The 288,358-nt window shown below is 44.6% G+C and overlaps 1 protein-coding gene across 1 annotated transcript; it reads left to right on the forward strand.

The window, feature by feature from the left end:
* Nucleotides 1–103,989: 103,989 nt before the first annotated feature.
* GABRA3 (gamma-aminobutyric acid type A receptor subunit alpha3) lies at nt 103,990–243,126 on the forward strand. The gene is made up of 9 exons (XM_036740247.1): nt 103,990–104,111; nt 124,854–124,975; nt 184,636–184,703; nt 191,639–191,859; nt 210,500–210,582; nt 220,476–220,619; nt 223,398–223,550; nt 229,902–230,113; nt 242,008–243,126. Exons 1-9 carry the CDS (start codon nt 103,990–103,992, stop codon nt 242,344–242,346), a joined length of 1,464 nt encoding a protein of 487 aa, XP_036596142.1. The 3' UTR covers nt 242,347–243,126.
* Nucleotides 243,127–288,358: the final 45,232 nt, after the last annotated feature.

Consider the following 288,358-nt stretch of genomic DNA (forward strand, 5'->3'; position numbering starts at 1 on the left):
CTAATTTGCTTAGACCTTCCAATTCCACTGGTTTTATGGTTCTGTCTCCAGAATTTCTCCCCCACTGACCTGCTGTCTGAAATGCTTTCATTAGTCAGTTATTGCTTTAGGGTAGGGTAAAGCACTGAAGGAGCAGCTAGGTGGTACTGCAGTGGTAAGAGTGCCAGGCCTGGAGTCAGGAAGACTCATCTTCCTGAGTTCAAATCTAGCTTCTGACACTTATTAGCTGTGTGACCCTGGGCAAGTCACCATTTGCCTCAGTTTCCTCATCTTAAAATGAACTGGAGGAGGGAATGGCAAACTACTCCAGTATCTTTGCCAAGAAAATCCCAAATGGGGTCACAGAGAGTCAGACACAACTGAAAAATGGCTCAGGTTCAAAACATTGAAGGTCCCTGCTAACAGTTAAATGTTACCTTGGATGAGTAACACATCCAGTCATTATTAGTCATTACCACCTTCTTGTGAATTAGCTGATCATATTAGACACCTGACAGGGTCCAGAAGATGGGCTGGAAACATTGGGTGCTCTATAATTGGGAGGGGTCTCAGATCTGAATGTGGTCTGCATTAGGTTGGGGAGCAGACTAGAAGGGAAGGCTAGGGTTAGGGCAGGAGTACAGCAAACCTATGGGTAAAAAATGAGAAAGTTGTGATGGGGGTATGGGAGTATCCTCTGTCATTCCAAAGTACATCAAACAGAGGAGGAGGGGGAGGAGGAGGAGGAAGAGGAGGAAGAGGAGGAGGAAAAAGATGTATTGCCTCCACGGCATGTTCAGCACCGCATTTTCCCAGGGCAGCTTCTTTTTCCGTGAAGCCACCAAGCTTTCTGTTATATTTAACCCAGAACTTTTCACATGGAGAGTAAGTACACTCTATCTCCTTGCCACTGAGGGTGCCACATCGCATGGAGGAGGCTGTGACTTGGAGGTGATGTCTCCCCCACTAGCACTTTCCAACACTATTCAGCACACATCAGAGGTCCTTGGGGTGAGAATGACACAAAAGCAACTACAAGATCCGAGTTTCTGGAATGGAAGGAAATAGTAATCATAATAATTAAGCCCCGCCTCAATTAGTGGGGTTCGTGACCTTGTTCCATGGTTCCAAGGAATTGAGAGGGAACAAGCTCCAATGGTAATTCTAGAACCATGCCAGCTCACTCAAGTAAAATTGACTATGTTGTCTCGGTCACAGTGAGCATTAAAGTGGGCTTTCCCAAATCTCAGCACTGGAAGGGACCTCAGAAGGCATCTAGTCCAAATTGTACCTGCCCAACAATCTTGTCTACAACAGCCCTTCAAAGGAGTTATTCAGCTTCTACTGGAAGACTTCTAGTGAAGTGAACCACTGCCTCTAGCACTAGCCCATTCCATTTTCCATAGTGCTAATTGTTGGCAAGGTTTTCCAGATGTGAAGCCCAAAGCTCTCTCTCCTACCCTTTTCTCTGAGTTCTGACCACTGGGACTGAGCAGAACAAATTTGATCCACATGACAGCCCTTCAAATACTTACAGATGGCTATTATGCCCCCTTCCCATGAGTCTCCTCTTTTCCAGGCTAAATACCTCCAGTCTCTTTAACCAATTATTATATGACAAAGTTTCCAGTCACCTCACAATCCCTGTTGTCCTGCTCTGGATGTATTCTAGCTTGTCAATTGTCTTTCTAACATGTGGCACCTAGAACTCAACATGACATTCCAGATATGGACACTCTGCATCTCTCTTAATGTTCATTAGCTTATTTGGCTGCTAAGTCCAATATTGACTCATGCTGGGTGTTTGCAATCCATGAAAACTCTCAGGACTTTTTCACTTGAATTGTTGTCTTCTCCCATCTTCTATGTATGTAGTTCATTTTTCAAACCCAACCATACGCCCTTATATTTATCCCTTTTCAGTTGATCATAATAAGCTTGGTCCACTGTTTTAAATGTTTTGGATTCCAATAATTCTGTCCTCTGATATATACACTATTGCTCCTGGCTTCACGTAACCTGCAAATTTGGTAAATGTGCCATCTATGACTTCATTCAGTTCATCAATACTAGTTTTCAATGGTAAAAGGCCAAGGCCATAGCCCTGGGGTATTCCTTGAGAGACCTCCTTTCAGTCTGACATTTCTCGGTTAACCACCATTTCTTGGAATCATTTATTTAACTGATTCAAAGTCCATCTAACTTTGCAATCATTTAATTTACATCTCTTAGTCTTGCCTATCAGGATAGATATAGTTGTCTGTAGCATATCCCAGCACCTACCAATCAAAAAAGGACATGAAGTTAGTTTGGAATGCCTTTTTCTTGATTAGCTCCTGTTGGTTCATAGTAATCCCCTTTCTAAGTGCTCAAAAAAATCAGCCTTTCCATAATGAATTCCAGAATTCAGCCAGGACTAGAAGTCAAGCCCATTCACCTGGACCTGCAGATTCTAGCTTCTTCTCCATTAAAAAAATCAGAACATGCTCATCTCCAGCCGGGTGAGTACATATTTTAGAGCTACAAGGGCCCTTAGAAATCATCTTGTCTAAATACCTCAATTTGTAAGTAAGGGTAGTGGGTCACAGGGGCATGGACTTTGGACTTTGGACTTCTCCAACGAATCAATCATAGAACAAGGCCTAGATATTAGCATCAAATCAAACATCCAAGCATCGCCACACACATCTTAAAGTAACTACCTTAACTGGATGGAAACACTTCTATTGAATCAATCTACCAGTCAGTCAGCCAACCAATCAATCAGTCAATCAAGGACATTAGAGCAGATGAGAGAATTCAAGTCTGGCAACCCCATCCTTATATGTGGATGGTGTGTATATGTGTGTGTGTGTGTGTGCATGTGAAATCACTTGTTCAAGGTCACATGGCTACATCTAGGACTCTATTAGTGTGAATACTGAATCCCCCTGAAATGGTCACATGTATTTGAATTCATACTATTCAAATTTATGATTGTATGTAAAATGTGGTAATTGGTTCCAACCCAATGGAAATATGCAGTGCAAATTCAAATGATGAGGCCACTTCAGGGGATTCATTATTCACATTAAACAGGACTTAACTGTAGTGAGTAACAGAACCAGGGTCAAACTCAGATATTTTGTCTCCAAATCTTGTACCTTTCCCACTGTGACATGTCACTCTTGTTCTTCATTCTTCTTTAAGATAAGTGCCAGGGGATCAGTAATCACCCCCACCAGTTTGTTCATTACCCTAGGATTTAATTTGTCTAAACGTGGTATTTCAAACTCACAGAGAACATCTAGATGTTCTCTTACCATATCCTTATTTATCTTGGGCCTCAATTCCTTGTTATTAATTTTTGTCCTTTATTTCCCAGTGATTAGATTATTCTCTTTGGTAAGGAAAATATAAGTAAAGCAGGTGTTAAGCAATTCTAATTTCTGCTATCCCCTCCTATATTAGGAAGGCAGAATTTATGATTTCAAAGAGAATCTCATATGTGCCTAAAAGGTCCGGAACCACAGGATATAAGGAATTCTCCAGGCAAAAGGCAGGAGAACTAAAGCATGTATTTACACTCCACAGTAACAAGCCCACAAACCAGCGTCCCCATTTTGATATTTTCATCAAAAGCTTCCAGGCCCAATAAGTCCGCCTCACAAGGGTAACCAGGAGGCCACAGAGAAGCGAGATGGTATAAGGTAAAATCGTATACATGCTTCCCCTCTACAGTAAGATTACCCACTGGCCTCCACTCCTTGCTCAGCACTCCAGTCAGCTCTGCTACCGGCAGCTCAGCTTCGGCTGTAGGCATCTCTGGCTCCAACTGGAAAAGGAAAAGGGGATCTTCAAGCTGTCCTCTCCCCTCTTATAGAGTTTTTGACACCATCAAGCGCCGCCTGAATGACCAGGGCCGATTGGTTCTTGACTTGGCCCCTCCCCCTAGCATAGACCAGGTTAACACACCTCCCCTCAGCCAGCCCCATGACTCATCACACAGGAAGTTCTCTGATTCCTGGCATGGTCACTGGGCTTCCTGCCCCGGAAGAGCAAGCCCCAGTGTCCAGGGAAGCTCAATGAGGCAAGCTGAGTCATTCAAAGAAAACAAAGTCCATTCTGGTTATACCTCCACCCCAAGGAATTACATCCCCTTCATCCAAAGCAATGGTCTCATCCTTTCTTTGATCTACCTTTGCCTACAGCATAGCTATAAAGGCCCCTTTTTGCTGTACTTAACATTTATCACCAGCCTCAGAATATTTTGGCCTTAACATCCTTGACATTTTTACAGGACCATGTCCCTTTTTTGTATTCATCCTCTGTTCTATGCCCTTGCTTCTATCTTCTGTACATGTCTTATTAAGATCAGAGGTGGTCAATGAAGTCTCTGTGTATCCACATCGGTCTCTTTTGACAGCTTCCCGTTTTTCTTCCTCATTGGAATTGTTTGTGCTTGTGTTGGTTAGAATGTCATCCTTGAGAGTGTCCCATCACTCTTGAGCTGACTTCCCCTGTATAATCTTAAGTCATGAGAACCTACCTCTCCTTTCTCTGATCTCTTTGATGTAAAGTCTACCTAAATTTCAGGGGAGTGTCAGCTTCCACCAACCCGATTTTGCCCTCCTTGTTTGTTGTGAACTCTCATGGCATGGCCACATCTTGGGTTCCTTTGAGTGGGTATGGTGGAAGTATCAACAAGCCTCTTTCATTTTGAAGCCCAGCACATAATCCTTCATTGTCACTATTGTGGGAATCTGGGGGCAGGTCAAAAGAACAGAAATGATTTCATCCAGTGAAAATTAACTCATTATCAAAAGAAAAACTCTCAATACCCTAAGTAAATTTCAAAAGGTTCAGAGTTCAATACAGAGAAGTATCCAATCAAGCAGGCAGACTGGAAGTGTGATGGCCTAAGGCAAGGGGAGGGGAGGAGGAGAATTCAGCTCTCAAGCAAGAAGGGCAGGAAGGGTTTGCCCCTCTCTACAAGGCTTCAGAGGGCATATTGCTAATACTTCTGAGTCCAAATGGGATGATTAGACTTAATATCTTGGTTGTTTTTCTGTATTACTCAAATGAATATGACTGGAAATTGTCAAGTGGGTAAAGCTCCTTATGGCATTTGTATTACTTTCATTTCCCCTACTGATCAGGCCTTGAAATGGAGAGCCAGGGCAGACAGTCAAAGCCAGGCAGTCTAAAGCATATTTTCTGAAGGAAAAAGGTAAAAAACAAGTGGGTGAAACAGGAGATGAAGTTTGCTGGGGTTTTGAGTCCACATTTCTCCAAAATGATTTCTAGCCCCTTTGGATTGGGTCCATGGCCTGCCATTGTGTTGTTGCAACTTCCATTAGAATGACTGAGGATTTTCCAAAGGGTGGTTCTCTAGCTGTAGTATGCCAAATAGCTGTTCTTCTACTTTGGCTGGAGTGTCCAAATTGCAGTACTAGTGGTGACACTGAAAAGGGTCTCTGCCAGCATGCAGATTGCATCAAGGTGAGAATGAGTTAGGCAGCTGCTTCATTATATAGCTGTGGCCAGAGCCAGTGGGGATAGAAGCAGAGTGAGATGGCCCAGGAAAGACCCTGTCAGAAGTGCTTTTAGTGGGGACATAATAGCTGCCTTCCAGTACGGAAGAGGCACAAGATGCATTCTGCTAGGCCCCAGAAGGCAGAACAAGGAGTAATGGGGGGAAGGTGTAGAGAGGCAGATTTTGGTTTGATATCATGAAGAACTTCATAATGTTAGTAAGAGCTAACATTTCAATAGCCCAGCACATCTGTTATCTCTTGATTCTTGTGACAACACTGTGACATAGGTGTTGCTATTATCTCTGCTTTTACAACAATTAAAAAAACTGACTTCAAAAGGAATGGTCAGTTGAGGAGGATGGGGAAAGGCTTCTTGCAGAAGGTGGGATTTTAGCCAAGACTTGCAGGAATCCAGGGAAGCCAGGAGGTAGAGAGGAGGAGGAAAAACATTCCAGGTATGGGGGGCAGCCAGTACAAATGCCTGGAGTCTAGAAATGGAGCGTCTTACGCAAAGAACAAGAAGGAGGCCAGTGTCACTGGATCCCAGAAGGGAACCACTAGTTAAGTACATTGTAGAGGGGGCTCTTTTTGTGTTGAACTATGTGGTCACTGAGCTCCCTTATAACTCTGAGATCCTGGGACTCTGAGCAGAGGATCTTCCTCAGTACACAAATAGACATGTCAAGCAAGAGACAGGTTAAGAGAAGTAGAGAGAAAAACCAAGAAGAAAGAATGACCAATGGCCATTCCATTGGAGCAAACCAGCCAGATCCAGGCCTTGCCATGGACTCACAGGCCCAGGAGCTGAGAAATATAGGCGTTGAATGAATTGGGAACTAGGCAAGAGGCTCAGAAAGAAAAGGTTAACAGGCAGGCTTTTGACAAGTAGACACAGATCACAAGATGAATGAGTGTACAGAAGGGAAGACAGAAAGAAGGTGAGACAGAAAGAGAAAGAAGAAGACAAATAGAAGGGTCTGGAGATGGATAGCTACCCAGAAGGAGCTAGAGATGATTGAATGGACAGAAGGGAGGTTACATAAATAGAAAATATGGTAGATATAAATGAAAAGAAGATTCACTGAAACACATTCATTGGAGGCTCGATGGAAAAAGATACAGACAGGAAAAAACCTGGAAGAATAGTGGATAAATGGCACTAGAAAAACACTTCGCCATCTTTTAGTTTACAGAATTAATGTATCTTCTCCTTAATGAAACATTTTTATTTGAACATCGCATTCTTCCTTTGTCCCTGCATGCACTTGGTTGGAATCTATGCAGTGTGTTGGGAAAAGAGCTGGACTGGCAGGCAAGAGACTTGGCTCCAGTGTGTATTAACTGTGTGACCTTGGAGAAGCCCTTTCCTTCTCTGAACCTCAGTTTTCTCATATATCAAATGATGATCATGTTAATCCTTGTGCTGTCTTCTTCACAGGGTTGTGGTGCTGAAAGCACTTTGTAAACCTTGAACCACAATGGAAATGAAGTGTTACTGTTATCTCCTGGGCATCAAACAGAGCAGGAGTGGAATTAGATCAAGTCATTGAGATTGTGTTTCTTTAATATCCTAATTTCTCTAATCCTGACACTCAGCTCACAAAGCTCTTGAAACAATCAATATCACATTGGCTCTGAGTACTTTGCAAAACCAGTGACTGATGGTTGATATTTCATTGGCTCCAAGTTTTTGGCCAAACCAGTGATAGATTGCTGATATCCCATTGGCTCTGAGTTCTTTGCCAAAGCAACAATTACTGATATTTCACTGGCTTAGAGTTTTGGACCAAAGTAAGAACTGCTGTTCCCAGCACAGGCTTCCTCTAGTCTTTTAGGTCAATGAATACCCTGATTCTACCAGGAGTCAAACTGACCACTGACCACCCTTTAGGGCCACACCTAGTCACAAGTCTTCAGTTTTCATCATCCTTCCTTCCCCCTCCTTCTGTTCCCTCTTTTTAAATGAAGGCGCTGGCACTGCCTAAGGAGATGTGGGAGGCTCTGGAGTATAAGGGGTTGGGGTGGTAGAAGGAGGGAGAATGTCTTCTGGTTGAAAGACTTTCACTTAATGGCAAGATTGCTGAATACTATCCAAAGGTTCAGGAATATCATTGGAGCTACAGCTAAAGGGTCATGTTCCAAAGGAAAGGGGAGGTGGTGGGGCTGTATAGCAACATTCCTTTGAATGAGGCAAATGATTTCAAATTCTTCGTAGCCAGAGAAGCTGACTTGGCCATCCTACTCTCTAGAAGATGGGCTGGAATCCTCTATATGGACCTTAGCATTAAAGTCTGCCTGAAGCTAATGTGGTCTTAGGCTGTATTAAGAGGGGTCTAGTAATCAGAACAAGGGATGTGATAATCCTACTGTGCTCAGTCCTAGTCAGATCACATAGGGGTACTGAGTTTATTTCTGCTGGCCATATATTAGGAAGGATATTGACAAGCTGGAGCAAACCCAGAGGAGGAGGGGCAGGCATAGTAGACAACAATTTACCTAAAAAGATCTAGGGTCAGTGGAACAAACTAGATAAGCAAGAGTCAGAAATAATTGACCAATAACCAATAGATCAATAAACTAATGTTTGATAAGACCCAAGAACATAAACTACTTAGGGAAGAGCTCCATGTTTGACAAGAGCTACTTGGAAAACTGGATAACAGTTTGACAGAAATGAGGTTTAGATGAACATCTTATACCACATACAGTATATCAGCCCCAAATGGATATGCCATCTGAATATTATGGTAATGGTCATATCATTTGAGAGAGAGAGAGAGAGAGGGTTAGGGGGAGAATTCTTAACCAAATGAGAGATGGAGAAGATCACGAAAGGTAAAGTTGATAATTTTGACTACATGAAATTGAAAGGCTATTGCATGAATAATATCAAGGAGGGAAACTGTTGATTTGGAGGAAAATCTTTGCACTAAGTATCTCTGACAAAGTTCTGATATTCAGGCTCTCTAAGGAGCTAACACAAATATTTAAAACCAAAATCCATTTGCTAATGAATACGTGCTCAAAGGATATGCTTAAAGGAATGTCAAACTATTAGCAACCATATGATAGATTGTTCCAAATGACTAATGAGACATTCAAATGCCAACAACTGTGAGGCTTTGCCTCATACCCAGCAAATTGGTAAATATGATAAAAGACAGAAATAGTCTATGTTAGAGGGGCTGCAATAAGACAGGCACATCTTAGAGGGATAGGATGGGGTGGTAAGATTTGTGGATTTGTTCAATCATTCTGGAAAGCAATTTGTAATTGTGGTAAAAAGTGGCCAAATTGTCTATATAGTTTGACCCTGACACCTTGATGCTAGGCATATGTCCCTGAGAGGTCAAAAAGAGAAAGACATTTTCCATAAACATAAAAATATTCATAGTAGTATCTAGTAACACAGAGCTGGAGAGGAGAAGATGCCCATCTATTGGGGAGTGGCTCAACAAATTGTGGCACATGAATATAATGGAATATTGCTGTGCTGTAAGAAAGGACAATTATGAAGAATTCATAGCAGCATATAAACTGATGTAGGGTGAAGTTAGCAGAATCAGGAAAACAATGCACAAAATGACTACAATAATGCAAATGAAAATACCAACAACAACAAAAAACAAACTGAATGCTGTGATTATAATGACCAAGGTTGACTCCAGAGAAAAGTTGGGAAATGCACCTCTGTCTCCTCTATGCAAAAGTGGAGACCTGTGGGTGTGGACTATTGCATATCTACTGTCAGGATTGAGGCATTGGTTGCTTTTACTGACCTGCTTTCATCGTCTTTTAAAATCTTGGTCAAAAAGGATGGCTTACTGGGTAGGGGAGAGGGAAAGGATATATTTGGAAGTGAACATGATATAAAAACAAAAGATTGATAAAAAGAAGATAAAATAAAATAGATCATCCAAACAAAAAATAATAGAGATCTAGAGGTTTCAGTGTACTGAAAGGTTAGTGGGGGTTGATGGTGTGATATTATAGTCGCAGAATTAAATCGAGAGGCATAGGATAGTTCCACTCTCTTCTCCTCTGGATGTCACATTTTAGAAGAACATTGATAAGCTGGAGAGTGTCCAGAGTGGGCAACAAGGATGCTGAAAGACCTTGAGTCCATGCCATAGGAGGATTGGTTAAAGGATCTAGGAATGCTTATCCTGGAGAAGAGTAGATTCTGTGTGTGTGCGTGCGTGCGTGTGTGTGTGTGTGTGTGTGGTAGGGGGCATGATAATTATCTCCAAGTATTTGAGGTGCTGTTGTGAGAAAGAAGAGGTGGTCTTGTGCTGTTTGGCCCTAGAGGGTAGAAAATGGGAGCACCAGGTTCAAGTTACAAAGAGACCAAGTTTTGAGTTACTAACTGGCAATACTTGCTGACAGTGTGAGCTGTCCCAAAGTGAATGTCTCAGGAGATAATGGACTTTCAATCTTTGGAAACCTCCCAATAAAGGTGGGATGACCATTCATTGGCTCTATTATGGTAGGGATTCTTCTTGGGAATAGGTCAGTTGAGATGGTCACTGAGATCCCTTCCACTTCTGAATTTCTGGAATTCTGAAAGTGACCAAGATGGTGAAGGAAGTACAGAAATGTCCTAGGAGGCTTACTTGAAGGGACTGGGGGATGCTTTGCCTGGAGAAGAGCCTTAACAGAAATATAATCTTTGTTGTCCAACATCTAAAGTGCTGCCACGTGGAACATGCACTCAGACTCATTCTCTGGCTCCACAGGGCAGTTTTGGGCTCAGTAGAAGGTAGTGAACTCTTTGTTCCTGGAGATGTTCCAGGAGGGGCTAGCTGACCACTGGTCTGCAATGCTATAGAGAGGAACGTCTGTTCTGGGTGGGAGGGCGGACTCGATGGCCTCTGACGTTCCTCCCAGCTCTACCATGTCACGGCTCTGTGATTCATAGGTCTTGTCTAATCTCAGCAAGAGCATGTGAAATGTCAGCAGCAACACCTCAAAAAGTCAAGAGGCTTTGCTCTGGTTCCATGAGAGACTGAGGCACGTGGAGCCCAGCAGTGGGTGAGGGCTCGGAGCCCACTGCTGAGCTGAAGCTGCCATCTGCGGAGGCGCAAGCGTCTGCTTGGGTGAAGGAAGCAGTTAGAAGAGCTTGAATCTGGCCAAGCAAATGTGATTAACGATGATGCTTAATAGTGTAGGGACAAGGCTTTGCTTCTCACTCCTCCTAATGATTTACCAGTTACACACCCCAGCCATGTTCTCAGAACAAGGGATTGTGAGTCAGAATCATGGCACAGTTGAGTCCAAGGAGCCCTTGGAAGGCAGTTAGGTTGATGCCTTTGTTTTTCAGAGGGGGAAACTGAGGCCTAGAGAGAACTTGCTGGCCTGAGTTTACACAGAGAAGTAGTAGAGATGGGAACAGAACCCAGAGGTCTTGTCTCCTTCTTGTCTCCTGTCTTCTCACTTTCCTTGATTTTTCTTCTTCTCTTTCTGCCTTTACTTCCTTTTGTCTTTTTTTCTTCTCCACACCTCCTAACTGGTACAGTGAAAAGAGCTCTTAATTAAGAATCAGAGGACCTGTGTTAAAATCCCACCTTGAGCACAACTGCCTGTGTGATCTTGGGTAAATCATTTTAACTCTTCTGGCATCAGTTTCCTTCTCTGTAAAACAAAAAAGGTTGGACTAGATGGTCTCTGGTATGGTACTAGAGGTACCTTCCAGCTCTGTATCTATAACCCTATGATCTCATGAGAAACCAGTCCCAGCTCTTGTAGGATTTGCCTAATGTAAAAGATTGTCTGATGCCACTATGCCAGCAGGGCTCTTCCAATTAAGGGGCTGTAGCATAGTTTTGTTCCCTCAGTGGCCTTTTTAGAGCCCCTGGTGTTGGCCAAAAGTCATTGGCCACTGCAGTCTGTACCCCCCACCTCACTCCACAAACACACATATTCATGCACACACACACACCACATAGAGTCCAATTTCCAATATCATTTGTGGCTTATCAACAGCAATTTGTAAACCTAGACTGCTTTCCTTTGCCACCCGATGGGCTGCCCATCTGTGCTGCCTCTACCCTCCCTATCAGTCACTGGGAGCCCAGAGAATACAAACTCATCTTCATGTTAGCTGGAGCAAAACAACTCAGAAAGAGATTGGGCTGCAGCAAGAGGTGGTTTTGTGGACCCGGAGCTTAAGAACCCCAGGGGATCCTTTAGTCCAGGGGTCTTCAAACTGTATCCACAGGCCAGAGCTGGCCAGCCACCTGGTTTTGTTTGGCCCCCGAGCTAAGAATGGTTTTTTACAATGTGAAATCAATTTTTATTGTCTTTAAATATGTAAAACCCATTCTTAGCTCACAGGCCCGGGCTGTGGTTTGCTAACATTCTCATTTGACAGAGGGAAAAACAGGGCAATAGGGTAGAAGTCACTTGTCTTTCCACAGGGAGTTAGAGTCAAAGGAGGAATTCCAACCCAGGTCCTCTGGTCCCCAATCCCAAACTATTTCCACTGTAATCACAGCACCCTTAAGAAGCAAGGATCACCAGGCTTATCATCCCCAATCTTTAGAAGAGGCAAACGAGGCTGTAGCAGAGGAAGCGATTTGCCCAGGGTCATACAGCTGAGAAATTGCAGAGCCAGGATTAGAACCCATCGTTCTTTCCACCACCCCACTCTGTCTGCCTGCCTGCATACATGGATATGTGTGTGTGCATATTTATCAGGAATTTTTTAGTTTGTGGGTATGACAATTCACTCTATTGACAGAAGGTAGAATGTTCATCACTTGTCTGCTAAATCTGAGAGAGATGCCTAAAGCTCATAGAGATTAAGGGACTTGTCCAGGGTCACACAGCTAGTAAGTGTCAGAAATAGGCTTTGAATCCAGTTCAAACACTCAGGTATTCCATATAACCCTACATACTCAGACACATACCTGTAGATAGTATATATCTATATCTATACATATATCTCTGTCTCTATCTATACATACATGTATTTAAGAGGACCTGATGATTAGGGTAAATTTTAGCTTATTTTTGAAATACTTTATTTTTCAAAACCTTTTTTATATGTAGGGACCCAAATATGTACTTATATGCATATGTATATATAGATATTTTCAAAATGTTTTATTTCAGAAACATAAGGGAAAAAATGTTGCTAGCTTCCTATTAAAGAAATCAGTATTGCATATTGAGGCAACTATGAGTTTCTGTAGTACAATGGGCACGTTCTAGGTAAAATCAGATTGCTGACAAAAATTAATCTCACTTGTTGGCTCTCCCATTTGGATTTCTTTGTGTGTGTTTCTGTCTTGGTAGGTTGGTTCTACCAAGCTGGAAGGGCATCAGGACACAGGCCCTCTCACTTAGGTCCAGCCTAGTGAAGCTTGATGAGATGCCATAATGGCCTAGTCAATGGATGATGAAATTTTTGACTACAGCAATTCTTAAAGACCAATGTGAAGTCACACAGGGGTGGTAATCAGCATTGATGGAGAGCATAGGCTCATTGATGAAGTCATGGTCATTGAAATAGATGCATAGAGCGAGAACTGGAAGGGACCTTTGAGGCTATCTTGCCAACCCCTCATTTTGTAGAAGAGGAAAATGATGCAACAAAAGTTAAGTGACTTGCCCAAAGTCACACAGCTAGTAAGCGGTAAGACCCATGATTCAAACCCAGGCCTCTAAATCCGTGTGTGTGTGTGCATGCGTGTGCACATGCGTGTGTACATATGTATATATATATATCTCAACATATATTGAGCTATGTATATTTAGTATAGGTTCACAGAGCTGGAAAGAACTTGAGAGGCCAGTCTCATGCCCACATTCTACAGATGAGAAAACCAAGACCCAGAGAGGTGAAGTGAACTGTCCATGGTCATATAGCTAGGAAGTGGTGGAGGTAAGATTTGAAACCAAGTCCTTTTCTGAATACAAATCTAACACTCTTTCTATTACATCATATCTTGTGTGTGTGTGTGTGTGTGTGTGTCTGTGTGTCTGTGTCTGTGTATGTGAATCTCCACCTGTGACATTCTTGGTATAGGGAACTATTGGTGAAGGGCAGATTGATACCTGGGGATACAGTTTAACTGACTTGCCCAAGGTCACACAGCCAATATGTGTCAGAGGCTGGACTTGAACCCTCATCTTTTTTACCTCAATATTGAGGCTGGCACTCTATCCACTGTGGCATATGTTTCTCTCTCTTTCTCTCTGTCTATCTTTCTTTCTTTCTGTCTGTCTGTCTGTCTCTCTTCCCCCTCTCTCTATCTCCTTATCCCTGTCTATTTCTATCTACATAATTAGCTACCCATCTTTATCATATCTCTATCTACATCTCTCTATCACGTTCCAAAAGTCTCAGTGCAGCTTAACGCTTTGGTAGTTTAAACCTGCACTAAGAGTTTTGGGACACCCTGTATATCTATGTTCATCAATTCATCAAACATTTATTAAGTGCTTACCATGCGCTAGACACTGGGGATACAAAACCAGAAAAGAAATATGAATATATATATATATATATTACTGTGCTGTAAGAAAGGCCAATCATGAAGAATTCATAGCAGGATATAAACTAAGGTAGGGTGAAGTTAGCAGAATCAGGGAAACAACGCACAAGATGACTACAATAATATGAATATATGCAAAATAAATATCACAGGGGTCATTGCCATCTGAGGGAAGCAGGGAAGGCCTCATGAAGCAGCATGTGCTTCAGCAGAACCTCAGAGGGAGCTAGGACCTCCAAGAAGGAGAAGGGAAAACATTCAAGGCTTGGAGGACAGCCTACACAAAAGTTTGGAGGGGGGAGATGGAATGTCGTGGGCAGAGAATAGGAAATAGACCAGTGCATGAGGAAGGATTCTTATTCCCGTAATAAGTGGGGAGAGGTTGGCTGGGACCAGATTGGGAAGGGCTTTGAATGCAAAACCAGGGGAGCTTGTATTTGATCCCAGAGGCTCTCTGAGCAAGAGAGCAGGATAGCAATTTGGCAGAATGTGGAGAATGGATCGAAGAGGGAAGAACCTGGATTCTGGAGACTCCTTAGGAGGACATTGCAAAAGTCCAGATGAGAGTGAAGGGAGCATGAGTTAGGGTGGTTGTGGGGTGAGCGAAGAGAAAGGGATAGATACTATGAAGATGAAATCAACAAGACTCGACAACTGGCTGGATATGGGAGGGGGGAAAGTGAGTAGTACAGGATGACTCAGGTTGTGAGGCTGGCTAACTGGGAACATGGTGGCATATTTGGCAGAAATGGAGAGATCAGGAGGAGGGGTGGATTTAGACACACTTTGGACATGATTTCAAGATGCCCGTAGGCCATACTGGTAGAGATGTCCAGTAGGCAGGTGGAGATGCAGGGGAGAGATGAGATCTAATTATTAGATCTGGGAATCATCTGCATAGAGATGAGACTTCAACGCATGAAAGGTGATGATATCATCGGGTGTTAGAGAGAAAAGAGAGAGAGAAAAGAGAGAGAGAAAAGAGCTCAGCCCCCAAATTGTGCTTACCCATTGACTCAGCAATATCACTATTAGACCTCTAGCCCTATGAGATCAAAGAAAGAGGAAAGGGAGCCAGATACACAATAATATAGCAGCTTTCCTCATAGGAACAGAAAACTGGAAACTGAGGAGGTAGCCTACTGGGGAATGGCTAAATAAATTGTGGTGTATGAATGGAATGGAATATTATTATTCCATAAGAAATGATGAAATGGCCAGTCTCAGAGGAAGCTGGGAAGACCTCTTTGATCTGATGCAGAGCACAGTGAGCAGAACTAGAGGAATAATTTATACAATGACAACACATTATTGAGAAAAACAACTCGGAAAGACTTTCAAGCTCTGATCAATGCTATGATAAGCCACCAGTCCAAAGGAATGAAGAGAAAACACACTGTCCACCTCCTGCCAGAGACATGACAGACTTCAGATGCAGGGAGAGGCATATATTGTTGAACATAGGCAAGGTGGTTATTTGTGTGCCTGGACTTTCCATGTTTGTAATGAGGGTTTAGTTCTTTGTTTTGCTCAGTTCTGGGGTGTGGGGAGGAAGTGAAAGGGGCAGATTATTAAAAATCATAAGATTTTAAAACAAATAAGTAAAAAAAGAGAAAAGGGCTCAAGACAGTCTTGGGGTGCACTAGTATACAGGGGGTGGGACATAGCTGGTGATTCTGCAAAGGAGGCTGAAGAAGGCTCGGCCAGACAAATAGGAAAAGAACCAGCAGAGTGAGTGTCATTAAAGCCCAGGGAAGAGAGAGCACGTAGGAGGAGGGAGTGGCCCACGGTGTCTTGTTGAGTACTGCAGGATGGGCAGGAAGGAGGGGGACTGAAGAAAGGCTATTTGATTGAATAAAAGATTATATAAATATACAGACATGGGTTTGTATTTCTATCCATAGCATCCACATACATGTTTCTACATGCATTTTCTAGATATATATGTGTGTATATAATGCAGATTTTCCACATATATGTATATATAATATATATTTTACATACGTATGCATGGGTATATCTGTTTCCCACATATTTATGTGTGTAGATAGGCTTCACATCTGTCTATCCATCTATCTATCTATCTGCTTGTCTTTCTATCTATCCATCCATCCATTCTATCTTTCTATCTATCTACCCACCTACCTACCTATCTATCTTTCTGTCTGCTTATGTCTAGCCATCCATCCTGTCTGCCTTGTTTATCTGCCTATCTTTCTATCTATCTATCTATTATCTATCTATCTGTATCTATCTACCTGTCTGTCTTTTTGTTGATCTACCTATCTGTCTTTCTGTCTGTTTATCTATCTGCCTATTTATTTGCCTCTCTGTCTGTCTGTCTATCCAGCTTTTTTATCCATCCATCCATCCATCCATATATTTCACTCTCACACGCAGGCATACTCATCAGGAGGAAAAATGGTTGCGAATGGTAAGGCAGACAACATGCCTGGTTTGCCTAGTGACAGAGTGGGTGAGGGAGAAGGAGAGTGGGCGGGAGAGAGAAAGAAAAGCAGTGGCGGAGGGAGTATAGAAAGAGAGTGACCTCCAAGAGCTCGGGTTTAATAGAAAATACAGTCATCAGAGCTGAATAATAATAATACCACCACTACCACCAACAATAGCTGACATTTATATAACATTTTAAGATTTGCAGAATGTTCTACACATCTAAGCTTATTTGAGCCTCAGAACAACATTGGGAGGTAGATGTGGTTACTGTCCCTAGCTGACAGTGGGGAAAGCTGAGGCTCAGAGAGCTGGAAGGACTTGTCCAGGGTCACGAAGCTAGTGTTGGAAAGGGCTGAATTGTCTCTGACTTCCTGGGAAGCTGTGGCTCTCTCAGGGTCTCACACATGAACAGCCCTGTGACGCAGCTCTCAGAGTAATCTGCATTCTCTTTCAGCTTGTGAATTTCAACAGCCTTCCTCCAAGCCCTCTTGACAAAGCTAGCTAACTGAGGAAGGGGATTAGATGGAAGAAGAGGAGGCAGGGGGTGTGAACAAAGAAGGCACAATAGAATCCTAGCTTTTATTGGGAAGCAATGTATTGAGGGGTTCTTGGCTCCAGCATGTGGGGTAGGAGCTCTAATTGGCCAAGTTCCATCTTGGGGACTGCCATCCCATCCTGTGCCTCTGGCTCTCTAGAACTCAAGTGCTTCTGGGGCATGAATCCCAGCCCTACTACTTCCTAGCTGGGCGGCCCTGAGTGAATTGCTCCCCATCTCTGGGTCTTTGCTTTGTGCACTGTAAAATGAGGGACTAAATGAGATAACCTTTAAGCTCCCTTCCATCAGCAGATCTGTGCTCCTATGATAGATATGCTTAGTTAAATACTTTAAGGGACCCGGGATTCCTTTGGTATGGGCTCTAGGGGCTCTTTGGGCCCTGACTCTAGGAGTGACAGACATCTTCTAATCCATCAATCGATAATCACTTATCTAGAACAGCTATGGAGGGGATAAGAGAAATGTGGTCCATTGTCTCTGCCCTCAGAGTGGTATGAAGACGAATAGAACTTCTAGTCCAAGGCAGAGACTTCCAACGCCAAATGAAAGGCTTTGCAGATGTGTTGGGCCTTCTGTTTGGCTGGGAAAGATGGGTAGGATTCAGATTCAATTAGATTCAATGAGTATTTATGAAATGCCTATTATGTGCCCCACACTGTGCTGGGATTGTAAAGACAAAGAAATGAAACAGTCCCTGCCCTTGAGGAGCTTTCATTCCACAAAGGAATTTGCGCAAAATATGGACAAAGTAAATGGACAGAGCAACCATAACATACATAGAAAGCATAAACATGTACGTGTGTGTGTATGTGTATGTGTGTGTGTGTGTGTATGTATGTAGGGGGCAGGGCAAGGGGAACAACCATGACACAGAGAGGGAGACCAGTGGTTAGCCTTCAAGATCAGGAAAGCAGGAGATGAGGAAGAACATTCCAGGCATGGAGGTAGGAGACAGAATGCTGTGTGTGTCCTGACAATAACAAGTACAGCAGTTTGGCCAGATGGTAGAACCAGTGACAGGGAGTCAGGCCAGGAGTGGTGGGGAGGGCGTTCCAGATGAGGGGACTAGCATGCACAAAAGGCTTGGTGGTGGGAATTCCCATGGAGCGTTTGGGGGTTAGTGATTAAGTAGACTATTATACGTTGTTGTTGGTCCATTGGACTGGAAGGCTGCTGATGGATGTTGGGGCCACCTATCTAACAGGTATTGAGGATCACTGAACATTAATACTGAGCAAGAAGGTGGCATGGGGAAAGTAATCCTTGATGAAGATGAGGTCATTTGTTCCTACAAGATGGACTGGAGGGGCCAGAGATGGGAAGCAGGTGACCAGTTAGAGCTGCTCTAGGTATGCCTTCTGGGCCCCCTTGTTTCTCCTGAGAAACCAGGGAATCCATTTTGGTGCTAGGATCTGAAGACTGGGCCTACTTCTCTATGACGTGTATTCAGCAAGCTCTGGCAAGTGGGGAGGTCTTTGGAGGCCAAATGCTTCAGTGCGGAACCCTGGGCCTGCAATTGCCAAAACATGAAACATGTGTAGAGGCCTCCTCCATTCCCTTTTTGTGTCCCTCACCCTCATGCCCCATTCCCATAGGAGCTTCCTTCATAGGGCCAGCATTTAGAGCCAGAAGAAACTTTCTAAGTTATTTCACAGATAAAGAGACTGAGGCCATCAGGGTGAAGTGAGTGGCAGGGGTGATTTGAATGGTGATGCTGACTCTGAATCCAGGGTTCCATTAGCTGGATCATCTCCCTTCAAACCCATCTTATTGAAATGAAACTCTTGAGCTGGAAACAGATCTGAGAATATCATCTGTCTACTACTTCATTGTGCAGGGGAGAACTGAGGCCCAGAGAGGGTGAAATGACTTAGAGTTCTATTCCCTTGGTACCCTTTTCTTGGTTTCTGGTGCCCGTGTATTTGTATTTGAGCCTTCAGTGCCCCATAGAAGAATAACCTGAATGGTGGAGGCTGGAGGCATTTTGATAAGGCTGGTGGGATTTGAGGTCAAGGTGGGAGGCTTGCAGTCCAAGCAGGTCTGTGCCCACCACGGAGGGTTTCCAGCTCCACACTTGGTTAGGGGGCTGCTGCTGATGCTGCCATCGCTGCCACTACTGCTGCTGCTGCTGGGATTCCCATCTGTCTCAAACCATTTCTCCTCCCTTATGAAAAAAAAACCCTTGGTGGGAGCTTGTCCAAACATTTCCAAGAAGAAAAGGGGGAAAATGTCATTATGCTGCTGCCTTATTAATGGTTGCTTAGATTCTATTAGATCAGAATCTGGCCCTTCTTGGAGCTGTCTTTGGCTGACAGGCAGGGGGCAGCAGAAGCCGTTGAACATACTTGTTTTCTTAGGCCTGCAAACTAGAAGGACACTAGGAGGCTCCCTCGCCAGAGTCCTGGAGAAGATTCCTCCCTAGCCCCTCTGCCCTGATCCCCTGCACTCTGGCTTCTTCTGCCAGCCCCCAGATCAGGGCATGGGGGAGGAGAGGAGCCAAAGCCAGAGAGAAAGCCCTAGCCAGTGATGCCTGGGCAGGGCCGGGCATTGCTCCACTGGCCCAGCATTTATTTAGCTGAGCTACTGAGCCAAAGCCCTCATTTCTGTCCTTGATCTCTCCCCTCCCAAGAGTCTCAGACTTTCTGTTGTTCCAAATGATGTCCTATCTGTCTGTCTATCTGCCTATCTGTCTATCTGTCTGTCTATCTATCTATCTATCTATCTATCTATCTATCTATCTATCTAGTTTGTTTAGCTATAGATGCCATAAGGGAGGGTGGCCTTTCCACAGGCATCAGGAGACCAAAGTCCTAGGCCTAGCTCTGTTAGTTGTGGGAGCCTGGACATGTCTCTTCCTATCTCTAGGCCTCAGTTCCCTCATCTGTAAAATGGAGGAGTTGCCCTACCTGGTGTTGAAGGGCCCCTCCAGACCCAAATAGGATGGTCTGTTGTCTGTGAGGATGTCTTATTGGTCCCACATATGCCCCAGCTGAACAAAGATTGTATATTTATTTGGGGAAGAATGAGAGGGGGAAGGCACATTTGTTTTTGGAAGGTTTAGGCAGGCTCCCTTTGTCTATAGTAAAATATCTTGTCCTCCCCCTTCCCAACCCCACGAGTTACCTAGTATCCTTGATTTTAACTTGGAGCCCCACAGTACTTTAAAGCCTCTGAGGGAGTTCACAAAACATCTGTATCTCTCTATCTACTCTCAACCCTTCCTGTGAATCTCTCCTGTGGCCTGAATGTTTTAATACATGCAATTCGTCCACTTCCTAAAGAGCCCCAGGTTAGTCACAGAGTCATCAATGTGACGGCCCCCCTCCTCTCTTCTGCCTGGGAGGTGCCCTTCCCAGTCTGCCTGGGATCCAGCTCCAGCAGATACAAACATCCTCTGGAAGTGCTAGCTGCTGGCATCTTCTCCCAGAGCCCTTCTAATTAGAGACAATAGTCGAATGTTCTGGTAGGGACTCGAGGCCATCTACAGCATACAAGTAGTGGAATATTTTCAGCTTCCTTGTCTACTGAAGGAGCAACCATCCCTAGGCAACCAATAATACGAGTGGATGGTGCTTTCCCCATGGTGAAGGGAAAAAAGAACCCTCAGCATTGTTCTGTCAAGCTTAGGAAACTGATGGCTTGATTCTCTCCAATGCCTCAGTTGCTCCCTGGTGGAAAGTAAGGAAGAAGAGTAGGAAGTTAAAAAAATAGGCCAGGACGACTTGGGAGCTCATTAGAAACAAAATCTCTTTGCATGGGAGAGAGGTAGACTTTTCTTTTGTAAATTTTTTTGGGGGTATTTATTTATTTTTAGTTTTCAACATTCACTTTTTTTGGAGATTTTTACTTTTAGTTTACAACACTTGGTTGTACATAATTTTGAGTTCCAGCTTGTCTTCCCCCCCGCCCTCCGCCCTCCCACCCTCCCCAAAGACGGCATGGAATCTGATATATCTTCTACACATAACTTCGCATCGAACTTATTTACACAATAGTCAAGTTGTAAAGAAGAATTATGACTAATGGAATGAATCATGAGAAAGAAGAAACAAAACCAAAAAAACCCCAAAAACAAAAACAAAAGACAGAAAAAAACAAAGGGAAAAAATGGCGAGCATAAAGTGTGCCTCAATCTGCATTCAGACTCCATAGTTCTTTCTCTGGATGTAGATAGCATTCTCCATCGTGAGTCCTTTGGAGTTGTGCCTGCACCTTGTGTTACTGAGAGGAGCGAAGTCTGTCAGGGTTGGTCCTCACGGAATCCATATATCTGTGGTTGTGTATAAAGTACTCCTGATTCTGCTCCTCTCACTCAGCATTATATCATGTAGGTTTTTCCAGATTGTTATGAAGTCTGTATCATCCCCATTTCTTATAGCACAATAGTATTCCATTACATTCATGTACCACAACTTGTTCAGCCATTCCCCAATTGATGGGCATCCCTTTGATTTCCAATTCTTAGCTACCACAAAAAGAGCCGCTATAAATATTTTTGTACATATGGGTCATTTTCCCACTTGTGTGATCTGCTTGGGATACAACCCCAGAAGTGGTATTGCTGGGTCAAAGGGTATGAACATTTTTATAGACCTTTGGGCATAGTTCCAAATTGCTCTCCAGAATGGCTGGATCAGTTCACAACTCCACCAACAATGTAACAATGTTCCAATTTTCCCACATTCTCTCCAGCATTTATTATTTTCCTGTTTTGTCATTTTGGCCAATCTAACAGGAGAGATGTGGTACCTAAGAGTTGTTTTGATTTGCATTTCTCTAATCAGCAGTGATTTAGAGCATTTTTTCATATGCCTATAGATATCTTTAATTTCTTCCTCTGAAAACTGCCTGTTCATATCCTTTGACTATTTCTCAATTGGGGAATGACTTGTATTCCTATATATTTGGCTCAGTTCCCTGTATATTTTAGAGATGAGGCCTTTATCAGAGACACTGGTTGTAAAGATTTTCTCCCAATTTTCTGCTTCCCTCCTAATCTTTGTTGCATTGGCTTTTTTATACAAAAACATTTCAATTTAACATAATCAAAATTATCCATTTTGCATTTTGTAATGCTCTCTATCTCTTGTTGTATCATGAATTCTTTTCTTTTCCATAAATCTGATAGGTAAACTATTCCTTGCTCTCCCAAATTGCTTATACTATCAGCCGTTATTCCTAAATCATGAACCCATTTTGACTTTATTTTGGTATATGGTGTAAGATATTGGTCTATACCCAGTTTCTGCCCTACCATTTTCCAATTTTCCCAGCAGTTTTTGTGAAATAGTGAATTCTTAGCCCAGAAGCTGGCCTCTTTGGGTTTATCAAAGAGTAGATTGCTATAGTTGTTGACTATTGTGTCTTGTGTACCTGTCCTATTCTACTGATCCACAGCTCTGTTTCTTAGCCAGTACTAAGTGGTTTTGATGACTGCTGCTTTATAGTACAGTTTAATATCTGGTATGGCTAGGCCACCTTCCTTAGCATTTCTTTTCATTAATACCCTAGATATTCTAGACCTCTTATTCTTCCAGATGAATTTTGTTATTATTTTATACAGCTCTGTAAAATATTTTTTGGTAGTTTGTTTGGTATGGCACTGAATAGATAAAATTAATTTAGGTAAAATTGTCATTTTTATTATGTTAGCTCAGCCTAACCATGAGCAACTGATATTTTTCTATTTATTTAGGTCTGACTTTATTTGTGTGAAAAGTGTTTCATAATTATGTTCATATAGGCCCTGGGTTTGTCTTGGCAGATGAACTCCCAAATATTTTATAGTGTCTACGGTAACTTTAAATGGAATTTCTCTTTCTATCTCTTGCTTTTGGGCTTTGTTAGTAATGTATAGGAATGCTTAGGATTTCTGTGGGTTTATTTTATATCTTGCAACTTTGCTAAAGTTGTTTATTATTTCAAATAATTCTTTACTTGATTTTCTAGGATTCTCTAAGTAAATCATCATATCATCTGCAAAAAGTGATAATTTAGTTTCTTCTTTACCTCTTCTAATTCCTTCAATTTCTTTTTCTTCTCTTTTTGCTACAGCTAACATTTCTAGTACCAAATTGAATAGTAGGGGTGATAATGGACATCCTTGTTTCACCTCTGATCTTATTGGGAATGCATCTAGCTTATCCCCACTACATGTAATACTTGCTGATGGTTTTAGGTAGATGCTATTTATAATTTTAAGGAAGGCTGCATTTATTTCTATGCTTTCTAGTGTTTTTAATAGGAATGGGTGTTGTATTTTGTCAAAGGCTTTTTCTGCATCTATTGAGATGATTATATGTTTTCTGCTAGTTTTGTTGTTGATATGATCAATTATGCTGATAGTTTTCCTAATATTGAACCAGCCTTGCATTCCTGGAATAAATCCTACCTTGTCATAGTGTATTATTCTTGTGATAAATTGCTGCAGTCTTTTTGCTAAAATTTTATTTAAAATTTTTGCATCAATATTCATTAGGGAAATTGGTCTATAATTTTCTTTCTCTGTTTTGACTCTTCCTGGTTTGGGTGTTAGTACCATATTTATGTCATAAAAAGAATTTGGTAGGACTCCTTCACCTATTTTCACAAATAGTCTATAAAGTACAGGAATTAATTGTTCTTTAAATGTTTGATAAAATTCACATGTAAAATCATCTGGCCCTGGAGATTTTTTCCTAGGGAGTTCATTGATGGCTTGCTCAATTTCTTTTTCTGAGATGGGATTATTAAGGTATTTTACATCCTCTTCTGTTAACCTGGGCAATTTATATTTTTGTAGATATTCATCCATGTCCCTAAGGTTGTCAAATTTATGGGCATACAATTGGGCAAAATAATTCCTAATTATTGTTTTAATTTCCTCTTCATTGGAGGTGAGTTCACCCTTTTCATTTTTGATACTGGTAATTTGATTTTCTTCTTTCTTTTGTTAAATCAAATTGACCAAAGGTTTATCAAATTTATTGGTTTTTTTCATAAAACCAGCTCTTTGTTTTATTTATTAATTCAATAGTTTTCCTGGTTTCAATTTTATTAATCTCTCCTTTGATTTTCAGTATTTCTAATTTGGTATTTAATTGGGGATTCTCAGTTTGTTCTTTTTCTAACTTTTTCAGTTGCATGCCCATTTCATTGATCTCCTTTTCTCTATTTTATTAATGTAAGCATTTAGAGATATAAAACTTCCCCTAATAACTGCTTTTGCTGCATCCTATAAGTTTTGGTATGTTGTCTCATTATTTTCATTCTCTTGAATGAAGTTATTAATTGTTTCTATGATTTGTTCTTTGGCCCACTCATTCTTTAGAATTAGATTATTTAGTTTCCAATTAATTTTTAGCTTATTTTTCCATGGTTCTTTATTACAAATAATTTTTATTGTCAACATTCACTTTCATAAGATTTTGAGTTCTAAACTTCCCCTCTCCACCTTCCCCCCTCCCCAAGATAGCATGCAATCTGATATAGGCTATACATGTATGATCATATTAAAAACATTTCCACATTAGTCATGTTGTGAAAGAAGAATCAGAACAAAAGGTAAAAACCACAAGAAAGAAAAAAAACAACAGAAGAAGACAAAATACTCTGCTTTGCTCTGCATTCAGACTCCATAGTACTTCCTCTGGATGTGGATGGCATTTTCCGTCATGAGTCTTTTGGAGTTGTCTTACATCATTGCCTTGCTCAGAAGAGCTAAGTCTAACAAAGCCCATTGCCATCCAATGTTGCTGTCACTGTGTACAATGTCCTCCTGGTTCTGCTCACTTCACTCAGCATCAGTTCTTGCAAGTCTTTCCAGGTTTTTCTGGATAGATAGACTTTTCCCCACTGCCTTTGCCAGTTACTTTGTTGGGAATCCTGGGTGGAGAAGCCCCACAAAAGTTCAGGTGCTCAGCCCCTTTATATGCTGAGCTTCTTCTTCAGCGATCTCTGTGAGATCTTTTTGGAGCTACCCGAACTCATCTCTGGACTTACACATAGAATAGGAACTTATAGGAGATGAGATGGGTCTTTTTGTGATTGTGGGGAATCTCTTTCCCTTTTGCTAGAGGGAAACTGCCTCCATCAATGCATATTAGCAACTTTTTTTGTAATGGACAGGCTTCGAGAGTTGCCTAGAGTGCAGAGAGGTCAACTGATTTGCCCAAGGTCACAAGCTAGCATATGTCAGGGGCAGGACTTGAATCCAGGTATTTCTGGATGTCAAGACTGACCTTCTATCAGTCAATCACCAAGCATGTATTCGGTGTCTGCTTAATATGCACTGGGATCACAAAGACAGTCCCTGCTCTTGAGACTCTTATATTTTATTGAGGGAGATAATTCAACATAGTCCATAGTTCAACTGTCTCCTTCTACTGAGAAGGAAACTGAGGCAGCCCAGAGAAGGAAGGGAATCCTAGAGCCTAGTCAGCTCTTTTGTGTTATTGTATCATTGTTGTAACACACGTGGCTTGACTTGCCAAAATCAATACCTATATCCCCTGGAGTCTTCTGGCCTCGAGAATATGAGCATTTATAACAAGTAAGTAATAGGAGGTTGTGGTGCAAATCCCCAGTGAGGGTGAAGGAGTGAGATGAAAGGACAGGAAGACACTAAGAAGCACAGCTGTTAGTACTTGGAGCAAGATCGATTGCCCAACGAGTTAATGAGACATCACTAGAGGAACTCAACCACTACCATCTTGACATTCTCATTGTAAATAAAACCAAAAGGCACCAAGAAAGTCACAAGTCAAAGGCAGGATGGCCCCCAGGTTCTCTCTGAGGGGTGATTAAAGGACTCCATGGAGGTGGATTCATTCAGTGCCCAAGAGTGCCAAAACCCTCCAGGACATTCAGTGGTCTCCCCTTGCAGTGTTCATGATGGGCATGACCAAATGGCCCTCTAGGAAAAGCGTGGCAACTTAGGTTTCATAGGATAAGAAAGCAGAGAGATGCTCACAAAAAACTGGACAAGAACCTGCAAATTAAGTTAACCTTGATGTGGCACAGTGGATAGAGCAGTAGACCTGGAATCAGAAAGACCTGAGTTCAAAATCAGCCTCAGACACTTACTAGCTGTGTGACCTTGGGCAAGTCACTGCCTGCCTCAGTTTCTTCAGCTATAAAATGGGGATAATAATAGAACCTACCCCCAGCATTTTTTGTGAGGATAACATGAGACACTATTTGTAAAATGTGCCTAGTACAGTGCTTGGAGCATAATAGGCACTTAATCAATGCTTATTCCCTTCCCCTCTATCCACTATGTTATTTTGCCTTGAAAATTGTAGATACTTAATAAGTTTTTGTTGGGTTAAATTTTTGATTACCAATAACCATTTTCCACCAGGCAAGGTCTGAGGTCTCTCCCTGAATCTTCTTACCCCATCGCCACCTCAGTTTCTTGATCTCTGATATCTATGACCATTCAACAGAGACTAAGCTAGCAACCCACACAGAAAAAAGGAAATCAACAAAGTGTGTGAAGAATGCATACTTCCAAGGCTATGGCATGTCACTGGGCAAGTAGCTGGGTGAGCTTACCTCAGGACTTCACTTGCTCAGTCATCACAGAAGGACAATAAACTGGGCCCAGGAGTGAACAAATGGAGGAGGGAGATTGGCTCAGATTGCATCTGGGAAACTGTGGGGCTCTTTCAATGAGCCTACACTGCTTAAAAGCCCAGCTTTCAAACACCAATATCCTTTTGGCATTACAAACAAAGAATTACAATGGAGAAGTTGTGTGAAGGATGCCATCAAAGAAATAATGTGAATGAGAAAGATGAAGGGCCGGCCACATGATGAGAGACAGACATAACTGATGGCCAGCCCACATATGCCTCTGGTGTCATTCAAGATTGCAGGAGAAAGTAAGGCAGACCCCTGTGTTAGGTGTGTTAGAAACATACTTAGTCCATGAATAAACAATATTCGTTGTAAAGCCAGGAAGGTTTTAATTATATTTTACATTTATTCTTTGTGAATAAACGGGTATTTCCTCTGCACAGAGTACAGAAGAGTACAAGGACTTAGACAAATGCCAGTCCTTTTATTGGCTCATAATTCGAATCTCTCTCCTGGCTCTCTATTGGCCAGATGTAACCCCCTGAATTGCCCACTGTCATGTTCCCCTCAAACAGCTCGTTTAACATGCGTTCAAGCTTCTAACCCCTCACTGGTCATGAGCCTGGTTCTGCTAGATCACGGCTCTGACTAGAACCAGTCACCTCTGGCTTACAATCTGCTATCACTATCCTGTGGAAACAAAACTCCTCCCACCATTTCTCACAATTGGACCGCTGGTGTCAGACTTATGGGAGTACTTGGACAAGAGGCTCATGGGATAGACAGGAATGGATTCGTTGTGATCAGGATTCTTCAGAGGGAATGGCCACATTAGAGAGATGGCAGAGTAATTCAAGGATTCTCCTGGCTTTCATATATAGCCGTGCATTGGGCCCAAGTTCCCTCATCTATTAAATGAGGGGATTGGATTAGATTATCACTAAGGTTCCTTCCAGCTCAAAATTGAGCCTTCTAAATCACAGAACAGTACTATCTCAGGAGAATCAAATTGCAGTCCATGAAGGGCAATGGGGATTCTGGTGGTGGGATGATTCACATGGCTGAAGAGGCCCAAAATATATAATCTATGACATGCATGACCAGAAAGGGAGGTCTGCTTTTCGTATAGAGAGGCAGAGGGTGATAGATGGATAGCCAGCCATGGAGTTGAACTGATATCCATGCAATATTAAAAGGGCCAGAGGAATCGGATAATTCCTCCATGGAAAGTCTATCAAAAGACCAGGAAAGGAAGCCCACAGCACAGGGGCATGGAGTGCGCTGCAATCAGTCGCAGTGGAGGGAATGTCCTTACTGATGAGATAATGGAACAATCAAAGTAAAATTAAGAAGTACCCTTCATGCATCCTAGGCAATGAGGCTACCAACCTTGCCTATATCTAGTCTTGGTTCTGCCAAGGTCACACAGATAGTTAGGGGGCAGATCCAGGACTAGGACTTAGGACTTCCTACTCCTAAACTGGTGCTATTCCTCTCTAAATGTTTTGTCTCTTGAATACCAATGGAAAAAGGGTGACTTGTGCAGGTGAAGAGATATTTAGAAATGGCACCTTGCTAAAGAATGCCAATCCAAAGGTTTTCCAGTTCTCTCCCCTTTTCATCCCTCTCTCTGGCCTTTCTCTCCCCTGAGACTCTGGCTGGAGAAAGGACTGTTTATACTACTAGGTTTCCATTTTTCTCACTTGTTTTTAGTTATGCTCTCTACTTCTTCATTCAGATTCTGTCCTATTCAGTACAAAGTTCCAATGCCCTGGAACGAACTTGAGAGTGAGGCAGTGTGGTACTATTGGAAGTACAGTTGATTTGGAGTCAGAGGATTTGGCCTGGAATCCCAGCTCTATTGCTGAGGTTTGGCAAAGGCAAGTTATGGCCTATAGGCTAAATGCAACCTGTGGCCTGTCTGTTTTGGTTTTGGTTGGTTTTTCTTTTAAGGCCCCTGAGCTAAGTGGTTTTTATATCTTAAAATAAAGTTTTATTGTATTTTAAAATGTGGAAACTCTTCTTAGCTCAAGAGCTATAAGAAAACAGGCAGCTTGGCTGGATTTGCAGACCCCTGAGTATGTGACCACAGACAAAGCGTTTCACCAGTTTGGGCCTCAGTGTCTTCCTCTGGAAAATAAGGAGGTTGGAGTAGATGAACCTTGAACTCCTTTCCAGTTCCAAACCCTACAGGCCAACTATACTTAACCATCTTTTAACTCTACCTATGACTTAATTCATCGGAAGACTTTATTTACTCAAATCTTGAAATAAAGAGATAATAGAAAATGCAGCAGATCCATCTGGTAACCTTTTGATGTAGTCCCAAGGTTATGTTACATCAGCATTGATCTCTAGCATCAGGAATTATTCTTGTTTCTCCAAAAAATGAAACCTCCAAAATTTGCTGATTTTTCCTGATTGGTATTTTAACCATTATGACCCAATGACTGTGTATCAGAATGGCAAAGGGGACCTCCATCAGCAGCAGGAGCACACAAGGCTGAGGAGACTGGCTTATCGATGGGAAACTGAGGAAGGTGAGGAGCTGAGCTCAGGATGCCAAGGATTCCCAATGGGTATGATCATGTACCAAGGATGAGGATGCCTAGAGCCTGCCTGGAGAAGACCGCTATACCCCACTCATCGGGGTGATTGAGATTGACTTCCCTCTCTTTTTGTAATTTTCCAGAAATTTCAACCTCAATCAACCCCATGAGCAGGAGTGAGGTATAGTGGGTAAGAGGGGTCTTGAAAATAAAGGGATAATATAAATTGGAGAATGGCTGAATAGATTATGGTATATGAATGTAATGGAATATCACACTGAAAGAAATGATGACCATGAGGAATTCAGAGAAGCATGAGAAGACTTGTATGAACTCATATAGTGTAGATCAGACAGAAGCAGGAAAATAATATGCGCAATGATATAATAATAGCTAGAACTTATATAGCACTTTCAGGTTTATAAAGTGCTCCATAAATATTATTACATTTGATTCTCACAGTAAGCCTGAGGGGTAGGTGTTTTTATCACCCCATTTTAGAGATGTGGAAACTAAGGCAGAAAGAGAGTAAATGACTTGCCCATGGTAACACAGCTAGTAAGTGTCTAAGGCTGCTGATATGGCTGATTTCCTGGCATGCTGTTCTCTGACTCAAGGGTGGCAACGTGGCCTCAGTTGTGTGACCTTGGCCAAGTCATTTCCCTTCTTCTGAGCCTTAGTTTCTGCCTTTGCAAAACAAGGGAGTTACATGACATCTAAGTTCCCTTGTAGTTCGAAGTCTGTTTTTTCTCAGTTGTGTCCAGAATGTGAAGGCTGGGTAACCCTCATTTGGTTAGTAAGCTACCTGGCTACCACTGTATTTTGATCAGATTATAGAAAAAGGCCATGAGTGAGTGTTCAAGGACCTTTTGATCACAAAATCTTCCCAAATCAGCCCCAGATTGCCCAGAGAATTCCTACAAACAGCAAGTCTGTTTCTTAAACCCACCCTCCTGCCAACGTCAACATTTTCAAGAGTCTCCATAGATCACCCACCAGAACTGACATTGATCAAATGAGCGAATGACAAAGCATTCATGAAGTACTTACTATGTACCAGGCGCTAAGAGCTAGGGAACACTGTGGGTAAATCCCCAGCGCCTTTGTACAGGCTAGCCTAGGGTCTAGAATGCACTCGCTCCTCACAGAACCCCTGGCTTCCTTCCGAGACGAGCTCAGATGCCGCCTCCTCTGCAAGGTCTGTTCTGCTCTCTCCAGCTATACGTGCACTCTTTCCTTCTAAAATGCATCTGGATTGTCTTGTATATACTTTGTGTGTGTGCTGTATACAAGCTTGCTTTTGTCTATGTGTCTTCGGTTTCTACAATGCCTGGCCCAAAGTAATAATAGTCAAGCCTTTGAGGTTTGCAGAGCCCTTTATATATGTTATCTCAGCCACTCTGGGATGTAGGGGCTATTATTATTATTATCCCCATTTTACAGATAGGCAAACTAAGGCTAAGCAAGTTTCAGTGACTTGGCCAGGATCACACAGCTAGTAAGAGTCTGAGGCAGGATTTGAATTGAAGTTTTCCTGACTCCAGCCAAGTCCAGGGCTCTATCCATTACACCACCTAGCTCCCTAATAAATGTTTGTTGAGTGGAATTGAATCCTCAGCTCAACATCTCCTCAATAAGAATAACCAGTAAAAGGGGGCAGCGATGATATTGAGCCAAAGAACCACTAGCTGTGTGTCTGGTCCCTGCGAGGACGTGCAAGGGCACTAGGAGGTCAGTCACTCTGACCAAGTCCCAGTGTGTCCAGAGCCCCAATGTGGTGGGGAACAGAGCTAGATTTGACTCTATCCAGAGCTGAGGCACCGTGCTGCTGCCCAGCCGAGTGCTGCCCAAATGGGGCATCACCAAGGGCAGCTGGCTGTGGGTTGGTTGCATGACTAATTCTTACTGAATCCTCAACCATTTGTATGAGGCAGTGAACAAATTGGCCTGATTAACCAGAATTGTAAGGATTAAGCCAGTGGTTGTGAAAGGGAGAAAAATCAATGAAGTCCCTTCACGTACAACTTTTCTGTTAGTCTCATTTTGATCGGCTCAATCAGAGCAGTACAAAGTACTTTGATGCCACTCTAACATTGTGCCAAGCTTGTAACGAACCATTCAGAGGATATGGCCATTCGATGCTTGACTGAGTATGTTAGTAGTAACAAAAGGGAGGTGGCCAGCTTGCAAACACCCTCTCCCCTTCCAACTTGGACCAGCAATGGCCACTTCCATCTGATAGGAGGGCAACTACGTGGAGCCCAAAGGGAAACTGATGACCATCACCTTCTCTTCCTCGCCACTGCCTTGTTACCTTGCTGTCCAATGAGGCTGAATCACTGGCAGTCCTGGGGGTGGGGCAGAGGACTGCTTGGCGGACCTGGATTCAAACCTCCAACCCTCCAGCTACTTCGCACTCCTTTGTACTACCTGTAGGTGGCTTCCTTCTTGCCCAGCTGGTACACCTCCTTCTCCCCCCAGTCCCCTTGATCTCACATTGCTTTGTCTTAGTGTCTGTCCAAAGGGAATCAGCAAATTGATGAGCAAGCATTTATGGAATACTTACGATATGCCAGGCATGGTGCTAGGCTCTGGTGGTACAAAGACAGTACCTGCTCTCAAAAAGCTTACATTCTAATGGCAGAGACAACATGTCTCATGTAGGTGTATACAAGATCCATGCTAATTATAGGAAGGTATTCTTAGAGAGGATTAAGCACCTACTATGTGCCAGGCACTATACTCACTGCACTGGGGATACAAATACAAAGAATGAAACAGCCCCTTCCCTCAAGAAGTTTACAGTTTAATGGGGGAAAATATGGGGTATATTTAAGATATATACAGAGTTGAGGGAAGGTAGCCTTAGCAGAGATTAAATACCTACTGTGTGCTAATAACTGTCCTAGATACAAAGAATGAAACAATCCCTATTCCAAAGGAATTCACAAGGAAATCCCACTTCTCTGTCCTCCTCAGCCTCTCTTCCCTTTCCCTCAGTGCCCACCTGCTTTCTGGGATGCAAAGACTTGAATTGAATTCTCACTGCCATGGGCTCCCTTGGTTTGTGTTTCAGTTAATTAGATCGAAGGATGCTCATTCTGAGCAGGAGGTGGTAGCCCCTCCCTTCCCACCTTTCCACTTTGGATTATCTCTGCAACATTTACCAACTATAGCCAGATATCCATCCTTCTGGGAGCCTCCAAAGACAATAGCATGGGGTCTTGGTGCCCCTCCCTTCTTCCCACAGCTCATTAGAGCACTCCCTAAGTAGCCAATATTGCTTTTGATTCAATTGACGTTCTCAGAGCAGAATATCCTGAATTGCTTTTCTTCCTGCTGAGAGAGCTCGCCTCACTTTCTGCATTCTGGGGGCTTCCCTTGCTGCTCAGGATGAGGCAAGCCACACCAGTGGCACAGAGGGCTGCTGGTGCCATTTCGTGGTGCAATGTTCCCTTGCCAGGAATGCAAGACTTGCCCAGACAGGGCTGGAGGTATTTTCATTGCCTGGAAATCTGCCTTCAGCTGTGTTCCTTCTTCCCCAAACACAACCTTTTCCCCCTCCCAACCTCTGATTCCTTCCCCCCCGCCCAGGATCATAGGAGCTTTAAGGGGAACCTAATAGGCAGAGTCATAACCAGTGGCTCAGATTCTTATGGCAAGCAGCACAAAATGTACCTGGGACAAATCATTGAAAGTGGGAGTGGGCAGGAGGCAGAGATTGCTGGGAAAGACCCCCGACCTCACCCTACAGCTTCCAATTTTTACTTCTTATTCCTGCTAACTAGATATGTGAACTGTTCCCTGCTAAAGGGATGTAGGTAAAATAAGAGGCCTCTAAATGTTGGGGCCCTGGGGCAGATCCATGGGCACTCTGCTTGGTTACAGCCCTACTTGGATATCATCTGATAAAACCCCCTCATTTAGAGGTAGCATAAAAGGTGACAGTGTGTTGGACTTGGTACCAGTAGGGACCTGAGGTCAAATCCTGGCTGATGCCAAGCTATGTGACCTTGGACAAATGACTTCACCTCACTGGGCCTCAGTTTCTCCAATGGAGAACATAATAATGATGATGCTAAGAGCCTACCTCACGGGGTTGTTGAGAGGATCGAATGAGACCGCTGGCATTAAGTGTTCTGGAGGTATTATGAAATTGCTTATGCTTGCTTCATAACTGCCAGACATCATTCTTTTGCCTGAGGAGAAACTGAGGCCCAGAGAAGTGAATTGTTTTGCACATAGGTAACAAGTAGTGGAGACAGGATTTGAACTCATGACTTCTAACTGTCTGTATGGAGCACAGGATTCAGCCACAAACGCGTGTGGGCGTAGACTCCCAGGATGATACCCTCACCCACTCAGGCCTAAGACACCCTCTCAGTTTTCTCCTGCCCTAGATACGTGCTATCTTCGGCACTTCTCCATCCCCTCCAGGGGAATGGCAGGCTGGCATTTTGTTCATTTGGGTGTTTACCTTGCCCTGCATTTGGGACTAAGGGAGCTGCATGTGCCAAGCACTTTGAGGGCTTCCTTCCCACTTGCCATTCTGCTGCCGGCTCTCTCCCTGGTGACCTCCTGTGAGAGCAAGGTCTGCAGGTTGATTGCATGCTGTGTAAAGAAAAGTATTTCTTTTGATGGTAATTAGTTGTTATTACAGGGTACATGAATTATTGTGACTTATTACATTATTAGGAATAGAATGCTTTTTGCAACCCTCGGAGTGCCACTTGAAAGAATTACCACCCAGCCACATGGCTTAGCGTCCCACCATCTGCAGCCCACAGGGGGCAATGTTGGAGGAGCCTTGCAAACGGGGGCGGGCCTTGCTTTGAGCCAACCAGAAGCCAGAGAATTCTGATTCAGAAAACAGATAAATTATGGAGCCAATCTTCCCTTCACCAAAAGGGCTCTTTGGCAAATTTCTTTCAATAGCGAGTGCCTCTATTACCTTTATGAGATGACTCAGTTTGGGCCCAGCTTCTTGAGGATATATCTTCTTGTCCAAAGTCAAGTACATGAGGAATTTCAGATGCCATCGGGCTTCAGATTCTGTTTGGCCCATGGCATTGACATTGGCATCACCTCCATCACCGGGGGCATCCTGGCCTCCATTCTCTACCTCTTTCCTTGGTCCATTGTTGGAAAAAGTCATGAAACCATGCCGAGTTGGTTCAAAGCAAATGTAGTTTCTTCAAATCAATTTAACAAGCATTTATCACATGCCTACTATGTGTCAGGCCCCATAGTAGGATACAAAGATAAAAGTGAAACAGTACCTGCCCTCGAGGAGCTTTCATTCCCCCTGAGGAATCATGGCCCAGAGAGGTAAAATGACTTCCCAAGATCACACAGGAAGGAAGGGAACAAACAAGCATTTATTAAGCATCTACTGGATGCCAGGCACTGTGCTGGGTGTTTTACTAGTATGATTTCATTTGATCCTCACAACAATCCTGGGAGGTAGGTGCTGTTATGACCTCCATTTTACAGATGGAGAACTGAGGCAGGAAGTGTGTTAAATGACTTGCCCAGAGTCACACAGCTAGGAAGTGTCTGAGGCCTTATCATAACTTCAGGCCCTGTACTTTCTCCACTGCACCTCCACACAGTTAACAAGTAGCAGAATTGGGATATGAATCCAGGTGCCCTCTGACTCGATTTCCAGGGTTCTTTTGACCACACCAAATATGTATCATGTTTCCTACCTCTTGGTCCTTGCTAACAACTTGAAATATTTTCACCCCCCCACCTACCCTTCTCATTTGTTTCCAGTTGAATTCTCCCCATTCTTCAGGGTCTGGCTCAAAAGACCACCTGATCCCTGAAGCCTTCTCTGTTCCCTTCTGGGGTAATTCCTCCCAGCTCTCAGTTGAGACCACCTTTATGGCAATCAGCCCCAATGAACTATAATACAAAGCAGAATGTGTTGGGTCTTTTTTCCGTTGATAAATGCACTGGCATAGTGACTTAAGGTTTGAATAACAGCCCCATAAGGGAGGTACTCCAAGTGTTTAAAATATCTATTGTACAAATGAGGAAACTGAGGCTAGGGGCTGTCCCAAGGTCCAGGGGCAGGATTAGGACCCGCAGCTCTCCTGACTTCAGGTTCATTACCTTGGCACTCTGTAACACTGTCCAAATGAGGCTGTAAGTTCACCGAGGGTCTGGGGTCTTCATTTATGCCTCTCTCCCTCACAGTGTCTAGCCTAGGGCTAGACACAAGGAAGGACCCGACAAAGGTTTATGAAATGGTGTGAGCTGGAGAGATTAGGAGGAGATTTCTGACTCCAAGAGATGGACTTGGGAGACAGTTTTTGCTTCATTCCCCCTCCTTTCCCCTCCCCAACCTTGAGAACAGGAAAACATTCAAGTAGAAGAGAATCTGGGATTAACAGAGTCCAGGCCTGTTTCCTCTGGAGGCAAAAGGATGTCTTCTAACCTCGTTTGTCATGTTCTTGCATGGTGTGATTTTCTAACGTCATCAGCAGAAGTCTACAACCCACTGGGGAGAAGCAGCCATAACTGACTGGCTGCTCTCTCTCAGGGAGTGAGTGGAGGGGGAGAAGAGTGGAGGACTCTGGGATAGAACCTTGGGCCAGAGCCATGGTGAAGTGAGAGGAGTTAGGGGATGAGCCAATGTAGAAGACAGAGGAACAAGGCTTCTGGCTGGGGGTGGGGTGGGGTGCTGGAGCACAGCACAGATAATTCCCCTAGCCTGGGGGATCAGTGCAGGGAAGCCTGGGATGAGGAAAGCAGCACACTGGAAAAATGATGGTGTGGGGAAATCAGATGGATATGGAGGAGCTGTCCAAATCAGGAATTCACAAGAACTGACAGGATCCTCCCTGGATCTAATCCACCGAACAATCCATAATCCCATGTCGAGTGCCTCCTCTATTCTGAGCCCTGGGTAAATCACTGAGAGTGAGCTGAGGATTTCTTCCAAGCCACCTCCCGCAGGTGCTCCCTTCTATGGGAGGCCTTTCTGGATTCACCCAAGTTGCTTATAAATGTGTGAGAATTTAGTCTGAGTCTGTAATCAGTGTTGCCAGGGGAAGTCATCTTGAGTCTCCTGTCTACACTGGAAGGAAGCCTGACTTTGTGAGATTTACTCTCTCCCTCTTGAAGTGACCCTGTGCTTTGTGCATTCTTTTTGGGCTGATAGTGACTACCCAGTTGAATGGAAATTTTTGAGGGCAGAGTCTATTTCCTTTTCTCTTTATACCCCTTAGCATCTAGCATAGTGGCTGGTGAAGAATGACACATGCTTAATCGAACAATACATGGGCCCTGCCTTCCAGAGGTTCACAGTTTAATAGGAAGGTGAGGACAAACCCCACAAACATAAGGAGAAATTCGAAGTGCCGCAAAGTTATGGAATCCCAGGACTGGCTGAACTTCCACTCATGCAGGGACCCCATTCTGGGAGATCTCTGTTAGGTGGTCCTCTAAACATCTATTTGAACACCTCCTGGGATGAAGAGCCACCTCCCCACCTAGATCTGACAGGACCTTACATGTGTGTGCTCCATAGAGTTTAGAAAGTGCTTTCACTCATGCTGAGCTTCTCCTTTGAGCCTCACAACAGCCTTGGGAGGTGGGCGGGATGGCTGTTTTGTCCTTATTTTACAGAGGAGGAGACTGAGGCATATAGAGGTGCAGTCACTAGGCCAGGGCAAAACCATTTTAAGTCTCATATCGTTCCTATAGTGAATCTTCCTCATTTTTGGTTGAGGAGTGGTGGACTATGAGGGTGAAATGCTATATACACTATCAGTCACGGTCACTATATCAGCTGGTTTTGCTTTCTGTCTTTCTTGGTTACCACTAGGGCAGACAGAGCAAGGACACAAATCTTCTAACCCCTAATCCAATATTTTATTACATGCATTTCAAAGCATGATTTGGAGCAGGGGTCCACAGGCTTGGAAATGGAATATGGGAGCTCTTTTCATGGTGAGATGAGAGGCAGGGGGAATGCATGAGTGAAACTGTTTGGATCATGATTGATTGTATAGGAATCCCTTTCCCCCAGCTGCTCCCAGGAGCAGCATCCTCCGCTGTAGTTGATCCCCGCCTTCCTTTCTGCTGCTCCCAATTTCCCCTGTTCATGGGGGTAGCACAGTGAATGTTGTTATTGATGAAAGGCCCTCCTGCCCCATGTGTCCCCTGGGTATTGCCCTGCATCTCCATGAGGGCCTCTTTTACTGCTTAGAGAAGAAGGTTGGAGTCCAGTTTCCCCAGGACCCTATTGAATCAAGCCCCAGGCAGAATCTGGCTAAGCCCTTCTTCATTTTTCTAGGAAAGGTAAGTTAGTCTTCTTCCTTAGAATCTCCCAGGAATGATGGCAGTGAGAAGCTCCCACAGCTGTATAGGCCAGTGGATTTGGAAACACAGCTGGCCAGCTGGCATCTTGGCCAGGCCATTTCCCAGCTCCGTGAGCATCAGAAAGCTCTGCACAGAAGCACTGACTGCTCTAGTACAAAGAATGATGAGTCGACTGGGAGGCAGGAGACCTGGGTTTGAGTCTCAGCTCTGCCACATCAGCTGTGTGACTTTGGCCAAATAACTTCCACTCTCTGGGACTTCACTTCTTCCCCTGTGAAAATGAGGGCAGGGAAGACCCGAGTTCAAATCAGCCTCAGAAACATACTAACTGTGTGACCCTGGGCAAGTCACTTAACTTCTGTCTATCTCAATTTCCTCAGCTGTAAAATGGGACAAGCATGAGGAAGCCTGTGGACCCCTGCTCAGAATCATGCTTTTAAATGCATACAATAAAATATATAGAATTACAGAGGAAACTAATCAGAGTGAAATACAGTTATCAACCTATTTGAAAAAATAAGTTTGAGGACCCCAGGTTAAGAATCTCTGCTTTTTAGTCTATTCCTCCCCATTTTACAGGGGAAGAAGGAATGAGGCCCAGATAGGGGAAGGGGCTTGTTGAAGGTTTCATGGCTAAGAACAGGTGAAGAGTCTGTGCTCCATATTGACAGGTGCTAATGCCACTGAAACAGGCTTCTTTCATTGGAGAGGTGAGGGGAAATGGTGCATACGCTGTCAGATATGATCACTGGGGCTTTGCTTAACTGTTTTCCTTGTTGAAAGGTGGGACTTAGGGGTGGTGGCAGTGGGTTTACACAGAAATAATGGGGATTTGAGAGCAAAAGCACCAACAAAAACTTACTTTTAAAAATGCCTTTCAAATGAAAGTGGCTATTAATTGAAGCATGAAAAGTAAAAAACCAAACTGAGACTCCTTCAAGCTTGAATAGGAGATCTCAAGTTGTCTTTTCTACTTTTCCTGGCCAAATTGTTTGTAGCCTTGGACTATGCATAAATAACAATCATAGCCCTTTAAGGTTTGGAAAGTGTTTTCCATCCATTTGTTCAGTTGAGCCTCATGACATCCCTGGGAGGGCTATGTCCTACTGGTTTTATTTCCTTTTTACAGATGGGGCAACTGAGGATCAGAGAAGTTAAGTGACTTTCCTATGGTCACATAGTGAGTGTCAGAAGTGGCATCGGACATTGTGAGTCCTCCTGAATCAATGGTCAGAATTCTAAGCATTATACTAAATTACCTTTCAAGGTGACAAAAGGAGAAGGAGAGAGAGAGAGAGAGAGAGAGAGAGAGAGAGAGAGAGAGAGAGAGAGAGAGAGAGAGAGAGAGAGAGAATCAGAGAAAGGGAGGGAGAGAGATAAAGAGACAGATGGAGAAAGCTAGACAGACAGAGGGAGACAGAGACAGATAGAAACAGATAAAGAAATAGAGACAGATACAGACATAGAAACAGATACAGATACATAGAGAGAGAGAGACAGAGATGGACAGACAGAGACGCAGAGAGAGACAGAAACAGAGGCACAGAGAGGCAGACAGAGATGGAAAGAGACATAGAAACACAGACACATTTGGAAGAACCAAAGGTCAGGAACTTTAAAGAAATCAAGGAAAAATGATGTAAGGGAAGCAGATTTAGCAGTATCAGACCTTAAACTATATTATAAGATGAGATCATTGTTGAAATGTAAAATGGATAATTTCAATTATTTTAAATTAAAAATTTCTTGTATAAATAAAGCCAATGTGGCCAAGAATAGAAGGAATGCAGAAAATTGGGAAAACTTTCAAAGACAGTCTCTCAGATAGGATGGGATTGGGTTGGAGTATTGCTGTGGTGTAGAAAATGATGACCTGGCTGATTTTGAAAAAAACATGGAAAGACTTGGACCTGTGAAGGAAGGTGCTATTCACCTTCAGAGAAATAGATGACAGGAGGAAATAAGCATAGTGTGGTCTTACATATATGTGTGTGAGTATATACACACACACACACACACACATATATATATATATATATATATGTATGTATGTTTGTACATATCTATGTATATGTATATATAGCCACACTTAATTATAGCCTTCTTTAGGGTGAGGGAGGGGAAAAATAAAGTAAAAAGTGCACAGCAGAGAACAAAAGAAAACCTACAAGGAAACAAAATCTGGTCAGCTTTGAAAACAATGTATAGTATTTATTATATACATTTTCTAGAAATGGAAATTTTTTGTTTTATATTGAATCCTCTCTTATGTTCTGCTGTGCACATGGCAATTTTTTTCTTTTCTTATTTTGTATTTCGGTTTAAAATAAAAAAAGTGTTCAAAAAAGAAACACAGACATAGAGAAACAGAGATAGAGATGGACAGAGAGAGAGAGAGAGAGAGAGAGAGAGAGAGAGAGAGAGAGAAGAGAGGACAGAGGAGCCTGCAAGAAAATGAGATGGGGGAGTACAGCAAGAACTCAGACCTGAAATGAATAGCTACTTACAGTGGGGACAATTCTGGCCTGGAAAACTGGCTGATCAAATCAGATCAGACTGGGCACTGCTATTTATTTGAAATTGAAGTCCCTCCAAAAACAATTAAAAGGTGCAAAAATTGGCTTCCAAGTTCTGCCCTTGGAGAACACAGTTGGAAAATTCATTTTGTCAAGATTATTTGACATAGGCTGTGAGTGAGCCCTCTCGAGGTCATGACAGATTGTGAGCTGTGAAGGACTTTGGGGAGCATCCAGTCCATGTAATCATTTAACAGAAGACAGTATTGTTTGGAGAGGGGCATTGCCTCACCCAAGGCCATCTGAGTGAAGCAGAGCTTCTTAACCTTTATTGCTTGTCAGGGCCCCCGTGGGCAGTCAGTCTGGTGAAGCTTATAGATATCATGGTTTTTATAACATTTACAGTCGACATTTAGCTAAATTTCAGTCAGAGGTTAGAAAAATCAAGATGTGTTTTTCCCACCCAATTTCCCAGACCCCCTGAAATGTGTCCATGGGGTTCTTGAGCAAACCCCTGTGGGTGAGATCATCACCTGCAAGGGGTCCTCTGCCTCTGACACCCCCTAGTTCTATCCCAGGAGGCCAGGGTTTGAGCAAACAGGTAGAGGGAGGAGAACCAAAGGTGCATTTGGGGGCAGTGCGACTGGTGCAGAGGGTTTCTTTGGAAGAGAAGTGGGAGGTAAGATGGGATAAGTAGGATGGGATCAGACCAGGGAGGGTTTAGAAGCCACGCCAAGGTGCTTGGACCATCTAAACAATGGTGAGCCAAGGAAGGTATATGAGGAGAGGAGAAGCATGTTCAAAGTGGTGCTTTAAGGAAGCTCATCTCTCTCTTTGTATGTTCCTCAACACACAATGTTGAACACACAAAGGGTTCAGCTCCTAATGAATGCATGTGGAACATGTTATTGAACAGAATTGGATTGCCTGGGGAATTTGCCTCCCGCCATGGTAGAGGGCTAGTCCCCAAATCCTCTAGCGCTTTCTTTGATTCCTCACTTCCCCTTAGTCTCCAGCTGTTCGTGGGCAGAACTTAGACCTCCAAAGCATATCCATGAATCAGTCAAACAATAGACCTTTATTTAGTGTCTCCTCTATGCAAGGCACTGTGCTAGGCACTGGAGGGGCAAGCAGAAAAAACAAATAACACTCTGCCCTGAAATGGCTGGCATTCTACCTAAGGGATGGGCATGGGCTGAGGTGAAACCCCAGGCTTTGTTTTTATTTTCATTTCTCTTATGAGTAGTGATTTGGAGCACTCTTTCATTTGGATATTGATCATCTGAACCTCTCTTTTGGAAACCTCCTACTTCATAGTCTCTTGACATTTATCTGTTGGGGGAAGACTCTCAGTCTTATCTATTTTTTTAATCAGTTCCTTAATCAGTACCTGGGGATATCAGAGACTTTATAAACCCATGGTATGAATCCATGCCTTGGGAGGTGGCAAGCTCCTCATTGTTGGTGGTCTTTAAACTGAGGGTCAGGGAGGTATGCTGTGGAAGGGATCCTGGGTTGGGCTTGAGTTGACTCAGATGAACTTGGAGGCTCCCCCCACCCCGCCCCCAGCCCCCAGCCTTGAGAGTCTGTGACTCAGTGATTCAATGTTTTGGAAGCTTTCTTACATTTTCGTATCTCCAATTATGTGTCTTTTCTTTTCTAATAACCTTCCGCCTTACTTTGTTGACTTGAGGCCCCCCTTCCTCTATGTAGCCTTTATAGATTTGAAAGCCTTGTTCACTCTTTTCTTCTCTAATTGCTGAGGTGACGCTGGCTACCTACGCGCACATACAGGGCTAAGCCTCCTTATTACCATACCTCTCTCATCTCAGCACTGCATCGTCCCTAAGCTCCATGCAGGCTTCCTCATTAATGGGGCTATTGCTTAAGCAGGAAGTTGGAAGAATCTCTATTTTCTTCTCTCTTTCATTCCCCCACCATTTGGGTCTTCTCCTAGGGCGCCATCCCTGGGCAATTCCCAGTATGCGCAAATTAAGGAGCCAATGACCCCCCAAAAGCAGGCAAGGCCGGGAGAGGGGTGTTTTGGAATGTTCTGCCATTCTGGCTAAGGGTTCAGCTGCCTAAGGAAGAGCCAGGACCTGGCAAGCTGCCACTGTTGTCTCTTTTCCCTGCCCTCAAGAAAGCCCCCCAAACCCACCCAGTGTCACATAACCAATCTGACTCTCCAGCTAGTGCCAAAGCAGACAGGCAGACCAACGCCAGGCTTCACCCTCTCCACAGCCTGGTGATTTATGGACCCATGTGCAGGGATAGGGGTCTCTGGGAGTTAAGCTGTGGATGGGTTACCATGGAGATTGGCTAATAATGCACCCAGAAGCCTCTGCTACAGGAACAAGAAACGATAGGGAAAAAGGCAATAGCTGCGGAGAGAGGACAGTGGGGAGGGAGCAAATTGAGCGCATAAGGTTCTGGGCTGATCTGGTCACATAGGGCCCCTCAGTGAGGGTGGGGAGAGGCCCAATGCCATGCCTCCAGTCACCCTGTCTGGGGGAGAGTGTTGAGAGAGATAGCAGCAGCAGGGAGGGGTGGGAGAGAGAAAGAGGGAAGGAAAACAGAAAGAGACATCCAGAGACAGAGACCTCTGGAATCAGGAAGGGAAACGAGAGAAGATGGGAGGCTGACCCAAAGACAAGATTATGATGAGACTAACAATAGATAAACACAGTGAGAAAGCCGCCCCCCTGCTCCCTCCAGCATGTCGGGGCCCGTACATTTGGCACAGGCCAGACAGGCATGGATGGCTTGCGTTTGCATCACAGGAGGAAGTGTGCACACAAATGAGCTCACAGCTTGATTTTCGTAGATGACTAATAATAAGCACTCTTACGGTTGTGGGGTGCCTGCAGCAGGGGAGGGGCTAGCCCTCTGAGGAGTATGTCTGGAGGGCCGGGTTTCCTTCTGGGCTTGGAGATGCATTTCAGGAAAGATATCCAGAGGAGGGTGACTACAGTGGTCAGGGGGATACAGTCACCCTAAATGATAGCAATCATTTGGCCTAGCACCCTTATTTTACAAATGAGGAAACCAAGCCCCTCAGAGGTTAGGTCACTTGTTCAAGATCACACAGGTCAGCTGGCTCCCAAGCCAACTCTTTCATGTTACTCCTTTCCTGAAGGTCTCTTGTATGTACCATGATTCACCTATTGCTCTCCACCCTGTGCCCCCCACCCAATGGCAGTTTCGTAGGGACACAGACTGTTTCAATATTTCTCCTTATCTCCTTACCACAGTGCCTGGTAACAGAGTAAATGCTTAATAAATGCTTGTTGATTGACTACAGGGAGAAGAAGGAGGCAGAGGTACCATGGAGAGGGGAGAAATAAGTAGAAGGCTGACTGGGCACATCAAAAACAAACTACCCAGGGTTTCTCCAGCTTTTTCTATCTCCATGCCCTTGCGTAAGGCAAACTTAGCCCAATCCTCAGGTCCCCTCACCGATTCACAGAGGTTCACAGTTGGATGGGACCTCAAGAGGCTGCCTGGCTCTAACCATACCTGAATGGGTGGGGCAGGTGCTTAAGAAATGCTTCTGATTCCTTTTTGTTCAAGTGCAGAAAGCAGAGAAAATGGGAGTCAGATGATGAAAAAGTCAGGGGGATCCAGCTGGCTTGTGGCTCATTCTGGACCAGAAGCCTCAAGGCCACATGTTGCCTTCTAGGTCCTTAAGTGAGGCCTTTTGATTGAGCCCGAGTTTTACAGAATCAATCCTTTTCTTAAGGGGATTTGTTCTGTGAAGTTTGGATTCAGTCAGAGGACTGCACTTGAGGGCCTACGCGGACACATATGGCCTTGAGGCTTCGAGTTCCCTACTGCTGTCTGGACCCACTATAGGAAGGGAGTGAAGAACTAGCTAAGGGCTATAGCACCCAGGAAGTTAAGCAGGAAATCCATCAATCTTTGATGGTGGGGTCAGGAGTAAGACACAGGGTAGACTTGGAAAGAAACTGTAGCCTTCTCTCAAGGGTGCCACATCTTTTAAAACATCAGGACTGGGCACAAATGGGAGCCTTGGAGCTGAGGGACCTCTTAGCGTAACTTATGCTGATAAAGCATAAAGTCCTTATCCTGATAAAGCCAGATTCTGTTATCTAACTGGAGACAGTGTGGTGCAGTAGAAAGTGAGAGTTGGATGGCTGAGTCAGAAGATCTAGGTTCCAGTTCCAGAAACACCACTTCCTAGCCATGTGACCCAGGGCAAATCATTCAGCCTGCTTGCACCTCAGTCTTCTCATCTGTAAAATGAGATAAAAAGAATACATAGCTTGCCCTCCTCGCAGGGTATTTGTGATGCTCCAAAAGCCGGGAAATTGCTTTGTCACTGTAAGACACCGAGCAGATGGAAATTGTTCCTGGATTGGGTCCGCCATTAACTGTACCTGCCTGAGGATTGTCCTCAGCCTTGAAGGAAGGCAGGAAGGCAGGAACGCAGGAAGGCAGCAGTTGCCACCCTCAGGATGACTGACTCTAGAGTCAGTCCTATTTCCTCTTTTTTATCTCATGGTAAGTCCTGAACTGAAACATACTCCCTCCCTGGCCATGAGGGACAAAGGAGACTGGGGGAAGCCCTGACCCTGGGGTGGTAGCTGTAGAGCCTGGGGGCCAAGTTATCACAATCCAGAGACAGCACCAGCACTTTCTCCTTACTATTACTTACTATTACCATCTCTAGCACCACCAGCAAGCATTGTGTCTCTGGAGCGTACCTATAGGTGGGAGAATGGGAAAAGGGTACTCTTGGCCCCCCAAAAGGAAAGATACCAGACAATTCAGATACAGGTTGGGAACTCTGTTCTTAATTTATGCCCAGGGAGCCAGCTTTGGTGGTGATAAGCCTGACTTTCCTATTAGAGTAGCCTTGGTCTCATCTGTGAAGTGTAGATAATTTGAGTCATTGCCCTGTCTCTAAAGGGTATTGAGGATGCAGGTAAAAGGCACTTTTTGAAATTGATCTCCAAAAATGCAATGGAGGGCACACAGAGCAAAGAAAGTCCAAAGTAAACCCTTATGGAAGTTTGGTCTCATCTGCTAGGCTTTTCGGCATGACATTTCTGGCATTGGAAGACCACAGGGGAGTAGAATGTACTGGCCAGACCCTGGGACACAGGCCAGAAATTGAAAATCAGCCATTGGCTGGGACTGAGCTGGGAGGGGAGACAATCAGGAAAAATGTGTACAGCAGAATTACAAAAGATAATCCAAGGAACCCCTTCCTTCCCCCAGTTCTGTTCCAACTAACTTGATTGTATTTATGTATTTACGCATTACAGGCAGCATGCTATGATGGACAGCTGGCTTCAGGGCCAGGTAGATCTGGCTTCAGTTCCTACCTTTGACACACTGACTGTATGATCCCGGCCAAATTACTTAACTTCTCAGCAGTCTGGGCAGCTTTCTAAGACTTCTAAATTGCAGTGAAAGTGCTGGCCTGCATTGGTGGAGGGGGTTTCCTCACCTGGAAGCTCCCAGTACAAATGAAAGGTACAATTCTAATCCCTAGCTCTAAGGACTACCAAATAGGGAGGCTGTTCCTCAAGCATGGGTTAGCCCATTCAGGAATCCTGTTGCCACCTCAATGGGACTCTCAATTCTGAGACCTTAAAAGGGATCCTTGGTTGAAAGAATGCCCATGAACACCCATGCTGCCCCCGCAATTCCCTTCCCAGAAGCCCTAGCCCTTGGGGAGCTGCTGCTGAAGCTGTTGCTCTCAGAACAGCACCCTCTCCCATGGTAATGCCTTGGGGACAGTGATTTGCCATTCCACTCATAGTTGTTTTCTGTTGCAGGGCTACAAAAAGTTGGCTGCTCATTATTAATAAAGGTCACATCAAAGGAGGCCACACAGTTCTTGGCTTTCAGCAACTCCACCTGGGAGCCAAAAACCCATATTGACAGGCTGGAATGATGGGCCAGATGTACCAAGGTGATATTTAGCGTGAGGCCTTGCACACGGTTGGCATTTAGGAACTGTTTGTGGGAGTCAATGGAACTTAATTAGTGCGGATGAATGCTAAGTCCTGTGCTTGGGTTCAAACTCTTCCAGGTTTTAAAGCAGATGGCATTAGGGTAGGACTTTCTGAGGAAGAGAAAAGCTCTGCCTTTCCCTATCTCTGAGGCAAACAGAGCCCTTCTTCTCTCCTTTCCTCCCTGACCCCCAACCCAAGGCACTGAAGCAAATCACTTATTCAATCAAAAACCAAGCCTGAATTAAATGCCCACTATGTGTCCGACACTGTGCTAGGCACCAGGGGTACAAAGACAACAGTGTAATGAGCCCAACTGGAAAGGACTGGAAGGATGAGTATTAGCAGAGTGGAGAGTCGTTCACTGGCCTCCCACCCCAAATGGGGGAAATGCTTCAGGGCCATTATCCCAAAGGGCTTGCCCCCAACATGGTGGCTATCCATCTCTGTTGTTTTTTTCAAGTAGTCTTTATCACCTGGCTTGCTGTAATGGAAGGGGGTGCCTTTAAGCTCCAGAACCCAGCGTGGAGGCTACCTCTGGGTCATACTTCTCCCATCACTGGCTCATCTCTGGCAGTATTCCCTGACTGGGCCTTGTTTATGCAAATCCCCCCCAGTGAATCATACTGTGAAGCAGAGGACTAGAGAGGAGAATGGCCATTCTGGCCCTGGAGACTCTCCCTTTGTCCCTTGGGGACAGACACTTACTAGCTGTGGGGCTTTGGGCAAGTCATTTAACTGCTCTGAATCTCAGTTTTCTCATCTGGAAAATGGGGACAATGATAGCATTTGCAAGGAACAAGTGAAGTAATGCATCTTAAAGGGCTATGCGAATGTTAGTCATTATTATTCCTGTATCCTACTCAACTTGGAGGCTTCCTGGGCTGAAGAAGAAGAGGCTAATGTTCCATTGGAACTGGCATAGATCTCCTTATTCCCCTCCTCTTGGGGCAGGGTTATCCAGAAATCCCTGAATTAACAGACCTCAATGGAAACCCTCCATTGGCAGAACTCCCCCTCCTGGTACCAAGCCTAGCGTGGCCTCTGACCTTGACCCAGCCATTGTGCCTTGCGGCTCCTTCACTGCTCCGACAAGCCATGCATCAGTTTGCTGCTGATAACTGGTTTCTTCCTGTGACTTTCCCTGTGTCTCAGACCTGTCTTTACTTGTTACCCCATGATTCCGGACCAGGTCTTGCTCTGCCCTCATCTAGGCTTTCAAGTCAGGGGACCGTGCCAGGTAAAGGGACTCTGAAGAAATCACTCTCGCCTTCAGTTTCCCGATTTGTAAAACAAGGGGGTTGGACTAGATGACCGATAAGGTTCCTTTCAGGCATGATCGTGTCTATGCTTTTCACCTCCCTGTCACCTGGCCAAGTATTGGCCTGGCCCTACTCTACACCACTTATACAGCGGGACCAATCCTCCCATCATCTTCCCCCATGGCCATTAGCCAAGCCTGCCCTTCCTCTACTTAGTCTTAGCTGAAGTCAGCCTGTCTCAGGAAGTGCTGGTTGCTTACATGTCATATAGCTGAGGCGCACCAGACACACATTGGCCCCTAAATTCAGTGTCTTGAAGCTCTCGTGAAGGTGGCCGGGAAGGGGTGGGGTGGGGTTTATGATTGAAGCTTTCAAACAGCCTCATTCTAAGGCAGGCTTGCCAGAAGATGGTCACCACGGTATGGGCCCCGATGTCAAAGAGACAGTGAGACTGCCGGCTTCATTTTGTCTTTGGTTTAGAGGTATTTTTGACTACTGAGGGTATTATTTTTTTGTAGCCTATCACTGGAAATGTGGACACGCTAGTGAAAAAAAGTTGCTTTCTAAGGCTTTTCCTAGCAACAAACAGTGCCTCATTAAGCACATTCTTCTTTCTAATGAATCCCAGCTCAGACTACTGTCTGCCAGCTCCCTTCAGGTGATGGATAAAGTTCTGATTTTCTAAAGCAGCCCCAGGTGAAGCCATGCGTTTCCAGCCTGGCTCTCTCAAAGAGCCATTCCCATGCAGACTTTGCATCTTTGCTAATGATGGCCCCAGAAAATACTCGAACATCAAATGAAGGGAGGGCCTTTATCGACTGGGTGCGGGCTGGTTTTCCTCCATTCCTTCACATGAAAAATGATCTTTCCTTTCCCAGATCCCTGGCTTGGCAGACCTTCTGCAGCTCCTTAGGAAAAAGAAACATTAATAAAGGGACAGTCGAAGGGTGGAGTGGGGATTTGGTCTGCAATATGATCCAAGAGGGATTGGAAGCTTTGAAAAATGAAACCATGACTCTGTATTACCAAATGGTATGTTTCAATGGGAAAGATAAAAGTGGGGAGGCACCTCAAGGTAAAATTGACAGAGTCTCTTATGACCTTCTGGTGCAATGTTATCAAACTCAAATAGAAACAGAGGCCATGAATCTGCAAATAAGAAACATAAAATAGAAACATAAAATGTGATATTAACTGTGTCTTGCTGTATTTTTAATTTAGTTTGTTAAATATTTCCCAATTATAGTTTAATCTAGTTCAGGCTACACTGCATGCAGCCCACCTCTGTGTGTTTGACTTCTCTATCCTAGTGGAGGCTTGCTTTGTTGAGTCTCTTCTCTCATGGGGGTGAGGATCGGGGCTGATGTTACTTTTATAAGTGCATCTCCCTTGTGTTCGCCAATCTCTCTTCTTTTCCCCTCTTGGTCCCTTGGTGAACCAGTTCAACTTTACACTGTCTTCTTCTTTTGAATCCCTGGACCCTTTATAATTTTCCCAATGGCATCCTGCCAAGCCTTAGCTTTGGATGACTCCCATCATCTGCTGTCTTCACTCCTCCACATGTGCTGTTGAATGAAGGTGGAGAAAATCTCACAACCATTCTTATCAGGTCCACTATAAATTTGTGTTTCATAACCTTAACTGGGCCCTCACTGCTGCTAGGTAATTCAAACATATCTGCCTTATCAAGTCACTATCCTGCTCTTCACAGTGGCTTTTCCAAACCTCCTCAAGCTTTCCATGGCTCCCTCTCCCCCTATCCTCTTGGCTGAGGGCATTTATATTTTGCATATACCTCATGTTTTACAGAAAAATTGAGATCATTTACTGTATACTCCCTCTTCTCTCCTGTTCCTCATATCCAATCACTCATATACTTTCTGCCACTCTCTTCCTTCACTCCTGCCTCATATGAAGAAGTACCCTAAGATTTCCCTTCTACTTACAGAAGTTATTCTATTCTATCCTGCCTCCTCCAACAGATTGCCCTCTCTGTCATCTTCACTCCATTACTTATTTTAGATCTTTCCTTACTTACTGCCCAGCCTCAAAAAAATCCTCACTTTATGCTTCTATTCCCCACTATTGTCCTATACCTCTTACCCTTTGGGGTTCAGCTCCTTGAGAAATCAGTCTACAAGCAATGCCTCTACTTTCTTTCCTCTTAGTCTCTTCTTAACCCCTTAAAATCTGGCTTCCAACCTAGTCATTCCACTGAAACTGCTCTCTCCAAAGCTATCAGTGACCTCTTAATTGTCAAATTCTGTGACATGTTTTCTTCAATCTTCATTCTCCTTGACCTCTCTGTGCCTTTGACACTTTTTTTGTTTTGCTGAGGCAATCAGAGTCACACAGCTAGTAAGTGTCAAGCATCTGAGGCCAGATTTGAACTCAGGTCCTCCTGACTCCAGGGCTGGTGCTCTATCTACTGCACTGACACTGTGGATCACCTTCTTCACCTTGATACTCTTTTCTCTCTAGTTTATCAGGACACCACTCTCTTTTGGTTCTCCTACCTAGCAGACCACTCCTCAGTTTCCTTTATAGGATACCCGTCTGGATCATGCCCTCTATTTGTTGGTGTTCCACAAGGCTATGTCCGGAACTCTCTTCTCTTCTCCCTTTATTCTACTTCACTTGGTGATGTCATTGGCTCCTATGGATTTAATTACTGTCTCTATGTTAAAAATTCTCATATCTACCTATCCTGCCCTAATCTTTCTGCTTCCCTCCAATCTTACATCTTAAAATGTTTTTCAGACATCTCAAACTGGATGTCCAATAGACATCTTGACCTCAACATGTGCAAAATGGAATTCGTTATCTTTCCCCCAAACTCTCTTCCTCCCCTAACTTCCTTCCTGTAGAGGGCAACATCACCTCCTCAGTCCCTTCGGTTCCCAATTGAGCTGTCATTCTGGCCTCTTCACTATCTCTTGTCTCTCCCTTTCTCCCCCCACCCCCACATCCAAACTGTTGCCTAGGCCTGTCAATTTCACCTTTTTACCATCTCCTGAATACGCCCACCTTCTCTCTCCTCTGATACTGCCACCCCTATGGTGCAGGCCCTTATCACTTCCTACCTAGACTATCGCAGTAGCTACTGGTGGGTCCGCCTGCCTCAAGCCTCTCCCCACTCCAATCCATCCTCCATTCAGTCATTACAGTGATTTTCCTAAAGTGCATGTCCGACCCAGCCACTCCCACTCCACAATAACTCCAATGGCTCCCTATTACCTCCAGGATTAACTTCCTAATCTTCTGCTTGGCATTAAAAGTCGCTCACAACCTATCCTCCTACCTTTCCAGTCTTCTTACACCATACTCCCCACCAGGTCCCTCATGCCTGGAATGCTCTCCCTCTTCATCTCTACCTACTGGCTTCCTTTAATTCCCAATTAAAATTCCATCTTCTACAGGAAGCCTTTCCTAGTCTCTCTTATTCCAGTGCTTTCTCTCTTTTTGTTTTCCCATTTGTCTTGTGTATAGCTTGTTAGTACATATTTGTTTACTTGTCTCCCTCATTAGATCATAGGCTCCTTGGGGGCAGAGACTGTCTTTTGCTTCTTTTTGTACCCCCAGAATTTAGCACAGTGCCTGACATGTAGTAAGTGCTTAATAAATGTTTACTGACTGATTAAATGACTTTTGCCTCTGGGCCATCATTACTTTCTACATTCTGAGTCTTATCCATGTCTTCCTTGAGTTTTTCCAAAATGGATCTACCCAAGGCACTGGAGACTTTCCTGTGGAGCTTTTAATATTTCCTAGCTCTTAGTACTGCCCTTGGGCTGCCCATCTGTTATTCTTTGCTCTTACTACATGAGTGGCTCACCTCCTTTGCCAGTCATTCATATCCTTAGTGATGTCTTTCACACCACTTTTTTTTCTTGTGAGTCATCATTGATCACATATTTCAGGTGACTTATACCCATCATGCAGGTCTCTTCACTGTGACACCCACAGTTTTGATTCTTTGGAGAGAAAAGACATTCCATGATTTGCAGTCATCCAGCATCATCAGGAGAATACTGATGTTGAAAAGATGACTAATGTTGAAAATATGGGCTTGTGTATCAGGGCACATCCTGAGGCTATTGAAAATGCTTCACAATTTTCCCTACGTGCTTCAGCTCACCCTTTCCACCTCCCTCAATTCTGGTCCCAGCATTTTGTCCTTGGGTACTATCTGCATGAGATATCTATATCAACTTGGTTTTTCCTGTATTGCCAGGTTAGGTTGGCTTCTTTTGAATGGCCATAGATCTCACTGAGGAGGCCTTGAAATATCTTATCCTTGTGGATAAGATGGTAAGATGTGGGCTGGTTACTAGCACTAGTGGATTTCTGGTGATCGAATAGCCTCATGCTTGTGCATGTTAATGGATGGATATAAGCTTGAAAGGAGATCTCTGCTGGTGCTTATGGGACTCTGATGAAGATGGTGAACAATACTGGTCAAAGGTCAATGACTCATATGAAAATGTGAAAGAATTGCTTACAGGTATTTGGGATGTTGTAAATCAAGGAGAATTAGCTATGGTGAATGATGGAATGGTGATTCAGAGAAGCATAGAATCTTAGAGCTTGAAAGATCCTTGAAAGTCTAGGGTAAAACTCTGTTATTTTACAGGTAGGAAAGCTGAAAAGGAATGAGCTGAAATGGTAGCTGAAATCAGTACTTGAACTCAGATCTTCTGACTCCCAATCCAATGGTCTTCTCAACATATCATGCTACCTCTTGGTCTAGATCAGGGCTGTCCAACCTTAGGTTTTTATTGAAACAATAGACAATATATTTTGATTTGCCATTTTAGTGAGAGCTCTGTGGTAGCTCAGCTTTGTTTACTAAAGCATTTATGTAAATTTCTGTGCTTGTAGGTGGGCTGCATGAATGGCACTGCAGGCCACATTTTGGACAGCCCTGGTCTAGATAGTCTGGAACGGTATCTTCTATGGGTTTCAAAATGTTCATAAGTTTAGGATTGGGTGGAGGTTTGGCAGAAGTTAATATAAAAAAGACTTGGGATAGGCCCTGCACTTAATAAGTGTGCCTGGGGACAGGTGCCATTGTTGGATCATGAGTTGGGCCCAAAATTGAGGAAGACCATGATTGGTTGGATTGCATTTGATAAATGTTAAAGCATTTTCAATGATCCACAACCGATTGTTGACCCTTGCTCCCACTCCCACCCTTAGACTTTCTCTTTTAACACCAATAATATCCCCAGGATATTACATGGCTATCAATCATGTATGACTACAATAGGGAAAATTAAAATGAGCAAAAACTCAAAGGGCAATGGACACAAGTGGACATAAGTAAGCTATAGCATGATGTTAATGGTGACTTGTGGGTGAACAGAAAGAGAATGAGTTCAATCTTGTATCAAGTAATAGCTGGGAGAGGGGAAGATAGTAGAAAAAGCACTTGATAGGCAATCTGGATACTTGGTTGAAATCCCAGTTCTGCAACTTACTAACTTTACAATATAGGGCAAATCATGTCATTGCTTATAACCTCAAATTTTCTTATCTGTAGAATGGGGACAATAATACTGGCACTATATTACTTACAAAGTTGTCATGAAAAAAGAATTTTGGAAACCCTAAAGTTTTATTGAGATGTGGAGGAGAATCTGTATTTTGTGTTTTAGGCATAAGCCTGCCAGAAGCAATTTTTATTAATTTAGATGAAACTAATTCTAAATATTAAGCCATTTTGGTCTTGCCACCAAGATTCTCACTAGCTATGTGACCCTGGGCATGTCACTTGCTTCTTCCATTATTCTTGTAATATTTACATATAAGAAGATAAAAGTCCTGTCAAAATTGACAGTGTTCAGATTTCAGGTAACAAACTCAAAAATTAACTGAAGAATTGGGGCAGGGGTGGATATCCTAGACTCTAGGGCCCAGAGAATCATTTTCCTAAAACCATCACACCACTTTGCTCTAAGGATTTTCCTTTCTGTCTTCTTAAAGAACTTGAGATACTTCCATCAACTGAAAGAATCCAAGATGTCTTCCTTCTCTTAGTCTGAGCATCAGTACCCCACAGAGGCCAAAGCATGGGGGAAGAAGGTGGTGCTTGGAAGAACAATTAAGATCCCCTTGCCCTGGTCCCGTCTGGTCACCTGGTCACTGACCTTTGACCAGTCTTGTTTACCATCTTCATCAGAGTCCCATAAGCACCAGAAGAGATCTCCTTTCAAGCTTATATCTATCCATTAACATACACAAGCATGAGGCTATTCGATCACCACAAGTCCACTAGTACTAGCATCTAGCCCACATCTTACCATCTTATCCACAAGGATAATTTAATTATGTCAAAAGTGAGAATAGTGTTCCCCTCTCCCTCCTGTTTTACTCAGTCTCCTCAAAAAAATATGGCTAACGAGCCTTTAATTGGAGGGGGCTTGGAGAAAGGACTTGGTGCAGGGTCTTGTTTCAGAATTGTTGGTTAAATAAAGATTGATGAGGGTTGCTCCTTCAGATCAGGCCAAGGGCTTCAGACTCAAGGGCTGTCTTAATATTATTTTGTGATACAGAGCCTAAAGAGGGGAAAGGGCCCTCTGTATGCTTCCGCGGATACGAGTTCTTATTTGCCATTTTTGCTTTGCCTCTGTTTACATGGCTCCCATTAAAATACCTGCAATAGCTAGGAAATCAACATTGTATTAACCTTTGTATATAATAAATACAAATTTCAGTAATTATTAAAGAGCACGGTTAATTATTTTTCTCCTCATTTAAGTGCTTAACGACAGACACAAATGTGGTTTCCATGTGGCAAATGAAATTGGCAGTTGCCTGAGCAGCTTAAGGATAAAGCAATACAACCCATTAGAAAACACTTCATTAGGTACAGATCTACTCAAACCAGGGACATGTGTGGTACAGTGGAAAGAAAGAGTGCTTGCTCTGGAGGCAGAGCAGCTGAGCTCTGGCTGGGGGGGAATGTCCTGACCCCTCACTGGATCTCAGTTTCCTCCTCTGTCCAATGATGAGGTTGGCCTACTTGACTTCTCAAAATCCTTCCAGCTCTAAATCTAAGATGTTATGATTGGCCTTCCTCTAAATGAATTTTGATTGAGTTACCTTGGCCCATGACAAGTCGCGCAGGTAGACTTCTGAGAAGGAGTTACAAAAAGGTGCCATTCCAGGGCATCATAAATATTAAAATTTTGAAATCCTTAGGAAAAAATACTACTAGAATATTTCCATTAACCAAATTGTCAGAAAAGAGAAACAGCAGTGGCCTGCAATGTGGTTTTATTATTAATTCTTATTGTTGTTGGGTGTGATGGTGGCACAATCTGTAATCTCTGTTACTGGGGAGGCTGAGGCTGGTGAATCAGTTGAGCTCCACTGAGATGAATCTGGCACCAATACAGTGAGCCCTCAGCAGTAGGAGGCTACCAGGTTGCTTGAGCTGGGGCAAATGGGACGAGGTTGGAAACAGAACAGATCAGAACTCCTGATCAGTGGTGGCATCAGGTCAGTGAGTAGGCACTGAACTTCTGGCCTCAGCAAGATACCTAAGCCTCCCGCCAAATTCTGAGATATAGAATTGGAATGAATCTCAGATCCATCCCCGTCATTTTATAGTTGGGGAAACTGAGGTTCAGGGATATTAAGTGGCTTGCGCAAGGTCACACAACACAGGTAGTAGGAACAAGAAGTAGGATTTAAACCCAGATCTTCTGACTCTGGAATCCTTGCTTTTTTAGATTGTACTGCACTGGCTCTCTTCGATGATGGTGGTGGTGGTGATGATGATGATGGTGGTGGTGGTGGTGGTGGTGGTGGTGGTGATGGTGTTGGTGGTGACGATAGTGATGATTATGAAGCTGGTAGATGGGTCGCCCCAAGTCATACACTGTTCCTTCAAAAATATAAAAGAACCAAACAAGGGTTCACTTTTGTTCTCAATCTGTGATCCTGTGAACCTAAGGCCTCTTTGAGGCAGCTGGTGGTAGAGTGGATAGAGCACTGGGCCTGGAGTCAGGAACACCTGAGTTCAAATTCAGCCTCAGACATGTATTGGCTGTGTTAACCTGGGAAAGTCACTTAACCTCTGTTTGCCTCAGTTTCCTCAACTGTAAAATGGGGATAATAATAGCACCTACGTCCCAGGGCTGTTGAGGATCAAATGAGATAAAATTTACAGAGTGCTTAGCACAGTGCCTGATATATAATAGGCCCTACATAAATCCTTATTCCCTGTCCTCCCCCCACCTCCACCCCAGTACATTTGGTGCATCCTCCTTGAAGGATTTATGGGAAGACATTGATGAATGGTTCAGGACAAGAAGGCATGAAGGTGTTGAGACCTGCATCAAATGGGGGTGGATACTTAGGTAAGTCACTTTGCTGCTCTGAGCCTCAGTTTCCTCATCTGTAAAATGAAAGGGATGGACTAGAATGAGCTCTAGGGTTTCTTCCAGCTCTAAAACATGTGAGACTATAATTTGGAGCAGATCCAGAGGAAGGCAGCCAGGAAGGTGAGGGGTTTGAAAATCACATGGTATATGGAACTATTTTTAAAATTTTTTTATTTTTTAGTTTTCAGCATTGATTTTCACAAGAGTTTGAATTACAAATTTTCTCCCCATTTCTACCCTCCCCTCCCACTCCAAGATGGCATATATTCTGGTTGCCCTGTTCCCCAGTCAGCCCTCCCTTCTGTCACCCCACTCCCCTCCCATCGCCTTTTCCCTCCCTTTGTTGTAGGGCAAGATAAATTTCTACGCCCCATTGCCTGTGTATCTTATTTTCTAGTTGCATGCAAAATTTTTTTTCTTGTTTTTGAATATCTGTTTTTAAAACTTTGAGTTCCAAATTCTCTCCCCCCCTCCCCTCCCACCCACCCTCCCTAAGAAGTCAAGCAATTCAACATAGGCCACATGCGTATCATTATGTATAACCCTTCCATGATACTCATGTTGTGAAAGACTAACTATGTTTTGCTCCTTCCCAACCCATCCCCCTTTATTGAATTTTCTCCCTTGGCCCTGTCCCCTTTCGAAAGTGTTTGTTTTTGATTACCTCCTCCCCCATCTGCCCTCCCTTCTATCATCCTCCCTTTTTTTCTTCCTCCTTTTTTCCTGTGGGGTAAGATACCCAAATGAGTATGTATGGTATTCCCTCCTCAGGTCAAATTTGATGAGAACAAGATTCACTCATTCCTCCTCACCTGCCTTCTCTTCTCTTCCTACAGAACTGCTTTTTCTTGCCACTTTTATGCGAGATAATTTACCCCATTCTATCTCTCCGTATCTCCCACTCTCAATATATTCCTCTCTCATCCCTTAATTTGATTTTATTTCTTTTAGATATCTTCCATTCATCTTCAATTCACCCTGTGCCCACTCTCTCTCTCTCTCTCTCTCTCTCTAAGTATATATATATATGTATATATATATATATATATATACACACACACACATACATATATACATGCACACACACTCACATATACATATATATACATAAAGATACATATATATATATATATATATATATATATATGCATATTCCCTTCAGCTACCCTAATACTGAGGTCTCATGAATCATACACATCATCTTTCCATGTAGGAATGTAAACAAAACAGTTCAACATTAGCAAGTCCCTTGCAATTTCCTTTTCTGTGTTCTTTTTCTTGATTACCTTTTCATGCTTCTCTTGATTCTTGTGTTTGAAAGTCAAATTTTCTATTTAGCTCTGGTCTTTTCACTGAGAAAGCTTGAAAGTCCTCTATTTTATTAAAAATCCATATTTTGCCTTGGAGCATGATACTCAGTTTTGCTGGGTAGGTGATTCTTGGTTTTAATCCTAGCTCCATTGACCTCTGGAGTATCGTATTCCAAGCCCTTCGATCTCTTAATGAAGAAGCTGCTAGATCTTGTGTTATTCTGATTGTGTTTCCACAATACTCAAATTGTTTCTTTCTAGCTGCTTGCCGTATTTTCTCCTTGACCTGGAAACTCTGAAATTTGGCGACAATATTCCTAGGAGATTTCTTTTTGGGATCTATTTGAGGAGGCGATCTGTGGATTCTTTCAATTTCTATTTTGCCCTGTGGCTCTAGAATATCAGAGCAGTTCTCCTTGATAATTTCTTGAAAGATGATATGTAAGCTCTTTTTTTGATCATGGCATTCAGGTAGTCCAATAATTTTTAAATTATCTCTCCTGGATCTATTTTCCAGGTCAGTGTTTTTTCCAATGAGATATTTCACATTGTCTTCCATTTTTTCATTCCTTTGGTTCTGTTTTATAATATCTTGATTTCTCATCAAGTCACTAGCTTCCACTTGCTCCAATCTAATTTTTAAGGTAGTATTTTCTTCAGTGGTCTTTTGGACCTCCTTTTCCATTTGGCTAATTCTGCCTTTCAAGGCATTCTTCTCCTCATTGGCTTTTTGGAGCTCTTTTGCCATTTGAGTTAGTCTATTTTTTAAGGTGTTGTTTTCTTCAGTATATCTTTCATTATTTTTTTGGGTCTCCTTTAGCAAGTCATTGACTTGTTTTTCATGGTTTTCTCGCATCCTTCTCATTTCTCTTCCCAATTTTTCCTCTACTTCTCTAACTTGCTTTTCCAAATCCTTTTTGAGCTCTTCCATGGCCTGAGACCAGTTCATGTTTTTCTTGGAGGCTTTTGTTGTAGGCTCTTTGACTTTGTTGACTTCTTCTGGCTGTATGTTTTGGTCTTCTTTGTCACCAAAGAAAGATTCTAGAGTCTGAGACAGAATCTGGGTGCGTTTTCACTGCCTGGCCATATTCCCAGCCAACTAACGTGACCCTTGAGTTTTTCAGTGGGGTATGACTGCTTGTAGAGTTAAGAGAACTATGTTCCAAGCCTGGGGGGATGTGCCAGCTCTGCCACACCAGCACTCCTCCTTCCCCAAGAACTCCCAACCCGAACTGGACTTAGATCTTCAGCAGACTCTTCACTCCTGCTCTGATCCGACACTTAATTCCTCCCACCAGGTGGGCCTGGGGCCGGAAGCAAGCGCAGCTGTAGTTTTGTAGCTGCCCCACCTCCTCTGCGCCCAGGGCCGTGGCTGAACCACGAACTCCTTTATAAACTCTGTCCCCAGCAGCTTTTCCCACTAACCTTCTCTGTTGTCTTTGGTGTTTGTGGGTTGAGAAGTCTGGTAACTGCTGCAGCTCACTGATTCAGGGTGCTAGGGCCTGCTCCGCCTGGCTCCTGGTCTGGTTGGTCCACGCCGCCCACGCTGGGCTCTGCTCCTCTGCTCTGCTCCGCTCCCAGCTCCATGCGGGATAGACCTCACCCAGAGACCATCCAGGCTATCCTGGGCTGGAGCCCTGCTTCCCTCTGCTATTTTCTGGGTTCTGCAGTTCTAGAATTGGTTCAGAGCCATTTTTATAGGTTTTTGGAGGGGCTTGGCGGGGAGCTCATGCTAGTCCCTGCTTTCCAGCCACCATCTTGGCTCCACCCCCCGGTATATGGAACTATTGAATGAGTTTGTGATATTGAGCCTGGGGAAGACTTAATGCAGGCAACATTGCTCTTGCCCAGTATCTGGTGGGCTGTGAGATGGAAGAGGATTAAGGCCTAGGAATTCTGGGGGATTTAAGGGTAGGGTACAAAACTGGGAATGAGCAATGGGCAGAAGTTGGTTTCTGCTTTTTTGGGAAGTTGGTAAGTTGGTTTTTGCTTTCAGAGCCCATTTATGAGCCACAAAAGGAAACTAGTTCCCATCCTTTCTACTCACATCTTGTATGTGATCAAAAATAGCATCCCCCAGCTTGATCACCCACCTCATTTGCCAGGTTTCCTTTCAAATGACTTTTGCCTGTTTCCAAGCAGTCAAATCTACAAATATTCATTGAGTGCCTTGCAAATAGTAAGAACTCAGTGAAAATTGTCAGTTCAACCTCCTCTCTCTCAAGAAGAGAGTTGTCACCACTGAGGAGATTCAAGGCAGCATGACCCAGGCTATGAAGATGATTCTGAAAGGGGCGGGGTGTCAGCAAACGGTCTGAGCAACGGCATCCTGGGGAATCCATCTGTAGCCTACTTAAGAGATTTCTCTGAATGGGACCCTACTCATGTGTGGACATTGACATTTTGGTACAATGGAATCAATGTTGGATCATGACTTGGAGGACTTGTGTTCAAATACTGGCTTTTTAATTTCCTAGTTCTGTGACCTTGAATAAGTCACTTCTTTTGGGGATCTCACTTTCATCATCTGTAAAATGACAGGGTGGCCCAGATAGCTTAGGTGATATCTCTGGTCCTTTGTATTTCTAAATCTATGATCCCCTCCCCAACTTCCTTATTACTATCAACGGTGCCACCAGAGGGGGCAGGGTGGTACAGTGCAAAGAGCAAGGTGTTTCTGTAGCAAGAGAGGTGTTTCTGTAGCAAGAGGAGGCGAGTTCGATCCCACCTAGATCACTTGCTGCTTGATTAGAGATGGCAGAGTAGGAAAAAGCATTATAGCCCAGCCCTTCACTACAGCTATCCCAGCAAGGAACTGGAAAAAGCACTAGATAGAGCAGTGATTGGGAAATCAAAGAAGAAAACAGTGAGTCATTTTGAAAGCTCAGGTCAGCATAGGGAGAGAGGCAGAGATCTGTGGGCACTGAGGAAAGGATCCAGGCAGGAATGCCCAACGCAGAACCTTCCAGTCCTGGGACTGGACTAGGCCTGCATTTGCGAACCAGGGAAAGTAGTGATAAGGTATATGGCAGGCAAGGCATCTGATAATCTGTACTATGAAGGGAACTGGAACAGGAGCCAGCTGGCAGATATGCTGTTCTTACCCCGGAACTAGTTTGATGATCTAGTGTAAAGCTGAAGAGGGTGCCTGCTCTGAGGGGTGGCCAACCTAACCCATGGCTAGGAGCTGTTACAGTCCTGAGGCTCTTGGTGGGCAAGGAGCAGGATAGAAGCAAGTAGCAGCTGTTAGTCAGTCAAAAGGCATTTCTTAAGTGCCTATGTGCCAGACATTATGCTAAGTGCTGGGGATGCAAAGAAAGGCAAAAGACAGTACCTTCCCTTAAGAAGCTCAAAGTCTAATGGGAAAGACAACATGTGAACAGCTATGTACAATCTATATATAGGATAAATAGGAAAAAATCGACAGAGGGAAGTTGCTAGAATTGAGAGACTGGGAAAGGCTTTCTATAGAAGGCCTCACCTGGGACTTGAGGGAATCTAGGAAGAAAAAGATAAGGAGGGAGAGCATTCTAGGTATTGGGAATAGCCAGTGAAAATTCCCAGAGTTGGGAGATGCAGTGTCTTGTTTGAGGATCAGTGAGGAGGCCAGTGTCACTGGATTAAAGAGCACGTGGTTGGGGGGGGCAGTATAAGGTGGTAGAAGACTGGAAAGTAGGGGGTCTAGGTTATGAAGGGATTTGAATGCTAAACAGAGGATTTTGTATTTAATCCTGGAAGCAATATGAAGCCACTGGATTATATTGAACAGGATGGGTGGTGGTGGTGGTGTCATGGTCAGACCTGCACTTTAGGAAAAATCAATTTGGCAGCTAAAAGGAGGAGAGAATGAAGCGGGGAGAGACTTTGTCCTACTGCAGATGGTTCTGGGCACACTGAAAGTTTGTAGGCTCTTGGCTTGAGCCATTCCTGACATGCCAAAAGAATGCAGCACTCAATACCTGGAGAAAGCAGCATCAGGACCCCAGAGAATACAAATCAGGTTCAAATAAAGCCTCAACATTCCTTCCAGGAGTGTGCAGGACTTGGCTCTAACACAAAATCTCGTTGTGGGAAGTAAGGCTGGAAGAATGAGTAAACAACAACAAAAAAGACTCCCATAAGGAAGCTATTATGAAGATAGTGACACCCAAGACACAAACCCAGAAGAAGGGAACGATTCCAAAATAGCTATAAGCAAAGCTTCAGAGGAAAACTTATCTTGGACACAAGGTCAATTGGAATTCCTGACAGAAATAAAGCAATAGTTTTATTTTAAAAAGAGTTCAAATGATTTTTTAAATGAAATGAGGGCATTAGAGGAAAGAACTGGAAATGGAATGGAGCTCTGGAGGAAAGATTTGGAAAGAGAATTAATAGCTTAGTACAAGAGGTGCAAAATCATATCCAAATAATGGTCTCATTAAAATAGAATGATCCAAACAGAATCTAATGACTCTCTGAGATTATAGGAAATATTAAAGCAAGGCAAAAAAACCAACTGCATAGCACAGTGCCTGGCACATAGTAAGTGCTTAATAAATATTTGTCGACTTAAAAAAATAGAAAGGTGACTCATATGAAAAACAACTGACTTGGAAAGTGGATCAAGGAAAGATAACTTAATAATCATTGGATTATCTGAATGCTATGAGCAAAAAAGAACCTGGACATCATATTTCAAGAAATTCTGAAACAAAATTGCCTATATCTATTAGAACCAAAGGACAAAGTGAAAAGAGAAAGAATCCACTAGTCATATCCTGAAAGAAACCCCAAAATGAAAACTCCTAGGAACACTATAGACAAAATCCATGGTTTTTAGGTCAAAGAGCAAATACTGAAAGCAGACAAAACAAAAGAGCTCAAGTATAGAGAAACCACAGTTAGGATCACAAAAGTTTTAGCAGTTAATCCAATAAAGGACTAGAGAACATGGAATATGGTATTCCAAAAGGCAAAAGATGTGTGCTAAAAATCAAGAATAACTTACCTAGCAAAAATGAATATAATACCATGAGGAGAAAATGGACTTTTAATGAAATAGAGTATTTCTAAGCATTACTGGTAAAAAGACCTAGAACAGCCCAGAAACTTTAAAAGACATAGAAATATATTTAACTTAACAGAGAAATAAGAGGGAACAGGGAGGGAGATAAGAATAAGGGAGAAGGATTAGGCATCAACAAAACAAACCCTAAGCTTTTGAACAACAGACTCAGGAAAAACACAAAATGGTAAGTACTGTGTACAAATCAGAAAGAATTAATCAACGAAGAAGTGTTTACATTCCAGTAGGGGGAGATGATTCAAGTATTTCCTCATAACCCTGATGCTATCAGGGTTCATAGAAGGAGTTAAACAAGGCAGAGTTCCTGGGAGTGGTTTTGTTATATTTTGATCACCTTAAAAGAAAAAAAATGAAAGGGAGAGAAAAAGAAATATACTAGGGAGAAAAAGTGAGGGGAACATATCTCATATAATCAGGATGCACAAGTAGAAGACTGTACAAACAAGGAAGGAGTAGGAGGAGAGGGTGACACTTGAACCTTAGTTTCATCTGAACTGGTCAAAGGAAGGTAGAATAAACACACAGAGTGAATGTAGAAATATATTTAACTCAACAGGGAAAGAAGAGGGAACAAGTAGAGAGGGGAGGGGAAAGAATAAGAGAGAAGGATTAGTCATAAGAAAAACCCTAAACTAAAGGGGTGGATTGTGAAGAGAGGTTTAAAATGTAAGAAAGAAAGGGTAAAAATCTGTTATCCAGCTCTGGAGGAGGGAAAGAGAAGAGGGGCAAAGGAGCAGAAGCAGATTGCATCAAGCGTGGAGCACTGTCGCTGAACACACTCTTCTCTCTCCACCCTCTTCTGCTTTGTAAAGAGAATTGTGGAAGACAAAGATGACAAAATTAGGATAAAGGGAAATATACAATTAATGATCATAGTGAATGGAATGAACTCACACATAAAATAAAAGAGGGTAAAAGAATGGATTAGAAAGTAGAATCCAACCATATGCTGTTTACAAGAAACACACTTGAAACATAAGTATTCACATAAAATCAAAATAAGAACTGGGAACAAGATCTATTGTGCTTCTGCTTAACTCAAAAAAGCAGGGGTAAGGATTGTGATTTCAGAAAAAGTGACAGAAAAATAGAATTGAGTAAAAGAGATAAACAAGAAAACTACATTATGCCAAAAGGTACCTAGACAATAAATTAATACCAATACTTAACATATATACAACTAATGGCATTGTATCTAACTATTTATAGAAAGAGAAATGGTATATAGGGAGAAAGAGACAGTAAACTACAATAGTGAGGCGTCTCAATGTATCCCTTTAAGACCTAGACAAATATAACAAAAAATACACAAGAAATGAGGACCTGCATAGAATTTTAGAAAATGTAGGTACAAATAAAAATCTGGCAGTTATGGAATGGGAATAGAAAGGAATATACATATACTCAACTATGCATGGTAGCTTTACAAAAATGACCATAGATTAGAGCCTGAAAACCTCACAAATAAATGTAGAAAAGCAAAAATATTAAACACATATTTTACTGACCATAATGCAACAAAAATTATATTCTATGAAATGTTGCTAAAGAAAGGAATAAAAATTCTTTGGAGACTAAATAAAAATACTAAAGAATTGGTGGGTCAAGGGACAAATTATAGAAACAATTGACAATTTCATTAAATATGATGACAACAGTGAGATAACATACTAAAGTTTTTGGGATGCAGCCAAAAAGGTCCTTAGGGGAAAATTTATCTTCAAAACAAATGAGAGAAAGAACAGATACAAGAATTGGGCATTTAAACTTTCAAACTAGAAAACCAACAATTTTTAAAAATGAACACCAAAACAGAAATTCTGAAAATCAAAGAAGAGATTAACAAAATTGAAAGCAAAATTGAGTTAATAAATAAAACTAGGAGATGATTTTTTAAAAAATCAACAAAATAAATCACTAGCCAATTTTATGTTAAAAATAAAAGATAACCAAATTACCATTATCAAAAATGAAAAAGGAGAATTCACAACGAATAAAGAAAAAATAAAAAAAACATGATTAAAAATAATTTTGCTAAATTATATACCCAAACTGGACAATTTAAATGAAATTTAAGATGATATAATAGACCAATATTTACAAAAACATAAAAAACCCAGTTAGCAGAACAAGAAATAGAGAATTTGAATAGCTTAATCTAAGAAAAAGAAATTACAAGGGGCAGAGCCAAGATGGTGGCTGGAAAGCAGGGACTTGCTTAAGCTCCCCCATGGGTCCCTCCAAACACCTATAAAAATGGCTCTGAACAAATTCTAGAGCAGCAAAACCCATGAAATAGCAAAGGGAAGCAGGGCTCCCACCCAGGACAGTCTGGATGGTCGCTGTGCCAGGACCAACCAGACCAGGAGCTGGGCGGAACAGGCATAGCACCCTGAATCAGTGAGCTGTGGCAGTTATCAGACTTCCCAACCCACAAACGCCAAAGACAACAGAGAAGGTTAGTGGGAAAAGCTGCTGGGACAGAGTGAAAGGAGTTTGCATCTGGCCACTGCCCCGGGAGGAGCGGAGGTTATACAGCTCTGAGGCTGCTTCCAGAGCTACAGCTGCAGTTGTCTCTGGCCCCAGGCCCACCTGGTGGGAGCAATTAAGCGGTGGATTAGAGAGGGAGTGCAAAGCCTGCTTTGCCCTGCCTGGATCTGGGCCTCAATCCTGGTTGGCTGCTCTTGGAGGAAGAGGAGCGCTGGTGTGGCAGAGCTTGCTATGTAGAAGTAGTTCCGAAAATAGCAGCACAGCCCCTCAAGCTTGGGACAAAGTATTCTCTACTCTACAAGCAGTTGTACCCCAACAAAAAGTTCAAGGGTCAAGTAGTTGGCTGGGAACATGAACAGGCAGCAAAAATGGTCTCAGATTCAGACTCAGACTTTGGAATCTTTTTTTTGGTGACAAAGAAGACCAAAATATATAGCCAGAAGAAGTGAACAAAGTCAAAGAGCCTACATCAAAAGCCTCCTAGAAAAATATGAATTAGTCTCAGGCCATGGAAGAGCTCAAAAAGGATTTGGAAAAGCAAGTAAGAGAAGTAGAGGAAAAATTGGGAAGAGAAATGAGAGTGATGTGAGAAAACCATGAAAAACAAGTAAATGACTTGCTAAAGGAGACCCAAAAATACTGAAGAAAATAACACCTTAAAAATAGACTAATTCAAATGGCAAAGAACTCCAAAAAGCCAATGAGGAGAAGAATGCCTTGAAAGGCAGAATTAGCCAAATGGAAAAGGAGGTCCAAAAGACCACTGAAGAAAATACTACCTTAAAAATTAGATTGGAGCAAGTGGGAGCTAGTGACTTGATGAGAAATCAAGATATTATAAAACAGAACCAAAGGAATGAAAAAATGGAAGACAATGTGAAATATCTCATTGGAAAAAACACTGACCTGGAAAATAGATCCAGGAGAGATAATTTAAAAATTATTGAACTACCTGAAAGCCATGATCAAAAAAGTGCCTAGATTTCATCTTTCAAGAAATTATCAAGGAGAACTGCCCTGATATTTTAGAGCCAGAGGGTAAAGTAGAAATTGAAAGAATCCACCAATCACCTTCTGAAAAAGATCCCAAAAAGAAAACTCCTAGGAATATTGTTGCCAAATTCCAGAGCTTCCAGATCAAGGAGAAAATACTGAAAGCAGCCAGAAAGAAACAATTTGAGTACTGTGGAAACATAATCAGCATAATACAAGATCTAGCAGCTTCTACATTAAGGGATTGAAGGGCTTGGAATACGATATTCTGGAGGTCAATGGAGCTAGGATTAAAACCAGGAATCACCTACCCAGCAAAACTGAGTATCATGCTCCAAGGCAAAATATGGATTTTCAATAAAATAGAGGACTTTCAAGCTTTCTCAGTGAAAAGACCAGAGCTGAATAGAAAATTTGACTTTCAAACACAAGAATCAAGAGAAGCATGAAAAGGTAAACAAGAAAGAGAAATCATGAGGGACTTACTAAAGTTGAACTGTTTTGTTTACATTCCTACATGGAAAGATGATGTGTGTAATTCATGAGACCTCAGTATTAGGGTAGCTGAAGGGAATATACATACATATATACATACATACACACACACATATAGACAGAGGGCACAGGGTGAGTTGAATATGAAGGGATGATATATAAAAAATAAAATCAAATTAAGGGATGAGAGAGGAATATATTGAGAGAGGGAGAAAGGGAGAGAATAGGGTAAATTATCTCATGTAAAAGTGGAGAGAAAAAGCAGTTCTGTTGGAAGAGAAAAGGGGGCAGGTGAGGGGGAATGAGTGAATCTTGCTCTCATTGAATTTGACTTGAGAGAATAACATACACACTCAATTGGGTATCTGACCCCACATGAAAGAAGGAAGAAGGGGATAAAATGGGGGGGGGCAATAGAAGGGAGGGCAGATAGGAGGAGGAGGTAATCAAAAGCAAACACTTTCGAAAAGGGACAGGGTCAAGGGAGAAAATTGAATAAAGGGGGACAGGATAGGAGGGAGCAAAATATAGTTAGTCTTTCACAACATGAGTATTTTGGAAGGGTTTTAAATAATGATACATGTGTGGCCTATGTTGAATTGCTTGCCTTCTTAGGGAGGGTGGGTAGGGAGGGACGAGGGGAGAGAATTTGGAACTCAAAGTTTTAAAAGCAGATGTTCAAAAAAAGTTGTTTTTGCATGCAACTGGGAAATAAGATGTACAGGTAATGGGGCATAGAAATCTATCTTGCCCTACAAGAAAGTAAGGGAAAAGGGGATGGGGGGGAGTGGGGTGACAGAAGGGAGGGCTGACTGGGGAACGGGGCAATCAGACCATATGCCATCTTGGAGTGGGAGGAGGGTAGAAATCGGGAGAAAATTTATAATTCAAAATCTTGTTGAAATCAATGCTGCAAACTAAAAAGATTAAATAAATAATAAAAAATAAAGTAAAAAAAGAAAAAGAAATTAAACAAGCCAAAAATCACCTCCCAAAAGAAAAAAAAATAAACCCAGGACCAGAGGGATTTGCAAATAAAATCTATCATATATTCAAAGAACAATTCTAATATCACATAAATTTTTGAAAAATTGTCAAAGAAGAGATTCTACCAAATTCCTTCTATGATATGACTGTGCTCTTGATTGCTAAACCAGGGAGAATCAAAACAGAGAAAGTAAATTTTAGGTCAATATTCTTAATGAACATTAATGTAAAAAATTTACCTTAAACATTAGCGAAGAGGCTATAGCAACATACCACAAATAGTTTACACATACACATACACACAAACACGATACTGCTACTACTACTACCACTACCACTACCACTACCACTACCACTACCACTACCACTACCACCACCACCAGGTTGCATTTATGCTGTAAGTGTTGGGTTGGATTGCTATTAGGAAAAATATTAGCATAATGGACCATATTAATAACAAGAACAACAAAAGTCGTGTTTATATCAATAAAGGAAGAAAAAACTTGTAAGAGCAACTGATACAGAGTGAAGTGAGCAGCAGGCAGGAGCACAATTTATATGATGACAGCAACATTGCCAAGACAATTTTGAAAGACTTAAGAATCCTGATCACTGTGATGATTAACCAGGATTCCAGAGGACTGATGGAGCCTGCTGCTCACCTCTCGACAGAGAGATGATAAATTGATGGTAGAGAATGAAAGATGTATTTTCTTACGTGGCCAATGTGGGAATTAGTTTTGCTCGCATATTTGTTACAAGGGTTCTGTTTTTCTTTCTTTTTCTTTCTCAATGAGAAAGGAGGTAGGCAGGAGAGAAAATAGATTTTTGTTCACTGAAAACAGTAAAATTAAGTATCACTTGCTATCTATGTCACTTAACCTCTCTGAGACTAGGTGATTTCATCCAGATATTATGACTTAATTTTTGTCTTTGGTCATACTATCCTGAATGTTCCTGGTACACGTGGGATGATCTCAGAAGCTAATCATGGTTGTTAAGGGTCAATACTTGGATGGAAAGCCATTTGGGAATATCAGATATCATAGGTTTTTAAGGAGGCAGTGCAGTATAGTGGATGAAGCGTTGGATCAGGACAAGAAGGTCTGGGTCCAAATCTAGCCTCAGATACTTAGCAGTTGTGTGATTCTAGTCAAGTCACTCAACCTCTTTAGCTTTAGTTTCCTTATCTGTTAAAAGAGAGAGTTGGACTTGACCTCTAAGGTCCCTTCCACTTCTAAATTCATGATCCTATGAGCCTTCTAGTCATTCAGGCTCATACCATCCCCAACTCTTATCTCACACAGGCAATCCATTGCCAAATCTTGTCATTTCTATGTTCACAACATCACTTGTATACATCCCTCTCTGCCTGCACAAACCACCACTCTGGTGGAGGCCCTTATCATCTCTCACCTGGACTATTGCAATACACTTCTAATTGGTGACTCTGTCCCAAGTCCCTCCCCACTCCAATCTATCCTCTGTTCAGCTGCCAAAGTGATGCCTAAAGCTTAGTTAGGTCTGACCATGTCACCTCCAATTCAATAAACCCCAATGGCTCCCTATTATCTCCGGGATCAAATATAAAGGCCTTTGTGTGGCATTTGAAGCTGGTCTTAATTTGGACCCTTCCTGTCTTCTCGGTCTTATATTCTACTGTCTTGCATATGCTCTGTGGTCCAGCCATACTGGCCTACTTGCTGTCCCTCAACCAGAACACTTCATCTCCCATCTTTGTGCCTTTGCTCAGGCCATTCCCCATACCTGGAGTGCTGTCTCTCCTAGCCCTTGACTCTTAGAATCCCTTGGCTTCCTTTAAGATTCAGCTCAAGCCCGCCTTCCCCTTTCCTGGTCCTCCCAGCTGCTAGTGCTATGACTTCTACAGTTACCTTTCATCTACTCTATTTACCTTCTGTAGTCTGATGAATATGTTTTTTCTTCCATCAGAATATAAGTTCATTGAGAGCAGACAGTGCATTTGCTTTTCTTTGTATCACCTGCATCTAGCACAGTGCCTGGCCTGTAGTATGCACTTAATAAATTCTTGCTATGATTTATGTTAACTGGCCCCCCACCTCCTCTAAAGTTGGACCTCCCATTCCTTATCTTCCTGGCTCCTTTCCCAAAGAGACCAATCTTTCTACCCCCATTGCAGTGTCTTCCAACTCAACTAGATGCACAGTGGAAAAATATCTAAAATAGACGGTGGGGGCCGCTTTGCCCTCCACAGCCTCAGCTTCTTGGATTGCCCAGGAGCCAGGAAGGAGGAGAGAGCTAAAGGTGGGAGGAATATCTCACAGGGTGAAGGGCTTCTTCGGCTACATGGAGACAAGCTGAGCTGATGCATATTCATTACAAGAGTTTTATTTTTCTTTGGTTTTCAATGGGAGAGATGAGAGGGAGAGAAATAGAATTTTGTTAATTGAAAAAGAAGTAATTTCAAAAGAGAGGCCGAACTTCCAGGAATAAGGAGGTTAGAGTAGTTCATCTGCCCTCTCTCCTGGTCAAACCACACCCGGAGGACTGGTTGTGCTCTGTCCTGAGTGCCTGGATGTGATAGACTGGAGAAGATCCAATGGAGGGGGGACCAGGATGGCGAAGGATTTCCACATATGAAGATGGATTAGAGCATGTGCAAATGCTTCACCTGGAGAATGAAGACTTAGGAGGGGTGTAATAGCTACCTTCACCAACTTGAAGGGCTGTCTTTTGGAAGAGAAATTAGTCTTGTCTTGCTTGGCGCTGTAATGGAGCAATGGGGGGTGGGTGGGCCACAAAGAGACAGATTTAGGCTCAACATAAGGAAATACTTCCTTGTGATTGGAGCTGTCCAAAAGCCTGTTTTAGGAAGTAATTCCGCACCCCTCCACCCCATACTGTACTTTGAGCATGGTTCTGCTTGTGTCTTCTGCCAGTTTGCAGGGAGAGTTTGTGTTCTGGTGGTCCCTCTTCACCAGTCATTGTAGCACTTCCCCAGTAACAGCTGCTACCGAGGAAGAATCCTTCTTGGCCTGCCAGGTGAATTTCAGCCCAGGCAGCATTACAAGTTAACAAGGGGCTTGGGCTCTCAGCCTCCCCTGGAGGCTGTCCATACTGTGCTTGCCAGTGGCCCCTCTGGGCCCTGTGGAGCTCTTTAGTGTGGACCCTTGAAACCTAGAGCTTCTCGCTCTGACCCTTCTGTCTCCCCTTTCCCAGAAGCTTCTTGTTCTGTGAGCAGGAGGGAGAAGAGGACCTGTTGTTCTTAGATCACCCAGTACTATTTTCCTTCCTATCCCCACCCTATCCCATCTCCCAACTCTCCTTTCAAAACAGAACCTTGGAGGTGAGCTCACCTATGCCCACAGTTCAGATAAACTGTGCTAGACAAAAACCTGACCTTATATCTAACTGGTCATCATTGCTAGCACCAGCAGCAAGGCTACAAGCCAAAGCCTTATGCACTGCTTCCATTAGCAGGCTGCTTTGGAAATACCACACGCTGTTCAGTCTTCAGATTGCTGCTGAATGATTTAGGGTCTCCTTTGTTGAAACCCGGGTGACATGAAATGCTATGGCCCTGAGGGGCAGCCACCAAGACCAGAGGCATCATACCAGCTAGATGGCGCTGCAGTAGATAGAATGTTGGACCTGGAGTCAGGAAGACCTGAGTTCAAATACAGCCTCAGACATTTACTAGCTGTGTGATCTTGGACAAGTCACTTTACCCTGTTTGCCTCAGTTTCCTCATCTGTAAAATGGGGATGATAATAGTAGCACCTACCTCCCAGGGTTGTTGTGAGGATCAAATTAGATAATAATTGTTAAGTGGTTAGCACAGTGCCTGGCACATAGTAAGTGCTACATAAATGTTAGTTATAATAATAATGATATTTATTACTGTTACTACCTAAGGGGATATTCTACAGAAAACAGGTTTCTAACTTGGAAGATGATACTTATAAGCCCAGCTCAGCCCCACTTAACAGCCATATGAACCTGAGTAAGTCATTTCCCATCTCAGACAAAATAATGCCAGGAAAGCCCTCTGTAAACTCCCAAATGTGATGAAAGCACCAGATATTATTATCAGAACTATCTAGTTATCTTGCGTTCTCAATTAGCCTTGTCCTCTGTCAGGCCCCAGTGGGCCAAGAAGGATCAATGGTCATCTGAGGCTGCCTCCTTCCTTTCCCCTTCTCCTCACGCTGCTGACTTGCCAGTATAGAGAATAAACACAGTAGATTGCTGCAGATTCCAGGGAATGCCTAAGAAAACCATGGAGAAGTCATGTGAGTAGTTTGACTGGACTATATACCTGCATGTGTGCACGTGTGCGTTTGTGTGGATGTGTGCTGGGGATGGTGGTAGTGAGGAGAAAGGAGCGTCTGAGGGCTGATGTATCTACAGAAGGCTAGCCAGGGCACTGAGTAATGTTCCCTAGGAGGAGTCCTCATGGTTCTACCACTGATCCTATTTATACCTCATGAAAGACCAATCTATAGAGTTTCTTTGAGGCAGTTTCTTCTTCCACCAAAATGAGCAGAAGGAAAATGAGGTAGTGGTCCTAAGAGAAGCGCACTAAGCTTTACTTAGCTTTTCCGTTTCCTCTCCATTTCCCACTCAGCTGCACTGTCTTTGACGTCTGGACTTCTCCATCTTTTTCCTGTCCTGGGAACCTTTGCCCTGGGCCTCCCCTCCTCTTGCTTTTCAGATTCCTTCATGTGTTGTATATCCTGTTAGACTGTAAGCTCCTTGAGGGCAGAGACTATCTTTCTTAAACTTATTAGTATATTTGTAGCACAATATCTGCATATAGTAGGCATTCAATAAATGTTTAAATGTTTATTCACTGTCTGACTGACTCATGCTCATCTCCTTCCTCAGACATCTATTATGTGTCCTGGGGCAAGTCACTTAACCTTTCTCAGCCTCAGTTTTCTTATCTGTAAAATGGGGATGATGATAACCGCTACCCCACAAGGTTGTTGAGAGAATCAAATGTGATTACATACATATGGTTCTTTGAAAACCTTATTAAGGTGCTATTATAAATAAATTATAAATTATGGTTATTATAAATTATAATTATTCTAAATGCTAGCTATTATCATTTTCCAGGAGCCGTTCTTGGTTGAGAACTGATGGGAGTTAGAAATATACATTGATTGTTATGGTTTGGCCACGATCCTCGTGCTTGGAGGTGAAACAGAATGAGCTTCAGGGACCTTCTTCACCCTTGTTCACAATAATTCAAACCTGAGTTTGGAGTTGGCCTTCTGGCATAGCTAGGAGGGTGAGAATATTAGAGACCTATGTTTCGTTAAAGAGATACAGCATGATAGCCGGAAAAAGAGAGGCCAGTGTGTGTGTTGGGGGGGGTACTTCTCTCCGAGTAGATGAAGTATTGTCTTGTAGAAGTGGGATTAGCCTTGGGGGGCCAAGATTGAGAAGCAGTGGGTGTAAAGTGTGAAGAGACATTTTTAGGTTTGTCAGGAAACCCCTGCTAGCAGCTAGAGCTATTCCAAAGTGCAACAGGCTGCCTCAGGAACAGAAACACCTGCTAGCAGCTAGAACTATCCCAAAATGCAATAGGGTGCCTCAGGAACTAGTGGGGTTTCCTTCCCTGGCGATCTTCAAACAAAGTCTAGATAAGCAAAATTTTTGACCATCTGTCAAGCTTGTCTGAGTCAAAAAGAGGGGTACTCTGTACAGAGAAGGAAGGAGAGAATCAATTCTTGGTCTCTATCTCTTTGGACAGTCTTGCTGGTCTGCTCTTCCCTACGCTTTTGTGCTTCCTTAGTCTTGGATCGGCGAGCCTCAGCCTGATCAGGCAGGAGCTTCTTCTGGGCCTTGTCTGCCCACTTTCAAGTACAGGCTGTGGCACATATGTTGGCCAGTCTTTTTGGACTCACGTTATCTCCGGAGTAGATGACGCAGAATCCTCTTTCTCCTCACTGGGCGAACAATTCTAAGGTATGTTGTGGAAGAGATTTTTGGTCGGGTCTGGATCAGATGAGATGACCTCGGCAGTCCCTTCTGATGCCAGGCTTCTGGGTCTTCTCTTTTCTTCTGATCTGGGAGCTCCATGAGGGCAGGGCCCAAGTCTTCTTCATTTCTGTACCCCGATCTGTGGAGAAGCACATTGCCTTGATATCACTAATTATTTGTTGAAGGTAGGCAGGCAGAAGGAATGGCATTCAGCAAAGCGGGTAGAGCTCATACAAAACAGCTGAACAGAAGATTTGTCTGAAACCCATTGAAAATCATTCCTTGTCCATGTCCTCCCTCTCCCCCAAGAGCACCCTGACTCAGGTATACCTGCACATGCCCAGGACCGTAAGATCATAGACCTGGACCTGGAAGGGACCTCTGAGGCCATCTAGACCAACTCACCCTTCCCATTGCTTTCCCACACCTGACACCTGTTCTTAGGATTGGAGAGTCAATAGCCCAGATCACTATTTCGTGAAGTTCGTAGGGCATGCTCACTTCACTCCTTGTTTGGCTCAACTCTATGGGTTTGGCGTCTTCATCAGCAACCTTGCTTCCTCTTGGGTACCCTCTCCCCATCTCTAACTCCCATTTCTATGCTGTCTTCCTCCATTTGAATGTGAGCTTCCTGAAGGCAGAGACTGCTTTTACTGCTTGAATTTTTATCCCTGGCACTTAGCATAGTGCCTAACATAGAGTGAATACTTAGTGAATGCTTTATTCATCACTCATTTTAAAGAGGAGGGGCCCAAGGTTTGGAGAGGTCAAGGTCACATAGCTGGGATCAGAGCTCGGGCTCTTTGACTCTGAAGCCTTCATTCCTTCCATTGCTCCTGGAGACTTCCCAGAACTGGTTCAGTGATGGCAAAGCAAGTCAATGCTGGCATTGCTGGAGACAGAAGATCTTTTAAAGGCCCAGTTGTGCTCTTCATCCAGCAAGGCATCGAGAGAGGAGTGTACTTCCGGCATGCCAGTAACCTTAACTATGGCGGCCCACATTGATAACTGATTTCAGAATCGCCAGAGTGTTTGAATGTCAGGGCCTGTTTCTGTTTTGCTTTTGCAGTCCCAGCATCTGGCATAGTGCATATAGTGGGCACTTCATAAATGCTTACTGAATCTAATCAAATTAGTGCTTTTGGCAAATGATTTCTTAACCCGGTTGCAAAGTAAATTTCTTTATTGGGTTCAAGCTCCCTTATAAAGCACCGTTCATGGAACACTGCACTTTTCCATGGGCTGGAGATGAGTAGGACCAGTTTTGGAGATTCTCAAAACAGCAGGTTATTTATCAGTCAATTTGAAGTAGGCAACCCAAGAAAAACCACCTTATCTCTCTTCCATTTCCCTTATATTCAAAGCTGTCCATCTGTGACATGCATAATTCCTATTGGTCCCAGAACAATCTTGGAATCCACACAATAGGCAGAAATGGTTTCTGACACAGTGATCAATGCCCCATTAGATGATGTTGGGAAAGAGGCAGAACAGGGTTTCAGTGGGAGAGAAAAACGGATAGTGAGAAGACGAAAGGGGTAACCTGATAGCATGGACTAGCCCGGGGTGGGGAACCTGTGACCTCATGGTCCTCAAGTGCAGCCCTTTGACCTAATCCAAACTTTGCAGAACAAATCCCCTTTACAGAAGGATTTGTTCTATAAAACTTGGGCTGCACCCAAGGACCTAGAAGGCCACATGTGGCCTTGAGGCCGCAGTTTCCCCACCCCTGGACTAGACTGTCTTTAAGGTCTCTTCCAGCCTGGAGATTTATTTCATGGTTGCATGATAATCACTTCTCAACACACATGAAAGCCATTAGCCAAACTGGACACACCTTGCCCACAAAATGTCCTGAACTTGCTTTTTCCTGCGCTTTTGCTTTGGCTCTTTCCCAAGCCTGGAATGTCTTTCCTCTCCCTCTTTGCCCATTGAGACTCCAACCTATCCTTTGGGAGAGGCATCATGTACTAGTGGAGAGGGCATCGACCTGTGAGTCAGGAAGACCTAGGTTAGAATCCCACCTCAAACGCTAGCTGAGTGACTCTGGACAAATCACTCAACATCTGTTTCCTCATCTGTATCATGAGGATGATGATAGGACCTAGCTCAAAGGCTTGTTGTGAAGATCACATGAGATTTTATATATATATTTATATTCACACACACATATATACACATGTATATATGTATACATGTATACACACATATAGGTACGTATAATGTGGTGCAAACCTTAAAGCTCAGCATTGTTATTATCCTCTTATCCCTGAAGTACGATATTGTGAGCTCCATGAGGGTTGGGGCCGTGTTTTATGTGACCATAGTATCTTCCTCAGACCTCCCTAGCCCAGGATTTTTCCACATAGTAGGTTTTAGATAGAGATTTACTGTGATTTAGGAGTGATTCACTATGTGACTTTAGGCAAGTCCTTTTCCCTATTGAGACCTTAGTTTTCTGATCTGCTAAAAAGAGGAGGTAGGGCTAGAATCTGATAATCTAATCTCTGGTGGGTTTCCCCTCAACATGTTCCACCTCAACCTAAGCAGAGGTTCTCCTTACTTCTCTCTCTCTCTCCTCTCTCTCCCCCTCCTCCCTCCCTCCCTCTCTCCCCCTCCTTCCCTCTTCCTCTTCCTCTTCCTCTCTCTCTCTCTCTCTGTGTCTCTCTATCCCTCTCTTCCTAGCTCCCTCTCTCTCTCTCTCCCCCTCCCCCCTCTCCCTCCCTCCACACATACATATACCATATATTATATATACACACATATATCATATATATATATACATACCTAGTCACATGTAATCAAATATCCTCCCCACCCCTGGTTGAACACAGTTCCAATCCAGGACCCAGCTCCCCACTCAGAATCATAAGCACCCACTTGACCATAGGAATAGTCACGATTCAGACACATAGCTGCAGGCACAAATTTCAAAGAACAGTGAGAGGTGGGGGAGGTGGGGAAAGGGTGTCTAGCTGGATAGTTATCTGAGAGTGAAGAGGAGATGGGGAGGGGAGGGTGAGTGGTCAGTGAAGCGCTCATCGAACGGGAGTTGTAATTACAATCACCAACCCTTTGGGGAATCTGGTGTTCAGATGATTAAAGTGAACACACACCCCCACCCCCACCCCACTCCCACCCTTCCCTGCCAATTTAGATTCATTGCCTGAAAGGGCTATAATTCTTATACGTGGGGGGCAGGGGAGGATGCAGAAAGCCTAAACATTCCTTCCCCTTTGGGGCAACAAAGGTCTCTAGGTCACACATTATTGTATCATTATGTACCCAGATGAGACTTGGTACCATCCTTATCAGAGAGAGGGTGGGGAGGCTGCTTTTCTGGAAGACTTTTAAAATACCTGTCTGAAATGGGTCTAGGTAGGAACAGGTTTCAAGGCAGGGGGATGGATTAAATGACATTTCAAGGTCATTTCTCACCAGAGAAGTCAAGAACTGCACCCAGAGCCACTAGTTTCTTTGAAAGTGTCCCCTGGAGGAATAGAGGTCTTCCCATTTGCTTATGGCAATGTGCTCTTTGTTGTTAGAAGGAAAATGTTAATAACAATCTCCATAACTAATATTTAGATAGCACTTGAAGGTTTGCAAAGTGCTTGATATTTATCATCTTAAATGAGCCTCCCCACAAATCTGTAAAATGGGCAATGTGGATATTCTGAGCCCATTTTAGAAATGAGCAAACTGAGGCTTAGAAGGGTGAAGTGACTTGGCCAGGGTCACACAGCTAATTAGTGTCAGGAGAAAGGCTCTGAACTTCAAGCCTTCCTGCCTCTAAGTCCAGTTCTGTTTCTAAGTGGGTGTTTAAACCATAGTTGAACTTCTTTTAGTCTGGACTACCCTGTTCTAGGGCAAACTACTCTAGGATCTTTGCCAAGAAAACCCCAAATGGGGTCACCAAGCATCGGACACTAATGAACAACAACAAAAACCCTGTTCTAGGGTTAATTCAGGAAGTTAGGGATGGAAAGAACCTCAGAACTCACCTCAACCCACCCTTTCATTTTGTAGGGGAGACCACTGAAGCACAGAGAGGGTAAAGAATTTTCCCAAGGTCACACAGCTACTGAGTTATAAAGACAAGAATGGATGCCAGGCTGCTGAGATCCCTCTGGGACCTGCTGCTCCCCTCCCCTGCCCCAGTATTCCGGTTCAACAGGTAGGAGTTTTTGTTTTCCCTTCACAATTCCCCTGTGCCTGGCAGCCCACTAGGGCCAAGGTACTTCCTTGTCCCCTTCAGCTCGTTGGGCCATTCTGGCCTACAGCCCGGCAGACAGTTATAGGCAGCCCAATGCTACAGGCTGTAGCATTTCTCACCTAGGTGTGTGGGGGAGTTGTGTGAAGGGGGTGGGGTTTGAAGCCCTGGGAGGGATGTTGTTTGCCTCACTTTGATAGGTGTGGATGAAGTGCCCCTGATGTGCATTTTCTGTCTCATTGCTCCGCTTTGAGATGAAATCTGTAGAGGCATGATTGTTAAGCCCTTCTCTGAAGCTGGGCAGAAGAGGAGAGGGGGAGGGAGGAATGAAGAAAGGGAAGGAGAAAGGCAGAAAGGGAGGAGGCTCTCACTTCTCATCACCAACCTCAGAACAGCCAAAGAAGGAGTACCATCTCTGTCCCTATAATAACACACACACACACACACACACACACACACACACACACACACACAGCTCCACACAGCTCTCCCTCCTTCCTTCCCATCTCCTCTCTCTCTCTCTCTCTCTCTCTCTCTCTCTCTCTCTCTCTCTCTCCCCCGCCCTGTCCCCCTCTCTCGCCCCCCGCCCCCCCCCCCTCCTTCCTCTCTCCCTCCCTTCCCCCTCCCCCCACCCAGCCCGCCCTCCTTCTCACTGCTGGTACCTTAAAGAATAAAACACTTTAGTCTCAACCGAATTGGGCACAGATCCTGACTGAGCCTGTGTTCTGAGCTCTGGAATAGCAGCAGCGTGCTCAGCAAGCCGCTGGTGAATGCAAACCTAGCCAGGCAGATAGACAAGACAGACACGGGGTGGGGGGGTGGGGGAGAGAGAGAGAGAGAGAGAGACAGAGAGAGAGAGAGAGAGTGAGAGTGAGAGTGAGTGAAAGAGAAGAGAGAGAGAGAGAGAGAGAGAGAGAGAGAGAGAGAGAGAGAGAGAGGAGGGAGGGGGAGAGAGGAGAGAGAGAGAGAAAGAAAGTAGGAGAGAAAGAAAAGGAAGGAAGCCCAGCACCGCCAGCCCCCAAGCTCTAACTTGTTTCAGTCCCTTCATCTTTGTCTCTTCCTACCTTCAGGGAAGTGACTGTGGAGACTGGTAAGACATACAAATGTTTCTTTCCCTTCTATCCCCCTCGTCCCTCCCCACTGCGCCCCCCTCCCCATGCTGATCCTCCTTTCCTTGTGTTGTCAGGCAGGGGCTGAGATGTGCTGCCCTTGCACGATGTTTCCCTCCCTTCTCGTGGGGTTGGCCTCCGCGCCACTTCCACGACAAATGGGAACAGGGGTGGGGGCTAGGGGAGCCGGTCCGGGGCTGGGGTGGGGTGAAGGTCGGGTGGCTGCGGGAAGACTGGCCAGAACTGTTTGGTTCTTTGTTCGCTCTTCGTTCCAGTTTGGAAGCAGGTCAGACTTGACCTTGCAAATTGCTCCAGGAAACCTGGCAGCCACAGAATAAAGAAACAAACAAAAAGCCCCCAGCCCCCTCCCCCGACCAACTGTTCCCCTCTCCCCTCCCCCAACATAAGAGCTTCCCTGCCCTGACCCGCTCACCCAGGGGCTGGGGACTGGGAAGAAACAGGGAATGGCTGGTGTGTCTTTAACCCTTTCTAGGCAGCTACTCCACAAAGAGAAAATCCATCAGAGAAACAGGACCTCCTGCTTAACTGCACTTTCCCTCCGTCCCCTCCCTCCCTTGCTCCCTCCTTCCCTCCTCCCTTCCTCTCCCTCTCTCCCTGCCTGCTTGCCAGCTGCAAGTGTGCAGCAAAGTTGTAAATAACAGCTCCTGCCTGGGGACAGGAAGGAGCCCGCCCTGGTATCCAAGTGGGCATAGGGACGAGGGCCCAATCTAAACGCCTGGGGGCTGCTGAGCACGGTTGGCGGCTGGTCCCCAGTCTGGGCACTGGACACTTGGGACAGGTAGCTGCGACCCTGAGACTGGCATGGGGATTCAGGCAGATTCCGAAACATTCTCTCCCCCTCCCCCCTCCCCACAGGGCTGGCTCCCTCCCTAGTCCCTCCTCCTTTAGCAATGTGGGGGAAACGCAGTGGCTGGGTGAGCTGTACCCTTTGGAAGGGGGACCAGAAACACCTGCTGGCTTGAGGGGTTGACTTAGAGAGAGGCCCTTGTTCCTTTGGTTGTTCCGGAGTGGAGAAGTCAGGTAGGACTATGAGTGGGAGGGACAGATTCTGCTTGGGTTCAGAGGCGATTGGGTGGGTGGGAGGACAGGGGAATGCTAACTCTTCCTTCAAGAAACAAAGAGTCAGTTTGATCTGGGAGGGGGAGCAGAAGAAGGCAGAGAGGCTTGGGAAGAGGCCACTCTTCCCAGATGCAATCGGGGCACCCTCTCTCCCCCCAAACTCTCCCCCTCTCTCCCTTCCTGTGTGGACTCAACTATGGCCTGATGATAGTAAAGAGTTATGTAGCTCATTCCTCCACCTCCCCTGGATCCTTGAAGTCTCGGGGTCAGGTTCATGACCTGGAGATACTGGGGACTAGAGAAGTTTTGTGTTTGCTTTCTTCCTCTGCACTTGGCTTCTAGGGGCTGGGATGGTGGTTGTGCTTGAGAGGTGTTGCATGAAAGGGTACTGTGTTTTTGGAAAGGGAACTTAGCCCCCCCCCCCCACATCTTCTCTGTCCTTCTCCTACCTGGCGGGGGAGGGAGGAAGAGCTGAAAGAAGCCTGTTACTAGCCAGAGGCCAGTGGGCTACTAGATGAAAGGGTGCCAGGCAAGTCCTAGGCTCAGGCCTGGGGAGGTGGTATGGAGTGGAGCTTGGAGCGGGTCACCCTTTGTGTAGACTTATACAAGTGCTGCTCAGGAATGAAAACAGTGTGCAAGTCGGGCTTCTAGCTTCCTGAGCCAGCTTGTTGCAACACCCTTTCCCCCTGAACTGGAAAAATTGCCTCAGACACACACATACACACACACACACACACACACACACACACACACACACGGTACATCACCCTGATGTAGAGCAAAACTAACATAGTAGGTCATTGTGTGGCTACTACTGTACTATTCCTTACTTCTACAGAGCCTGAGACAGCCCATGACTGAAACAATGCATAAAGGACATGTGCTCCACCTTGGATAGCTCACTGTCCAAATTCTGCTGGGATGAGACAGAAAATGAAGGCATCTACCATTCTGGGAGACCAGTGCACCTTTTAGAAGTAGTCAGAGCCCTAAGGCCAATTATTGGTAGGATAGGGGCTGGGTGAAATGTTTAGCTTATGAAAGGAAAGAATTGAGGACTGGTAACCTGGTAAGGAGGGGGGAGTGCATTTATGATTTATCCCACGTTTGGGGAACAAAACGCTAGAGCTCAACTTCTAGAGGAAAAGGGGGCTCAGTAACAACCTTTGTAATCAGACTCCCATGGTCTAGCCTCAGGGCCAGCCCTGGAAAAATACAGGAAAAATAATGCCTCGAGTGATTAGATCCCTCAATTAACCAGCATCTACACCACCCTTCCCTCCTCTATCTTTTAAAGGAAGGGGCCGAATGACCCAGTTTATAGCAAGGATTCAGTGAAATCCCCAAACGGAATAATGGGCCTCTGTGTCCTGGGATCTGGGTATAGTCAACCCAATTTCCTGAATTTCCCCCATTTTCACTTTTCATTCAGAAAAATGGGAAGGGAATAGATGAACAGAATGCTAGGTCTGGCAGTTCCGCTGCCCCCCATTATCTCACCCAACCCCCTCATTTTTTCAGAAGAGGAAACTGAGCCCCAGAAGTGAAGAAGGGACTGGCATAAAATTCTGTATCTCTGGTGTGGCAAATCTAGGATCAGAGTCCCCAGTCTGTTCTGCCTACCTCATACTAGCTTGCCTCTGACCCTGAGGGGCCCTGCTCAGAAACCTCCATCAGCAAGCAACCATTCAATCATTTTCGCTGGACTGGACTTACTGAAGAGGCCAGGGGAGGGAATTCAGGCATTCTCAAAAGGAGCCCAATAAGCAGGGTTGAAACAAAAAGGGTTTCTGCTTTGCCTAAGTCAGCCAAAAATCCAACTGGCCCCCTATTTCCCAAGGGGCTTTAGTGGACGGAGGTGTGACTGGGAGGAGGCAACTCTGTGCCCTTCAGGGGTGTCAAGCTACTGGAGAGATTTTAAATGAAGTTACCCTCCCCTTCCCAGCTGTTCATGGTAGGGTTGGTCAGAATATCCCCCTGGAATTCAAATGTGGGGCACTTGATTCTGCCTATATTTCCCCACTATGATGGTCCCAGTTGGCCCATGGATTTGCTCTTTCTGAACTGAGCTGTGAGAGATTCACCATACCAGGAAAAAATAAAAGCCTACATTTATCCTCACTCTCAAAGGAAGGTGCTGTTGCTATCTGTACTTTACAAATGATAAAGCTTTGGCTCAGAATGGGCAAGTGACTTGCTCACAGTCATATAGCTAGTCAGTGTCAGAAGCTTCAGGTCTTCCTGACTCCAAGACCATCACTCTTTCCAGGACATTTCCCTTTAAAATGGGGTTACGATTCACATAACACCATTCTAAGGGGAAATACTTAGTCCTCACTGATATTGCTATAATGCTTTAAGGATTTCAAAGTGCTTTACAAACATTATCTCATTTGAGGCTCATGATAACCCTGTGAGGGAGGTACTATAGGTAATATTGTCTCCATTTTACAAAGGAAGAAACTGAGTCTCAGGCAAAGTGACTTGTCCAAGGCTACATGGATAGTAAGTGGTAGTATGTAAGCTACAAACACAAATCCTCTTGCCTCCAGGCCCAGCATTCTTTCTAGCTTACCATGCTGCCCTGAGAAGAGAGGACTGGTAACTTCAACAAATGGTAAACTTCATAAGGGCAGGGACCATGTCAACGGGCACTTCTGAGTTTACTGAAAACTCTCTCTTGAGTTTCAATTTAATTCAGAAAATACATGCTAAAATCCAATGTAGGATTCTGGTGTTCATTCGATCTATCAGTCAAATACTGTGACAGGTATCTGAGCTCTGACCAAGGTGCTGAATTTGGGAGTACCTTTTAGTGGCCTTTGGGAAGAGGGGACAGGGGGGGTTTTGCTTATTGAATGGCCTAAAGATCTCAGAGTTAGTGGTCAAAAGCTTTGGGGGAAAGCCAGACTTGGCATGTTTTAAGGTCTGTGGTAAACCTGTACAATGTGCAATACTTCTCCGACCGTCCATGTTCCTAGATTCACTAATGGAAGCAGGGAGAAAATGGTGCCGGATTACTGTAAATTAGAGACAAAATGAATGCCCACTCAAGAATCTTAAACAGAGTGGTTTGCAGTGTATATTTCTGGAAGGTAATGGTATTAGGTGAAGGAGGGTACTGATAAATAAAGGGGAAATGTAGTCTACAATTGATCACAATCAATTTAAAGGCACTGATGTCTCCACACTCTACATCTCATCTTACACAGCCCAGAGGGGAGAACAGCTCTTGGTGATATATTTTTCCAGCATTTAGGTTTATTTCTGAGAGAGTCAGTATGATGTAATGATGTGCTGGACTTGTAGTCAAAGGACCTGGATTCAAATCCTGCTTCTGTGACACATTCTAGTTGTGTGACCCTGGACATGTAATTTCACTCCTCTGAACCCGAATCAACTCTTTAAAAATATCTACTTAGTTATAGATAGGTTGAGATCTGAGGAAATAGAGGGAGCTCTGTAGCAGGGATCCTTCATTTTTTTGTGTGTTGTAGATCCATTTGGCAGTCCGGGGAAGCCTATGGACCCCTTTACAGAATCATGTATAAAATAAAATACATCGGATTATTATTATATTGAGATGCAGTTATCAAAATATAAAAAACCCCAAGTTCATGGACCCCAGATTAAAAACCCTTGTTTTATGCCAGAGAAACCTCTGATCTTGACATGGTATTTATTTCTCAATTGAAAATGGTGATATCCTGGAAGGCATAAGTTATGGCATAGAGGTTCATATGGTGTCTAAGACTTCCTGAAATGTATTCCTCTTTAGATTATGGGAGGGTCCTTTGAGGTCACCCAATACAATCCTGGGTGCCATTCAGGAATCCCCTCTATAGTACCTCTTTCAGGTGATCATCCATCCTTTGCTTGATCACTCTCCTGCTGTAGGGATCTCTTTGGGGAGGGGAGAAGGGAACAAGCATTTATTAAGCACCAACTATGTGCTGGACAATGTGCTAAGTGCTTTAGAATTATCATCTAATTTGAGCCTCACAACAACCCTATGAAGTAAGTGCTTTTATCCTTATTTTACTGTTGGGGAAATTGAGGCAGACAAAGATTAGGTCACTAGCTCAGGATTATACAGATGGCAAATGTCTGAGGAAGTCTCACTACCTTCTGAGACAGTCCCTTTTACTCTCGTTGCCAGGAATGTCTTCCTCATACTGAATCCCTAGCTGTCTCCCTCTAATTTCTACTACCTAAGCCTACTTCTCACTGTCTAAAAGCCCACTTAGAATTCTTCCATGTGATGGCCCTTCAGAGAATCAAATGCATATGTTGTCCCACTTTGAACTCCACACTCAACATCCTTGCTTCCTTCAACCTTTCCTTATATGACATAGCTTTCAGTCCCCTCCCCGTCCTGGTCTCCCTCCACTGCATTTGCTTCAATTTGCCAATGCCCTTCATAAACAGTGTCACCCAGAACTGAACACAGCACTGCAGATGGGGTCTGCCCAGGGCAAAGCACAGCAAGGCCAGGACTTTCTTTGGGCTATGTTGTCATATGTCTGTTCACAAAGCCTATTTATTTTGTATTTACTTTGCAGCTGTATCATATATTTCAAGCTTGTGGTCGACTGAACCATGTGGTCTTCAGAGCCCCAGAAGAGCTGCCCCTTCTTCTGGGTCCCTAGCAGGGGGTTGAGATGGATTTGTCCACCCCATATGTGGACCCCCTGGGGGCAACTCTTTCTGAGTTTGCTTACAATAGCCTTCCCTTTGACACCACATGTCAGGTAATCAATGAGATTCTCTGCAAGGACCATGTTCTAGGAAGAAGAATGAGTCCAGGGTATCACTGTCATTCCAGGCAGTGATGCTTTCTATGCTATTGCCCAGGAGAATCCTTTAGTAGGATAGCCCAAAAGAACATGATGCTACACACTATTGCTTTGAAGTATGGAATGATAGAATTGTCTAAATGGAGAATGTCAGTTCAGAGACTAGTAGGAGTGTAAGGTGTCTTTGACACCACCTAGTCCAATCTTGTCCCAACCCCTTCCCCAAGCCCCATTTTATAGATAGGGCAACTGGGGTTCAAAGGTCACAAAGCTAGCAAATGACAGAGCTGTGTGTAGATCTTCTGATCCCAGACCTCTTCCCGTGTCATTATAATATCTCTTAAACTCAGTTATCCTGGCTCCAGGGCTCTGTGTGTGCATCACCATGATGCCTTTAGATGAACTTGCTTTAGCTGTAAGTTACTACTTAGTATAATGTGTGGAATGAATGAAAGTATCCAAGGACTCTGCCCAATGGAGAAGGCCAATGGTAATGTACTGTAAGAGACAGGGAAAAGCAGTTGCGTACTTGACAATATAGGGTATTGAAAGCAAATTTAGAAATACTTCTAGTAGGATAAGAGGAAAATTCAGCTTAGAAATGGTCAAAACAACATGTCTGTTCTGCTAGAGAGAGAAGCATCAAGGTCCCAGGATGATCTAATATTGAGTGGAGGAGGCTTCATTTTAGTGCCAGCCCCAGGGTCCTTGCTCCAGGACAGTGGTATGGGAAAAACTGGGCACCTCTGGAATTTCTAGGAACTAATTTGCTTGGACTGAATGAATCTCAAGAAAAATCAGTCTTCTACCAATTTCTGTGTTATAATAAGGCTTACATGTTACACTGATTGTATGTCAGGTGTTTATGTTGAAATATATTGTTTGTTACTCAAAATAAGAATGATCAGCATCTTCAAAGTACTTCAAGGTTCACCCTCCACTGAAGTCCTTCTGTGTAGCTGCATTGTGCCAGGAAAGTTGTCCTGAACTCCTAGTGACTACACCAGGGGACTCAGAGCTTGAGCAGGGCCTAGCAACCCAACCCAACCCTTTGGGTACAGGTTGGGCAATAGATTGGAAGTCTGCTGTCTGAGGAACAGCCTATCTAAGTTCAGAGAGTCTCAGTACCAGACTGATCACAAGTGTCCTTGACCATGTTGGCTCTTGAAGACCATCTGCTAAGCTATGGTAGGCTGGGAACAAGGGGGAGGACTCATATCGACAAAAGTAACAGATAATTGAAGTATTAAAGGTGTACAGGGTATTTTACAACCAGGATTTATTTGATCTTTACAGCAGGCTAATTATTACCTCCTCCCTCCCATTTTACAGATGAAGAATCAGACCCTAAATGGTTAAGTGCCTCCTTAGCTATTTAGGGGTGGAGATAGGATTAGAATCTAATCGACTGTAGCACATCATTTCCTGATCCTGATTTCATGATCATGGGTATATTCTCTACCCAAGATGGCTAGACTTGTTTTGCCTGGCAGCAGAGAGCACAACAGACTACAACAATGGGTAGAAGCTTTAAGGAGATCAAATTAAGATTGATGTAGGGAAAAATTCCCTAATGGTGCCGTCAAAAGGTGGAATGAGCTGCCTGGGAGCCAGTGGGCTCCCGGTCACTGGAGGTCTTCATGCTGCATCTGGATGACCATTCACTGTGTATGGTGTAGAATGTATTCTTGTTCAGGTAGAGTTGGACTCCATGGCTTCCTAGCTGCCTTGCAGCTCTGAAGTTCTTTGACATGGATTCTAGCCCTCTACACCTTAGTAACCAAGTTTCATGGATTGCTATGGCCAAAAAATTTACTACCTGGTGGACGATCTCCTGGTGATGGGCATCCCTGGACTTTGTGGCACAGGCCTTTGGGCAACAGACCCACAGTTGGCCGCTAAGTCATATTGGAAACCTTTCCTGTGTATAGGATTGAAGGTGGAATATTGGTCAATGTCTGTAGCGGGAAGAACAGTTAGCAAATGATTCAGCAGAAGTCTAGTTTACACTCTTCTTAACAAGGTTAATCTTTTTAGTTAAGTGGGGTATTTGGACTTGCTTTAAGCCACTAGATCCCAGGAGGAAATGCAAATGTGTTTGAACAGATTTGAATCTCATGCCTTACATTTCATAGCAAGGACCCAGGCCCAGCCAACACTTTCACAGACTAGAATCTGTTATCAAAGTATAAGGTCTTATTCCCATTTCCAAAATAAATCTGATATCTTTTGCTTTTAAAGCACCTGAGATGATGTAAAACAAACTATTTGTTATTAAATTTAAACTAATTAACTATTGTCCTTAGCAACAGAATAGTTACCAACAGATAGTAAGGTGAGCTCCTTGAGGGCAAGCATGGTTTTTCATTTTGTCTTTGTATGGAGGTGCCTTGCACTCATGAGACACTTACAAACTATTCCTATTGGACTGAACCTCCAGCTGGCCTTGACAGGAATATGTTAACTGGTTTTCTCTCGGCACATAGCAGCCACTGTTACATCTTTAACTCCAGCAAATGTATTGGCTTCCATTTTAAAAGTGAATGCTCCTGATCACCAGCTCTGTAGGTATTAATGCAAAGACCAATGGACCTTGTGTCCATTTAGTAAACTATGCCATTGCTTAAAGGGACAAGGAGGCTTTTGCATATTCTTAGGGAGAGTTTGCAAATGTATGTGACGTTGGCATGAACGGGAAAGAAAGGGGCATGACATTTTGTGTCTTACTGTGAGCAAAGGTTTTAGGAGTTTTGCTTTAAGATAATAGTGTGGTCCTCCCTGCCGTGGAAGAACCTGTAGGCTGAGGTAATAGAGGACGGATGAGTGAAAACCAATGGCTGCTTTTATTTTCTGGTTCCTAAGTACTTATTAAGTGCCTATTATGGGTCCATCCCTGTGTTTTTATGAGGGCTCTAGTTGCACAGAAAAGGGCCTCAACAGCAAAAACTCTCTTTTGATCCAGAGGCTTTTGCTGTTTCGGTCCACACTGCACACTAGGGTCCTTAATTCTTTGGGAGAAATGGCACTGAAGGGGGCTGGGAAATGCCCATCATTGTCTGCTGTTGTACCTCCCAGTACCACTGCTCTCTGTAGATGTCCAAATGATTGGGGCAACCCTACCAATGGCCATCTCATTTCAGGTACTCTAACCAAAGCCCTGTGACTTTCCTTGAGGTTATTTGTTGACCTGTAATTAGCCCCGCCTTCTCTTTTGCTTGTGCACAAGAGCACAAATATCTGGCCATAGAAGGGAGACAGGTACTTTGTTCTGAATGGGACTAGGACCCCAAATAAAAAAGCTAACAATGTGTTTGGGTCTTAGGGGAGGCATGGAAGGCACTCTAGAGATCATCTAGTCCACACTCTTATTTTGTAGATGGGGAAACTAAGGCCCCGAGAGGCTAAATGACTTGACTTGTCCAAGGTCCTATGATGACCTAATGACAGACTTCCAGGCTGTGCTCCTTTTATTATGCCTGTCCATTGGAAACTTCCTATTAAAGATAGATATACTGAAATTTGCCCTAGTACACACTGTATGTCTATCTCTGTCTCTGTCTCTCTTTGTCTCTGACAGACAGACAGACACACACACACACATACACCTGTGTGCAATGCATGAACCACAAACAGGCCAGGAAAAGTAGCTTTTCAGGAGTTTGATTTGGGAATGTGTGTATGGGTGAGAGTGGGAGAGTAACCAGCACTGTGCCTCCTCAGCTGTGACTGACAGCCATGGTAGGTTTTGGCAAAGCTGGGAGATCTGGGCATGGTGGTGTATGTCTATAATCCCATCTTCCTGGGAGGTCAAAGATGGCAGATGACCTTAGGAGTTCTGAGCTGAAGTAGGTCATGCCCATCAGGTGTCTACATTAAAGCTGACACCACAACAGTGAGCCCCCGGGGCAAGGTGGTGAGGGACGGAAGGGAGAGGAGTGCTAGGTTACCTAAGGAGTGGCATATCAACCCAGGTCAGATATGGATTGGGTCAAAGGTCCCATGAGGAGCAGTAGTGTGATCATTCTCGTGAAGAACCCTTGTACTTCTAGATGAGGAGACACAGTTTTAACAAAACAAAAACAAAATACTGGGAGATTCTATGGACCATTCTTCCTTCTCCTTGTGTCAGTTTTGGGAGAGCTCTGGGGGCACATTAGCTAACCTAGATTGGCTTCTGCTTCTCTCTCTGAGAAATGTCCATAGAGTGATTTACCTCTCTACCTGGAAGAGGTAAGAGTAATACATTAAACCTTAAATGTCCTTGTAGGAATACATGTGAGGGATTGGATCCTGGCCCTTAGGCCTTGCTGATCTTAATTGGTTTTCTGGGGTTATCAACTCCTCTTTAAAAGTGATCCAGGGGTCCTTGCCCTTGAATGCAGATGGTTCATCTTTTGGCACTTTCTAAGACTTCCTTAATCCTTAACCTCCGGACTTGAGGCTTTGAGTTTCCTGTCCTTTCTAGCCTTTGAAACTGCTTGGCTCCTGATGTTTTGAGACCTGCCATGCCTTGGCCCTAATTATCAGTCTTCCTTCTTCTGCCCTTGCCACTATCACTGACCACTCTGGCCTGGCACCTGCTCCTTCTCTCCCTACTTACCCCTGCTGTCACACACTCAAGACCACAAGAATGGGTTTTCCAGGGCTTATTCACAAGGGAAAAATATACGCTTTTGGCAACAATACATTGTAGATGTTCACTCATTTTTTTCGGTCATGTCTGACTCTTCATGACCCTCTTTGGTTTTTTGGTTTTTTTTTGGCAAAGATCCAGGAGTGGTTTGCCATTCCCTTCTGTAGCTCATTTTGCAGATGAGGAAACTAAGGTTGAAGTGACTTGCCCAGGATCACACAGCTAGTAAATGTCTGAGGTCAAATTTGAACTCAGGAAGAGGAATCTTTTTGATTCCAAGCCCAGTGCTCTATCTACTGTAGCGCCACCTAGCTGCCCATGAATGATACACTGGGAGAAGGTAATTCAGAGCGCTTATGAAATAAAAGCACCCAATCCCACATTGGATGGTCTTGAGTTTTTTAAAAAGGAATGTTTGACTCAGGTGTTCTCCATCTGGTTCTCTGGGCCAGGAATATTAAGCTCCCTTCATGTCCCATGAGGGGATGGCAACTCTCAACCGAGAGGTATCCTTGACTCTTTACAATGATTAATCCTACCTTCAAATTCAAGAGAGAGAGAGAGTCAGGTCAAGAGTTCTAGTCCTGGGTCTATCATGAAGTAGCTGTGTAACTTTCCCTTCTCTGGGCTTCAGTCACCTCTGTAAAATGAGGAGTTGGCCTAGAGAGTCCTTTCTAGCTCTGATGGTCTGCCACTCTGTGACACCTCGTATACTGGTTCTCCTCCTAAAGGAAGGAGAAGACTGCAGAGAGAATGACCTAAGATCTGCATGGAGTTGGGAAGAAGGGAAAACAGCCTGGATCCAAGGTAAAATTGGCCAGCTAGCCTCCTGGAGGAGATGATGATAGCGGAACCCTGGGGGCTGTTGGTGCAGTGGTCCTACAGAGCATTGAGCTGGCCTTAGGCTTTCTGTGGGCTTTTGTTTTCTAAATGAAGGGTTTCCTTAAGCACCTTTTTGTCCTCCAACTTAGGAACATGGGGCAGTGCCAAGCCATGCTGCTGGCACCTTCCTGGGCCCTCTCCCAGCCCTCTGGTCTAGCTGGGCCTTCACTGCAGTGGGCTTTCTCCTTACAACCAAACGGGGCCCAAGGATGAGGTCCTTCTCCCGTCTCTGGAATGCTCTCCTGTAGTCTCGTAGATTAGCCCAGGAGAAAGCCAGAGCTTCTGGATTCTAACACAGGCTAGAGGTGAGACTTCTCCCTTTGCGAAAGTACCTGTCTACCCCAAACCCTGCTTTTTCAATGCTTGCATCCCTCTGGGTAGAAATGTTCCACAACACAGCTGCATAGACTTCCTAACCTTTACATCTTGTCTTTTATCTTCCTTCAGCCACCTCCCCAATCCCCCACTTCCCTACCAGCCTAGCTCAGCCTCTGGCTCCCTCTCTTTTGCTCTGGGTCCCCCGTGCTGAGGTTTTCATTCTTTCTCCCATGCCCCTCCAGTTTCTCCTACCAGCTTCCCTTTTCCCCACCCCCTTCGGCCTATTCTTCCTTGTTGCCAGGTGGTATCACTCTTTCCCAGCACCGTCCCCCCAATTCAGCCCTCTCTGTCTTCCGGCTTAGAAAAGAATCTCACATTGCCTCCCTTTATAGCAGTTGGTGGCCTCTGGCTAAAGGTCAACAGTAAGTAGCCCATTGTACAGACAGACAGGCAGGTAAGCGATCAAAGGACACTCCAAATCTTACTGAAGACCTCTCCCCGCTCCATGCTGGCTTTTCACAGGCTCTCTGGGCTCCCATTAGAAATCCACAAGCAGCACTGAATCAATCCATAAGTGTGGGCATGTCTCAAGCTGGTAAGGCTATGGGTTCGATAGGAATGCTTTTGGTACCATGGGCAGTTCAGGGAAGGGGGATGGGGTACAAGGATGTGATGAGTCACCATTTGGGGGCGTGGGTCCTAAGGCCCAATTTTCTCACTCTAGGCCCCCCCCCCCAAGGTGCCTGTGCCCTGGGTCTGAGGACAAAGCCAGCTGTCCGATGGAGGCAGAGTGCATGGCTTGATATATGAGGCTGCAGCAGAGCTATGCTGCTGCTTCTCCCAACTGCTGAGAGGTACTGGATAGTGGGGGGGAGGCCGAGCCAGAGCATTGCAGCTGCTGCCAGGCCCAGCCTGGAGTCGCTGGCTGCGGTTGCAGCTGGGCTGGCATGGAAGGACCTGGGAGTCAGGGCCCCTTCTGCCAGCTGGGGGTGGCAAGGGGGAGGGGAGTTGTAAGGCAGGCAGGCCCTGGCGGGGGTTGTGCTTGCATCGGAAGCTGGGATGTCTCTCACTGGTGATTCTGTTTGTAAATCAGTGCCTATAATTGTCCTCACCGTGACTCAGTGTCTGTCTCTATATGGGGGAGCTGTATGAGGCAGTGGCTGCTGCGTCTGGGGAGACCAACTGTCTGCATGGCAAGGAGAAAATGCCGGAGGGCCACCTCTGTGTTGGCTCCCAACATACAGATGTGCATACTTTAACCAAAACATCTGGACAGCTGCCTGATCTTGAGATGCTTTACCCATCAGAGCTGACATGCAGACAGATCTTGAGGGTTTGCAAAGCACCTTTCCGACATCTCCTAATGAGAGCCTCCCAACAACCCTCTGAGGTAGGTTCTAGCAATCAATAAGCATTTATGACGTGCCTACTATGTGCCAGATACTGTCTTAGTCCCTGGGGATCCAAAGATGATTGTTAGAGTCCTTGCCCTCAATGGGCTTACATTCTAGTAGAGGAAATATGATGTAGAAAATAGATATAAGGGAATCTGGGGTGGGGGAGATTAGGCAAGGCTTCAGGGAAAGCTGCCTTTTGAAGGAAACAGTGGGTTCCAGGAGGCAGAGGGAAGTGGGTAGAGTCTTCCAGGTACTGAGAGATAGCCCTTGCTAAGGCACTGAGAAAAGAGGAGGAGAAGCAAGGAGACCAATATGGATGGATTATGGAATACAGGCTGGAAAGGCATTCTGGGAGAAGAGTAGGAGAGGCTTTAAAAGCCAAACACATGATTTTCTTTTTCATCCTAAAAGGCAATTGGGAGCAATTGGAGTTTATTGAGGAAGGGAAAGGCATGCTCAGACTTGGGCTTTTGGAAAATCACTTGTAACTATGGAGAAAATGAATCAGACTGTGATAGTATTGGTATTATTATCCCCACATTACAGATGAGGAAACTGAGGCTGAGAGAGGCTAAGTGCCTTTTCTAGGGTTCCACAGCCTGTAAGTTTCTGGGGCAGGATTTGAATTCAGGAATCCCCTACTCCCAGGCCAGCACTGCAGCTCCTCAGTTCTTTGCCATGCTGTCTCTTCTGTTTTGGGCCAGTATGGAGCAAGCTTGTAACTGGTTGTAATTTTCAGGGTGTGAGCTGATGAGCTGAAGCATCCCCTCTTGGGGAGACTGAAGGGGAGCAAACATACCCCCTTTCTGTGTTTTGGGCTGTCAATAAACCCCTACATGCAGACTGAGGATGAAAAAGCCCTGCTCCTTCTTTGCTTTCTCTGACTATGAAGCAACAAAGGTATCTGGTTTCTCTACGTGCCCTGTGCCTTTGTCCGACTTAGCAGGTGTCTCATCTTTAAGAGTGTCAGGGAAAAAGAGTTCTGGGATGCCAACCTACTTGGAAATTGCCATGTGTCCACGAGCACCTGGGCGGGAGAACTGGCTCTGTGTATGCGTGTGCGTGGGGGGTGTTGTGAAGTGTCGGTGGGGTGGGATGAGAAATTTACAAGTGTGAAGCCTGCTGCTGAGTTGGTCTGTATTTCGAAATTTCCTGGGAGCTTGCAGGGCTGGATCTTTTGGTGGGCCAGGTTTCAGGCTCCCTTAGGACAGGATGCTTGGGGAAGAGGAGTACCCCATCAGGGGCAGCCAGTTTCACTGTAGTTAAGCAAGGCCAGCTGCCTCGACATGCCCCTCTGTAGGAGGTCACCTTGTGAAGAGCATCTCTCAGTTCAGAGGGAAATGGGCAGCTTGGTCTCCTGTTTACCCTGTTATTCTGGTAGTTTCACGTCGGAAGGGTCAGACCTCTAATCAGACAGCCTTGGTTGCACCATTAACTTTAGCCTGATGGTTTCCAAGGTCTAGTGCTGTGCCTACAACTCCATCTTCAGCAAACTCCCAGTCATCTCTGAAAGGCAAAAACTAGTCCCTGCTCTCAAGGAACTCCAAGTCTACTGGAGGAGGGAGCATGTAAACAATTATGTACAAATAAGCTATAGATCGAGTAAGTTGGAGATAATCAGGGGGAGTGGGAGGGGGACAATCATTTGTATAGTGCTTACTGTGTGCTTTAGCAACATTGTTGCATTTGATCCTAGCAACATTTATCCTCATTTTATAGTTGAAGAAACTTAGGCATATAGAAGTTAAGTGACTTGCCCAGGGTTCCACGATTAGTGTGGGGGGAGGGGAAAAGAATTTGGTAGTAATTAGAGAATAAGTGTCTGAGGCTGGATTTGAACTCAGGGTTTTGTGACTTCAGGTCCAGTGCTCTGTCCACTGTGTCATTTTGCGTTGAAGGGGATAAAAGGTAGGACTTAAGCTGAGACTTTAAGGAAGCCAGGTGATCCAGGAAGTGGAAATGAGGAGGGAGAGAGTTCTAGGCATGAGACCAGCCAGTAAAAATGTCAGGAGATGGAATGATGTGTGCCAGGAACAGCAAGGAAGGCAGTATCATTGGATTGAAGAGCACGGAGATGTAATGAGACTGGAAATGTAGGAAGGGCTTTAAAGGCCAAAGAGAAGATTTTATATTTGATCCTGGAGGCAAAAGAGTCACTGGAGTTGATTGAATGGAGGGAGGGTTGATGCTTTAGGAAGATCAATGACAACTGAGTGGACAGGACTAGAATGGCAAGAGACCTCAAGCGAGGATACCAACCAGCAAGCTGCTCCAATAGTCCAGGTATGGAGTGATGAAGGCCTTCTCCAGGTTGGCAGTCGTATCAGAAGAGGCAAGGTGGGGCATATACAAGCAGGGAGAAGGGCCACCTCTTATGTGAGGCAGGGACTAAGGGGGAGAAAGTGCCAGAAGGCATCTGGGTGGTGGGAGATGAGGGGGGAGAAGAGGGAACTCTTGGCAAATGATCTCAATTTTATCAGTGAAACGTGAGACAACTTTTTGAGCTGAGAAGGTGGGCAAGGAGAATGAGAAGTTTGAGAAGGGATGAAAAGGTTTGGAAAAGCTGTTGGGATGAGTGGAATGATGAATCAATTAGAAAAGTAGAAAAGGAATGCCTTGCCCCAGTGAGGGCCCTGTCAAGATTATGTAACATATATGTGCAATGGACCCAGTCAGCACAGTTTTATGATTTTCTTTGTGTTTTTTCATCAGCATATGAGTAAGTACAAAGGCAGTGGATAGTAGGAGTAATCCAAGCTGAGGCTTGGCAGAGCAAGATCTTTGATAGGATAAAGGGCAGGAGACTCAAGAGAAGAGGACAGCATAGAGCTGGATTGGGTCACCAAGGGGTCAAGATGGGATAGGAAGGAAATTGTGGCTAGTGCAGGGGCGGTGGCCTGGGAAATAACTGAGGGGTCGAGATATTGGAAGTCACGGTGAGAAAAAAAACAGAATTTGGGGTTGCAAGGCAGAGGAAAAGGTGGGATGATGACAGAATTTGATCAGATAAAGGAATTTCAGATTTCATCAACATGGAAATGGTGCATTTGTTGCTGATGGCAAGATGAAAAGTATGCCCATCTCTGTGTGTAGTTGCAGTGGGGTAGGGGAATAGTTCATGGGAAATGACTTAGTTAAGGAACTGGGAGTTTAGAGTATTTGACGAAGTATCAGTAAGTATGCTGAAGATCTCTAGTATGAGGGCAGGAATTGAGGATGAGAGAAAGACTGTGATCTGGGCACTGGACCTATTCACTGAGGAAGGAAGGAAAGTGTCCTGGAGGTAGACAGACAACAACTACCAGAATCTTGATTAGATCATAAATATAGATTGAGTGAACCTCAAAGGATGAGAGATTATTGAGTGATGGTGGAAGAGGGAGAACCTGGAAGGAGCAATGGGGATCCAGGAGTATTCCAACTCTTCCAACGTGACCAGTTGTGGAGTGTGAATGACAGTGGAACCAGTGCTGCTGGGAAGAGCAGCCAGTCCAATTGTGTCATCAGGAGGGAGCCAGGTCTCAATGAATGCAAGAAGATGGAGGTAGAGAGAAAGGAAAAAGGTTTAACATGAAACCTTGTTTGTTAGACATGGATTAGGCATTCCAGGGAGCCACTCCAGGGTATGGAGTAGGTAGCTTTAGAGTGGGGCATTGGTGGGATTAAGTTGAGGAAGTTGGGAGTGAGTGGTCAATAGGGAGGACCCCAGAATGGGATTTGGACAATGGCAGCCAGGGGTCATATTTTCATTGTTCAAAGGTTCAGTCAAAGGTGGAGTTGTCCCAGAATATCAGTCAGCAGTGTGCAGGGGGAAAGGGAAGGTGATGGGGGGTAGGTGCTTGTTCAGAGGCAAGGCAAATACTGTGGGGTTGTAGGTGGCCCGAGAGAGTGCCCCAGCCATGCTGCTCTCCATGCTCTCCCCATCACCAGCTCTACCATTGCAGCAGCTTTCTAACCGGTCTCTACCCACTCTTCCCATCTTGGCCAAGATAATCTTCCAAAATCAAGGTCTTTTCATGTTGCTCTCCTCTTCAGAGTCCTCAGTGATTCCCCACTTGAAGACATTTCCAATTCCATCCATGTCCTTCTCTTCCTTCTCCAGAAGAAATCTGATCTCTTCTCTCACACTTTTGGGAATTCTCCTAGGCACTTACATTCGAACTTATATTTGTGTCCAGGTCTTATCCCTCTAGTCCACACCTACATAACCTGCTGCCTGAGCCAAGGGATTTCCTCTATGTGCAAAGGATGTTTTGCTCTACATTTTCATTGTCCCCCTGAAATCCTTTGGCTTGCTGCAAGCAGCTGAGGGGTTCAAGGGCTGAAGGTTGTGCAGGCCTGCTCTAGTTTGTTATAAGCTCCTTGAGGGCAGGGACTATTGTCTTGTCCCAGCACCTGGAAGACTTAATAAATGTTTATTGAGTTGAAGTGAGTTGAATCCTGAGGCATTAGATGGGCCTGTTATCTTCTAGAAGCTACTACTCAGAGCTTCTGGGCCTATGGAAGCAGGCTGAAATGGAGAGCTGAGGCAATTATTTTGATTTAAAAAACCACTTACACAGAACTCCTGAGCAGAAAGGAAGGGTTGAGGTGGAGGACAATAAGTTAGGTTGTTTATAGTGCCTGGAGGCAGGGGTTAATTTCTTGGCTGTTCACTGGACAGTCAGTTGGCTGACTCTGTGTGTGTGTGTGTGTGTGTGTGCTGGAAGTAGCATCATGGCTTTAGAGCTGCGAAGAACCTTTAAGATCTAGTAAGAAATGACAGAGTTGGACTTGACCTCAACAGTCCCTTCTAGCTTTTCATCTATGAGCCCAGCCTAGTTCAACTGAATCATTTTATAGAGAATGAAGGGAAGGCCCCAGGTCACCTAAGTAATAAGGCAGAAGAGTCAGGATTTGAATTCAGCCCTCCTGACTCTAGACCCTCTGATTTTTCTTACCATGTGGTGCTGACATTTAATTCTGTTTCTACCTAGCCCCTGCTCTGTGGCCTTGGGCAAATCACTTTCCTTCTCTGGGCTTCAGTTTCCCCATCTGTAAAATGAGACATTTGGACTAGAGCAAGTCCAGGGCTCATTCACCTTTGCCACACTAGCCAAGTACAGGGGACGGCTTGAGCAGGAGAGCCAAAGGCTAGAATGAGCAAACTGGAAGCAGATAGGTTTGGCTGCAGTGGAGAGGCCCATGATAAGGAATAACCAGGTTGGAGCTGAGAGAGCCATTTGGCAAAAGAGGGGACTAGTTAATGGAAGGCCCTGAAGGCCAGACTGAGAGCTTGGGATTTGAGACAATAAAGGAGACAAAGGCACTTTAGGCTCTTGAGTAGTTGATGTGGTAAAATGGTGTTTGAGGAAGATCCCTGTTGAAGGTGTGTGTGGGAGGATAGATATTAGAGGCATCTGGAAAGCAGATAGGAAGCTACTGGAGTCCTTCCAGAATGAGCTGAAGAAGGTCTGAGCAGGATTGCTGGGGTGGGGAGGGAGAAGAAGATACACAGAAAAAACCTCCTTGGTGCTTGGTGACAGAATGTGGGATTAGGAGGACAATAGTGAAACTCTCCATTTTGAAACAAGGGAACTAGCAGGCTGGTGGTTCTTGGAAAAGGGGGCTTTTTTAGGAGGAAAGATAATGAGTCTCAATTTGGACTTAAGCTTTGGAAATTGGTGGGGTATGTGAGCGGAGATATTCTCGAGGTGACTCAAGATGAGAATCACTGTGAAAGGTCAGAGCTGGAGCTATCCATTTAGCAGGCATTAGGTTGGACCAGCTGCTAGAGAGGGAGTGTCGAGGGAGAATAGCACAGGGTGAGGGACAAGAAAGGAAGAGAGAGGGAAGGAGGTCCCAGAGACAGAGGAAAGGACAAACATTAAGGCTCTGCTTTCCACAAGGCCCAGTACTAGGCCATGGGGATACAAAGACTGAACAGCCTCTGTCCTCGAGCAGCTTCCATTCTCTTGGGAAGGTGAGGACACAGTCTTTTTGCTGGATATTCATCCAGGTCATACCCACTAAATGTGGGCATCTCCCAAAGTTCTGCCCAGGGCGCTCTTATCTTTTCCTTTTATACCTGGGCTCCATAAACTTGTTTTTTTTTTAAATTAAGATTTTGATAACTGTATTTCGATATAAGTGGTTTCCTTTGTAATCTTGTGTATTTTATGCATTTAAAAATATTGTTCTGAGAAGCGTTCACCAGACTGTGAAAGAGGGCCATGACCCAAGAAGACTAAGAACCTTTGCTCTCTATTCTCTCTGTTGGTGATCTCCTAAGCTCCCAGGAGTTCAATGATCATCTCTTGGCAGATGAATCTCAGATCTATTTATCCAGCCCTAATCTCTCTTCTTAGCTGCAAATCCCACATCACCAACAGCCATTTGAGCATCTTCCGTGGGTGTCCTGTAGCATACCCAGCAAACGCAGTATGTCTAAAACAGATCTCATCTTTCCCCTCAAACCTTCTTCCCAAACTTCCCGTTACTGCTGGGACCGTCACCATCCATGCAGTTATCCAGGCTCCCAAATCCTTGACTTCTCACTCAGATTCCCCCCATATACCCAGTCTATGGTCAGGCCTTGTCATTTCTGTCTTTACAACATCCCCTTCTCTTCAGGTGCACAACCACCACTCTAGCTCAGGCCCTCATTACCCCAAGCCTAGACTTTTATAATAACCCTCTTACTCATCTCCCTGCCCCAAATCTCTCTCCACTCCAATTCATCTTCCACTCAGTTGCCAAAGTGATTTTCCTAAAACACAGGTGACCATGTAATCCCCCACCCAACTCAATAAACTCTAAAACTTTATCCTCCAGAATGAAATATAAAATCCTCTGTTTGGCAGGCAAAGCCTTTTGCAACCTGGCCCCTTCCCTCATCAAGTGCTGTACTATTAACTCACTTCTCTTCATCCCCTGTCTTTGTGCCTCAGAGGGAAGGAGGCAGGCTCTACCTTGGGCATCTTGGGATGTGGCACTAGAAGGAGGTAGAAGGCCCTGGGGAGAATGGGCTCCTTTGGGCCCAGGGCCCTTTAAGCAGCTCACTAGCTGGCCTCACATATCAATGGGGATTTGCTTCTTAGTTTCTTGATCTTTGAAATGAAGCTCAATTGAGGAGATGTTGGGAGGGGAATTAGGGTTAAACTGGGCAGCAGGAAGTGGAGAGGATTACTGGCTTTGGCTGAAGCCTGAACACTGTGGGTGAAAGGGCTCTGTGGCTGGGGCCTCCTTAGACAGCTGTAGCAGACTGCCTAAATCCTTAAGTCTTGGTTTCTCTATGGTTTTACCAATATCTCTCAGCCTTGCAGCAATCTGTTATCCCCAGCACGAGCATACCTGCCCAAATAGCATGCCCAAGGCCAGGGCTAAAGTCTTCCTGTCCTTTGCACCAATGGGCATCAGAAAGTACCAATAGGCAGCCTGATCCAAACCCTCTTCTCTCCTCATAGGCCTGTCACAGTGCCTGAACTGCCACCATCAAAGTCACTATTGGAAACCCGTGAATTGAAATGGCGTTCGACCTGGGAAGAGGAACACATTAGCTAGACAACATATTAGTAGAGCTTGGCTGAGCAAATTAACTCATTTTCACCTGGCAGGCAGCCATCATAGTGGAAAGAGCCCTGGACTTAAAGTCACATGACTCATGTCAGCGTGGGCTCTGATGCTTATTGTGTGATTTGGGGCAAGTCATTTAAGCTTTCTGAGCCTCAGTTTCTTTATTTGTGAAATGGACCTTAAAACTCTCACACTACCAATGTGGGGTTATAAAGCACTTTGTAACCCATTCATGTTCTGTGGAAATGTGAGCTGCTGCTACTTTGGAAGCCTTGGTTTTTCCCTCTGTAAAATGAGCATAATCCCTGCCTGACTTCATAGGATTATTAGGAGGAAGAAATTAGCTAATATTTCCGGGGAAGAGCCTTGTAAGTTATAAAATGACGAATCCAAATGGGGGATTCTCAGGAGCTCTGAGAGACCTGAGCCAAGATGACAAAATTGCCTTGTAAGGAAAGTTACAGAGGAAGGCAACATGGCATAGTGGACAGAGTACTGGACCTGGAGACCTGGGTTCAAATCCCAGCTTTGACACTAGCTATGTTTCCTCATCTGTAAATTAGAGTTTCCTGACCTCTGAGGCGCCTTTGAGCTCTAATTCCGTGATGCAGTGGAGCAGGAGTTGCAGCTCGGCTGTTGTGGAGTGACCTCGTAAGCCAGGAACAAGGACATCACTTCCTCGAAGTGGAATGTGTGGCCACCCGAGCACTGAACTCCAGATCCTACAGCTAAAAAGCTGGGCCCAAAGTTACAGAAAAGTGAGGGGTGCCTCCCTGAATGGGGTCAAGGCATGAATTCTGGTCACAGAATTAGAGATTTGGAGTTGCAAGGCTGTGGACCCTGGTGTAGTCAATGGAGTGCAGGAATCTTAGTCTGGGAGCCTAGAGTTAAAATTCTTCCTCTGCCTCTCCCCTATAGGATGGTTGCTAAGTTTTAAGTCTCTTGATGTCTCTGATCACTCGTCCATAAAACCAGAATAATAACGCCTGCTAGGCTTCTCCCTTTGGGAAGGGGGAGGGGTTTACTGGCCTCAAACCCTAGAGTCCTTACAGCTATTTATTTCTCCATTGGATGGCAAGCCCCTTGAGCGCAGGACTGTTTTTGTCATTTGTCACAAAGCATGTGCTTAATGAATGTTTGCTGGATTGAATTGGACAACTTCATTTTATAGAGGAGGAATCTGAGACAGAGAGGGACAATGGCTTGGGGGACAAGAGAGTCTTGTTGGGGTTAAGTGACAATTGCCCTTGACCCGGTTAGCCAGGTGCTGCTGCAGTAGATAAAGCATTGGGCCTAGAAGCAGGAAGACTTTTATCTTCCTGAGTTCAAATCTGTTCTCAGACACTTACACTCAGACACTTAGCTGTGTGACCCTGGGCAAATCACTTAACCCTGTTTGCCTCAGTTTCCTCATCTGTCAAATGAGCTAGAGAAGGGAATGGCAAACCACTCCAGTATCTTTACCAAGACAACTCCAAATGGGGATGTGGAGAGTCAGACAGGACTAAAACACAAATCCCTTGACCCTCCTCATCTTATCTCTGGGAGAGAGATAGAAAGAGAAAAAAGGCAGGATGAACCCCAGGAAAAATTGTGAAGGAGGCAAAAGGTCCATTCCCTTTCCCTCTCTGCACCTGTCTCCTACTTCCTAATGTTATTTCCTGTTCCATAAAGGTTCAGTGCCTTTTGAATCCCAAGAAGCTCTCCTTTCCCCATCATCCCTTACCCTGTCCCTACACTCAATTACTAATCTTTTCCCCCCTTCTTTCTTATGACTTTCTATCTGTGTGACCTTGGGCAAATCACTCCCTCTCTCTGGTTCTTGGCTTCACCATCTGTAAGATGAAGGGGTAGGACTTAATGTCAGGGGTTCGTAACGTGGGGTCCATGAACTGTTTCTTTCTTTGCTAATATACCTTGTCAATATAATTGGTTTCCTCCATAACTCTACATATTTCATATACTTAAAACATGACTCTGAAAAAGAATCCCCAGGTTGCCCAAGAGATCTAGAACCCAACAAAGGTTAAGATGATCTCTAAGCAACCCTTCTGGATCCCAAGTTCTGGAGTTCTGGGCTCCTGCAAAGGGCAAGAAACCCCCATTCCTTTAAGATGGATCTTAACTAGGTGTTAAGGGTCATGGGCAGCTGCTTGCCCATTAACTCAAATGATTCCCTAAGCTAATAGAATTCCAGCCAACTGAGGCCAGGGAAAATTTCCCAAAGAATTTTGGGGCACACTTTAAATTCTCGGTCTCATGGTCTCCAGAAAGCCTGGAGTGGGAGCAGAGGCAGAATCTTCCTCCCATCTACTTCTCTTTACACCTACCACCAGCTAGTACTATCTGATCCTAATCTTCACTGACTATCCTAAATAACTCCCCCAACCACACCGTGAGTAGAGGAGGCTGCCCCCAACCCTGCAATTAGGGCAAGGACCTCACACTGGCTGTGGGAAGTGTAGGGATGAATACCAAGAATCTCTTGGGTAAGAGACTGCTGAATCTTCCCAAAGGCCCCATTAGAATGGAAACTCCTTGAGGGCAGGGGCTTTTTGGTTTGGATTTGTATCCTCAGCTCCTGGCACATAGCATTTAATAAATATCTTTTCTCTCTCCTCTCTCGATTCTCTGCCCCCCCCCTCTCTCCCCCTTTCCCTCCCTCCTTCCCTCCATACATCCATGCATCCATCCATCCATTCATCTCTCTATCCAGCCACCTAAAAAGCTTTTAGCCAGCTTGCTTGTGTTCTTCCCCTTTCCCACCCCCAGGTTCCCTCCACCTTCTCCCAATCTATCTCCTTCACATCCTCTGTCCCCTCCCCAGTACTGACTGAGCTTTGAGGGAGCCTGCCTCAAGGGGCATAGGCTACTGAAGACAAATTGCCTTCTTCCGCTTTGCTGAGGGCAGGCCCTGGGGCTTTCCCTCTGGGCTAACTCATTGTCTCTCCTAGCTGTCTTCACCGCTCTTGACAGATCCAGCATACCTCAGCTGCACTCAGCCATCCCTGGCCTGACAAAGCTGAACTTCCTCATCACCTGTCAGCAGCCCCATTCTGGCCAGTAGCTGGCCACACCTTCTAATTGTGGGGCTGTCTGCAGCTTGCCTCATGTTGGTCAGCCAGCACCTCCAGGATCCCTCCCACCTCCCCCACGGGTCCTGGCTGCTCCAGCTAAAACACTCCAAGGATTCTAAACACATCCCAGGCCTCTTCTTCCCTCCCAAACAGCCCCAAAATACTGGAGGGCTGCAACTGGGTATGTGACCAAAGCTAACCCCCAAAATATTTCCATGCAGGGGAGGTCACTAATGAGATCTGAGGGGCAAAGGCAGTGCTAGACTTCCATTTTTGGCAAACCCAAAGATCCAAGGCAAAGAGTGTAGCCAAAGGGACTTCCACAGCTTAGCTGTGTCAAATAAGTACAATCCATGCCTTCAGGGAGCTTACTAGCTAGCCCAGGTAGAGGAGGGCTGGTGAGAGTAGTCCTAAGTAGGATGTTAATAACTGACATTTGTAAAGTTTGCAAAGCAACTTACATAGAAATGATGCAACTGAATGGCAGTGGATAGAGCCCTGGGCTTGAATTCAGCTCAAGCCTGGGACACTTTGGCATTAGGGAAGTTCCTTAGCCTCCCTCAGCCTCAGTGTCCTCATTTGTAAAATTGAGAGCAAAAACCAGCATTCGCCTCACAGGGTTGTTGTGAGGATCATATTAGATAACATACATAAAATGGTTTTCAAACCTCAAAGTGCTATATACGTATATATAATATATATATATATACACATTATATATAAATGCACAAACATAAATATAAGCATAAAAATTCAAATTAAAAACCTGTATGATAATCTTTTAAAGGAAAAAACGAAACAAGATGTCTTAAAAATAAGGCAGTATTTTTGTAAAGTTATTTTGTATTATTTTTGGTCTATGCCTATCTACATATGTAGCATATGCATGTACATACGTACATATGTGTATGTATAAAGAGATATCATTGTGGGAGTAAAGCTTGTACTCAGAAGTCGCCTATATTTGGATCAATATTAGTATGTTGCGTTACCATATTGATATGATACCGGAAAGTAGAATGTGCTGAATCCATACGAGGGGAACAAATAAAGTGTCTTGAGAGTTTAGAGGGAGGTACTGTAAGGCAGTGGAGAACGCTGGATCTGGAGTCAGAGGAGCAGGGTTTGATCTTGGCTTCTCCACTTAGTACCCAGGTAATGTTGGGCAAGTTTCTTAACTACGGAGGGAGTTACGCTAAATCCACCTTAGCTCTAAATCTATGATCCTAAGGAAGAGATATGCTCTGACTTGGAGCAGGAAGGGATGACTTCCCGGAGGTAGCGTTCTTGGATGGATGGGTAGGATTCCAGCAGGCAGAGATGGATCTAAGGGCATTTCCAGTATAGGGAATGATGTGAGTTAACCATTCTAAGATTCTACCTGACAAGAGCCACATAAAAGCGAAGAATCAAATGTAAGGGGAAAAGGTCATCCCTCTAGTGACTCAGGTCTCATTTAAGCTGGCATTTCATGATTCGGAAATATCCAGCTGTTTATCCAAACACAGGCAGAACACCGAGGTTGCTGACTTTTTCACTTGAATGTTTGGATGTTCTGTGGACTCAGACTATGAATTTCACAAAATGTCAGGCCATCTGCTTACTCATTCTGCAGGTAAAAAATAATAGAAACCCAGTGAGATAAAATAGCTTACTCAAGGCAGTGGATATGAGACTGGTACCTCAGTCTCCCTGCTCTCAGTTTAGTCCACTTCCTTAGGTGAGCAAAGGAAGGATCTGGTACATGCTGGTGGGACTCTGTTGGAAATACTGTGATACTGGGATTGCAAGATCTAATTACCTTTGGCAGAAGCCATTTTTTAGATGACAAGTTGGGGAAAAGAGGAGACTAGGGAGCTGACAATTTGGTAACTGGGCTGCCATAGAAACGGGAAGATTCAAATGGAATTGAATATCGATCTCCCTGTTTTCTCTCTCTTGTCTACCTCTTTCCCTTCTCTTCCAACCTCCTCTTTTCCCAGCTCTCAAGCTTTTTTCCTACAGGTCTTTCTGTGTTTTTCCCTGAGAAGATGAAGTTCCCAGGAATTCTTCCCATAAGCCTTGGGCTTCTCTTCATGATGGCCACTCTGCCAACTGGAACTGGGCAAGAACGGAAAGAACCAGGAGAGTTTGTGAAGCAGGACATTGGCGGGTAAGCACTGTAGCCAATAGTCTGTTAGGGCATCCTGCCAACTGTTAGCCGTTGGTGGAGGGGTACATTTTGGCCTCTGAAACTTCCACAAATGGTTACCCAAAGTCAATGTCTTCACCCCTGGGTCCTTCAGACTTTACTCCATTGTGCTCTCTGGTCACATCCAGTGGGACATAGGATACACAGAGCCAATATAATCCTATGGATGAGGGTGTTTTTCTACGGGATTGCCAGAAATTTTGGGCAGGAGGACTAAGAAACTGGAGAATTGTTTTTTTCTCCTTCAAAGTGACAAATTTTGAATTTTGTGGCACCTTTTCCATGGGAGCTAAAGGTTGGTTACTAAAAAGTAAACAAACAAAATCCCAACCTTTGAGAACATTCTTGCTATTACAGTATATTCTTTGCTCCTTTCCTTCCCCATTTGGAATATTCTAGTATGATATAAAAAATAACTCCCTGACACTATCTTGGACTATTTTTGTATGATACCGGATGTTTAGAGGGTCTATTTGTTATCCCAAGGCTCCTATGCTTCCCTAAAAATACTCCAGGTTTTTAAAAACCTTTTAAAAGATATCTGTTCTACTTGAGACCCATTTCATCCATTCCTCCATCCATCCATCCATCCATCCACCCAATATTCATTGAATGCTAACCATGAGAAAGGCCCTTTAGAGTAGGAGATACACTAAAGTGAATGAAAATGAAAGTTTTTAGGAGAGGGGAATTGAAGGGAGAACAAATAAGTGCTTAATTAAAAAAAAAACAGTTCTTGCCTTCAGGGAGCTTACAGACTAATTGGAAGATGATGAGCACACACATAGGATAAGGAATGTGTTCTGTGCCATGGCTGGGGTAGTCAAGTGCTATGGAGGAGGGGTTGCATCCAGTTGAGGGTGAGATGCGAGAAGCATGAAGGAGGTTTAATGGAAGAGGTAGCTCTACAGCTGTCCTCCATGCTGGGAATGCTCTCCCTCTTTGCCTCCACCTCTTGGCATCCTTGGCTCAGTTTGAGACTCACCTTCTCTTTGAGGCCTTTTCTGATCCCCTCAATTGTTAGTGTTCTTCCTTTCTTCCCCCCCACCTTGGAAATCTCTTTGTTTTTAATTGGTTTATACAATATATTTATTGGGGATATTTTCTCACCCTAGTAGAATGTAAATTCCTTGAGGGTAGATAGACTGTTTACTATTTTTGTCTGTGTATGTCTAGAATGGATCTCAGTGTCTGGTACTTAGTAGGCACCTAGTGAAAGCTTGTTGACTTGAATGTGTCCTGAAGGATAGACAGGATTCCAGTATTTGGCTACTGTTGCACATTTTTGGGATGCTCCAGGTGAAAGCAAGGCTTCTTCTTCATTGGTGTTGAGGGACCGGTCCCTTTAACACTGTTTGAGTTGTTCATTTAATGTTCCAGCTGAACTTGCAAAATATTCTCAGTGTTCTGGAGTTCTAAATATGGCCATGCTTTGGCTGAATCTTGGCTAAATTCTTAGCTGGGAAGCAACCCTCCCCCCTTTAATTTGACTCTTATCGAATTTGGAAAAATCACCTCAGTTCAATGAACAGAGCCTCAGAATTCGAAAGGACCTCAAAGGCCATCTAGTCCAATACATATCCTCAGGATACCCTCTGCAACATTGCCAACAGCCTTTGTTTGAAGATCTTTAGTAAGTGGAGAACCCATTACCTTTTGGAGGCAGTCCATCCCACTTTGGGACAGTTCTCATTGTTAGGAAGCAAAATTCAACCAATATTTATTTTGTGAATAGTATTTTATTTTTTCCAAATTCCATGTAAAAACCATTTTAACATTTGGTTTTTAAAATTTTGAGTTCCAAATTCTCTCCCTTCCCTTCCCCCTTCCTGAGACTGTAAGCAGTTTTATATAGGTTATACATGTGCGGTCATGCAAAATATATTTCCATATTTGTCATTTGACCAATATTTATTAAGAATATACTATGTGCAAGGCTTTGGGCTAAGTTCTGGGGATATAAAGATTGATATGACATGCCCCCTCTGTTTAAGGAGCTTAAAATCTAATGGGAAGAAAGGATGAGTATACAAATAATGATATGAATGTAAGTATAATAAGTACAAAGGAGGGGTCTGGGCAATGACATGAAATTATAGGAATGAAAGTTCCCATTATGCTTCTAGGCAGTTGGGGAGGTGGGGAAGGAGGAGGGGAATGTTTTATGGAATAGGAGGCATCTGAATTAGGCCTTAAAGAGTGAGAGGTTTGAATAGGCTGAGATAGTAAGGGTGTGAGGTGGAAAGCCCATCCTATAGTGGGAAAAGACAAACACAGTTACAGAAGATGGCAAGATGGGAATGGAAGGCTAGATAGCAGGCCAGTCTAACTAGAAAGCAAGAGTCGATGTAATGGTCATAGATTTCCAGCTGGAAGAGCCATCTAATCCAATCCTCTCATTTTTACAAGTGAAGGAACTCTACTACAAAGAGGTTGTAACTTGCCCCAGGTTACAGAATTTATAAGTGACAGAGAAGAGATTAGTGTCTTTTATTTACTAGGCAATGAGAACTGACTGATGTTGAGTGGAGTGATGTGATCAGAGCACTTTGGTAGAAAGATTGCTTAGGCAAAACTAGGAAGGATGAAGAGGAGTGGAGAGAGGCTGGAGGCCAGAGAAATAGCTAGGAGGCTATTACTGTTCTTCCAACAAAAGGATAAGGGGCTAATTTAGGCTGATTTCAGCCAGAGTGGAAAGGAAGAGACAGATTTGAGAAGTTTTGTCAGAGTAGAATCAGCAGGACTTGGAAATGGAGAGGGAGGGAAAGGGAAAAAGTCAAAGATGAGTCAAAGGTTTTGAGACTGAGTGACTGAGAGGTTGGTGGTGCTAGCAACATAGAGACGTTAGGAGAGAAAGGGAGACTTTGGGGAAGGGAAATAGACTGAATTTGCTGGTAGGGCAGTCATGTGGAGATGTCCAGCAGGCAGCTGGAACTATGGAATTGGAGCTCTGGGGAGAGGTTTGGGGGGTAGAAAAGAAGACTTAGGAGTCATTGGCATAGAGGTAAAAGAATCTCAGGCAATGGATGAGAACACCAAAGGAAAGAAAAGAGACAGGGGCAGCTAGGTGGGAAAGCACATAGAACATTGGCCCTGGAATCAGGACCTGAGTTCGAATCTGGCATCAGTTATTTACTTGCTGTGTGATCCTGGGCAAGTCATTTAACCCTGATTGCGCCCCCCCCAACCCAAAAGAAAAGAGAGAAAGACCTAGGGCAGAAGTGTGGAGTTTAGCTGTAGTAACCCATCATCTGTCCAGTAACATTGGGCAATCTGATGTTCTACATCAGTAAAATTTCCAGATAACTGGTGCACCTTCTAAGAGAAACTATTTTAGCCATTTTAATGAAAATCTTCCTACGTTTTACAAACAGAAGACAATGAACACAATTTAGTGAAGAGGGAGGGAAAGGGAAAATTTAAAAAAAACCATAATGACTCGGGTACATCCTCCCTTAGTAGAATGGAAGCTTTTTGAGATCAGGGACACTTGTTTTTGTCTTTGTATTCCTAGCACCTAGGACAGTGCCTGGCAGTTAAAAAAACCCTAGATTTGTGGAGGAAATTCCTCTACCAAAGCAGATCAGCAACTGTTGCAACCTTATAGTCTCAAAGAGTTTCCGGAGCACTGAGAAGTTAATTAACTTGCCATATGTGTTAGAGACAGAACTTGAACCCAGGTTTTCTTGACTCCTAGCTTGGCTAAGTCACCATGCTGCTTTGCACATAGCAGGTGTTTAATCACTGCCTGTTGAGTGGAATAGAATCAATGTGAATCTATTGTCCATTGCATTGTGCAGTAATATAGGCCTGTTTCTGTCTCTTCCCTGGATGCCAGAGAGGGACCTGTCACTTTTCAGTGCCACTGTTACACCCGTTTCTGGTAGCCCCTCCACCCATGCTCCATTCTGCTGCTAATATGTTTAGGCTAAAAGAAAAAACAAACAAAACCAAGCATGCTTAGGAGTGCATATTTAAAAATGAGTCAGCAAAGGTCTGAGTGCAGCCATCAGGAATAAAGTACATGATCTTCAGAGTGGGGATGTGTGACCAAGGCCTCTTTAGGTTTATTTCCAGGTTTGGGCTGTGCGCTCTGAATGGAGATTGAGCTTGCTGGAAGGTTGACCTTGGAATGTGTGGGATGCTAGATGACTTAATTCTTGTAATTACATAGAAAAAAGGGGCCGAAGAAAACCTGGAGTCTATAGGGTACAAGCTAATGGTTTATCCTCTTTAATACAATTTCTGAGATTTATTTATTTTTCCTGGCTGTTCTTTGGAAATTTCTTCACGTGGTGGAAAAACCATTTTCTCTGTTGTTTTTCTCTCCTCTCCCTCCCCCCCCCCCCCATCTGGTGGTTTGTTTGTTAAATTGCAGCCGCTGGCTATCTCAGCTGCCTTTAATCAATCAATCAGTCAGCCTGTATTTATGGAGTCCCTACACAAGCCTATGGAAGGAATTCTAATGAACAAAACATAATCCCTGACCTCAGGGAGTTTATAATCTCAGTATCTCAGAGAGCTAACCACCTCGGTACCTAGTTTAGAGCCTGGCAGATAATTGGGAATGTAAATACTGGCTGAATTGAATCAAAGCCAACTGATTCTATCTGGTCCTATACTCAGAACTAGTTTTATTTGGTCCAAGATTCCACCCATTTCAGGAATATAATCCACTCCATCCCTGGCGGATAGTCATCCCACCATTGTGTGAATGCTTTCCTTGATAGGGAGCTCACTACTTTGCAAAGCGGTCTGTTCCATTACTGACCACTGTTAGAAGGCTCCTTCTCAAATTGTGCTGAAACCTGCCTTCCTGTGAGATAGCCCTCATTCCGACGCTACACAGGTATGACACTCATTCCTTATATGTGATTGCTCTTTGGGTATTTGAAGACAGCGATTATGCCCTTCTCTCCATCCCTTCTCCTAAGTCTGGTCTTCTATATAGCAGGGATTCTTATCCTTTTTGTATATGTGTGTCAAGTCTGGCAAAATCTCTGGCCCTCTTCTCACACTCATGTTTTTAAACACAAAGCGAAATCCATAGGATTACAAAGGAGACCAATTATGTTGAAATGTAGTTTTCAAGATCATGAAAAAAACCAAATTCCCAGATCCCAAGCAAAGAGGCCCTGCTGTGTAGATTAAGCATCTTTAATTCTTTTAACCATGTCCTGAGATGATGTATTTTCAGGGCCCCTGCCCCCTTTTGGACATTTCTAGCTTTTTCAGCATCCTTAAATGTGATGCCCAGAAGTAAATAGGACAGTCTAGATATGGCCCACCCTACACTGAGCACTGGATGGAGGGACTATCACCTCCTTTGGTCTGGACACTAGATTTTAATTGGCATCGGATTTTTTTTTGGTAATGACTCTGATCCACTGTTGACTTATCTCATAGTCTACCAAAACCCCTTGCTCTTTCTCCCCACATGAACAGCTGTCAGACCATTTCTTTTCCTTTCTTGGACTTATGAAATGGATTTTAGACTCCAAATGCAAGACTTTACACTAACCTCTATTATATTTCATGCTGTTAGTTTGAACCCATTTTGAATCCGGAATATGCATATTCACGGACTCTATAAGCTCAGAGTTGGAAGGGTGTTCAGGGGTTCACCCCATCTCAGAATAGGGGCTAGCTCCAATGTCCCTAAGGAGCAGGCATAGAACTTTGTCTTACTTACCTCCAGTGAAAGAGAACTCAACTACCTCTTGAGGCAGTCCTTCTACTTTTGATAGCTTTTTTATTAGGAAGTTTCCCTCTCCATTTAGCCTGAAATCTGTTTCTCTGCAACTTCCGTCTTCTTTGTTCTGCCCTTTGGATTCAGGAAGAATAAATCCAAACTCTCTTCACATGACAGCCCTAGAAATACTTAAATGCATTTATAAAGTCTTCTCTAAGTCTTCTCTTCTCCATGCTAAACATCCCCAATTCCCTCATTCACTCTCCTATGGCATGGTCATCCTGGTCATTCTCCTTTGGACCCACCCTTGTTTGTCAATGTCCTTTTGTAGTGGGAGTGATTCCCACAACTAGTACAATGGACAGAGAAAACATTAGTTTAATAGAAATGCATTCAATGAGCTCCAAGTAAAGGCAGCCCCAAGAAGGTAAAAGCAGCCTACAAGGAAGCTCCATGAGTGTTTTACAAGTTTTCCTCTTGATCTGTAGAGTGATCCTTGTATACTCCTTGCTTGAAGGGACCACAGTGATTTGGATTTCAGGCTGATATATCTAGAGTCAAAGTTAACTCAAACTACCCTATCTATTCTATAGCATCTTCACCCATGATAGCCCTGGTTGTTGGTGTGTGAGCGGAAGGAGGCTAACTCAAGCTATTCTAAATCTACTGGCCTATAGCATTTTTCTAAAATGTGGCGTCTAAAATGGAACATATTACTCCAAATGTTGTTTGAGAAGGGCACAGTACATAGGAAGTGTCACCTCTCTCATTTGTGACACCAGCTTTTATTTTACGTAGCTGAAGACTGCATTATATTACACTGTAGACTCAGCCTGGAGTTTACTAAAACTCCCTATCTTTTTTCACACTGTTATCTAGCCATGCCTCATCCATCCTGGACTTGTTGTAATTGACTTTTTGATCCTAAGTGTAAGACTTTGCATTTATCTCTATTCAATTCCATCCTATTATATTTGGCCCATTTTTTCTAATTTACTGAGACATTTTTGGATTCAGTATTTTCCTTGCCTGGCCCAGCTTCAATTCATCAGTAAATTTGATAAGTATCCCGTTTGTGCCTTCATCCAAGCCTTTGGCAAGATATCAACAATCATAGGGCTGATTACTGGATTAGAAGTCTCTCTTCTAGATGATATTAATTCATGAATTCAACCTACCTGGTTGTATTGTCTTCTAGCCCATATCTTTTCGTCTTATCATACCACAAAATCTAGAAATGGAAGGAAACTTTAAGGTTATCATATCCAACTCATTCACTTACAGATGAGGAAAATGAAGGCCAGAGAGATGTAATCACTTCCCCAAGGTCACACAGCAGTAAATGGCAGAACCTAGATTTGATCCCAGGTCCTCTGATTCAAATCTAGATTTCATTCCCCTGCACTATCTTGTACAGAAGGATAGTATGAGATATTTAGCATATCTACATTTCGGCAAAGCAATTTACAGCCACCATCTCAGTTCCCTGAGCTCTTAGTTTAGTGACCCTGCTACTAGAAAGAGGACGTTAGTCTGGCATGACCTGTTCTCAATGAAGTCATGCTGGCTTTTAGTGATCATAACTTCATTTTCTAATGCTCACTTTAGAATTACATCCTACAATTTTGTCAGGAACTGAAGTCAAGTACACTGGCTTATAGTTTGTAGTTTCCACTCTGCTCTTTGCTTTGAAAACTGGGACATTTGCCAGTTTCTAGTCCCGGAGCTCTTTTCCTGTTCTATGTGATTTTTCAGAAATCATCACCAGTGACTGCAATCATATCCATCACCTTGAGGTATAGTTTATCCAACCTTGGTGACTTGAACTCAATAAAGGCAATTAATTGCTCTTACCATTTCCTCACTTATTCTCAGTGTCATCTATATAGTAACCACCTTTCCCTCCATCCTTCTTAGTTCTGAAAATCAGAGAAAATCAAAGCAAAATATGAATTGAGTAGTTCTTCCTTCTCACCATCATACATTATCATTGCCTATCCACCCTGAGCCATTATCTTCTTTGATCCATCTCTTTGTTTTTTTCTTGCCTATACTACGGAACAAAGGTCTCTTTGTTGTCCTTTGCATTTATGACCCTTTTCAGTTCACTCTGAGCTTTAGTCTTCCTGATACTATTCTTCCAGTACTATTCTGTTCTTTTCTATTTAATCCCAGCTCCTTGATCTTGCTTCCATCTCCCATACATGTCTTTTAAAAATCTAAGTTGGACATTAACCTTATACTTCTATATTGGTCTCTAGAGGATATATTCTTTTCTTCCCCCTTGGAATTGCTTATGCATGTGTCTACAGGATTTCTTGAGATCTTCCCATCTTTCTGGCACTGTATTTCCTTATAGAATTTTAGACCAGGGGATAATATTTATACTTTATTCAAACATTTAAAATCTGTTCTCTGAAAATCTAGGTGTCATGTCAGAATTTATGATAAGAAAAGAGAGCAAAGATGGGAAGGGGCTAAAGTGGAATAGTCTCTTATTTTTTTAAAAAAAATTTATTTATTTTTAGGTTTCAACATTCACCTCCATAAGATTTTGAGTTCCAAATTTTCTCCCCATCCCTCCCCTCCCCCACCCCAAGACAGCATGCAATTTGATATAGGCTCTACATATACATTCATACTAAACATATTTTCACATTAGTCATGTTGTAAAGAAGTATTAGAACCAATGGGAAGAACCATGAGAAAGAAAAAAAAAGAGAGAGCAAGAGCAAATAGTTTGCTTCAGTCTGCATTTAGACTCCAGAGTTGTTTTTCTGTATGTGGATAGCATTTTCCATTATGAGTCTTTTGGAGTTGTCTTAGATCCTTGCATTGCTGAGAAGAGATAAGTCTATTAAAGTCAGTCATCAAACAATGTCGCTGTTACTGTGTGCAATGTTCTCCTGGTTCTGCTCACTTTACTCAGCATCAGTTCATGTAAGTCTTTCCAGATTTTTCTGAAGTCCACCTGCTCATCATTTCTTATGGAACAATAGTATTCCATTACATTCATATACCATGACTTGTTCAGCCATTCCCCAATTGATGGGCGTCCCCTTGATTTCCAATTCCTGGCCACCGCAAAAAAGCTGCTATAAATATTTTTGTACATGTGGGTCCTTTTCCCATTTTTATGATCTCTTTGGGATACAGATTTAGAAGTGGTATTGCTGGGCCAAAGAGTATGCACGATTTTATGGTGCTTTGGGCAGAGTTCCAAATTGCTCTCCAGAATGGTTGGATCAGTTCACAACTCCACCAACAATGCATTAGTGTTTCAATTTTCCCACGTCTTCTCCTATATATCATTTTCCTGTTTTGTCACGTTAGCCAATTGGATAGGTGTGATGTGGCACCTCAGAGTTGTTTTGATTTGCATTTCTCTAATCAATAGTGATTGAGAGCATTTTTCATATGACTATAGATGGCTTTATTTTCTTCATCTGAAAACTGCCTGTTCATATCCTTTGACCATTTATCAATTGAGAAATGACTTGTATTCTTATAAATTGACTCAGTTCTCTATATAGTTTAGAAATGAGGCCTTTATCAGAGATATTGGTTGTAAAACTTCCAGTTTTCGGCTTCCCTTCTAATCTTGGTTTCATTGGCTTTGTTTGTGCAAAAACTTTTCAATTTAATGTAATCAAAATTATCCATTTTGCATTTCATAATGTTCTCTATTTCTTGTTTGGTCATAAATTCTTCCATTCTCCATAAATTTGACAGGTAAACTATTCTTTGCTCTCCTAGTTTGCTTATAGATCAGTCTTTATATCTAAATTGTGTACCCATTTTTACTTTATCTTGCTATGTGGTCTAAGATGTTGGTCTATGCCTAGTTTCTGCCATACTGTTTTCCAGTTTTCCCAGCAGTTTTTGTCAAATAGTGAGTTCTTATCCCAGAAGCTGGAATCAAATTTATCAAACAGTAGATTTCTGTAGTCACTGACTACTGTGTCTTGTATACCTAACCTATTCCACTCTATTTCTATTTCTTAGCCAATACCAAGTAGTTTTGATGATTGCTGCTTTAGAATACAGTTTAAGATGTGGTATGGCTAGGCCACCTTCCCTTGCATTTCTTTTCATTAATTCCCTTGATACTCTGGACCTTTTGTTCTTCCAGATGAATTTGATTATTATTTTTTTCTAGCTCTATAAAATAAGTTTTTGGCATTTTGATCGGTATGGCACTGAAAAAGTAAATTAATTTGGGTAGAATTGTCATTTTTATTATATTAGCTTGGCCTACCCACAAGCAACTGATGTTTTTCTAATTAGAATGATCTCTTCTTAATGAGGGTTTCATCATTCTTACCCCAGCAACTAGTTTCTCCTTGTTGCTCAGAACCAGGTACAGAATAGCCTTTCTTCTTGTTGCTTCCTCCACCTTTTAAAGAATGAAAATTATCATTAAAGGAAGTGAAGAATTTATTAGTCTCTCCACTGCTGAAATAGTGAGGACTCCAGCAGATGCCTGAGTAGCTGAAGTCCTATATCACAACTATATCATATCTTCATTCTAGGTTTATGACCTGTTTCCTGAACTACTTATCTGTTTCATCCTTCTGGATGGGTGGTCTGTGGTATATTTCACCACAATATGCTTTCTGTTTATCCATCCATTGATACTCACATCCAGATGCTCTCTACTTTGCTTCTCTACCCCAGTTCTTAGAGTTCCTTGTGAGTTTGAGTTTTTGACTGAGGTAGCTAAGCCCTGAGTTCAAATTTGGCCTCAGATATTTACCAGCTATGGGACTCTGGGCAAGTCATTTAATCTCTGTCTGCCTTAGTTTTCTCATCTGTAAATTGGATATAATGATAGCACCTATCTCCCAGGGTTGTTGTCAGGATCAAATGAGATCGTGTTTGTAAGGTACATTGCAAGGCTTAAAGGGATATACAAATGCTGGCTATTATTATACAAGGCAATGCTACTCCATCTTTTTTATCCTGTTTCATTTGAATAGTTTCCTGTAGATATATTACATTCATGAGTCCTGTCACACAAAATCTTCATACTTATAAGATCATATTTCCCTTCTTTTTAAAGATCTCCAATTACCTTGTTTATGACCCATAGTTTACACGTTTGTTTGTAGATACAATAAAGTAATAATAGCTGATTGGAGAAAGCAATAGCAAACCACTCCACTATCTTTACCAAGAAAGAAAACCCCAAATGGGGTCGTAAAGAATCGGACATGACTGAAAGACTGCACCATGCTAATATTTACATAGTGTTTTGAATTTTACAAAGCAATGTGTTTATTATCTAATTTGATCCTTATAACAACCCTGTGAGATAGGTACTATGGGTATTATAATTCACAGTTTTTAGATGAGGAAACTGAGGCTCAGAGAGATTAATTGCTTGCCCATGCTTATACAGCCAATGTCAGAGGTAGGCTCTGAACTTAGGTCCTCCCTATTCCAAGTTGTGCATTCTATTTATTATACTGCACTGATAGATGAGCTTCTCGGTTTTATTACAGGCTCCTTTATTATGTCTGGTGAATTATGGGTCCTCTCTGCTGCTTTTCTTTTCCTAATGTTATCCCTCTAAGACATAAGTTACAGAAAAGGTGCTGATCTGTATTTGGTAAAAGAAATTCTGCACTAGTAGCTACCCTTACTGAGATGGTCTGGTTAAAAATAATGTTATACCTGATTCTCTCTGTGGTACCTGGCTTGGCAAATATATGGGGGTAGTTTTTTCTGCTTCACCTTCTGTTTTCAGTTTAAATCCCACTGGATCAGCTTTGCAAGACTCCAGGCAAATATATTTTTTACTGGCTCTTGACATGTGCATTTGATCTTGGACCAAGGTATCCTTGTTCCTCTATTTTAAGCCATAGTCATGTCAGGTTTGTGGGCAGCTAGGTGATACAGTGGATAGAACACTGGGCCCGAAGTCAGGATACCTCATCTTCCTGCGTTCAAATCTGGCCTCAGACACTTACTAGCTGGGTAACCCTGGGAAAGTCACTTCACCCTGTTTGACTCAGTTTCTCATCTGTAAAATGACCTGGAGAAGGAAATGGCAAACTGCTCTAGTATCTTTGCTGAGAAAACCCCAAATAGGGTCACTAAGGACATGACTGAAAAGTGACTAAACAACAACATGACAGGTTGATATATGGCTGCCTTAGTATTCCTCAGCAGCCATCACTCCTGACTCTTATTGGGTGACTTCTCTCCTGGTGGCACCCAAGAAATGATTTCTTCTAATGAGGTTCCAACTCTTCACTCTCCAGGAAAAGCCTTCAACCTATTCTATGATACAAAATGTCCAGTGGTCCTCCTTTTCCCATTCTTTCCCTGTGCTTCATTGTTCCTCCTTCCAGGCTCCTGATGTAGGTTATGCTTCCTTTGTGCCTTTTCTAACTCTTTCCCCTCTTTGCTTTCCCTTTGAAGAATTCCTCCCAAACTTTCAAGGAACATTTTATTCTCACTGTTTCCCTGGAGAGTAATGAGGTATGCCTCTAGTCTTTCACCTCCCAGGAAGATTGACTTGCATTTTTACACAGACATAACCATTCCTTGGCACTGGAGGAAACACAAAAAGCACATTTGTTGCTACTCGTGGCAAAATTCCTTTCGGCCTCCATGTGTGTTGGAAGTAAAGTCCTCACCCCCAACTTATTCTTGTTGGTAGCTCTTGTGGCTATGTCTCTTGACAAAACCAACTTTTCTTGTCTGTTTGCCCTTCTGGGGGTTCAGTTACTTGGATATTGTGAGAAAAGCTTTATTTATGGAGGACTTCTCATACTTTCTTGTGATATGCTGCTGCTTTGCTCAGCTGCCTTGGATTCCTGTGAAACCTCATGTGCAAACAGAAGGTGCCTTCAACTGTTGTCCTTGAGTACAGCTCAGACAGAAATCTAACTTCCAGATGCTTCCCACAGCTTCCTGCCCTCTTCCCTCTTTTCCCCACTGATTAGATTTCAGATTGGCTTTTCAATCCTGACATGTCTTTATCTGTGTCCTCTGTCCAAGGACAATGATCATCTGCCCTTGGCCCTTCCAAATCTCAGATCTTCTCTCACCTAGTCTACCTGGGGCCTATCACCACCCTAGTCATGCTCCACTGCATGCTCTCCAGCTCTCCAATCTCCCACCTAAATTGTGGTACTTGGAGCTGAAGGCAAGGCTCCAAATGTGGCCTGATCAGGGCAGTGCATGGATCGCACTTTTTCACATGCATGCGAGAGTGATTACTCTATTTAGGCATGTATACTAATTTTTAAATCAATATGCAGCAGGCAAGCACTAACATATATATTACTGACTTTACAAATGTTCCTAGAGTTGACACATTGTGGTTGTTACGGGATCAGAAGAACTGGGTTTTCAATCTTGAGTCTGTTACTTGCTACCTGTGTGACTTTGAACAGGTCTCTTCCTCTCTCTTGGCCTCACTTTTCCTGCTCTATAAAATGATGGGGTTGATGTCATTTATAAAGTCGATAAAGTTCCACTTATGTGGCTGGACTAGCTTGTGCCATGCTCTGATCAAGGTGGGAGGGGTTCACAGTGCTACTATGTTTCCTTCTGTCCCATGTGGTATGGGACAGGGCAGGATAGGAGAGCCAGGATCTGGAGTGAAGCTAATCAAGAATGAGGGTGAAGTTGAGAGTAGATATAGGAGGTCTATAGGAAGACAAGGACTTAAGGCCAAAGGTCAGATTGATCCCAGAAACAAAAGAGTACTGCTATGAGTTCTGGGAGGCAAGCAGAATTTCTGGTCTGGGCGATGAGCCAAAGAGTTGCAAACTGGCTGGTGACCTCTGATCCTTGAACTGAAGCTGCTTTACTTTCTCCCCCACTTTCATTTCATGCTCCCAGCTGGGTGTGAGCACCCACAATCTATCCATAATGTAGCTGACCAATAGTCCTAATCTCTATATATGAGATTTTTCTGTCATATTCTGGGTTAAATAGGCCTTTGTGCTCTAGCCCAGGAACCCACATATGACTCTGAACATTGTTCATTGTAGAAAATGTGCTGTGAATATTCCAAACATGCACACATTGAACAGATGATGTGTTTGGAAATTGAAGTCCCATTACACACCAGCCTTTACTGAAATCCAGCAAGCAAATGGACTAACATGCTCTGGTTGATCAGCCGTAAATGTTTTGCTCCCCAAGTCTGTCTAACTCTCTCCCTGGGAGGATGCAACATCCAGCTGCTATGTAGCCATGCAGGACTTGGTTGGAGGGAACAGGCAGAGAGCTTACTGAGGAGCTAGGCTTTGCTAGGTGCCTTCCCACTGTGTAGGGGATAGTTAAGGAAAAAGCAGTTGTCTTTTAGAGATGCTGTAGGTGCAGGCTAGCCTGAAGGCACTTAGCCTTTCCCTAAGCATCGTTAGGAAAGATTCTATAAGCAGGTCTTGAGGTCAAAAATTCTGGTGCTCTCCTGCTAATCTGCAGCGTGACCTTGGGTGAGTCACTTCATAGACTCCAGAATTGGAAGGGACTTTGAGGTCATCAAACCCACCCCCCTCTTTTTTAAAATTTATTTTTTATTTTTAGTTTACAACACTCAATTCCACAAGTTTTTAAGTTCCAAATTTTCTTCCCCTCCCCCCAAGACAGTATGTAATCAGAGATAGGTTCTACATATGTCTTCGCATTAAACTAATTTACACAATATTCAAGTTGTAAAGAAGAATTATAACCAATGGAATGAATCATGAGAAAGAAGAAACAAAACCAACAAAGAAGAAAAGAAAAAAAGAGAGAGCATTTAGTTTGCCTCAATCTGCATTCAGACTCTGTAATTCTTTCTCTGGATGTGCATAGATTTTTCCATCATGGGTCTTCTGGAACTGTCTTTGAACCTTGTATTGCTGAGAAGAGCCAGGTTTATCAAAGTTAGTCATCACATATACTGTGTATCTGTAATCATGTATAATGTTCTCCTGGTTCTGCTCCCCTCACTCAACATCAGATCATGTAGATCTTTCCAGGTTATTATGAAGTCCTTATCTTCCCCATTTCTTATAGCACAATAGTATTCTATTACATTCATATACCACAACTTTTTCAGCCATTCCCCAATAGATGGGCATCAACTTGATTTCCAATTCTTTGCCACCACAAAAAGAGCTGCTATAAATATTTTTGTACATATGGGTCCATTTCCCACTTCTATGATCTCTTTGGGATACAGCCCTAGTAGTGGTATTGCTGGGTCAAAGGGTATATACATCTTTATAGCCCTTTGGGCATAGTTCCAAATTGCTCTCCAGAATGACTGGATCAGTTCACAACTCCACCAACAGTGTAACAGTGTTCTGATTTTCCCATATCCTCTCCAGCATTTATCATTTTCCTGTTTTGTCATGTTGGCCAATCTGACAGGAGAGATGTGGTACCTAAGAGTTGTTTTGATTTGCATTTCTCTAATCAGTAGTGATCCAGAGCATTTTTTCATATGCCTATAGATACCTTTAATTTCTTCCTCTGAAAACTGCCTGTTCATATCCTTTGACCATTTCTCAATTGGGGAATGACTTGTATTCCTATAAATTTGGTTCAGTTCCCTGTATGTCTTAGAGATGAGGCCTTTATCAGAGACACTGGTTATAAAAATTCTTCCCCAATTTTCTGCTTCCCTCCTAATCTTTGTTGCATTGGCTTTGTTTGCACAAAATCTTTTCAATTTGACATAATCAAAATTATCCATTTTGCATTTTGTTATACTCTCTATCTTTTGTTTGGTCATAAATTCTTCCCTTCTCCATAAATCCAACAGGTAAACAATTCCTTGCTCTCCCAAATTGCTTATAGTATCAACATTTATACCTAAATCATCAACCCATTTGACTTTATTTTGGTATATGGTATAAGATACTGGTCTATGGGGGGCAGCTAGGTGGCGCAGTGAGTACAGCACTGGCCCTGAAGTCACGAGGACCCGGGTTCAAATAAATCTGTCTTCAGACACTTGACACACTTACTAGCTGTGTAACCTTGGGCAAGTCACTTAACCCCATTTGCCCTGCCCTCCCCCTGCAAAACAAAAAATACAAAAAAAAACCCAAATTAAAGAAAAGATATTGGTCTATGCTCAGTTTCTGCTGTGCTATTTTCCAGGTTTCCCAGCAGTTTTTGTGAAATAGTGAATTCTCAACCTAGAAGCTGACTACTGTGCCCCCCCACCCTTTTAAAAAATATTTATTTTATTCATTTTTTGTTACATTTTGAGTACTGAATTGTCTTCCTCCCTCCCTCCCAACCCCTCACTAGAGAAGGTCAACATTTGACACAGATACATATGTGGAACCATACAATACATACTTCCATATGTCAGTTCTTTCTCTGGAGGTGAATAGCATTTTCCACCTTCATAGTTGAGTTGAATGCTCATATTACTCAGAATAGCTTACTCATTCCAAGCTGCTCTTCAAACAATATTGCTGTTACTGTATACAATCTTCTCTTGGTTCTGCTTATTTCACTCTGCATTATTTCATGCAAGTGGTTTCCTTGTTTTTTCTAAAATCAATCAACCCATCATTTCTTACAGCAAAGTAGTATTTCATCATGAACATATAGCACAACTTGTTTAGCCATTCCTCAATTGATGGGCATCCCTTCAATTTCCAGTTCTTTGCCTCCACAAAGAGAGTTACTATAAATATTTTAGAGCATATAGTTTCTTTTCCTTTTCCTCTTATCACCTTGGGAAACAGACCTAATTACTGGGTCAGAGGCTATACACAGTTTTATAACTCTTTGAACATAATTCCAAATTGCTCTCCAAAATGGTTGGATCAGTTGACAATTCTACCACTTTTTCCATATCTCCTCCAATATTTGTCATTTTCCTCTTCTATTGTTTTAGCCAATCTGATAGGTATGGGATGGTACCTAAGAGTTGTTTTAATTTGCATTTCTTTAATCAATAATGATTTAGAACATTTTTTCACATAACTATGATTTGATTTCTCTGTTTTTCCCCAAAAAACTGCCTGTTCATATCCTTTGACCGTTTATCAATTGGGGAATGACTCACATTCTTACAAATTTGACTCACTTCTCTATATACTCAAGATAGAAGGCCTTTATCTGAGAAACTGTCTATTCCACCCCCCCCCCAATTTTCTGCTTTCCTTCTAATCTTGGCTATATTTCATTTGTACAAAACCCTTTAAATTTAATGTAATCAAAATTATCTTGTTTACATCCCACAATGCTCTCTGCCTTTGTGTATTCATAAATTCTTCTCCTATCCATAAAGGTAATATGTTCCATGTACTCAACCCCCTCTTTTTAACAGAGAGGCAAATTATGTCTCAGAGGGAAAACAATTTGACCAAAGTCATGCACACAGTAAATGGAGCCCAAATCCAACCCCATGCCCCTGCCTCCAAATTCAGTGCTCTAGCCATCTCTTACATCATGCTGCTTACTTCCCCCTCTGAGTCTTCTCTTTCTCCTCTGTCTCCAGTAAAGGGCTTGACCCTGCCAGTTCTGATGTTCTATGGGTCCATGTGTGGCTGTTGTTGGAAACTGTGCTAGTCTACGCTGCCACAGGGTAATTGCCATGGTGGCAGTGCTAGGGTCAGCCTCAGTTGGAATGGCCTGAAGTTCAGTCATTGCCAGAGAAGGAGTTCTGGCCTGAGTGAGAAATCCAGGGAGACCCAACAAGCTCCCATCCATTCAACAATGTAGTTCAACTCAGGCGGGAAATTCATTACCAGCCAAGTGTAAAATCACAGAGAGATCTATTGAAAAGAGGGTTGGGGCTATATCACAACATTAATTAACTCCTTTCTTAAAAGGGACTTGCATTAAATCTGTAATGGAGAAACACCAGTGGCATTCTCTCATAGACCAGAATGGCCATGCATTTTGATGAGCATCTATGTCCCTGTAAGAGGGGCCAGCATGGTATGGGGCTGTACTGAGAGTCGGGAGTCCTGCATTCTATACCGGCTCTGCCACTCACTTGCTGTGTGACTCTTGATGCGTTATTTCTCTACTTTGGGCCCCTCTCCCCTCTCCCTGCTTTCCACTGTAAAATGAGGGATTAAAGGAAGAGGATTTCTGCAGGCCCTTCAAGCTGTTGCCTTTCCACTCTGCTCAGAATCCTTGGGGGTAGGGGATGCCTCTTCTGCCACACCTGGGACACGGGCCCAGGACATCCTCAGGTTGAACAGGCACAATTGGATGGTGGGTAAAATGAGGATGACCCAAATGACATGAAAACTACCAACCCTTGTTTGGAGAAGAAAAACAAATGAAGAGGATCTGAACCTGCTTCCTTTTGGCATGTTCCTTCCCCTTCCTCTTCCCTTTCCTCTTTCCCCTTCCCCTTCCCCTTCGACTTTCCCCTTTCCCTTTCCTCTTTCCCCTTTCCCCCTTCCCCTTTGCCCTTCACCCTTTCCACTTTGCCTCCTCCCCTTTCCCCTTTGTCCCTTGACCTTTCCCCTTTCCTCTTTGTCCCTTGACCTTTGCCCTTCACCCTCTCCACTCTGCCACTTCCCCCTTTGTCCCTTGACCTTTCCCCTTGGACCCTTCCCCTTTGCCCTCTCCACCTTGCCCTTTGCCTTGACCTTTCACCTTGGACCCTTCCCATTTGCCCTCTCCACTTTAACCTTCGCCCTTTCACCCGCCCCCTTTGTCCCTTGACCTTTGCCCTTTGCCCTTTCCACTTTGCCCCTTCCCCTTTCCCCTTTGTCCCTTCCCCTTTGTCCCTTGACCTTTCCCTTTCCCCTTTGCCCCCTTTGTCCCTTGACCTTTCCCCATTCCCCTTTGTCCCTTGACCTTTTCCCTTTTCCCCTTTGCTCCTTCCTATTCCGCTTTCCCCTTTTTCCTTTCCCCTTTTCCCTTTGTTGTTTCCACTTTCCTCTTTACCCTTTCCACTTTCCACTTTTCCCCCTTCCCGTTCCCCTTGACCTTTCCCCTTTGCCCCTTCCCCTTTTCCCTTTCCCCTTTCCCCTCACCTTTCGCCTTCCCCCCCTTATCTTCCCTCTCCCTTCCATGGCCCTTCCCTTCCCTGGACATGAACTTGAAATCATAGAATTGAAAATCCTCAGGAGTGAAGAGAGGCCAAGAGGAGATGACCCCCCCACATTCCCCAGTAAAGTAATGGGATAAGGAGAAAAAAGGAAAAACCAATGTAGCAGCAAAGGCATATGGAATGGTGACACAGATTGTTTTCTTCCTTTGCATGGCCATTACTTGGCCCCAGACTGAGGTAGGCAGGAATATTGGGGGGGGGCATAGAGTCCCAGCCTGGCCCTCTGGAAATGTATGGACACCATTTACAAAACCATTGACAAGCATTTATGTGTCTAGTGGTCGCTTTGCGCACTCATCTTAATCAAGTGCCCGCTTCCAGGTCATTTCTTTCACTCCTTAGCAGGAGCGCATCGATTTGTCAGCTCTGGGCCCCAACCCCCACCAGATGAGACTCTTGCACCAATTCTCACAATCCATCTGCTAAACTGCCATTCCTCCCAGGCCTTTTCCTCTCTCCCTCTGACTGCAGAGTGGTGCTTTGTCATCCTTCCCTCTGGCTCCTAGTTGCCTGTGGTGGCTTTGCTGCCTCCCATCAATCAGGAAGCCTGCTGAGTGCTGGGAAGGGGACCGTTGCTTGGAGGGGTCTCAGAGCTTTCTCTGTTGGCCCTCTCTAGAGGGAGAGAGGACCCAGGAAGCCACACACAATGCATGAGCTTGTGAGCATGCTGCCTGTCCCTCCTTGGACTTTCTCTTCCTTCTCCACTTGCCTTGTTTTCTATGCTCTGAAATAACTTGCCATGGACAAGAAGTACAAAGTTGAGATGCTGTAGCCTTTGCCCAAAGTAGGCCAGATGTTTGCCATGACAGAAGAACTTCCATAGGAGGGAATGCCTGGCCTAGTCCCTTTCCCTCTCTGCATCTAAGGGGCTTCCAAGTTCTAATATCTGATGATTATGCTGGGGGAATACAGATTTGCTTGGAGCAGAAAGAGCACTAGGTTTGGAGTGAGATCATACCCTGGCTCTCCTCGTGGACTACTTATGGACCTTGGTTTCCCAATTTGTAAAGTGGAGGGCTTGGGCTGGGTGATCTGCAAGAGTTCTCTTCCAGCTTTCAAGATCTGAGATCATTTGACTAAGTGATGGTACCAAGAAGCTGACTCAAGCTTAGCAAAACCTCAGTTTACACTGGTAGTTTAGCCCCTCTCATTTTCCCCTAGTTTCCCAGAACTTACGTGGTCTCTGTCCCACTGCCATCCTGCTGGGGAGCCTGAGGCCTCACAGCCAGGGATGAGAAACTTTCTGGGCCATGAATACTCTTGCAGCCACCTCCCCAGGGCCTTGTAGGAATCTGGGATCACTGAATGTGCTCTCTCATCTTTCCTTTAGCTTTGATTTTTCACTCTCCCCCAGGTTCTCTCAGGCCTAAAAGTTGCTTATATCCATTTCTGCCCCCTTGCCAATTTCCCAGGCCTGTGTTCTTCCCTTGCACCACAACTGATAGCAATAGCTTTGTATTTTTGCTCTGCTTTGAATGGACCCTGAAGCCTGCCTCCCTTCTATGACCCCCTAGTGCCACCACCAACTCTTGCAGAGTCCAGTTCTCTGAATGTCCCAAAAGGAATCCCAAGGAGTTTCTAAGGGGTACCTATTTGGGGAAGTCCTGAAAAATAGCCCAGGATGGACTTGGAGATTACCTAATTCCTCCATCATAGGTTTGGTGCCTGATGCCAGAGGCTGCAATGGTAAACCAGCTTGGACCCTGGCACCATTGCTCAGCTGGAGGGCTATGAAAACTGCAGTCAATACTAAGTCAATGGGATGTCTCCTACATTATTTTTGTGCTGAATTTCAGGAGACATATCTGCTTCAGGTTGGTAGACACTGGGTCATATCAGAGAGAGATAGAAAATATTCCTGGGGAAAGTGAGAACTGGGTTTAAGAAATTTCAAAGAAGATGAAGACAGTGGAGGAATGGGATTATATCTCCTGTTTATATTTGTTTTTTTCTCCCAATGCTCCAGGCTGTCTCCAAAGCATGGTCCGGATATTCCAGATGACAGTACTGACAACATCACCATCTTCACCAGAATCCTGGACCGTCTGTTGGATGGCTATGACAACCGGCTAAGACCTGGGCTTGGAGGTCGGTTTCTATGTGGGAATCATGTACTGTGTTGGTTACTGTCATTTGCCAAGCGCCCTGAGCTGTGCCATTACAGTAGCATCAGCAATGTTCAGTTAGCATGATCTCAGCCTTTGGATCTTGGAGACTCGGCCTTTGGTCTATGGTGGGGTTATGGGAGAAAGTCTTGTACTGTGCTTGTGGGGGCTTGGGCCTCTCCTTCACTCTTCTCCCCATGAAGCCCTATCCCTAGGCAGCTTTTGTATAGAAATGTGCCACCATTCACCTTTTGGAAGGGCAAACCTCAGCAGCAGTGGTACCCTGGCCCTGTCTCTCTGCCTGGGCTTGGCAGCTTTCATCAAGAGTGTCCCTCAGGCAGTGGGTCAGGACTTGTGGCCTTCTTGGGTTTCACGTGGGGTATTTCCCCATTGGAAGTGAGCAACAGGGTTCAGCTCATGGCATATTCCTGCTAACAAAGAATGTGATCTTCCCTAGAGAGCTCAGCCTGGCTTTCCCTGGCACAGGCGGCAGGAGCAGCCAGCAGCAGAGAGAATTGCCTTTACCTCAGAAGCCCTGGGCACTGTTCAGTTTGAAACTCAAAACATGAGTAATTCACTGGCTGAGCTTCCTCAATTTCTAGTCTAGAAACACGCTGCGGGATTGGTATTTTGTGCATTGATGTGAGAGGGGATAGTGGTGTCCGGGCACATTGCATGCTGGGCTTATTTATGTCTCCTGGCTGGCCTGAGGAGAAGATTTGTCCATGCCTGTGTTCTAGAGTGGAAAGTGACCTAGGTGGGGATTATCTATTTCTCTGGTCACTCACTCCTTGGAGCTGTTTGGTTCTAGGTCTTTGGCTAAGTAAGTTTCCTCACAAGTTGGAGCTTGTGGGCAAAGGCTTCAAGGCTATTTAACTAACATTTAGGTGCCGAGGATATAAAAAACATCCTAGCTTTGTTGCCAAGTCATCATAGCTACATTTTCAAAGGGTTAGAATTGGAAGGGACCTAAAAGGTCATCTAGTATCTGTCCTCAATGAGCTTATGTTTTACTGGGGATTACTTCTAGAATATGTATTCAGATGAGTAAATGCAATGTTATTTGAGGAAAGACAGAGGACTGATAAGAAATATTATTAAGACAGGATTTGAACCCAGGTCCTCTGACAGCATTTTTTTCAACTTTACTTTTTACTGAAAAGTTGCCTGAATTTCAGCCCTATGAATCTCCAAACCCAGATCTCGGAGTACTGGGCATAGGAGATCTGCCCTGCCTTCTGCCTCTTGGGCCTAGAGGAAAGGGTTAATGCATTAGGCTAGCCCATCCATCCAATGAGTCTCTCACTTTCTTCCAGAATTAACCACAATCCCACTAATACCTTTGCTTCCTTGCATTTGTCTGGTGAGTGGATCAATGCAGGATGAATCCAGCTGAAAGGGGAGCTAGGGGGACATTCAGGCCCAGGACTTCGTAGCAAATGCAGCTCTCTGGAAGCTATTAATAAGAGTGATGGAGGGCCTCTGGAGATCTCTTTGAGGCCCTGATTCAATGACTCCCTTGAGCTTTTTCTTTGGAAGATTCCAAACCCTTCCTCAAGCCATCTTGGTAGCCTGGAATGCAATCATGCCCTTGTCTGGATAGCCAAAGGCCTTTTCCAGGCAGAACCAGATCAAACAGGTCCTCTATGGGCCAAAGCTACTGGGTTCAAAAAAGGAGGGAGGGGGGAATTTTGGGGAGGTTGGATATCTTGTTTAAGGGATCTACAAGGGAAAGAACCTTGCCTCTGCTGTCAGAGGGCCTGGGTTCGCATGTTGGCTCTGCCTGTGTAACCTTGGATAAACCTTTAGCTCTCTCTGGGTCTCAGGTCTCTTTTGTGCAAAATGAGGAAACTGGATGAGATGAATTCTGAGGTCCCTTCCAGTTTTCAGTCTGTGCTCTAGACCAGGCAAAATGATGCTCTTCAGCTGGGCTGTAGCTCAAGGGCTGCCTCCTCCTTTCTTTGATCTCAGCTCTTCCTGATGACAGACTGTGAGCTCTTCCTTCTCAAATTTATTCCTCTCTGCCTCATAGTATCCATAGCTGGCTAAACACTGGATCCTTCCTGTTGGATCATAAGCGCTTTGAGGGCAGAGATCAAGCCTTTTCTCTGGAGTGCAGAGTCTGGCACTTTGAGAATGTTTGGTCAGTTGGATTTAATTGTCAGCCTATGGCTTGGCACCCAGAAGGACTGAAAGAGTTAATTCATCTTCCTCAGCAGCATTGCTAACCCTCTAGCAGGGGATAACTGCCTTTACTAAGAGGCTCTGGCTCACTGAGCATATCATCCTTGTCACGGCTGCTGATTCTCATGTAGGTCTGGGCAAATTGGCGGCCTGGGCAGGAATCAGCAGAGATGTCAGACTGGGATTGGGCCCCAGGTGCTGCCTTTTTACATACAAAGTCAGGAGTCTTCTGGATTAGAACAAAACATCAATGAGATGTGTTGGGAGAGGAACATTTCTTAAGCATTATTCAGGCAGAGAGCCAGGCATCAGAGCAGCAAACTTTCCAGCCCACCTATTTTAGGTTGCTTTTTTGTAGGGGGGAGGGGGCATCATGGTAGGGACCATTATCCCCATTTGACAGATGAGGAAACTGAGGCTTAGAGAAGAGAAACTTCTAGAAACTGGCAGAAGTGGGGCTAGAATTTTGGCCAGGCCATCTTATTCCCAGCCTAGTACTTTGTGGATGAGACAGGTCAGGACTGAAGTTCCTAGGGAGGTTCCAATGAAATTCATGACCAAGAAGAGAACTGGAATAGGTTGGACACACAAAAGAAATGACCCCAAACCCCAAGTTAGTTGGCAGTTTGGTGGGAAAGAAGGATCCTAACAACTACCGAGTACGTGGCCAGAGTGGGAGTGTGGGGAATGGGGCTAGGAATTTTGAGCTTCCTTGCCCCATGCTATGGTCTGGAAGTCACTCTGGGTGGCTCGTTCCTGCTCCCTGGATAGAAGGCCAGACCAAATAGCTTCTATTTCCCAAGCACTTTAAGGCTTCCAAAGCACATTCTTTGACACAAGTCCATGAGGGGAGAAGTCCAAGTAGTATTAGCCCCATCTTAGAGATGAGGAAACTGAGAGTCAGGAAAGGGAGATGGTCCCAGGGTTCAAACCCAAGCCTCTTTCCATGACACCGAGATGCCCAATCTCTGCTGCGGCACCATCACCCCTTTCAGCCTCAGTGAATGTTATCAGGTCCCCTATTTGCCTTCTTTCGATATTTGAAGGCAGGTAAGTGAAGCTGGCCCCCATGGATGCTGAAAAGGAATAGTGTAGCTTGGAGACACAGAGTTGGCATCTTCTCATTGCTTGTGTTCAGGGTGCTGGGGCCTTTGCTTTTGACAAGAAGACCAGAACACAGATGTCAGGCACGTCTCTGACCATGGCAAGCTGGGGTCATCTCAGCAGATGGCTCATTTCTCTGAAATGAGGGCTGAACAATACACAGTCTGGTTGGGAAGGGAAGCTAGGGAGTAGCCTTGGGCACTCAGCTAGAGTGGTGGCCTTGTGTTAGGGGTCAGAGGAGCTTTGGGCTCCTGTAAGGCAGAAAGAATGGATATGGGATCGTCACAAGAGAAAGGTTAGTAGAGAATGGAATAAGAGCAGTCTCTTCTTTCTCTAATCCATTTTCTACATGGCCTCTAAAGTGATAACTTTAAAACACAGATCTTACCGTGTCACCCCCTTACTCAAAAATCTTTAGTGGCTCCCTATTGCTCCCAGGATAAAATACAAAATCCTAAGTTTGACTTTTAAAGCCTTCCACAATGTGATTCCCATCTATATCTCCAGTCTTGTTTTATTTTATTTCCCTATATTCCTTCCCATTCCAGTCAGGCTGGCCTGCTTCCTGATCTTCATGCATGACATTCAATTTCCCACCTCCTTGCCTTTGCACAGCTGGCCTCCCCATGCCTGGAATGTACTCTCTCCTCACCTCTTGTAAAATCTCTACCTTCCTTCAAATCACAGATCAGATGCCACCTCCTATACCAGGCTTTTCCTGATTCCTCCTAGTTATTAGCTAGCTCATTCACTCTTGAAATTACTGTGTGTCGCTTTATAATCTTTGCATTTGCTTACTTGTGTGTAGGTAAATACTATAGAATGTAAACTCCCTGAAGGCAGAGGCTTTTCATTTTGTTCTTTTTACTATGTGACTTGCACATAGTAGCTGAATAATAAATGTTTGCTGAACTAAATTGAAGAAGATTTAGAGAAAAGTAGGGACATGGGACTTGGTGAAGAAGCTCTGAAAACATCTGATCAGATGGGGACTCTCTGTAACTAGTCAACTATCTACTGTTGGATTGCCATGGCCAATGATTTACCACTGAAGCCCACCACAAGTAGTCCTTCAGCTTCTGTTTGAATACCTCCAAGGAAGAGGGACCCATCACCCACAAAGGGAACTTTATTCATGTTTCAACCATTCTAATCATCAGAGAGTTTTTCTTGATTCCTAGCTGAAACTGGAATCTCAGCAACTTCTACCCAGTGTTCCTGGTTCTGCCCTCTGGGACCGAATAGAACAAGGCCAACCCTTCCTTTGTGTGACATCCCTTCAAATATTTGAGGATGCTATCATGTCATTCCCTGAGTCATTAGACATGCCTTGGTCCTTCATGCCATCCTCTTGTATCAAGAGCTCAGGGACCTTCACCATCCTGCCTGCCCTCCTCTGAACACCCTTCAGCTTATCAATGTCTTTCTTAAATAGTGACTTGGCGTTTAAGCTGGGAAGGGTGGTGAACCAGACCAAGTATACATTCTGGAGGTGGCGGAACATTAAAAACCTTGAGGGATTATCTTACAAGAGCCTCAGGCAGAGGAGAACACCTAGAGATCAAGAAAAACAAATCGCAGACTAGATTATTAACCAAAGATTATATAACACAGATTATATTATTAACCAAAAAGTTAATTGAGGGGACATCAATAAATACTGACCCATATGGCTAATTTTTCATATGTGTAAAATCTTTGTTAGAATGGTCTATATCTATATCTAGGGTATCCTTGATGAAACTATGAGAAGGAAGCAGACCAGGCAGGCTTTTGCATATAACTTTCTATAACAGACCACATCTTTACAGTCACAAAATTAACTGAAAGGTACAGAAAATACAAGATCCTGCTGGGTTTATTATTTGTTGATTACCGAAAAGCATTTGACTCATTAACAGCACTGAGTGATTTCCCCGAAGCAATTTCACCTTTGCTCTTCTTCCTATTCAGTTGTGGGCCTGACGTGCTGTCTATCTGCAGTGTCTGTCCTAGATATATGGAATGATGTATGAACTCACTGGACTGGCCATCCAATTGCATGTCCTCATCTGTGCAATAGGCATTATTCAGCATTGAGTTTTCCCTGTATGTATTTTAGAGAACCATACACAATTCTCTTCAGCAGAGTCCATCTTTCTAGCCACACAATTGAGAGATGCTAGGAAAACAGGATCTGGCTATTTTTCTTATTTGCTGATTACAAAAAGGCATTCGAATCGGTAGAACAAAACTCAGATTAATGACTCTTTTCCAACAAGGAGTCTCTCATGTGTATGCTAAGATCAGTCAAGATTCTGTGATAAATGCAACCATAGAGATAACTCTGCTCAGTGATTGTGAACACTAAGCAAGGCATAGGATGGGGAGATGTGTGCTTACCAACCATGGGTGCCATTGACTTGAAGGGTCTCCTACAAAGAATCCAGGTGAAATAGGTAGGAGACACTAGGCTCCTCTAGATGCTTCAATTTGTGGATGACATTGTGCTGGTTGAATCGAGTCCCAGAACATTGTGAGGCCTCCTCAGTGAGGTCTGCGCTTACTCAAAACAGATCAACCCAACAATCCATATAGGGAGAGCAAGATGAATAAAGAAATGTCTGTTGTCCAGACTGAGATGTGCCATTGGATGGCACGTCCATTGAGCTAGGATGCACGTCTAGGTCAGATTCTTTGGGTGAACAATGGATCGAGCTCAGAGCTGAATAGGAGGAAGAAAGGGGGTAGATTGTATTGGGGAAGCCATACAGTGATTTTAATGATCTAGAGCTGCTCCCCCACCATAGAAAGCCATCCTTTTAATAGACATGTCTTCCTGGTGATGCTCTATAGTTGTAAATGTTGGAGCACCACGGCCTCTAGGCAACTGAAGATGCAGATGATCTGAAGGGCAATGGGGAGATTCAGGTTGAGTGAAAGTAGGCTCTAGCAACACTTTACCTATGTTCAAGAAGTGCTGTAAGGGACATGGGTGAGGACCCATATAAATGGAAAAACAAGTGAGCTGGCTATGAAGTGAGACCTGGGGAGTAATACGTAGATAGGCTGAATGCTATCTTGGTACCCATAAAATGTAAAGAGACCTAGAGGAAGACTTTCACATGTGGGAAGATCTTCTGTGAAGGATCGAGGGGAGAATACAGACAATAACTTCAGAGAATAAAAAGGTATGAATGAGTTGCAATCTGCATCAGTGGAGGAACACCCACATTGATGGCACATTAGAGTTTTGGAAAAATTCTGGATTTACAATCAGAGACCTGGGGCCAGTCACCTAACTCAGGGCTTTAGTTTCCTCATTCCAAAAAAAATTTAAGGACTAGATTTAGTGATTTCAACATTTTCTTCCAAATCTAAATCTGTAATCTTATGCTCTGATGTCAGATTCACTCAATACTTATGTTTTAGTAATTGTACAGAGTAAAGAGTTTGGGTTGTATAAAAAAGTAAAACTTACTGTCAACTCGTGCTAGTCTATATTTCTTGATTATCCACAGCTAAAGGAAAGTTAGCTGTCTGGAATTTGAGTTCATCAGCCAGGCACTTGAAATGTAGGTACCCAAGAGAAGAGACCCTGGAGACCACCAAGCCTAACTTCCCCAAGGAGCTGTCCAGAAGCTATAGGCAGTTGCCTAATAAATGCTTGTTGACTGATTGATCAATTGCTGAGCTTAGCTATTGCTTGTTTCTGTCTCTTGGGAGCCTTGGAGAAATATTTAGTAAGCAGCAGAATGTTGATGCGGTGACTTTTCCCCTAGAGATGGCACTGTTTTATTTATTGTCAGAGTCCTTCTGTTTTTCCCATCTTGTCTCGACCACTCCATGAATATACTGCTCTGCCTGAGGGTGTGTCTAAGAGTAGGACCACTCAGAGGTTGAGACCAAGAGCCTTCTGGGCTGTAGGAGAGGCAGACTGATTCTGGTTCTGCCCTTCTCATCACTCTGTCTGAGCTTCAGCCCTGGACAGTTCCTGGTGACCAGGAGCATTGCCCCATGGGAAATGGTTGGGTCATGGCAGTAGAGGCAGAAGGTCTATGTATGGATGATGGCTTTTGCTGGGAGGCCAAAGTGGTGTCTTCTTGACAAAGCGTCTTGGCCCACCACCTGGTGTCAAGTCCTCAGGTGGGCTTAGTAAATGTGGGACTTCCATGTCTTTAAGGAGAACTCCAGATGTTGTTGCTCCTCACCTACTTTCACTCATTACTTTCTCCTTGAATTTCAGAGTAGGGACTTCAGAAATCATCTAGTCCAACCCATACCTGGCCAAGAATTGCCTTAGAAAGCTCTCTGACAAATAGTCATCCTGATTGCATTTGAAGATGTTCGGTGACAGGGAATGCTACTTTTTAAGGCAACCCATTGCACTCTTGGACAACCCTGATTTTAGGAAGTTTTTCTTTATTTGGCAAAAGGCTATCTCTCTGGATCATCCAATGATTGAGTTTAGTTTTGTCCAGTAAGGCCAAGTAGAATAGTTGAATCTTTTTTTCAGATGATAGCAATTATAGATTCTTTGGGGCTGACAGTATAGAGGACAGAGACCCATAGAACATTGTATCAAGGAAGAACCTCAGAAAGTGCCTAGTTCAATATCCTCATTTTACAGAGGAGGAAACCGAAGCCCAGAGAAAGAAAAGGACTTGGCCAAGGCCATTTTTGTGGTAGAGCCTAATTTGGACTTCAGTTCTCCTGACTCTTCACAATGGCATGAAAGTGAGCATCTTCTCGTCTTCTTGTTTGTGATGCTGGGAATGTTAATTTACCTTCCGATATTACCCCCTTCCTCCTAGTTTCTGCTCTGGGGATTCATCCTGAGAAAGGGAGGCAGCTTAGGGATCTGGGAAGAGCTCATGTGCAGGGAGGGGGGGCAGGGGGTGTAACACAAGGAAGATGGATGTTAGCTGTGAGATTGAACTGGATGGCATCCTCCTGCCTCCACCTGGATGAGAAGAAACTGACAGCTGATGGAGTGAGATTTCCTCCTGGGAAGCCATGTGGTTCCCAAGCCAGAGGAGGAGAAGTGGGCCCTTGAGGCAGGGAGACATCTGCCACACCCTTGCAGAAGAAAATCCTCAAAGGAACGGGATGGTTTAGGAGCAATCTGTCTCTCAAGTTGTTCTTTCCACATGTTCCTTCCACCCCAGTGCAGATTTCAAGGGTGTGGAGAAACTTGTAGCCTGCCTACTCCAAGGCTGTGGGCATGGATATCTGGGCAGCTGCTCCCTCCTTTGATGGTACCCAAGCCCGGCCATGCCTCTGGTCTTGTGTCCCATCATAATGAACAGGATGAAGTAACCTCTCCCAAGTTGAGTGAGCTCCAAGGAGTTGTTTGGAATGAGAACCAATTAGCTAAGGTGAGGATCTATAGGTGACTCAATGGTACCCTTAAAGGGCCAGGGAGTTGAGTCCTCCCTAGAGGTCATGGCATACATACTGATCACTTGTCAAGAAGCAGAATTTTAGCTCCTTTGCAGTGGCAGATAGGAAGGGGAGGGGCAAGCATAGGGCGAGCTTGTGAAATGAAAATCCCATAATCTGGCCCCATATCAGCATTGTGGCCTTTTTAGCTCCTCTCTGAATGTGGGAGCACCAGCTCTCATTGCCATATGCCCAGGAAGACGAGTAAGCGCAGAAATAGAAACTCCTTTTGGCCTCTAGAAGAGGGGCAGTGTGGGGGTGGTGGAGACAGAGCCAGCCTTGGATCTAGGTTCAAATCTCACCTCAAACACTTGTTAGCTGTGACTTTGATCAGGTGACTGTAATGATACTTACAATATCCACATCACCGTGCTATTAAGAGGCTCAAAGGAGGGAATAATCTATGGAAAGGGTCTGGCAGACCTCGTTGTGTTACACAAATGACAGTTATTATTTCTATAACACAAGCACTTCCACCAAGAGACCCAAGGCTACAAGATCGAGTAAGACATAGCAAGCTCCTGAACTTGAGGATTTCATCCAATCCTCGGGCTGGCTGAAGACAGGAGAGAGCAGAGGGGGCAAAGGCAACCCCTCCCCCTAAGGACTTGCTGTGCTGTACCAGCATTCTCTAGGATTTATTGCCCATGTTATCCTAAGTTGTGGTTTAGTGACCCTTCTACAATGGCAAAATTCAGCTGAAAAATATCTTCCAAAACTCCCAAAAAACGATTGGAGTCATTAAGGCCAAGGGGGGGTAGGGGAAAGGAGATTAATTTCCCCATGTGAACCAACTTCTCTTCTGTCCTGAGGGGTTGATTTACTTGGAAACAGCTTCCCAAAGCTTCTCAGCTTGAAGATGCTGTACAGGCCCAGCAAGCAGATTCATTTGGGGGCCCACTCCACTGGTTTTTCTATTAAGCCTTGGTGACAGATTGATCGCATCTGGAGGAGATTTCCTAAAGTGGATTGAGTCCTACCTTGGTAGAAATCAATGCACAGCCCAAAAGATGAATGAGCCTGCCAGCTGGCCAGCAAGTGCAGCCCCTGGCCCAAGCAGCAGTGAGTGCAAGGGCAAGACCACAGCACTGTTGGATCAAACGGGCAAGGCAGCAGAACCAACTTTTTCATCAGCAAATGTCCTGTGCGTGGAAAGCCTGCCCATTTGTTCCTTCTTGTTGATTTTTGACATATGGGCTCCCAGCCAGGTGTTTGAGGAAAGCTCTGGGCTTAGGACTCAGGATACCTAGATTCTAGGACTCAGGGCCTGACTTTTGGCATCTGCCCTCAGTTAAACAGAGATAATGATACTTGACATACCTAACCTTGAAGGTCATTTTGAGCAAAGAATTCAATGGCAGGTTTACTTCAACAAACATTTATTAAATGCTAGACTTAGAATCAGGAATTAGAGCACCAAGGTTTACTAGCTGTGAGGCCAAGCCCAAGTCACTTCCTTTCTCTGAGCCTCAGTTTTCTCAGCTGTAAAATGGGACTAATAGTTATAATTATAATAATATTTGTAGTATCTACCTTGCAGGGCCGTAGTGAGGATCAAATGAAAGAGTATATGTAGAGCGCTCTGCAAATCTTAAGAAAAAGAAATTTCAGCAATAGTAGTATTATTATTAGCAGGAGGACAAGCATTCACATAGTGGTCGAAAGAAGCCATACAAGAACACTCTCAAGGTCTCTCTTAAGGACTTTGGAATTGATTGTGTGACATGGGAGACACTGGCACAGGACCATTCAGCGTGGAGTGCCCACATCACAGAAGGTGCTGTGCTTTCTGAGCGAAGCAGAACTGAAGTAGCTCAAAAGAAACGTGAGATGTGCAAGTTTAGAGAATCCACCCCAAGTGTTCACACAGACTATTTGTGCCCGACCTGTGGTAGAATATTCCAGACTTGTATTGCTCTGATCAGCCACAATCGGACACACTGTCACTTGACTCTAGCATAGTGATGTCATTTTGGTCCTCTTTGAGAACAAAGGACAACCAAGATGCAAGTCACTGTACTAGGAACCAGCAAGTCAAAAAGAGAGTGCCTAGAACATGTGCTTGTTGATAGATCAGGTTAGGTACCATCCAGTGATGTAGATTGCCATGCCACCATGCACAGTAATGTTCTTCATGAATTGTGTCCAAAAAGATTTACTTCCGTGGTTGAGCATGGGCTGGTGCTGAGCCTCTCTGATCTAGCTCAGCTGGGCCTTAGATGACAGGCCTAAGACATGACACTCCATGTATCCTTGAAGCTTCCTCAGTTTGGAAAAAAGTGCATAAGAGCTTGTGCTCCTTGGGCCTTCCATTCAAGACCTCAGGGCCTGAGCTGTCACAGCAATATGAGGCATCAGAGGAGGATTTCGGTAGAGCAAAGCATGTGCCGAAACAATTCAAATGCCTTCCATGACGTTCTACAAGTGCAGTGATTTCCCAATCCTCCAAAGAGCCAAACACTAGTACACTTAGTTAAGCTTCCAATGCAGGTGCTAAGGAAACATAAGCAGTACTCTTGAAGCATAAGGTATGGCTATGATTTAAAATGGGCCCCTTAGTGGAGGGAAGGAGCAGTGAGGTGGGCACCTTTCCTTTTCTCTTATCAACTCTTAGAGAACATCTTAGATTGAGGTACATGGGAAATGCATGGTAACTTCAGTGATCCTCAGGGCCTGCATCAGTCCTGGTTACCTAAGGGTTAGTCAGGAGAAGCATGGAAGTCCAAAGATGCTGTCCCAAGAGCATACCCCTTGGGCAGCTCAGTTAGCTCAGCGGGGGGTCACTGGCAGATTACTTGGATGGCATCATGACCCTCTAAACTTTGGACTCTCCAAGGGCGTCTATCTCAAAAGGAAATCGGTCTACCTTGGAAGAGTCCTAGGTTCATGGATTTCCAGCTGGGAGGGACTTTGGGGTCATTAGGTTTTTACAGCTGAGATAGGAGGGAGGTACAGGTAGTAAATGGAGGAGATGAGAATTGAGCCCAGGTCTCCTGAGTCTAAGCCAAGCAGTCTTCTTTGTGCACCAACAAAGGAGAATGCCAGCCCACCCTCCATCTCTTTGACAGTACCTATTGTGTTGCTGCTTGTCCTGCTTCTTCTGAACCAATTGGTTAAAGACCTCCTGTGGGTGCCAGTCCCTTGGCTGAGCACTAGGAAACATTAACAGGAATGGAGAGTTGGCATGGGAAAGGGCACATGTGCAGCAGGAATCCAGACCACTTATTTGTAATAAAGCAACTTCTATAATCATCTTAATTACCCTCTCAACAAATACAAATAGACAAATCAAGAGAATATTAAATCAAACCCGCATTGAAATGGCTCAAGCTCTTTGAGCCTGTGGAGAGCTATGGGTATTAGACCTAGCCACAGGGCCTGGGCTTTCTCGGGGCAACCTTTCCCCTCCCCCAGTCACCCATTTGGTCATTTAGAGAAGCCCGGCCATTATGTGCTCGGGAGACAGCAGAATGGCTCAGATCACTGCTAAAGGTGCTCTTCTACTGAGAAAGGAGAGAAGGGCAACCCAGAGAGAGCGATTTCTTTGGGAAACATTAGCTTCAGTTGGTTTTTCTTTTTTCTTAGGGACAAAAAATAGCAAAAACCACTGGAACAAGGAGACAGGTTAGTATGATCAGATGCTTCCTGAGCTGGTCCCAGGCAGAGAATTGGAAGGGACCTCGGGGGCCATCGACATCCCCCCTAGCTAGGAAAACCTCTGCAAACTTCCAGTGACGGAGCATTCACTACCTTCTAAGGTAGCACATTCCACATTCCAGCTCTCATTGTTAGGAAACTTTTCCTGACATCAAACTTAAATCTATTCCTCAGAAATCTCTACCCATTGCTCCTGGTTCTGCTCTCTGGGGCCAAAGAGAAGAAGTTGAATTCCTCCTACGCAAGGCTTGAAGGGAGCTATCATGGCCCCCTCAATTTTTTCTCCAGGGTAAATGTTCTTAGCTGCCTCAATGGGATTCTAATATGGTGTGGACTTAAGGTCCCTCACCATCCTACTTCCCTCCTCGGGACCCTGTCCAACTTATCAATGTGTTCCCCAAAATGAAGCATCCAAAACCCTAGTACCCTAGATGAGGTCTGACCAGGGCAGAGGACAGAGGGGCTATAATCTCCCTAGCACTGGACATAGTGCTTTTCTTAATATACCCCATGATTGGGTGACCTTTTTAGGCTCCTGTATGTGATACAATTTCTTTATTGGGAATTGGGGAATTAGAGATCAGACCGAAGTATTTAACCAGTCTCCAATTGGGACCAACCTTGCTGAAATTGCAAAATCATAGAATTTTGTCTTCTATCCTCTCCTCTACTCTCAGTACTCACATCTTTGGAAGGTCCTAGCTTCAAGATCTTAGTACCCTAATGCTTCCCATCCATTTCTTTTCTGCCATCATTCAGCTTGTCAGTCAACAAGCGTTTATCAATTGCTTACTGTGTGCCCCAACCTTTACTCAAACTCGGGTGCAAATGGCTGAAAACAATTAACAATAGAAGGCATTACACTTTATTTGCTCAAATGAACCTCTTACTTGATATTTGAGGCATCAGCCATGAAGTGAGGCTTGGGCATGGGTCCCTTGCAATCACTTTATGTGAGTCAGTCCCACCTTTCATCAGTCCCTTTGAGATTAGTGGGCCCCTGGGAATGAACACAGATGTGAGAGACAAAGGAGATGAATGTAGTTTTGTGAATGACTTCACTCAGTGCAAGGAATAACTTCTTGGAGGCTCCAAGTGGGTCCAAGGGAGACTATTTGGGCAGGTTTAGAACACACCAATCAGCTTCTTCTGGGAAGCTTTGTAGGGAAGAGAAGACAGCGAGCAGAGGAAGGAGCCCTGTCAGAAGACATCTGGCATGGGGCCTGGGGTGCCACACAGCACTGACAGCTGGAGCTTTCGAGCCCAGGGAGGGCTGGGAGCAGCTTTGCTTTACCCATCTGTGCCCTAGGATGTTGTCAGTCTCCACTTGGAATCAAGATGGGACTCAGGGAATTGGTGCTGGGCAGTGGGACAGAAAGACCTCAGTGTACATTGAAAAGATGATCAGGGAAATGAGCAAGTGGCTGTTTTTAGAGTTTTCTCATGGTCACAGAGAGCAGAGAGGTGGCACCTCCCACATAGGAAGAGCAAGGTACCCACTCTTCATTGGGAAAGTTTGTAAAAATGGGAGAGAAGAGATATATAATTTCTGGCTGTGGGCTTCCTTTCCTCCCATGGATCAGGAGAGAAATAACATACAGAGTGCACATGATGGGCCAGCATTTATAGTATTAGATCGACTTTGGCAAGGAACACTGCATGGAATTATTGTGCAAATTGAAAACGCCGATGGGATTTTTTTTACGCAAGAGAGAAGACTCTTAACTACAGGAGACATTGCTTTGGCAAGATGAGCATACAGATGGGCCTTCTTGGTTTCCAGCTACAAGGGGATGAAATGGAGAAGGAATTGGTATTTGGTTCAAGAGTCATTTGGTTGAATAGTTTCCCTCCCAACTCCCATCACTGACCATGTGTGACTGGTGAACATTTAATTTTGAATAAGCTAGGGTATTTTTGGAACTATATTACTTACTATTCATAGGCTTCATGTTACAATCACAACCAGGGAAAGTCTCTGCTAGTAGAATGGCTTTGCTTTCTGGTGCATGGGAATTTGGTGCTGGGCAGTAACACCAAATATGTGGCCTAGTAGTTGTCCCACCTCCCCAGGCATGAGGTCTCACCAGGTTGTCCTTTAACCAAATGCTCAGTGAGGAGGAGAGCTAGGGCAGCATCTGAACTTTCTACTAGCCTGGGTTCACACTTAATGTGTATATCTGCACAAGCAGTATTACTGAACTGAAGGGACTGGCAGGTTAATTTGGAGCTCCCAAATGGAATTGGGTCTCATGCTATGTGGTATGATGTGCATGAGCTAGCTGCTAGATTTTAGAATCTCATATTTTGAAGAAACTTCAAGACTTCCCTGAGCCACTGGGGGGCTTCCCCTCTATAGTGCTCTTGATAGGTAGTGAGGGAGTTGATGGAGCCCATGATGAGTGGCCCTGATTTTCTCAGTAAAATAGGAGCTGAGAGAAGGGGGTCTTGGGAGAGGCATCCTTAGGTTTGGGGGACGGGAATGTTTGAAATAGCAGCTTCAGGGAGTATGAAAAGAAGGGTTGACACACAACAATGAGGCCCCAGTAGAGATTATACAAGAAGAACAAAAAGGGGGCCCAGTTGGAACAGTCATCTGATTCCTTCTAGCAATATTCAGCAATGCTGAACTAGAAAGAGAAATGGCAGACTATGGGGGCTCCCCAAGACTGAAGACTGGCAAAATGTGAACAACAGAAAGACAAGGGGGCAAGGAAATAGAGTAGAAATCAATACTGTGAAGTTAGGCCAGGAGTAATCATTGTAAAAGGACTAGAGGTCATAGTGAGGAAAAAGACTAAGTTCATGAGTGAGACAGTGAGAAAAATGGAAAGAGATTATGATTAGATAGGGGAATTTCAGAGCTCAAGATTGTGGGAGTGACACAGTTTTTAGTGGTGGTGGAGATCTTGGGGATGACCAACCCTGTGGATAGGTGAGGCAGAGTGAATAGATAGCTGAGGTGTTGAGGTTAATGAACTGAATGGCCAGGTTGTTCAAGGAGATATCAACATATATTTGTTGGCATCCCCAGGCATGAGGGCAGGGTAGTGATGGAGACGAACTGTGAGCCAGTTACTCAATTCCTTGAGAATGGGAGGAAAACAATAGTCATAGAGGGAACTTTAAAAGAGAAGAAGTTGCAGAGGGAGGGTCTGGAAAATGTGCTCGGTGGGTGCCCACTCCCTCTCTTGGCCAAATTGGTCAGGGGCCATAAGAGAAAGAATAACCTACATTAACCAGAGATGCAGAATCTTCTAGGGAAAGCTAGATTTCCATGAGCCTTAGAAGATGGAAAGAGTGAGAAGAAGAAATGTAAGATGGAGAGGAGCTTGTTAATCAGAGTGTTGGTTCCCCAGGTCCTGATGGAATCAAAAGACACAAGTGAATATGATTTGTGGAAAGATAGGATAGAGTGAAATAAGAATAAAATGCAAGGCAAAGGATCTGGTGGGGAGCAGTTGGGGAGGATGGTTATCTCAGCAGATGTTGATTCAAAATCTTGGGGAGAAATCCAGCAGGACCAAGGAATTTGCCTTTAATACAATTGGCTAAGAACCTAAGTGATGGGAATCTCTACCCTCTGGGGCCCGTGATTACTGGTGTGGGGAGGTAGCATTGGTTTCCTCAGCACTTAAAGTCCCCATCTTTGCCAATTTGCATGGGGTGAGGTCTAATCTCAGAGGTGTTTTGATTTGTATTTGGCTTGCCATTGGTTCTTCTGAGCATGTTTTCATCTGGCCATTTGTGGTGTACGAGTCTTTTGAAAATTGATCATATTTGTTCATATGCCGTGGGGAAGAATGATTTGCTTTATGTTCGTGCTTATTCCATGAATATTTTGGATAACAGACCTCTATCAATTAGATTTGATGTAAATATTTTCCTACCTCTACACTTTCTCTTCTAATTTCATCTTCATTTATTTTATTGTTGCAAAAGCTTTTGAATTTTATGCAGTTAATATTGTTTATTTAATCTCATATGATCACCTGTCTGTCATGTTTGGTTAGGAATTCTCCTAGACATCATTGTTAAATCTATAGTTTCTGATAACTAGTTTTCTTCTTCTTTTCCTCCTTTTTTCCTTATTCTTCCTTCTTTCCCTGCTCCCTTTTTCCTTCTCTTCCTCCTCCTTCTACTTCTTTTTGTTGTCTTCCTTTTACATTCAGGTTGTGTATCCATTTTGATCTTATTGTGGTATGTGGTATAAATTGTTGATCTAAACCTAATTTCTTCCAAACTGTTTTCCAGTTTTCTTAATAGTTCTTGTCAAATAGGGTACACTTCTCCCACTAATTTATGTTCTTGGGTTTATCAAACAGTTGGTTTTATTTCCTATTTATCTAGTTTGTTATACTGATTCACTTTTCTGTTTTATAAAACTAGTATCAGATAGTTTTTTATGACTACTGCTTTATGTATAGTTTGAAGTGTGGTAATGCTATGTACCCTTTGGGTGTTCTTTTTTTTCATTAATTTCCTTGAGGTTCTAGACCTTTTGTTCTTCCAAGTTCTGAGAGCTCTCCAGAGTCATTTCCAGTCATGAATCACATCTCCTCAAGTCTAAGTGATACCTAGGAGGTTTAATTTGCCTCCTTTTGTTAATTAACATCTCTTTTTGATTATTACCCATATTTTCCACATTTGTATCTAGACATCAGAATAAGGATTTTTATCGCTGGCTGTCTTATCAAATATTATCTTGCATAATTGTAGAGTAGAAATAAAGACATTTTTGAGTGACTTTAGGAAAATTTTTCATCTATTGGGTTCTTTCAGATGAAAGAAACATCAGGAGCTATACTCCTACTATCCCTAGAGGGATGGAGATTGTCTGATTGTTTACTGCCATCTCCCCCCCCCCCCCCCGCAGTACCTTGCAAATAATGAAATGGTTGAATTAACAACTGAATTCCATCCAACAAATATTTTTTAAGCAATTAACATGTGTAAGATACCATGCTTGGTGCTAGGAATGTGAAGATGAAAAAAATTACACAGGGCCCTTAAGGAACAGGATCTTAGATCCTTCATCCCAGTAGATTATGATAATATATTGGGTCACTGGCATATAAAAATTGAATATATCAAGTCTCTCTCAAGTAGTATCTTAGAATCATAAACTATTGCGGTTGGAAGGGCCCTTAGATGTTATCTAGTCCAACCTCCTAATTTCATAGATGGGGAGACTGGCAGTGATTTTAGATGAAGCCTGCCTAGGTGTGGGGGTGGGGTGGACCACCTGATCTCTGGAGGTTCCTTTGAACTGTTTTCTATGAATACTGATCATATATATCTGTCTGATGTAGTGCTCTGGTCTCCTCAGGAGGAATAGGGAATATGAATGCTAACAGCATTAAGGACCCAAATATGGTTTCAGACTAGGTTGATGATGATGCTTAAAAAAGAAAAAAAAACACCAAATGATTCCAGTCAAATTTATACAATTAGGAAAGCTGCTTTAAGGAATGCGGGGAAAAGGAAAACTTTGCAGATAAAGAAACTGAGGCCCACAGAGGGGAAGTGACTTTCCCAAGGAAGGTGGCAGAGCTGGGATCTGAGCCCATGTAACCTGGCTCCAATTCTGAACCATACTCGATCCCTGAAGATGTGTTTTCTGCAGCTAAAGAAGGGGCTCATTCTTTGCAGGAAACCAGGGTCAGAATGAATGGGAGATAGTACAGGATCAAGCTTCTGGCAGTGCATACTTAAGACACAGCAGATCAATCCTGTTTGAGGGAGATGGGAGAAGCCCAGATCCAGAAATCCCGTAGCAGTTGTTCCAAATGGAGTTATGGCAACGTATAGAAAGACCCTCTGTTTTGAGCATGCTTTCTCTTAAGTCTTCAAAGACGATGACATTGACATGGTGAGAACAAAAGAGCTTGGGGTAGGTTGGAACTGTGGTGGGTCTGAAACTTACTGGATACTATTGAGAGCTGTGAAATGGGCCCTCTTGTTCCTGCTGCCAACAGAGAAGCTCCCAAAGCCTTCATAGGTGACTGGTAGAGACTGTTTCCTTGAAGCTTTAGAATTGTCGCTAATTAGGAAGGAGGGTAAACACAGCCAATGAACTCGAAGACAGGGAGGCAGCAGAGAGACGTCCTATATTCCCAATTGGTCACACTTTTTCACAAAATAAGGTCAAATAGAATTAGAAGCTTAATATTAATCTCAACAGAGGAGGTAGAGCTGGGAAAGTTGGCCCTGAGATTGAATGGATTAGGGCTGTTCAGTCAAGTTAGACAGTTTTAAATCGGCCAAGGTTGATGAACTATGCCCTAGAGCACTCTAAGGACAGACATGAAATAGCAGAGTCTATAATGATTATATGTGAGACCCTGTGGAGGATTGGTGAGCTCCCAAATCACTGAGAACTGGTGAGGATGAACTATAATATCTCTCTCTCTCCCTCTCCCTCTCCCCTCTCTCCCCCCTTCTCTCTCCCCCTCTCTGTCTCCTTCCCTCCCTTCTTCCTCCTTTCCCTCTTTTTCCTCCTCCTTATTCTATCACTCTATATTTGTCTTTCTCTCTCCTTCTCTTCCCCTCCCTTTTTCTCCCCTTCCTTCCCTCCTTCTTTTCTCTGTGTCTCCATCTTGCTCATAAAGATTTAAGACTCACTCTTCTCTTCCTCTTTGCTTTCCTCTCCTTCCTGTAGCTAGCAATGAGATACCATCACCCCCTCCCCCTCCAAATAGTCTGAATCATTAAAAATCAAGCACCTGGAGCATAGGCAGGTGTTAAAGTAAAGAATAATCCCAACTCATCACGACAAAAGCCAAACAAAACAAGCACATATTTCGGTTTCTTTATTTTTGGTCATTGTCAACCAAAAATATTGTGTTGTGGATGAATACAGGAAATAAATAGTCTGGCCTCAGGAAGGCTGGGCTATGGTTTTTTTTTTCTGAATATGTATCAGAGGAAATCAAGATCTAATACGATGAATCATACAGGTGAAATGGGACAAGGTGGGGGGGTGGAATTGCCCTGTTGGAAAACCCAACTCTATGGTCTGTGGAGTTCATAGGCTCATAGGTTTAGAGCTGGAAGGAAGCTTAGAGACTCTCACAGTTTTAGAGGAGAAAACTCAATTCTAGGGTGGAGGAGTTAACGGGCACGGTGAGGACTTGAACCCAGGTCTGGTGTCTCCAAATCCAGCCCTCTCCACTGCATCATTCAGTATCCTCATCTGTGAAATGGGGATAATGCCCCTTTCACTGCCTACATCGCAGAATTCAGATGTCCTCATCTTAGACACTTTGTTTTTGTCTTTTTGGGTGGATCCTTTTATCAGAGGAAACTTTAAAGCTGTCCTCTCCTTCCCAACTACTAGTTAAACCATGATGGATGTGGATATGTAGGAAAGCTTTGGGGAGTAACCGCATTCAGAGAAAGGGGCTGTCTCTTCTTTCCCAATCAATCATACATGTTTAAGCGACATAGTGAAGAGTCCAGTATGTGAGTTAGATGACCTGGGTTTGAATGCCAGCCCTGCCACTTCCTGTCTGTTTGACTTGGATCAAGTTGCTTAATTTCTCTGGCCCCAACCTGCAGAGTGAATGGATTGGGCTAGGTAGCTTCTAAGAGATCTTTCAGTTCTCAATCTATGCTTCTCCCCTATGCTCACCAAAAAAAGATGCTAGATCCTAAAACTGGACCCAGGAGAGACCATGTAGTAGAATGGATAGAGCCATGGATTTGGAAGAATTAGACCTGGATTCTCTGCCTCTTATAAGCCCATGACCATGGGCAAGTCCCTTCCCCTCACTCAGCCTCAGTTTCCTCCTCTTTAAAGTGGTAATAATACTACTTGCATGACCCACTTTATAGGGCTGTTGTGAGTAAAGTGTTTTGCCAATTGTAAAGTACTACAGAGGTGAGATAATCCATTAGTATTGTTATATGCAGTTCTCAGGGGGCTGATCACCATGGAGCACCCAATGTGTGCCTTCTCTCTTTGGGATTTCTCATACCTGATTCCCTCTGTGCCTCAGCCATGGCCAGTGTCCCTGCTGCTACCTCTGACCTATAGCATCCCTGATGTAGCCTGTGGCACTTCAGTTTCTCTTCTCCCAGAAGAGAGCTGCCCAGAGTGGCCAGCCATCTTGGTGTTATTCTGAGGAGAGTAATGGCACCATCAGGCCACATTTCCATGGGAGCAGGACTAACTTTGAGAAGGAGTTTCAGTGAAGGACAGAGCCCACCCTCATTTCCTCCTTTCTCTTTCCTTTCTCTTCCCTCTCTCCTCCCCCTTTTCCCCTTCTCTTCTTCCTTCTTCTTCCCTCCTGCCTTCTCTCTCTCTCTCTTGTTCCATCTTCCCTCCCTCCCCCTCTGCCTCCTCCCTTCTTCCTTCTCTCTCTCTTCCTTCCCTTCCCCTCCCTTTTTCTTCTCTTTTCCTTCCTCTCCCCAAAATGGGCCTTGACTTTTTTCCTCTACTGCTCTTTCTTCCACTTTAATCTATTCCAAATGGTGGCAAGGGCCCAATTCTTCAGACACCTCCCTCCCTCTTCTGCTCATTTCCCTGGCTCTCTGTCACTTTCACATTCCTGGGTATTTCAGGAGTCGGTGAACAGATTCCTCTCTCCTTTCCTCTCCTCCCTCCTCCTCTTCTGCCTCCTCTTCCTCCACCACCACATCCTCCTCTTCCCCCCTCTCTTCCCTTTGGCACTTTGTAATCTCATTATCAAATTGGCTGGCTCATCGCTGCTCCTAATTGTCAAGCCTTGCTTTTTCCAGCTCTACTCTGGGAGAGTCTCTCCTCCTTCCGTCACTCCCTCTCTCTCTCCTTCCCTCCCCTCCCACTTCTCACACAGCCACTTTCAGTCTCGCCTCCCAACCTTGGTCTCTCACTGTCTCTGCTGGTCTCTTGTTATTTTTGTCCCACCTCCTGTCTTTGTTTCTCTTCTGTCTTTTGCCTGACCTCCTTTGTGTTTCTGCCTGATTAGCTCTCTTTGCCTGTCTGTCTGTCTGGCTGGCTGCCTGTCTGGCTGTCTCTACCACCTCTTTCCCTCTGGTAACTCCCAGAGATGGCACTCCCTCATTTTGCATGGCATCTATAATCAGAGGATGCTGGGAGTCCATCCTGAGATGAGGAAAATGATCTTCCTTTAAGAGTCTTGTGAGCCCTTGGGAGATTATTTTCTGATGATTCCCCAAATCCCTTAGCATTGGGCTAGAGAATCACAAACTATGAACATGTCAGCTTTGGAAGAGATCTTAGGGATTCAGTTCAACCCCCTCATTTTACTGACGCAAAAATGGAGGTCCAGAGTGGGGCTGCAACTTCCCTAAGGATGCATCAAAGTGGGTGGGGCTAGAAGCATGATCTGCTGCTGTCTAGGCCAGTGTCCTTCTCTCTGGGGGCATGTGAGATCCCAACGAGAAACTTAAACAGAGCAGGCGAAAGCTGGCATGAGCTGGGCATTTTGGCCCTGACCCAAGGCCAGGGCGGTAGTTATCTGTCATTATCAGGGTCACGTCTAGAAATTGGACTTAATTCCAGACAAAAGGCCCCCAAAGGGTGGGCTGGACAGAATAATTCCTGAACAAGAGCAGACTGGAGCATAGTGAGAGGAAGGGGCAGGAAAGGGGTGGCACTGGGGATTTAGGCCAACTCAGGCAATGGCTCCCTAAAGTGCATTATACTAGCACCAGAGAGGCGGAAGAGCAGTTTCCAAAAGAAAAGAAGAGGAAGCTCTGTCCGGTATTTATGGGTCATAGAAAAAAGTGAATGTTTGCTCTGGGGAGACTGAAGAAGCCAAGGTGAGGAAGGTGAGAAAAGGTACAGGTGAGTCTGAAGGCACCTTCTCTCTCCCAGGAGCCGGAAGCAGGAAGGCAAGAAGACGGACGAGATCAGCAGCAGACAACATTGAAAGCTGATAGTCCTTTATTTCTGAGTAGAGGAGGCTGCTCCAAGACGAGGTGTCAGCCAATCAGTCGGTCAGCAATGGGGGGGACAAAGAAAAGCAAAAACATTGACCGTGCCCTCCAGGGGCTCATAGCCTAGAGATACTAGGGAATTCTGATGAAAGGGGCTGCATCCTTCTTCTTTTCCCCTTCTCTCCAGGTGCTACCAGAGAACCTCACTGGAGCTTGACCCAAACCTAAACATCCTTCCCCCATTCTGAAACTGAGTCAGTGAAGACACAGAGGCTCCTTAAGAGGCCTCCAGTCTAGGGCCTTGCCTTCAAGCTAAACCATCCTCCTAATGTAGGCCTAGGAGAATCTCTCCTTTTTTGAGAACTCCAAAGCAAATTGTGCTCTAGTATTCAACTGTCCTAATCCATTACAGCTTACACTTGGTTCTTCTCATTTCTGTGCTCAGATAAGATAAATAAAAGTGGATTCCCTGGACTAGAATGAGAATAGCTCACCTTTCGATTGGGCTACAGGGTTTGCAAACCCAGGATATAGGGAGGGTAAGTGGTATTATCCCCATTTTACAGATGCAGACACTGACTGCGGTTCAGAGAAGGGAAATGACTTCCGTAGGGTCACATAGCTAGTTAGTAGCTGTAGAGTACAACCTAGGTCTCTCTCTCATTCTTTGTCCCCCACCCCCAATACCTTTATTAAGGGGGTTACATTTTATCTTTTATTTTAAAAACATTCTATTAATGCTTTTACATCAGAGTCACAGGCTTATAGGTAGAGATCTGGAAAATATTCAGAGGCTATCATTTCACAACTCCCTCCCTCACCAGAATGGATGTTCCCTTTGGACAAAAAAAGCAAAAAACCTTGCAAAACATGACCACATTTGATAATGAATCCAGTCTTCTGTCCCACTAGTCTTCTGACTCTGCCATGTTTGGGGAGGTGTATTTCATTAGCTATTCTTCGGGACCTTCATAGGCTTTGCAGTTACCCAAGAGTTTGACTTTCTTTTAGCAATCTTTTCATTTGCTTTGTAGTCATTTTGTTCTCTTGGTTTTACTTATTTCACTCTGTATCAGTTCATAGAAATTTTTTGACCTTTCTCTAATTTCTTATATTAGTCATTTTTTTTACTGCCCAAGCATATTCCATTGCCTTCATATAACGTAGTCTTTTTTTTAGCCATTCCCCCATGCGTGGAGCCCCACTTTGTTTTAGGGTCATTGCTCCTACAAAGAGTGTTACTGTACACATTTTAGTAAATATTGGACTTTTGTTCCTGTCTTTGATTTTCTAGAGGTACATGCCTAGTAGTTGGATCCCTGGACTAAAGTTTAGTTACTTTTTCTCACCCAATTTCAAATTGATATCCAGAATGGTTGGGCCATTTCACAGCTCCATGATGTGCCTGTCTTCCTTTGTCATTTTACATAATATGAGGTTAAATTGCAGGTGTTTTTCAGGTGTTCATTTATATTTTGTATTTCTTCTTTTGAATACTTTCCCCCATATTCTTGGATCACTTATTTATTAGGGATGCCTCTCAGTATTATATATTTGTGCCAATTCCCTGAATATTTTAGATAGCAGACTTTTATCAGTGATATTTGTTGTGAATACTTTTTCCAACTGTACTATTTCTCTTTGAATTCTGCCATGATTGAGTTTATTTGTGCAAATGCTTTAAAATTTTACTTATTCAAAATTGCTTATTTTCTCTCTTATGATATCTTCCATTTCTTGCTTGATTAGGAATTCTCCCCCTAGCCATAGTTGTGAAAGGGACTTGATTTTATTCTCTTCTCTTTTAAAAATTCCATGACCTTTCATGTTCAGATTGGCATCCATTTGAACCTTATTGTGGTATATGGTGTAAGGTATTGGTCTAAACCTTATTTCTGCTAAACAACATTTCAAATTTTCCAGCAGTTCTTGTCAAACACAGAATATATGAAAACACTGAATGACTGTTTTAATTGCTTTTATTTCTTGCTTATCAAGTCTGTAGAATTGACCCACTTTTCTGATTTTTTTGAAATAGTGCCAAATAATTTCAATGACTACTGCTTTATTATATGGTTTGAGGGCTGGCATACTATATCTCCTTCATCTGTACTTTGTCTCATCATTTCCTTTCTCAAATCTAGACCTGTTTTTCTCTGAAATGAATTTTAATATTATTTTGCCTAGTTTTAAAAGTATCCCCTTAGTGGTTTTTGTATTAGCACTAAATCTATAAATTGATTTCAGGAGTATTATTATGTTTATTATATTAGCATGATCTAACCATGAGCAGTAAATACCCCTCTGATTATTAGTCTTCTTAAATTTCTGTGCAGAATGTTTTGTAGTAATTTTTTTGTAGAAATCTTGTTTGTGTCTTAGAATAACTTCCAGATATTTTATTTATTTTGTAGTTATTTTGAGTATAATTTTTATTATTATTTCCTCCTGGTTGACGATGTGCTTGCATAGATTTTTTTTATTCTGCTACTTTCCTGAAGCTGTTAATCATCTCACTTTGTTTCTTTGCTGATTCTCTGAAATTTCCTAACTACATTATCAGGTTACCTACAAAGCAGGGTAATTCTATCTCCTCTTTGTCAAGATTTATGCCTTTGATTTTTCTAGAACTATATTCAGTGATAGTGGGGAGAGTGGGCATAGCCTAGGTCTATCGAGTTCCAGTTTAGTATTTTTGCCCTGTATCATCCTAAATTACATATTATAATTTGAACTAGTAAAACTGCAATGATCTATAACCCAGGGGATCTATGTCTTTCTGGATAATTGGGGTTTCCAGATATATGATTTATCACCATTAAATTTCAAAATACTTCATTTGGCTAGTAATCTTTTTTTTAAAACCTCACATAACATACTTTGCTATCTTGTTTAATAAAGGGCATTGAAGGGCTGCTCAGGGTCCTTGTTGTGAATGTTAGTTATTGTCCTGGCTGTAAAATCCAAGGATGATCTCAGGGTCTTTGGAGTTATGTGAGGGCTTCTTCCTGGGCTTTGTAAATTCTGGTGTATGCTTGTTAGAAGTTTTTTCTTTCTCCTCACCCACTCTCAGCTGTCACTTTCTGTTTATTGTCAGGGTGGATGCCTCTAGCAGACAATCTCGCTCTTTTTAATCCGCTGTTTCTTACTGATATAGGCTCAAAACCGCAATAACCCAAGTTTATTAGAATTGTGTGTGAAAGGAGAGTAAATGGACTTTCAGTGGGCATCTGAAGGGCTCTCCTTGGAGTAAAGCAATTGAGTCTTTCCTGCATGGCCTTAGCAACATTGATTTTTGGCTGATCCAAGGACCCTTTTGCTCCCTTCTTGGTTCTTGGCCATGTTCCAGATACCTGAGGTTGCCTGGATAGCTCAGTCCTAGTTCCATAAGGTATCACTGCATAATGACCTTCCCTATTGGTAACTCATTTGTTAAGCTCTCTTTACCAACTTTCTTGCATTTTCAAAACACTTCTATGAATATTCCAGATTTAGGAGGGGGACTTCCTTTGCTGAGTCTCCTTTCTGATATCTTTATTGTCTCTTCACCTGTCAGAGAAATTTGTGTCCGAGTGGGGAGCTGGCTTCACACATCACACAAATACCTTTTTCCTTTGGATTCTCAGGTCCTGTATTACCTGTGGTCCCAAGTGAAAATAGATTTTGAGAGTCCTAGATGTCCCTGGAAAGGCCTGAGGCAGAAAGAGGCATTCTAGGAGCTTACTTCTCAGAAATTGCATTAAGACCACTGTGAGCACGAATGCCTCAGTGAGGGGGTGGCCCAGCGCCTGGAGAATCCCTCAGAGTTATTTGCTGCACCTTGAGCCTCTAGAGGACTGTGAGGGAGAGGCACAGGGATGATATTCCGCACATGGAACAAGCACCATCCCCCACCTCAGATAGTGGCACCCTGGAGCAAAGCTTCAATAGAATAGCCAATACAATGGGGTTTAGGACAGAACTCTACAGTGAACAGCTCCAAAATACCCACTTAGTAGGGAGAGAATGCCTCTATTTGGGGGCAGGCCTGCCATTCTGCCATTCAATTCAAAAAACTTTGTTAAGTGGTCATGGTGGGCCAAGCTCTGGGAACAGAAAGACAAAAATGGAGACAAGTCTGTCTCCTCAAGGAGACTCTCAGTTAATGGATCCTGATGTTTGGAATGGATGTCCTCAGTCCTTGGGAATGTTTGAACCCCCATGAGCCCCATGTATTACAAAGGGTGGGATGTTTCCACCTCAGAAGCCCCTCCGTGGACCTGGGCAGCCCAGGACATGTCGCCTGAAGCAGTAATACGGTGTAGTGCTAGTCAGAAGTTTCTTGGCCTCTGTGTTAGAGGAGCCACTCTCTGCTCTAAAGTGAGTCTTTCATCATCATCTTCATCCTCACCAGCATTTCTATAGTGCTTTAAGGTTTGTGAATCACTTTACAAATATTATTTTTTTCAATTCTCACAACAACCTAGGGACTTAGGTCCTATTACCACCCCCATTTTATAGATGAGGAAACTGAGCCTGACAGGTTCAGTGACTTGGCCCAGGTCATACAACTACTAAGTGTCTCAGTCTGGATTTGACCTCAAGGCGTCCTGACTCCAGACTGGCCACTCTACCCACTGCAGCGCCACCTGTTGGCCTCTATAATTCCTAGACCAGGGTCCCTATATTTCTCTGTGACTTCTTTTCCCATTCGGTTCAGTTCTGCAAACGGTTATTAAGCTACATCCTGTGTAGAGTATGGGGTTGGGTGTTGGATCATCTCTTTAGAACTGGAAAGGATCTTTGAGGCTGTTTGATGCAGCCCTCTCATTTGATTGTGCTACAGGTAGTAAGTATCAAAATTGGGATTTGAACCCAGGCCTCTCACTCCAAATACAGCATACCTTCAATAATCCCTGACTTCTTGGAGTTTACAATCCTATAGGAGGCTATGGCACATATGCATAAATATACATGGGAAATACATCAGAGAGATGCAGAGTGCCGGGTAAGGTCCAGGGTGGAAAGGTGACCATTCCTTTAGGTTCTAAATAACAAAAGGAGATCAGGGAAGGCTTCCTAGAGGAAATGCTATTCAATTCAAAGTTGAGTTGGAATTCAAAGGGAGGGAGTGCAGAAGGAAAGGACAAAACTCATAAGCTATATAGTGCAGAAAAGATAAAGTCATCATTGCTTCAAAGCTGGAAAAGACCTTTGAGGTCATCTAGTCCAAACCCCTCATTGTACAGATGGGAAAACTGAATCCCACAGGGGTGGAGTGACTTGCCCAAGGTCACACACCTAGTGTGAGTCAGGATTTGAATTTAGATCTTTTAACTCCAAATTTAATGCTCTTTCCAGCAGTTCCCCACTGCCTCTTTCCTCAGTACATCACTGAATACCAGCATGCCATAGGAAGAGTCTCTGGCGCTGAAAGCAGGAATGGGACAGTGGGACACAAGAGCTCCAGCCATTGCTCTCACAAGTGAGATGAGACTCTTTGGTTAATGGTCATTTACAGGAATTACTGGGGGCAGCTAGGGGGCACTGCAGTAGATAGAGTGAGCCTAAAGTCAGGAAAATTCATCTTCCTGAGTTCAAATCTGGTCTCAGATACTTCCCAGCTATGTGTCCTGAGCAAGTCACTTCACCCTGTTTGCCTCAGTTTCTGCATCTGTAAAATGAACTGGAGAAGGTAATGGTAAACTGTTCCAGTACCTCTGCCAAGAAAACCCCAAATGGGGTCATGACTGAAATGGCTGAAAAACAATACAACGACAACAACAACTGGGGATGCCTTCTTCTGAATTCTCTCTCCTTTCATGACATTGTTCCCCCTGGTTTTTCTCTGTCCCTGTTGCTGGATCTTCATCTAGGTCATGTGCACTAACTGTAGGCGTCCCCCCAAGGCTCAGTCCTGGGCCCTCCCTCTATAATATCTCACTTGGTAATCCCATTAGCTCTCATAGGTCAATCATCATCTCTCTGCAGATGATTTCCAGATCTATTTATCTAGCCCTAGTCTCTCTCCTGAGCTCCAGTTTTACAAACTGCCTTTTGGGCATCTTAAACTTCATATCCCATAGACATCTTACACTTGACATGTCTAAAACAAAACTCATGCCCCTCCCCAACACTTTCCCTCTTTTAAAACTCCCTATTACTGTCAAGGATAGCACCATCCTCTCCATTACCCAGGTTCACAACCCTGGTGTCATCCTCCGCTCCTTCTTCTCTCTCACTCAACAGAGCCAATCCATCGCCAGATCTTGCAATCTTGTTTCTGCCTTCACAACCCCTCTCACATACGTCCCCTTCTAGCTCCCCACATGGCTACCACTCTAGTCCAGGGCCTTATTACCTCTTGCCCAGACTATTGCCTCCTAATTGGTCTCCCTGCCTCAAGTTTCTTCCCACTCGGCTTCCAAAGTGATTTTCTGATGGAAAATTACCCATTCACTAATCCACAGTAGTTTCTTATTGCCTTCAGGACATTTAAAACTCTTCAGAACCTGGCCCCTCCCTACTTTTCCAGGCTTTTTACACTTTACTACTGTCCATGAACTCTAGGATCTGGGCACCTTGGCTTTGTTGGGGATCGAGGTGGTGCAGTGAATAGTGCCAGCCTTGGATTCAAGAAGACCTGAGTTCAAATCAGATGTCAGATATTTACTAGCTGTGTGATCCTGGGCAAGACATTGAACCTCTGAGGCATACGCCTCAGTTCCCTCATCTGTAAAATGGGGATAGTAATGAGAGCACCTACCCCCCAGGGTTGTTGTGAGCATCAAATGAGATCATATTTGTAAAGCCCTTATCACAGAGTGGGCACCATAGGAATGCTGGCTGCTGCTGTCATTGTTACTACTGTCTATTCCTCATGTGGGACTTTCCATCTTCTGTCTCTCTCTGTGCCTTTGTGCTGGCTCTTCTCCATGCCTGTGATCTTGTCTCCTCACATCTACCTCAGTTTTCCTTGCTTTCCTAGGATACTCAGCCCAAAGCCCACCTTCTTGGTCCCCCCGGGTGCCAGGGCATTCAATATCCATCCACTCTGTACGGATCTTGCATTAAGATCTGTATAGACCTAGCTGCTTTTGTATTTGCCTCCTCCATTAATAATAATGATGATGATGACAACCAGCATTTATGTAGCACTTTAAGATTTGCAAAGCATTTTCCATAGGCTATGAGCTCCAGGAAGGCATGGCCAGTGTCTTTGCTTTTCTTTGTCCCCCCATTGCTGACTGACTGGTTGACTGACACCTCGTCTTGGAGCAGCTTCCTCTCCTCAGAAATAAAGGACTATCAGCTTTCAATGTTGTGATCAGTTCCTTAGAATGAGTCATTTAGTCAATAGACGCTGATTCCATTCCTACTCTGTGCCAGGCACTGTGCTATATTTCTAAAGAAAGGTAGAAGGCAGTCATCTCTCTGAAGAAGCTCCCAGTCCAATGGGGAGACAAGATGCAAACAACTTTGTACAAACAAGTTATCTAGAGAATAAATGGGGAAAGATAACAGAGGGAAGGCACTGGTATCATGGGGATCAGGAAAGGCTCCTTGTAGAAGATGGCAGTTTAGAAAGAAGCCCGGGAAGCCAGGCAGTGGGGATGAGGAGGAAGAGCATCCCAGGCATGGGGGGGCAGCCAGAGAAAATGCCTTAACCATCATCTGGTCTAGCACTCTCATCCTACCAAGGAGAAGGGCACAGAACTAGTTATGGGCAGGTGGGACTGGAGCCCAGGTCTCTTGGCTTCCCTCTCCCAGCTTAGGACTCTTTGGGGCTCCACAGCAGTGTAGGTTAGGGTGCAGTGATAGTGGCGAGCACAGATGCTGAGTCTTCATCACATACTGTGCTCCAGAGGCTATCCCAGTGGTTTGCTAGAGATAGGGGTGAATGCAATAAAGAGGTGGCATACCATAGTATGCAAAGAGTGTCAGAGGTGGATTCTGGCTTACCCTGCCCCTGATGCTAATTAGCCATGTTGCATCCCTCCAAGCCTCAGTTTCCTCATCTGTCCAATAGGGCTCATAATTCCTATGATGCATACCTCCCAGAGGCCTTATAAGAAGCACATGAGATAATGTATTGTGCAAAGTGCTATTGCAATGTCAGCTGTTATGATCTTTGAGGATCCATCCATAACCCCCTTAAGTGGGCTGATCTGGGAGTGGGGGGTAGTGTCGATACATTTCAACAAAGGGCTTTCCTAACAACAATCTTCAGAGATGGGTACCCAAATCCCCCTTCAATTCAGTAGAATGTAATCTCCTTCATGGCACGGATGATATACCTTGAGTCATTCATTGGTTAACACAGTAACAAATGCTTATTGATTGATTGATTGATTGGCTGATAGATGAAGGCAGTGAACCTTGAAGCAGTGAGGTCACATGGCAGCAAGGGTCAGAGGTTGGAGTCACACTCTGATCTCTTGACCTCATGCCCAAGGCCTGTCTAGAAGACACAGTCAATAGTGGGCATTGGCTCTCCAGAACAGGTCTAGCCTGGGGGGGAACAAATTGAAGAGTGGCCTGCTCATCCCTGATGGCTTCCCTATATGCTCTCCAAAGGTCCTAAGTCAGCCCTCTGCTTGGCTGCAGCTGCCTAGATGCTAGATCAGATTCCACTTTGGTCATGGACGGCCCTATGGGTTGGTTTCCCTAACATGGGCGTTCTGTAGCAGGGAGCAGCTGATTGGTTAATGGCTCCACCCCCCCCATTGTCATTAGGTAGCCTCCCATAGGTGGGAGCACAGAGACAATAAAGCTGGATGACGGAACAAAGCCTTTCAAGGTTTGGAGTGGGCTTTTGCTCTGCACCTCCATGCTGGTGACCCTGTGTTTAATGTCTATTGTGACAGGCTGGTCCAGGGACAACCAGGAAACCTTGACTTTCATTGGGCTGAAAATGCCTTTTGTTTCCTGCTCCAGGCTTCTTGAGGACACAATAGATACTTGCTGATTGATGAGCTTTCTTTAATTTCTCGGACTGGATGCCACAGAGCCATCTGAGCAAACATCCCAGGGGACTGGCCAATGGCACAGCTCAAAATCCCTGCCCAGGTTGGGGACTGGGGGCCAAAGGCTTTTGTGCCTGGCCCCTACATGTGTGTGGGGGGGTGCTAGCAGCTATAGTTATGTCGGCATGCCCAGCCTTTTCTTTCTTGTTTTGTCCTGGGGAGGGGTCTGCCCTCCCCAGCGTGGCCCCTACGTCACAACCTAGATGTAATAATCGATTGGAAGTCAGGGCTTGTTAATCTGTGTCTGGTCATGGGAAAGAGGTTTTTGAGGCTTGATCCGGATATCTGCCTTCGCTAAAGACTCTGATGCCTCATCTTGTTAGGTAACTAGAATGGATGTTGGCAGTCATCTAGTCCAACTGGCTCACTTTTACAGATGAGGAAACTGAGGCTCAGGGAGATGAAGTGAATTGGGATCCTAGATTTGGAGCTAGAAAAGATGTGTGAGATCACCTCCCCCAATTCCCTCATTTTACAGATGAGGAAATGGGAACTTGCTCAGGGTTCCACAGGTAGAGCATGGCAGAATTGGGATCGAAAGTTAGGTCTTTTGATGCCAAATGTAAAGCTCTTTTCACTGTATCGTATTGCTGGAATCTGGCTAAGTGTGGAAAAACTTGTCACCACCCAGATAATGGCCCAACCACCAGGTAAATGGCCCAACCACCAGATAATGGATTTTTTTCTTGGACATAGTAGTTCACAAAATGGTCTGCTGAGGCATGAAAATACTGTGACCTGTGTTGTTGGAGGAATCGATCAAATCCTGGGCTTTTTGCAAGATTAACGTGAGATGATAGCATGGGACTTGAAGGTAGTGAACAGAGAGGAGAGAGACCTCAAAGACACCAACTCCAGGGGCTCCTCCTCTGGAGCATTAGGCAGAGCTTACAGTTGCCAAGTGATTGCTGATCCTCAGCTCCCTCCCCTCCAAGACCTGCTGAGAAAGAAAAGTCCTGGGCCTATTTCTACCCCCGTGGCATCCCCATAATGCCCCTTCCGTTCCACAGGCTGAGGGATGAGTGGTTCAATTTAGCTAAAAACACATCCATTAAGTGCACCTTCTACACAGGGCTCCTTGCTGGGTGCCGAGGGGAGGCCAATAATCAGTGAGGCCCAATCTCTGCTTTCAAGGAGGTTCCAATCTACCAGGGAAGATATTTCACAAATAGCTGTAATCTTGAGTAAATCATGTTAAGTGCACAGGCAAGGGGTGAGAAAAATTCAGTGAGGAATTGCAGGAAGGAGAGAACATTTCCAAAATGGAGGAGATGGCTCTGGTTTCAGCAGGTAGAGGCAGAGAAAAGGCTCTCAGGGGGTAGGGGACTGTGGAGGAAGGAAAGCAAAGGATGGATTCAAGGAAGAGGGGGACTTCTGATTTGACTGGATCCTTGGTGAAGGGGAGTAGTGGGAGATAAGGTTGGAAGTATGGGCTGGAGTCAGATGGTGAAGGGCATTGAATGCCAGTCTATAAGAGTTTGGACTTTATCTGCATCAAAAGGGTTTGCAATTTAAAAGGGAAAAGAAAAGAGGGAACTGCCTGCATCAGTCTGCTGAGGCTGATACCATTGAGAGCAGTAGGTATAACACAAGAAAGGCAGAAGGAAGGACTAACAGTTCATGGAAGACAGTCTGCAATAAAATGGGTGACCTTAGATAACTGTATCCAAAGTATGAGTAAAATCCCCACAAAAGATGAAATGAGGATCTGAAAAGAAGGGGACACATTGACCTCATGGGCATCACTGAGAAGTTGTGGCTGCAATGGGGCTCTGCAAGGCTGTATTTATTCAAAGGAAGAGAGTTTGGGAAACAGCATGGTGGAGAAGCATGAAATCCAGGGGCCGACCAGGGTCCCCCAGGGCCCTACCTTTTTCCTAGGCCCTCTGTCTGTCCCATTCTGTATTCTAGAGAGTCATCTGCTCACTGTGTAGTCTTTTGCAGAGGAGGAGCTGGTTGGGAGCCAGGAGGCATGGATTCTAGTCTTGGCTCTGCTCAGACTTGCTGTGACCTTGGCCAAGTCCCTTTCCTGCTTTATTAAATGAAGAGGGCTGAACCAGATGATCTATCCCTCTTCCACATGGCAGCCCTTCAGATATTGGAAGACAGTGATTATGCCCCCACCCCAGTCTTCTCCAGAATAAACATTTAGTGCTATGCATGAAAAGTTATGTGCTGCACGGGGACTGACCATAAATGCTAAGTAGCTGCCATAAATGTCTGTAATTTGTATCGCTTTTATATATCCAGGCCAATTTTTTACAGTTTTTCTCATCTCTTTGTTAGCTCTCTATGGGCAAGAGCACTGGCCTGGGGTGGGGCGGCTGAGTCCCCAGGCCACTCCCAGGCCTGGGCTCTTTTCATGGCACTGTTGTGGATGCCTAGCATCAGATAAGCTGGATTTGAGGACTAGAACCAGATGGCATCTCTGGCCATTACAGCCTCCAAGGGCCACTCTTCTGTTTAGGTGGTACCCTGAGCTCCCTGGGCTTAGCACCTATGCAGTAAGGCAGCCAGGTTCTGCCATCGCCAGTGAGTTGCTAAAGCTTTGGGAGGAAGGTAGGTGAGACGTGCCCCCTGGAAATGTGCTCCCAAATTGTAACTAACTCATAATGGGGGCCCCAATCTGTCTAGTGGGGGTAAGGGCTAGGCTGTGATTGCTTTGCTATGGGGAACTCCCAGTGGAAAAGTGCCTTCGAGCATACTATTTTCACTTTCTTATTTTTTTCCCTTTTGGTTTGTTTCTTTCACAACATGACTAATATGGAATTATGTTTTACGTGATTGCACATGTATAACCTATATTAAATTGCTTACTGTCTTAGGAAGCATGCAGGAGAGGGATGGAGGCAGAAAATTTGGAACTCAAAATTTTACAAAAAAAGAATGCTAAAATGTAATTTCCATGTAACTTACATGTAATTGGGAAAAAATAAAATACTATTTAGAAACAAAGAGAAAAGGTGCCTTCTTCAAATGCAGGCCAGCACCTTCTCTGCAGTTTAAAGGCTCACAAAGTAGCCTGGAACAGAAGTGACTTGCCCAAGGTCATATGGCAATCTGGGTCAGAGCCAGGCCTTCGTGGCTTCAAAACCAGCTAGCTAGTTTTTCCATCATTATGACATCATTTTAGTCCCATGACTATATCCTATAAGGGAGATTCTATAGGTATTATTATCTTTATTTTACAGATGAGGAAACCGTGGAAGTGAATTACCCAGGTTCATGTAATGAGTAAATGGCAGAAGTAGGATTGGAACCCAGGTCCCTGGAGGCAGTGTGGTAGAGGGAAAAGAGGGCTGGATTTGGAACCAGTCAGTGTGAGAGAAACGGGAGTTTATTATCTTACTATACATGATTCAGCATTCATGTAACAAGTCTTTATTAAGTACCTCCTCTGTGCCAGGTGCTGTGTTAGGCTCAGTGCTGGGGATCCAATGGCAAAATGGCCCCTGCCTTCAAGGAGCTTCTATTGGATCAGAGAAAACCATGTGGACAGAGAAGTCAATGCAACTATGTACCAAGTAAATGCAAAGTAATTTGCTGAGAGAATACTACCAGCTGGAGGGGGAGGGGGAGAACAGCCTTGAAGGGAGCTAGGGATCCCAAGAAGCAAAGGGGGAGGGAGAGCAGACAGTGGAGTGATGTAGGTAAAGGTCTGGAGGTGATAAAAGGAGAGAGGAAGTTAGAAGGCCCAAGGTGGATTCTGTACAGGGACTCCAACAAATCGTTCCGTGGTGTAGTGGTCATTACATCTGCTTTAGAGTTATCACACCTGCTTTCCATGCCAAAAGTTCTGAGTACAAACCTCAGTGGAACCATACTTTCAGAGGCGGCTGGGTGGTCTAGGAGATAGAGCCCTGGACTTGGAGTCTAGAAGATCTGAGTTCAAATCCTGCCTCTGAGCTCTCTCAGCTATGTGACCCTGGGCAAAGTCACTTAATCTCTCTGTGCTTCAGTTCCCTCACCTGTTAAATGAAGGTGTAGGCTCAATGCCCTCTAAGGTCCCTTCTAGCTCCAAATATCTGCTGCTCTGATTTTTCCCTAGGGACCAGGGCAGAGGCTCCTCACCGCTCCCTGCCCAGCAATGCATATTCTGTCAAGTCTTTAACACAGTTGGAAGCTCAGTCCTCTTGAGAGTGCCTCAAAGGTTGCAAAAAGGAAAAGATATTTCTGTTCACCTTTTGTTCCAAAGGCTAAATTTGGAAGGAAATCGAATCCCCAAAGGAAAGAGTAGAGAAAATAAAGGCGAGCCAAAGCTCCCAGGTGCTATCCCTGAGGCTGTGTCAGCCCTGGAGACTGGGCCACACGGGGGCCTTGGGTCCCTTGGGAGCCACTGTGGTTCAGTGTCAGCTCCTCTTCCATCTTCCCTTCTGGAGTTAAGGCTGAGACAAACTTGCTTTGTAGGCCATCCAGGGTACAGCCTGACCTTTCAGATCCCCAACCTGAGCAGAGACTCTGCTGCTCTGGCTAGCCTTGGCCTGCAGCCTTTCACTTTGTGTCAAATGCTAGGGTGTTGGGGGCCAGTGGCTCCCAGGAAGGCAACTAGAAGGGCTGTTAGAAGGCCCTTAGTGGCTACAGGGCTAGACTTGGAGTCAGGAAGACTTTCATTTGAATCCTCCTCAGATAATTATTAGCTATTTTAAACACACATACACACCTCTTTGAAACTCAGGCTTCCCTTCTATAAAATGGGCATCATGATAACTGCAGTAGCTCCATCATTGTTTGTTTTCCCTTTGTTTTCAAAGAGGGTCAATGACATCACGATGTGATAGGTTGTTCTGAGGCTTAAATGAAAGAGTGACTATAAAACGCTCTAGAAGTGGCAGTTGTTATGATCTAGGCCCAAACCTTCATTTCCAGAAGCAGAAAAGTGAGGACCAGAGTCAGGGAGGGGCATTCTACAAGGCCACACAGCTACCAGGTGGTAGAGCCTGGACTTCAGGCCCTGGATCTTTCCATTGGATCCCAATTGCCTGTTGCCCAAATGGACGCCTTCCCAAGTCCTTCTTGGCTCAGTGCCATGCCTCCTGGCCCTTGGGTTCCAGATTCTAGGCTCAGTGCTGGGCCTTCTAGCCCTAAGGTTCTCATCTCTTATCAGCTCAGTTCACAGCACTGAGCTCAGTATGGGAACCCACTGGCCTGGAAATTCTAGTGTGTCACAGTAGAGAGAAGGCTGAACACTTCCTTTTGCTATCAACTGCATGGAGTCCCTTTTGCCTCACCCTGCCACCCCCTCCCCATAGGAGCCAGAGAGGCAGAGAGGGGGTAGGTCATCTTCCAACCCTATTCAATCTGGGTGTTTCTGTGTTTCAGTAAAAATAGCCCTCGGTCCTTTGGTGCAAACTGCCCCCCCCACTTGCTCTGGGGAGAAGTGAGAAATTTCAGGAATGAGTGGCTGGTGAGGGGGTGGCTGTCTGCTCAGGCTGGTGAAAGCACAGGCTGGCAGTTTGCCTGGGTCATGGCCACAGCAGCTGCTGCTGGGCCCTCGGGAGCTCTGGCCCAAGCACCAGCTGTGCTGGATGGTGGAGGCCTGGAGAAAGGGGGTGTGATTCTTGCTCTTGTGAAAGAGTCCCCCTCTGCCATCCCCATCCCTGTCCTGATCCAGTACAAATCCCGAGCAGGTAGAGCCAGGGCTCCCTCAGAGGCCCCCAATCTCTCTGCTTTGTTCTTAATGAGGCAGAGGGCACCTATTAAAGAAAACTGACGGGTTGAAAACAAACTCTGCATTGATGGATTTCTGTAATAACACTTCCCCCAGCAGGCAAGCAGTTAGTACTGAAGCAAAGAAAGGCAGAGCCACATCCCTTGCCCCCCCTCCCACCAAAGCAGAGTTGGCCATTGGGCGGCTGCCCATCAAGCATCAGGACAGTGGGTCCCAACCAGGTCATTCTTCTTCTACCCAGGGCCCCTTCCTATCACATGAACCTTATTGCAGCCAGGCCTGAGGGGCAGCTCTGTGGCTCATGTGGCATTCTCACTGCTGATGCTGACTGCCACAGGTTCTGAAATCCAGACCCCCAAACAGTGACTCTGACTGTGGCTAAGCTTCTGTGTCTTCCAAAACTCCCTATTCAGATGCCAGTCTTTTCTGGGAAGCCTTGGGCACCTTGGACTGGCATCAGCATGCCCTGTTGGCTCCTTGCTCAGGCTTTGTCCTTACTGACCTCCCTGTAGCATTGGACAGTGCTGACACCTTCTCTTCCTGGATAGTCTCTCCTTTCCAGATTTCCTGCCATTGCTCTCTCCTGGTTGGTTCTCCTCCTACCTGTCTGACTGCTCCTTCTCAATCTCCCCTGCTGGATCATCATCCATGTTCCACCCACAAACCATCAGTGTGTCCCAAAGCTCTGTCCTGTCTTCTCCCACTATACCTTCTTTCTTTGTGACATCAGCTCCCATGGGTCCAATTGTCATCTCTATGGAGATCACACCCAAATCAATATATCCAGCCCTAACATCTCTCCTTAGCTCCACCCCAATATCACCAACTGCCTTTTGGATGCTGGATATTCTGTGGACATCTCAAACTCAAGATATCAAAAGCAAGATATCTTTCCCCCTAAACCACCACTCATTGAAAAGTTCCTTGTTTCTGTTGGTAGTGCTACAATCCTCCCACTCATCTTGATCTGGAACCTTGAGACGTTCTTGATTCCTGACTCTCCCTCACCTTCCATTTCCAATCACTTGCTAAGTCTTATCAATTCTACTTTAACAACTTCTGTTGCAGCTGCTTCTCTTCTTCTCTTCCTCCTCTTCTTCCTCTTCCTCCTCTTCTTCCTCTTCCTCCTCCTCCTCTTCTTCTTCTCCTATTCCTCCTCCTCCTCCTCTTCTTCTCTTCCTCTTCTTCTTCCTCCTCCTCCTCTTCTTCTTCTCTTCCTCTTCCTCCTCCTCCTCTTCCTCCTATTATTCTTCATCTTCTTGTTCTTCCTCCTCCTCCCCCTCTTCTTCTCTTTGTCCTCTTTCTCCTCCTCCTCTTCTTCCTCCTCCTCCTCCTCTTCTTTCTCCTCCTCTTCCTCTTCCTCTTCTTCTTCTTCTTCATCTTCTTGTTTTCTTCTTCCTCCTCCTCTTCCTCTTCCTCCTCTTCTTCTTTCTTGTCCTATTCCTCCTCCTTTTCCTCCTCTTCTTCTTCATATTCTTGTTCTTCCTCTTCCTCTTCTTCTTCTTTCTCATCTTAGTCCTCCTCCTCTTCCTCCTCTTCTTCTTCATCTTCTTGTTTTCTTCTTCCTCCTCCTCTTCCTCCTCCTCTTCTTCTTTCTTGTCCTATTCCTCCTCCTCTTCCTCCTCCTCTTCTTCTTCTTTCTCATCTTTATTCCTCCTCCTCCTCTTCCACCTCTTCTTCATATTCTTGTTCTTCCTCTTCTTTCTCCTCCTCTTCCTCCTCTTCCTCTTCCTCCTCTTCTTCATCTTCTTGTTTTCTTCTTCCTCCTCCTCTTCCTCCTCTTCTTCATATTCTTGTTCTTCCTCTTTCTCCTCCTCCTCCTCTTCTTCATCTTTTTGTCTTCCTCCTCCTCATCTTCTTCTTCTTTCTTGTCCTATTCCTCCCCCTCTTCCACCTCTTCTTCTTCATATTCTTGTTCTTCCTCTTCCTCCTCCTCCTCTTCTTCCTCCTCCTCCTCTTCTTCTTCATCTTTTTGTCTTCCTTCTCGTCTTCTTCTTCTTTTTCTGCTGCCAGTATTACTATTGCCGCAGCTAGCTGGCATTTATATGATGCCTATTCCACGCCAGGGACTGTGCTAAGCACTTTCCAAATATTATCTCATTAGGATCTCACCACAATTCTCAGAGGTATGTACTATTATTATCCTCATTTTTCAGTTGAGGAAACTGAACATAAGTTAATGACTTGCCCAAGCTGGGGTTAGTCATTTGTTCTGAAGGCAGATTTGAACTTGGGTCTTCCTGACCCCAGGACCAGAGCTCTATTCACTGTACCACCTTTGCACTGTCTGTCCCACCCCACTCCTAATCTGGAATGCTCTCCCTCTTTATCACTCTGCCTCTTAATTGACCTAGCATTCTTCAATTTCAACTTCTTTAGGGGGCCTTTCCAGGTCTTCCCTGCCTTCTTCCCGCCCAGTTGCTAGGGCCTTCCCCTCTGAGATGATATCCCTTCTACTCTGTGCATATCTTTTATGTCCCTATTTATTTACTACTTCTCATCTCCATTTAGAATGTAAGCTCCTTAAGGGAAGGGCCTGATTTTGTCCTTCTTCATATCCCCAGCACTTAGGACAGCGCCTGGCACATAGGAAACACTTAGCAAAAGCTTGTCAATGGACTGACTCACAGCATCCCACATTGCCACCCTTTTCTCTATTCTCATAGCCACCGCCCCAGTTAAAGCCCTAATAGTCTCTCACCTGGAATATCCCAGCTGTCTCTTGATTTGACTGCTGGCTTCCATTTCTCCTCTCCCCAATCCACCTCCTTGTGACTGGCAAAGGAATCTTCCTAAAGCACAAGTCCGACCAAGAAATGTCAGTGGTTCTCTATTGCCTCTTGGATGAAATAGGAGTGCTTCAACTGTGAATAGGAGTATTTTTCCCCATTCGCATACACTAGGAGTCAACCTAAGTGGCCTGCTTTCTAGTCCCCTCACAGGGCATTCCATTTCCTGCTTTTGTTCCTGAAATGCACTCCTGCCACCTTCTGTGATGACTTCTGCGCCACCTCCTATGGCAAGCCTTCTGTGATCCACTCTTCCCTTCTCAAATGCTCCTGTATATACTTACCTATGGACACCTTATATCCTCCAGTAGAACAGAAGCTCATTGAGGGCAGGAAACATTTTTCATTTTGTCCTTTGAATTAGGGTTGGGGAAATAGCCTGCTGGCCCTTCCGTGGAATGGGGACATTGGAAAGCAGGAAAGGGTTGTCTAAGGTTGTACCCTGGCCTAAAGTGAGATACAGTGGGTCTGTCTTCCTCACTATAACAGAGAAATATGGGATCAGCCTCTCTCCCTCTCTCTCTCTCTCTCTGTCTCTCTCTCTCTTCCTCTCCCTCTGTTTCTCTCTCTCTCTCTCTCCCTCTCTCCCTCTCCCCCTCTCCCCCTCTCTCTCTCTCTCTCTCTCTCCCCCTCTCTCCCCCCCCCTCCCCCTCTCCCTCTCTCTCTCTCTCTCTCTCTCTCTCTCCCTCTCCCTCTCCCTCCCTCTCTCCCCCTCTCCCCCTCCCTCCCTCCCTCCAGCAGCTAGCACAGTCCTTTGAACATAATACCATTTATATAAGCTCAGGCAAATCACCTCTCTAGATTTTAGTTTACTCATCTGTAAAAAGAGGGAATGGGAATAGATTGCCTCCAACACACATTCTAGCTCTAAATCTATGATCCTATGATCCTACCTGTGTGACTTTGGCCAAGTACTTTTCCCTACCTCTGGGCCTCAGTTTCTCCATCTGTATATTGAGGAGTTCTAACTAGATGTTGCCTTGTGTCTTTTTCAATGGTAAGATCCCACATCATTGTGATAGACTGGTAAAAGGGATAAAATAGGGTAGCTGCCCATTGTTGTTTGGGGGTCAGTTCTATCCCCCATATTTCTTCCCTGCTCCCTCTCTCTTCTGCCTTTCCTTTTCTTCATCTCTGTGTGACTTGGCTCCCTGGTGGGGGTTCAGTCTGGCTTGCCTACAATTGCAATTACATTGATTAGTTTAAAAAGTTGTTATGTATTTCACATGTGTCCTGCTTAGAATATTGGATTGAAATGTAATTGCAGTCGATTGGGCTAATTAATTTATTTTGTTTTATGTACTTGGAGTTAGGGCCTCGAGCTCATTATGCAAATGCATGCCACAGACTAGGCATATGGGCCTTTGCTTTGGGAGCCAAGGTAGGGGGTGTGCAGGATGTCGGCAGGCAGCCTGCCTACAGCCTCGCTGAGGGACTTTGCCTTTGGGGGGGGGGGGGAAGTGGGTTGCTGGGTCTCTCATGCTCTGCCTTCTTTACTTCCACACACATTAGTGGCTCTGAGTGAAGCATTTACCAGATGAGAACCCACTCTTAATGGGGTGTTTAAGAAACATCCCCAGCCTCTGAGGACTAGCCCCCTTAGACATACACATTATCGGCTAATTAAGCAAGGGGTAGAATGTGTGCCTGGGTGACTTGATTACAGTACAGCTGATTATGGGATGGTAATTGTTGTCTCATAAAATGGAATCTTGGTGAGTGAGGAGTGGTACATTGGTGCCACAGGTGGCGGCTGTGGGGACTAGGCCACTCAGGAGAACAAAGGATGTCTCTTGGGTCTGCTCTTGTCAATTCTGCTGTTGGAAAGACCGTTAGGAATTCTAACTTTTGTTCTACCACTGCCAAGCTATGTGGCTTTGGGCAAGGCATGCCATCTTTATGGGCCTCAGACTCTACATCTAAAACTGGAAAAACTGAAGTGGCTTTGAAAATCTCTAAGAGCCCCTACTAGCTTATTACGTGACTACATTTCAGTGCAACAAGAAGCCAGTGTGTTCACTCCTTGTGGATCCATTTCTACAGTGAAAGTAAGGTCCTTGAAGAAGATAGTGGTTGTTTTGTTTTGGCTGTCCCAACTCCCTCTATGTAATCTGGGCTTAAGGAAGGGTTTGTTTGTTTCAGTTTTTTGGTGGGGTGGAGATGACAGAGAAGCCAGTACCATGGACAGCAACTCATTCCTCCATTCAAAGTCTCTCCATATTCTTCAGATTCAATCCTGCTCCAAGTTAATGACATCCACAAAGTGAGGTATTGTGCATCTTCCTCAGTATGATGGAGAAACAACATGGAGTCAGCCCTACACACACACACACACACACACACACACACACACACACACACACACACACGCACGCACACGCCTACATGCACATACCTTGCAGTAGTGTTATAGTGACTAGAAACAGGTTTTTGGTCATAAGGTCCCTGTTCCCCTTCCCAGACAGTTTTCCCTCAGACTTTTTCCTTCCCTAAGGCGACTGTGGCATGGTCTTAACCACTCAGCAACATCCTTGGGCCGGGAAGGCAAATGGCCAGAAGCTGAGAAGAGAGCTGAACAGAATTAGGCTTTGCTCTCAGGCCCAGGTAGTTCCAGGCTTAGATCCTGTGGGGAAAAGGCCACCCTGTTGTGGTACCTGCTTTCTCCAGAAAGGTCTTCTATGGAAGCCCTGTTTAGTTTCTGTGGCTGGCAAGATGGCTCAGGCCAAAGTTATACAGCAAAAGAAGGCTGCAGGGCCTGTGGCTCCAGAGACCTAGGGGGCTCACTTGGCCTGGGGTTGTCTAGAAATCAGATTCCTTGTCCTGGACCCTCAGGCTGGTGTGGCCAGTTAAAAGCTCCTTACCCAACAGTTTTGAGTTGGGGACTGAGACTGTTGCTGCTCCTGACCAGCTGCCTCTCAGACTGCAACCAGGCCCTAGAGGCCTTTGAATGGCCCACTACCCTCCCTGGTCTGCCTCCACCAGGCCAAAGGAGAAGGAACCAGTCCACCACAGAGTCCTATGGAGTTTTTAATTGGTGTTTCCTACATCTCACTATGGCCTATCAACATATGGCTCTTCCCAAACTTCAGAATAAATGGATAGCTGCACCTGGCCATCGACTGCTATGGGATTTGGGCAAAACAACAGTAAATGAGATTTTGGGGGATAAGGGTCTAGAAGGGGGGAGGAGTGCCTTACCTATTGTCACATTGGGTCAGGAGGTGATTCCAGAGCCCCCAAAGGAGGAGATTCCAGGCTCAGATGGTGAGAATTTCTACTTGCACTCTCTTCGAGGCAACTTTTAAGCATGGCATGGGGTTCAGTCTCAAGGTAACATTATGGCAAATCAATTCCCTACTTCATCAACTCTGTTACAGTCAACCACCAAACTGGGGTGGCTGGATGCTGAAGACTGTGCCTGCAGTGGTGGAAAGGGCTGCTCTTTTCTGGCCAGGGTGACAGGGCTTTCTTATAGCTGCAGTGTGGGCAGTTTGGAGTTCAACAAACCGAACTGGAAATTCATAGGAAATAGAAACACTCCTTCAAGCCTTAGTTCCAAGTTGTGTTTGTTTATTCCAAAGTGAAGTAGGGATATGGAAACAGCTTGGTGGCTCTTCAGTGGCATGGGGATATTGGAAAGGAAGAAGGGCTTGTTTAAGGTTGTACCCTAGCCCAAGCAAGGTACAGTGGGTCTCTCTTAACATAGCAGAGAAATATGGGATCAGGCTGATACACACACACACACACACACACACACACACACACACACGCACGCATGCGCACCCTACAGCAGTGTTATAATGGAAATATAAATAAGCTTTGTGCCATAGAGTCCTTCTTTCCTCTTGTTTTTCCCTCTTCCTGTTGATGCAGAATTTCCTAGAGGGTGGTATGGTGAAATGAATGCTGTATCTGGAATCAGAGGATGTGAGTTCAAATCTTGACTCTACTATTTACTGAATATGTGACTTTAGACAAATCATTGGACCTCTTTGGGCCTGAGCACCCTTTTCTATAAAATGAGACTGCTGGACTCAATTTCTGAGGTCCCTTTTGCAGATCTGAATCTTTTATCCTATGGAACACAAATTCAGACAGAGCTAAAAGGGATTTGAGGCCATCGAGACTAATACCCTTATTATATAGATGTTAAAGGTGAGCATCAGAGAGGTTAAAGGACTTGCCTACAGCCACACAGTCAGAAGTGGCTGAGCCAAGATTTGCACCCAGATCCCCTAACTCTTTCCAGTGTAACACAATGGGCAAGATAGGAATTCGGGGTGGGGGAGGACTTCCTTCCATGAGCAATCATAAAACCATCTGATCTATATCCCCAGTTCCCACCAGATGGTGGAGTCTCTGCCAGCAGGGGCTCACTCATATGGCAAAGCCCCCAGCCCCTACCATGTCATCCCATGATATGTGGCTTCTCAGTGCATGTTTATTTATGGTGATTGTCAAAACAGAACACAATGTTTCTTCTCACGGATTGGTTTGGGAAAGCTGACTTTTAGCTTAGAAAAATGAGAGGGGTTTGGCTGTATTCCACCCTCCCTTAAGTACCATGAGAGAAACTTGCTTGCCTCTTCCAGATGCCCGCTCTGGGTAGTTATTATTGTCTATTGTGGTTTAACCTCCCTTAACGAAGCAAGAGGAGATCAAGCAATAGCTATCTGGGAACCCTTAGCTGCCACAGGCGGCTTTGGGATCCTAATCAGGGCAGACATGTATCCTTAGATTTGCACCATTAAAAAAGAAAGTCTTGCCAGAATGCATTAATCTTTTGTCTTCCTTTTTTCTTCTTCTTTTTGCTACTAGAATGGGAAGCTTCTAAGTGAAGCTTTTTGTGATTGCAAAGTGGACGGAAACTTCAAAGTTTGTTCCTCTGGGGTCTTGTTTCCAATCTCTAGCTTGGGAATCTGGCCTCTGCCCAGGGCTAGCTCCAGGCAGAACTGTGAAGTCATCAAGTTTGGCTCTCAATCCTGCTGCCGCCTCCCAACTACTTTCCTTCCACCCCTATAGCGACATCAGAGGATTCAAAGATCATGTAAATGATGGGGTTGGGCTGCTAATGTCCCTCTAACATATGAAGAAACTGAGACCCAAGGAAGTCAAGTGACTTACTCATGATCACACAGTGAGTAAGGCAAATGCTCCCTCTTCTGTTCCCCATTCTTTTCAAAGCTCCTTGTCTCCTTCTCTCGTGCTAAGGGAGAAATGAATTTGACTGAAAGTGAGAATGCTTGACAATGGTTTCATATGTCACTCAAAATGGTAATGTTCCATTTTGATGGGGGCCTCCTATGCCTTCCCTTAAAGGAGCCTTCAGAACCAAGGCTGGGAGTACAGGCCGAGATGGGTTGGGAGGATACCAGGAGTCTAAACATAGGAGCACAGCCAGGGGTTGAGTTTTCTAGGGGTAGCCACATGAGGCCAGAAGCTTAAGCCATACTAGAGAGATGAGCTTCTGAGTTAAAGGATTGGTGGGACTAGATACTATTAAGATGAAAGGTGTCAAGCCAAACAGAGAAAGGACAGGAAATGGGAGAAAGACCAAGTGACCACATGATCAATGTCTGGAAGGTACATGGCAGGAGGCATGGATCCAGTCATAAGGACACTGGGCTCCAGGTCAGGATACTGAGCCAGTAGCAGAACTGCCAGTAGCAGGTTGCAAAGTAGGAACCAGGAACAGGAAGGGGAGGGGACTGGAAACCATGCCAAGTGAGGAGCAGGAATCGGGGATGTTTGCCCTATAGAAGAAAAGACATGATAACTGTCTTCAAGTATTTGAAGGGCTTTCTTCCATATGGGATAGGGATTACAACTTGCCTCAGAGCAAGTCGGGGTACAGACAGGGTAAGGAGAGGCAGAGAAACACCTTTAGACCTTTCTAACCATTAGAGCTGCCCCACAGTCAGATGTTCTACCTTGTGAGTTAATGGGTCCTCCAAGCAGAGGCCAGATGACTTTTGGTTGGATGTCTTTTAGATAGAATTTCTGTTTGGTTACTGGTTGTGCTGCAGGTGAGTGTGGTTTGGGTGTTTTGGATTCAGGCCCCTTCATGCCAGTCACATAAGCAGCAGCCTACTTGGCCTTGCATAAGGTCAGTCTTGTGTGCACAGAACCTTGTCTTTTCTGCTAGGGAAGCAGGTGGTGGTGGTGGTGGTGAGTTGTTTCAGTTGACTCCTAATTGTCATTGTTTAGGGTTTGGGGTTTTCTTGGCACAGCTACTGCAACTCATTTTACAGAGGAGGAAACTGAGGCAAATGGGGTAAAGTGACTTACCCAGGGTCAGATAGCTAGGAAGTGCCAGATTTGAACTCAGGAAGACAAGTATTCTTGACTCCAGGCCTGGCACTCTACCCACTGCGTGATCTAGCTTTCCAGGAGAAGTAGGCAGGCCCGTAAGGCACTCCATTGTGCTGCACTCTCCCACAGGAACAAACAAACCAAAGAATGTGTTATCTTGATTTTGGTCTTATCTGAGAATGGAAACAGTGCACTGTGGAGTTCTTGCTGACCCTGGCCAGCAAACAGCTCTCATCCTTTCCAGGGGACCCATAAATGGCAAATTCAGGTTGGTTCTTAAAGGGCTATTGCAGCTTCTTAGCCCTCTGTCTTTAAATCTACTCTGTGGAAAAAAGCCGGGGGAAAGAAGCACCCACATAGTGGGGATAGACTTCCATGTAAACAGGATCATATGTTTTATTTTTTTTAATTCAATTTTATCTTAAGTCTTGAATTACCTCCCTCCCTCCTCCTCCTTCCCCACCTATTGAGAAGGCAAGAAGAACAAAACCCAATACAAATATGCATAGTCATGTAAAAGAAATTCCCACAGGATCAGACATTTGAGAGCTGAAAGGGAACTTCCTTTCTACCCCCCATTTGGCAGATGAGGAAACTGAGGCTCAAAGAGGCCAAGTGACTTGAATAAAACTCCAGAGATAATTTACTGTAGAGCTGGGATTTGAATTAAGGATCTCAGCCTCTGAAGCAGAGGCTCACACTGCTTTGCAGCAATAGTATTTAGAGGAGCATGAGTAGATAATAGTATGGTGCACTGAAAAAACAAAGGATTCGAGAGTTGGAAGATCTGAATTCAAATCCTGCATGAGCCTGAGGAAGCCACTTCACTGCTTTGGGCCTCAGTTTCCTCATTTGTCAAAACAGAATAATACTGCATCTAACTCTGCCTCCTAGGGTTGTGGTGATAAAAGGGCTTCCAACCTGGAGTTATCATTCTTATTTATGTGTGGCATCTCTTGGGATTGGGAGTTGAAATTCTTGAGGTTTAGGTTCAGGAGAAATGATAGTCCCAGTCCCTAAATACGATGGAACCAGTGGAGGAGGTGGAAGTACCCAGGATCTGAGGGTCCCTGGGGAATGGGAGTTTGATGTGCATATATCTCCTCCTTGCTTGGGAAGGATCTGATCTGAGCACTTGACATCCAAAGGAATGACTGATCCCTGGCCTTCTCCAAGGAAAACCCCTGCTTGTTGGGGGATGGATATCTCTGTACATCAGGCCCCTAGATTCCCTTGTCTATCCCCCGTGCTATCCCTCCCCTTCTTCAGCTCAGGGTAAACAAAGTGCCATCCAGCACTAGGGAGGGAGAAGGAGAAGGAGAGAAGGAGAGGGAGAGAAGGAGGGAGGAAGGGAGAGAGAAAGAGGGAGAGGGAGAGCATGGGTGGGTAGGCAAGCAGGCAGAGCCCATATCCATGAGAAATGAGGAACAGAGGGGCTTCTGCAGAGAGGGCAGAATGCTCACAAATGAGAAACAAATGGAGAAAAGATGTTTGAGATGGTAGGACAAATCCTAGCTAAATTTACTGAGCAGATTAGATTCAATTCAATGTTCCTTTCCCCTAAAAACCTCTGCTCCTCTGAATGCCTGATACTTGGCAAACTCAGGGCTCCCCTCTTTCAGGCTCCTGGGACCCCATTCCCTGTTAAAATTTTAATCAGTCAACAAGTATTTATTAAGTGCCTACTATGTGCCAGGCCCTGGGGATACAGAACTAAGAATTAATCAAACACAATTTGTAAGGAGCTAATTTTCCTAATGAGAAGACAGTAAGTACATATATCAGTACACATGGAATAAATATGAAGGTAATATATAGAAATATATGGGAAGGAGGGCATACCACAAAGACTGGTGAGGAAGGGGGTGCTTAATCTGCATATTGAAGGAAGAGAAGGACTCTATAAGGCATTCCAGGCATAGGAGATGGCCGATGCAAAAGCATGGAGCTGGGAAATGGAGTGTCATGTGTGAAGGACAGAAAGAATGATAGTTTAGCTGCATCATAGTATGGAAGAGGGATAGTAATGTTTCAAGGATTGACTTTGGAGACAGGTTGAGAGGGCCTTTCAGAAGTCTAACGGAGGAGTTTATGTCTGATATGAGGCTATAGGAAGCCACTGGAGTTGAGATGGAGTTAAAGCACAACACGGTCAGATCTATATTTAAGGAAAAATCATACTTCCAGTTGTGTGGATGATAAAATGGGATGATGAGAGCCTTGAGGTTGGGAGAGTGATTAGGAGGTTGTGGCAACAATTGAAGCAAGAGGCAATGAGGGCCAGGACTAAAGTGCTAGCTGGATGAGGAGAGAGAAGGGGCCAGATGTGGGAGAGGGGTCAATGTAGAAATGGCAAGATGTGACAATTGATTAGATATGTGGGAGGAGAGAGAGTGAAGAGTCCCAGATAACAGCGAGATTATAAACTCAGGAGACTCTAAGGGTGCTTGTACCTTAGATAGAAAGAGTGAACTTTGGAAGCGAAGAGGGTTTGGGGAAAAAATAATGCCTTCACTTCTGGCCATGTGTGGTTTCTCAGTTCCTGAAGTAAGCCCCACTCCCCCGGGTGTTATTGTAGATAACCTTAGCTAACAAGCATTTAGGCAGGGCCTGTTGCCAGGCAGTGGGCATACAATATGAAAAAAAAATGGCTCTCTCAACACCCAGGCATCACAGATTTAAAACTGAAAAGGAAGAAGCGATCTAGTCCAACTTCTATATCTTACGCCTAAAGCAGGACTTCTTAAACTCTTTCTACTCTCAACCCCTTCAGTGCTTCTTGAACTGGGGGTCTCAATCAAACTGGTTGCCACCTCAGGTTAAGAAACATTGAAGAGAAACTGAGGATAAGAGAGATGAGGGAACTTACCCGTAGTACCACAGGCCATAAGCAGCCAAGCTGCAATTGAAGCTTGGCTCCTCTGGCTCTATGGAAAGTTACCTGGAGACTCAGAGGTGATAAGTGACTTGCCTAGGGTCACATAGCCAGTCTAAGTGGGATTGGGTAGACTCCAATGCTGTGATCCTATAAATGCAGCCCTTAGAGTCCTCAGGTCAAAGCAGGGAGGGCTACTGGACTTAGCCAAGGATTTCCTCCTTCCAAGACTGACTTCTATTCCATTCTACCTTACTGCCTCTCAAGTATACTGGGGCCATGTATAGAGATGAGTATGATATCCAGTAGGGAGTAATGAGGGGATATATCCCGGTGCATTAGGGGAGGATGCAGAAGAGGAGGAGGAGGAAGCATAGAACAGCTGTAGAAGGCCTAAGTGTGGATTGTGGATTGCCATCTCCTCCTCCTCTTTCTCCTTTCAATACACAACCCCTTCAGTCCTTTTTATTTATTTATTTTTCCTCCTGAGCATTCCTATATTCTTTTTTTACTTTATTTTTTAAAATTTATTTTTTATTTTTAGTTTACAACACCCCCTCCACAAGTTTTTGAGTTCACAATATTCTCTCCCTCCTTCTCCTAATCCCTTTGCTCCCCAAGATGGCATGTAATCTGACATAGGTTCTACACATACCTTTGCATTAAACTTATTTACATAATAGTCAAGTTGTAAAGAAGAATCATAACCAATGGAATGAATCATGAGAAAGAAGAAAGGAAACCAAAAAAGAAGAAAAAAAAGAGAGCATAGAGTTTGCCTCAATCTGCATTCAGACTCCATAATTCTTTCTCTGGATGTGCACACCTTTTTCCATCATGAGTCTTTTGGAGCTGTCTTTGAATCTTGCATTGATGAGAAGAGCCAAGTCTATCAAAGTTAGTCTTTATAGCTACCGTGTGTCTATAATCATGTATAATATTCTCCTGGTTCTGCTCCCCTCATTCAGCATCAGTTCATATAAGTCTTTCCAAGTTATAATGGAGTCTATCTGCTCCTCATTTCTTACAGCACAATAGTATTCCATTACATTCATATACCACAACTTGTTTAGCCATTCCCTGATTGATAGGAATCCCCTTGATTTCCAATACTTTGCTACCACAAAAAATGCTGCTATAAATATTTTTGTACATACTGGTCCATTTCCCACTTGTGTGATCTCTTTGGGATACAGCCCTAGAAGAGGTATTGTTGGGTCAAAGGGTATGCACATTTTTATAGCCCTTTGGGCATAGTTCTAAATTGCTCTCCAGAATGGCTGGATCAGTTCACAACTCCACCAACAATGTAACAATGTTCCGATTTTTCCACATCCTCTCTAACATTTATCATTTTCCTGTTTTGTCATGTTGGCCAATCTGACAGGAGAGATGTGGGTCCCTAAGAGTTGTTTTGATTTGCATTTTTCTAATCAATAGTGATTTAGAACATTTTTTCATATGACTATAGATATCTTTAATTTCTTCCTCTGAAAACTGCCTGTTCATATCCTTTGACCATTTCTCAATTGGGGAATGACTTATATTCCTATAAATATGACTCAGTTCCCTGTATGTTTTAGAGATGAGGCCTTTATCAGAGACTCTGGTTTAAAGATTCTTTCCCAGTTTTCTGCTTCCCTCCTTATGTTTGTTGCATTGGCTTTGTTGGTACAAAAACTTTTCAATTTAACATATCAAAATTATCCATTTTGCATTTTGTAACATTCTCTATCTCTTGTTTGGTCATGAATTCTTCCCTTCTCCATAGATCTGACAGGTAAGCTATTCCGTGCTGTCCCAAATTGCTTATAGTATCAAGCTTTATTCCTAAATCATGAACGTATTTTGACTTTATTTTGTCATACAGTGTAAGATATTGGTCTATGCCCAGTTTCTGCCATACTATTTTCCAGTTTTCCCAGCAGTTTTTGTGAAATAGTGAATTCTTAACCCAGAAGCTGGACTCTTTGGATTTATCAAAGTGTAGATTGCTATAGTTGTTGACTATTGTGTTTTGTGTACCTAACCTATTCCACTGATGCACCACTCTGCTTCTTAGCCAGTACCAGGTAGTTTTGATGACTGCTGCTTTATAGTGCAGTTTGATATCTGGTATGGCTAGGCCACCTTCCCTAGCATTTCTTTTCATTAATTCCCTAGATATTCTAGACCTTTAATTCATCCAGATGAATTTTGTTATTATTTTATCCAGCTGTGTAAAATAATTTTTGGTAGTTTGGTATGGCACTGAATAAGTAATTTAATTTTGGTAAAATCTTCATTTTTATTATATTACCTCAGCCTAACCATAAGCAACTGATGTTTTTCCATTTATTTAGATCTGACTTTGTTTGTACGAAAAGTGTTTCGTAATTATGTTCCTATAGGTCCTGGTTTTGTCCTGGCAGGTAGACTCCCAAATATTTTATAATGTCTACAGTAACTTTAAATGGAATTTCTCTTTCTATCTCTTGCTGTTTGGCTTTGTTAGTAATATATAGGGATGCCAAAGATTAATGTGGGTTTATTTTATATCCTGCAACTTTGCTAAATTGTTTTATTATTTCAAGTAGTTTTTTTACTTGATTCTCTAGAATTCTCTAAGTAAATCATCATATCATCTGCAAAGAGTGATAACTTAGTTTCTTCTTTGCCTATTCTAATTCCTTCAATTTCTTTTTCTTCTCTTATCACTAAAGCTAACATTTCTAGTACCAAATTCAATAGTAGGGGTGATAATGGAAATCTTTGTTTCACCCCGGATCTTATTGGGAATATATCTAGCTTATCCCCATTACATATAATACTTGCTGATGGTTTTAGGTAGATGCTACTTATAATTTTAAGGAAGAATACTTTTATTCCTATGCTTTCTAGTGTTTTTAATAGGAATGGGTGTTGTATTTTGTCAAAAGCTTTTTCTGCATCTATTGAGATAATCATACGGTTTCTGCTAGTTTTGTTGTTGATATGATCAATTATGCTGATAGTTTTCTTAATATTGAACCAGTCTTGCAATCCTGGAATAAATTCTACTTTGTCATAGTGTATTATTCTCATGATAAGTTGCTGCAATCTTTTTGCTAATATTTTATTTAAAATTTTTGCATCAATATTCATTAGGGAAATTTGTCTATAATTTTCTTTCTCTGTTTTGACTCTTCCTGGTTTAGGTATTAGTACCATATTTGTGTCATAAAAAGAATTTGGTAGGACTCCTTCACCTATTTTCCCAAACAGTTTATACAGTATGGGAATGAATTGTTCCTTAAATGTTTGACAGAATTCACATGTAAATCCAGCTGGCCCTGGGGATTTTTTTCCTAGGGAGTTCATTGATGGCTTGCTCAATTTCTTTTTATGAGATGGAGTTATTAAGGTATTTTATTTCCTCTTCTGTTAACCTGGGCAATTTATAGTTCTGTCAATATTCATCCATTTCTCTAAGATTGTCAAATTTATGGGCATACAATTGGGCAAAATAATTCCTAATAATTGTTTTAATTTAATCTTCCTTGGAGGTGAATTCACCCTTTCATTTTTGATACTGGTAGTTTGATCTTTTTTTTAAATCAATTTGACCAAAGGTTTATCAATTTTATTGCTTTTTCATAAAACCAGCTCTTAGTTTTATCAATTCAATAGTTTTATTTAATTCAATTTTATTAATCTCTCCTTTGGTTTTCAATATTTCTAATTTGGTATTTAATTGGAGATTTTCAATTTGTTCTTTTTTCTAGCTTTTTCAGTCGCATACCCAATTCATTGATCTCCTTTTTATCTATTTTATTCATGTAAGCATTTAGAGATATAAAACTTCTCATAAAAACTGATTTTGCTGCATTCTATAAGTTTTGATATGTTGTCTCAATATCATTCTCTTGAATGAAGTTATTGTTTGTGTAATTTGTTCTTTGACCCATTCATTCTTTAGGATAAGATTATTTAGTTTCCAATTAACTTTTAGTTTATCTTTCCATGGTCCTTTATTACAAGTACTTTTTATTGCATCATGATCTGAAAAGGGTGCATTGACTATTTTTGCCTTTCTATACTGGATTGTGAAGTTTTTAGGCCCTAGTTCATTGTCAAGTTTTGTGTATGTGCCATGTACCACTGAGAAAAAGGTATATTCCTTTCTATCTCCATTCAGTTTTCCCTACAACTCTATCATATCTACCTATTCTAAAATTCTGTTTCACCTCCTTAAGTTCTTTCTTTTTTATTCTGAGGTTAGATTTATGAAGTTCAGAGAGGGGGAGGTTGAGGTCCCCCACTGGTATCGTTTTGCTATCTATTTCTTCCTGTAACTCCCTTAACTTCTCCTCTAAGAATTTGCATCCTATATCACTTGGTGCATATATGTTAAGTAATGATATTACTTCATTGTCTATGGTGCCTTTTAGTAGGATATAATTTCCTTCCTTACCTCTTTTAATTAGATCTACATTCATTTTGCTCTGTCTGAGATAAGCATTACTACTCCTGCTTTTTTTAGTTCAGCTGAAGCATAATATATTCTACTCCAGCCTTTTATCTTTACCCTGTGTGTATCCCCCTGTTTCAAATGTGTTTCTTGTAAACAACATGTTGTAGGATTATGGTTTTTAATCCATTCTGCTTTCCACCTCCATTTTATGGGCGAGTTCATCCCATTCACAGTTATGATTACTATCTGTGTCTTTTTGTCCATCCTATTTCTCCCCCTGTTTATGCTTTTATTTCTCCCTTCTACTCCTCAAAAGAGATTTGCTTTTGACTACAGCCTTCCTCAATTTTCCCACCCTGTTGACACCCTTCCCTTATCTTACCATTTCTCCCTACTTCTTCCCTCCCTTCTAACCAACCCCCCCTTTTCCCATTATCCCTCCTACTTTCTGCAGGAGAAGTTTGATTTCCATACTTATCAGAGTATGTTATTCCTTCCTTGAACCAAATCTGATGAGAGTAAAGCTCAAACACTGCTCTTCTCCCTCCCTTCTTTCCGTCTACTATAATATGTTTTTGTGCATCTTCATGAGATGTAATTTACCCTTTTCTACTTCCTCCTTATCTCTTCTCCCAGAACAATCTCTTTGCCCCTCTTAATTATGTTTTTTAATCATCATATCAGTTACTTTATACTGACACCCTCAGTCTAGGTATATTCTTTTTAATTGTCATAGTAACTGTACCATTCTCAAGATCGACATATATATAAAACAGTATAATCCTATATAAGGATATAAACAATTTGCCCTTAGTGAATAGCAAGGCTTTCTCCCTGTGCCTTTTAATGTCTCTCTTGAGTTTTGTATTTGAAGATCAAATTTTCCTTTGAGCTTTGGCCTTTTCATCAGTAACATCTGGAATTATTTCGTCGAATATCCATCTCCTTGCCTGAAAAATTATTCTCAATTTTGCTGGGTAGTTGATCCTTGGTTTTAGTCCAAGCTCCTTTGTGTTTCAGAGGAGGTGGAGGAGAGGAGCAAGAGGAAGATGAGGAGGAGGAGGAAGAGGATGAGGAAGAGAAAGAGGAAGAAAAAGAGGAGGAGGAGGAGGCCTAGAAATACTGGACTTGGCCTAAGTGTGGATCTTAGATATTGGATCTCCATCTCCTCCTCCTCCTCCTCTTCCTCAGCTTGAGTATATCCTTCTACCCTAATACACTAGGATCTCTCCTTCATCACTTCCTACTAGATATCATTCTCATCTGTCTTGTACAAGGCCCAAGTAGACTTAAGAGGAAGTACAGTAAAGAGTAATTAAAGCTAGACTTTGAAGGAGGAAATCCTTGCCTAATTCCAGTAGCCTTCCCTGCTTTGTCCTCAGTACTCCAATGGCTGACTTTAGAGAATAACTTCATTGGAGGCTCCCCAGTCCCACTTAGATGGGCTCCAGTTGCCTCCAGTTACTCTTTCCATGGAGCCAGAAGAACCAAGCTTCCATTGCAGCTTGGCTACTTATGATGTGGGCTAATGTGTGTAACTTCCCTAATCTCTCTCATCCTCAATTTCTGTTCAATGCTTCTTAAACTGGAGGTCAAAAGCAGTTGAGTTTTATTTGAAGTTTAAGAAGGACTGAAGGGGTTGCAAATAGAAGGGAGGAGGGGGAGATCTACTATCCACAATCCACACTTAGGCTATGTCCAGTTGTTGTAGGCCTCCTCTTACTCTTACTCCTCCTCTTCCTCTTCCTCCTCCTCCACTTCCTCCTGCTTCTTCTCCTGTTTTGTATATCATTCCACCCTAATGCACTGGGATCTCTCCCCTCATTACTCCCTACTGAATATCATATTCATCTGTTTACATATCCCAAGTACACTTGAGAGGCAGTAAGGTAGAATGGAATAGAAGCTAGACTTGGAAGGAGGAAATCTTTGGCTAAGTCCAGTAGCCTTCCTTGCTTTGACCTCAGTATTCTAAGGGCTAAATTTAGAGAATAACTTCATTGGAGCCCCACCCAGGCCCACTGAGACTGGCTTCAGGTGCCTCCAGTTAACTCTTTACGTGGAGCCAGAAGAGCCAAGCTTCCATTGTAGCTTGGCTACTTATTCTGTGGGCTAATGTGGGTAACTTCCCTCATCTTTCCTGTCCTGAATTTCTAATCAGTGCTTCTTAGACTGGAGGTAGAAACCAGTTGGGTTGCAATCCCTAGTTTAAGAAGGACTGAAGGGGGTGTGTACTGAAAGGAGGAGAAAATGGAGATGCAATATCTAAGATCCACACTTAGGCCATGTCTAGTTGTTCTAGGCCACTTCCTCCTCTTCTGCCTCTGCTACTGCCACTGCCTCCTCTTCCTCCTCCTCCTCTTTTCTATTTGCAACCCCTTCAGTCCTTCTCAAACTGGGAATTGAAAGCCAATTAGTTTCAACCTCCAATTTAAGAAGTGCTGAACATAAATTGAGGATAAGAGAGATGAGGGAAGTTACGCACATTACCTCACACCATAAGTACCCAAGGTGCAATGGAAGCTTGGCTCTTCTGGCTCCATGGAAAGAGTTACCTGGCAACACCTGGAGCCAGTCTAAGTGGGACTAGGGGGCCTCCAAAGAAGTTATTCTCTAAAGTCAGCCATTAGAGTCCTGAGGTTAAAGCAGGGAAGGCTACTGGACTTAGCCAAGGATTTCCTCCTTCTACATCTGGCTTCTATTCCTCTCTACTGTATTGTCCCTCATATCTACTTGCGCTATGTAGACAGATGAGTATAATATCCAATAGGGAGTTATGAGGGGAGAGATCCCAGTGCATCAGGCCAGGATGATATTAGCAAGAGGAGAAGGAGGAGACCTAGAATAGGTGGACATGGCCTAAGTGTGGATTGGAGATCTCCAAGTCCTCCAACTCCTCCTCTTCCCCCTCTTCTTCCTCTTCCTTTCTATTTGCAACCACTTTAGTCCTTCTTAAAGTGGAGATTGCAACCCAACTGTTTTCAGCCTCCGGTTTAAGATGCACTGGATATAAATTGAGGATAAGAGATGAGCAAAGTTATGCACATTACCCTATCCCATAAGTATCCAAGCTGCAATGGAAGTTTGGCTCTTCTGGCTCCATGGAAAGAGTTACCTGGAGGCTCCTGGAGTCAGTCTAAGTGGGACTGGGGGCCTCCAATGAAGTTATTTTGTAAAGTCAGCCATTAGAGTCCTTAGGTCAAAGCAGGGAAGGCTACCAGACTTAGCCAACGACTTCCTCCTTCCAAGTCCAGCTTCTATTCCTCTCTACTGTACTGCCTCTCAATTCTACTTGCTCTATGTAGACAGATGAACATGATATCTAGTAGGGTGTAATGAAGGGAGAGATCCCAGTGCATCAGGGCAGGATGATATCTGAAACAGGAGTAGAAGGAGGAGGAGGAAGAGGACAAGTATGAAGAGGAGGAGGAGGAGGAGGAGGAGGTAGCCCAGAACTAGACATGGCCAAAGTGTCAATGGTGCATGATGGATCTCCATCTCTTCTTCCCCTCCTTCTTTTCCTCCTCCCCTCCCCCTGTTCCTCCTCCTCCTCTTTCCCTTCCTTTCCTCCTCCTTTTCTGATGTGTAACCATTTGAGAGTGTCATAATCTTCAACACCCGAGCTTAAGTTTTTTCTGTGCTTTCAACACACAGCCTTGTTGTATTAAATGTTTTCTAGGGAGGTACCCTGATGTACAAAAAATTGCACTGGATTTCAAGGAGAAATCTGAGTTCAAATCCTACTACATCCTGAACAACCTAGGGCAAGGCTCCTAACTTCTTTGAGTATATTTTGTCCTCTGTAAAATGGAGTGGGTCCTGATTGCATTGTCTCCTTCCTAAATTAACTGTGGAATTAAGTATATTGCAAGTATTAATGGGCCAAGCAGAATTGGAGTAATTATTTTTCCAAGCTCTCATCAGGCAGCTATAAGGCTTTGGGCAGTAAAATGATAAACAAAATCCCTACCTAGGGGTCAAGAGACCTCATTTATGGACTTCGATCTTCCATTAACCTGCTGGCTTGTTTTGAAAAAGTCACTTAACCTCTCTAGACTTGCTTTTGTCCATCTGTAAAATGAGGGATTGAACTAGGGGATCTTTTTCCTGCTTGGACATTCTCTGATTTCTTTGATGCCAGCATTTGAGGATGGTGGAGAAGATCAGGAAAGAAAATGATCATGGCTTCTAGGTAGAAAACTTTGCTCTCCCTAATGGACCATTCCCTATCCATAGGAAGGGGTCAGGAGATTCCATTCTTCTTAGCCAGGAGTGTAGATAACTGTGGAATATCGGGTCTTTGAGGTTAGGAACTACTACTCCTTCATGTCCTTATTTCTCCAGAACCTAGGACAGTGCCTGGCACATAGTAGGCACTTACTGAGGCTTGTTGAAGGGAATGGAATAGAACTGAGTGACAGATGAACTAAGGGGCTGCTCACTGTCTGCTTTCTGCCCCTCCCCCCAACGTACCTGGTGAGCAAAGGACTCTGCTCGGTTGAGGGCTGACTCAGGGGCTGGCTGGCTCCTGTGAAGAGCTGTGTCCACTCCAGGAAGGACTCTTTCCAAAACAGGCCTAAAGAGACAGCAGGCAGGCAATCCACCACTAGTACCTTTGGTCCTGGCCTCAACCAACACTGAGGCTGATGTAGGCCATAAGACCCTCTGGGACTGCCCAAAAGCACAGGAGGAAGTGGTGACTCAAGCAGTTTGTCACAAACAAAACTGACAGTTGAGCATGGCTGGTGGGGGAAGGCACTAAATAAATGCTTATTAATATCGTGTAAGATGATATATTTTGCACAGCTATATATCTGCAAGGAGAAATGCCATGAATAATAGATCTGATGGGATCTCAAGAGATCATCTGGCCTAGACAGAGAGTGATCTATTTCATTTTTAAACATTGTTCAATCTGCTTGGGTTGGGGCCCAGCATTTCATCATCCTAAGAGTTAAAAAGTTCAACTGGATGTCTAGCCAGGATCCTTGGGTGTAACTTACATCATCATAGGATGTCCAAGTTGGAAGGGCCATATCCAACCTTTATCTGAACAAGGTTCCCTTCCATAGCATTCCTAGTCATCTAGCGTTCACTTACAGTGACAGGGAGCTCACTACCAGGCAGTGAAGTCTGTTCCACATTGGGACAGCCCTAGCTGATAGGAATGCCATTGTTTGGCCATCCCTCCAAACTATGTCAATTCATTTTTGTTGTCTTCAGATTTCAAGGAGATTTGGGAGATATTTTTCAGAATGACAGTGTAGACATCAAGATTCCCTTCCCTTCTCTCTCAAGGCTTATCTGCCCCAGGCTATATGCCCTAGCTTCACTAACCTTTCCTCCTTAAAACTAGCATGTTTGTAACCAATTTGCATTATACCTCTCTGGGTTCTGCTCCTTCTTAAAAATAAAAGCAATACACGTGAATTCTGTCTTCATTACTGACTCCCAGACTCTCCCAACAGATTGTGTGAGTGTGTGAGTGTGAGTGTGTGTGTGTGTGTCCTCTCCTTTGGCCTGCACACATCTCAGGTAGTGCTAGGAGACTAGATTGCAGATAGCCTTGCTTTTCCGTTCCCTGCTGCATGGCCCTAGGTGGGAGGGGTGGGATTGGCAGATAGCTTGGGAATCATATTGCCTTTCAGGGAAGAGGTTTTGTCTTCTTGCACCTTCACTTGCCACGCCCCAAGATTTCCTCAAACCAGCTGGAATCTTAGGTGTCCTTCTGGCATACCTGCCCTACTGGGAACCTCCTAAATTACTGGGGAATGTCTGGTCCCAGAGTAGCACCTCCTGGGGATGGCTGTGGCAAGAGAAGGCTCTCCTTCCCTCAAAGCTTTATCTCACGGCTCCGGGCTAGGCCACGTATCACACTGAATGGGCTTTGGTAGTTTGAGACCAAAGGGTAAGGGAGGGGAATGCCCTTTTTTGATGCAGATTTTAAAGACTTCCCAAGTTTTCCCAAGTGAACATGGCCATTCTCCATCCTCCTGGATTTTCCCAGAATTACTCGCTAGGGGGATGGATCTGCTTGTACAGTAAGCACACTGTCCTTTGAGAGACAAAACTTGGCAAGAGAGGGATTTCTTTGGGTTGACTCACGTGGCTGGTGTCCCTTCCCAAAGACAGGCTGTGACTGCTGGCCAGCATTCAGGATGTAGTCGTGGGAATCAGACTGGCTTGCTCAGCACTCTGGCGGCCTGCTAAGAAAGAACACGACTATCAATAAGCACTAAAAGCCTCCCTAGGCCAAGGCAAACAGCTACTAAATGGTGGTGCCATGCTTTCTCTCTCCTCTCTGCCCCCAGACACTGTCACTGAAGTCAAGACGGACATCTACGTGACCAGTTTTGGCCCTGTCTCCGACACTGACATGGTGAGTATTGTTTCCTGTCCAAGGAAGGTCCAGGGGGAAGTAAACTTTGCAACTTGGGATAGAGCTTGTGCTGCAAGAGATCTTATCTCTCAGGCAATGTACTTGGCTCCTTGTTGGCGCCATCTACTTTTCCCTAACCCTTTGGACATGCTACGCTCCTCCCTACCTCCTCGAAATTGCCTGTTGTAGTGGAAAGAACATTGGATTTCAGCCTGTTACGAACCGCCTGCTACTTACTAGCTTTGTCACTGGGGGCAAGTACCTTCCTCACTCTGTGCCTCAGTTGGCTTTTTTTTTCTGCAGAATGAAGGGGTCAGACTAATGGGCTTCTGAAGTGCCTTCTAAATCTAATTCCTATTATCCTACCTGGATAAACATTAATAATACATGTGGGACACTGTTGAACCTACGGTCATACTCAATACCCATTTTTTCTCTAGGAAAAAAAAACACGAATCTTTCATTTGAATATGTATACATGCATTTATGTCAAATAGCATTTATCCCAAGATTACAGAAATCCCGATATTTGGTAAAACAACATTAAGCCATTTTTTCATGCCTATTCTCATAGAAAACTGGCCTTTAATAATTTTCCGATGGTCAGCATTAACTGGTCACAGTATCATAGACAGAGATCTTGAAAGTATGCTAGTCTAACATTCTCACTTCCCAGATGAGAAACTGAGGCCTAGAGGGGATAATTGAGATTTCAGCTCAATCCAGTAATCTTTCCACTGTACCACATGAGTAGGTATGGGGTGAGAATAGGATGGTATATTACAATCTGATGCATTCAATGACAGTATCCTTTCAACTCTAATTTTGAAAATTATATGTAAACAAAATTATTGTTTGTTGAAACCCAATTGGAAAAGCTGCCTTAAAAATGTCGGGGTTTTTTCCATAATCATCGTTAATGTCAGTTTCACATTTGCTCAGGCCCTGCCTGCCCCCTCCCCTTTAGCAGGTACCATGGTCCCCTTGACTGCTCTAGTCCCCTAGTGATTTCTTCTTTCTCCAAAGACTTCCAGAACCTTGCAGTCCCACCACTTTGTATTTTATTACCCACTGCTTCAGATTACTCCCCCATCATCTGTATTGTTCAAAACTCTTCTTCTTTTCCAGACCAATGTCCTAAACTTCTTTATAGTCCCTTGGCATCATATTGGGCATATCAGAGAAACTCACCCAATATATGTGTTTGAACCCTTTCCCTTTCAATGCCCAGAGACTCCTGATCTATGAATGACTAAGGAATGGACAGCAATCAATTGACTTGCCTCCTCTTCTTAACTCCCCTGTTCCTAAGAGGGCACCACCATTCTCCCAGGCTCCCTGGCTCATCACCTTGAGATACTCTTTGATCCTTCCCTCTCCTGCACTCCCCACATCCAATCAGTTACCAAGATATCAATTCTAACTCACAGCATCTCTCCAAGCTATGAGCTCCCCCCACCCACTCAGAGTTCGGGCCCTCATCACCTCTCCAAACAATTATGACAGCCTCCTAATTGGCTTCCCTCTCTCCAGTCCAGCTTCCTCAAGCTACTAAATTAATATTCCAAAGGCACCCTATCAGTTCATTGTTCAGAAACTTTTGCCTGTTACTTAATCCCGCTGATGCCTGGTCCCAACCTACCTTTCCAGACCTAGGTGATGTTATTCTCCTCATTCACCCTCCACACCAGCCAAAGTAAGTCTACTAGGCATTTCTCAAACTCAAAACACCACCTCCCTTTTCACCTTTTCCTCTCAGAGTCTTCTCTCTAGGCCTCAGCTCAGGTGCCATCTCCTCTACAAAACTGTCCTTGATGTGCCCAGCAGAATGCATTCTTCTCTGCCATTTTTCCTTTGTCTTCGTCTCTCCTCTGCTCCCATCACACTGTACCTCGTCTGATGCTTACCTGTTTACGTGACACTGATGTGTCTTTTCTCACCTCCCCCTGAATAAGGATATGGGCTGTTTCATTTTGTGTCTTTGTGTTTCCAACATCTAAGCACAATGCCTGTGATGCAGCATGTGTTTAATAAGTACTCTTTCAATCATTGTGTTGGGATCCTTGTGTACTTCCTTGGTGCCTGGCACAGTGAGAGGTGTTGGGAAGATCTGGCCATAGAAGTGGATGCTATCCTTCCCTTCAAAGAGGTTACTACCTTATTGGTGGGCAGCCATATGCTTTCTGGAAGGAAGACAACTTATTTCCTGCTGGGGGTCCTATCACCTGTAGTCTGTTTAACCATTTGTAGGACTTGAAGTTTTGCCAAGCAAGCTGACCTCCACCAACCTGAAGGAGATCTCCCCAATTTTCTAGGCTCCAAGGGGGGAGTGATTTCCCTTGGGCCATGTAGCTCAGTAAAGGCCAAGGGATTTCTTTTGACTTCCAGATGAGTTGCTGTGAATTGGTGGCAGGGTTCATCATGAGCAAGAAACTAAAGCTACCCTTGGCATGGCATGCCCAAACACCTCAGGGCATCCAGACAGTCAGCTCTGATTTCCAGACAATTTCATGATGACAGTTCATTGCTTTTGTTGTCTCTTTGTCTTTGCTACTCATGATTGAGCTAAGGCTACATGCTCACTCTTACAGATTGGAGGCTATACTCTGGACAAAGAACTCTCCAGAGTTATTTTTAGTTCTTCTGCAGTCTTGAAATATCTCTGAGGAAGTGGGGAAACTCTAGCTGGAGGGAAAGTAGAAAACATGCTTGTTGTAGGCTTGGGTTGGGGCTTTTTTGCTTCTTTCCTAATTTGCTATTTGGTAGTGGTATGGGGACAATCCAAGCTCATCAATGCTCCAGAGAGGAATGTCTCTTGAACTAAACGGCATTTCTCTTGCTGGGATACCTTATTCTACATGGAGGAGGGCTTTTCTGGATCTCAGTGAGAAGCTTGGCCCCCCAAAGGCAGGAGGCCACCCTCTTCCCTACCTCTCTGGAGAAAGCCCTGAAGTTGAGGCTCTGTGGGAACCTGACTCGCTGCCATCCATCCAGAAGGCTGTGACTTGGAAGTCCCTGAAGAAAGTAGACACAAGTATTTAGCAATTAAGGAGAGGAGTTGGTGGGACCATTTCTGACCTTAAGGCACGTAACTGGCTTACCAAAAGTTGTATAGATAGAGGCAAAGAATCTGGAAGGAACGTGAGAGATGACCTAGTACGACCCATATATCAACAAGAATCTCTTCTACTGAATTCATGGTCAGTGGTCATCTAGCATCTGCTTGGCCAACCTCCAGTGAGGAAGAACTCACTATATCCAGTCATAGAACCACCAACTCAAAAAAAATTTCCTCTTCCATAGTTCCTAACAACTAGGCATTCGGCATCTACTGGAAGGCCAACAGTGAGGGATACCTACTCCTTCCTGAAGCAACCTTTTCCACTTTGGGGTAGCTCTAAGTGTTAGGAAAATTTTCTGTATGCTCAAGCCCAAATCTACCTCTCTGTAGCTTCCTCCTTCCTCCTAATTCAGCCATCTGGGGCTAAGCAGAACAAATTTACAATCTCTCTTCCATATAGATCCTTGAACACCAATCTCATCTGTCTCCTCTTCTCCAATTCTATCAGTGGATTCTCACACAGTCAGAGGTACTACACTGTCTTAGGCACTCTCTTTGTGATGCTCTTTGACCTATCAATATCCTGAGAGAAGGTAGAAATATCCCTTGCTTTCTCTCCTAGATAAGATTAGTGCTCCTTGGGAATGACTTACCTGGAAGACCTAAGTGCCTGTTCCTCAATCCCAAGGATTTTCCTTCTCCTTTTCATCCCAGTTCCCATTCCCATCAGGGGCTCAAATACTTGATTGAAATAAAAAAGAGCTGATGCAGAAAATCCAAAGGGAAGACTGTCAGGAGAGTCAGGGGAAGAGTAAGCAGGGAAGAGCTGTGGAACATTTCTCTAGGTATTGTAAACTTCAGGATCCTGTCCCTGAGGGGACTTCTACCACTCAGACATCTGTTAGGTAGAAAACACCTTCTGACAGTGATCCACAGAGAGCCTCCTGGGTTACATAGGACACCAAAGTGATGCTGTAAGTCCACAATCCAATCAGAAGCCTAACCACCTTGTTTAACAAGGAGAATAAAATGGAGGCCTGGGAAGTTAGGAGGCATTAGAAACACTACCAGAGTCATTCTAGAGAACAGTCAGATGACATCCATTTTCATCTGACAATGGCTTATAAAATGTTATGCAAAGTACCTGAGGACTGGAAAGAGAAAAAAATGATGCTAATTAAAAACCAGTTTGCACCATGGCCAGGGGCCATGCCGGATGCATTTCCTTGTGTCCCTGGGCTTGACACTGATGAGCCGGCTGCCTCATGACCATTGCAGGGAAGCAAGCCTTCCCCTGCTCTAGGGAGAAAAAAGAAAGTGGAAGGTTTGTCTCCCTGGGGACCTCTTTGCTACTACTTTCCTTCCCTTTTTCTTTTGTTCTAATCTCTTGAACCTTGATTTAGAAGGAGGCACATATCTCCAGAGTGGGGCTGTCCATACCTCACAGGTACTCTAGGGGGCTACCCATCTTGACCCCTCCAACCTCTGTTTCCTGTTGACAGCATGGCATCGTAGATAGGGAGCTGGCACTGAAGTGAGGAAGACTGGGGATGGAATCCACATGGCCCTAGGCCAGCCATCTAACCTCTCAGACTGAGCCTCAGATCCTACTGCACAGGGTTGTTATGAGAATCAAATGCATGTCGGTGTTTGGCAAACCTTAAATGATTACTATGATTATTTTTCAAATGGAGGTAATGTTCCCTGCCTTGCTGCCTTCCAAGAGCTGATTTGGAGAGCAAAGGAGGTGTGTGTGCTTTGAAATCCATATGTACGTACCTAGAGATATTTGAATCATCAAGAAAGAAAGAAAGAAGATTTCCACATTAGGGAGCCAGGAATGCTGGGGTGGGGGAGGCAGGGACAACAGCAGTACATAACCAGGCTCTCAGGGACTGGGGCAGCAGACGGTGTTCGAGCTGAAGCAGCACTATAAGGAAGCTGGCATAGCAGAGTGTCTGCAGTCCTTTCCCCCCAGGAGGGAGTCTGCAGAGGTCTCTGCTATGCAGTGCCATAGCTCAGAACATACTGAGAAGGTACCCAAGACACTGTATGCTTACATTTGCTCTCCATCCTTTTGGTGGGCCTGTTTTAGTTTCTAACTGTTCACAAAGCACCCAGGGGAGGAGGAGCTGGTTTGCAGAGCCAGCTTCCAGGGTTGGACTTCTGCCCAATTCTCGGCCCCTCCGATCTCAAGGTAAGGCTGCCAATGTCACCCTGCAGAATAAGGAAGGTGTCCTCAGGGTCCCACAATAGCCCTATTCCTATCCATGTCATGCATACATTGAATTTCCCTAAAACAAATCCAACAAAACTTTTTATATTCAAGTGTTTGTTCTGGATTTAGAAGACTATCATTGTAGGAAAATCTATATTTCCTCATGGTCCATTGTATGCACTAAGTCAACTCTCAAGTATCTATGAGGAGATGTTCTGCTTTGCCCATCACTGATCCCAGTACTCGGGCAGTGCCTCCTCCAGGAAGCCTCCCCTGCTGTTCACTAGTTGTGTGACCTTGAGGGAGTCTCTTCCCCTTTCTGGTCTTCCTTTTCCACATCTTTAAGATGAGGAAGTAAGACTAGATGCCTTGTAAAGTCCTCCCCCTGCCATCCTAGAGGTGTGATTCCTCTTTCTGGACAATTGGAACATGAAGAGCCTCTCTCACGTCTTGGTGAATGCCTTTTGAAATCCTCAGCTTCCTCCAAGGCATAGCTCTGTGCCATCTCCTCCTGATCACACCCAATCCTTAGAGCTCTCTTTCTTGTGAAGGAACTTGGCACTCGCTTCCTTATGTACCTTTTATGCTTTCCAGTAGAATGTAAGCTTCTTGAGAACAGGGACTGGTAAAAGCCAGTCTTTGGATCTGGACCACCTGGCACAGCGCTTGGTGGCAGGAGTGCCACAGTAGATGCTTGTCGAATTGAATTTTAATCTCTGTACCCCCAACTCCAACGTCCTCAACAGCAGAGTGGGCATTTGACCAATGTTTGTAGAATCGAATTTGTGAATCGTTTTCATTGCCCAAGCCCTCAAGCACTCTACTCGGCAGATGATGAGCCCATATCTGTCACCAGAATAACAATGACTGTTTATTTAGCACTTAATGGCCTCAGTCACCAGGCTGGGAACCGGAAATACAGAGACAAAAACCAAGTAGTCCATTCCTTCTAGGAGCATAAGACCAATGTGGGGCGGGGGGGAGGGGGAGAAGGATAAGACAGGCACACAGGTAAGTGATTAGAAAATACCTATAAGGTAATATGGAAGGCACTAGCAACTGGGCAGTTCAAGAGTAGGAGGTGGCACGTGAGCTGAGCCTTGAAGGGAGCAATTGGAGGCATTGGCCATAGTCTGCTCAAAGTCACCAAGACAGGAGATGGGCATATCATAATAAAAATCACAATATTGGTAGTATTTATATAGCACATTTAGGGATCACAAAGTGTATTACGTGTGTTATCACACTTGATCCTCCCACTGATCCTGGGAGGTAGACACTATTATTACCCCCATTTTACAGATGAAGAAACTGAGGCAAACAGAGGTTGTCACTTGCCTAGGGTCACAAAGCTAGCAAGTTTCTGAGGCTGGATTTGAACAGAAGTCTTCTTGACTTCAAGTCTAGCACCCTCTCCACTGCAACACCTAGCTTCCAGAAAGGGTAAGGCTGAGTCAAAGTATCTATAATTGCATTATCTGGGGCAAATCTGAGCTGCTCACATTTGAAAAGCCATAAGGAACCCTTGAAACCAACCTGATAGATTAGTGCTGACCTGAGACAAGCAGAAGGAACAAGTATCATTTGGAATTATGAATTAGAAATAACAAACACTAATGAGAACTCAGAGCCTGGTCCTCTTTGTCTCCCTCCTAGGAGTATACCATCGATGTGTTCTTCCGGCAGACCTGGCATGACGAGCGTCTCAAATTTGATGGGCCCATGAAGATCCTCCCACTCAACAATCTCCTGGCCAGTAAGATCTGGACCCCAGATACCTTCTTCCACAATGGCAAGAAGTCTGTGGCCCATAACATGACCACTCCCAATAAGCTGCTGAGGCTGGTGGATAATGGGACACTTCTCTACACAATGAGGTTAGTGGATGCTGGGCAGAGGGTGATGGGCAGCACTTCTCCCTCCCCAAGCCTTCAGAGACTGATGCATGGAGGGGGAGAGGAAACCTTGGGTATGGGACATAGGAAGGCTTAAGGTTATGCAAAGAACCATCCTGGAGAATCAGAACAAGAGCTCATAAGCATGACAGTTGGATTCAAGTCAACAAACATTTCTTAAGCACCTAATATGTACCAGGACTTGTACGAAGTGATGGGAATACAAAGACAAAGCAATACAAATAGTCCTTATCCTCGAGGAGCTTACATTCCCCTGGAGGGAGACAACAGACACACAAGTAAGGACGTAGAAAGTAGACAGAATATTATACAAAGCAATATCAAGAGAAAGAGAATATTAACAACTGAGGAGGGGCAGCAAACACACAGGAGGTAGAAGGCAGCCCCTGACTTGTATCTTGAAGGAAGCTAGGCATTCTGTGAGGCTCAGGTGAGGAAGAAGCAAATTCCAAGTATGTTCTGTACAAAAGCATGGAGGCTGGGGATGGGACTTTTTATGAGGAACAGCTGGCAGGACAGTTTGACTGGAATAATGTGTGAATAGCTCATTTGGAAAAGGCCCTTCTAGTTCTACCTCCCATGATGGGTAGCAGAGGAGAAATAAGGGAGCTTTCGGTGGCTTTTGTGCATTTCCAGTGATCCTGAGGAAGGAATTTAACTTGCAGAGAGCCCTAGCTTTCCTGGGCCCTTCAATTATGTCACATTGGAAGAAACCTGGCTCCTCAGACAGCAGATACTTCATGGGGAAGGGGGAAAGTGAAAGAGAGAGAATGGGAGAAAGGGAGATGAAAAGGGGAAGGGGAGAGGGAGAGAGAAAAGAAAGGGAGAGACAGAGAGCAAGAGCCTCATTCTATTTCTGTCCCTGCAACTGAGTCACTTTGTGACCTTTTGCAAGTCACTTAACCTGTCTCTGCTTCCTCCTGGGCCTGATTCTGTGAAATGGGGGTAATAATCATGCCTGCTGCTGCTGCCTGCCTTTCAACATGGTTGGGAGCCCAAATTGGATAATGCCGGCAGAGGGCTTTGAACCCTTCAGGAAGAGATACTCTGTAATATTGGAGCCAGCTTCACTATCATTACTCTGCCCCTCAGTAGCCTGATCCAAGCTTCCTGGGGAGGAAGACTGACAGCCCTCCAGTGAGGAAGCTGGGGGTGGGGGGCTGGCTCACACATCACTTCATCAAGGGAGCCACTGGATCAGCCCAATTTCATCACTCTGGGCTTTAGGGTTTAAAGTGATTGGGAAAAAGCCATTGCTGCCCTCAATGTTGCCTCAATGGTCATTCTTGGTTAGGACTCAATAAATGCTTGTTGTATTGGATCTCCATTGTTTTGTTGTAGAGGGCTTTTGTTGAAAGGAGCAAGGGATCAGGAAGCCCTTTCCCAGGCAGCACCGACTCCGTGGTAGAGACTCCATTAGAGCTTGTTGAAGGACAAAGATTCTTCAGGATTGGAAATGGGCACAAATGTGTACTTAGCCTGAGAAGTAGACGTGTTTGAAGTCTAATAACTCCAGCCCCGCCTCCTTTCCTAGAGGCCAGGTCTGTCTATCTGGGTGGACACTTTGAACATTCGTGTCCTGAGGAGGAAGGAGTGAGCAAAGCCGAAGGGTCGACTTGACTTGATATCAAGGCAGAGTCCTGTGAGGTGCTGGGCTGCTCTCCCCTCTCTGCTCCCCATGCAAACAGCATACAATTGAGCTCTTTCATTATGGAGAAAGACTATTAAATGGAGGGGGACCAGAGAAAGTACTTGGATGAGATGACTTGTAATCAGCTCAACAAAGCCCTGATGGCTTCCCTATTATGGAACTCTGCCTTGTAATGGTATTTGCTACAATGGGATTTTACCTGAGTTTCTCCTTCATTACCTTTAACGCCCCCACAAATCCTAACCTAGCAGGCTTCATCATTTCAGGCTGAGACAAAAGTGCAGGAGAAAGCGTGCTGCTCATTGTTTGGGGAGGGGGGGGGGCGGTCCCTCGGATTTTCTGGTTTCTGCTGTTGAATTGGGGTCCTATAGAACGCCCGCTGGCTCCCTGCTCCCCATTCCACAGCAGCAGCCACAATCTCGACAGCTTTGCAGAGTAGCACCAGACTTCTGCATACCAGGTGACTGGCTCCAGCTGCCCCTTTGAAGTAACACTCCCTGACCAGGTGAAAAAGGTCATCCAGGTAGCCAGAGTCAATAGGGCTGGTGGCCAAGAAGGAAGCGGCTGGGCTGGCAGAGCAGAAGCCCCAGGGTTGGGCCAGCTGAAATGGAGCTTTCCAAGCTGGCTATTTCCCAGCATTACCTTCACTGTTCGCCCCATACTGAATACCCAGTGGGCTCAGGGCCTGGTGCTAGGCACCAGGGAAGGAAGGAAGGAAGGAAAGGAAATGAGCATTTATTAAGTGCTGTATGCTGGGCACCATGCTAAGCATTTTACAAATTTATCTCCTTTGATCCTCACAGCAACCCTGCAAGGTAGGTATTATTCTCCCCATTTTACAGACGAGGAAACTGATGTAGAGAGAGAAGTTAAGTGACTTGCCCAAGATCACACAGCTGGGAAGTGTCTGAGGCTAGATTTGAACTAAGATCTTTCTGACTCCAGCCCAGTGCTCTATTGTGCCACCAGCCTAGGGAGAGAGACATGAATAGGACAAGTTCTGTGGCCCTGAAAGCTGCCTAACAACCCCAGCCTGCACATGCTTTGGTGCTCAGTACCAGTCAAGTGGGACGCTGGAAGCCAATATGATCTGGTGGAAAAGAGCAGTGGATCTTGAGTTGGGGGACCTGAGTTCAAGTCTGACATTTCCACTTCCTGGTTGTGTGACTTTGGGCAAGTCATTTCAGCTCTAGGTGTCTCAATTCCCTTATCTGTAAATTAAGCGGGTGACACTCTTCCCAGGCTTGTTCTGTTCCTGAGATACCAAGTAAATGCAGTAAGGGACAATCTAACAAATACAGACAAAAATGAAACTGTCCCTGCCTTTATAAGGAGCTTATATTCTGGGGTGGGGGCAGTATGATGCAAACATGGTAAATAGAGATTCTTTAAGGCAGAGGGGAGCAGAGCAGGCATTCTAGGCATGGGGGGTACCACCAGTAAAGATTGGGGCCATTGGACCAACCCAGCTGCCCCTGGGGCCTTAGTGCTTCTTTCCAGATGGTACAGTCCTACTCAGTGATTCTCTATTCACTGGCCAGGACAACTTCTTTTATGATGGATCCATGCTAAAGAGGCAGTAGAAAACAAGTCTGGATTTGGAGTCAGAGGAACAGAGTTCAAAAACTGCCTGTGCCACTTCAAACCTATATGCTAAGGCTGAGCTAGCAGAGTTCTGATGGCCTTTGTAGCCCACAAATGAATGATCCTCTCCTTGTAAGAGATCTTCATGAAGGTGATCAGGGGACCACCAGGGGTACCTCCTCCTTCTTGAGGGCCCAGCTGCTCAAGTATGAGAAGGAAGGGCAGCAATGGCCTGTCCCTCATCCCTATCTGAGGCTCTCTTTTGGGTGTCAGGCCAGGAAAGAAAGGGGTTTCTGTAGATGCATGTGTCACTTGGTTTGGCCCTTTGGGCTCATATTTCAAGTGACTCACCCTCTACAGATAATAGCTGTTAGTGATTTACTGTTCTTTCTTCCCAATAAAGTACAAAGACAGCTAGTGGGACAAAGCGCCCTTCACATGGCGACTACAATGATTCTACAAACTGACACATAATTTACCAAAACTGCTTGGCTGGAGGGAGAGGTTGGAGAGGGCTGGCCGTGCCCAGGGACAGAAGGGGCTCTTTTGGCCCTTGCCATTCAATCCAACTCAACCAACCATCACTGAGTACCTACTGTGTGCTCTTCTAGGCAATGGAAGCAGCCCCTGCTCTCGAGGATTCCATTGGCTGGGGAAGAGGGGAGTAGTTTGTTTTGACGTGAACACAAGTAACTAAACGGGAAGGAATGCCAATTCAAGAGGGAGAGGGTGGAGTGGAAATCAGGAAAGGTCTCATGGAAGAGGTGGTATTAGGAGCTCTGCCTGGAGGGAAGCTCAGGACTTCACACTGGGGGTCAATGGCTCTTCACGTTCCTTGATATCCCACTAGAAGAAATGCCAACTGTCCCTCCCCCAAAGACAAGGCTCCCCCCTCTCAATCATCCAACAAGGATTGAATCTATCCATCCAAGGCCTGGTGCTGCTGGACATACAAAGACAACCTGGCCATGGCTCTTGCCCTCCAGGCGTTTTCAATCTAGCTGGACAAACAATCCCAATCCACATGGAGCAACCAAAGAAAGTCAGGAGTACTTTCAAGCATGACCCTTTTTGGCAGAGATAGGAAGTGATAAAGGAGTTGGGGGGGGCAGAGGGAAAGTTAATGTGCTTTGTTCCTGAAGGTCAAGTCTGATCACATCACTCTTTTGTTTGAGAAGCTGCAGTAGCTTCCTATTGCCCCTAGGACAAAGTCCGACCATTAAAATCCTTCCCAGTCTGATTCTATTACCTCTTCAGTCTTGATCACATACTACTCCACTTCACTTTGTGGACTTTGTATTCCCAGCACATTGGCCTACTAGCTGTTGTCCATCCATGCCATTCCACCTTCCTCCTCTAGACCTTTGCCCAAGCTCTTTCTCCTCTCCTAGAATGCACCGTCTCCTTCCCTTTGCCTCTTAGAATCCCTAGATTCCTTTCAAATACAGCTTAGATGCCACTGTATCTAAGTATACACAGGATGTGTACGTGGTAGAATAGAAGCTTCTTGAAGGCAGAAGTTGTGCTTTTTGTCTTTCCTGGGACCTGGCATAGTACCTAGCATAAAAGAGACACTTGATGAATAGAATGCAATGACTGCAGAACATAGAGGGGTCTTCATAGAGGAGGTGGGACTTCAGTTAGGTCTCGAAGGACAGATAGTTTATAGGGAAGATCACAAGGCATTCCCGAAGGGAGGAACAAAAGAAACCAAAGGTGGCCCTGTGCAGAGAGCACTCTCTAGAACAAGGCCTGGGCATTTGCCCTAGGCCAGGGGCAAGTAGAGTCTCTGACAGAGTATACCATCTGGGTTGGTTCTGACAATCTCAGGTTTCTCAGGAAATCCAAGAAACCTGCTCAATTGCCCTGTTCCTGCCAGCCAGGTTTTCCCAGACTCATAGAACTGGAAAGGACCTTGGAGACCATCTAGTCCACGGCTCCTTGGGATTGTTTATGTCATGTACCCCCTTGGCAGCCTGGGGAAGGTGATATACCTAAGTATACACATCTATACACATCCCTTCCTAGAATCAGGTTTTTTAATGCATAAAATCAAATATCTAATTGTTAAGAAGGAAGCCAGTTATATTGAAATACTGTTATCAGAATATTCAAAAAATGTTCACAGACTCCAAGTTAAGAACCCCTAACCCTTGTTTTGTAGAAGCGAGGCTCAGAAAGAGGAAGGTAGTCATCCGAAGATGTACAGTGACCAGGCTTTGAGCCAAAGCTCTTTGATGCCAAATCTAGTGCCTTTCCCACCAAGCCATACTGTTGCTGTTGTGTAGTAGTCAGGGAGGAGCAGGCTTTTGTCCTCTTCTGATTTCTGTCTTCTCAGCCTTGTTGCTTCTGGAGTTCAGGCTCATGTCTTCTGGAGACAAAACAAACCACTAGATTCCTCAGGGAGTGTCAAGATTCCCCCTTCTTCCTAAACGGGGACTTCTACTTCATAGGGGGCTGTCATCTGGGCTGGTAGAAAGAATGTCCAGGCTGATGAAGTCACAAGTTCTTGAAATGAAAGAAGGACCCTCAGGCACTGGGACTTTGATCATAAAATATTACAAACCAAGAGAGAGGCCTCCAAACTCTAGTGTTATAATTAATCTTTAAAAAACTTCCTATAATGTGAATACCCCAGTGGCTTTGTGAGCTCAACTGTCTGGATCTTCCCTCCAATGAAACAGCAGTGCCCATCCATGCCCCCTAACAAACGTGACTCAAAAAGGGAAAGTGGACTTATGGTTTCTTTCACCCGCTGGCTAACATTTTCACTGGCATTGTGAGATTTTTATCTTCCAATCAGCCAACAAACATTTTAAAGTGTGTGCCAAACACCTTGTGAGCCATGGAGCAGACAAAGCAAAAACAAATGAAGTGGCCCCTGTCCTCCAGGACTTGGAACAGCTAGAGTGTTGGTGTCCTCCCCTTACATGTATACCTCTAGGAATATAGCAAATGTTTACAATGGAAACACAAGGTAATCGGAGGGAGACATCAAGAAAGTCCACATATAGGAGGGCTGTAAATAAAACCAGGATTCTGAAAGGTGGAGATGTGGAAGAATGGCATTCCTGACATGGGGTACAGCTTGTGCAAAAACATGGAGGTGGAGGATGGAATGGCACTTGTGAGTAACAAGATCAGTTTAGTCACACCATGGAATAGGAGTTCTTGACCTTTTTTGGACTCACGGACCCCTTTACCCATCTTGTGAAACTTCCAGAGCCCTTCCCAGAATAATGCTTATAAATGCAGGAAAGAAAATACATAGGATTATAAAGGAAATGAATTCTATTAAAATAGTTTTCCGAATAACAAAACAAGCTCATGGAGCTGAGGTTAAGAACCTCTGCATAGAGTTGTAAGGAGGAATGATGGGCTGTGGTCAGAGCTGGCCTTTGCCACTTTGGCAGGTGTATGGAAGATGGATCAGAATTTTGAGAGATGAGTTAGGGCAACCAATTAAGATGCTACTGCAATCCTTTTTTTAACACTTTACAAAGGAAACCAATAATATTGATTAAAGTTATCAGAATATCTTTAAAAAGCAAATTCACAAGACTCTAGGTTAAAAATCTCTGACCCTTCTTTTAGAGAAAAAGAAGTTGAACCCCATATAAGAGGTAATGACAGTCTGACGAATCTCACAGTAAGCAAGGAAATGGGACATTGCTTATATTGGGAAGGACTTTGTCCTCCTAACCCAGGGATGGAGAACCTGTGGCCTTGAGGCCACATGTGGCCCTCTAGGTCCTCGAGTGCAACCTTTTGACTGAGTCCAAGTTTTACAGAACAAATCCTTTTATTAAGGGGATTGTTATATGAAGTTTGAATTCAAAGGGTCACATGTGGCTTCGAGGCTGCAGGTTCGCCACCTCTGCCCTAACCCCTGGCCATAGATCCTCAGTGTTCAGTCATCACTTAGCCACTCACATGAGTGAGGATAGGCTCGATGGTGGAGGCAAGCCAGGGGAGGTCACTAACACTCCAACATACTCACCCCTGGGCCCCCAGGGCTATAAAATGGCAAACATCTTGTCTTGGAGAAGAACCCCAACCTAATCACTTTTCTCCCACTAAAATGTTTGTATGCACATGAGAGCCTTGAACCACCTGCTTGAGGTGTCTGTTGGATGATCTAGCTCTGCAGGCACTGAAAGTAATGAGGGAGAAGAAGTGAGATCTGGAGTGGGAGAAGAACCTAGAGAAAGCTGACTGAAGACTTGCTTGTCTTGTGAGAAGAGAGGAGCTAATCTGACTGGAGTGGCTGGTTACTCTTCTAGTCCCCTCAAGGGGGAGCTTTGAGAAGCCAAGACAAGTGAATCAAGCTTCACATTCTTATAACCTGTTTATTTGAAGATATCAATTTAAGTTTGGATTGGAGCCTGGGTTTTAAGAGGAGCTAGTATATTCTGTGCACAGTTTCCCATGTGGTTTCTAACGTTATTAACACCTTTGTTTTAATCCCACATCCTCTTGGGAAGCAGCCGGCACTCTTTCCAGGGAAGCCATCTGCATTTATAGATACATAATGACAATTTCCAGTGGCTGTCCATGGTGCTGAGTTATTTCTGAGATAAATGGTCCTAAATGGAAAACAGCGATCAACTGAGTATAAAAGCGCCAGCATACTGTTTATGAATCACTATAAACCTTAGTTGCAGCACATTAGAAGGAAGTTTCCTAGTCTTCCAATCACTAGAGAGTGAGAATGCTCCTTGAGGATGATGGATTCTTAGTAGACCAGTGATAGACACTCCCAAGCATCTCCTTAAAGCTGCAGGTAAAGAAATGATGTGGGTTCGCCCCGGCGCTTCCAGGTCACTAGCATTTTCCACAGAGAGTGCCTGCTCTATGTACATGGGCACACAAGTCCCAGGAAGAACAGGGAGGGCTTGAAATCATACAAATCTAAAGCTGGATGGAACCTTAGAGAGTCTGACCCCTTGGGTCACAGGGAAAACTGAAGCCCGGAGATAGATTAAATAGCTTTTTCAAGGTTATACAGCTGGTTTGTGGTACAGCCAAGATGAGAACCCGAGTTTTCTGATTCGCCACCCAAAGTTTCTCCATTGTACCACACTTCCTCTCAAGACCCTGACTACGCAGCCCTTTCCATACATCACTCAATGAATCCACAGACACACAGTTATAATTCAGCTTTCTGCATCTGATGGGTAAAGGAGCAAGTACTGGTGATCCTGCCTTAACTCAGGGGAGCTCAGGAGTCAAATCAAGGTCTTTGAAAGCTGGGACTGGGGAGTGAAGGGTGGCTGGGGAATGCTTTCTTCTCAGCCTAGCTGTGCTGCTAGCAGCCACCCTCCAGCTGGCCCAATTGGCCAACACTTCCAATCTGGGCAGAAATGCACACAGTCTTTGAAAAAAAATTGCCGTTGAACATATGGATTTGTGACAACGTTCCAAAAGCAACCAACTGAGCGATTCCCTCTCAGAGTAGCTGTATTGGTGAATGCTCAAGTCGAAGTCACTGCTAGATGTGCTTGTGGACCCCCCCATGCTCTAGTAGGCCCAGGGTAGCTAGGGTCTTCATCCCATATGTCCTCATCCTTTAGGGCACACAATGAGTTTTGTACCTTGAACATTTATGAACAGAGCCTTGGAAGTTTGCAGGTTCCGGAGAAATGAGGATTACTGACACATGGGCTTCTTGTGTCAGATATTACTTATTGAAAGGATTCCAGAAAGGTTTAATAAAGAAAATTGGGTTCCCTCCCTCAATGTATATGAATACTTGGAAGATTCAGCCTCTTAAGAGTAATGGCAAGGGGAAATTACATTACCAGCTACTTTGCTGCCCCAAGGACATCAAGAATAATGTACGGGTAGGTAGATGATCTATGTGGGCTGCCCAATGCATACAGAATATCCAGTTGGGAGGCATGTTGATTGAAAATCACTCTCCTAAGAGGCAGTGGAGTATAGTAGAAAGGAGATCTGGGTTTGAGTTCCAGCCCTACCACTTAATAGTGGTGTGTGTGACCTTGGGTAAGCTCCTCCCAATTGCTAAAACTCAGTTTTCTCTTCTATAAAATGGGGCTTAGAACAGTGCTTCTTAAATTATGGGTTATGACCCCATATGGGCAACAGTAAAAGGTTTCTGAATGCACAATGACCAGAATTAATTAAAAATCCAATGTATAATGAATCCCAGGTGTTTCTGGTGGTGCAACTTAACTGCAGCCTGGGTTCTGAACACAAGGCATGTGCATTTTGCACGGAACATGCCCTAAGGCCATGTAACACCAACTAAAGCTGCCAAAAACAATGTGAAAAAGGGTCTCAGAAAGGGGTCACGAGTGGAAAAAGTTGAAGCAGCCCTGGCTTAGAAGATGCATTGCTACCTTACCTCATCGGAAAGTCCTTTGCAAACCACAAGATGCTATAGATGTGAAGACTATGTTATAGGGGAGCCATTCCCTGCTTATCTGCTTCTGGTCAATAAGCATTAATTAAGCACCTACTCTAAGCCAGGAATTTTCTTAGCTAGATCCTGGGGATGCAAAGACAAAAACAGTTGCTACCTTCATGGCTCTTCAGATGGCAAGCATTCCCCTTTCCTTCACCCATTCAAACAGAGTGGACAACATATACATATAGAAGGAGTTCTAAAACATACAAGGCAGATCCAAAGAAACCTTGCAAGGTTATGGGGGCACTAGTGACTAGGGGAGGGGGCACCAGGAAAGGTCTCATGCTGAAGGTGGCTCTTGAGGGAAACTAGAGATTCCAACATGCAATGATGAGGAGCAAGCACATTTTACAACAATGCAGAATCATGGAGATGGGAGAAGATGTGTTAAGTTGGATTATATAGTAAAGCTATAGAACATATAGTACAGCTTAGAGGGTACGGAAGAGGAGTAATGTATAATAAGGCTGGGGCCAGGCTAGGAGGAGTTTTGAATGTCAAACATCCCACCCCTCCCTGGTTACTCCAAGCTACACTGATCCCTCCCTCCTGAGAGCTAGAAGAGGCTATCTGTATAATCACAGGAAGAAGAAGGGGAACAGCAATAAGAATCCCAGTAGCTGACATTTCTGAAACTCTTTCCGGTTGACCAAGTTCTTTCCTCCAATAGCCCCATGAAATCAGCAACATGAGGATTGTCGAATCCATTACAGAGATGAGAAAACAGACTCAGAGAGATCAAACATTTGGCACTTAGTAAACATGGTCTTGTACTAATGGGGGTATGTGTATATGTGTTTTCTCTGTACCTATGAGCTCCTTGAGGGGAAGAACCACATTTTATTCACTTTTTGGTTCCATTAACATGTAGCACTAGGCATTTTGTACCAAGTATTTCAGAATCATTGGATCTGGAACTAGAAAGGGCTCAGTTTCTCGGCCCCCAGGGAACTGGCCTCCCTCTCTTTGCCATCTCTGTAGAACTTTCTCCCAAAGTCCCAAAGGATGAGGTCCACCATGGCAGCACAAGGCTTGGCATAGGTTGCCAGGAAATTTGCAAGCGGAGCTCTCTGTGGCCTAATCCCTGCTCTGCATGTAGAACTGTATACACAGCATGTTGATTATTTATTACAAAAACACATCACTTTTCACTTGAGCTGCCTCAGTAATTGCCTGGGAAGTGAGACATATTCCTCTTGGCCTGACATCTTGATGTTTCATTAGGCAAGACTCCTGGTCCCAAGGAGTCCTTGGGCCATGCATGGAAATGAACGGCAAGGAGGGGGCTGTGTGGGGTTAAGAGTGGCAAGGGGGTGGAAGTGATGCCAGGATTGATGGCTTGCTTGTCATCTCATTAGAGCTTAGGGAGGATGACATGAAAAAATATTTAGGACCCATAGGGCTGACTGGGAATTGCTTAACATAGCCAGAGTTGCGTGCCTTTCTGCTGGGTTGGTACCATTTCAGTCTTGGGGCTTGCTATCTAGGCCAAGGAAAGTTGGGTCAGGAAGGGAAATTAGAAAGGAACACTTATGACCTTGGCTCTTCAGATGACAAGCATTCCCCTTTCCTTCACCCATTTCATTCAGCCCATAACAGCCTGTAGGAAGGGCTATCCACCATGTTTCAATATTCCAATGAATCCATAGGCCCATCAATATGCATCACTGGAGCCATAACTAGTCACTTGTGCACTGGGAACATATATTTAAAAATGTCACCATGAACCAGCTTAAAAAAAATAAATCACATTGATCCAGGGTGGGGCTGAGCCTGTATGGCAGAACAACAGGGAGAGAGATAGGCAGGTCAGGGAGGTACAGCCTCTGGGAGTTTTCGATTTTAATCAAGTATTCTTGCTAACTAGGTACTAAGCTCAGTTATTTCTCTGCTGCCAGAGGATTCATAAATTCTATCCCCTGCCCTATGAATTTCAGTGAGAAGAGGAAAAAGCTTTCATTGCTCTAGCCTGGCTCCAGCTCTGCAGATCACAAGCCCTCCACACCTTGCTCCCTTTTGTGCTTCTTAGTAAGCACAAAATCAATGCCTTTTCATTTCTTCCTTCATTCCTTCATTAATTCCTGTCTATATATTCCCACAAATCCTCCCAAAGTGGGATTTGCCCAATGTGCTGGAGGCTGTCCTCTCTTTCTTTTAATATATTCTTGATACCAATGCACCTCCTTTAAATGTGCCACAACCATATACTTCACACTAATGGACCACTACGCCTTGAGAATAACAGATTAGGCTGTAGTTGCTGAAAAGGTATGATCTTGTGCTTTTTCACAATAATAAAAGTGACTCAGTGATTTTTCTTACAATCTGGCTCAATGACCCCCCTAGAGGCCCGTCACAATTCCGTAAGGTGTGATATTTAGAATTCCAACCAGGTGGGAGCTCTACCAGTGTCAGAGAGAAGGGAGAAATTGACTTTAGCATCAAAAGGGTGTATGGGGTCAGGCTCTCAGATGGGAAGTGATCTTTTAGTTCAGGGATCACGAGGGGAGACGAAAGAAAATGGATGTGGAAAGCCTCAGAGAGAAGGGCTGTCTCCAAAGCAAGCCCCTTGCAAGTTTACAATGTAGGGAGGGAGGCCTAGGTAATTTTCCACTCCCCTCATCCTCACTCTCCTATGGCATCCTCCTGTGGGAGCTCAAGCCCCTATCTGTTGCTCTCCTCATCTCCTTCCTAGTACTGTATCCTAAGCAGCTCTGGGAGGCCAGGCAAGCTCCAGACAGATGCTTGATTCTGGGCAGAGCCAAAAGAAGGGGAGGTGGTACAGGGAGAGCTTTTCTTGCTGGGCTCTGCCTTTCAGAGCTGGAGGGATGGAGTCATGTAAAACTAAAACAACATGCAGAAGGGCATTAGACCAGGAGAGCACACCAGCCCAAATGCCCTCAGAGCTAGTCTCTTTGGGGCCAAACTTCCTGTAAAGCTGCTTCTTGCTGCAAATCACATCTGGTAGCAAGTGATTTCCAAACAACCATTTCTACCATAGCCCTCCCTTGCTTAGGAACCATCAATGGCTGCCTGTGGCCTACAGGAGAAGGTCCAAATTCCTCAGCTTACCATTCAAGGATTCCACAACCAACCTCCATCTCCCACCTTACCCCTGGCCCCTTGCACTCGAGCCAGCCCTGTTTCCTTGCACGTGTCATATGTTGTCTCCTATCTCTGCCCTTTGTCAGTCTGTTCTTCCTGTCTGGAATGCCATTCTTCCTCTTCTCTGCTTATCCCAATCCAGTCCATCCTTCAAGGTATGGGTCACATCTCACCTCTGCCGTGAAGCCTTCCTAAATCATCTCTGTAAAATGAGTCAGTTAGATTAGTTGAGCCATGAGCTGGAACCAGCTCAAAATCTTCTGTTGCCATGATTCTTCTGATAATAAAGTACCTATTGCCTGGAACATCCTTTTAGAAACATTTGATGTCTTATATATTTTATTAGGAACAGCTAATGGATAGTGTCTAGTATCTAGCAGATAGAGTACCAGGCCTGGAGTCAGGAAGACTCGTTTTCCTGAGTTCAAATCTGGTCTCAGACACGTACCAGCTATGTGACCCTGCGCAAGTCACTTAACCCTGTTTGCCTCAGTACCTCATCTGTAAAATGAGCTGGAGAAGGAAATGGCAAGCCACTCCAGTATCTTTGCCAAGAAAACTCCACATGGAGGTGACTAAGAGTTGAAAATGACTGAACAACAAAAGTGTTTCACTATCTTTTTGAGTATGTGAGCCTTCTCTCTCTAGCTAGACAAAGCTCTTGGGGGCAGAAGCTTGGTTCACTATTTCTTGGTGTCCTCCAATGTCTTGCATAGAGTAGATACTCAAGTGGTTGTTGATGGACTGACTGGCTGAAACTCAACAAGCAGGTTTGTGGACGGACCCTGCTCTGGATCAACAGTGAAATGACTGAATCGAGTCACAGAAATAGCTGGTTAAAACAGCCAAGGAGATGAATCAAAAGGGAAATGGTGGACTTGAAGTCCATGTCCAGGCATGTTTGTGGCATGAATACCCTTAACCCTTTTATGAGGCGTGTAGCAGATGTGATGTTCTGATCCTGGGCTTGTCTTTCACCAGAGCCATAACTAGAGTGGGACTATTGTGACTTTTCCCATGGTGGTGGAATTTATGGGGGGCTCTGACAGCACCTTTGGTCTTAGAAGAGCAAAGAAACTGAGCTTAGCGCCTAGTTAGCAAGAATAATTAATTAAAATAAGTAGCGACCAAATGACAGCTTTCTCTTCCACTGTCAATCTTGTTTCCAGTTCTTTGCTACTACCATAAGCTTCTATGCATATTTGGGCATAAATGGGACCTTTCTTTCTGTCTTTGCCCTCCTGGGGGTAGATGTCTAGCAGTGGGCTGTCTGGGTCAAAGAATATGGACATTTTCAAGCATATTTTCAAATTGCTTTCCAGAATGGTTGGAGCACATCACAGCTCCACTAATAGTATATTAGCGTGCTTGTCATTCTTCAGTCCCTCCGACATGGACTAATTACATCTCTTGTCATCTTTGCCAATTTGCTAGGTGTGAGGTGAAGCCTTGGAGTTGTTTTGATTTGCATTTCTCTTATTATGAGTGTTTTGGAGCCATCTTTCATATGGTTGTTGACAGTTTACAATTCGTTTCTTTAAATAAATTTTATTGTTATCGCTTGGTTTTAGATTGCTTATATTCCCCACTATGTTCCTCCTCTTCCCAGAAGGCTATCCATTATAATGAAGGATGAAAAAGGAAGAAAGAAACAAACATTCCACAAAATTAAAGAGAAAAGCTTGACACATACAGGCTCCCCCACCCCCAAAGGTCCCCTACTTCTGCAAGAGGTGGACTCATATCACATCCTTGGGACTGAGTTGGCAACACCATTTAGTTGGACAGTTTTTGTCATTTTTAGTTTTTCCAAGTGCAGTACTATAGTCATTGTGTATATAACTGTAATGTACATTGTGAATATTACTCCATAGTCATCGTGTATATTACTTTACTGGTTCTGCTCACTTCACTTCCTTTCATTCATCATGCTCACCATTTCTTCCAGCACAGTAATATTCCATTACGTTCATGTGCCATAATTTATTTAGCCATTATAGATAGCTAGGCTACAAATTGGATAGAACTCTGGGCCCGGAGTCAGGAAGACCTGAGTTAAAATTCAACCCCAAACACTTATTCGCTGCGTAACCCTGGACAAGTCACTTAACTTCTGACTGCTTCCATTTCCTCGTCTGTACAATGGGGATAATAATAGCCCCTACCTCTCAGGGTTGCTGTGAAGATCAAATGAGATAATATTTGTAAAGTGCTTAGCACAGTGAATGGCGCATAGTAGGCACTTGAAAAATATTTGTTTCCTTCCTTCCATTCTCCAATTAACAGAACTTTACTTCATTTTCAGTTCTCTGCTGCCACAAAGAGAGCTGCAGTGAATATCTTGGTGTATATGGGACTCATCTATCTACCTTTGACATCCTTGATTTGAATTTCTCTTATTATTAGAGATTTGGAGCAGTCTTCCTTATGATTGTTATTTACAATTCCTTTTCTGAAAGATGTTTTTCATATCTTTTGATCACTTATCTGTTGGACAAATTGCACTTAGTCTCATGTTTTTGTGTTAATTCCCTATATAGCTTTCAATCAGACCCTGATCAGATGTATTTCTTTGTATCCCCAGCAATTGGAGTAGCTAGGTGGCACAGTGGATAGAGTACTAGGCCTGGAGACCCAAGATCAAATGCATCCTCAGACACTTACTAGCTGTGTGACCCTAGACAAGTCACTTAACCCTGTTTACCTCAGTTTCCTCATCTGCTCAATGAGATGGAGAAGGAAATAGCCAGTCATTCCAGTATCTTTGATCCCAAATGGGGTCAAAGTGTTCAGCTCACAACTGAAACAACCAAACAACAACATCCCCAGCAATTAGCTCAGTGCCTGGCACATGTGTTTAATAAAGGCTTATTGATTGACTCAGATTTTTTCCCCCATTTGATAGCTTCCCTCTTATTGATGTTATCAGTATTTTGCATCATTACTTGTTATTAGTAGTTGGTTTATTAGTATGTTGCATCATTAGTTTTATTAGTGGTTGCATTGATTTTATTAGTACAAGAGCTTTTCAATGTCACGTGATGGAAATGATCTCTTTTCTTTTTTTGATAACCTGTACCTCCAGTCTGAAAGGTATCTGATCTCATTGTCTTATTCTATGACCTTTTAATTTTATTATTGTATGACCTTTATCATTCAGATCATGGATTTTCTCTGTACTTGGTGTGGATGTATGATACAAGGTGCCGTCCTAAGCCTCACTTCTGCCAAACTACTTTCCAGGCCTCAATGTATTTGGAACCACTTGCCTCAGGCATAAAAATTGCTAGTCATGACTCTGGGTTTTTTTCATTATAGATTTTTAAACTCTCTATGCCACATTTATGATTGAAACTCCATAGGTCTTTTAGGACAATTTGCATTCCTCTGATTAAACCCTGATGTCTAGTGGCATTTCTCCTGAAGATCTTAAATGTTTCAGGAATTGGTTCCCATCACCCCAGGTGTGTGTGTGTGTGTGTGTATGTGTGTGTGTGTATTTAATTTTTTTCAACAATGGAAGCTACTGATCCCTTCTAAATGAATCCTTCCTTACCTCTCTGTACTTGGAGGAGTCTTGGGGCTTTAACAAGGAAGAAGCTAGTGGGAAGGGCAAGACCACAGATACACAGACCGTGGATGATCACCTGCCACTTAGCACATCTAGCCCAAACTTCTGTTTGACCCTCAAAGTCCCACCATCTCTAGGCAACCTTATTTTCCACAATCATTTATTTTGTTGAGTCCCATGAACACTTTACTTTTCTTCCTGCCGCACCCTTTCCTGAATGATAAAGCACTTAGAGGGCTGAGATATGCTATCAAGGAAAGCAGTTTGATGTGGACTCAGAAAACCAGAGTCCAAGGCCTGACTCCACCATTGTGTAATACTAGGTGAGAGTTTCCTCATCTATGCTATGAGAGAATAATTAGCTTTTGGTATTATATTGCCTTCTATTATTCACTATTGCTTCCTGTGGATGGGTCTTTTAAAGGAGCCTTCCTCTGGGGACTCAACATAGCAGTTCTTGGTTCTCGAAGTCTATCCTGGGAGAAAGCAAGCTCTGCTAAGTCCTACCAAGCTGGGAAGGCTTTGAATACAAGCCTGGTGATGGACTGTGTATCTGTCATCCAAGGACCCACCTAGTTATGTATGAAGATGCTCAGCACCAGGCAGCTGGTCAGATGCATTTGGGGAGAGGGAAGAGCATAGCAACCCATGAGAACTATCCCATTGAGGTACTGATGAGTTTTGCCCCATTGTGATGAAATCATGGATTGTGGGATCAGAAGATCATAGATTTAGAGAGACCTTAGAGGCCACCTAGTCCAACTCACTCATTTCATGGATGGGGAAAATGAGTCCCAGAGAGTGAATGCAATGTTCCATAGATAGGGAATGGCAGAGCCTGGGATTCCACCTGGGTTTGGGGATAGTCAAAGTCATAACCTTAAGTACATTCCTGCTCTGGGGCAATAGTGTGGTATGATGGAAAGGGTGCTGACTTGAGTCAGGGAATCTGCCTGTCTCTTTCTACCTGCATGGCCTTGTTCAAGGCACAACCTCTTAGACCTCAGTGTCCTCATCTGGGACCTCAAAGGTCCTTTCCAGCTCCAGATCTGTGATCTCATGAATCTGGGAGCCCACCTTGGATGGCCACTGATGGCAGCAGGACCATAGATAGGACATTAGTAATCACTGGGCCCCGTTTGATAGCAGAAGAACCGTAATGCCCAGAGATTGGAAGTCATTTGCCCAAGGTCATACAAAATAGCCCAACTCAGAGTCAAACTCCTAACAGTTGGCTCCAGATTCAGGGTTCTCTCTAGCACGGGTTTCTGGAGCTTGAGATCCCCTCTATTCCCAGATACTATGTAGAATCGCATTTTCTTGCCAACCCCTTTCTCCTCCCAGCACACACACAGACACATTTCATTTATATTCTCTAAGAACAGTGGCTCTTCTCCTCCCCCCCGCCCCATGGAGAAGCCAGTTGCTGTGGGCAGTAGCACATCCCCATTGGAGGCATCTTAAGTGATCTTTCATTATCAGAGTAAAGATATTCATCCCTTCCAATCCCTCTCCCTCTCCCTACCCCAATCATTAATTAGTTAACTCAAAAGACAGCCTGCTGAGAAGCATCAGTGTTATTAGCCCCATTTCGGAAAGAATTAAACTGAGCAGGAAGGTGGTGAGTCACCGGCCTGCTGCAGTAGGCTGGCCAGGAAGTTTGTTCTCAGCTTGCTCTGCAGTCGCTAAGGGAGGGAACCCAAGAAGAGCTTTATGTTTTTGTTTTCTTTTAAATACGTTTTGTTGGTACCCTTTGCTTTTATTACAGTCATTTCCAGCTTCCCCTCTTCCCTTGATATTGAATCCACCTTCTAACAAAGAAAACCAAGCAAAAACACCCAATCCAGTTACTGTGTCTTCCAATGTATGAAGCATTCTGCCTTAAACATCCCTCACCTCTCTGCCTAGAGGAGGAAGGTCCCATATGTTTTCCTACTTACTCAGAGTCTGACTTCTTTTCATTTGCATGGCTGTGAACCTTGTGCATGTTTCCCTCCTATCTTTCCAAGATGGTAGAGTAAGGGGCAAGCCTGCATTATAAAAAGCAGAACATGGCCAGGGCTCTCATCCAGTCTACTGCCCTTCCAGAAGGGACACTGTCAACAGTGAGAATCTCCAATTCAGAGCTCTGCAGAGATGGAGCTGGGGAGCTAGTTAGAGCATCTAACAAGCTTCCTTATAAGAGTCCTTCTTTGCAGATGACCTAAATCCTGGGGTACTGAAGCTTAAGTAGTTCATTGCTTTGTTTTGTGTCTTCCAGGTTGACCATTCATGCTGAATGTCCCATGCACTTGGAAGACTTCCCCATGGATGTGCATGCCTGCCCATTGAAGTTTGGAAGCTGTAAGTCTGCTCTCATTGTTCAGTGGCCCTGTGGCCTTCTCAGTGGGAGCCAACGATCCCAGAGACTGGGGCCCCAGAGTTTATCCCAAGCACTTTTGCTCATTGTTTAACATGTACCCACAGGTAACTGTTATGATGATCTGAGCATCAGGGGAATAGTGGGATACTGACTGGTCAGGAACTAAAAATTGGCTTCAAGCTCAATCCTATCCTGGTCTCCTAGTATGTAAAATCTTTGCAGAAAACCAGAATCTTTCTATTTCTATTTATTCCAATGTAGATGGGACAAGATCAGGGGAGTGGAATTCAAGTGCTGGGTGGGGGATGCGCCCATGGAAGAGGAGTGGGCATCTTCTTGGAAAGGGACTGGGCCTGAATACCAGGACCTGGACCCAATCGATGGCTTGAGCCCAAAGGGCAAAATCAAGCTCTACTTTTCATCAACCATCCAGAGCAGAAAGTAAATGCTTCTCTTTCCTGGTGGCCTTCTCCACTGGTTATTAGGTTAGGCTTTTGGCATGATCCTACATGTAAGGAGCCAGTGGCCTGGCTCATGGAAGCAAGAGCATTGGAGCTGGAACGCACCTTGGCGATCAAATAAAAGGGATGAACTGGATGACCTCTAAAGTCCCTTCTGGCCAGGACCCTGCGTGGTCCAACTCACTGATTCAACAGATGAAGGGTTGGAGCCACTTCCCCCATTTCTCCCCAGGCATGAGGCCCTCATACTCTTCTCATGAATAGCAATGATACCTTGGGGAAAAGCCAAACACTGGAAAAGAAGAGTGTCTCAGATAGTATGTCTCCCCTTCCTGCTCTGTCCTGTGCTCCACCCACCCCATCCCCAGGCCCCTGAGTAATATTGACCCCTTTGATTGTTCCTCCTTCCAGCTTGTTAGCACTCATGAGTTGAAACCCCAATATACTGGCAGCCAGGGAGATGCAGTGGCTGGTGCCATTTTAGAATCAGAGAATTTGGAAGTCTAAGGGACTACTGAGATCATTCAGAACAGGACTGCTTCACCTTCATTGTACCCTGGGCTTCTTGGACAGTGTCTGGTGAAGCCAGTTCCCACCCCCACCCCTGTAAATTTCTGTGGGAGGTTAGCAAAAATTAAGATGGATTTTTTTCCCATCCAAGTTTACATCTCCGCCAAAATTTATTTATGAACCCCCAGGTCCATGGACCCCAGGTTAAGAACCTCTGATGTAGTTCAACTCCTACGTTTTACAAGTAGGAAAACGACTTGGAGAATTGAGGTGATTTGCCCGAGGTCACACAGTGAGCTAATTCCAGAGCAGGATTTGAACCAGAGTCTCCTAACTCTAAAACCTGGGTTTTCCCTACTATATATCTGATCACCCACATGGTATCCACATATGCCCTAGAGAGTAAGGCAAGCACTGCCCTGTGGGATGGCAGAGAGAGAAAAGCCAACTGGGGAGGCCTCAACTTAGAGGCAGACAGTGCAAAAATCATTCTTCCATTTTACAGATGAGAAAAGTGAAGGTGAATGACTTAGCTAAGATCATATAGTAAGTAAGCAGGAAAGTTAGTTAGGACTTGGATTCAGGTTTTCAGAGTCCACCTCATACCTACTTTCCTGGACAGCTTTACTTCATGTAAGGTGAGATGAAAGCTTTTGCCAAACTTGTCCCTATTGTTTGGAAGGTTTCAGATTTGGTCAGGCTGATGGGGGGCAAGTTCCTCTAGACATAACAAGCCCAGAATAATTCAAGGCGAATTAGTTATTGAGATTGAATTGTGAGAGGGGGGAAGGGAGAGCCTGAGCTTTGAAGGGAAAAAGTAACACCAAGTAATTCAGGGGATAGAAAGGTCAGCAAGTAGGAATATCAGGGAAGCACTTGGGGAGGACTTGACACTTGACCTGTGTTTAGAAGGAAGACTAGGTATTTCAAGAAGAAGAAGAGAAGAGTTCAGTCTAGACTTGGGGGACCTCTTATACAATGGCATGGAAATGGGAAATAGAATGTTGCATATGGCCAACAGGAAACAGCCCAGTTTGGCTGGAACATTTGAATGTGTGAAGGAGGAACAGTATGACCAAAGACTGGAAAGGATGGTAATAGCCATATGACAGAAGGAAGGAAATAAGTATTTATATAGCACCTACTATGTGTTGGGCACTGCAGAAAGCACTTTATAAATTCGGTTCTTGCAACACTTTAACTACTAGTTTATGACTAGTTTAAGCATGAATGGCCAAGAGTTTCAACCCTTCCAGGAGGGGTTTGTGTCCCCAGAGAAGAGCTTGTATTGACCCTGGTGAGGTTCCAGTGGTGGGGCGGGGAGACTCTTAAGTAGGGTCTTTGGGAAGGGTGGAGTCATTGTTTACTTCAGTCCACTGTTGGGCAGCCCCTCCCCTACTGAAATGCTGCTCTTTTGGGGTAGAGGGACAGTGCAAATAGCTGGAAGTTCCCAGATTTTTGCTCAGTGAGCCCATGTAGCTCAGAAAAAACAGGACCTCAGCTGGGGAAAAGCAAAGCAGCTTTGAGAATAGGGGCATGGAGAATCTATAAATGGAGAAAAGTTTTCCTCCATTCCTTGCAAATACCATGCTCTTGAGAATGTCCAAGAGTGAGGGCTTTAGAGCTCCCCTTAGGAGAGTTTCCACTGGACTACTTCAGCAGTACTGAAGAATTCCTGTAAAGGGCACTGAGACCCACTACTCAGAGCACTGGCCATAACGGGAGTGGCAGAGATGGCTCGTGTTTGTGTTGGGGGGTGGGGGAGGGAGCATCTGGGTTCACACCTCAGCTCTTCCATTCACTCTCCACAAGACTTTGGCAAGTAACTCAAATGAGGGTGCTGGACCAGATAGCCTCTGAGATCCCTTAGAGCTCTAGAGTAGCACTTCTTAAACTGTGGGGTCATGAGTGGAAAAAGTTTAAGAAGCCTTGCTCTACAATGCTCATAATATGAACAATTCAGTAACCAGATTGGTTCACAGACACAATCTTATTTGATCCCTCCACTCAAAAGCTTCGTGAGGGAGGTAGGGCAAACAGCATTTTTGTTCCCATTTTAGAGATGAGGCAAGTGAAGCTCCACAAGGTTAAAGGACTTGGCCAGATCATGGGGATGGAAGGGATGGAGCCCAGATGAAAACTATGTCAGGAGTCTAAGCCCTTTGCTCTTTTTACCTGGTCATGCTGAGCCACAAAAAAGCACACTGATTAGGTGCTTGAAGCCATCTTGGAGCACCATGCTCTTGGGCCAGGGTCATATAAAATTAGTTACAAGATAGTGTCATGAATTAGAGGCCATCAACTCAATTTGACAAGCATTTATCAATGGCAAGTAACTTCAACGTGTCTGGCACTACGCTAGTGACTGGGGATGGAGACAAAAACCAAAATGTTTTTGTCCTCAAAGAACATACATTTTACTGGGGGTAGTGGGGCAACACATGCACAGATGAATTAACACAAAGTATATACAAAATAATTGGGGGGGGACTAATAGAAGGCAAGCAGGAAAGGCTGGCACTTGAGCTGAGCCTTGAAGGGAGCTAGAGAGGCTCTGAGGTGGAGGTGAGGAGTGATGGCATTCCTGATAGAGGGGACAGTCTGTGCAAAGGCCCAGAAGCAGGAAATGGGATGTCATCTATGGAGAGCACCAACTAGGCCAGTTTGTTTGGAATATTGAAGGTGTGAACAGGAATTATATATGATATAGAACTTTCCTCCAGTTGGGAGAGTTGGCGGGGTTTTAATGTATTCTTCCTGGTTCATTGAAAATAAGGATGGGTTTGGCTAGCCACAGAGGCAAGTGCATCATGGGATCCATGTGAAAACAGGGAGGATAGGTAACACTGGCTACCACCTAAAGGTACCCCTTATACTCTGAGCCTCCACCACAGTGTGCCAGATGGCTTTTTGCAGCCTCCTTTGGGAGGTCATTGACAGGGCTCCCAGGACCTGGGAGATGGAGCTAGTGGACTCCCCCCAGAGGAAGAAGCTTAAGGTCAGTTGACTCCGGATGGAAAAGTCAAGGCTTGGTTTGCCTTTGTATCTTGCTCCCAGAGGGATATGGCTAAGCTCGGGACAGGAACAGTACAACAGGGAGAGGTTCTGCCTAGACTTTCTGGTTCAGCTCCTGGGCCTTGGCCTTGGCCTGTACCTCCCCAGGACTTATTTCTCCCCTTTAAAAACCAAGGGGAACCATTAATGAGCACTTCTTGACATGAGATTGTGGTCAGTTATTCATGCATACCCCAGTGACCAGGAAAAAAAGGAGATTGAGAGTGCTAAAGCATCTCTGGAGAAGCCTTGACAGCATGAGCTTCAAATCTAGGCTCAAACATTTTCAGTCTTGATTCAACATAGGAATGACACATGGTACCACCAACACCTTTGCCATACTTTTCCCCAGGGTATGTGCCAGGAGGTGGGACCATATAGCTATCCAGTTAGAGACCTTAGAGCTCATCTAGTCTCACACTCTCATTTTTCACATAGGGTAACTGAGGCCCAGAGAGATTAACATGCTGTCCCCACATATCAGTCTATTGGATGGCACTAACTGCAGTAAGCTGTGTCTGCAGGGCTGTTGGGGACAGGAGGTAGGGAGAAGGAGAAAGCCATATATCACCAAGCTGTGATAAAAGGGGGTCTCTAGACCTGGGTTTTGCCCCAAGGTCCACTCTCTTGGCTCACATAATTTTAGAGTTGGAAGAGATCTCAGAGGCTAAGGGCTACCTTATGCCTGATAAGTAGTCGTCCAGCGTTTTCTTGGAGAGCTCCAATGAGTGGAAATTCGTCACTTCCCTGGTGGCCTGTTCCATTAGCTCCAATCATTATGAAGTTTTTCTTGCCATTCATCCTAGATGGACTTCTTTGCACCTTCCTCCTCCCCCCATTGCTCCTAGTTCTTCCTTCTGGGGCCAAGCAGAATAGGACTAAATCGTTTTCCACATGACAACCCTTTAAATGTTTGAGCAGAGCTAAGCATGGCCCTGCCCTGCCCCTCCTCCACCAAGTCTTCTATTCCATTCCAGGTTAAACATCCCCAGTTCCTTCAACTGATATTCATATGATATAAACTTGAAGCCCTCTACTATCCTGGTTGCCCTTCTCCAGACACCCTCCAGTTTATCACCGTCAATTATAAGATGTGGTCCAGAAATGAACACAATTCCTTATATGCTATCGAATCATTGGCAGAAGCCAATGGGACAGTCATTTCCAGATTTCTGAAGGCTATGCTTCTCTTAATGTGGCCCAGCATCTTAGATCAGAATTGGTTGAATGTCCATGCTCAAACTCTACATATTATTTAGCCTATAGCTCTATATGTCCCACAAAATAGCGTGAGATACCTTATTAAATGCTCAGCTAAAATGGAGCTGAACTACACCTGTAGCATCCCTCCCATCTGCTGGTGGAGTGATCATGTCAAAGAAGCACCTAGAAGTGGTATGGTATGACTTGTTCTAGAAGAAATGATGCTGGCTCTCTGTGATCACTGCCTCCTTTTCTAGATGAAGATAATATAGCCTACAATTTGGCCAAGAATCCAAGTTAAGTTCAGCAGCCTACTGACTCCAATGGTAGACTCCATTATCTTCCTTTAAAAAAATGGCATAATAACTGCCCTCCTCCAGCCCGGTGCCACCTCTTTTATTTTCTGCTGTCTTTTAACATCACTGCCTGTGGCTCACCAATGATAGCTGCCTATTCTTGTAGTAGCTGAAGATGTAGTTTATTTATCTGCCTCAGTTGACTTGAATTCATCATGTCGCAATTAAGTACTCTCTTACTCTTTCCTTACTTATGTTGGGTGCCAATTCTCTATTAGTCAGTTTTTTCTATTATTACTAGTGCAAAAGGAAAACATGAGCTGAACATCTCTGCCTTCTATCCAGGGGTATGCTGGAGCCAGCTTGTACTGGGGCATTAGAGCCAATTGTTAAATTTTCAACATAAGCATTTCTGCCTAGGAAATAAGCAAATGCAACAAATAAGAGCTTGATTTATTGTTTTCTTGATTGTCTAGACTTTGGAAAGTGTTAATAATGCAGATTAAGCTCCCAAGTATGTTAAGTATACATTTTTCCCCCAGAGAGCTACTTGTTAAACATGTACCAGCAAACCCCTCCTACTATCTCTGTTGTCAGTTACCATTGTTCCATCCACCAAAAACAACTGTCCTAGTCCTTCTCTGATTTTCCCACAACAGTTTTTATAAAATCCCTTTTTGTTTTTCTTAGTTTTGCTTTTGAGCCTTGGCTCATCCCCGTCTTGAGCACTCCTGACTGTTGGCACAGAGTTGTCCCATGCTCTTATATTCATTTTCTGTCAAGTGCCCTTGCTTCCATAGTTTACATTTATTATTTAAAATCTAAGTTATTCTAGTTCTTGCTTTTGTAATGGTTGGGGGAGGGAGAGAGAAAAAATTGGGACTGAAAATGAGTTGTTTTTTAAATATTGCTGCTGTTGTGTTTCCTCACCAAAATTGTTTCCCTTTCCGTCCTTAGAATTCCATTCTTGAAAGTTTCCCATCCCATCCCTTGACGTCTCCCATTGAATTTCAGTCCCCAAAAATCTACCTATTTTTTCCCTCTGAACCTTTTGTATATCTGGTCTCCCCAAATCTAGGATCAATGTCAGACCTGGTTTTCCTCTCCTCCATCCACAGATCTGTGATGGAATGGTCACTTTATCCCCATATTCCCTTCATTTCCACTCCAGTAACAAGTTCCTCCTTGAGTCAGGACCTTTAGTTCATTTTGCCTGTTGCCTGAGGTTGGGGCATTTGTGCAGAGACACTTGAGCTGTACAATGTGCTACTGACTGCTTTCAAGGATTTTATCTCCTGTGGATTTCTGGGAAACTCCATTCCTCTTCTATCATTATAGCTGTTCTCTATGGAGTCTAGTTGGTGGCTAAACACAAGCAGCTTTCTCCATCCCATATCCATTTTAGCCCTTTTGATTAGATTTACAAAACCCTCATCAAATACATTCTCACCAGCCTTTGTTAGTTACATTCCATCCCTAGATATTCCTGAATGTTGTTATAGAAACCCCTGGAGCTTAGCAGTGGCATTCTGAAAACTTTTGCTAATTCAAATAATAATAACTAATATTTATGTGGCACTTACTATGGGCCAGGCGCTGTGCTAAGCACTTTATAATTATTATCTCATTTGATTCTCACAACAACCCTGGGAAGCAGGGGCTATTATTATCCCTATTTTATGCATGAGAAAACTAAGGCAGATAGAGTTTAAATGACTTACCCAGGGTCAAACAAGTTGTAAGTATCTGAGGCTGGATCTAAACTCAGGTCTTCCTGACTCCAGGCCTGGTGCTCTATCCACTGACCCGCTAAAGAGATCAGAGGAGAGTATAGAAAAGTTGTTGTAGTAAATTACACATTTTTTTAGAATAGGGAGATGGAAATAAACACCGGGGCTAGATTTGATCATTTTGATTCAAAAAACATGGAAACTGTTAAAGGGCATAGATTGGAAGATATTGAGGTGAGACATCTGTAGTTGTTCTGGGTCTAACAACAGCATAGCATTCTTTATGAAAAGCACCATGAGAAAGTATCAAGCAAGGAGTTTCAGAAATTTTTTCAGGTTATTTCCTCTTTTCCTAGAGTTGCTTCAATGTCCTTCATTCTTCAGTGCTCCTCTCCTTGGATTCCAGGGGATGATTCATTCCCAAGTCCACATCTCAAAGGACAGATGTTCTTGATGAAACCATTTTGTGAGACCACTGTGATCATCGCTTCCTTTTCTAAATGTTTACTAACCATCCCTTTAATGACATGGTCTTGAATTTTGCCAGGGATCCAAGATGAGTTCTCCTGCCTATATTCTGAATTCTTCACTATTTTCCCATTTTTCAAAATTAGGACAGAATTGAAAAAAATGGCCAGTGGGGAGTGGATAAGTAATATAAATAGGAAGATAGTAAGAGAGCTTCTAGCTTTCCTTGACAAGTTCAGGTCACCAGTCCCAAGTGAACTACAACCTTGCATATTGGCAGGTGTGATTGCTGAGTCATTGTAAGTGATCTTTAAGAGATACTGGAAATTGGCAGAGGTAGAGCACTATTGGCAAAGGGCAGATATCTCAGTTATCCAAAAATGGAGCTAGTTGAATTTATAAACTATAAGCCTGTGAGCTTGACTTCTATTCTTGGGAAATTGTAAAAAAATTAAGAGATGGTAAATGAAAAGGAAGTAGTGATCACAGGAGCAAGTAACATGTCTTCAAAATCAGGTGATGCCAGGCTAAGCTCATTTCCTCCCTTGATAGGGTTATTAGACTAGATCGGGGTACTCTAGACATAGTTTACCTAGATTTTAGGAAATCATTGGAAAAATACTCTAATGTTGTTTGTGTGGAAATATGGAGAAAAGATATTTACTATTTATTATATTTATTAGGCAAATTTGGAATTGGTGAAACGTCCACCACACAAGGAAGTGTCTGTCTTAAATCCCTAAGTATCTGTGTTTGGTTCTGCATTGTTGAAGGTTTTCATCACTCACTTGGATAAAGCCATAATACGAAGGATGCTTATCCAGTTTTCAGGTGACAGAAAGCTGTGAGGGGTAGCTAATATGCTGGAAGACTCGAGCAAGTCTAGAACATTGGGGGTGAATTTAGTGGGATGAAATTCAATAGGGTTAAATGTAAACTTGGGTTCAAAAAATCAACAGCACAAATCCAAGATAGGGAAAGAGTAACTAGATGGCAGTTCCTGTGAGAAAATACGGGGCTTTTGTTGCATTGTAGGTTCAGTATGAATCAGCATCACATGTAAGCTATAAAAGCTAGGTCTGCAATAAGATAATCATGATGCCTAGGACAAGGGAGGAAATATTCCTTCCATTATCTGCCCTGTCAGGCCACATCTAGAGGTATTATATTCAGTTCTAAGTGCTACGTTTTAGAAAGGACATGGATAAGTTGGAGAGAAGTCATAGGAGGCTGACCAGGATGGTGAAAGGTCTGGAGATCATGGTATCTGGAAAGCAATTAATGGTACTGGGGATGTTTAGCATGGAGAGGGGAAGAGTCAGGGAGGACACGGTAGCTATCTTCGACGATTTGAAGGGCTTTCCTGTGGGAGAGGGATTCTGCTTGTTGTGTCTAGCCCCAGAGGGCAGAAGCAGCAGCAAATGGATGGAAGTCACAGAGGCAAAAGTAGGCTTGATATAAAGAAAAACTTCCTAACAAGGAGAGTTATCCTTGAGTAAAATGAGCTGCCTTGGTAGGTGCTAGCTTCCCTCTCACTGGAGATCATCAAGGAGACACTGGATAACTATTTGTGGGATGTTGTTTAGTCACACTTTGGGCTAGGTGGCCCTTGAGGTCCCTTCCAGCTCTGACATTTCTGAGATTCTTTGAGCAAGCCCCCATAGGACTTCCATAAGCACTGTACAACAACAAATGTCCAGACTAGACCCACCCGTGTGGGTAGCTCATACAAGGCTGGGATGTGCAGACAATCTGGAAAGAGGTTCCCTGGCTAGGAAACAGGGGCCACTCCCTTGCCTTCCTCAGCTGTCATTGCCACATTCTCTCCTTGATGTGTGCAGCAGGGGCTTTGGAACAGAGGAGAAAACTTGTGGTGCTGAGCTTAGAGACACTGACCAGTGAAACATCTTTGATCAGAAAGCTGGTGTTTTCTAGGAGAGGGGGCCCATATTTCCTTCCTCTGGCACCCAAGAGAAGGAAAAGCTTAAACATCTGGTAGCTGGCCAGATGTGAACATTGACATTTGGAGACTGAAGAAATGTCCAGAGCCTCCTTGGGTAGGAGAGATTAAATGGTAATTATGCCTCAACCTCCTATCTCTTATGGTCAAAGGGTGACTCTTTTGCTTTTCCTTCCTCCCCTTCTCTTCCAGATGCCTACACAAAGGCTGAAGTGATCTATTCCTGGACTCTTGGAAAAAACAAATCTGTTGAAGTGGCACAGGATGGCTCTCGCCTCAACCAGTATGACCTGCTGGGCCATGTCGTTGGAACTGAGATTATCAGATCTAGTACAGGTACCAGGGGGTGGTGGTTGCAGCCAGACTCCCAAATGGCAACAGAGGCTACAGTGCTCCATGTTGGGAGGAAGGAAACTGGGTGGCAGTTGGAAAGGATTAAGAAGCTATTTGTATAACTCTGCCAAGGTTGAGGATGCCTATGCATTAGTTATGTCATGCTGTGCCAAAAGGCAGACTGGAGCCGAGGGCATGACTGGGATACTCCATCTGATTGGCTTGCTTTGGTATCCATAGAGGGGTTCACTTAAATGCAGTATTAGCAACCACTTTACAGACGTTAGCTTGTCCAGCAATGTCCCCTTTATTGTATAGCAGTGCCCATTCACTTTGGCTAAAGTGCTTTCGTTCACTGGCCAAGATACTGAAAAATAAAAATATCAACTTTTTAAAATGGCACCAAGTCTAACCTCTATAGTAGGCCCTCTTATATATGCCCAGGGAGGACGTGGTGCTGTATAGCATTTGAGAACCCCCCATGTCGCTTTACCAGCATAACCGAAGAGTAGGCAGCCCATTCATTAGCCCCCATTCTGGTTGGCTTGGCTTGGCTGTAATATTTACTGAAGCCTTCCTCCATCCATGAGCTCCCACAGCTGCAGATGTCATCCTGACCTCAGGACACTGAGAGGTTAAAGGATTCGCTTGCCTGAGGTCATTGCTAGTATTCTTGCTGAATCTACTTCAGCTAATTGTGCTAGTTACAAAAAACATGTCTCTAGCAAATATTTTTTGACTTAATGAATATTGATTATTTTTCTCCATCTGCAGTGCTTCATTTTTACCTAGTTGCCCATGTTATAGGGAGCTCCAAGGGTCCTTTGTTCCCTTCCCTCCCCTCCCCTCTCTTTCTCCATAGCTCTTCTATATTCATCCCTCTTCCCTTCTCTCTTCCTCATTACATTTCACAAATATTTTACCCCTGGACAGACACCAGGGAGCTCTCCTCTCACTGTGGAGTGCTTTCCCTCCAGTGTGCTTGATGTTAATAGACCCTGCCTTTAACAACCTGTATCTTCTCCTTAACTAGCCCCCAAGGGCGCATGGGGGAGTCTGAGATTTCAACATCAGAATGTCTGATCTAGGTCTGCTTCTCCAGAGAACTCACAAGCAAGAAAGAAACAAACTTTTATTTTATTATATGCATGTGTGGTGGTACTGAAGGGAATTCAATTTGAGAAGTATTCGTTAAGCCTTCCCTATGTGTCTGGTGCTGTGACATGCACTGACGATGCGAAGACAAAGTCTCTGCCCCCAAGTAGCTTACAAGCTACTGAGGTGTGTGTGTGTGTGTGTGTGTGTGTGTGTGTGTGTGAAGATGGACAATATGTACACAAATAAGTAAATACAATGATTGCACATGAAACAAGTCATTTCAAGAGGGAGAAGACATTAATAATGGGGGGGGTGGAAATCAGAAAAGCCCTCACGGATGGATGGACGGATATTTGTCTATCACACAGAGGATGTGAAATCTAATGTGTTATTTGAAGGAAGCTAGGGATTCAAAGAGGCTGAGGTGAGGAGGGAGTGCATTCCAGGCATGGAAGTTCACCTGGGCAAAGACATGAAGGTGAGAGATGGAACATCATGTCTGGGGAACAGCAAGCATATCAGCTTGACTGGAACAGAGAATTTGAAATGAAGTAATATAAAACAAGTCTAGAAAGGTAGGGAAGAAATAGATTCAATGCCAGGTTGAGGAATCTGGGTTTTATCCAAGAGCCAATAGATTGCTGCTACAGATTTTTGAGTGAGGAGTAGCATGATCAGTACTTTAGGGAGATTCCATGGCTGCTCTGTGTGGATTGGAGGGGATTGGAGGAGAAGAGAGAGAGACTAGGGACAGGGAGGCTAATGGCCTGAACTAGGGATAGATGCTGAAGACACTGATGACTTGGCAATTGATTCGATGGTGGAGGAAGGAGCTAAGGATGACTCTGACATTGCAAACTTGGATGATTGAAAGGGTGATGGGTCCCTCAACAGAAATGGGGAAATTTAGAAGAATGGGATTGGAGGGAAATAAGATGACTTCTGTTCAGACTTAGATATGGACATATTTATGCAACTAAATGAACAGCCCTAAAGGTTGCACTGTTCTTGGTACTCAGTGATTTAATTATTGTCTCCTACCCTGTCCTCTTATTTTGAGAGTGAATTTTATTTGCAAAGAGCTTTTGCTTTAGTCACTTCATTTCCTTCTCATAATGCCGACACAGGGTGGTTAGGGCAAGCATAATTATACTAATTTTACAGATAAGGAAACGAGAGGTAGAGCAACTTGTTCAAAGTCAGCCGGAAAATAGACACCAGGCATCTTGACACATTCCATCATTTATTTCTTCCCTAATCCATCCCTTTTCTAAACTTCTCCACTTCTGTTGACTGTGCCATTTTCATTCCAGTCAGTCTGGTTCACAGCCTCAGAGCCTTTCAGAACTCTGCCCTCTCTCCCTTATCCTCTATTTCTTATCTGTTGCCAAGTCTTATGTTCTTTCTCAGATATGGTCCCTCCTCGCCTCAGCCCCATCCCCCGGGAGAGTTCTATAGCCCCTTTCAATCAATTTAAATGAATACTTGCCAAATAGTCACTGTTTATTGGAGCAAAAAGAACTCTGTAATGGTTCACAATGTGTATATGTGTGTGAGGGAGAATTTGGAAATTTCGTACCTGGTGATAAGGCCTGGGGTGCTCAGCTACCTGAGCTAGCTAGGTCTGCCCTCCATGGTGATATCAACAGTGTTGCTGTTTTCTACCTAATCTGTTATCTCCAGGAGAATATGTCGTCATGACAACCTACTTCCACCTTAAACGCAAGATCGGTTACTTTGTGATACAGACCTACCTGCCTTGCATCATGACTGTCATCCTGTCCCAAGTTTCTTTCTGGCTTAACCGGGAGTCTGTCCCCGCCCGTACAGTCTTTGGTGAGTGTTGAACAAGAGTTGAAGTATTCCCTGCGGAGGGCACTGTGCTCCCAGGTATGACCCCTAGGCAAAGCAATTATAGTAAAGGGTAGAACCCAGGCATTGAGGATCTTCACCTATGAGGCTGCAACTTAGCTCTTTCTGCATGCAGCCTCAGGTTTCCCAATCATTTGGTTGGAGTCCATTCAGGATTCCATCCTTCCAATCCTGTCTGATGACCCACATCAGAGAGGGAGCATTTTGCGTGCTAGAAAGAGGTGAAGGGTTGCTGAGCATTCCAGCCAAATGAGCAAAAAAGGGCATAGGGGCAGAGATTTTAGACATGGGAGGACCTAGGAAGCCATCTAGCTTGATGGCCTCTTTTTTTACAGATGTGGAAACTACAGCCCAAAGAGAAGAAGTGACTTGCTCTAGGTCACATGCCTAGTTCATGGAAGAGCTAGCGCTTGAACAGAGGCCTCTCCATTCATTTTTCTGGCCTCCGGATTCTACCAAGGAGCTGACTGCTCAATCCTGTTGCCAATCAATAAATGTTTCTTGGGTCAGTGCAAGTAAACACACATTTATTAAGCTCCTACTGTCTGTCAGACATTGTGATAAGGACTGAAGTACAGAGAAAGGCACATTATAGTCCTTGCTCTCAAGGAGCTCATGACTAATGGGGGGCAGAGACAATAGGCAAACAGCTATGTACAAATGATATATAGGTAGGATAGAGTGGAGGTAATCTCAGAGGGAAGGGACTAGCACTAACGGGGGCTGGTAAAGGATTCTTGGAGAATGTAGAATTCTAGCTGGAACCTGAAGGAAAGCAGGGAAGCCAGAGTCGAGGAGAGAGAAAGACTTCTAGGCATGGGGGACAGCCAGAGAAAATGCATGGAGTCAGGAGATGGTGGAGTGTCACACATGAGGGGACAGCAAGAAGGCCAGTGTCAATGGATTGCAGGTTATGGGGAGGAAAGTAAGGTGAAGAAGACTGGAAAGATAGGACGGGCTTTAAAAACGAAACAGAAGATTTTCTATTTGAACCTGGAGGTCATATGTGACATGGTTAAATCTGAACTTTAAGAAGATAAATTGAACAGCTTAGTGGAGAATAGATTGGAATGGGGAGAGACTTGAGGCAGGAAGACCAACAAGCAGGCTACTGCAATCATCCTGGTATGAGGTGAGGAGGGTCTGCACCAGGGTGGTGGCAGTATTAGAGGAGGGAAGGATGCATATGTGAGAGATTTTGTGAAGGTAGAATCTACAAGACTGCCACAGATCGGATATGGGGTGTGAGACAGAGGAATCCACAATGTCACCTCATTTGTGAGCCTGGGTGACAGAGAGGATGGTGGTGTCCTAAACAGGGAAGTTTGGAAGGGGGAGGGGTTTTAGGAAAATATAATGAGTTCAGTTTTGGATGTGTTGAGCTTAAGATGTCTATGGGACATCCAGTTTGAGATGTCTAATAGGCAGTTGGAAATGAGGGGCTGAAGGTCAGGAGAGAGGATTGGGCTGGATAAATAGATCTGAGAATCATCTGCATAGAGATGATAAATGAATCTGCGGGAGCTGATGAGATTGCGTGGAAGTGAAACTGTATGGAGGAAGAAAAGAAAGGCCAGGACAAAGTTTTGAGGTAAACCCACAATTAGTGGGCATAACCTGGATAAAGATGGGTATGACCTGGATGAAGATCCAGCAAAGGGGACTAAGACAGAGCAGTCAGATGGTAGGAAGAGAATGAGGAGAGATCAGTGTCATGAAAACCTAAGAAAAGAGAATCAAGGAGAAGATGGTTAGTGACAGCGTCAAAGGCTGCAGAGAGATCAAGAAGGATGAGGATTGAGAAAAAGCCATTCAATTTGATGATCAAGAAGTCATCCTTGACTTGGGAGAGAGCTATTTCAGTTAAATGATGAGGTGGAAGGCAGATTGCAGAGGGTAAAGGAGATACAGAGAAGGAAGTGGAGATGTACATTGCAGATGTCTTTTTCAAAGAGTTGTCTGGAAAGGGAGCAGGATGACAGCTAGTGAGGATGAGAAGGATGATCTTTTTGAGAATGAGGAAACATGGGGTGAGTCTGTAGGCAGCAGAGAGGCAGCCAGTAGACAGGGAGAGATTAAAGATAAGTGAAAGAATAGGAATGATAATGGCACCGATCTGCTGGAGAAGAAGGAGTAGAATGGGATTGCTTGTATATAGAGATGTTCACCTTGGCAAGGAGAAGCACCACCTCCTCAGGTTAGATGGGGTGAAGGAGGAGACAGTAGAGGAGACATTGAAGAGATAGTAGAAGAGGAGGAGGGGAGAAGAGGGAGCTCTTGGTGAATAGCATCTAGTTTGTATGGAGTCCTATGCTCAGGGATGCCAAGAAGCGGTATCCCTGACCCAACCTTGGCAATGGGAAGCAAAGTGACAGAAAATGCCCCAGGTTCAGTGTCAGCAGACCTAGCTTGAAGTTCTGGATCTCCCACTAACACTTTCTGTTGATATTGGAAATATCATTTTCTCCTCTTGGTAATTTAGGTTTCTCCATCTGTAAAGTGAGGGGGTCAGGCCAGGCAATTTTGACAGAACTTTGTGGCCAAGATCTTCTCCATTGCTGACCCATCTCATCTCTTATTTTTCAGTGAATAGCAGTGTCTCTGGAGGCTAGGAGCTTTGCTGCTCTGATGTCATCTCTTGGGTTAAGGGGGAGAAGAAGACCTCTCCCAGGGGGGCCTCTTATGTCCTTTCCTGCCCCCAGCCCTAGTGCTTTGTAAGGATCCTTCGCTGTTTTTCCAAGTGACTGCTAACCAGAAGGGCTCACGCAACATGGCAGCTCTCCCCAAACTCCCCTCCCCCATCAAGTGACCATTAACCAGGAGGGCTCACTCAAGATGACAGCTCTCCCCAAACTTCCCACCCACAGAAGAGAAGGTTACTCAGGACATTTCCCTGACAGGCCCAGAAAATATTCACCCTCCAAAAAAGAACACCATGCCTGCCTGTGGTGGGCAGAGGGTTGCTGAACAATTGGGCCCATTATCTTAGCTTGCCAAGCTACAAATTCACTTAGTGTGTTAATTAGTCGCTAGCAATATTATTAATTTATTGGGCTGATTCCTGTCATGGCTCAAAATTTGTCTCTGCTAATCAGCTCCCTTGATGATGTCCTACTCAATTTGGAGCTGCACACGGGTAGTCTCAAATTGTTAATCCTCGGTGGAAATAGAAGAACCTGTTCTATGCAATCACCCCCCCCAAGCTGTGGCTGGTGCTCCAATGCCCCCAAGAAACAGCCCCTGGCTGAGGAAGTTGGGGCCTGAGAGATTCTTTGAGTTCTAGTTCTTGCTTCCTTCCCTCTGTCCCCAAAGCATCCCAACTCCTGGCACTCCAACCACACCTTCCCCCCTCCTCTGTCCCTAAGTATTTGGCCTGAATTACAATTCTCAGCTGCACCCCAGTTACTCACCCTCCCAGCTCCCAACTCACATTTCCCCTGTGGAGAACAACCCTCCCTTCCACGTGGAAAGTGGTGATGGTTTCCAAAGCAGCTTCTTCATTCTCTCACTGAATCCCAATTAACTGTTTTGGAATTCATGCCCACTTTACAGATGAGGAAATTAGTTTCCTCATATAGGCTAATAGAGGGCTTTGGAAAGAACACCAGCCTGGAGTTTAAGGACCTTTTCTAGTAAATGACAGAGATTTGAACCCAAGTCTGTTGATTCCACTGCACCACTGTTGCCTCCAAGATCTTCTGGTGCTCATGTATATCAATCTCTATATCTATATACCCAGAATCTCAACATCAGAAGTGGCTTTGTCTAGTCCAACTTGCAGATGAATAGAAGTCACCCTAACAGGTGGCTATTCAGCCTCTGCTTGGAGACTAACCTTGGTGGAAAACTTCCACTTTTGGCTAGCTCTGACTCTTAGAGAGTTTGTTCATATGTTGTTGTTATATCTGTCTGCATGTTAGGATCCTAGATATAGAGCCAGAAGGGTTCTCTAGTCCAGCCTCATTTTATAGCTAAGGAGACTGAGGCCCAGAAAGATGAACTGACTTGTTGTCCAAGGTCATCCATTACCCCGGGTCTAAATGAAACAAATCTAGTTCCTCTTCCATTTTGAAAATATCTAAAGATAGCTATTGTGTCCTTCTTGAGTTTTTTTCTTCTCCAGAGTATAAAGTTCCCTGGTTCCTTCAACTGCTCCTTGTATGGCACCATCTCTGGCCCCAAGGTTAGGCTTATTTTTCTCTTCTGGATGCTCTGTGGCTTATTAAGGACTTTCCTAAACATGGCACCAAGACAAAACTCAGTGCTCCAAAGATGATCTGCTGAGGGCAGAGGACAGCAGAGACCAATCCCTCCCTTGGTCCTGGCCTCATGCCTTTGGTAACACAGCTCCACTGGCTGCCATGTCATACTGTTGCCTCACGTGGAACTTGCCATCCACCAGAGATTCAAATTGATAGTGTGCTGGGCCAAAACTAACAAGATTAAATTTAACAGGGATAATGGTAAAGTCATCTACTTGAGTTTTTAATAAAATCAGCTCCAGAAGCACAGGAGTGAGAAAGGGGGATATATTATATGATAGCAATTCATTCAAGGTTAACAGGAGCCAACAGTGTCGCATGGCTGTCAACCACGGTACTGCAGGCCGGGGCTGTGGTAAGATGGAAGGAGCATTTAGCATGTGGGCGGTGACAAACCCATGACATTCTGCTTTGGTCATACCACATGTATAATAGGATGGTGAGTTCTGGAAGGCTATGTTTCAACAATCTGGCTAGCAGCTGTTGTGGGGGTGAAAGACCAATAGAAGCCCAGCAACAAGCAGGCTACCAGCATGCTGCAAAAGCCCAGGTTCTTTTTTTTTTTTTTTTTGCTTTTTGGCAGGGCAATTGGGGTCAAGTGACTTGCCCAAGGTCACACAGCTAGTACTTGTGTCAAGTGTCTGAGGCCAGACTTAAACTCAGATCCTCCTGACTCCAAGGTCGGTGCTCTACTGACTGCGCCACCTAGCTGCCCCAAGCCCAGGTTCTTTTGATCTGCTCTAGTAAGGAAAGCAATGTTAATGGGTTGACAAGTTTACTTTAATTCAGCATACAAATACCATCCACTTAGTTCAGGGGAAAAAGCCAGCACCCTGAACTTACAAGCAAAATACAAACAAACTACAAGCATTGACAGACAGACCTTGTCTGATTCAAATCCCAATACATAGTTACCAGAGTTTAACAAAGTCCCAGCATCTGGGTTTATGAGCTGGAGGGCTCTTAGCTACAGCTGCTCGGAATCTCCACATCACCTCGCCACCAAGGGGGAGAGCCCTGCATGCAAAATAGCTCTGTCTTCTCTTTTCATACCATTTCAGACATCATCAAACATCATCTGAATGACCAGAACTTAGGCTGCTATGATTGGCTCTTGAGTTAGCACCTCCCCTTAGGACCCTGGGAGGTTCACACCCACATAGGTTTAGCACCTAATAGTGGTTAGAGCCTGGGGCTTAGCACTTAGTAAGACTCAATGAAATACACTGAATTAATCAAAGGAAACAAAAGCCAAACTCTTCAAGGGCACTTGGTTGAACTGAGTGCTAAGAGCCTATTTCGCTTACCAACACAGGCTAATGACAAGCTAACACATTTCCAGGGGAGGGGGAACAGGACACTACCTTATGAGGGGCGGTTCAAGGAATGGGGGATGCTGAGCCCTCTTAGAAAAGAGAAGACTTATCATGGGAAGGGGAACAAATGTGACAATTACACATCCCATGGAACAGGGAGTAGAGTGGAAATGTGTTATAATGGAAAAGGCATCCGATTGGGATTTGAGAGAACTGGATTCTAGTCCTGACTTGGTCACTATACTATGTGACCTACTGCCAAACATAGCCTACCCCCATTCTGGCCCTCAGTCTCCTTTGTAAAATGAAGGGGTTAGCTTAGACATCTAAGATCCCCTCTGCCTCATAATTTCTTATCTTATGACTTTTCTTTGGGGCCTCAGAGGGGAAGAACTGTGACCAATGTAGCAAGGAGGCAGACCTACTCAGTGAAAGGAAGAACTTTCTAATGATGAAAACTGCTCAACAGTAGTCTGTGCTCTCTCATGAAATGATGAACTGCCTGGCACTAGAAATGTTTGAGCAGTGGCTGGATGGTGTTTGTTTGGAGAGGGCATCCTCCCTGGGTAGAAGGTTAGACAATATGACTTTTGAGATCTCTTCCAGCTCCACTATGCTCTCTGGTTTAGATGACTTCCTTTGAAATGGCCCCTCTTTCCCCAGGTAAAACTGGTGAGCCCATTTATCAGACTTAGCATCCTCTGATGGCAGTGGATTCTTCCCTTCTCTTCCCTCAGGGGTCACCACTGTCCTCACCATGACCACCCTGAGCATCAGCGCCAGAAACTCTTTACCTAAGGTGGCGTACGCGACGGCCATGGACTGGTTCATAGCCGTCTGTTATGCCTTTGTGTTTTCTGCGCTGATTGAATTTGCCACTGTCAACTACTTCACCAAACGGAGCTGGGCTTGGGATGGCAAGAAGGTCATAGAGTCTCAGGAACAGAAGGTGAGTGGCTATGGAAAAGGGCAGAGGGAGGGGCTAAGAAGCAACCCATGAGTGAGCTGCATTGGGACCAGGAGTGGGCAGCATGCAGCCTGCAGGCATTGGATGAGGCTGTGTTCTATTCACTGGGGTCATCAATCCAGGTCTTGACTGGTGTGCTTCTTGGCAACTAGGAGGGAGCAAGGGAGGGGACAAAGGCTGGAGCAAGGTTGGAAGAACCACAGTGCTGGTGGGCAGGAGTGTGAATCCCCAGCATAGAACAGTCATGTTGGGGAAAACACACAAAGGATGAATGGATGGCAGAAAGAAGATAGAATGGCTTAACTCTGATTTTGCTTCCATTTGCTCTGTCTAGCATGACTTTCAGTTCAGAAGGGGTAGAATAAATCTGGCTAAGTGGGGAGTGAATCCCAAGACAGGGAAGGAGATAGTAAGGAACCAGCTGGTCACTCAATGAGTTCTAGCCCAGATGAATTACATCTCAGGGAACTCAAGCAATGCACAGTTCTCATCACCTCAAGACCAATGTCAATCATCTTGGAGAAATCATGGTCAGAGGCCAGAAGGCTGGAAACAGGCAAATTTCTCAATGTTCAAAAAAGGGAAAAAACATGAATTTCAGAATTCACTAAACTTCGACACCAGTCCCTGACAAATTCTAATTATGGATTATTAATCAAATGGTTTGAGGGCCTTTAAGAAAGCAGAGATGCTATGATCCAACATAGATTTACTAAGACCAAATCATACTAACTAACCAAGTTTCCTTTATTTAACAGAATTACTAGACTGGTAAATCTCTAGCAATGCTATCAACATGGTGTATCTTGATTTCCACAAAAAATGACAGAGTCTCTCATATCCCTGTGAACAGATGGAGAAATGGGGGCTAGATTAAAGTAGAGTTAGGGGGATTCATAGCTAGCTGAGCAATAACTATGAGTGGTGATTAAGGGATTGATACTACCCTGGAAAAGAATCTCTAAGGGTGTACTGTATGGCTCCGTCCTTGGTCCTATCCGGTTCAACAGTTTTATTAAGGACTTGATCAAAGACATGGAAGGCATGTCGACCAAACTTAGAGATGCCATGCCATGAAAGTGGGAGGGATAAGAATCAAGATTCCACCATTTATCAGCAGACTAGAATGATAGGCTGAAACACACAAAAATCTTTTTAAGGAAGATAAAGTCTTACGTTTGTGTCCAGAAATCTATCACCCTATCAATGAGACCAGAGATGTGGCTTAGCAACAATATACTTGAAAAAGAAAAAGAAACCTGGGATTTTTAGTGGTCTGCTAGCTCAATGTGAATCAATAGTGTGACGTAATGCAATCTCGGGCTGCATTAAGAGAAACACGGTGTCCAGAACAAGGGAGATAATAGCCCTCCAGCACTCTGCACTTGTCAAATATTATCTGAAGTATTGTGCTCACTTCTGGGGACGACATGTTAAGAGAAGCATTAACAAGTGTATTCAGGGCTGGGTTGCCGGGAAGGTGAATGGGCTGGCAACCATGCCATATGAAGAACTGCTGAAGGAACTAAGGAAGGTCAGCCTATGGAGAAAGGGAGGACAGGGGTGGGGGGCATGATAGCTGCTTTCAAATAGCTGAAGATTTGTCGTGTGAAAAAGGAAATAAAAGTGTTGAGTGTAGCTCCAGAGGCCAGAACTAGGACCCAATGGGAGGCAGATTGCAATTCACTAGAAAGAATTTAACATGTGGCTCTGCTCAAAACTGGACTGGGTTCCCTTGTGAGGTAATGAGCTCTACGTTACTGGAGGTGTTTAAGTAGAGGCTAAATGACTACCTCAAAGGGACATTGTTGTGACCATTCTTGAACTGGAGTAGGGGGACACTAGACCCTCTAACCTCCAAAATCCCTTTAAACTCTACTACTCTCCACTAAACTCATTGGACCATCCTCTTTGGCCACACCCTTTCTATCCTCCCAGCAGCATGGCTTCTCCCCCACTCCCATACCGTCCCGCCCATCCACTCATTATGAGCAGCTCTTATAGTGAGACAGGAGAGGATCCAGAGTAGCTTCATGCCCGCCTACCATACTTTAAGGGCTGCCTGTGACCAGTGTATCTTGGGTGCTGAATGGAGGTTTCTTAAAGGATAGAAGGAGCCTTCAGAAGCTCCCGGCAGGACTATGCCCAAAGTGGCTCAAACGACAATTTGTCTATCCTTAAAGCTCTTCCAGGCTGCAAGTTTCGTAAGCTCGAGAGCTCATTTGTTTCAATATTTAGCTACCCTTCATTTTAGGATCTTAGTATGTACCCTGTTATACCTCTCTTGCTCTAACTTGATCTTAAGATCATAGTTTTAAAGCAGGAAGGGACCTTAAATATCAAGTCCAAGTCTCTTGTTTTTGAGAGATGAAGCAATGGAGGCACAGAGAAGGAACATGACTTATTCAAAGTCACACAGGTAGAAAGTGCCCAGGATGAGGATTAAAATCCAGGGTGCCCACTGACTATAAATCCAGCCCTTTTTCCATTACTTCTCCTAATCATCTGTAGAGATCAATAGTCTCTGAATAATTTTGTATCCATTTGAACCCTTTGTATTGTCTTCAGAGGCTGGATAGGTGGCCATGCTAAATATATGGCTTAGCTCCCTAGGATGTCATCGCCCACTAGAGTTCTCCCTTTAGGCTCTGAGGAGAATTCCCTGAGCAGGGAACCTGAACCAACTTGGGGAAACGTTTGGTGCCCCCTTCCTGGGCATTGGCTTTCCCCATAGTTACTCTTTTAAATTCTGGGCAAATAACTGCCAGACAGCTCCTCCATCACCCTGCCCCTCAGTCGATCTCTATTCCAACCCCGTATGCTTACAGAAAGTGCTTACTCTAGCACGACCAGTCCTGTCTTTTTATTAGTGAATCAATTCTGAAATCAAGCTTTGCCCTTGACATTCATTCTGGAGGCTGGGCTTGGGGGATGGCGGTGGGACTGAGAAGGGAGGAATCTCATCAGAATGTGCTTTGTAGGTCAGATAGGGAAAGGAAAAGGAGGGGGCAGAATGAGGGCCAAAGTAAGGTGCTTTCCCAGCCCTAGGGGCAAGTGCCAAGAGGTGAGCCCATTGAAGCAAGGGCCCTAGTTCAGTAGCTTGAATGTTAGAGCTGACCATCATTTTAGAGGTCATTTAGTTCAACATCTGCTCCTAGCACCTAGTAGGACCCCACTATTTATTTGTTGAACCGAACAAGGACACTGGTGTCCAGATTGTCTGTGAAATTTGCCCAAGGTCATCCAATTAATGGCAAGTCAGTGAATTTGAAAGTAAATCCCAGAGAGGGAAGATGGCTAGACCTACAAGTTAGGGCTGCATTTTCTCTGTATTTCTATAGGATATGTAGGGGACCTTTTTTCTGTCAAGGGCCACTCAGTCACAGGGGAAAAAAATAATCAAACTCAAGTCATATAAATGAAAAGCAAATTAAATTTGGCTTTTTAGGAGAACTATAAAACATGACCCCATCCACTTTTTAAATTAAGAAAAGGGGGCATACAAAGCTATCCAATAAATAAAACACCTAATAAAAACATATACTTTTTTCTATATCATGGCCAGTTAGTGAACAGAGAGATTGGGAAGCAAAAGAGACCAGGATAAAGGGAGAGAGGCAGCTTCCTTATTTGCGAAAGAGGTTTTCTGGTCATTTTTTCTTTTCATTGGAAAAAACAAACACTAACTTCCTTCTTTTGAAATTGCGAGACAGTCACATCCCATGTAACAGAGAAAAAATATATTTTCGTAGAATAGCATCCCTGTCTTGTAGGCATGGTCAGTTAGTCAGTCAAGAAGCTTTTATTAAATGTTTGTTCTGTTCCAAGCATTGTGCCAAGTGCTGGGGACAAGGATGGCTTCACCCCATGGGCTGGAGTTTCAGAACCCCTGCTCTGTAGCAAATGTCAGTGGAAGGCACCTTGCTTTGACAAGAATCTCCAAGGGATTTGGAAGGGTCCAGGGAAGATCAGGTGGTTTGCTTAAGCCAATTACGGAGGTGCTTGGTACCTTCAGCCTTCAGGTTGAGAACTGAGCAACTGTCTCGCTTGTCTCTTCTGGGACAGGAGGATTTCTTTGCTGAGCTTCTGTCATATTAGGAACAAATTTCAGGTCGTGCTGACCAAGCCTAGCCTTCACGGCAATCTGAGGCATCCTGTGCCACTGGGCCATTTCCATGTCTGGTTTAGATATTAGTAGTCAGGTGAATTGGACCCTTGACTATGATCCCACACAGTTTAAATAATTGGACTTTTGCTATGCTCTCCCTCAACACTTCCCCTCCTGCCTCAAAAGCAGAGTAGTGTCCACTCTGGGGAAGGAGCATCCTGGAAGTTTTGAGTGTGAACTGAGAATAGCATCAGTCTTCATTTAGAACTTCCGGATTCTTCCAGGAGGTTGGTCCACTACCTATACATAACCAGAATTCTTCACAGGACCCTACAGTAGTGTATCCTTCCTTCCCAATTATAGGAGGCCCCTTTCCTGAGCCCAGTCTGGGAGTCTTCTCCCAGAAGCCTCTAGGCTACCTGAGTCCCTGGCCCCTCCAGAGCAGCTGGATAGCTTTAGGGGATCGAGACTGGGACTCTCTCCCATGCTTGCCTGGCATTTTGAGTCATAGGCCATGTTGTTTTGGTGCTGTCTGGCATGAAAGTTCACTACTGATTCTGTCTCAACCTTTAATTAGCTCTACTCAAAACAACTGTCAGGAGGAGAGCTGAAGAACAGATTGTCAGTGGACAGGGAACAGCTCTGGGCTGTATTTCCAAAGTACTCTTCTTAGTGGTTAAAGAAATATATATCCATGCCCCACTCAAACCCAGCCTTCCTGGGCCAAGGACCACTCTTCTTGTGGGATTAGAGGGGTCTCATTTTGCTGTGAGTTTTATGGAAGAATAGCAATAATTCTAGCTAACATTTACACAGCACCTTAAGGTTTTCCAAGTATCTTGTCTCACTGGGTCCTCACAAAAACCCTGGCAGGTAAGTTGTGTTGTTGCTGTTTGGTTACTCAGTTGTGCCTGGCTCTTCCTTAGCACACCAGACCTTTCTTGACCTGAGGGGGGCTCATTTTTCAGTGTCACCTCTTTTAGCCTTTGAATACTTGGGGCTTTCTTGGAGTCATTTTTCTGGAGTGGTTTGCTACTTCCTTCTCCAGTGGATCACCTTTTGTCAGAACTCTCCACTATGACCTGTCCATTTTGGGTAACCCTGCCCGGTATAATTCATAGCTTCATTGAACTATGCAAGCCCCCTGCCATGACAAGGCAGTCATCCAAGAGGAAAGGTCATATTATTATCTGCATTTTATGGATGAGGAAACTGAGGCAGAGAGTTCAGCAACTTGCCCAGGGTCACACAGCTAGTGTCTGAGGAAGGATCTGAACTCAAGTCCTTCTGATGCCAGGTCCGTAACTGAGTTACCAAGCTGCTTTACTGGATCCCCATTTTGATGTCTTTAGAAGCCATAGCTTACTAGGGGCCTGGACCAGTAGAAGCTTTCTCTATGTGATTCTGTGTATTGGGTAACCAAGGGTCCCCTACTGACATGATCCTTGAATACAGGAGGTGTTCAAAGAAGATTCATTGAATTGGATCAAGATTAAGGCCATACAGGAAACTTTAGCATAAAGAACACTGGCCTAGGAGGGAGGAGACCTGGGTTCTAGAGCCCACCCTGCCACCTAAATTCCTGAGTAACCTTGGGAAAATCTGCTATATCTCTGGTCCTCAGTTTCGCCATATTTAAAATGAGGGTATTAGATTAGATGGTCTCTTAGTCTCCCCCTCCAGCTCTAATGCTTACAGACTCTCTGGATTGTCTCTTACAATAGGAGGTGGGGGCCCAGATGAGCTGGGTGTGGAGGAGCTGGGACCAGACAATTCTCACTCTGCAGTCCAGACAGTGACCTTGGGTTGTGAATTTGTCATGGAATCAGGGAGCAATGCTTCAGTTTCTACACTCTGCTCCCTGTGGGGGCTCCCTGGGGCTCACTTCTCAGGGGAGCATCATTGCCACAAATGTGGGGCTTGATTTTTTTTGCAGTTCTTCCCTTGGGCCTGAGAATCGTTTGCAATCTGCAGGAGGGGCCGGCCAGGCCAAGCCCAAGCAGGTCTGCCCTGTTATTGCCCAGGGATGCTGGACAGCTCACTAGGTTTGAAGCATCCAGTATTTCTGACCATCACTCTTCCAAACAGAATTGTAGTTTCCTCTGCCACTAGCTCAAAAATCAATCGCTTGGACACCCACCTTGGGAGAGGCATTGTCAGCATCTTCAGCTGACAGTGTTGGTCTTGGTCCTGTACAAAATGGCTTCACTGCATGTGCTAGCTACACTACAATACTGGTCTGAAAGAAGCAAGGGGGGGCAGCAGGCAAAACACAGGATCAAATCTCTCCCATGGCATTTACTAGCTAGGAGACCCTGGGGAAATCATTGCCCCACTCGCAGTCTCATTTTTCTCCTCCTTAAAATGGAGAAAATAGTATCTACATTCCCTAGCTTACAGGCGTGTTGTGAGCTCAAATGAGATAACACACAGAAAGTGCTTTGCCAACTTCAAAGGCTGTAGAAATGTTAGAGATTATTGGCTCAGGCTCCTCCCAGAGACTTCTATGCCTCACTTCCTTCTTTTAAGAAAATTGGACAAATAACTCCCTGTAAAACTAAAGTGAGGACCTGAGAGTGAGAATATTTGGACGGCATAAACCATATCATTAGGAGCCAGGAAAATGTCAGCTAAGAGAGCTAATGTGATACAGCTGTAAGAGATGGACCTTGCAGCGGAAATCCTAGGTACAAATCCTGCCTTGGCCACTTGTTGCCTGGGGAATCATCTACTGACCACTTCATCTCCCTGGGACTCAGTTTCTTTATCTGTAAAATGAAGGGGGTGGGCCAGATGACTTCTGATGTCCCTTCCAGCTCTAGATTTACAGAACTGGGGGTATTAAGTTTGGAGCAGAGAAGAATTCTGGGTCAGGGTTGGGGGGGTGCGGGGTGGGGTGACAGGCTACCTTCAAACCCAACAACTTCTTAACAATTAGGGTTATCCAAAGTAGGAATGGGCTGCCTTGGGAAGACTGGAGGTCTTCAAGCAGAGTCCAAATGACCACTTGTTGGATGCTATGGAGAAGATTCTTGTCTAGGTACTTTGAAATTCACAGGGTCATAGTGAGTCCTTTACTAGGGTGGAAGGAGGTAGTAGATAGCAGGGCCCTCAAAGGAGATGGGCTAACTTGGTTCCGAATTGTTCCAGTGGGTATATGTGGAGGAGGAAAGGACTCTCTGCTGTTCTGATGACACATCATCCTTCCTCGTGACACTCGCAGCACTCTCCCAAGGAGTGCAGGTGGCCACTTGTCTCTTTTCTTCTCAGGAAAGGTATATCCCATGCACTGGCATTTGCAAAACCTTTGGGGGTGATCCCCTAAAATCTCAGTGCTGCTTATTTGTAAGGCTCACAATTCCTTTCCTGCTAGGCTTTCAAACTCCAAAACATCCCAAGTGATGTCATTTATACTTTCAGAAATCAAATTCCTGTAGGGAAGAAAACATGAATTTTGGGGGGGGGGAGTTGGCATTGGTTTTTACAGTTTCTTTCCACCTCCCTCCTCTTATGTTACTCACAGTGTTGTGAGGCCAGGATACTGGCTTTGTCTCTGGCTATCCCTACCAACACTTCTCACTCTTCTCCCTCCATGTCTGCCTCCTCAAATGGTCTTAGCAATCAATAGACAATGCTTCCAAGGGCTTGGAGCCCTGAATGAGGGGCAGGGAGAAGAGACAGAAATATAGCTGAGACTGAGAATGAGGTACGCGCTGGGCCTGTGTTTTAACAATCCGGCTAGCAGCTTCTGTGGGGGTATAAGATTCACCCATAGCCAGCACCCAGAAAGCTGACAACAGCACAGGTTCTTTTGATCTGCTTAATTAAGGAAAGCAAGGTGAAGGGGTTGAGAAGCTTACTTTTAATTCAGCAGTCAAATATCATTCAGTTAGTTCAGGGGAAAAAACCAGCACCCTGAACTTCAAAACAAAATGCAAACAAATTACAAACATCAACAGACTTTGTCTGATTCAAATCCCAACACACAGTTACCAGAGTTCAACAAAGTTTCAGCATCCGGGTTTACAAGCTGGAGGGCTCCTTAGCTACAGCTGCCCAGAGTCTCCTCATCAACACCATCTCCAGAGCCCCACACAAATGGCTCTGTCCTCCCTTCTTATAGGGCTTCAGACATCATCAAACATCAACTGAATCACCAGAGCTCAGGCTCTGGCGATTGGTTCTTGAGTTGGACCCTCCCCTTAGGGCCCTGGGAGGTTCATATCCACATGGATTATGTTAACACCTAATGGGGTTTGGGCCTGGGGCTTAGCCCCTAGTAAAGCTCACTGAGATAAATTGAGTCACTCAAAGAAAACAAAAGCCATTCTGGTTACAGCCTGGGACTGCCCCATGTTCATAGAATTGTCTTTTCTAGTGAAACCTGATCATGATGGACTTGGAAATGTGCCATCAGTGGAACTTGGGGACATTCCAACAGAATCATAGAGTATTAGAGTTGGAAGGAACCTTAGAGATCATCCTGGCCACCCTCACTTCAATTTTACACATGGGGAAACAAAAGCTTTAGAGCTGAAACTTCCCTGACTTCCAGCACAGTACTCTTTACACCACAACATTCAAGAAGTCATCTATCTTGAGGGAAGGTAGAGTTACCAAGCTTAGGAACGATTTCACTTCTCCCTACAGAGCCAAGTTTTTGCCAAGAGCACACCAACTTCAATTTAGTATATAGCCATACCATCTTAATATACAAAAAGGACAAGAGCCTGTTTACATGGTGTTGGAATAAACACCATGCCAACAGTCATCGCACATCAATGAGACCAGAGAAGCTGACTGAGACTGGTGAAGAACTAGTTTCAGGAGCTGCTCCAAGTGTCCTCTGAAGAAGCTAGATGTGGAATTTTCCATCTGTGACCTAATACCTGGAGCCAAGGATGGGCACCTAGGAAAACCCAGCTATTGGACGGTGGGATTTCAGACGTTTGTCTTTCAATGAGAGTTAGTGTCTTGTGGCTATAAAAGGATGAAATTGTACATGTTTTCTCTGAATCATAAGAAAGGAACACAAGGTAGAGACAGTGGAGAACAGTAACAGTAGTGGCTGGCATGCATTTAGGCTTATAAGGGGTTCTACATGCATTATCTCACTTTATCTTCAAAACAATCCTGAAAGGGAGGCACTATGGGTATTATCACCCCCAGTTTACAAACGAGGAAACTGAAAATCAGAGGGTCTTGCCCATGATGGTGAGAGTCAAAGGTGAGATATGAATCTAAGAACCTTGCTCTTTCTAATATTACATGCTACCTCTCGGAGAGAGCTAAAGAAGAAATGACAAAAACTGGAAAAACTCTGGTACAGCTGTGTAAAAGTAATATAAATTCGAGTCTGAAGTCTGGCTCCCTTGGCACACAATATCTAACAGGCATAACACTAAATGTTTAGCCTGAAAAAAGAAAGACTTGGCAGGAGGAGGAGAAGGAGGAGAATGGGGGAAATGACACCTGCCTTTGAGTGTTTGAGGGCTTCTGTCAAGTAGAAGGGGAATAGAGCCATTCTTCTTGGCTCCAGAGGGGCCATGGGTACCCTGCCATGGGTGGAACTTTCAGAGAGGCAGACTGTGGCTTGATGTCAGGAAAAGCTTCCTAATAATTAGCACTACTCCAAAGTGGCACAGGCTGCCTCTACAGGTAGGGGGTTCCCCCTTACTGGAGCTTCTTTAAACAACTGTTGGGTATCCAGTTGTCATGGATGATACAGAGGGGTGCTTATTTCAGGCACAGGTTGGACTAGCTGGCCTTTAGGGTCCCTTCTACCTCCGAGATGCTATAAGTTGTTTTTGATTATAGCACTAAACTCAGCACATAATGCTGTCTTCATTGTAGCTTTCTGCTCGGAACTTTAAAAAAAAATAAGCCTGGTCCGGTTTTTAATCACACATCAAAATCTTTTTGAATTAGGGCTGGGTTAGTAACTCTCATTCTGAGTACATGCTAGTGGTTGTTACCTGAAATTCAAAGTCTGCTATGGAAAGTATCCTCACCATCCACCTCTCAGCTTGGAAAAAATAACTTACATTTGACTCATTAATTCATTCATTCATTTGTTCATACAGCCAACATCTGAGCACCTACGGATGTATAAGGACCAGTGTGTGGCTCGTGGACCACTTGGAGAATCTCAAAGTTTCCTTCTCCCTGGCACCTGGTCCTCTGACCAGTGTGAGTTTCTTTAGTTCTTAGGAGAGCAGACCAAGAGCAAAGGGGGAACTTTGACTATACTTCCTTAAGCCAAATGAGCTCTGCACCCCTCTACCCCCACCAAACATAGTCATCAGGATCTGGTGCCATGTGAGAAATGGGTCCTGCTGCCTTTTGACTTGGCCAGAGTCATCAGAGAGCTTGAGGCCTGTTCCCCGAGCCTTTCACTGTTTGAGTAGAAATGTGCATCTGGTGAAGTGTCACGTGAGTCAACTACATGAAATCCAAAGCCCCAAAGCTGGAAATGATAACGCCTAGGAATTCTGGGCTGCTGGAGAGAACTCAGGCTTCCTTTCCCAGTTGTTGCGACATTGCTGCTCTCTTTTCCCAGTGCGGGCTCAGTCTCAGAGTAATTCCTGGGCAGCATCAATGGTAGCTTTTGAGAAGTAACCTACTAGGGCATCTGAGCTCTCTCCTGAGCTGAAAGCCTGGGGAAAGGTAGGTCATTCTTGGACCAGACCAAGCCCTTCCTGCTCCTTCAGACTGTCAGTCACCTAGGAAGGTCACCCTATGCGTGTCCGTGTATTGCTTTGCAGCATGATTTCATCCTCTCTGTTTTCCAGGACCATCGCCCCGGACAGCTCCATGACATGGAAAACAATGAATCCATGGACCCAGTAGCTTCCTCCTCACTTCGCTGCTGCCCCTCCCTTCCTGCCCTTGCTCCTGAGCTGAGGGCAAGTGCCTGGGTCTTCCTCCCAGACAGCCCTGAGCTCTAATCCTACTCTATTTCTACTGTTCCCAAGTCAGCTGCCCCAGCCATCTTGCCCCGCTTCTTATTACAAGTCATGGTAACAATTTACTGCTGACCAGGAGAGCCAGGGCTCTCCTTCCACCTGACTTGCAGAACTCACTCATCTGAGCCTGTGGGTAGTGCATACATATAATCATATTGATGAGTAATGTGTGGTAAATGCACATTAAATCGATAGTCCAAGTAGCATCATCCCCATTTTATAGCTGAGGAAACTGAGGCTTAGAGAGAATAACTTGCTTATTGTCACATAACTTGCAAATGGCCAAGTGAGAACTTGAATCCAGGTCCTTCTGACTCCAAATCCACTGCTCTTTTTGCTACCTCATGTTTATTAGACCTTAAACATAGAAACCTGGGGAAAACATTAGATTTGGAAACCAAAATCTAGAAGAACTTGGTTCAAATACTGACTCTGCTACCTGCTGCCTGTGAGACCTTGGGCAAATTCCTCCATCTGGGCTTCAGTTTCTTCCTCCTTAAAAAGTTTAAGATAGATCACTTTTCCTAACTAAAATTTGTCCTCCTTTCTATAATCCCAGACTGCTGTGCAGTCCAAAGGGCCCTGACTCCTAGATGACACTGCATATCAGTACATTGCTCCCCATCATGAGTCATCATCCTTAACTGTAACCCTGGTCCCTCATTACCATTGACTCCATAACTCCAGTGTCCTACCTCCCCCTTCTCTCTCCAGCCCTCCATATTGGTTTGTACAATGGAAGTAATCAGTTTTTGTTTTGTTCCCCCTCCCCTGTTTTCCCACCCACCCACCCACTCCCATAGAAAAAAGAGCCGATGACCTTGGCCAAGAAAGCAAACAACACCTACAACATCGTGGGGACCACCTATGCTCTCAACATTGCCAAGGACCCTGGCCTCTCCACCATCTCGAAGAGTGCTGCAGCCAGTGCCACTGCATCGGGGGCAACTGTCTCCCCTCCCAAGACACCCCACGTGGTAGAGAGTCCCCCTGAAACCAAGAAGACCTACAACAGTGTCAGCAAGGTGGACAAGATCTCTCGCATCATCTTTCCCGTGCTCTTTGCCATCTTTAATCTGGTCTACTGGGCCACATACGTCAACCGGGAGTCAGCCATCAAGGGCATGATCCGGAAACAGTAAAGCCACACCTCCACACATTTCATTGCCAAGAAGCATCCCAGGATACAATGCCCACGGGTCGTCTCTCATTCCCTTCTGAACATAAAGGCTTTGCTTTAGAACCATCAGTCAAGTTGTGACTCTTTCATTTGGCTCACTTTGGGCTGTCAACTTCAAAAAATGTCACTAAGGAAATATGCCTCTAACATTGGGAGTCTGCCCTCCATCAGTACGGTTTGCTGCTACAAGTCTTTTGGTTCACTAGCTTCCCCATCCTGCCCACTCCTCTCAGCCATGCCAGTCCTCAAAAGAAAGTCAGTGTGTGCATACCCATAAGTCCATGATAACATCCTTCAGGGTACATACCCCTATGAGTATCCTGCCCCCATACCTAGTTGCCATCTATTCACCATGGAGTACTTTGGCTATTCTTGGTACTCCAAAGTGATGAGGCAGCATTTGATGGCCTAGGCCACACTCATCAGCCTCATGGGTGTATTTAACTGAGATTCCATAATGAGGACGAACAACAACTGTATTCCCATACCATCCCATTTCACATTGCTTCTTATCAAGCTTGCCTTCATGCCACAAAGGTCATTGTAGGCTACCAGAGCTTCTGCATTGGGGAAACAGGAGGACAAGATTGTCTGAAGAACAGAACCACCAACTCCTGGGGCCCTGGCCATGCCCACTTGTTTTCCTGGCAACACCATCTCATTCTGGCTGCCCTCAGTATGGCCTGCATGGAGAGAAGTGACTGGCCCCACTTGGCTGTCCTCCACTCTTCTGCATGTCCTCAAGAAGCACACCAGGCACTCCCAGGAAGCCTTCTCTCCCTGGGAGCACTGGTAGGATCCTTCCTCTATTTGCCCTGCGCCTTTCTGGAGGCACTGATTTGTCTGGCCTTGTTGGCTCCTGCAAAGATTTTTTTTCCTCCCCGAATTCTCTCCTGCAAATTCTTCAGGAAGAGAATCAAGTGTTTTTTTTCTTGAAGAAAACAAAACCAAGAAAAACACCAAGGAAAGGATACTGTCCCAAGACAAAAGAAATTCAAAAGTAAAACTCTGACAAGACAAGGAGCCAGAAGCTCAGGGTGGGGTGAGATGGCAATCAGATGGACTGGTAGGGCTCTGAAAGATTCTTCTGTCTCAAGTTGCTAAGGCCTCAGTACTCTTCTCCAAGATGTCTATGGCCCATCCCTCATCAATCAGACTCACTGTAAAGACAAGAAGCCAGAAGCCAAGGGGGCTTGTGTAACTTGGAGAGGGCAGCCAGCTGGATGACAGGGCTCCCCAGAGTTCTGCCTCAGGTTGCTAAACCTTCTCCTGTTTCTCTAGCCTACCCGTGCCAAATCAAACTGCCTGCCAAGACAAGAAGCCAGCGGCTGAGGGGGCAGAGGGCTGTAGCTTTGAGAAGTCACCCATGGAGTGGGCAACCAGCAAAGTGGGGTAGGACTGAAGTCCTACTTGCTCTCCCAGCTTGCCAAAGGCTCAACCTTCTCTCTAGGCAGCAACACCCATGCAGGCTCTCTATGAGGACAAGAAGCCAGAAGCCAGGGGGCTTATTGGCATCTGGGGAGGATTCCCATGGAGATGGATGAACAGGAAGACTCCAAGGAATGCTGCTGTTCCAGGCTGCCAAAGTCTCAAGCTTCTCCATGGCTCTTCCAGCCCCCATGCTGAGGGCCTCTGGTCCTCCACACACTGAACCTCCTGACTTGGGCATTGTCATAAAGGTAGCCCCCAAATGAAGCCTCCTCCCCCAGACCCCTCATTTTGCCTCATTGCCCTTAAATGGTTAGTTTGCATGTTCTTTAGACTGGGAGATCCCAGAATGTGGTTTCTGAGTTCTGACTGTCTTTTTATCCCTTGCCCCTCAACCCTAGGACCCTGGGATCACCCCGATCAAAGACTGACTTTTCCTTTTTCCCAGGTTAGGGCATCATAGAGGTCAGAAATCCCAAGAGGAATAAAAGACTGGTAAGGACAGAAGGAAACCCTAAAAAAACTGGGGCATTCAGTGGAAGATATAATGAGAAGAAAGTCTTCTTGAAAGCCTACCTAGGTTCCACTCCCTCCCACACTGATTTCAAATTGACTCAGGGCCTCCATTTTAGCCATCCCTCTCTGCCTCCCTATTTGTGATGAAATTGAGGACAATTTCTTACTCTCCTCCCTGCCCCCTGGCACCCCACTTCTCTCCAGTGAAGCCTATCAGCCTAGGGCACCTTCTCCCCATTGCAATCTCAAGGTCTTCCTCCAAATGAGCAGTCATCTGCCCTGCATGACTGGCTGGGATGTGACCTTTTCGTTCCCTCCACATTTATCGTAGAGGGTCAGAGCCTCATTTGGTTAAATGCCATTGTCCTGCATCCTGTGCATACTGATGTGTCCGAAGCCTGCAGGAGACAAGATCCACCTGGATTCCAAGGGAATGGAGGACTCAGAGTGGGAAAGCACCAGGCACAAGTATATGCAGGGGGAGGGAGGAACTTGATGTGGGCAGAAAGAGAAACAGCCTTCCAGTTCTCTCTCAAACCTCAATGAGCAAAGGGAGAACTAACCGAAGGAGCTCCCTGGATATTACTGTCAGAAGCAGAGCCATCCTGAGAAGCACATCGCCACCCCCTCCCTCTGAGTCCTTTCATCACTAACTCCACCACTGGCCCCATGGAGCTTGCTGGGTTAGAGAATCTTTTGCTTTTAGATCAGGAACAGTTGTTGGTCCACCTTAAGAGGTGCCGTTGCTCGTGACTAAGGAAGAGAAGCTGGTTTTGGCAGGAGACACAATTCAGACAGTGGCCAGGAAATTCTAGGAGGAGAGGAAAGAGTGAAAAAGAAAAAGACAGGCACACATAGGGGAATCCACCTAAAGAAACAGTTGTTGTAGTTCTCATCCAACCAACAGCACATTCATGACTTAGATTTCTGTTAATGTGGCTGATTATTTGAATAGACTAATTGGACAAGCATTTATTAAGAAGCTACTCTGTCGGGTACTATGCCAGGTACAAAGGATACATAACCCAAAACAAACATAGGAAGAGGCTCTGCTTGGCTAAGACCACCAGAGGCCATGAAAGGTTTTCAATTTGCCAGAGATATTCGATTTTCAGAGAAAGGAACCAGGCCCAGCCAATATACTCTTTGGTACCTGGGAATCTTGAAAAACAGTGTTAACTCAAGGTTAAAGTCTTACTTAATCCAACCCATAATCAAGGCATAACATCTTATTTGAACTAACAAATGATTATCCTTCCCAATAGAATTGTAAACTGAGCTATGAGTCCTATATTCTCTAATGGTTCTTCCCAGCAGAGAACATTATTCTTAGTTGTAACATATGTATGCAGTGAGAGTGTGTGTGTGTGTGTGTGTGTGTATGTGACATGCACACCTTCAGAGACTAATGTTCTCAATAGGGTAGAACCCACAGAAAATTCATCAGAATTTCTTTTTGTAGTTGGTTGTGAAAATATCTACTTGCTAGCTGAAGACAGATCCTGATTAATAGGAAATCTTTCCAAGTTCAAAGGGATTCTTCTTTACTATAAACATTTTAATGAAAGGATTTCAAATGAACCAATGTTAGAGTTGAGATGGAAGGTATAAACAGGAATTTATATAACGAATTGGTTAACTGGCCATCTCTGTTGGAGACAGCCTAAGGCTTTAGCCAGACCACCCAAATGTATATAAGATTAGCACGGAACTAGATGTAGAAAATGATGTGTATTTGTATGTTTTATTAGCGTAGATGCAGATCCCAGCAACTTGCCTGGGTCAGCAAGGGTTCTCAGTCATATCTTCATTTGTGAAGTGAGGCTGGGGGAAAGGGAGGGAGAACAATTGAGTATTAAAGGAAATGGAGTTTTCTGATGTGAATATGAATTATGAACAAATTTTTCTAGTGGGAGTTGTTTGGAAGCACTTCAGTCTCCTCCTCTGTCATTCCTGCCATCACTAGGATTACTGCTGTTGCTCTTACAGACGTTAATATCTGAGATTTTTGAGCATCATGTTTCTGAAGAGTTCTGGACAATTACCTATGCTTCATTTCCTCTGACCCCCTCAGAGGGAACAATGGAACAAGGTATGGAAGAGGGAAAATATCATTCTTTCCACTTTAGATAGAGAAACTGAGGTGCCAGGAGGTCAACTGACTTGTTCCAGATAAATTCGATATTCTTTGATCTTTTTTTAACCTTAGACTTGCCTTATTTTTTCTTCAACTTCTTCAAAGTCTGAGGCTTTCCCCTGCTCAATCTAGACACCTCCCTTCATATGTTGCTCTTCAGGAAAGCCTCTTGGTCATTGTGGTACTATCTAGAATGACTGACATTTGTGAATACCTCCTCCTTCCCCTCAGAGCTGTTCTTAGCCTGCTTCCATACCCAGCTCCAGCCTTCTTTCACTCATGTCTGGTTAGAATCCTTTCTCCCAGGGTTGTTCTTTTAGAACTCCCAGTAGGAGAAAGTTTCTTTTGGGGTTTCTCAGGATTAGCAAACTAACACCGTTCTCTGCCCTCTTATAGACAATGTTGTATGGCCATGTCATTGAACTCAGGAGCCAATTTCTCCCCTCAGCTTTCTAGATTCAAGGGATACTTCCTAGATTCAGTTACCTGTGCTGGCTGTGTCTCCTCCCATCCCCCATATCTTCTACATGGGCAAACTCTGGTGTGTCCAGGCCTAATTCAGGACATTCTGTCCCTTTTTGTCCGCTGAGCTCCCCAAATCGTGCATGCAATTTCTTTTGCAAACACAGTTCTCCTGTGAGAAGTGTGCTTTGGAAACAGCCATTTCCAAAGTTATATGAGTGTAGCATTGGGGGCAAAGCCAAGAGCAGTGGTCACGCTGAGGCCTGTTATCAATCAATCAAAGACACAGTTATTCTCAGGGATGCATGGTAACCTAGTGCTCTGAGCAACCCCCAGGGTTTAGGTCAAGGAATTATTCTCAGAGCAATCTGTCTAGTAGGGTGAGCCTCATGAGACTTGGACGCTGAAGATGGTACTTGCTCCCATGACTTGGAAGCCGCTGGAAAGCATACTTGCCACTTGCCTGGCTGAGAAAACGGTCTGTGTGTGACCTGCAGCAGCTTCTCTTCCATTGAGGTCCCATCCTCATTCCTAAGGCCAGTATGATCTGCCCTTCAGTGAGGACTCTCCTCCCTGCCTCTGCCAGGCTTGGATTTTGGCTTCCAAACTGAGAGCCACTGTGAGGCAACATCCCCACCCTGAAGTAGAGAAGGCAACTCAAGTGAAACAGATGGCAACCCCCAACGGAGAAACTAGAGGGTTGCCCCTCTGAGCAGCCAGCCAGACTTCTAGGGCCATCTATGCTCCCTAGCCACAGGTAATCAGGCCACCCACCACTTTAGTCACCCTTCCACTTTCTTGTCATATTCAACACCCTGCCTGGTTAGGTTTCTAGCCTCAGGGGCCCTTAGTAGTAATATCCCGCTGCCCCCTTCAACCAAAACCTGAGCTGACCTGATTTGTCTATAAGGCAGAAATTAATCTTATCCCCCAGCAGTGGCATGAAAAGAGAGAGAGGATTCTCTACTTGGAAAGAAATATGCACAAAGCTGTCAGCAACATTCTTGGAGGACAAACCCCTGGTTTGCTGTCGTTAGCACATCAGCTATTCTGGACAAGCCCATCTTATTAATATTGGCCTTATTGGATCAAGCCTGTTAGTATAAACTGAACCCCAAACTAAAAACACCCTAGCTTCCTTTGCCTCCTTACAATTGAAAGATAGACAGCAAGGCTGGATATCCATAAGACAGAGCTCTTGCCCAATCACCAGGTGAAAGCACCGACCTGGTTACAGTATGAAAAACCCAACTTTCCTTTTACCAATCTACCCAATAGCTTTGGGTCATCTACCTGCTGACTTAACAGATGGATGGATCTCCTGTCAACATCGATCAACAGATTGATGAACTGAGCACTAAGCCACGGCAAATTGGGAATGGCCTGACTTGGAGGAAAATCCATGCCTGCGCCCCCCCCCCCATCTTGTGAAGAGAGATACCACGGAGTGGCATGTGCTTATCCACAGTTTCATTATGACTCTTCATGTCCTGAGCTATGATTTGGCAGGCCAAGTAATAGGATTTGAAAAGAAAAAAAATAAGTTCACCAAGACATCTCTTTCCAAAACAAACAAACAAATACTAGATGCATGACTTCGCAAGGTCTACAAAGCTCTACAAGGTCTACAAAAATGATTTCCACCCTTTTTCATTCCTCATCCAGCAGTACCCTAGCAGGACATGTCTCAAGTGAACAGAGGGCATTCAAGATGGAGGCCTTGGCCATTCCAACTTGGCATGCCCACACTGGCCTCCACCCAGGCATAACAAAAACCACTCCATTTAGGCCATGGCTAGGAGACTTACTCTCTCCTCCCAACACCCTAGGCACCCCCCTTTGCTATTTGCTTCCTCTCCTCTTCCTTGCTGTCTGATTTGTCTACCCTTCCCTTTGAAAGAGACCCGGGGCCATCCACAGTGGTAATGCATGACAATCCCATTATTCTTAAAACTGTGTCTGTGAAGTAATTAATGGCTAGAGAAATGTACACTTTATTGAATGGGGGGTGGGGTTAGGGTTAGTTTATTGAGTGGATGTTAATGATCTTCTTAAAGGAATTTCTTATGGAAACTGTGACCTTTTCTGCTCTGTAGAATTGTGTTTCCCCATGCTTTTGGTGCAGTGTTTAATGCCTGTTCAATACAGTTATTTCTGAATTGTATTTCTAGTCTTGGCTGGAAAATTTGTCTGACCGATTTTTAATTGAGAAGATTAATTGAGTGTGCTCTGCATGGGCCCACACTCCTCCCATCCCACCCTTACCCTTAGCTTTCTCAGCACAGCTAAAGTGAGAGGGAGGAAAGGTACCTAGAGTAAATGGAGACAGATTACAGCCATCTCAAACAAAGCCTTGATGAGAGCCCAGATTTGATTGGCTGAGGAGGATTCCCCCAGAAAGATAAAGGATTCTCACCTCCCAAGAAGATAAAGGAAGCGGGATTCTGCAGCCTCTATCACATCAGCTCACTGTCATTGCCACCACTCTAAGGATGTTTTCCTGAGGCTTAGTGGGTGGGCAGGGCTAGGGAGAGCTGCCAGTTTGCCAGCTACAATGTGTGCTGGGGAATGGATGCCACTCTTCCTGATACGGCAAAGAATCCCCTAGAAAACCAGGTTCACAACAACTGAAGGATGGGCCAGAGCTTCTTTGGGATGCAAGGGCATGAGCCAGCAGGGTCTCAAGATCCAGTCCAGCCCTATCATTATCTATTTCTCTGCCCTCTTCTTCCTCTTCCCCCATCAAGGCCCCATCTACACACAGATACTGTCTTTAACCTGTCCTCCCCCTGTATCCCAAATGCCCCCTTATCTTTAGGATACAGGGACTGTTTGCCTCCCCCTGCCTCCCTGGTATCTACAACATTCCCTTGGCTCCAACAGCTCCACAAGTTGGGTGGGGTCCTTTCTACATGGTCACAGCCAGCCAATGTGGGCATGGGGATACTTGGTAATTCTAGAAGGATGGGTATGAAGGGGAAGCATATTCCCTGAGTTGGCCGTGGGGCTGCTGGGCATCCACAAAAGCACCTGGTTGATTTGGCTTTGGTTTAGTGAATGTGGTCATCTCTTCATGACCCAAGCAAGGGGGAAAGAAGAAAAACCCTCCGACCTCTGGGGGTTTGATATATGCCCTTCCTGACACTGAATTCTGAGAGCTAGGGGTAGGGGCTGGCTCAGAATTGGGAAGCTGCTGGCCTCTCACCCTTCGGAACCTGGATACCTTTCCGATTCTAGAATCTCCATGCCTAATACCCTCCCCCCACCCTAAATGTGGTATTCTGATTCCTACCTGAAGCCTCACCACGATTTGTGGGGGCAGGAACACTGCCAGAAAGTCCCAGTCACAGGCAGGGGCCTTCTGGCCACCTAGGCATCCCATGATTGTGCCCTTGGAGGGAAAGAAGGAAAAAGAATGGTCCTTCCTCTAGTCAGGGGACTAGGAAAGCCGGAGAGGGGTCAGGAATCTGGTCTAGCCTCACTCCTTTGGCTAAGCCTCAGTTTCCTCCTCTGAAAATGAAGGTCTCACCCAGCTCCCTCTGCTAGGATCCTCCAAGACGTAGGGATCCTCTCCCAGCTGGTACAAGGCCAAGAGTGCTGGCCCTAGTGACCCAGAGTTTAGCTCCACAAGCCCTCCAGCTTCCCAGGAAGTGCTCTTTTAAAAACAAACACAAATCCAAGAATGAGAGCTAAAAAAGGCAGACAAGCAATCTCCAAATCACCAACACATAGTTTTGAAAAAATTTGCCCGATTTCATTAAGACTAGGAGGTTTCATGCCAGTAGGGTTACAGCTGAAGGGATAAATAAAGGAGGAATGTATTTACCCTCCCAGATCCTCTTTGAAACTCACAAAACATCCCTCTCATCCCCCCACCCCGTGAGTCAATATGCTACTGTTTTCGAATACATTGTGCACTAAACGTTGGATTTATGTAAATGAATTTTTCTAAAGCCCCCAAATGCCAAGTGAGAGGCAGCTTAGAATAGTGGATACAGTGCTGGCCTTCCTATAGGGACAACCTGGGTCCAAATCTCACCTCTGACACATACTGGCTGTGTGACCTTAGGCGAGTCACCTAAACCCAGCGTGCCAAGAAATTGTCTAATACTCAAAGTCGCAAAGTAGGGGCTGATGCGTTTTGGTTAAGGGAACCACTTCACTGGGAGCTCCCTATGTTAATGAAATCACAAGTCCAGTATGAAAAAAATCCTAACATTTCTGTTTGACCAGTGCTGGCACTGCAGTTTCATCCTGTGCTCAGTACTGTAGGTGTCATCCTGTGCTAGGCTACATGGGAAACAGTTTCTTTCTTCCCACTTGCCTCTGAGCTTCTGAATTGGGTACAATGCAGCATTAGCAGTGCCAGACAGACAGATCCACCCAGGGGTGGCCCTAGTGGGGGGTAGGTGGGGCTGGAGTATTTTAGCCATCTCTATCTCCCAACAGCACTTGAGGCTGCAGATGTGGAAGCCTCCTGCAGGATGGAGGCCTTCAATTCTGAGGGGCCCTGTGCAGTCATCTACTCCAGTCTCCACCTACAGAAGAAGCCCTGCCTGACACACTGGCCCCAATGAGGGGTTCTCCATCTTTTCTCTTCCATCCAACACAAGTGTTGATTAAACCCCTTTCAAGTGCTGGTGCCTGCACTAGGCCCTGGAGGTGGGAAAACAAAGACAGAACAGGCTTCACCCTAGAGGAGCTTATGTTCTGAAAGGTTCAAAGATGCACATGAATAAGGAAAGAGAAAAGCACTGAGTCAATTCCGGTGGTGAGAGTGTGAATGCTCAGAGAGCAGAGCATCTGAGATCTAGATCCCCAAGGGAATATCCAAAATTATTGAGTCTGGAGAGGTGGAGCCAAGGTGGTGGAGTAAAGGCAGGGACAAGCCCGAGCTCTCCCCCAAACCTCCCCAAATAGCTTTAAAAATGACTCCAAACAACATCATTGAGTCCAAGACCCTCATTTGAACTCAGGGTTCCCTCACTCCAAGCCCAACATTCTGTCTTCCATATTCCACTGCAAGGCCTTGTGTAGGAGGTGGCACTCTAGCTGAGTCCTGAAGTGAGGGGGAACCCAGCACCTCCCCAGAAAGCACATCTGCCTTTCCTAAAGCTCTCATTAATTGCCAGGCTGTTTTTTAACTGACATCTAGCCGAAATCTGCTTCTTTGCAATCTCTACCCAGGGCTCCTGGTTCTGTCCTCTGGAGACCAAGCTGAACAAGACTAATCCCTCTCCCACATGACAGCCTTTCAAATATTTGACGAGAGCTAGCATGCCTGCCCCCCTGCCATGTCATCCCTTCTCCAAGCTAAACATTTCCAGTTACTTCAAAACCCATCCTTATATGGCATCATCCTGGTTACCATTCTCTGGGGCTCTGTCCAGCTTCTCAATGTCCACCCTAAAACATGGCCATCAAAACTAAGCACAATTGTCCGGGTTTGACCAAGGCCAAGTTCCTCAGGTGTCTCACTACCTTCTTCCTTGGCTACTCCAAGGCTCTGCCACTCAATGCACCCCTGTGGTCACATCAGCTTTTTCAGTCCCCATAGCATGCTGTTGACTCACACTGAGCTCATGACTCAGTAAAACTACCCCATCTTTTGCTAGCCATACTCCTCCCCCACCCTTGTACTTGTTGCACTGCTTTCTAGGACCCAAGAGCAAGATTTACATTGATCCCTGTGACATTTCATCTTATTTTCTTTGGTCCATTGTTCTGGGGTATATTAGCTACTCCACCTAGCTTTGTACCTTCCACACATCTAAGAACCATGTCCTCTATACCTTTATTCACGGTGTTGATACCCAGATAAAATAGCTGAGGACCAAGGCCATGCCCCCAGGCCACTCCCTTGATAACGGTAGTGACAAGTCAATTTCACTCTGTGTTGGCCACTTTATATCTGGGAGTCCCATTGACAAACTGGATTACTGGCAGAGCAGGGTGACTAGCACGGAAAGCAGCATCTGGACATTGTGATCTAAGGAATAAGGACAGTAACGATTCATTTCTGGAGAGCTTACTTCTTGCGATGATGCCTCATCATGATGAGGATAAGACCCGGGGTGCTCAATGGAGCATCACCTCTGAATTGCGCAACCAAATTGGAAAGGTTCTGGGTAAGGCCCAATGAGGCCAGTCATCTGAGGACCAGACAAGGTGCTCCCCACCAGTCACCAGAGTGGTAACTTTTTCAGCTGTAACAGCTCTTGAAACTACTAATGTCACAGAGATGGCATTTTGATCTAGGTCAGGGGAGGAAGGGTCTGTAGTGACAAGACCATGCCTGTTTCTAGGACTGGGGTAGCTAAGACAAAGGTTTGTAACCTAAGCTCTACAGGCCCATGAGAGTCTGTAGATGATTTCAAAGGGGAAAAATGACACCCTCATTTCCACTAACTTCTAACTAGAGTTTAACATTTCCTTCATTCTTAAAAAGAGTCCATAGGCTTCAGTAGATGGCCTGCCAAAGGGGTCGATGATGCAAAAGAAGGGTAAGAACCTCTAATCCAAGGTTTATAAAGTGCTTTGCTCACAACCTGGCACCATGCTCCTCGCTTAGGTGTTTTTAAGCTACAGCTCCCATTCCTTACCCACAATACCTCGGGCTGCTTGGTGGTATAGCCCAGGTTCCCTGCAGAGACATAACTAGGAATGTTTTCATCTGGGTATGGTGAGGGAAGAAGGGGACAATGAATGCTTAGGACTTGGCATGTGGCATGTACAGTTGAGCTGGGGTGACTTGCCCAAATTTCCCTCCTTCCTTGTCTGGTCCATAAGCCCACCTCTTTTCTTTTTCCAGGGATAGAACCCTCCCCCTCTTCCCCACCAAGAGGTGGATGAGGGAGCTAATGCCCACCTTTGAGCTGCCCTGGGGAGGATGTGTCTCCCTCCACCTTAATACCTGGGAAGAGTTCTTGCCACTCAGACCTCATTCTTGCTCTGCCCAAGGAGCCAACAGCCTAGACTATGGCAGGCTGTTTTGCTTACCCAGTTTCAGAGAGTTATTTGCATTTTCAGTGGGCATGGACAGCAGCACTTGTCCCCAGCATGAAAAGCAATTTTTACAGGACCTTCCATTCCCCAAACACTTTCTTTGTGCTGAATGAATACAGGTTTTCTAGTTTAAATTGTCTTTTGCTTGACTATACATCCCAGTCAATCACGAAGCAACCAATGGCATTCATAAGGCAGCATCAGAGTGGGCGCTTAAACAGTTAGCAAAAAGAGACCAAATTTCCCTCTTGCCCAGGGTCATTTCCTTACTCTTTCTTCCCAAGGAAACCAAAATCCTGTTGGAAATACAGAAAAAAATCAAGGTCTCCATGTCCCAATTCTTGACTCCAAGAGCCTCCAGCAAAGTAGGGATGCTTTCGTGAGGATGTGAACATGGCTTACCTCGTGCTTGTGCCCACACACTAAAGCCACAGAGGCACCGAGTCTGCCTTAGAAATCAACTGGTCCCATTTTTACCTGAACCAGAATCTCATCTAACAAAACCCTAACGAAGGCTCATCCAGACTCTAATTGCAGATGTCCAAGGATGGGGGCCTCAATGCCTTCCAAGGCAGTCTGTTCCACCCTTGGACAATTCTACCTGTTGGAGGCCCCCAAATCCAGCTCTCAGTAGACTTCAGAGTTCTGCCCTCTGGACCAGGAAAATAAGCCAACCCCTCCTCCCTGCCATTTAATGCGATTCCTCCCCTCCCCCAGCTTATCCTTCTCCAAACTAAACATCTTCAATTTCTTCACTACAAGTCAGCATACTATAAGGAAAGAGTGTAAGACTTGGAATCCAAAGGCCTGGATTCAAATCCTGGCTATGACACTTTGGGGCTGTCCATTTTGATGGGAAAGTCTTCAACTAGAAAAGGCTGTAAGCCAAGACCAAAGTGGAGGGAGGGTTGGTACATGATTTTCTGTGCATATGACTGTGCACTCAATGAAACCTCTGAAGCTGAGATGCAACAAAGTGTGGATCACTTCTCTGCTGCTTGTGCTAATTTTGGCCTAACAATTAACACCAAGAAAACACAGGTGATCCATCAGCCAGCACCACACCATCCGTCTGTGGATCCATTGGTTACAGCAAATGGAGAAGTTTTGAAACTGGCTAAGTTCACTTACCTTGGTAGTGTACTTTCCAGGAATGTACACATTGATAATGAGGTTGATGCACACATTGCCAGAGCTAGCTCAGCATTTGGAATGCTCCAAAGGAAAGTATGGGAGAGAAGAGGTATTAGACTGACTACCAAACTGAAGGTCTACAGAGCTGTGGTTCTGACCTCATTGCCGTATGTCTGTGAAACCTGGACAGTCTACCAGCACCATGCCAGGAAACTGAATCGCTTCCAAGTGAATTGTCTTAGGAAGATTCTGAAAATCACCTGGCAGGATAAGGTACCAGACACTGAGGCCCTTACTCGAGCTAAACTGCCAAGCATTCAAACTCTGCTTCAGAGAGCACAACTCTGACGGGCTGGCCACGTCGTTCGAATGCAAAATGTACACTTGCCTGAAAAAGTGATACAAGGACACTCTCAAGGTCTCTCTCAAGAACTTTAGAATTGATTGTGTGACATGGGAGATACTGGCACAGGACCGCTCAGCATGGCGTGCCCACATCAGAGAAGGATCTGTGCTCTATGAGCAAAGCAGAACTGAAACAGCTCAAAGGAAACACAGGAGGTGCAAGTATCCACCCCAAATGTTCACACGGACTATTCGCGCCCGACTTGTGGTAGAGCACTCCGAGCTCGTATTGGTCTGATCACCCACAATCGGACACATTGAAACTTGACTCTAGCATAGTGGTGTCAATTTGGTCTTCTTTGAGAACAAAGAACAACAACCAACCAGCCTCAGTTTGCTAATCTGTAAAACTGAAATAATAATAAATAAATATAATAATAAATAAAACTCTACCTCACAGCCCAGAGTAGTCATTGCCCTGGAGATGACAAGTGGAAAATGCTTTTAAAACTTCAAGCGCTCTATAAACATAGACAATTATTACTGTTACTCACTGGCTCTCTGGAACAGAATTGTTTGCAGTTGTCCTTCCCAAGGGTGGTATCCTTTGGAGGTGCTGAAGTCCTTCTTCAAATGTGGTGTCCAGGACTGAATCCCCTGCTCCAGATGTGCTCTAGCCAGGGAAGAAGACAGTGGGACTCCCTTGGAGTCTTTCTTGATCATCCAAGCTCTTCACAGTCTGGTATCCTGACCCTCTTGGGCAATCTAGTGAAGCCCAGGGATTCCCCCTTAACAGAACCATGTTTTTAAATCACTGAAGGAAATGCTTAATTTCACCTGGAGGTTAGTGACAATAAAGTTGTCATTATTTTCCTATCCAAGTTCTTGGACTACCTAAAAGTCCAACAATAGACCTCTATCCATGGGCCCCATGTTAGGAATTCCTGCTTTAAATCCTACACCTGAGAAAGAAGGGAGAGAAATCAATAGAGCAGACCCTGCTCCCCTGTCTCTTCCCCTGTCTTTCATTAGAAAGGATAAAATGGGTACTCTTTACCCTCTCCTAGTGCCCTCATCTTACAGAGGGGGAAACTGAGGCCCAGAGAGGGGAAGCAACCCCTTTGAAGCCCAGGGTCATTGTCCTTTACTCAGTTTCCCTGCAGGTGCAGTAGCTTCTGTCAGTTCCTTAGGATTGAGGGAGCAGGTACCCTCCCCTGAGGCTCCCAGAGACTCTTCCTGGGTAAACTGGGGCTCTGAGTGGCTGAGAAAATCCTCCCCCCCAAATACACACATCTGCTGTGGCAAGTCTGGGACCTCAAGCTGCAATGACAAGCACTCCTACTGTTTTCTCTGGCTCAAACAACAGCAGAGAAAGTACGTCAATCCTTTTCCTCTCTCTACTCCAGGCTCACTTCCTTGGGAGCATGTGTATCTCCTCCAGCTTCCTCTTCCCCCTCGCCCCCTCATTTGCTCTTGGCAACAGCTGGGAGCCATCATTACTGCCTGCTCCCAGCTGGAGCCTCCCTTCATACACATTCAGCCTCTGGGGCCTCCTGGTCTTCCCACTTCAAAACACAATGGACCATCGAAGAAATAAATTATGTATCTAGGTAGAAAGACAATTTAAATATTTAATAACCCTTCTTAATGCACAGCCTTAGTGTTAACGCTGGGTTTGGACAACGCTGGTAGGGTCATTCCTAGATGTAGTACAGAAGGGTCCTTAGGGATTATCTAGACTAGACTAGTAGAAAGAACCTTAGAGGTCCCTCTGATCCTACTGGGCCATTTTAGAAATGGAATAAGTGATGCTCCTAGAGAGGGTACACAGTCGGAGAGCTGGGAGATGAACCCACATCCTCTGACTTCAGATCATGAGTTCTTTCCACTGCAGAAACCTAGCTGCCAATGGTCTGATTTTTACAGATGAGGAAACTGAGACCCAGGGTGAAGAGACTTGTACAAGACCACATGGGGAATGGTGCCCAAGCTGGAACCTGGAGCACTTTCTACTCCTCCATGTTTTTCTCCTGGCCAAAGTGGGTTTATTACAAGCTGCCACAAACTTGACAGATTATTTAAGAGGAACTCCCCATGTTAATGCTAGAAATTACACACACTCCCTATGTCAATGCTAGCATTGGACACAGAAAAAAGCTTTTCATCACCTTGGAGGAGTATTTTTTTTAGAATTTCTGAATCAAGATACCTGTTATCATGCAAAGACCTGATTTCTGGTACCACTGGCTACCTCTTGGCAGAAGGTGTTCTGCACTTGGAGTTAGGCAAAGCTGTGTGGCTCTGGGGGTAGGGTGGGGAGCTGGACTAACCTATTCCCCCCAACATGAGAAAACTTCAGTTGCTGAACAGCAGGAGTGACACACAAACCTCACCTCCAGGCCTCAGCCTAACACCCCAGAGACCAGGCAAGGATCACCTGACTTTGACTAGAAGCTTTACTGAACCTCCCAGGGCAAGTAATGTTTGCCTTGGGCCACCATCTTGGATTCACAATGCCATGGGAGGATTGTTCCAAGAGACTACTTTAGGAACTTGGACAAATGTCCTTTTCCTGGTCCCTGGGTATAATACCAATGCTATTACCAGTCCACAGAGCTTTTCCCCCTCTCATAATGGATTCCACACATTGCTATCGGTCTCTGATGGACCATTCTCTGTACAATTGGCCATTCTACTATCACAATAGCTCCCTTAGCCCAGCCTAAACTTGGGCTGACCAATAGTGTGGCCTGATTCAAGGGCCTGATTCAATGTCCCCAAATGGAAACAGAAAAGTGAATAATAATGAAAAAGCTGAGAGCCAGGGAGAGAACAGCTTATTCTTATCATCTTAAATACAGCAGGCCTTTTGTAATGTAGCAATGAGGACTTGGCCTGACCTCCCGGGATGAGCTGTATCAGGCTTTTGACTGTGCTCACATGTATGTGGGAGGCACAGTTGGATGTGTGTTAGAGCCGTGACCTAATGAGTCAGACCGTGGGTTACCTACATGTGTGTGAGTGGAAATGTGTGGGCATAAGAAACATACTGGGTGGCTAATTGTCTTGGTTGCTCATATCATGAGAGTAATGAGGTCAAGAGCCTCCTTAGGTAAGGTTGCTTCCCCTTATATTACAACCACAGTTGGTAACCCCTAAATCCTACTAGTGAGTTACCCAGTCTTAGGGCAACGATCCAACCCAACAGGAATGAGGCATGGAGGGATGGAGGTCTGGGCTGACAATGTATTTCAACAGGGAGGATGATGCTATGGAATTCAAATCTCAGACCTGGATGTCTAGTTTGACTCTAGGCAAATCTCCTCACCAAATTGGAGGGAGAGGGGGAAATGCACTGAGAGCCTAAAGAAAGTCTTCCCATAGGAAGTAATGCATTGGATCAACGGCCAATGAGGCTGAATAATGCAAATCTAAGGAGCCTTGAATGGAGTTAGTCATTCTAAGAGGGGAGGGTGGCTGAGGAAGGTGTTCATTCCAGGCACGTGTGACAACATGAGCAAAGGTGTGGAGATGAGAGATGAAATACTGAGGGCAGGGGATAACTAGCAGGACAATCTGCCTAGAACATAGAGTGGGGGAAGGAGAGTGGCCTGAAATAAGCAGCAATAGAGTTGAGGAGGGCTTTACATGCCAGGCTGAGCTGTTTGTATTTTATCCTAGAGGCAAGAGAGGGCCGCAGAAGGTTTTGGAGGAAGAGCTACACGGTGAGCCCTGAGATTTATGGAGATGATCTTGGCACTTCTGCAGAGGATTTATTGAGGAGAGATGTTGGAAACAGGGATTTCACTAGTCATGAGATGAGGTGATGAAGGCCTAAATTAGGTTGGATGATTGTGGGAAAGTGGCATGGCTGAGCACAACATTTCCCTGTTATTTGCAAAAGACTCTGACCTATTTGAGAGTAGCAAGGGGCTTCTCATTGTATATGAAGGCTAAAATGATATTATTAATGTGTGTAACTGATTAACCACAGTAGTGGTAGGGAGCATTACCACAGATAAGCAGTGAATCAGCAAGCAGCAAATATTTCCTAAGTACCTGCTGTGTACCAGGCACCATGCTGGGCACTGGCGATACAAGAACAGAGAATGAAACCGTTCCTACTTGCAACGAGCATACATTCTAATGGGGGCCACAGCTAGGAGTGTCAGGAATGTCTTAGAGCTCCAACTGACTGCCTGTGGCCGTCAATTGTTCAATTTTCAACATGAGCATTTAAAACTCAGAAATCAGCAAATGCTCTAAGTCAGGACTTGATTTGGTGTTTTCTTGATTGTCTATACTTAAGAAAGCAATAGAAAAAATGTTAATGGGAGATTCAACCTAAAAGTTTTGCATACATTTCCCACCTCCTCCTACCCCCCAGCTGGTTGTTAAACAATTATCAGCAAGTTACCAACAGCTAGTACATATAAAAATATATGTGCCACAAGTACCAAGTTCTTACATATTTAAAGATGAATGCATATATGTTCAAATATGTGAATAAAAGTACATGTATACACACACACAGTACTGTGCTTAAATACGGAGTGGTTTGGAAGGGGGAGGCACTAAATCCAGAAAGGCTTCATGTAGATCATGGTGCCTGAGCTGCTTCTCAAAGGAAGATGATGTAGAATCAAGGAGAGAATGCTTCCTGTGCAGGGGGTATGGCCAGTACAAAAGCAGGCAGGGAGGAGATAAAGTACTGAAGAGAAGAGAGGTTAGAAACAGGGAATTCACTATCTTGACTAGTCAAGAGGTGATGAGGTCTTAGACCAGGTTAAAGGCTGTGTGGGAAAGTGGGATAGCCACAGAGAGAAGAGCAGTATGGGCTGGATCACAGAGTAGAGGAGGGGATAATGGCTAACATCCCAGGAACTTTTCTCATGGCCTCAAAAGGGTCTGTCAGACCATAGCTGGAATACTGCATCCAGCAGTGGGTACCACATCACCAAGCTGGAAAGTTGCTTCATCAAGATGGTACAAGGCTCATTTGGGCTCATGCCATATGGGGATCTACTGGAGGAAGTGGGGATGATTAGACTGGTGAAGAGAAGACTCAGGGGGAACTCCAGCGATTGGTGATCATTTGCAGGGCTATTCGTGTGGAAGAAGGATCACACTTGTTTGGCTTGGCCCCTGAGGGTAATAGATAGAAGTGGAAAAGAGGGATATTTAGACCTGATGTAAGTACCAGAAGGCCGAACAATTAGGAAAAGCGTCCCAAAGTGCGTTGAGCTCCATAGGGGGTGGCAGGAGTTTCCCTTCACTGGCGGTCTTCAAACAAAGGATGGATGACCACATGTCGATGATGATGTCACATGATTCTTACCCATATATGTGAGTGGGACTAGATGAAGACCTTTCCAACTCTGCTATTCTGGGATGTCGTAATTTTGAGCCTCAGACACAAAGAGGAAGGAATACCATGATGACAATTACTGATAATGGTGATAAGAGCTAACATTTAAATGGCACGTTACCATTTCGAAAGCGTGCTTGATTGTTACAATGAACCTGTAAGTGAGACACTATAGTCATCATTGCCTCGGTTTTACAGAACAGGATACTGAGGCTACACAGGGACCAGAGGAGGAATTCAAATCAGGTCTTCCTGCTTCCAAATCCATCACTCTTTTCACTGGAGTTTGGGTGTTGGGGACAGTGACTTGGAATTTTCCTCTACCCACCTTTGTTCTCAGCCTCTATATGACCCTCTTTCAAATTCTTTATCTTGTGCCACTGAGCAACAATGAAATTGCCGGAAAACTAAAACTAGTCAAGTCAACCAGCAAATAGAAAAAGGCGATCTAACTGTTCCTCTCATTGAGGTCAGCCACTTGTAATGACCTGCATCTTGTCTTCAGCTGGGGCATGATGAGCACAGCAGGAGAAAGGTAGGGGGAAGCATGGCAATCAGGGTGAGCAGGGAGAGGCACAACTGAGGGAATTGACTCTAAGCTTGGATGGAGGGGAGCATGCCCAAGGTGCATTTGTAGAACCTGAGAGTACCTCACTTTGTTCCATGCTCCTGGAATGGCCACCTATCTCCACTTGTCTATGCCTATTGAAATCCCTTCTGCCCCCCAACAGGCCTGCTTGTTACCCCCACCCCTTCCTACACACACACACACTTTACGCCCCCGCACCACCTTCACCATCTTTGGAACTTCCGTAGTGATTTTGTATCTTCGCGTCATTCTTACTTCTATCTATTTTATCTCTTCAGCACTTTGCAATGTATCTTACTATTGTTTTCTCTTCTACTAGACTGTAAGTTCCTTGACAGTAAGCCTTGAGCCTTACTTCTGTCTGTATCCTCACCTCCTTGGCCTGCAGCATGATGCTTTGCATATATTGGACAGCAAATAAAAGTTTCTTGAAAGGCTGAATGTGTTGTAGATTGCTTTTGAGGCCATCACTAGGACCAACGAATGGAGGGTACATAGAGGTGGATTAGGGCTGAGGCTAAGGAAAGGTGTACTAAAAGACAGATCTACCCAGCAGTGGAAGCTCTGCAGCATGAGAGGTGTTGAAGCCAAGTCTGAGGAGCCCCTGTCCAGGGTGCTGGAGTAGGAATTCCTGCATGGGATAATTGGCATAAGCCTGGGATTCCAAAATCAATTCCAGAATTTGGTGGAATAACTTTTAAGACCCCTTGGTGGGGTCTGGGGGTGGGGACCAGGGATGAACTCTCCAGTGACTTTCACAGGGAAGCTGAGGAGAGCCCCCAGAGCTAGCTAAGAGGAAGCAGCCAGGTGGTGAGTTGTCCAACCCTGTAATCACCAGCCCCCTGGAAGCTGGCCACCTTGCTGAGAACAATTAGTGGTGACCTCAGGGGAGGGGGGAGCCATGGGAGTGTGGGCAGGGCAGCCAAGGATGAGGAGGCATGCCCTTGTTCTCCCTGACAACTGGTCTTCTAGCTGAAGATTGTGTGAGGAGCCAGGGCTGGGGGTGTAGTGATGCAAGGAAGGCCAGAGCTGGAACGCAAACTCCCTGGAAGCTGGAAGGGTCAATCAATTTCTTCACAACTTGATGAGCCCAAACTGGAAATTTTCCAAATTATGGAAAGGCGCATGGAGGGGGCGGCTTCCCAATGTTTTAGGGTGTCTTCTAGGCCCATTTTCAGGGGGGTTGGAAGAAGAGGTGGAATGAGAATGGCCTGCTCCCAGTTCCTTTTGAAGAATGTTGCTAATATCAGTGGTCTAGTTAGCTAGGTCATAACTGGGCATTCTGGTTCTCAGGGAAAATTTAGAGCATGTTTTTTTGTGTTTGTATGTGTGTGTAGGGGGGAGTGAGCGCTACTGAGGCATGGTGGTAAAGTCCAGAAAGACAGAAGCAGAGCCAGGAGAGGTATAAAGTATGGCTGACCTGGGTCCTTCCCCAAAATGGAGGTTCTGGAAGGAACTCAACAATGAGAGAAGGCAGCCACAGAGTGGAGAAATGTCCTGGGGTGAGAAGGCCTCAGGTCCTAGAAAGGGAGGAAGGCATCAAGTTGGAAAGGGCTTTCAAAGCCAAATAAAGGGTTCCCTACTTGATCCTGGAGACAATAAGGAGCCACTGGAGTTTATTGAATGGGGTAGAGGTGTAGGACATAGTCAGACCTTCACCTTAGCGAACATCTTGGGTTCCGGTCACTTTAAGGACTGAGTGGAATACTATGGCTAAGTGATGCTGAGTACTCCCACCCACCTTTCACCCCTTCTCCACCAGTCCCGCATTAGGGACAGTGCGGCTGCCTAAACACAACCTGCCATTTCCTTATTAATTTCTTCATTTAACAAGCAATCATTAAGCACCTACTATGTGCCAGGTACTGGAGATTCAGAAATATAACCCAAACATTCCTTTCCTTCACAGAACTTATATTCTGATCCCTCTCTGGCCAGCTCCTCCTATGCTCTGGGGAGAACTGAGGCTCGGGTTGTCTAAGTGCAGTGGCACCCGTGATACTTCCTCATCCCTTTGAATTAGATCAATCTGCCTTCCATTGCACATGTGATGGAAACAGAAGGCAGCTGGAGTATGGTGGTAAGAGCTTCAGAGTCAGATGACCTAGGTTCTAGTCCCAGCTCCTCAACTTACTAGGGCCAGGTAACTGTGGGCAAGCCACTTCCCATCTCTGACCCTCAGTTTTCTCTTCCCGAAAATGGGGATAATAATCCTGGCTCTGCAAATCTCATAATGATGTTGTGAGTATCACATGAGATCATGTAGGTAAAAGTGCTTTGGAAATAGTAGAGTGCATGCAAATATAAAATAGCTTATTGTTACATAAAGCCAGATCCCAAGGCCCTCCCCCACTTCCCTGCCTGAATCTGGGACCTTTCTCTCCACTTGGGAGACAAGAAAAGCTTGTGATCTCCTACTAAGACACTGGGGAAGACAAGGGACAAATTGAAGTCTGGAGACCAAGGATGGTCCCCAACCCAAGAGTGCCATCTTCAATGAGAAAGATGTTCAGAAGGCTCCCCTGTGCCTAATAATAGGTGTCTGACTTCCCAGCCTGCATCTCTTAGAGCCATCCTTCCCTCTCTGTTCACTTCCTTTCTCTTCTCCCCTCCCTTCCTTTGTCACAAGCTCAGCTAAGCTGTTGATGGTACAAAAGGCACTGGCACCTTCCCTGATTGTCTTGGGACACGTGGACAGGCAGGAGATGTGGTTCTCTCTCTTTGGTCCTAGAAAGGGAATAATCATGTCCTAAGTGGATTGTCCTTGAGTTATAGAGACACATTTGCATCTTAATTTCCCTTCTGTGAGTCAGATTGAGGTAAAAACCTGTTACCATGCACGTCAACACATACGTGCATGTGCATGAGCATATCCAGAGGCAAGAGTATTCCAAAGCTAGGGGGAAGGTCCCCACTGACCACTTCTAGCCCCCAGGAATCAGGTAGCCCCTCAGCCTGAGCCTGTCATCTATTCTTCCCCCAACCCCTTTTCTGCTCTCAGTACTGGGTCTGGGCAGTTGTCAGCCACTACAAGCCAGGACTGTGAACTGAGCTAGCAGGAGGGGCTTGGCAGATAGTGTGTATCTAGCAGGCAACTATTTCCTCAAACCTCTGAAAGGCTGTCACATGAAAGAGGAATTAGCCTTATTCTGCTTGACTCTAGGGACCAGAAGTGGAGCCAGGAGTGTAAGGAGCAGAGACGTAGATTTGGGCTCCATGTGAAGGAAAGCTTCCTAATACTGATAACCATCCCAAAGTGGGAATGGTATGCTTAGGTAGGTAGTGAGTTCCCCATCCCAGGAAGTCTTAAAGAGGAGATGACCACTTATTGTAGAATGGATCCTCCTCTGATGGGAAGACAAGATGGTCTTTAAGGTCCCTTCCACATCTTTGATTCTGAAAAGGGGATGTTAGCACCCTAATTTCATGATTTTTTTCCTTTGAGTTTCTTGCAGTCTGGTTTGCCCTTGCCTAGGGTAAATTCTGGGCCCAGAATTCCCTTTCCTCAAAGTCAGGGGTTCTTAGCCTTTTTGTGTGTCATGGGCACATGTCCTTGGGCAGTTGGGGGAACCTATGGGGCCTTTCTCAGAATCCTATTCTTAAATGCTCAAAATAAAATCCCTGTGGTTATAAAGGAAGCCCATTATATTGAAATATAGTGATCAAAATAACTTTCTTCTCAAGGAAAGAAACCCTGCTCCAAATTCACCTGCTCATTTCCACTCAAAGTTGGAAAAACCATCTAGTTAATTGCCCTGTCCTGTTAGTAATGATGGTGACGATGATGATGATGTTGATGATGATAATGGCTAACATTTCTATAGCCTACTATGTGTCAGGCCCTGTGCAAAGCACTTTATAAATATTATCCTATTTCATCTCACAACAAGCCTGGGACATAGGTGCTATTATGATCCTCATGTTATAGCTGAGGAAACTGAAGTTAAGTGACTTGGTCATGGTCACACAGCTAGTAAATGTCTGAGGCTAGATTTGAACTGAGGTCTGACTCCAGGCCCAGTGCTCTATTCACCACACTGCCTAGCTAGCTAGGATAACTTCCCATCTCTGTCTGTAATTTCCTGCAGCCAGTACCATGGTTTAGGGCATCATCACAACTTCCCCAGGCAAGTTACTATGATAACTAATCTCTTGACCCCAGTCTCTCCCATCTCTAGTTCATCCAGAGACACAGGTAGAACCATCTCATTCTCTTGCTCCAAAATGTTAGTTTGGTCCCTACCGCCTCTTGGATTAAAAATAGGACATTCAAGGTCTTCTCAGCTATGCCTCCTGACATCCGCATAGCCTTGTATCATATGGCTCCCCTCCACAGTCAAATCTAACCAAAATAGGCCACCGGCTCTTGCCCTGCCATCTTCCAGGTCTATGTGTCCATAAGCCTGTCCCCCATATCTGGAATGCACTCTCTCCTCATCTCAATATTTCAGGATTGTTATCCTTATTCAAGATTCAGCTCAGGTGAAATGCAGTGGATAGAGTAATTAACTTGGAGTCAGGAAAATCTGAGTTCAAATCCTCCCTCAGACACCAGTTGGGTGAGCCTGAAAAGTCACTTAATCTCTCTGGGCCTCAGTTTCCTTATCTGTAATATGGGGCTAATAAAAGCCCCTAACTCGTGCGATTGTTCTGAGGATCCCATGAGATGGCATATGTAAAGTGCTTAGCAAGCCTTAATGTGCTATGTAAACACCATGTATCTATAACATCTTCTCAGTGTAGCTTTTCTTGCTGCACCCAATGGGGAATATCTTCTCTTCAAGTGTTTCTAGATCTCTCCTTTTTCTTCATACTAAATTTATGTTTGTTTCACATGTGAGTTCCATTCACTACTAACCACTTGAATATAATGGCTCCAGTGTAATGTTAGGTCCTTGAGGGCAGAGACTATTTCATTTTTATCTTTGTACCTCTAGTGCCTAGCACAGGGTGTGACACATAGTAGATTATTAATAAATGTTTGTTGATTTGAATCAAAGGTTCCTAGCATTTTGACTTCATACCAACCATTTCTTCCATATAGGTCAGAATCAGTTTGAATTTCCCTTCCTTGTTTCTAGCTTTTATGAAAAATTCCCAACTTGCTTTCTTGAGAATTTCAAAAGAAGCTTTTTAGAGGAATGCAGTTTTTCCACAGATGTTTAAGAAGTGAATAGAAGTCACATATCACCACCATAACTTGTCTCAGAGGCAATTTTGGGATCTATATTAGGAAAGCATCTATTATATCTTCCACCTGGCTAGGCTGTCTATAGTATACTCCAGAAATAATATCATTCTTCTTTTAATTCTCTCTGCAGGGATTTTTCTCCCATGTTAGCTGATTTCTATATGAGTAATACACAGCTTCTTCCCCTTCTCTTAAATGTATTTATTTTGAAAAAGCATACATACTCTTCCACCACTTTATTCTAAGTATGATTCCCTTCTCACTAACACTCGGTTAGTGTTATACGCTATGAGATTGTATTTATGTTATACTTATGAGATTGTATTTATCTTATTTTGTCAAAATCTCAAGTTCACTTTATTACACAATTCTGTGCATCTGAGGTCATAAGTGCTGTCCCTGACCTTCATCTGCCAGATGTTAACAATATGCAGCCTATCCCTTCCCAAGAGCAGGAAGATGTCATCCTTGAACTCCTTAGCTCCAAACCTATCCACTCCAGGAAGTCAAGGTGACAAATTCCTGGATGAAAGAATGACCAGAGAAAGGAAAAGAGCTTTGGACGTTCAATCAAAAGAACTGTCTTGGTTTAATCCTGAGCTCTCCTGGCCCTATGTGAACTCAGGCACATCTCTGAACAGCTTCAAGTCTGTTTCTTCCTTACAGAAAATCTTTGCACTACCCATCTCACAGGGCTGTTCTGAAGGATCCACAAGATACTGGTTGTAAAACTTGTTGCACCCAAAAAAGTATGATATAGATGTCAACTATCTTTTGGCCTGAAATATGACTGCAGGAGGGGGAAATCATTTGATGCAACCCCAAAACATAGCACTGACCTTCAGAAGTCATGAAGGAAGCAAACCTCCCCAGTAGGGACTCTTAGGTAGACAGCCTGAGCAATGGTACAAGTGGGGCACAAAGATGCTTGCCTCTCTCTAATGCCACCTCCCTCCTTGGGTGAGCCATACTGGGAGGGTGGTAGTGGTTGGAATTAAATGGCAAGTATCCTGTTATTGGACCTGACAATCAAGAGGACAAGCTGAGTGAGTCATGCCTGTGGAATTAACATTTCCTGAGTGACCTTTCTTGCTGAGTGACCTTTAGGAACAGACACAGAATATTGACAGGGCTGCCATCCCCAGCATGCTACTACTTGCCCAGGACACACAAGAAGGCTAAGTGATTAATGGGGTTTCAAGTGCAGACCATCACCTCAGTACCCTGCCTTATCCTGCCCCCTGCCCCCCTTCTCTCTCTCGTCTCTCCTTTCCTCCCCCTCTCTTCTTTTCTCTCCTCTCCTCTCCTCTCCTTTTCTCTTCGTTTCTGTTCTCTTCATCTCTCTCTGTCTCTCTCTTTCCCTCTCTCCTCTGCTCTCCTCTCCTCTTATCTCCTCTTCTCTCTTCTCCTCTCATCTTACTCCACCTCTCTTTCTGTCTCTGTTTCTCTCTGTATCTCAGCATCTGAATGTTTTCCCAATTGCATTTAGACACTCAAGTTTCTATTCTTCGGGACATATTTTCCCCTATCTGTTCCCAATCCCTTGGACCATGTATACCAGTGTATGACTGATCAGGGGATGGAAAGAGCAAATGATAAAACTTTAGGATTCACCCAATGTCCCAGAATATGCCTTAAGTGGACCATACCTGGTGGGGGTGTGTGCTGTGAGAAGCTTCTATCTTAGAGTGGCTCAGGGATTCTCCCCTGGCTTCCAGGGAAAAGAGAAGTTTGCTTGGCTTTTGGAATGAACCCAAGGGCAGTAACCACAAGGCCAGAGACAAGAGTAACTGACCACAAACAGTGACTGAGATTATTGGCTAAGAAAGTAAAAACCCAACTCTATTGCTGTCCAGAAATTCTACTTAGTGGCTCAATCTGCACAAACCAGCTGGTAGTAGTTTCCAACTTGACTCTTTTGTGCCTGGCTCGGAGATTCCCAAAGTTTCATACTTCTCCTTCTGCTCCCTTTCCCCTCCCACCTGCTCCACTCTGAGTCCTAGAGCATTTAGGAAGGTGTATATATTCCCATAAGTCATTCTACTGATGTTTCCACATGACATGAAGGTGACCCTGGAATCTCAAAGGCTACACCAACAGAGCCCAAGCTATGGCAAGTCATCCCAAGCTTTGGGTCTGAGCCTGGAGATAGACTCTGGGTCTGTCCCCTGAGAGCTAGCCCAGCTAAGTTCAAGGGAGCCTGCCACCAGAAGGCTAGCCAAAAGCAGAATGATGTTTGAGAATATGGCTTCCAAGAAGGCCTGGTCCAAGTCCCTACACAAGCCACTTTAGTGCCCCAGGGAATTCTAAGTTATAGAGAAGGTGCAGACCTGCATTGGTAGAGGGTTTCCTCACTCAAGAGTTCCCAGCGAAATTACAGCTTCAGTCCCATCTCTATCCTCTTAAAGCCCAAACCCCTCATCATCTCTGTTACCCATGCTCTCGGGTTATATCAACCAGGTGGAGAAAATCAGTCACATCAGGGTTAGCCTGATCCATGCACACACACTACACAAACATGCATCCTGATCCATGCACACATACTACACATGCATCCTGGCCACAGGTGTGTCCTGATCCATGCACACATGCTACACACACACATGCATCCTGGCCACAGGCATGCCCTGATCCATGCACACATACTACACATACACATCTACACACACATCCTAGCCACAGGTGTGTCCTGATCCATGCACACATACTACACACACATCCTGGCCGCAGGTGTGTCCTGATCCATGCACCCATGCTACACACACATCCTGGCCGCAGGTGTGTCCTGATCCATGCACCCATGCTACACACACATGCATCCTGGCCACAGGTGTGTCCTAATCCATGCACCCATGCTACACACACATGCATCCTGGCCGCAGGTGTGTCCTGATCCATGCACCCATGCTACACACACATGCATCCTGGCCACAGGTGTGTCCTGATCCATGCACCCATGCTACACACACATGCATCCTGGCCACAGGTGTGTCCTGATCCATGCACCCATGCTACACACACATGCATCCTGGCCGCAGGTGTGTCCTGATCCATGCACACATACTACAAACACATCCTGGCCACAGGTGTGTCCTGATCCATGCACACATGCTACACATACACATGCATCCTGGCCGCAGGCATGCCCTGATCCATGCACACATACTACACATGCATCCTGGCCACAGGTGTGTCCTGATCCATGCACACACAGTACACACACATGCATCCTGGCCACAGGTGTGTCCTAATCCATGCACCCATGCTACACACACATGCATCCTGGCCACAGGTGTGTCCTGATCCATGCACACGTGCTACACACACATGCATCCTGGCCGCAGGTGTGTCCTGATCCATGCACCCATGCTACACACACATGCATCCTGGCCGCAGGTGTGTCCTGATCCATGCACACATGCTACAAACACATCCTGGCCACAGGTGTGTCCTGATCCATGCACACATGCTACACATACACATGCATCCTGGCCGCAGGCATGCCCTGATCCATGCACACATACTACACACGCATCCTGGCCACAGGTGTGTCCTGATCCATGCACACACAGTACACACACGTGCATCCTGGCCATAGGTATGTCCTTCTTCCCACTGATGCTGTGTGTATTTGTGACAGTTTGCCTTGGTTTCACAGAGCAATTACTACGGCACTTCTCTTAGACTGCCATTCCATGAAACACTTTTGCTTTGAATTAATTGTATCCTCTGGTTGACACAAACATAGGGCTTAAGAGGTATGGTTTTTAGGGGATACAGACCTGCAGAGTACCTAGTCATCCACTGGGGCCCCACCCTAGACTAGGGGAGCTTAGAGATTGGAATGTGGGAAGTTGGAAAAGGGCAACTATTGTCCTGATTTTCAAAAAGGGAAGAGGACAGACTCTGTAATCTATGGACCAGTGAACTTGACTTCAGCTCCTGAAAAAATTCCAGAATGGCTCATTAAAGAAGTCATGGGCATGATAGCTATTTCGAGTATTTTAAAGGGTCTGCTTGGCCTCAGAGGGCAGAACCAAAACTTGCAAATCTAAGCAAATCTAGGCTTGATGCTGGGAAAATCTTCCTAACAAGCAGAGCTTGGAGAGGGAGCAGTGGGAATCCCCACCTTGGAAGTCTCAAAACAAAGCTTGATTAGATACTTGTCAGGGTGGGAATTGGACCAGATGGCCAATGAGGCCCCTTCCCACTCTGAGAGCCTATGATTCTAAGTCACTGCAGGTCAGTGGAGGACTTTTGGTTCTTTATGAGTAGAAACAAAACAGAGTTCTAGCACAGAGAACTACTTCGTACCTTTGGACAAATAGGAATCTGGGTGAATTTTTCAAGAAGGGAAGTACAATGAAATGTTTCCAGTGATATAGTCAGGCAAGAGAAGTTCTTTGGTGGCTTCTGTGTGCCAAGCCCTGTACCGGATATTGGGGGAGACAGAAGGAGGAAAAGGCAGGGCCTGTCCCTGCTGACAGCAGCTCTTGGTCCATTAGCAGTAATGTATCTACCCTCAGGGAGCATCTAGTCTAGGTGGGATGAATCTTGAGTGGGGTTTTGAGGGAGCAAAAGGATTGTAAGCTTCATGAAGGCAGGGTCATTGATTGCAACATGAATCCCTTATTCAGACCCATATTCCCCAGTACCCATGATAGGCCCCTGCATTAGAGTCATAGAGTTATTCCTGGGAGAGACCTTAGAGATCATCTAGTTCAATGCCTTTATTTTGCAGATAAAGAAACTGAGACTCTGGGAGGTGAAATTACTTGGGCAAGGTCACTTATGTAGTAAGAGACAAAACTAGGATTCGAACTTAGGTTCTTTGATTCTGAATCTACATTTTTATTTGACAGAGGGAAGGTGGGAAGGAGGGAGGGAGGGAGGGGAGGAGGAAGGGAGGGAGGGAAGGAAGGAAGGAAGGAAGGAAGGAAGGAAGGAAGGAAGGAAGGAAGGAAGATTGGTAGAGGGAAGAGGACAGGCATTCCAAGTAGCAGGACTTCTTGGGATGGCTCACAGGCAGGAGCTGGTGGTAGATGTCAAATGGGCTTTCCTCAATGGAGTTGAGAACCTGAGTTGGGAGATGAGGGGTGGAGGATAAATGGTCCTTAAAGTTCATGGGAGCAAGTTGAGATCTGAAGAAAAAAGCAGCCCCCCCCCCATGAGTAGGGGGTGATTTAACAATGCCAGAGGAAGACAGATTATGGATGGTTCATGGGGCAGGTGGAAGGGCAGTGTTGCTCATGGTCCATGCAACCAGGGCCAGCAGCTCTTCTCTGGGATGGGAGCTAGGAGCAAACTCAGCTGGTGGAAATCTGATGGGCAGGGACTAATGGGCTAGATCAGATGATGAAGTTTCATAGCCACTTGCTCCCTGTCCTGTGGAGCCTCTCTAACTTCTGCTGATACAAACGACTGGGGTCACCCACCCACATAACAGTGCAGAAACAAGAGGGAGGAGACCCAGGACCCAGCTGGTCTCTTGCCCTCTTCCCCAGCACTCCTCCAACTCTGGCTACAGGCTCTCTAGTCCCCAAATAAAGCCTGGTCCTTGCTCCTACAAGCCATGACTATACTTCCAGTCTCCATTCCCTGGTACCCTACACCCCCCCCCTGCAAAAATGCCATCACAAGAAGCCAATTCCCCATCGTGAGCCATGACTATAGCCATGTGAACCTTGGAGGGAATGTCTCCTCTATGCTGTCCATGGTAACATCTGCCACCTTCTCCTCCCCCTTGGTTTTCCAGCTCTGCCTCACCTCTACCTCCTGCTTGGGAGAGAGGCTAGGAGCAGGGAGGCCAGCTAGGAGGCTGCTGCAGCAAGCCAGGCATGAGATGATGAGGAAGAGGTATTGCTTAGACACACTGCGGAAAAAGAATCAATGGCTTAGAGATGGATAGAATATGGGCAGGGGAGGGGAGGAGGTAAAAATAGCTCCTCGAGGAGGCTCAGTCTGGTTCAGAAGCCATTTGGAGCGGATTCTCATCTTCTGGTTCAATTGTTTTTTAGAAAATATGGAGCTTCCAGACCAGCTTCAATTGGCTCCTGAGACTTTTTTTGGTTTGTTTTTGGGAAGAAAACAAAGAAGAGAGTTCAGTTGAAAAATAAATACATGCTGATTTCAATTCTATTCAGTTCAGGGCTCAGTGAGTTATTCCTGCTTAGGGCCCCTGGGTCCCTTCGAGTTTCTGTCCCAGAGCCCTGAATAACAACAACAGCCATCCCTTACACTAATACAGCTCTTGACAGTTTTAAAAGCCTTTTCCAGGACACTCTGTCCTTTGATTTTCACTACAGCCTGGGAAGGAGGCAGTGGGGCAGGGGGAGAATAAAGGGGTACCATTGACAGTTATGGAGACCGGGAAGAGGGATGGGGGTGATCTATTCATGGGGTTCCTCAGTCCCTGCATTCCTTCATGGAGGAAGCTTGTGGGCCCTGTGCCATGCAGGCAGGAAGGCCCCTACCCCTCTAGTCCAAGGCCATCAGCCAGAGCCCCATGGTCATTCAATAAATCTAAAAGTCAGTGCCTGCCTCAGCAGCTGAATGAGTCCAATTCCAAGCCCAGAGGAGTCCAGACCCAAGTTATTTGTTTTGGCAGGCAAACCCCATGGTTACAAATCTTTAATAAGATCCTTTGTCCAGAATGAAACAGCTTTACAGTTGCATTGAAAGGGTTCAAGGGAGTTGGTTTGGGGAAGAAATTACAGAAGATGTCACTAGTGAGGTTGGCGAGGAAGTCACAAGCTGACCGGCCCTGCTCCCCAGGACTTGAGTGCCAGCCTTGTGCTCTCTGTCCCCTCATCTCAATCTACTCCCTTGCTCCTTCAGTCTCTGGGAAGAGGAAGAAACCCTCCAAAAGCACCAGCCAGTCCACAAACCTCTGGATTAACATGGGCATGATAATAAACAAACAAACACATGCTGATTTCAACTCAGTTACCCCATAACTTAGGTTCCTGGAGCTCCAACGGGCAGAGATCTTAAAGGTCACTGAGTCAAACTGTAGAATGAGAATTCTACAGATGAAAAACTGAAGTCCAGAGTGGGTAAAGGATTTACCCAGCATCACACAGTTGGTAACTAGCAGACAAATGATTTGAACCCAAGTTCTCTGGCTCCTTCCAGTACCCCAAACTGACCATCTGCGCCATGCTACCTGTTGCTCAGCTCAGTTCTATTGGCAGCTTTTCATTAGGAGCACCCTCCCCTGCCCCATTAACTGCCTAATGTCTGTCCATCCCCAATTGTCAGTAAATGATACTGAGGGTCACAGTCTAGTGATGTCTGCGCTAGTTCAATGACACCTAACATGTTAGCCATCCCTCCCTCTACACTTTATAGCATTGGCAATTGGATAAGCCTTCCATCTATGCCTTTTTCCAAGTCTTTGAGAAAAATGGTCAACAGCACCTGGCCCAAATCCCTGGGTCACTCTACTGGACCCCTCCTTCCAAGTTAGCACCAAGTCCCTAACAACTCCCCTGCTGTTGTAGCCATTCAACCAAGTGCAAATTCATCTGATTGGATTCTCATCTTGCTCACATCTCTGGGCCTTGCCCCCTCCCAAGTATATGAAAGCCATTGTCAAATGGTTTGCTGAAATCTAGGTAAACTCTTTCCGCAGCATTCCCCTAATCTGTAAGTTGAGTAGCCCTGCAAAAGAAAAAGGATGTGAAGTTGGCCTATCATGGCCTGCTCTGAATGAAGCCATGCTGGCCCTTTATAGATGTACACTAACCTTCTCTTTAATAACACATGTTATAATTTTGTCAGGAAGTTGTCAGGTTGGTCATACTATAGTTTGAATTCTGCATTCTCTCCATCCTTTCTTCCTCCCTCCATTTTTTCAAAGGATTAGACATATCCCATGGAAGGCAATTTTGGTGACCTTGTGAAGGATATATTAGAGAGGGGAGAAGTGGGAGTCAGGCCTCCTATTAGGAGGATATCATAGATGTCCTGATGACAAGTAATGAGCACCTGAATGAGGGCAGTGGCTAGGAGAGTGCACAGAAGGGGCTGGCTACAAAAGCCGTTGTGGAAGTACAATCAACAGGACTTGTCAATGGATTGGCTAAGAAGGAGGAGGGGGAATCTGAAGGAGAGAAAATCCTCAAGAATGCCACCACCCACTGCCTCACTGTTGTCATCATCATGATCCACTGCCACCACTGAGGCTGCAGGCCTGGATGACTGAAAGGATGGTGAAGAGTCAACTAAAACAGGGAAATTTGGAAGGGGGCAGAGGAAGATGATGAATTCTTTTCTTTGGCCGTACTAAGTCTGCAGTGACACCAGGACATCCAGGGAAGTGTCTAGCAGTTGGAAGTGTAGGACTAGAGTTCATAAGGGAGGTTAGACAATGGTATGGATACTCGCTTCACTAATACACATTCTGGTCCATTCTCCCCTTTTCCTCCTATGCAATTTTTGACCATGGCCTCCCATCAATTCTCCACAGAGGATCCACCCAAGGTATTGGTGGCCTTTCTGTAGATCTTTTCATATTTTGTGATTTTGTTTTATGGTCGACCATGGCCAAAAAATTTACCCTCAAATGGCCAACTACTGTTGAAGAACTTCTCTACATTTGGCTAGGCTGGTCCAATCTGCTAGTATAGGCCAGTAGCTAGGCTAGGCTGCTTACAGTCTGCTAGTATAGGCCAGGACAATTCCACAGCTGGATGAGATGTTGAATTTTAAGGGAGAAACAATCTTGTTTTAAATAAATTTTTATTGAAATATTTTGTTCTTACATCACCTCAATTTGCCAATACATTCTGCTTCCTTCAGTCACCCCTTATAACAGAAAAAATAAAGAGAACAAAAAGTTCCGCAAAAATAACCAACACAACCACCAAGTCTGATGTGATATGTAGTGTTTTGCATCCATGATCCCCCAACTCTACAAAAAGAGAGGGATAAAAATTCTTCTATTTCTTCTTTGGGTCTAGCCGTAATCAGTATAACTTCATAGTATTCATTTCCATTTTTGCTGTTCTTTCCAATTACATTGTTATTACATGTTTTTACATGTTGTCCTGGTTCTGCTGACTTCCCTCTGAATCAGTTCTTGTGTCTTCCTATGTTTCCCTGTATTCATGCTATTTATCATTTCTTAGAACACAGTAATATTCTATTATATTCATGTGCCACTAGCTATTTAACCAATCCTCAGTTGATGGGCATTGATTTTGTTTTCAGTTCTTTGCTCCTACAAAAAGTGTGGCTGTAAATATTTTGGAATATATGGGCAATCTTTTTTTCATTGATTTCTTTGGGGTATATGCCTGTTAGTGGAATCTGTAAGTTAAAGGGTAGGGGCAGTTTAGGCACTTACTTAGCAAGCCAAGGCAAGGTAGCAGGAATTTATTAAGCACTTGCTATATGCAAAGCATATATACAAGCAAAAAGAAACACAGTCCCTGCCTTCAAGGAGTTTACAATCTAATGAGAGAAGGCAGTATACAAAGAAGAGCTGGAAAATGGGTGGGAGAGAGAACCCACAAGCAGGACCGTACCTGCTAGTAAGTAGGTTCTTACCTGTTAGGCAGCTAGAAGGGAGCTAGAGCAGTCCAAAGAGTGAGCTGAGCTGTGAATGAAGGGAGTAGCAAGTCTGGGGCTCCTCAAGAAATGGCAATCCTAGGCAGAGACCAGTCATCCAATGGTTTACCCATCAGTAAGAAGCTATCAATTGATGAAATAAAGTCTTGTCAGCCAACATCTATGCTAAAAATCTGATAATCCAAGATTTATGGGGAATTGATACAAATTTATGAGAACAAGAACCATTGCCTAATAGGCATGTGGACAAAGGATATGAACAGGTAGTTCTCAAAAGAAGAAATGAAAGTTGTTGACAATCATATTAAAATACCACAAATCACTAATAATAAGAGAAATTAAAACCAAAATATCATTGACACACATCAGATTGTTAAAAATGATAAGAGAAAAATGTCAAATATTGATAGGGTTTAGGAAGGAGATGCATACTAATGCACTGCTGATGGAGCTGTGAACTGGTCTAGAAAATTTGGAATTATACTAGAAAAGTCACTAATTACAATAGAAAAGTTACTAAACTGTGTATACTGTGAAGCAACAACATATAGAAAGGCCTCATGTAGACTATGGACTAGATGTGGGCTAGGTAAGAGTACAATCAGATTGATTCAGAACCAAAGGTAGTCAGACTTTTATACACCAGAATATTTATAGCAGCACTCTGTGGTAGCAGAAAATGAAAAAGAGAGTAAGTGCTCATCTGAACAGATTATGGCCCATGAAAATAATGGACTATTATCGTGATATGGAAAGGTGAATGTGAGAAACTTGGGAAGACTTTGGTGAACTGATAGAGTATAAAACAAGAAGAACCAGAAAACTGTATACATTGTTACCACAGTGGTGTAAAGGAAAATAACATTGAAAGACTTCTGAACTCTGATCAAAGCAGTGAGAGATCACTTGACTCAAGAGGATGTACAAGGAAACCTGCTTCACCACTCTCAGTAGAGAAATGGTGGACTCCAGGTGTGGAATAAGACCTGATTAGCAGACATGGTTAACATGTTGGGTAGTTTGGATTAACTGTACTTTCATACATGGGAATATTTAATGGGTGGGTATGGGGAGAGGAGCTTGGTATTTGGACCTGACAGTGACCTAAAAGAAAAGTGGAATTGAGAGAGAGAGAGGGAGAAAGAGAAGGAGAGGGATGGAGGGAGGGAGGGAGGGAGGAGAGGGAGAGAGAGAGAGAGAGAGAGAGAGAGAGAGAGAGAGAGAGAGAGATAGATGAGAATGAACAGAATCTAAGAAGGAGTTATCTAAGGATCCTCTTTTCTAGGCCTCAAAAGACAAAACAAACTTTTTGTCCAACAGGAGGGTAGGAGAGGCCATTGTAACTGAGAAAGGTGGGCATGCCTGTGGGCTGTTTTGGAAAAAGCCCAGCCAGGCTGCATGGTGGTTATCAAGCAGCCAGTCCCAAGAGGAGCCATGTATCAGGAGTAATTGACATTTCTCTAAAATGTCAGCTCCCTGACTATGAATTCCAAAGTACCTTGGATTCTATTTGCTTCTGGAGGGAGGTCTGTGTCCTCACAGCTCCACTCACTGTGCAGCCCAGGACAGTAGGCATGATAGGCTTAGAGCTGGAAAAAACCTGAGGCCCATGAAGGGAAGTAACTTGCCCAAGGTCACACAGTAACTGTGGCCCCATAAAAAGTAGTGGATTTGGAACCAGAAGACTCAAGTTCAAATCCTGAATCTTCCACTTACTATCTGTGACTTCAAATAAATCAATTCATCTCTCTGGGATTCAATGTCTTAATTTAAAAAGTTCAAGGGTTTGGGCTAGATGTTCGTTCCAGCTCTAAATATATGATTTTATGATTCTCAGATTTGAAGCCGTTCCAATTCTAGTGTTCTTTCCAGTATATGACACAGGTGTGTGTGTGTGTGTGTGTGTGTGTGTGTGTGCACGTGCACTCACATGCAGGCACACATGCATTTTAGGCCTTTACAGAAGTCATTCACGTAGAGCAGCTCTGGGACCTCCAGTCTCCAGGACCCTGGACAGTATTCAGGGCCTGATGAGTTGAAAGAATTGAAAGAAGGCTATTGCAAGCCATCATTTCACAGAATAGGGCTGGAGAAGACCTCAGTAACCCAGCTAACCCATTCCTCTAGCTTAAGAATGGCAGCCATATTCCCTTCTCTTAAATATCCCAGAACTAGAGGGCTTGAAGCTTCCCTGAGGAATGGATCCTAAAGTCTTGCCAACGGGAGAAGCAGGAAAAGAGAGAGTGCCACAAATCTTGGAATGGACATGGAATAGAACCTCACGCCAACTGCAAAAAATCCTTAGTGCTTTTTCTGGGGGCAAAGAGGGAATTGTTACATACAAATGCCCACCTCTGCCTTCCAGTCTTCCTGGTTGGGAGAGCTGCCTTGATGAACTACAATCAAATTAACAGCTTTTGAACGTTACAGACAGGAGCAGAGGTCAAAGAGTGGTCTATTACCAGCCAGGGATTGATGAGAAAGGGGCGGCTCTGGCCACATGCCCCAGCTCTTAATGAAGTCACATGCTCTTGTACACAGGCGGCCTGGCATCGCTGAGGCAAACATCCATCACCCCCGCCCAGCATAGCCGCTCTGTCAATTTCAAGACAACAAGAATAAACTTGATGTCAGACAGGGATGGGATTTGGAGGAGTAACGTTGACAAGATGGGGTCCAAGCCCCTCTTGAATTTAAGCCAGCCCAATCCCTGAGCCCAGGTACCCAGGAATGGCACATCTGTCTGATCGTCAGAACAATTTTGAATGAAGGGCACCGAGCAGGACATAGATGTGTCTCTGACTTCAAAGTATTACAGGGGAAGAAAACCAAAAGAATAAGACAATAAAACTGAAAAAGGCAAGTGCTGGCTGAAAGACAAGGAATTGAACTTGGATCCAAAGTGATGTAGTATAAAGGATGCTGGGGGTATCGCCTCATCGATAGCCAATTCAAATTGATACATGACCTTTATCCTCAGGCTCACATTCAGAGGCCTACAGGAAGGATATGACTGTGCACTTACTAGGAAAGGGGCTGGCTACACCAAGAACAAAGACACATATGGTATCAGAGCTGGTCTGGACACCTTGCCCTCCCCCTGTGGTGTCCCAGGGCCAGAAAGAACACTGAAGAACTTTCTTGATCCACTAGGGGACTGAGATCCGCAGTCTCGGCACAGGGGAAAGAAAAAGCTTGTAGCCTCCTCTTAGACAAGTCTCAGGCTAGTGACCCAGGAGTACTCCTTGATTCCTCTCTCTTCTTCCCTCCTCATACCTTTTCCAGTCACCATGTCCTCCAAGATGTCTCTCCCATTTGTCCCTTCTACATTCCTGTATCTCCTTCTCTGGTCCAGGCCCTCGTTACCTTTGGGCTGGACCTTTGAAGTGGCCTCCTAAGTGGCTTCTCTGCTTCCTATATCTTTCTTCTCCAATTCCCATTAGGCATAGGCTTCCAGATTCATCTTCCAAAAACACTACTCTGTCCATGGTGCTCCCTGACTCAAAAACATTCAATGGCTCCCCATTGTCTAAAGGATAAAGTTCAGATTCTCTAGCATGTCATTCAAGGACCTTCACAATCTGGCCCAAATCTACTTCTCTACCTATCTCTAATTTCTCTTATACATGAATCCTTTGCTCCACCTGTACAGGTTTACTCATTGTTCTCTAGGACACTCTCAATGCATTACTGCCTCTGTATTTGCAACTGCCCTTCCTCCTATCTAGAATGTCTTCCCTTTCCCCCACGCCTACCTTTTCTTCAAGGCCCAGCTCAAGCCATAGTCATAGGATTTGAAAGTGGAAGGGGCCTTGGAGAGCACATAGTCCAAAGCCCCCATTTTATGGTTTAGGAAACTGGAGTCAAAAGAGAAGAAAGGAATCTCAGAATCCCAAAAAATGATGGCACCTCAGAGGCCATATGGTCCAGCCCATATCTGAACAAGAATACTGTCTCCAGAATATCTGGCAAATGGTCACCTGCCTAGCTTTAGCTTCAAGGCCTTGAAGGAGACATACCTGATAAATAGCAGAGCTGGGATTCCAAATGTATACAGGACTTTTTCAGTATGGCTATTCCCTCAACTGATACAGATCGAACATTCTATGACTTAGTAGGGGGCAGCTTGATGGCACTGCAGCGGATAGAGTATCAGGCCTAGAGTCAGGAAGACCTCAGTTCAAAGCCAGCCTCAGACACTTATTACCTGTGACTCTGGGCAAGTCACTTCACCCTGTTTGCTTCAGTTTCCTCATCTGTAAAATGAGCTGGAGAAGGAAATGGCAAACCACTCCAGTATCTCTGCAAAGAAAACCCCAAATGGGCTCATGAAGAGTCAGACATGACTGAAACAACTGAACAACAACGTGATTTAGTAGACAGGTGGAGCACCAATGTAACTAGACACAGAATTGTGGTGGACAAATATTTCTAACCCTTTGGCCAATCAGGGCCATCCAAAATGTGGTCCCACAGTGTTATTCATGTGGCCCTCCTACAAACATAGAAATTTATATAAATGCTTTAATAAATGAAGCTGAGCTACTGCAGAGCTCTCACTAAAATGGCAAATCAAAATATATTGTCTGTTGTTTCGATAAAAACCAAAGGTTGGACAGCCCTGTTATAGATGAAGCTCTCCCAATTTAGCGAGTGGCTAGTCCTTAGGTTACAGACCTGTACTAAGTGCCAAAACTTTGACATATTTAGCCAGATTGGATAGAAGATCTTTCTACAATGAACAACATACTTCCCTGCCTTCTGAAATAGAGGACTCTGAACATGATTTGACCTTTTCTTGATGACTCAGGATCCTCATAATGAGCAATAGCTATTGTTTTAGACTGAAATACACTGAGATCCTCAGGGCTCAGTGAGGTATGGAGAACTATTGGCCCCTGCACTGAATGGCCCCAGACTGTTGGGTCTTATCAGTTCTCCTGTCTGCTTTTTGCAGTGCTTCTGTCTCCTCCCTTGGTGTCAGCTTGTCAGTGGCTACTTTGCTCTGCTTTGAATATGCTTGCCTCTAGCAGCCTCCAAATCCATACTCCTTTACCCTCTGTTCTCTCCATAACTCAATCTCCCCTAGGGATGGCTCCAGCCCTTACAGATCACTGCAGCCTCCATAGTCCCTAGGAATGGCCCTGCTTCCTAGAGCTCCACCCCTGTGGGAATTATACGAGAACAGCAGCTGCCTTTCAGGGTTGCCCACAGTGAAGTTTGGCCAGAGGCTCAGTGTGCCAGGGCCAGCTGAGCAATAATAAAGCAAGACTCACATAGGCATCACCCCTTTTATTGAGACTATTGAGTTTCCTTTCGCAGTCTCTTGGAGATAAAGCAGGGGCTTGTAAGAACACTGCATCCACTTGGGATCCAGAGGACGTTTCGACGTCAGCCTGTGACAGCTTTAAGTAGGTCAGATGTTGGGCCTAGTAACTTTGAGTCCCCTTCAGAGCCAGGCAGCCGCCACTTATGATTCCAGTCACTTCCCTCACTCTCTCTAGCTTTCAGTGGTGGCCAAGGCCTGGTACCACTCTTTGTCCAGAGCTGGCACCTGCTCTCGGATGCTTTCTCATCCAACTTCCTCAGCTTCATTCTCCTCGGATCCCTACAATTGGCTATTTGCTTTTGCCTCTAACCTTATCTCAGCCTTCTAGGATCCTTGGGTCTGCTTTCGTCTAGTTTTGTTGTCTCACTTTTTCTATGGCCTAGGCAGAGTAAAGTACGTTCTCCCAACTCTGGATTTCAGGCCTTCTAGCTTCCTGATGGACATCTAGTCTTTTCTTCCTTTCCCACTTCCATCCATTAACACACTGGCACACCCACCTGGAGATACATCCAGATGACAGTCCCAATCAAGCCTGTTCTTGCTTTCCCTCACAAGAACCTAAGCCTTCTCTACTGGTTCAAGGCCACCAAGAACAGGTGACTTGGCCAACTTGCTTCATTGTCTCCACTATGGTTGATTACCATGGTGAGACGGATTGATTGTTGGTTTCTCACACTCATTGAGTCCATTGGTTGGAGCCAAAAGAGATCATAGAACTTAAGCACCTACTTCAGCACATCCATCTACTGCTTGCTTCCAGTGAACACATCTACTCCTCACAGGTAGCTGAGTCCAGTGCTTCTTATGCTGTTTATGAAGTGCTGCCAATGGGTCGAGAATAGAAGAAGTTTAAGAAGCCCTGGGCTAGTCTGCCTTTGGGCAACTCTAATTGTTAGCAAGGTCTTTCTTTATCTTGAGCCAAAATCTTTCTCTTGGCAACTTCTAGTCCAGAGGTGGGGAACCTCCGGCCTCAAGGCCACATGTGGCCCTCTAGGTCCTCAAGCGCGGCCTTTTGCCTGAATCCAAATTCCACAGAACAAATCCCCTTAATAAAAGGATTTGTTCTGTAAAACTTGAACTCGGTCAAAAGGCTGCACCCGAGGACCTAGAAGGTCACACGTGGCCTTGAGGTCTCAGGTTCCCCACCCCTGAGTTTCTTCTCCTGGTTCTCACCTCTTGAACCAAGAGGAACAAATGTAACCCTGCTTCTATGAGATGGCCCTTCAATCCTATTCCACTTCTCCCTCAGGTCATGCCTTCTCCAGGCCCTAAATCCCCAGCTTCTTATACTGATCATTGCATAGCATGGCCCCAGACCCCTCACCATCCTGGTCATCTTCCTCTAGACACATTCCAATTTGTCAATGTCTTTGAAAATGGTGGTAACCAGAACCAACCAGGGCAGAGTCACCTCCCTCATTGTAGATGCTAGATGTCTACTATAGCTGGGGTGAGGAGGAGGTCAGGACCTGTGACTTCAGTGGCATAGAGAAAGAACTCCCTTCACCAATGTGGCTCAACAATTGCTCTGCAACTTGTAATCTTAGAGAACTGCCCAGGGAGAGGGTACTAAAAAGCTAAGGGACACTGTCAGAAGCAGAACTTGAGCTGAGGGCTCTCCCAACTCAGAGACTGACTTAGCCACCCCACTGCCTCTCTATTAATGAAGCTCCAGATGAAACAAATTTTTTTTTAGCAGCTATGTTACCCTGTTGGCTTTTCATCATCTGTTGTAGAGAAGTTGGCAAATAGTGTGTCTCCCTCCTTCTGGCTTTGTTGCCTCTCAGCTCTGATTCTCCTGAATGGCTCCCTGGGAGAAGGAGGCCCACCAAGGCAGGGGGGATTGTGCCTTCCTCCTTGTGGATAATGTCATGAGTCACTTAGTGGCCTGGTTAGCTTATTAATTACACATTGTCACCTTGGCTCCATGGAGGCCTCACAAGGATTAAAAACCCATCCAAGAACTCTTAATTGGCATCATCGGATAATGACTCAGTAAATAAGTAGATTCTGTGCCCTATTCTGTGACTAAACTGCCTTTAATTGGCCCCAGGCCTCGGCCAAGTCAAAAAGTCACAAATGGCAGCTGGAAACGGGCCAAGCTCAGGTTCTCTTGGTTGGGTAGGACTTGGTCTGAGGGCAAGGGAACCTGAGCAACACAAGAAACATTGAGCTTCGGCCTCCAAGGATGTGGGGCTCAGCCTCTGTATCCAGACGAGGCTGCTGCATCAGGCTCACCAGGGACCTGAAGGAAAAGTGAGAAGGAAGGAGAGTTCAGTCTCCAGGGAAGGAGGTGCAGGGCAGCTCTCTGGCCAGTTAGAGTCAGTCATGCTTGCTGCAGCAATTCAATTCAGCAAGCATTTACTAAGTGCTGACTATGTGCCAGGCTTAGGGATTCGAAAACAAAAGAATAAACCAGCTCTTACCCTTAAGGAGATTGCTCTCTCTGGGGAGGATGGGGAATAACATGTACAAAGATCAACAATATAGAACATATGCAAAAAAATACGAAGTAATTTCTGGATAAGGCATTGAGCCTGGAGTCAGGCCAAATACCAAACAGCTATGTGGCCTTGGGCAAGTCACTTAACCTCTGTTTGCCTCAGTTTCCTCATCTGTAAAGCAAGGATAATAATAGTGCCCACCTTGCAGGTTGTTGTGAAGATCAAATGAGATAATATTTGTAAGAAGTGCTTAGCACAGTGCTAAGCACATAGTAGGTGCTGTTTAAATACTTATTCTCTTTCCTTCCCCCTCCCCACTGTGAGAATCAGGGAACGTCTCATGTAGTTGCTGAGCCTTGAAGGAAGCCATAGAGTCCAAGAGGCAGAGATGAGGAGGGAGAGTATTCCCAGAATGAGGAAACAGCCTGTGCAAAGGCATGGAGGTAGGAGATTGAATATTGTATATGGGTTGATTTAAGAGACCAGAATGACTGTACTATAGAGTACATGAGGGGTAGTTATGAGAGGAGGGGGCAGGCCATTACAAACCTTAAGGATGTGCTAAGTTACTCTGGTACAGCTGGACATACTCTCCCAAATTCCAGTCACAGATCTCAAAAGTCCTAGCCTCTGTCACTGCCACCTCCCCTAGTCCATATGTCCAGGAACAATGCTGACTAGGAGTGATGGGGACACAGAAGCTGTAACCCTTGCTCTGCCCTGGTGACATTGTGGCCTGGGTCTTTACCCTCAGGAACCCTGTGCTCTGCCTGGGTCAACAACATCCTTCCTGCCCTACTAGGACACCATCCTGGACAATCAGTGGGCCAGAGGGTGCTAAAGGGCATGGCGACTATCAGGGTCACCACAGGGAGGCTCTCTACCTTTGATGTAGACAGCATTACTGAGAAAGAGGCCTGAAATTCATCTTCTCAGAGCTCCCCCCCCCCACCATCACCCCAAAGGCACAGCTGACAGAGAGAGCAGGGACCAGGTCATAGGCCAGTCAAAGCCCATCCAGGCCAAGCAGAACTGAGCAGGGAAGGCTGACCTAGCCCAGCTTAGAAGACAGCAGAAGCACCTACCCATTTTTTGGAACTACTGCCACCAATCTTCCCCTAGTACTTATCCTCACAGACCTTGGGGGAACTGTGGACTTGAGCCTCAGACCGCCTCTCCTACCTTGCTCTACTCTCTGGCCAATGTCTCCTGGCTCCTCGGTGGCAGCTTGGGCATCACGGACCAGGTGCTGTGGCTGAAGAGGATGATGAACCCTGGGGAGGAAGAGAAAGCTGGAGTATGGCAGGTCATGGGGACTTCCATAGAACCCATCTCTGCCTGCCACCACTAGGCACACAGAATTGGGGAGGCCTGGCTGAGTCTGAGGAGCCATTAATTGTCTGTCGGCCACTTTTTGTCCACCTGACCTGCACCACCATATGGACTTAGCTGCCTCCACTCAGCTCCAAGATACAGTCCCCAGGCTCCCTGCCCAGATGCCATTCTCTACTTTTCTCTCATGTCGCCTGTAAATCCCAGACCCTGCCCCCATTCTCTGTCCCCAGACTCTGCCTGAACCAGCATCTCCTTGCCTGGAGTTAATCCCGTCATCCCTGCATCCTCCGGGCCTCTCTGCTTGACCTGGTCTGCACTCAATCATTAACTGATGAAGATTCCTGTTATTTAAGAACAATGAACATTCTAAAAGTGCTTTAGTATTTCTGGGTGGTATTCTCCCCATTTTACAGATGAGGAGATTAAAGTTTAAAGAAATGAAATGGCAGATCCATGATGGGGAAGTCAGGACACCTGGGTTCCCATCCCAGCTCAAAGTCCTATAGTCCCTGCCATGCCATATGGCCTTTATTTCTGTGCATATCTCACCCTCACTCTATGCCCTTTGAGGGCAGGGACTGTGCCATTCTCTATATCTATGTTCTCAGGGCCTAGCCCTGGGCCTAGTTTGGGGTAAGTGTTATTTGGCACTTGGGATACCCTGACCTGTTCTATCTGCATTTGGGCCTGTCCCCTGGACCTTGGGCTTAGGTTTGCTCTTTAGGCTCAAAGTCCCAAGTAAGGGAGCACCCTCTTCCATTGGGGCTGACTTAACAACTGTTCCCTCACTCCTCATCCTCCCCTCCCCTCCCAGCATTGTCCTCTAGCCTCATCTCTATCCCCCCAGTCTGGTCTGGCTCCAAGGCCCAGGTGCAGTTCTGATTCCTCCTGGCCTGCCCTCCACTACCCTGGGTTTTCCGAGGTTCTTGTAGCCTACTGGGGACTTGAGTGGTGCTCATCAAAGGGCTGCAACATGTTTTTCCAGCTGAATTTTCCTCCATCATGTGCTTTCCTGTTCCTCAAGCTTGAAAAGGAAGTCGAAGGTCAAAGGCTACATCCCCCTCCACTCTCACGCCCTTTCCAGTATGATGGGATGTTAATCCTGGGAGAGAAGCTAGCTTCAATCCTACAATGGCTCTGCCATCTCATTGATTTGACTCCAGAGCATACTCCAGGCACAGCTTCTTATCTAGTGCAACCCTTGCTAATGCCTTCCCCTAGGGGCCAACCTGACACACGGGGACAGTTCTCTAGATCTCTCAATGTTGCATGGACATCAATAGTGTATGTAGGCCATCCGTCACTTTTCCACCACTGCAATTACAAAACCAGCCCACCTCCCTTTCCAGTCCTATATCTCTCTGCAGCATGGGGAACAAAAAATTGGGAGTTTGCTGCTCCTACTGTGGGGCCCCCAAGACAGATAGGATTGAAGCCATTCTTGGTCTAGATTTACGCCATGTAAGGGGAATTGTCTTTTCCCACCTTCTATAAACAAATGATCACACCCTTCCCAATTAGATGGTTTCTGTCTCCCCCTCACAGAAGAGACTCTCCTCTCTTTCACACTTGGGCAGCCTAGCTGGGTCACGTTCTCTCTTTCACTTGGAAATGTCCAGAGACAAAATCTCAAAGTTCTCCAAGACCTGAGGGCAGGGGGGTGGGATGTGTTGGAGCTCGGCAGATACCCTGCAAATTCAGCTCTGCTCCTTCCAGTCACTCCCCCCCCCCACCCAGAGTAGGCAAGGTCAAATGGACCGGTGGGCCAGGCCCAACTTCCTATGTGACCAGTCTCCTCTGCCCTCCACCTGAGGCTGGATCTGAGCAGGCCTTCTCCTTTGATGGCTACAGTGGAAGCTGCCTCTGCAGGACCAGCCTATTTCTAATTCAAAGCTATCATTCTTCCCATGGTACCTATTCCTCACTGCCCCTGCGCTCTAAGCCAGGAGCTGGGGAAGGGATTGACGTCAGGGCCCCTGTACTCCCCGGCAGAACTGGCCAGCCAAGGGCAGCAAGGGGAAGATTGGCTTTATCTGAAAGGGCCTGCAGCTGGTGATTACATTGCCCTGAGCTTCTGGCCCCCCTCTCTGCTTCCAGTGGGCAGCTGCCAGTCAGTCAAGCTACTGCTCCTTATCATATCCTTTATCCCCAGATTCCTCTGCCAGGGCCTCATGCTGGCTTCACAGAGATGCCATAGCCCTACACAATTCCCACAGCAAGAAGCATCAGCACCTTGAGTATGCACAGCCTGATCTTGGAAGGCCAGAACTTCTGGCCCTCCCTCCCTCAAGGCATCTTCTGCCTCAGTGGCTCCCCTTGTCCCAGTACATTGACCTTGGATCATACCTACTTGGACCCCTATCTTATCCTCCCCACCCCTTCCAGGTTGCACAACCCCCTCCCTCCATTCACCTCACAGCAGCAAGCAGTCAGCTAGTCCCTGCTCTGTGCCAGGCACCGTGCTGGCATGGGGGACACCAAGGCAGAAACTATGAAATAGTCCTTCACCTCAAGGTGCTGACGATCCATAAAGGTATAAACCATGTGACTGGAGAAGTAAAGACAGGATCATTTGATAGGGGAGACAGAGGAGGGAAGCATTTTCTAAGTACCTGCTATGTGCTAGCTACTGTACTAAGTGATTTTCAAATATTAGCTCATTTGATTTATGGAGGGAGAGAGCCCTAATGACTAAGGCAATCAGGGAAGGCTTCCTCGAGGAGGTGGCACCTGAGCTGAGCTTTGAAGTGAGAGCAGGATTCAAAAAAGAAGAAGCAAGAAGCAAGCATGTTCCAGGCATGGAGCACAGTCTAGGCAAAGGCCTGGAGGTGGGAGGTGTTTCAAGTTAGGGGAATAGTCTGACTGGAAATTAGACTGTGTGAGGGGACTTCCACAATAATGGAAAGCACATGTGAAAAGGGAGGCTGGAGCCAAATCTGAGTGAAAGATTTTCTATGTCAAGTTTCTAGACATAGCAGAGAACTTTCAAAGATGCTTGTTCAGGAACTATGACATTTTCCTACTCCCAGTACTTTGCACAGGGCCTGGTACATAGTACATAATTGCTTCATAAGCATTTGTTGGCATTCAATTGGCACTTGTCACCTCCATGATCCTG

Source organism: Trichosurus vulpecula, chromosome X (assembly GCF_011100635.1).
Source record: "Trichosurus vulpecula isolate mTriVul1 chromosome X, mTriVul1.pri, whole genome shotgun sequence".
NCBI lineage: Eukaryota > Metazoa > Chordata > Mammalia > Diprotodontia > Phalangeridae > Trichosurus > Trichosurus vulpecula.

Bases quoted from the DNA above. Each gene is read 5' to 3' on its own strand.
- GABRA3 (XM_036740247.1), top strand. From the start codon at position 103,990: ATGAAGTTCCCAGGAATTCTTCCCATAAGCCTTGGGCTTCTCTTCATG. The intron at 104,112-124,853 runs GTAAGCACTGTA...CCAATGCTCCAG, and splicing joins GTGAAGCAGGACATTGGCGG to GCTGTCTCCAAAGCATGGTC. The intron at 223,551-229,901 runs GTGAGTGTTGAA...CTCTTCCCTCAG, and splicing joins CCCCGCCCGTACAGTCTTTG to GGGTCACCACTGTCCTCACC.